The following is a 288358-nucleotide window of genomic DNA, read 5'->3' on the forward strand; positions in this document are numbered from 1 at the left end:
GCAGAAATGTGGATAAATGCTGGGATGCAGCAGAAACGTGGATAGATGCTGGGATGCAGCAGAAACATGGATAGATGCTGGGATGCAGCAGAAACGTGGATAGATGCTGGGATGCAGCAGATACGTCGATAGATGCTGGGGTGCAGCAGACATGTGGATATGCCATAGCTGTGGACCGCTCCATGCTTCTTAATATAACAAGATTGGCTTTCTTCTCATCTCCTGCAGACCTGTTACTTTTGTCTCCGTTTTCCAGTCTCACATGACCTCCTCCACCAGTGGTCTTACTCCAGGAGGACATGGTGGTCACATAATTAATGGCCTTGGCACACCGGCTCTGTTATTCCAATACTGGAAATATTTTGGCCACATTCACTGGGGAAGTGAAAGTTTGTGTCGAGTCCCCACACCGACCCCGCTCTGCGTCCAAGAGCCCCCAGAACACGTTTTATGATGGCAGAAGGAAATGAAGAATTTTAAGCCTTGTGGGGCTGCTCCCAGGCAATAGGAAAGCTAATTTTACCAGAGCCAGAACTGCAAGGAGGGAAATCTCTGTAATTGGCCCCTTGGGGTTCATTCGAGGGACATAATCTGATTCATTAGAGGGGGCCGTAGTTTTCCTCCAATATTTCTACACATAGTGAGAGTTTATTACTGCGTCTTCTTCCTGGAGGTTCCTGGAGTACATGAAGGTTGTGATGTCTGACTTTATGTGTGGCCCCTGGTGCCAAACAGCAGAGAGCTGTAAATCAGAGCCAGGAGGACATGAGAGGGGCTGTGCGTGCTCTATGGATACAATGGTGAGCCCCTCACCCCACAGCTCGCTCATTGATGTGACCTCCACATGTCTCTGTTCTGCAGAGCTTACAATCTAATTGTCCTACAAGAGACGAAGACAGAGAGGAAAATATCCAAAGCTTCTACAGGTGCATCTCACAAAATTAGAATATCATCAAAAGGTTAATTTATTTCAGTTCTTCAATACAAAAAGAAAAGTGAAACACATATATTATATAGAGTCATTACAGAGTGATCTATTGCATGTGTTTATTTCTGTTAATGTTGATGATTATGGCTTACAGCCAATGAAAACCCAAAAGTTATTTCAGTAAATTAGAATACTTTATAACACCAGGTTGAAAAATGATTTTAAAATCCGAAATGTTGGCCAACTGAAATGTATGTTCAGTAAATACACTCAATACTTGCTTGGGGCTACTTTTGCATCAATTGCTGCATCAATGCGGCGTGGCTTGGAGGCAATCAGCCTGTGGCACTGCTGAGGGGTTATGGAAGCCCAGGTTGCTTTGATAGCAGCCTTCAGCTCGTCTGCATTGTTGGGTCTGGTGTCTCTCATCTTCCTCTAGACATTACCCCATAGATTCTTTATGGGGTTAAGGTCAGGAGAGTTTGCTGCCAATCAAGCACAGTGATACTGTTGTTTGCAAACCAGGTATTGGTACTTTTGTCAGCGTGGACATGTGCCAAGTCCTACTGGAGAATGAAATTTTCATCTCCAAAACCATCAATGATTGTGGAAACTTCACACTAGACCTTGGAAATCAAGGTCCCAGATTCTGGAGCAAGAGTGGAGACACAGACAATCCAAGCTGCTTGAGGTCTAGTGTGAAGTCTCCACAATCAGTGATGGTTTGGGGAGCCATGTCATCTGCTGGTGTAGGTCCACTGTGTTTTATCAAGACCAACGTCCGCGCAGCCGTCTACCAGGAAATTTTAGAGCACTTCAAGCTTCCCTCTGCCGACAAGCTTTTTGGAGATGGACATTTCCTTCTCCAGCAGGACTTGGCTCCTGTCCACACTGCCAAAAGTACCAATACCTGGTTTACCAACAACAGTATCACTGTGCTTGATTGGCCAGCAAACTCGCCTGACCTTAACCCCATATCTCTATGTGCTATTGTCAAGAAGATGAGACACCAGACCCAACAATGCAGATGAGCAGAAGGCTGCTATCAAAGCAACCTGGGCTTCCATAACACCTCAGCAGTGCCACAGGCTGATCACCTCCATGCCACGCCGCATTGATGCAATAATTGATGCCAAAGGAGCCCTGACCAAGTATTGAGGGCATTTACTGAATATATACACTCACTGGCCACTTTATTAGGTACACCATGCTAGTAAGGGGTTGGACCCCCTTTTGCCTTCAGAACTGCCTCAATTCTTCGTGGCAGAGATTCAACAAGGTGCTGGAAGCATTCCTCAGAGATTTTGGACCATATTGACATGATGGCATCACACAGTTGGCGCAGATTTGTCGGCTGCACATCCCTGATGCGAATCTCCCGTTCCACCACATCCCAAAGATGCTCTATTGGATTGAGATCTGGTGACTGAGGAGGCCATTTGAGTACAGTAAACTCATTGTCATGTTCAAGAAACCAATCTGAGATGATTCGAGCTTTATGACATGGCGCATTATCCTGCTGAAAGTAGCCATCAGATGTTGGGTACATTGTGGTCATAAAGGGATGGACATGGTCAGCAACAATACTCAGGTAGGCTGTGGCGTTGCAACGATGCTCAATTGGTACCAAGGGACCCAAAGAGTGCCCAGAAAAAATTCCCCACACCATGACACCACCACCACCAGCCTGAACCGTTGATACAAGGCAGGATGGATCCATGCTTTCATGTTGTTTACGCCAAATTCTGACCCTACCATCCGAATGTCGCAGCAGAAATCGAGACTCATCAGACCAGGCAACGTTTTTCCAATCTTCTACTGTCCAATTTCGATGAGCTTGTGCAAATTGTAGCCTCAGTTTCCTGTTCTTAGCTGAGAGGAGTGGTACCCAGTGTGGTCTTCTGCTGCTGTAGCCCATCTGCCTCAAAGTTCGACGCACTGTGCGTTCAGAGATGCTCTTCTGCCTACCTTGGTTGTAACGGGTGGCAATTTGAGTCACTGTTGCCTTTCTATCAGCTCGAACCAGTCTGCCCATTCTCCTCTGACCTCTGGCATCAACATGGCATTTCCGGCCACAGAACTGCCACTCACTGGATTTTTTTTCTTTTTCGGACCATTCTCTGTAAACCCTAGAGATGGATGTGCGTGAAAATCCCAGTAGATCAGCAGTTTCTGAAATTCTCAGACCAGCCCTTCTGGCACCAACAATCATGCCACGTTCAAAGGCACTCAAATCACCTTTCTTCCCCATACTGATGCTCGGTTTGAACTGCAGGAGATTTTCTTGACCATGTCTACATGCCTAAATGCACTGAGTTGCCGCCATGTGATTGGCTGATTAGAAATTAAGTCTTAACACACAGTTGGACAGGTGTACCTAATAAAGTGGCCAGTGAGTGTATTTCAGTAGGCCAACGCTTTGGATTTTAAAATCATTTTTTTCAAGTTGGTGTTATAAAGTATTCTAGTTTACTGAGATAATGACTTTTGAGTTTTCATTGGCTGTAAGCCATAATCATCAACATTAACCGAAATAAACACATGAAATAGATCACTCTCTCTGTAATGACTCTGTATAATATATGCGTTTCACTTTTTATATTGAAGAACCGAAATAAATTAACGTTTTAATGATATTATAATTTTGTGAGATGCACCTGTATATTGTGTCATGTAAAAGAGGACACAGACATAGGAAGCCCATGTGCAAGAACGTGACGTGGACCCTGTGACCTTGTATAATGGCTCCTCATAGAGCACAATCCCAGCTACTTTAGAGCTAGATGTGGCACCAATGGTTTGTGGCCAGAGGTCCTCATGTTATGCTGTATCAGAGCATCCGAAACCATAAAAAAAATATAATAACCTACCTCTCCATCTGAGACCATAGCAGACCATCCTATGCTGCACTGCTCATAGACATAAGAAACCATGCCAGACCATGCTACGCTACAATGTAACATCCTATACTACACTATCTTATCCTGCACCATATGCCACCACACCAGACCCTGCTATACTCCAATGGGAACTGAACATGAAGACACTTTGCATAAATCAAGCAAACATAAGAAACATTGTATTATATTTTATCACAGAAATCTGTGTCTTTCTCCACTAATGAGCCGCTTGAACTCATCATTCACTCTGAAAAACTGTTCTAATCTATCTTGCTCAAGACCAAACAGAATGCAGAAGTCTATGAAAGTAGGAGGAAGGAGAAGCAGAATGTGAAGCAGACAGACAAATTGGACAGATTCCAGCTAGTTCATCCCAAAGCTACGCTGCTCAGAATGTCCTCCATGTGTCTACTTCTAGTAAGTAAAAAAAACCACAAAATAGACCTTGGATTCAGTTGGTACACATGCAGAACCTAAACGCATGTTCACATCGGCCACAAAACATATAAAGCCTACAAGAGAAAAAGTGAGAAAAAGCCCTGCTGTAACTAAGTAAAAAAAAAGCAAAAATTGCATTTAATATGAGTTTTTGCTTTTTCTTATTTACTTAGTTACAGCAGAGTTTTTGCTCACTTTTTCTCTTGTTTTAAATACTCCTAGTAAGTGTAATATTTCAGTCAAGTGCTGTAGTCACAGTTACAATCATCAGTACTGCTGTATAATGTCCCCCAGGTTCTTGCTTCTAGTAAGTGTTTTATCTCCCCCAAGTGCTGTAGTCACAGCTACACTGCTCAGTACTGCTGTATAATGTCCAACAGGCTGTTGCTTCCAGTAAGTGTTTTATCTGCTACACTGCTCAGTACTGTTGTGTAATGTCCCCCAGGCTTCTGCTTCCAGTAAGTGTTTTATCTTACCCAAGGGTTGTAGTCACAGCTACACTCCTCAGTGCTGCTGTATAATGTATTCCTGACCTTCCTGCACTATACACCATATCTCATCCTATAAAATACCCAGCCCTGGATTATACTAATCATTGTGGAGCGGTCATATTGGTGGTCACCCATCTTTCCCCGGACGAGATAAATATATTGCCAGTGGTTAATAATTATGCTGAGTATATACTGGGCATACATATGTCCTGATTCTGCTGTTGTTAACAGATAACTTTTACAGGAAGTTTTGGGTCATGGCATGAGCCTCCATGATGAGTCTGTGGTCTGCGAACCGGCTCATAAATCATCCTCATAATTACGGCCCCGGCAGGGTAAATGTAAGGAAGGTAAACAGTGGAACTGCTTCGTCATAACTCCCAGCATCCAAGACAAATACTACTTCCCTCTTTTCTCTGTTGGATACTGGGGAGACATGACAGATGAGAAGTTGTCCCAGCGGCTGCACTCAAGTAGCGCCATGACTTTCTCCTTTCATGTGTCACTTTTATGTGACCCCAGAGCTGAACTTCTCAGAAGATAGTCACATCTTCATCATCATCCCAGATCCTGCCCCTCGACCTCTGCAGGGATTGGAATGATCAGTTCTACATTATAATACTCTCATTATATAATGAAATGTACTGGATTATTAGACGTTCACAGAAACAGCAAGAAAACTCATTTGTAAAAGTCAGAAAATCTAAATGCAATGTCACCATGACCTGTGCTGTCACGCTGTATGTGGTTTGTGTTATGTCATTGATTCACTGCTGCCCCTGTGTAATTCCAGATTGTATTGTAGTTCTGCGCTGAATGATCAGTATTCTGGATTATCAGATTCTGTCGTATAGTAACCACCAAATCATTTAATGTATTGCCCAAATAATACTGCATCCATAATACTGCCATACAGTGGGTACGGAAAGTATTCAGACCCTTTAAATTTTTCACTCTTTGTTTCATTGCAGCCATTTGGTAAATTCAAAAAAGTTCATTTTTTTCTCATTAATGTACACTCTGCACCCCATCTTGACTGAAAAAAACAGAAATGTAGAAATGTTTGCAAATTTATTAAAGAAATACTGAAATATCACATGGTCATAAATATTCAGCCCCTTTGCTCAGTATTGAGCAGAAGCACCCTTTTGAGCTAGTACAGCCATGAGTCTTCTTGGGAATGATGGAACAAGTTTTTCACACCTGGATTTGGGGATCCTCTGCCATTCTTCCTTGCAGATCCTCTCCAGTTTCGTCAGGTTGGATGATGAACGTTGGTGGACAGCCAATACCACTTTACAATATTTACATAATGCTTCCATACTCTACATATATTAAACCTCAATACAATACCTGCAAATTACTCCCACACAGTGCCTTTATAATACCGCAAAACAGTGTCCACATAATGTTCCCATACAGTTGTTCTTATAATACCACAATACAACGCTTAAATAACACTTCATACAGGTTTTATTCACTACTAAATGATACTCACATAATGCTCCCATGTAATGTCCATTCCATACCTCAATAAAAGGCCTGAATAGTGCTCCCACATAGTGCCCATACAACAACGTAATAAAATGCTTTTATAATATTTCTATACAGTGTCAATATAATGTTGCAAAGCAATGCACACATGCAGTGATACTCTCATACAGTGTTTATGTAAAATCACAACCAGTGTTCGCATAGTACTCCCATATATGTATGCCTATAGGTGTATATGTCTATACCTGTGTGGTCAATACGTCTGTATATGGCTATATGTCCAGTGGTGTGGAAAAGTGTTTGCCCCCTTCCTGATTTCCTATTCTTTTCCATGTTTATTACACTTAAATATTTCAGATCACCAAACAATTGTAAATATTAGACAAAGATAACACAAGTTATCTGTGGGGTGGCTGTGTTCTGTGGGGTGGCTGTGTCCGTGGGGTGGCTGTGCTCTGTGGGGTGGCTGTGTCCATGGGGTGGCTGTGCTCTGTGGGGTGGCTGTGTTCTGTGGGGTGGCTGTGTCTGTGGGATGGCTGTGCTCTGTGGAGTGGCTGTGCTCTGGTCACAATATACTTACAAATCTTGTTGCGGCGGTCCAGTGGCGGTGGTCCCAATGCAGCCTCCCTGTGCTCTATGGTGCGGTGGTGTCGGGGCTCAGTAGTGTGGCTGCAGCGGGGTTCTGTGCTGCATGGGGGGCTCCGCCTGCATTTCGTTAAAGCCCGAAAGCCCCCCGCAGCTCCGTTGCTGCGACGCGGAGGCCTCCGGACAGATGGCCGCCAGGGGCCTGCGGAAAGATGGCCGCTGTGCAGTTTCAGATCTCTGCAATGAGATCTTGTCCCGAGATCTCGGGAGACGAGATCTTGCCCCGAGATTTCGGGAGACGAGATCTTGTCCCGAGATCTCGTTGCCGTGATTTGAATTTGAGTATGCCCCGCTCCCAGCGGCCATCTTTCTGGAGGCCACTACGCTGCAGCAACGGAGCTGCGGGCGGCATTCGGGCTTTAACGAAATGCCGGCGGAGCCCCTCACGCAGCACAGAGCCCTGCTGCAGCCTCATTACAGAGCCCTAACCCACCGCACCACAGAGCACAGGGAGGCTGCATTGGGACCGCCGGTACGGGACCGCAGCAACAGGATTTGTAAGTATATTGCAACCATAAGACGCACCCCCATTTTCCCCAAAAAATTTTTGGGAAAAAAGTGCGTCTTATGGTCCGAAAAATACGGTAATTGAGATCTATCTGTCTGGAAAAGGTTATAAAGCCATTTCGATAGGTTTGGGACTCCAGTGAACCACAGTGAGAGCCATTATCCACAAATGGTGAAAACATGGAACAGTGGTGAACCTTCCCAGGAGTGGCCGACCGACCAAAATTGTCCCAAAAGTCCAGGGATGACTCATCCAAGAGGTCACAAAAGACCCCACAACAGCATTTAAAGAACTGCAGGCCTCACTTTGCCTTAGTTAAGGTCAGTGTTCATGACTCCACCATAAGAAAAGACTGGGCAAAAATGGCCTAAATGGCAGAGATCCAAGATGAAAACCACTGCTGAGCAATAAGAACATACAGGTTCTTCTCAGTTTTGCCAGAAAACATCCTGATGATTCCCAAGACCTTTGGGAGAATACTCTGTGGATGGACGAGACAAAAGTTGAACTTTTTGGAAGGTGTATGTTTCGTTACATCTGGTTTGGAAGTAACACTGCATTTCAGAAAAGGAACATCATACCAACAGTAAAATGTGGTGGTGGTAGTGTGATGATATGGGGCTGTTTTGCTGCTTCAGGACCTGGAAGACTTGCTGTGGTAAATGGAACCATGAATTCTGCTGTCTAGCAAAAAATCCTGAAGGAGAATGTCCTGCCATTTTTTGGTGACTTCAAGCTGAAGCATACTTGTGTTATGTAGCAGGACAATGATCCAAAACAAGCAAGTCCACCTCTGAATTGCTTAAGAACAAAATTAAGACTTTGAAATGGCCTAGTCAAAGTCCTAACCTTAATCCGTTTGAATAGCTGTGGCATGACCTTAAAAAGGTGGTTAATGCTCGGAAACCTCCAATGTGACTGAATTACAACAATTCTGCAAAGATTAGTGAGCAAAATTCCTCCAGAGCCTTGTAAAAGACTCAGTGCCATTTATCACAGATGCTTGATTGCAGTTGTTGCTGCTAAGGGTGGCCCAACCTGTGATTAGGTTTAGGGGGCAATCACTTTTTCACAAAGGGCCCTGTAGGTTTGGATTTCTTTTTCCCTTAATAATAAAGACCTTCATTTATAAACTGCATTTTGCGATTACTTGTGTTATCTTTGTCTAATATTTAAATTTGTTTGGTGATCTGAAACATTTAAGTGCAAAAGAATAGGAAATCAGAAAGGGGGTGAACACTTTTTCACACCACTGTATCTATGTACTGTATATAGCTATATGTGTGTCTGTTTATATGTGTCTTCCTGCTTATATTCACCTTTACACATTACCAGCAGCCGCTGAGCAGTGAGACATTTCTATCAACCACAAATCTTGGCGGCTTCGGTGGGTTTTGCAGCCTGAATGTGTTTTTGCTGCTAATAAAGGCAGAGACATTGAAGATGTCATCTATGAGACACGCGGGGACTTTAAAATGAAAGATTTCTTCCCGTGAGTTATGGAAATGATCGCAGACCAAGGATGAGAGCCCAGAACAGCCTCAGGTGTGTGATGTAGTGCAGACTTTGAATTGAAAAGCCGAGAGTGCTATGTGAGGAGAAAATGCTCACTAATTTACACCCTATCACCATCATCAGAACGGCCTAAAAGTGAGATTGTCCAATTATCTTACAGTTGTGAATGATAAAATATCTTCTATGTGGCTACTTCTAGTAAGTGTTTTATCTCACCCCAGAGCTGGATTTACATTGCTCAGCATTGCTCTATAAAGTCCTATAAGCTTGTGCGTCTAATCACATGTTTTATCTCACCTCATAACTGGATTCACAGTAACACTGCTCATTATTGCTAAGTAATGCCCTCCATGCTGCTGCTCTCTATTAAGTGTTGACCGCTTCCCTGAGCTGCATTCACGCTTCAAAGATCAGTACTGCTGCTGCTTTCTAAGACATGTGTTTTCTTACCCCAGATTTGGATGCACAGCTACAATGCTCAATATTTCGGTGTAATGTTTTCCGTGCTGGAGCTTACTAATAAGTATTTTATCCCATCTTGGTGCTGGATACACATGTACACTGAAATTGCAGGACCACTAACCAGAATCTTTGAAAAATCCTGGAGAACAGGAGAAGTCCAAGAAGATTGGAGAAGGGAAAATGTTGTTCCTACCTTCAAAAAAGGAAAGAAAATGGAGCCTGGAAATTACATGCCAGTGAGCCTTACTTCTATGCCAGGAAAGATATTTCAACAAATTTTAAACAGCATGTATGTAAGTACCTGGATGAGAACACAGTAATTAACCAGAGCCAGACTAATCTAATTTCTTTCTATGATGGAATCACTGACTGGGTGGGTCTGAGGAATGTGGTAGATATAGTATATCTTGACTTCAGCAAAGCATTTGAAAAAGTATCTCATACTATCTTTATTGAAAAAATGACCAAGTATGGGACTGAGAAGACTACGGTTAGGTGGATTCATAACTGGCTCAGTGATCGGAATCAAAGAGTGGTAATAAATGGTTGCACATCCAATTGGAAGAGTGTTTCAAGTGGGTACCACAAGGCTCTGTACTGGCCCCAGTGTTCAACATTTTATAAATTATCTAGATAAGGGAACTGAAGGTAAGCTGATCAGACTTGCAGATGATGCAAAGCTAGGAGAGATAGCTAACACTAGAGAAGACAGAGAAAGGACTCAAAAGGATCTAGATAAGCTTGAACAATGAGTAGCGACTAATAGAATAGTATATAACAGAGAGAAATGCAAGATTCTATATTTGGGCAAGAAAAGCAAATATTACATCTACTGAATGGCAGTAACAGAACTAAGCAACAGCATGTGTGAAAAAGACTTGGGTATACTAATAGATCACAGACTGCACATGAGTCAACAATGTGATACAGCAGCAAAAAAGGCTAACATAGTTCTAGGATGTATAAACAGAAGCATACAGTCTAGATCAGGGTTCCCCAACTCCAGTCCTCAAGGCCCACTAACAGATCATGTTTTCAGGATTTCCTTAGTATTGCACAGGTGATAATTGCATCACCTGTGCAATACAAAGGAAATCCTGAAAACATGATCTGTTGGTGGGCCTTGAGGACTGGATTTGTGGAACCCTGGTCTAGATCACGTGAAGTCATTATTGCCCTCTACTCCTTGGTCAGGACTCATCTGGAACACTGTGTCCAATTCTGGGCACCACATTTTAAAAAAGACATTGAAAAACTGGAGCAAGTTCAGAGAAGAGAGACCAGGATGGTGAGCGGACTGCAAAGTATGTCTTACGAGGAATGGTTAAATGATTTGAGAATGTTTAGCTTGCAAAAAAGAAGACTGAGAGGAGACTTAATAGCTGTGTACAAATATCTGAAGGGCTCTCACAGTGTAGAGGGATCATCCTTATTCTCATTTGCACATGGAAACATGAGAAGCAAAGGAATGAAACTGAAAGGGAGAAGATACAGTTTAAATATTAGAAAAAAACTTTTTGACAGTGAGGGTGATCAATGAGTGGAACAGGCTGCCATGAGAGGTGGTGAGTTCTCCTTCAATGGAAGACTTTAAACATAGGATGGACAGACATCTGTTTGAGATGGTTTAGTACATCCTGCATTGAGCAGAGGGTTGGACATGAGGACGATGGAGGTCCCTTCCAAGTCTAACATTATAGGATTTTATGACTCCTGATTCATGAATACAGAGCTTCTGGCGAGAGTCGGTCAATTCTATGCACCAGGCCAGATTTATTACTCCAGTCGATAACTGAAGTAAGGTATCTGGCATAGGGAATTTGTTTATGAATTAGGTAAACTGTGGCATCATGGCAAACCTTGCCCCTGGCCTGCCTCAGCTTTGCTCATTTTGGAGGAGCTGGGAGAAACTAATGTGAAATTGCTAAAAACGGTTCAATTTTTGTGCATCTTGGAGTTGCGCCAAAATTTTGTGACTTTTCAAAACAATTTACATCAGAATTATGTTGAAATCGCCTTGCTGAATCAGAGCCTAAATGCCTCTCACCTCAGTGTTGGGAGTCACAGCTACACTGCTTAGTACTGCTGTTGTATCATTATTATGATTCCATGGTGCTTTACATCTGAAGTATATATAAGGTTTTAGAATAACCTCCATACTGATGACATGTTCTATCTCACCTCAAAGCTGGATTCACAGTCACACAGCTCTGTACTGCAGTATGATGTCCTCCATGCTGCTGCTCCTGCACATATGCTGCATAGAGACAGGAGAGCAGGAATCCCTCACGTCCGTGTGTGCTGTGAATGGAGAAATCATAGGTAAGTCTCCCCCAATCAGCTCAGAGTCATATAATGGATAGAAATAGTGTTATTCTATGTACACACAGGGAAGATTATTCTGTACAATCACCTGATACAACAGACACATTGTATCAGAGAAAACTACTTTTGCGTGATCTCCACTTATTCCGTATCTCTGCTTGCTTTCAGTGATTGGAGGTTATTATATGGTGTGGTGTTATTTTAAGTGGGGTTGCAGCACAGTAGATCTCCTTGTGTCATTATCTTTCATCACTTCTTCCACTGTGTGCGATGTCGCTATTTTGTTTCTCTGTGTAACATTCTGTCTGTGTGTGATCGTGTTGTGTCAGTTTTCCGCTGGGTAATGACCGCACATTCCCATCTCGCTTCTTCTCGTCTCTTGTTTTCCTGCTCGTCATTCTCTTTCTTGTGTTGCCTGTTCATGGAGGTGGAAGGTAATGTGTTTCTCCATTCCCCGGTGCAAATAGTAATGTTATCTGGTCGCTGGAAGCTGTGAGATGCAACGAGGCGTCCTGCGCTGACACGCGCTCTTATCAGACAACACATGCGAGAGTCATTGCTGCGCCGCCAGAGTCATTTGCTGTGGAGTCGTTCATGTGTCAGGGCGAGAGATCTGACGTCTCAGTGGAGATTTCTTCTTAGACGACTCTTTATTTAAGGGCTCGCTCACACTGGCGTATAAATCTGACGAGTGCAATCCGATGATAAATCAGCCTGGATTTGAGCCAATGTTATTAAGCTGTTTTCAGGTTGCTGAGATTTCACTGCAAAATCTGATGGGTGCAAGAAAAAAATTGGATCATACAGACCATCAGTGTACAGAGGATCAGTATACGGACCGAGTTTACGGACCATCAATATATAGACCATCAGTATACAGAGGATCAGTATACAGAGGATCAGTGTACGGACCATCAGTGTACGGACCATCAGTATACAGAGGATCAATATACGGACCATCAGTATACAGAGGATCAGTGTACGGACCATCAGTGTACGGACCATCAGTGTACGGACCATCAGTATACAGAGGATCAGTATAAGGACCATCAGTGTACGGACAATCAGTACACGGACCATCAGTATACAGAGGATCAGTATACGGACCATCAGTATACGGACCATCAGTGTACAGACCATCGGTATACAGAGGATCAGTATACGGACCATCAGTGTATGGAGAATCAGTGTATGGACCAAAAATATACGGACCATCAGTATACAGAGGATCAGTGTACAGACCATCAGTATGTGGACCATCAGTGTACGGACCATCAGTATACGGACCATCAGTATACAGAGGATCAGTATACGGACCATCACTACACAGAGGATCAGTATACGGACCATCACTACACAGAGGATCAGTATACGGACCATCAGTGTACAGAGGATCAATATACGGACCATCAGTATACAGAGGATCAGTATACGGACCATCAGTGTACGGACCATCAGTATACGGACCATCAGTATACAGAGGATCAGTATACGGACCATCAGTGTACGGACCAACAGTATACAGAGGATCAGTATACGGACCATCAGTGTATGGACCAAAAATATACAGACCATCAGTATACAGAGGATCAGTGTACAGACCATCAGTATACAGATGATCAGTATACGGACCATCAGTGTACGGACCATCAGTATACGGACCATCAGTATACAGAGGATCAGTGTCATGATCCAGGACGGGATTTCGCTTTGACCCGTCCTGGTTAGACTATGGGTTAATTGTGCTGCCTCTCTCTGGCAGCAGGAGGCTATTTAGTGCTCACTGGACCTGGGTCCGGTGTCAGTTATACTCCTGCCCTCGGCTGAGTTAAGTGACCTCTTGTATACGTGTGCCTTGCGCCTGATATCTTGCTTGCTTGTTCGGTTGTGATCTGGTTCTGTCCCTGTTACGAGTTCTGCCTGACCCTCTTGCACTGCGCTACCTCTCGTGTATGACTCTCTGCTTGTGACCCGACTCCTCTCTGCTTGTCCCCTTGGTACCACGTCGCCCTCTTGTGTATGACCTTTGGCTCTGTCTGACTACCCGTCTGTTTGTCCCTCTGTACCTCGTTTGCCCGTACTGCTGTGACCTCTGTTTTGCCTGACTCTGAGTTGTTGTATGGTGTCCTGTCCTATCTGAATACAGGACGCTAAGCCCCGCCCCCTTGCAGTCACATGACCATAGGTCCGGTGCAGAGTATTCATTTTCAGTGTCCGCAGGTCCTATGCCTCTTTACTTTCCAGCGCTGACTGGACCCTGACACTATTAGCCTGAAGCACGCATGGTCACCTCTGCTGCCCTGCTCCACAGGTATCTTTTAGCACTGCTTCTGTTCTCAGGACACGCGCACTGGCTCTATGAGCAAGTGCAGTGCGGTGTCTCTGACATTATAACTGACCCATACCATTTTTTTTTCTCTGCTCCCATTCACCTGTTTTCTCTGCTCCCATTCACGACGCCGCTCTCCGGGGGTTGTTCCGTAGAGGCCTGTCTGAGCATCTGAAAGACGCCTTGGCTCTCCACCCCCCACCTGATGCCCTGGAGGAAGCTATGACACAGGCCTTTCCGAATGGATCGCAGGTTACGGGCAAGGGGAGTGATACAAACCGAGACATCATCATTCTCCCAAGGAAGGGGAGCCAGTTCTTCATTGAAAATCACGGAGATGGGAACCATCAACCTTAAGGAGGAAGAAAGACAACGGCACGTGAGAAAATGCTGTGTTCACAGTGGCGAGTCTGGACATTGGAAAAAGGATTGCCCCTCCCGGCCACTAACCAGCAAGCGACTGAGCCCGGGTGATTATCGTGGAGGTCACCCAGGCTCTCAGGTACCCTTTTCTGCATTTTCTAAAATGTCATTTCAAGTGGAACTTTGTTGTGGGGGTGTCTCCACATCCACTTCTGCCTTCGTGGATTGCGGTTCATCATTGAACTTTATTGACTCTGACTTGGTGGCCAGGTGTAAGTTAGGGACAGTTAGGTTGGAAACTCCAATTCACCTTGTTGCTATTGACAAAACACCACTGGTTAAGAATGACATTGTGTTTTGTACTGAAGAGTTTCTCCTTAAAGTGAGTTCCTTACACCAGGAACGTATTTCATGTTTTGTAATGAACAACCTGCCTGCGGGACTGGTGTTGGGGTTCCCCCGGTTACAGCTGCATAATCCTGTGATTAATTGGGAATCTCGGGATATTGTTAAATGGGGTCCCTATTGCTCTGAGAAATGTCTTGTTTCTGTGTCTGTGTTGTCCGTGGGTCTAGAAGGCATTCCGGAGTGCCTGATAGATTATACACTGACGTTTTCTCCGAAAAAGAGGCTGAGGTTTTACCACCACACCGCCCATTTGATTGTGCCATTGACCTGGTTCCAGGTGCTAAATTGCCCAAAGCCCGCCTGTATAATCTCTCGGGTCCGGAACGGGCTGCGATGAAGGAATATATTTCCGAGAGCCTCCGTAAGGGACATATTCGTCCTTCTGTTTCTCCTGTGGCGGCAGGGTTCTTTTTTGACCATAGGTCCCATGCAGATTATTCAGTTTGTGTCCGCAGGTCCTATGCGTCTTTACTTTCCAGCGCTGACTGGACCCTAACACTATTAGCCTGAAGCACGCATGGTCACTTCTGCTGCCCGCCTCTACAGGTATCTTTTAGCACTGCTTCAGTTCTCAGGACACGCGCACTGGCTCTATGAGCAAGTGCAGTGCGGTGTCTCTGACAATCAGTGTATGGACCATCAGTGTACGGACCATCAGTATACAGAGGATCAGTGTACGGACCATCAGTGTACGGACCATCAGTGTACGGACCATCAGTGTACGGACCATCAGTATACAGATCATCAGTATACAGAGGATCAGTATACGGACCATCAGTGTATGGACAATCAGTGTTCAGACCATCAGTATACAGAGGATCAGTATACGGACCATCAGTGTACGGACCAACAATATACGGACCATCAGTGGAGTCCGATGTTTATGGACAATTCTGTAACTAAGGAAACAGTGAATGGTCCTGAAAAGACTAATAACTGCTGAGTAGAAATACAGATTGTACACAGCTGACAAGTGAGATAAAATCGTCCCCCTGTCGTGGATGAGAATGGGACTGATTTGTTTTTATATGCAGGTGTGAGTGAATCCTCAAGCAAATTAAGGTTTCTTATGGAGAACAATCGCTGCTTTTCTGGCCTTGTCGGGCTTTGATCACGGCGTTCAGTGTTTTTAGCCTCCGAGGCTGAAATTTTCCTGCAAATATACAAACCTCTGATTGTCATAACACTCAGACAATTGGGCCTTATAGTGATTATTGGCTCAGCTGGGACATCCACCATTGTCAGTGTGCCACCATAGTCAGCGGTGGAGTCATACGAAGTGCAGAGGATACAGCTGAAGCTGGCCTGTGACCAGTGATCGTCTGTAGTGGTTCCTTGCTGCTGCGGCCAGCAGAAAAGGCCCAGAGACTAGAGTTGAGCGACTTTTGTTTTTTTAGGGTCGAGTTTCGTTTCGTGAAACCCGACTTTTCCAAAAGTCTGGTCGAGCAAGATCGGCCGATTATAGGGAAAAGTCGGGGTCGTCCCGAAACACGAAACCCAATGTAAGTCAATGGGGAATAAAAGTCGGCAGTGAGAGGAGGACAGGAAACACACCTACAGTGCCCATTTGAATGCCAAAAGCATCAATTCTTCTTACTTAAGTTGTCAACCTTAATTAACTTCATAATACAAGTTACGCACTGAAAAATGGGGGTTATTTGGCTAAAGTTGTGGGGGGGGAGGGCTGGCTCCAGGTTTTCATGTGCCCTGGGCGAAAGAGCGCCCCTTTAACACATACCACAACTCATCATGCTCCGATACGGCAGAGAAATAGCGGTATAGTACAATGAAAAATGCTTCACTTTTTACATCTCATGACGAGGCCCATCTATTTCTCCATACAGAATCATTGGTCCCATATAATGTTTGAAACAGTATATGATGAGCTCCACATAATGCTACAGTATATGTTGGTCCCCATGGATGAAGCTCCACTGTCTTATGGGCCCAAATAATGCTCCAAACATAATGGGCCCCATTTCTAATGCTCTAGTGTATAATGGGCCCTGTAAATGCTGCTCCAGTGTCTGATGTCCACCTTTGGAATGTTCCAGTGTATGGTGGGCCCCATCTATCATTCTCCAGAGTATAGTGCTCCCCAAAAATTGCTGTCCCAACATTGAAAACAATCAAATAAGTCTCCTCGCTAGGGAATCCCTGTACTAGTCTGGACTCCTCGTCGTCCCCATCTTCCATCTCACTGCACAGTATTTCAACCTTGCAAGTGCTGTGATCCTGAGCAAGCAGGGGGGGCCCACTCGTTGGCGACAGCACTGGCACAGGGCCCCTGATAGTACGGTGGTGTGTCTGATGGCGGGTGGGCCGAACCTGCACTTTCATCTGCAGCTTCCTCTTTGTCACCGTGTAAGATGGAACTGTATATGGGAAGGGTAAACTGAGTTTCATCAGGGTCAGATTCAGGCCGTGTAGCGTGCGAGGGGAATGTAGTGGTCTGGGTCAATGTACCAGCAGATTCATCGAGCAGTGGCTGGGCATCAGTGCACTTGTGTCGCCCCAGGAGTACGGTCGCCACAGTGGCATTACCTTCCTCCTAGGGAGTGTGATGTCATGCTTGGGAGCAACGAAGGATCTCTCTAGCAGGTTAACTGATTGGGCGGCGTTATTCCCACGAGTCATGACCCTCCAAACAGCATTCATGAAGGCAAAGTGTTTGTTTTACGTGGGCAGTATGGTTGCAAAGCTGAACCTTAAAGGAATGTCCAGAAGGGCACCACCAGGAGTGGAGCCTACGGTTAAATTCGACTCCACCTGGGAAACCTCAACCATGCCAGCTACAGAAAAGATGCACACATTGCAAGCTTAATTCCGTTAACGAACGAGACTCCGTCATGCCCCGCGGTCCGAGTCCGGCTTACTAGAGGGACACGTGAGGCTCTGGCACATGAGATTGGCCAATAACTGGTGTGTCATGCCCTTACATGTCCATGGCTGCATGTGCGCTACACTGAAAAGGCCAGCGTTTGTCGCTTACACGTGCAGATAACTCGCTGAACAACGTTAGTGATGGGGATCACTGATTACAATTATTACCTGCGAACGATGATTTCCCAGTAAGTGCAGGTCAACCGCAGTTCCGGAATTAGGCCTAACCGTCATTCCTGAAAAAATGAAAAACTTACGTGTGCAAACCACAGGTGCTGTAGCTTGCTTAACAGCTCGCCAGCCGTTCTCACGCCCAGTATGGATTGCACGTGATTGCACAAAGGTGAGAAAGGGTACCGTATCCCCGGATAACATGTATGAATAGCGTACACATTCAAAATATATGTCTATACATCAGGAGGCAGTCTCAGACGGTGTTAGGCCCACACACAGGTATTTCATTCCATCATCCATGTATGCTGTCTGACAAGTGTGAACTGCATCATATATTGCCAGATATTTTCATGGTATTTCATTCCATCATCCATGTATGCTGTCTGACAAGTGTGAACTGCATCATATATTGCCAGATATTTTTATGGTATTGGTGGGTCTTTATTTTTTATCTATTTGGTTTCTGCTTTGAAGTGTAGAAAGGTTTTTTTTTTTTTCCCTTTCTCTGTTTGATGGCCTTGTCCAGCGTTAGCTATTTACCCTGCATAGTAATGCCTGCTCTGGCCTTGTGCTAATTGGTTAATTACTGATTGTGGCCTTTTGGTGGCTGAAGCTAGCAGACATTTCATTTCATATATATTTAGCTCTGGCTGGGATAGCACGCGTGCGGGCTCACGCGTGCAACAGGATCAAGTGTTTTGCAGTTAGACAATGCAGTTGGGCAGGAGACAGGTAAGGTGCATAAGTTTTTCATGCACGCTTGCTTCTTGGTCAGTCGTACTACATATGCATTGATCATATCAACCTGCTGCTTATTTGTCTTCACTTCTGCTTTTTAACAACTCGCCTGCCCTTTTACACATTCTGTGCACTCTCTGCATATCCACCCCTCCCTTTTCCCCTCTCCCATGTTTAACTCTGAGGCTCTATTGACATTTCTTACCCACACCAAACCATCCAAAACCTCCATGCAGCACTCAAAACGTTCATACAAATCATCCCACCACCTGCTTTTTCTGTTTTTCTCCTTTTAATAGTTGCAGGTGACATCTCCCCCAACCCTGGGCCTCCCTCCACCAGCATACGTTACTCTCCTCCAGCTGCATATAGAAACCCTGCTAATCTTATTAACATTCAGTGCATGCCTTCTCCTCTCACTTTCCAATGTGCTCTCTGGAATGCACGGTCTGTGTGTAACAAACTGACTTACATTCACGATCTTTTTCTCTCTAATTCCCTTAACCTTCTGGCTATTACAGAAACCTGGATCCAGCATTCAGACACCACCGCTGCTGCCGCTCTCTCGTTTGGTGGGCTGAAATTTTCACATACCCCCAGACCTGAGAACAGACAGGGTGGAGGTGTTGGTTTGCTCCTTTCATCACAATGTGCTTTCCAGGTCATCCCCCCGGTTCCCTCACTTACATTTCCTTCCTTTGAAGTCCACGCCGTCAGACTCTTTAATCCCTTCTCCTTACAAGTGGCGGTCGTTTATCGCCCTCCAGGCTCCTCCCACCAGTTTCTAGACCACTTCACCACCTGGCTTACTCACTTTCTATCCTGTGACATCCCCACCCTCATCATGGGAGACTTTAACATCCCCATCAATGATCCGCTCTCCCAGTCTGCCTCTCATCTTCTTTCTCTAACTTCTTCATTCGGCCTCTCACAGTTTACTAATTCTCCTACACATGAGGACGGGAATACTCTGGACCTGGTTTTCTCCAGTCCCAGCTCGCTGCATGACTTTACTAATTCACCTCTCCCGCTCTCGGACCACAACCTTCTTTCCTTCTCTGTCAAGAATTGTCTCCTCACCCAGGACACCCCCACTTACCACACTTATCGGAATACACGTACCATTAATACCCAACAGCTTAGGGACAATCTCCACACATCTTTAGCCCCCATCTCCACCCTCTCCTGTCCAGACATAGCATTGTCACACTTTAATAATACACTGAAGAATGCCCTAGATGAAGCAGCACCTTCTATACGCAGAAAGACCCGACACGGACAACGGCAGCCCTGGCACACAACGCAAACACGCTTTCTTCAGCGCTGCTCGAGGTGTGCAGAGCGGCAGTGGAGAAAATCTCTCTTAGCAGAAGACTTCATCCACTATAAGTTCATGCTCAAAACCTATAACTCTGCCGTTCATCTGGCCAAACAATCCTACTTCACCACCCTCATCAACTCACTATCCAACAACCCAAGACGACTTTTTGAAACCTTAAACTCCCTCCTGAAACCTAAAGTACAGGCCCCCATCACCAACCTCAGCGGTGAGGATCTGGCCACTTATTTCCTAGAAAAAATCAACCACATCCATCAGGATATCTCAGCCCTATCTCCTCAGTGCCTGGATCCCCTTCCCTGCCGCACCTCAAGCTCACTAGACATCTTTGAGCCTGTTTCAGAAGAAGAAGTTTCCAAGCTCCTCGCTTCTGCTCGGCCTACAACCTGCAACAGTGACCCTATTCCTTCACAGCTCCTGCAGTCTCTCTCACCAGTGGTCACCACTCACCTGACTAAAATATTTAACCTCTCTCTTTCTTCAGGTATATTTCCCTCCTCATTTAAACATGCCATCATAACCCCTTTACTTAAAAAGCCATCCCTGGACCAGAACTGCACTGCTAACTACAGACCTGTCTCTAACCTTCCCTTCATCTCTAAACTCCTGGAACGCCTGGTCCACTCCCGTCTAATCCGCTATCTCTCGGATAACTCTCTTCTCGACCCCTTACAATCTGGTTTCCGCTCTTTACACTCCACTGAAACTGCCCTCACTAAAGTCTCTAATGATTTAATAACAGCTAAATCGAAAGGTCATTGCTCCCTGCTGATTCTCCTGGATCTCTCTGCCGCATTTGACACTGTGGATCACCAGCTCCTCCTCACTATGCTCCGCTCTATAGGCCTCAAGGACACAGCCCTCTCCTGGTTCTCCTCCTACCTCTCTGACCGCTCCTTCACTGTATCTTTTTCCGGCTCCTCTTCCTCTTCTCATCCCCTTACTATCGGGGTCCCGCAGGGCTCAGTCCTAGGCCCCCTCCTCTTCTCTTTATACACTGCCCCTATTGGACAAACAATCAGCAGATTTGGGTTCCAGTATCATCTCTATGCTGATGACACCCAATTATACACTTCTTCCCCTGACATCACCCCTACCCTAATTCAAAATACCAAGGATTGTCTGTCTGCTGTCTCTAGCATCATGTCCTCCCTCTATCTGAAACTAAATCTCTCTAAAACTGAACTTCTTGTGTTTCTCCCCTCTACTAACCTCACTCTACCTAACATTGAAATAACCCTGGAGGGTTCAACCATAACTCCCAAGCAGCATGCCCGCTGTCTTGGGGTCATATTCGACACTGAACTTTCCTTTACTCCGTACATCCGATCACTCAGTCGCTCTTGTCACCTGCATCTTAAAAACATCTCCAGAATCCGACCTTTTCTCACCTTTGAAACTGCTAAGACTCTTACTGTCGCTCTTATTCATTCTCGTCTGGACTACTGCAACTCTCTTCTGATCGGTCTCCCTCTTACCAAACTTTCTCCTCTCCAATCCATCTTGAATGCGGCAGCCAGGGTCATATTTCTGTCCAGCCGCTTCACCGATGCCTCCATCTTGTGCCAGTCATTACACTGGCTACCTATTCGCTACAGGGTCCAGTATAAACTCATCTCTCTCACCCACAAAGCTCTCCACTGTTCTGCACCGCCTTATATCTCCTCTCTCATCTCTGTCTATCGCCCTACACGTGCCCTCCGTTCTACAAATGACCTAAGACTAACATCCCCCGTAATCCGAACCTCGCACCTCCGTCTCCAAGACTTCTCTCGTGCTGCTCCAGCTCTCTGGAATGCACTTCCCCAGACGATCAGACTGATACCTAGCCCTGACCTATTCAAGCGCGCTTTGAAAACCCATCTCTTCAAACAAGCCTACCACATCAACTACTCAGCAAGCTAACTTTGCCCTGTTCCCTCCTTCCAAATATTATTCTGAATCTGCACCCTACTATTCATCTGTCTCCACACCCTTCATGCACATGATAACTGCACTTGATACTTGTCTATTGCACTTAAACACACGGGCTGATGACCGGATCATGCAGCTTTATATGAAAATCCCTATTATAATTGCCAGACCTGAATTAACAAGCATTTCTCACCTACTGTGTCCCCCCATTTCCTTGTAGATTGTAAGCTTGCGAGCAGGGACCTCACTCCTAATGTCACTGTTTGAATTGTCTTAACTTGTATTGAATTTATTGTCTGTACATGTCCCCGCTTAATTGTAAAGTGCTGCGGAATATGTTGGCGCTATATAAATAAAAATTATTATTATTATTTATTATGGATTGCACGTGATTGCACAAAGGTGAGAAAGGGTACCGTATCCCCGGATAACATGTATGGATAGCGAACACATTCAAAATATATGTCTATACATCAGGAGGCAGGCTCAGACGGTGTCAGGCACAGTATGGATTTAACGGCCCAGACTACACAGCGGAGGAGCAGGGAGAGGTAAAGATTGCAAATGCTGGGGCCCTGCCCAAGCAAGGGGGGCCCACTCGTGGGCGTCGGTACTGGCACTGGGCCCCTCATAGTACGGCGGTGTGTCTGACGGCGGGTGTGCACCACCACCGTCAGAGACACTTGATTGCACTATGAGGGACCCTGTGCCAGTGCCCGCGCCCAAGAGTCGGCCTACCCACCTGTCCAGGGCAACGGCACTCGCACGGTGTCGTGCGCTAGGTGGTGACCCCGGCCATGGGGGGGGAGGCAGCACAGTTAGGGAGTTTTAGAAAGTGGCATATGTTGATGTTGGACATTCAGCTGATGCAAAAGGCGAAATAGGTCAAGTCCCAGGAAGAGGTGGACCAAAGCAAGCCATTTTTCTGTCACCCTATGTGTCATCAGGGGAAGGTGGGACAAAATCCTTGGAAACCCATGCATGGTTCATTTTAATGAAGGCTAGATCATCCACATTTTGGGTTGACAGACGGGTCCTTTTTTCTGTCAGGATTGATCCAGCTGCACTGAAGACTCTTTCCGATAGCACTCTTGCAGCTGGGCAAGCGAGCTCCTGTAAGGCATATTGTGCCAATTCAGGCCAGGTGTCCAGTTTAGCGGCCCAATAGTCAAAGGGGAATGACCTGTGTGGGAGAACATCGATATGGGAGGAAAAGTAGTTTGCAACCATAGTTGACAACTGCTGTCTCCTGTCACTTTCCATCGATGCAGTATTACCAGTTGTGTGAGCGGTACTTGAAAAATCAGTCCACAACATTGTCATGAAACCCGTCTCCAACGCCACTTCTGCTGTGTGCACCATGAACACCTCTGCCAAGCTGCCCCCGGCCCGTATGGCTCGTGTGAGAACCATCACCGCTGCTGTGTGCTGGGAATGCCTCAAGCAACCGATTTACCAGAGTTGCTTGTTTATTAGCCAATATTAGGTCAAGGTTCTCCTGTGGCATGATGTTATGTAATTTGCCTTTATAGCGTGGATCCAGGATGCTGGGCAACCAGTAGTCGTCATCGTTCATCATTTTGGCAATGCGGGGGTCCCTTTTTAGGATCTGCAAGGCATAATCTGACATGTGGGCCAATGTTCCCGGTGTCAATGATGCACTGCGAGTGCTGGTTGGAGGAGCACTTTCTGGCAAATCCACATCCCTCCAGTCACGCACAAACCCTGTACCAGACCTTGCCACGCTAACATTTTCACTTGCCCCACGAGATGCATCCTCCTCCCCTAAGTAATCATCCCCATAATCCTCCTCCTCTTCTTCCTCCACCTCGTCCAGGAGAGGTCCCTGAGCAGACAATGGCTGAATGTCATCAAGGATTCCCTCCTCGTCAACATTGGCTGCAGACGCCTGCTCCTTAAGGTGCGTCAAAGTTTGCATGAGCAGACGCATAAGTGGGATGCTCATGCTTAGGATGGCGTCATCTGCGCTTACCAGCCGTGTGCATTCCTCAAAACACTGAAGGACTTTACAGAGGTCTTTCAGCTTCGACCACTGCACACCTGTCAACTCCATGTCTGCTCTCAAAGTGCCTGGCCGTGTATCCTCCCACAAATGCATTATGGCCTGCCTCTGCTCGCACAGCCGCTCCACCATGTGCAGGGTGGAGTTCCACCTTGTTGCAATGTCGATAATGAGGCGGTGGTTGGGAAGGTGGAGCAATCGCTGCAGCTTCTGCATACGAACGGAGTGTACAGGCGACCGGCGGATGTGAGCGCACAGTCTTCGCACCTTCTGGAGCAGGGCTGTTAACTCCGGATAATTTTTGAGGAAGCACTGCACCACCAGGTTCAAGGTGTGAGCCAAGCAAGGTATGTGGCTGAGTTTTGAAAGGGCTATGGCTGCCACAAAATTACGGCCGTTATCACTAACTACCTTGCTTGCCTCAAGATGTACACTGCCCAGCCATGACTCAGTTTGTCGCTTCAAGTACTCGGCCAGCACCTCGGCGGTGTGTCTGTCGCCCAAACACATCATCTGCAACACAGCCTGCTGACGCTTTCCACTAGCTGCTCGATAGGGGGACACCTCGTGTGCAACAGTGGCAGCTGCAGATGGAGTGCTCGTACGACTGCGCTCTGTGAACGAGCTTTCGCTTCTTGAGGAGGAGGAGGGTCGAACGCCTACAGCCAACTGTTTCCTATACCGTGGGCTAGGCAGCACTGTCCCACCACTGCTGTCCCCTGTGGACCCTGCATCCACCACATTAACCCAGTGCGCAGTGATGGACACGTAACGGCCCTGGCCATGCCGACTGGACCATGCATCAGTTGTGAGGTGCACCTTTCCACTCACTGACTGCTTGAGTGCATGGACAATGCGGTCTTTTACATGATGGAGGAGGGCTGGGATGGCTTTGCGAGAGAAGAAGTGGCGACTGGGTAGGTCATAGCGTGGTACTGCATAGGCCATGAGTTCGCGGAAAGCTGCGCTTTCCACCAACCGATAGGGCATCATCTCAAACGAGATTAGTTTGGCAATGTCGGTGTTCAAACCCAGTGTACGCGGATGAGAGACTGAGTACTTTCTTGACCTACTCATAGTGTCTGGGAGGGTGAGCTGGACTTGAGAGCTGCATATGGTGGAAGTAGCGGTGGACAGGGCGGATTGAGAGAGGGTTGATGATGGTGATGGAGTTGGTGTTCTTTCTGATGGCCTAGATTCAGTATTTCGTTGATATAACAGTGGGATTCCCTGACTGCTGTGGCCTTGCAACACACCTCAACATTTGCTGCTGTGCTAACCGGTGGGCTTACAGTGGGGGAAACAATGTAGCGTTGCTGACTACCTTCTTTGTGATCAGTTGCACATGTGGCACTTGAGGTTTGGTGTTGTGTCCATGCTTGCAAGTGCATGCTGGTTAAATGTCTAAGCATGCAACTGGTATTCACATTTTTCAGATTTTTCCCTCGGCTAAAGGTCTTTGCGCACTTCTTACAGATAACATTGGCCTGATCATGAGGATTTTGTTCAAAAAAGTGCCACACTGCACTCTTCCTACTTTGGCAGACATTTTGCGGCCTAGCACGCTGTGATCTTTTGACCCTCTGGACAAGCTGTCCAGCAACTCTTTTGATTTTTGGAACCTGTCTTTGGAGTGCTCTGGGCCTGCCAGATAACAGCTGTTGCGATGTCGATGTCTGCTGTGGATGCTCCTCATCTGAGCTATTGGAAGCAGCACCCTCTTCCCCCAATGGATGCAAATCTGGGTCAACAACTGGGTCATCCATCACCTCCTCTTCAATGTCATGTGCACCTTCCTCTGTGTCACCGTGTATGGTGGTATAGTGTGCAGGAAGGGGCACCTGAGTCTCATCAGGGTCAGAATCTGGCTCTGTACACTGCGAGGACAATGTAGTGCTCTGGGTGAATGTACCAGCAGAATCATCTATCAGCGGCTGTGCATCAGTGCACTCCATGTCAGAGTCATCTTGGCCTGGGTAATTCACCATTTCACTTGATAATCCAGGCATGGTATGTGAAAACAGCTCCATGGAGTAATCAGTAGTATGGCCTGCGTCATCCTTCAATCTTGGTTGGGGTGAAGGACACAAGGAAAGGTGTGGTTCATGAACATGAGCCTCCAATGACGACTCAGTGCTTTTACTTTTTAAAACTTCAGAAGAGGAGGCGATAGAGCTGGAGGCTGAGTCAGCAATGTAAGACAAAACTTTTTCCTGATGCTCTGGCTTTAAAAGCGGTTTGCCAACTCCTAGAAAACTAAGCCTTCGAAGCCTTATGGAGCCAGACGATGACGCAGGCTCAACACCTCCTGCATTCGGTCCTATTTTGCTCTTGCCACTACCATCAGATCCACCACCAACACCATCATTACCAGCTGCCAACCCCCGCCCAATTCCACGGCCTCTTCCACCAGCCTTCCTCATTTTTTGTAGAAATGTAGACAAAATCCAACAAACTATATAGTAATGTAAAACAAGGTACATTTTGAATTTCTGCACACACTTGTGGACACTGGACACTTATGAATTGTGTGAGGCCCACTGAATATCAGAGCGCTATGTCACAGGCTCGATGGCACAGGTGTGAAAAAAGTGACTACAGGATAAGGGAGATTTTGAATTTCTGCACACACTAGTGGACACTGGACACTTTTGGATTGTGTGAGGCAAACTGAATATCAGAGCGCTATGTCACAGGTTCGATGGCACAGGTGTGAAAAAAGTGACTACAGGATAAGGGAGATTTTGAATTTCTGCACACACTAGTGGACACTGGACACTTTTGGATTGTGTGAGGCCCACTGAATATCAGAGCGCTATGTCACAGGCAGAAATTGGCTAGTGTATCACAAACTACAAGGTGTATGTAGAATTGGGCAGAATAGGAATCTCCCTAGAGTGTAGGTCTGTAAGAATGGAACAAGTCCTCCACTTATCCTTCCACAGTGACACACAGATAGCTTCACTGTGGCCGTGATAACAGCCGTTACACGGTACTGAGAGGAGCGTGCACGTACACGGCTGTCCGGTGTACGTAAAATTGTCAAGCTCCGTGTTTTTTAAGTATACGGTCTGACACACGCTGTCTCTCTATAGTTTTGAATGTGATCAAACAGCAAATATATTTAACTGTTTGAAAGCTAGACAAAACTAGTAGGTGCAGGTCTGTAAGAACGGAACATGTCCTCGACTTATTCTCACAGAGTGACACACAGATAGCTTCACTGTGGCTGTGATAACAGCCGTTACACGGTACTGTGTGAGGAGCGTACACCGCTGTATGGTGTGAAAAAATGCACGCTCAGTACCTCAGCAGGACAAAAAAAAAATTGGGATTGCTTTTAAAAAAGCAGTTTGCAGAGCAGTGGGTAAACAGCAATGCAGCTGTCAGGAAGCCTTAGAAGGCAGCCTAACAACCAACACCGCTGATCCACCACAATATAGCCTCCCCTTGCACTGCACACACAGTGACTGGTGTGTTGTACAGGCAAAATCGCTAGCAGCAGAAGCAGTTTTTGGTGTCTTCTTCCCTGCCTAACGCTCTCCCTACAGAATCAGCAACCTCTCCCTATGCTAAGATCGGCAGAAGTAAGATGGCAGTCGGCGTGCACGCCCTTTTATAACCCCTGTGACGCCCACCAAAGCAAGCCAATCACTTGCATGCCCTTCTGAAAGATGGTGGTGACCCCTGCCTATGTCATCACGTTGCCCACAGTGTCCGTGGATCCTGATTGGCTGAAAAAGAGCGCAAAACAAACTTTTGAAACGCGACTTTGGCGCGTAAGTCGCCGACCTCGTGGCCGACCTCATCCTAGGGTCGGGTTTCGTTTCATGAAACCCGACTTTGCCAAAAGTCGGCGACTTTTGAAATTTTTCGACCCGTTTCGCTCAACTCTACCAGAGACACATGAAAGGCCCTGGCATATTCAGAGCCAAAAAGAAAAAAAGACAGCGCAAATGAAAGGGCACACACCACAAATAACAAGTGAAAAAGGCTTTTATTAAGAACAAATAGTGCACAAAAATTATTAAAAACAATTAAAAACCATGCATAAAAAGCATAAATGGACATACACAAACTCCCGATAGAGTATATGAGTGGACGGCAGTATTTTTCGGATTATAAGACACTCCAGATTATAAGACGCACCCCAAAGTTTGAGGAGAAAAATAGGAAAAAATTTTTTTTTAATAAAATGCTGGTGCTTCTTATAATCCATGCGTCTTATTGCTTACCGGGGGTGGTGGCTGCAGTGAAGCGTGGTCCCAGGGTCGCTGCTGGAGGAGGCAGGAGTGGGGTGATGCTGCAGGCCGCAGGGTGGGATGAGGGTGGGGTTCGATGTGCAGTGCGCCGCTGCCCGTGTCCAGTGCGGCGGGTGTCCCCGGCGCTACTGCTGCTGGGGTGCCCGGCGCTGCTGCCTAGGGGTGTCCGCCGCTGCTGCCCGGGGTGTCCGCTGCTGCTGCCCCCCCCCCGCAGCGGATAACATCCCGGGCAGCGGCAGTAGACACCTGGACGGCGGCGGACACCCTGGGCGGCGGCGGGCACCCCCTCATCCCAACCTGCAGCAACTGTATCAGTAAGGTATATATGCATAATAAGACACACCCCCATTTCCCCCCTCTCCCAATTTTGGGGGAAAAAAGTGCATCTTATAATGCGTAAAATACAGTATATATCACAATATAATAACCCCCTTGAGTCAATTAATAATAGAAATAATATTGCAAAAATCATGAAACAAAGAGGGGAAGAAAGAAAGACTTTCCCTGACGAAGCTACATGGGTTAGCGATACGCATTGGGAACTTTGGGCATCACCATATCCTGTACTGTGGCAAGTATATACCTCATCATGTATATTTCTTACTGATTAATAGCATGGGCGAGTGTGTGGTAATCAGAATTTTTTTGTCTATGACTATCTTGTCTTAGACTTTGTATCACTTTTGTTCCCTTCTTTGTTTCATGATTTTGTAATATTATTTCTATTATTACCGTAAGTGACTCAAGGGTGTTATTATATTGTGATATATACTTTACACATTGCATGGATGCTTGCATGGTCTTCCATTTATTTATTTGTTTATCTTTTCTCTCTTGCTACTTGTGATTTTTTTTGCATGGGGGTATATTTATCCTATTTAGGATGTATTACTCTTGTTAACTTGTTCATGTATACTCTGTCGGGCGTTTGTGTATGTCTATTTATGCATGGTTTTTAATTATTTTTAATATATTTTTTGTGCACTATTCTCAATAAAAGCCTTTTCCTCTTGTTATCTGTGGTGTGTGTGCACTTCCATTTGCGCTGTCTTTCTTTCTTTTTTGGCTCATTACATGTTTACATGCGCAATAGTTGCACCCCTTATTACTCTTTGATAACTATTAGGAGCAGTGCCCGCTTTTTTCTTTTTGCCCTGGCATGTTCAGGCGCAGAGGATCAGCAAATTACTATGCTTGCTTTTAGATCATATTAGGTCCAGATTTAGAAAAAAAAGAGGAGGAAAAACCTACCTGCCACGATTTACCAAAAACTCCCACAAAGTCCCCACAGAAATGCTCATTTTGGCATATATTTACCCAAATTACACCCTTTTGGGGTTGTGTTTCAGTCCTGAGCAAACAAGAGTTCGATATTGGATGATATTGGATGCCCATTGTGGTTAATGGACTTTGGCTCCCAGTGCCAGTTCACATTAGATGGTCTACTAAGTCTGCAGTGTAAAGAATGGAGGTTACGCTCAGGCCCTTGTCTTTATATAAACATGTGAATACTATATACACTGTATATGAATACACTCATATTTATGTTACATGTGTTCAGAGTAGAAAGTAAGAAAGGAAAGGTTTGTTTTAAGACAATGTCCAAAAATAAAACCTCCATTTTTTAGGCCATGTGCACACGGTGCGGATTCTGCTGCGGATCCGCAGCGGATTTGGCCCTGCGGATTCGCAGCAGAACTGCATGTGATGTACAGTAGCATTAGGCTATGTAAAACAAAATCCGCTGTGCACATGCTGCGTTTTTTTCCACGCAGATTTGGTGCGGAATGAAAAAAGCAGCATGTCACTTCTTTTGTGCGGTTTTGCTGCAGTTTTCCACTTGCTCCATTTTAGAAATCCGCAGATGGAAAACCGCAGGGGAAAACCGCACAAAACATGCAGTAAAACCGCACAAAAAATGCACTAAATCCGCAGGAAAAATGCAGGTCATTTGACCTGCGGATTTAGTGAATTCTGCGTGGAAAATTCCAAAGCAGAATACGCACCCATGTTAGCGTTTTAAACTGATACAAAACCAGACTTCTTCCCAGGAAACGCGCGTTTTTTGCATAAAAGCCGTGCATTTTTTATGCATTATTTTCCACGCGTCTTCTGGACTCATAGGAAACCGCTAAAAACACGGACTGAAGCAGAAAATAATGAGCATGCTGCGTTTTTAGCCGCTAAGCGTTTCCTATGCGGAAAAAAAACGCATCAATTGGCACAAAAATGCATTAAAATGAATGGGATGCTTATTTTAAGCGTTTCTGAAGCGTCTGATCCGGCACAAACGCTTCAAAAACGCTTTGAAAAAGGCAACGTGGGCACACAGCCTAAGGCTACTTTCACATTTCAGGTTTTCGGCGTCAGGCGCGATCCGGCGTCGTGCTGGAACGCCGGATCCGGCAAATGTTTAGTAAAACCGGATGTGACGGATCCGGTTTTCTGCCGGATCCGTCTTTTTCTTGACAGACAAAACCGGATCCGTCTCATCCGGTTCATCCGTTTTTCTATCCGTTTTTCGACGGATTACGCCGGATCCGGTTTTTAAAATTGACCCTTGTGGCCTTCCGAACGGGATTGGCTACTGGAAAACTATATATAGCATGTTCCTACAGCCCTTCTTTGACAGGTTGTAGAGGAGAAAGTGCAGGTTGGAGAGAAGAGCAAGTTATTGGCGAAGATGGATGTTGTCATTGGAAATATTTTGAAGAATTTGGCGGATTTTATAGCGGAGGCGAATCGTTTGAGGGTGATTGTTCTGGAGAAGGAGAGAGCGAGACAGCAGCGCATCAGGCATCGTAGACGACGTTTGTGAATCCACCCCATCACAGCCAAGAGAATGACGCATGGGGTCTATTCTACACTCTGCATGGACCTTCGACGAAACCCGGATAAATTTTTTGGATATGTTAGGATGAAAATGGAGAATTTTGATTACTTGGTGGAGCGCATTGCACACCTCATAAGAAAAGCGGACACCTATTGCCGCTTCTCTGTTTCACCCGCAGAGCGTCTGATGGTGACTTTAAGGTAAGCCACATTTATTGGATATGCTCGCATCAGAGCACACTTTCACTGCAATCTTGTTGGTGGTAGTTTGTATCTCCAAGTGTTATAGCTCAGTTTTGGTATGTAATGCTGTGATTTAAAACTAATTTATTGTTTTTTAATTCCCCACAGATTCCTTGCAACTGGAGAATCCCTTTCGTCACTGCATTTCCAGTACAGACTCGGGATTTCCACCATATCTGGAATAGTGAAGTACACATGCCGTGCACTGTGGGACTCCTTAGCTGAAGAGTTTTTACCAGAGCCCACAACAGAGAGGTGGATTGAAATTGCTGACAAGTTTCAACAGATATGTCAGTTTCCCAACTGCTTGGGCGCTGTGGACGGGAAACATATCCGCATTGTAAAGCCAGCTGGATCGGGATCGGAATATTTCAATTACAAGAAATATTTTTCAATTGTCCTCATGGCCATCGCTGACGCGGAATACAAATTTATTGCGGTTGATATTGGGGCCTATGGCCGCTCCAATGACTCTCAAGTTTTCAAACTGTCTGCCATGGGGCGTAAACTATATGGAAACACCTTCCAGTTCCCACCACCTAGACCGCTGCCGCAAACATCTGGTCCACCTATGCCATTTGTCTGTGTAGGGGATGAAGCCTTCCAGCTGTCAGAACACCTTTTGAAACCGTACTCTAGCAGAGGATTGACAAGACCAAAACGCATTTTTAATTACCGCCTCACAAGAGCAAGAAGAATGGTTGAATGTACCTTTGGTATTCTGACAGCCAAATGGCGGGTCCTATTGACTGCGATCAACCTCAAGACAGAAACTGTGGACGAGGTGATCAAAGCGTGCGTGGTACTCCACAATTTTGTTATCTGCAAGGAACCCATTTCCATTGAGGACACCTCTGAAGAAACCACCTTGCAAGATTACCATGACATTACCACTAGAAGTTCTGTGACGGTTTCAGTAATGAGGGACAATTTTGCACTATACTTTATGTCACCTCAAGGCAGAGTACACTGGCAGGATGACAGAGTGTGAAAGATTTGTGCCCAACCAAACTTGTGTACCTTCTGTACCAACAGTATATACCTTTGCCAACCAAAGTTGGCTATCTTGTCATGGTCTCTATTTTTAGCTTTAGGCCACAGTTGTGTTCCTGGTTGTGTTTTATGCAAAGTATTTCACCTTTTAACAAAAGTTGTGTACATTGTTAGGAAATCACCAACAATAAACACAACTTTTTAGGTGAAATACTTTGCTTCAAACACAACCAGGAACACAACTGTGGCAAAAAGCTAAAATTTACCCACAGTTATATACCTAGTTTTGAATACCATTTCACCTTTTAAATACCCTGTATTTAACCTTTTTCGCCGCAGAAAGAAATGACAGACAACCAGTGTAAAATAATTTAACTTTTATTGAAAAATGTTTTTTTTAGTAAACTTTTTTAAAATTTTAATAAACTTGTTTAATAAAGCTTTGAAACTATAAAACTGAAACCATAAAACTGGTCATTTATAAATCTGTGCAGTGTGTGGTGGAAATACTGCTGGAGGGGCTGCGGGACACTTCGACACTGGGAGTGTGGAGAGAGGACTGGGATCGTGGTGGGGAAGGAACAGTTAGAGGTGAAGGTGTGGAAAAAACTACAGAATGGGTGGACATGTGGGAAGCAGAAGAGGTGGTGGGTGGTGGAGTGGAGGGTTGGGCAGGGACTGTAGGAGCAGATGATGTTGATGGCAAGTTGTATGGGGAAGGAGTTTGGTACGGGGCAGGTTGCTGGAAGTGGGGAGATGTCTGGTACGGGGCAGGTTGCTGGAAGTGGGGAGATGTCTGGTACGGGGCAGGTTGCTGGAAGTGGGGAGATGTCTGGTACTGGGGAGGTTGCTGGTACTGGGGAGTTTGCAGGTACTGGGGAGGTTGCTGGTACTGGGGAGGTTGCTGGTACTGGGGAGGTTGCTGGTACTGGGGAGGTTGCTGGTGCTGTGGAGGTTGATGGTGCTGGGGAGGTGGATGGTGCTGGGGAGGTGGATGGTGCTGGGGAGGTGGATGGTATGTAATAGGAGGGGGAGGATGGAAAGTGGCTGGAGGGGGTGTAGATGTAATAGGAGGGGGAGGATGGAAAGTGGCTGGAGGGGGTGTAGATGTAATAGGAGGGGGAGGATGGAAAGTGGCTGGAGGGGGTGCAGGTGGAGGAACTACTGTGGTGGGAGGAGGAGGTTGGGAGGTAACTTGCTGGAGAGCAGCGTGGCATGAATGCATTACATGCATCTGCTGGGCAGGAGAGAGCGTTTCCATGCGCTCCACAACAGACCTGAAAAAGGTGTGGTTTGGCGAAGATCTTGCTTCTGAATGCATGGTTTGCAGAAGTGTCTTCACCTCCAGAATGCTGGAGTTGATCTGCTGATAGCCTGCGGAGATTTGCTCTGACAAGACTTTTAGACAGTTCTGGAAAGATGCATTCAGATGCAAGAACTCTGGCGTATAAGTCTTTTCCTGACCCCTCTGCCGCTGCCGCCCAGTACCCGCAGGTGTACTAGAGGTGGCAGGGGCAGAAGGGTGGGGTAAAGGGAAAGCGATCTCCTCACCAGCAGCTTCATGTAATGTAGGCGGCCACGATGCTCCTGTGCTGGTGGATGGGACTGATGGGTCGAATGTGTGGGAAGGCTGGGAAGGTGCAGATGTACCGGGGCGGTCGAAGTCTCCCTCGGTGCCGGTCTCCTCAAGGATCGCCTCAGAAGGGTCCAATCGTGCCGGCTCCCGAGTGCTGCTCACCGTGCTGTGGAATAAAGAGAAAAAAAAACAATTAAAATAGTGACATGGTATGGCCCTGGCTGAAAAAAAAAAGTTACATCTAAACATTTTTTTGTCACATGTGGTGTGTAATATTTACCTTCTGGTGAGCATTGTCTCCCGGAGGAACGACAGGGCTCGTGCGTACTTGTACTTGCTCCTGCGTCCTCCAGATCCACTCGGGGCCCGCATCTCTTTATTGAACTCCTTCTTGAAACGATCCCTCACAGACCGCCACCGCTTCACAATTCTCTCCCCTGAAACGAGAAAGGACAAAGTGGTTAGTATACAACATCAGTGTTTCCCAAACTCCAGTCCTCATGGTCCCCAGGGGTCATGTTTTCAGGATTTCCAAAGTAAATAGAAATCCTGAACACATGATCCGTGGGGACCACGAGGACTGGAGTTCGGGAAACACAGGTTTAAATCAAGCAACCGGTACTGTATATACTTACGCTCTTTAATCTGGGCCCGAGCTTCGAGGTCCTCCCAGCGGTCCACAAGGAGCGAACAGATTTCCTCCCAGAGTCGTCGGGTAACGATCAGGTCAGCGTGGCGTCGGTCAGCCATATTCCAGAGCGGCTCCCTTTCTCTGACGAGATCGATGAGGCGGTCGACATCAATCCCTCCATCCTCACCGTCAGAGTCGGGAGCACGCTGTGAAGGCTGTTAAAGAAAAAGACAAAAATAACATAATTAGCCTCCACAAAAGAAATGAAATAAAAAGTGCAAAAAAACAAAGCAAAAATATTTATACTTACACGCTGGTGACCGCCGCGTTGCTGTCGCCGACGACCCTGGGAGGCACTGCGAGGACCTTTTGGCCGAGCACCAGATTGGGAAGACTAGAGAAGAAAACAAAAAATGTTATGTCTTTGGATGTAGGCATTTGTTTGCTGTGTGTGGTCTGCATTGGTTTCTATGTGTTGTGTGTAGTGTGATGTTGTGTTTCTGCGTTTGATGCAAAAAACTTACCAATTGTGAGCCCACTCCAAGTGTCTGTCCACCCCTTCCTTCTTCTTCTGGGAGCTCCTCTTCATCTTGTGATTCCTGTTTTGAAATAAAAGGCAATGAATGCACATATATTACAGAGATGATGGATTTTAGAAATAAAAACTTACCGTCAAACGCTGACGATGCGAGGGAGGGCTCCCAGAAGATGTGCTGTCTTCCTCATGGCCAGACTCCATGGCTGTGGGTGGTGTTTCTGCTGCTGCCATTGCTGCTGCTGCTGCTGCTGCATCTATTGGGCGGCTGTTGAATAAAGAGAAACAAAGGGCCAATGAATATCTTGATATTCCATAGCCCTAGTTTGGAGGAATGGGGGATTTGATAATTACCGTCTCTCATCTGCTGCTGGACTCCCCTCCCGTTGTTCAGCATGCTGCTCCATTTGGGGTGGTGCTGATGGTGCTGCTGCTGCAGATGTCTGCTGCCTTCTCCTGCTCCTGGTTCTTGGCTTGGGTGGCATGTTGGGTGTGGCTGAGGGTCCCATTGTCTTGCTTTTATATATGTCCTGTGGGCAGAGCTACTGAGCATGCTCAGACCAAAAAAACCAGATCCGGCGCTCAAAGGCTTTCATTGTATGAAAAACCCGGACACGCCGGATACGGCGTGTCCGGCTTTTTCGACGGATACAAAAAACGTTACAGTCACCGTTTTTTCCAGACGCCGGATCGCGTCACATTGCCGGATCCGGCGAAAATCGGATGAAACGCATGGCCATCCGGCTCGATCCGGCTCTAATGCAAGTCAATGGGGGGGAAACCGGATCCGGCATTGCATTTTGACGGATCCGGTTTTAGTCAAAAGCGCCGGATCGCGCCTGAAGCAGAAAACCTGATGTGTGAAAGAGGCCTAACACTGCAGGCTGCATTCACAAAGCTAAAAATGGAGCGAGCTATAAATATAATATTTAGGCTCATCCCCAAAATGTTTAGCCCACAGGTTTTCCTCTACTGTTGCGATATTAAATCCCCTGGATGGGTTTTACACCTGAATCTGGTGAAGCTGACAAATAGTGTGGCCACCAACACAGCGTCCATGTAGATTGGCACCCGGCTTTCCTAGAATCCTGAACAGGGAAAAGTTTGGTTGCCCTGTCAGTAAATAAGTAGATTTGCCACTCAGAAGTGTAGAAAAGCTGGGTATTACCCCTATGAGAACTGGACTGGCTGTCATATTAGGCGTCACCCAGCTTTCCCAGGAGCAGACAGTAGGAGTTCTCCTGAACAGCTGTTATTAGAGAATAGCGGTGTTTTCTGGGGCGCTGAGCCCCCCACACCCGTACGTGAATGCTTCTCTCCAGTAACATCTTCCACATGCAGCTGTCTCTTTCCGTGATACAATGGCGCTCACATTGGTGGCTCGGCTGCAGCTTCCGTAGAAATGGATGCGGCTGGTGACCTCTGCTATCCCCGGTCTCCTCCATAAAGCAGGGCCCATCTGAAGACACTTTTGCTGGAAGCTTCAGCTAATTTCCCTGGCATCATTTACACAGCGCACAGACCCCCTCATGACAGAAACGTGTTAATTGCAGTAAAACATCAACACTTTGGGCATTGGGTCAGCAAATTCAGGGTGACTGGCGGTGGTGAGGGTACAACGGGTCATTTTCAGTTCACGAGGCCCTGAGATGCTGGAGGCAAAGTCTTAGTTACAATGTGTAACAAAGTATCAAAATGTAAGGACTCCGGGAATCCATTATTGGTAAATAGCAGCAGATGAAGAGTTAATGGCCCTCCCGGCAGTCCCTTTCTGTCCTGGTGAGGAGAGGTAAAGCCTCAAGGATTGGGACCAGCTATAACCTCCATTATTAATTACTAGCTACTGAACCCGTTCTATGCCCGGATGGTGAGCATTTCTATTGGTGCATATTTAATTTTATGCCATTTTTTGAAAACACTGTGTCTGCAAATTCACCAGTGATGACGAACCTTTTAGAGACCGAACGCCCAAACTACAACACAAAACCCACTTGTTTATCACAAAGTGCCAAAACGTCAATGTAACCTGAATACTGAGGTTTTAGTTTATAAAAACAACTCATACAGAGAGCAGGTGGGGGCAGCAGAGAACAGGCACAGGCAACAGAGAGCAGAGGGAGAGCAGCAGAGAGGAGGCGGGGGCAACAGAAAGCAAGCAGGAGCAGCAGAGAGTAAGCAGGGCCTGCAGAGAACAGGCACAGGCAACAGAGCAGAGGGGAAGCAGCAGAGAGCATGCGGGGGCAACAGAAAGCAAGCAGGAGTAGCAGAGAGTAAGCGGGGCCAGCAGAGAACAGGCACAGGCAACAGAGCAGAGGGGGAGCAGCAGAGAGCAGGTGGGGGCAACAGAAAGCAAGCAGGAGCAGCAGAGAATAAGCGGGGCCAGCAGAGAGCAGGCGAGGGCATCAGAGAACAGGCAACAGAGAGCAGAGGGGGAGCAGCAGAGAGCAGGCGGGGGCAACAGAAAGCATGCAGGAGCAGCAGAGAGTAAGCAGGGCCAGCAGAGAACAGGCACAGGCAACAGAGCAGAGGGGAAGCAGCAGAGAGCAGGCGGGGGCAACAGAAAGCAAGCTGGAGCAGCAGAGAGTAAGCAGGGCCAGCAGATAACAGGCACAGGAAACAGAGAGCAGAGGGAGAGCAGCAGAGAGCAGAGGGGGAGCAGCAGAGAGCAGGCAGGGCAACAGAAAGCAAGCTGGAGCAGCAGAGAGTAAGCAGGGCCAGCAGAGAACAGGCACAGGCAACAGAGATCAGAGGGAGAGCAGCAGAGAGCAGGCGGGGGCAACAGAAAGCAAGCAGGAGCAGCAGAGAGTAAGCGGGGCCAGCAGAGAGCAGGCGGGGGCTGCAGAGAACAGGCACAGGCAACAGAGAGCAGAGGGGGAGCAGCAGGGAGCAGACGGGGCAACAGAAAGCAAGCAGGAGCAGCAGAGAATAAGCGGGGCCAGAAGAGAGCAGACAGGGGCAGCAGAGAGCAGGCAGGGCAGCAGAGAATAAGCGGGGCCAGCAGAGAGCAGGCGGGGGCAACAGAAAGCAAGCAGGAGCAGCAGAGAATAAGCGTGGCCAGCAGAGAGCAGGCAGGGCAGCAGAGAACAAGCAACAGAGAGCAGAAGGGGAGCAGCAGAGAGCAGGCAGGGACAACAAAAAGCAGGCAGGAGCAGCAGAGGGTAATCGGGGCCAGCAGAGAGCAGGCGGGGGCAGTAGAGAACAGGCACAGGCAACAGAGAGCAGAGGAGGAGCAGCAGAGAGCAGGCGGGGCAACAGAAAGCAGGCAAGAGCAGCAGAGAGTAAGTGGGGCCAGCAGAGAGCAGGCGGGGGCAACAGAGAGCAGGCGGGGCAGCAGAGAACAGGCACAGGCAACAGAGAGCAGAGGGGGAGCAGCAGAGAGCAGGCGGGGGCAACAGAAAGCAGGCAGGAGCAGCAGAGAGTAAGCGGGGGTGGCAGAAAGCAGGCAGGGGCAGAAGGGAACAGAGAGGGGGCAACAGAAAGAAAGCAAGAGCAGCAGAGAGTAAGTGGGGCCAGCCGAGAGCAGGTGGGGGCAACAGAGAGCAGGCGGGCAGCAGATAACAGGCACAGGCAACAGAGAGCAGAGGGGGAGCAGCAGAGAGCAGGTGGGGGCAACAGAAAGCAGGCAGGAGCAGCAGAGAGTAAGCAGGGCCAGCAGAGAGCAAGCGGGGGTGGCAGAAAGCAGGCAGGGGCAGCAGAGCAGGCAGGGGCAGTAGAGAAAAGGGGGGGCAGCCACAAATAGTAGCAGGGGTACCAGACTGCAGATATAAAGGAATATACTCTTCCATCCTGGCATATGCTCTTCCTTCCTGTTATATGCTCCCACCATCCTGGTATATGCTCCCTCCATCCTGGTATATGCTCCCTCCATCCTGGTATATGCTCCCTCCATCCTGGTATATGATCCCTCCATCCAGGTATATGCTCCCACCATCCTGGTACCTGCTCCCTCATCCTGGTATATGCTCCCCCCATCCTGGTACATGCTTCTCCCATCCTGGTACATGCTCCTCTCATCCTGGTATATGCGCCATCCATCCTTGTATATGCTCCCCCCATCCTGCTATATGCTCCCCCCATTCTTGTACATGCCCCCCCATCCTGATGCATGCTCCCCAAGCCTGGTATATGCTCCCTCCATCCTGTTATATGCTCCCTCCATCCTGGTATATGCTCCCTCCATCCTGGTAAGTGCTCCCTCCATCCAGGCATATGCTCCCACCATCCAGGCATATGCTCCCTCATCCTGGTACATGCTTCTCCCATCCTGCTATATGCTCCCCCCATTCTTGTACATGCTGCCCCATCCTAGTATATGCTCCCTCCATCCTGGTATATGCTCCCTTCATCCTGGTATATGTTCCCCATCCTGGTGTATGCTCCCTTCAACCTGTTATATGCTCTTCATCCTGATATATGCTCCCTCTCATCCTGGTATATGTTCTGCCCTTATCCTGGTATATGCCCCCCATCCTGGTATATGCTCCCCCCATCCTTGTATATGCTCCCCCCATCCTGGTATATGTTTCCCATCCTGGTACCTGCTCCCTTCATCTTTGTATATGCTCCGCCATCCTGGTATATGCTCTCCCCCATCCAGGTATATGCTCCACCATCCTTGTACATGCTCCCCCATCCTGGTTTATGCTTCCTCCATCCTGGTATATGCTCCCCCCATCCTGGTATATGCTCCTTCCATTCTGGTATATGCTCCCTCCATCCTTGTATATGCTCCCCCTATTTTGGTATATGCTCCCCATCCTGGTACCTGCTCCCTTCATCCTTGTATATGCTCCCCCATCCTGGTATATGCTCTCCCCATCCTGGTATGTGCTCCCTCCATCTTGGTATATGCTCCCACCATCCTGGTTTATGCTCCCTCCATCCTGGTACATGCTTCCACCATCCTGGTATATGCTCCCTCCAACCTGGTATATGTTCCCCATCCTGGTACCTGCTCCCCTCATCCTTGCACATGCTGCCCCATCCTGGTATATGCTCTCCCCATCCTGGTATATGCAACCACCATCCTGGTATATGCTCCCTCCATCTTGGTATATGCTCCCACCATCCTGGTTTATGCTCCCTCCATCCTGGTACATGATCCCCTCATCCTTGCACATGCTCCCCCCATCCTGGTATATGCTTCCTTCCATCCAGGTATATGCTTCCTCAATCTTGGTGTATGCTCCATCCATCCATGTATATGCTCCCCCCATCCTGCTATATGCTCCCCCCGTTCTTGTATTTGCTCCCCCCATCCTTGTACATGTTCCCCCCATCCTGATACATGCTCCCCCATCCTGGTATATGCTCCCTCCATCCTGGTATATGATCCCTCCATCCTTGTATATGCTTCCCCATCCTGGTGCATGCTCCCTCCATCCTGGTACATACTCCCACCATCCTGATATATGCTCCCTTCAATATAGCATATGCTCTTCATCCTGGTATATGCTCCCCCTCATCCTGGTATTTGCCCGCAATCCTGTTATATGCTCCCCCCATCCTGTTATATGCTCCTCCCATCCTGTTATATGCTCCCCCATCCTGGTATATCCTCCCCAATCCTGTTATATGCTCCCTCCATCCTGTTATATGCTCCCTCCATCCTGACATGTGCTCCCTCCATCCTGGTATATGCTCCATCCTGGTATATGCTCCCTCCATCCTGATATGTGCTCCCTCCATCCTGGTATATGCTCCCTCCATCCTGGTATATGCTCCCTCCATCCTGATATGAGCTCCCTCCATCCTGATATGTGCTCCCTCCATCCTGGTATATGCTCCCTCCATCCTGTTATATGTTCCCCATCCTGGTGTATGCTTTCCTCATCCTGGTATATGCTCCCTCCATCCTGGTATATGTTCACCATCCTGGTACATGCTTCCCCCATCCTGGTATATATTCCCCATCCTGGTATATGCTCCCCTCATCTTGGTGTATGCAACCTCCATCCTTGTATATGCCCCCCCACCCTTGTATATGCTCCCACCATCCTGGTACACGCTCCCCCCATCCTGGTATATGCTCCCCCCCATCCTGGTACGCAATCCCCCCTTCCTGGTATATGCTCTCCCCTTCCTGGTACACAATCCCCCCATCCTGGTACATGCTCCCTCCATCCTGGTACATGCTCCCACCATCCTGGTATATGCTCCCTCCAACCTGGTTTATGCTCTTCTTCCTGGTATATGCTCCCCCTCATCCTGGTATATGCCCCCCCCATCCTGGTATATGCCCGCCATCCTGTTATATGCTCCCTCATCCTGGTATATGCTCCCTCCATCCTGGTATATGCTCCCTCCATCCTGGTATATGCTCCGCCCATCCTGGTATATGCTCCCTCCATCCTGGTACATGCCCCCCCTCATCCTGGTATATGCCCGTCATCCTGTTATATGCTCCCCCCATCCTGGTATATGCTCCCTCCATCCTGGTATATGCTCCCCCCATCCTGGTATATGCTCCCTCCATCCTGGTATATGCTCCCTCCATCCTGGTATATGCTCCCTCCATCCTGGTATATGCCTCGCCCCCTCATCCTGGTATATGCCCGTCATCCTGTTATATGCTCCCTCCATCCTGGTATACTGTATGCTCCCACCATCCTGTTATATGCGCCCCCCATCATGGTACATGCTCCCACCATCCTGGTATATGCCTCCCCCCCTCATCCTGGTATATGCCCGTCATCCTGTTATATGCACCCGCCATCCTGGTACATGCTCCCCCCATCCTGGTACATGCTCCCCCCATCATAGTATATGCTCCCTCCATCCTGATACATGCTCCAACCATCCTGGTATATGCCTCCCCCCCTCATTCTGGTATATGCCCATCATCCTGTTATATGCTCCCTCCATCCTGGTGTATGCTCCCACCATCCTGGTATATGCTCCTTCCAACCTGGTATATGCTCTTCATCCTGGTATATGCTCCCCCTCATCCTGGTATATGCCCCCCCTTCATCCTGCTATATGCCCGCTATCCTGTTATATGCTCCCTCCATCCTGGTATATGCTCCCACCATCCTGTTATATGCTCCCCCCCGCCCCCCATCCTGGTACATGCTCCCACCATCCTGGTATATGCCTCCCCCCCTCATCCTGGTATATGCCCGTCATCCTGTTATATGCTCCCCCATCCTGGTACATGCTCCCCCCATCCTGGTACATGCTCCCCCCATCCTAGTATATGCTCCCTCCATCCTGGTACTTGCTCCCACCATCCTGGTATAAGCTCCCTCCATCCTGGTACTTGCTCCCACCATCCTGGTATAAGCTCCCTCCATCCTGGTACATGCTCCAACCATCCTGGTATATGCCTCCCCCCCCTCATTCTGGTATATGCCCATCATCCTGTTATATGCTCCCTCCATCCTGGTATATGCTCCCACCATCCTGGTATATGCCTCCCCCCTCATTCTGGAATATGCCCATCATCCTTTTATAAGCTCCCTCCATCCTGTTATATGCTCCCTCCATCCAGGTACATGCTCCCACCATCCTGGTATATGCTCCCCCCATCCTGTTATAAGCTCCCACCATCCTGGTATATGCTCCCTCCATCCTGGTATATGCTCCCTCCATCCTGGGATATGCTCCCACCATCCTGGTATATGCTCCCTCCATCCTGGTATATGCCTCGCCCCCTCATCCTGGTATATGCCCGTCATCCTGTTATATGCTCCCTCCATCCTGGTATACTGTATGCTCCCACCATCCTGTTATATGCGCCCCCCATCATGGTACATGCTCCCACCATCCTGGTATATGCCTCCCCCCCTCATCCTGGTATATGCCCGTCATCCTGTTATATGCACCCGCCATCCTGGTACATGCTCCCCCCATCCTGGTACATGCTCCCCCCATCATAGTATATGCTCCCTCCATCCTGATACATGCTCCAACCATCCTGGTATATGCCTCCCCCCCTCATTCTGGTATATGCCCATCATCCTGTTATATGCTCCCTCCATCCTGGTGTATGCTCCCACCATCCTGGTATATGCTCCTTCCAACCTGGTATATGCTCTTCATCCTGGTATATGCTCCCCCTCATCCTGGTATATGCCCCCCCTTCATCCTGCTATATGCCCGCTATCCTGTTATATGCTCCCTCCATCCTGGTATATGCTCCCACCATCCTGTTATATGCTCCCCCCCGCCCCCCATCCTGGTACATGCTCCCACCATCCTGGTATATGCCTCCCCCCTCATCCTGGTATATGCCCGTCATCCTGTTATATGCTCCCCCATCCTGGTACATGCTCCCCCCATCCTGGTACATGCTCCCCCCATCCTAGTATATGCTCCCTCCATCCTGGTACTTGCTCCCACCATCCTGGTATAAGCTCCCTCCATCCTGGTACTTGCTCCCACCATCCTGGTATAAGCTCCCTCCATCCTGGTACATGCTCCAACCATCCTGGTATATGCCTCCCCCCCCTCATTCTGGTATATGCCCATCATCCTGTTATATGCTCCCTCCATCCTGGTATATGCTCCCACCATCCTGGTATATGCCTCCCCCCTCATTCTGGAATATGCCCATCATCCTTTTATAAGCTCCCTCCATCCTGTTATATGCTCCCTCCATCCAGGTACATGCTCCCACCATCCTGGTATATGCTCCCCCCATCCTGTTATAAGCTCCCACCATCCTGGTATATGCTCCCTCCATCCTGGTATATGCTCCCTCCATCCTGGGATATGCTCCCACCATCCTGGTATATGCTTCCTCCATCCTGGTATATGCTCCCATCATCCTGGTATATGCTCCCCCCATCCTGGTATATGCTCCCTCCATCCTGTTATATGCTCCCTCCATCCTGTTATATGCTCCCCCCATCCTGGTATATGCTCCCCCCATCCTGGTTTATGCTCCCCCATCCTGGTATATGCTCCCTCCATCCTAGTATATGCTCCCACCATCGTGGTATATGCTCCCTCCATCGTGTTATATGCTCCCCCCATCCTGTTATATGCCCCCTCCATTCTGGTATATGCTCCCCCCATCCTGGTATATTCCCCCCCATCCTGTTATATGCCCCCTCCATTCTGGTATATGCCTCCATCCTGGTTTATGCTCCCCCCATTCTTGTATATGTTGGGTTACTCGCATTTGGGAATTTTATCCTCCTCTGGGGATGGTGAGTTTGGGTCGCTTTACCAGGTTGCTCCCCCATATATAGTGCTGGATACTTGTTTAATAGTTCATCTTGTTTGCAGGATGTAACATTGGATACTTTGTTTCTTTTTATGTTTTGGATTATTTCTGTGGAAGAGAAGCAGTGTCGCCACATACTCAGCAGACATTTCTCCTTTCTGCATCGAATTGCATGAATCCAGAGTTTGTTTCTGGGAAAGCTGGGTGACCGCTAACATCAGTGATGTTACAGGCAGCGCAGATCCAGAATCACAGGCATTCAAGGTGACGCTGAGAAAACGGGTGACGGGTGTCCGGTCTTTACTGGCTGCCATATTGATTGTTACTCAGCTTTCCCTGAACCAGGAATGACTGGAAAGTGCTGTTATCTCTGGAGGAAGCACTGATCTGGGGGACTTTCTTTTATTGGGGGTCTGTTAGATTTAGGCCAGTCTGGGCGTGTTATTATGGTCGCCCCTGCACAGCGCTGTCGCAGTTGTCTTTTTTGAGTGAAGGGGTCGCGCCCCGTGTGCCCCTCAGCTGTCCATCTCCAGGACATTCACCGTGGTCTTGGCTGGGTCTGGAGGACACTTGTGTCAATATGAAGAAACCCAGTGTATGGGAAAGAAAACACAAGACCTTTAATGTGAGGAGGACCACTCCTGAGAAGCAGCACCCTGCCAGCAAACACAAAGGCACGGACCTGCAGCTCTGTCACTAGCACACAGCTGAGAGCAGGGGGTGAAACACCAAGGATACAGGGCTGGCACCTCCCACCAGGAATCACAACCCCATACTTCATATCATAAATTCCTATCTTGGGCAGGATCTAGATTTCATCCTGCGCCTCCTGGTTCTTGAGTAGCGCTACAGTGAAGACTGACACTCATGCAATAAATCTCTGCTCATCCTGTGAGTCTTGGCTCAGAACAGAATTCCAGAGCTGCAGTGAAGACTGACACCCAGGCAATAAATCATTGTTCATCCTAAGCCCTCTGGTTCATGAGTAGCACTACAGTGAAGACTGACACCAATGCAATAAACCATTGCTCATCCTGAGCCTACTAGTTCGTAAGTAGAATTGAAGAGCTACACTGAAGATTGACACCAAGACTACGAATCTTTGCTCATCCTGAGCCTCCTGGTTCATGAGTAGAATTGCAGAGCTGCAGTGAAGACTGATCCAGGATGGCCATTGCCATCATCCTGGTGCCTACATTACCATCTGTCTGATCAGTTCCTGCCGTCCTCCTTTTATTTCTCGTGACATTTCTCCATTACAGTGAAAATACAATGTTTTGTTTTCCCATAAAGAGAAGTCGCCTTCGTGATAAAATCCAGAAAACCATCTACTCCTTGATTTTGGAGCCAATACTCCGCTCTCACCTGGGGCGTCTCCGCCACGCAGCTTTGACCTATCACTTATTAGATGCAATATGTTAGGAGCACGGATAGAGCGGCCGCGGCTGATGTTACCTGGAAAGAACAGGCAGCTTCCATGCTGGAAAGGTCAGGCCTCTGCCAGCCGCATTGTGCCAGGCGGACAGGTGGCTTCTGCGGTGCTGCCCTTCCAGCAGATGTGCGCCCAGCAATCTGACACATTTATAAAGATCACTGCCGCAATTAGAGACCTCGGTAATTCAGCTGACAGCCCAGAAAATGAGGCGTCCCAATGGATTCACAGATGTAGCAGAGCTGAGATTGTGAGAAACAGTCGTCTCTGCTCAGTGGTAATTGGAGCCCTATGGACCCCTAGGAGCAGGTTGATTAGTTGCATTGGATGAAGTAGAAAGTCAAATTGATACATTGTGTTATATAAAAAAATGATACAAATACAATTTATAAATCTAATAGAAAATGACAGCAGTAAGATCATCATCTATGTAATAAATCTGAATTAAACAGTCATATCGTCACTGAATAACAGATCCCCAGACAATTACCGAGAAAAGGTCAGTATACCAAGACCAGTACATCAATACTGACACATACATGGGACAAATACTACCGCCACACTATGGCCAGACCTGACATTACCACCACATAGTGACCAAATAATACCACATACACAAGTAATACCACCATACCATGACCAGACCATATATTACACCCATATAGTAACCTAATAATGACACATTCATGAGACATGTAATACCGCCACACCATGACCAGACCAGATATTTCCACCACATAGTGAATGAATACTACCACATACAAGGGATAAATGATAATGGCACACTATAAACGGACCTGACATTACCATACTATAGTAACCAAATAATACCACATAGACGCGACAAGTAATACCGTCATATCATGACCCGGCGGCCCAGAAGAGGGAGGAATTTTTTATGGCACTGGGTCATATACAAGGACCCTGACCGTGTCTCCCTGGCTGAATCCACACTACATCAGCTTCACCAAGGAGACTGGCCAGCGGAGGAATATTTCTTCGAGTTTCGGAGATGGTCCACGGACACTAAGTGGAATGACCCCATATTCCGCAGACAGTTCTGTGAAGGGCTATCAGTAAGGTGAAGGATGCCGTAACCCTGTATGAGACTCCAGTTTCCCTTGTGGTGGCCATGTCTCTGGCTATCCAGGTGGATTGCCAGCTTCGCCAGAGACCTAAAGAAACTGCCCAATGTGCAAGAGGTCTGGGGCCGAGGGGAACCTGACCTGAGTCTTCTGAGGAACCCATGCAGGTGGGAGCGGCAACTCACTCTGGAAGACTGTTTTTCAGTGAAAAGGGGAGTGCGTTTTTACTGTGGTAGAAAAGGCCATTTTGTGGGCACATGTCCTTCCCGATCTCACAGTAAACACCTGCCAGAAAACTAAGGAGCCGGAGTTGCGGGGAGATTAGCAGACCGGGTGTACATATCTCCTCTGTTCGTAGAACACAATTTTTTCTGCCAGTTGAGATCCATCTGGGCAAAAATAAGATGATTTCTGCATTTCTAGACATTGGGGTGGGGTTTAACTTGATTGACACTAGGTTCATCCAGGTCAAGGCCCTCAATTCATATACTCTGTCCAGACCCATAATCGCCATTGTCTCCATCCCTTTGAGACGGGGCACTTTATTGAAGTCGTCCGAGGGTTACATCTTCAAATGGGGGCCATGCACACTGAGGTAATAGACTGTTATGTGCTAGACGGTCTGCCCTCACCTGTGGTTCTTGGAGTGGAATGAATATTGTCAAGGACACTGCTTGGGTACCGGGTTGGCTAGGGTGAATACCCAGTCTGCGCCTAAAATACCTGTCTGACTTTGGGGATGTGTTCTCGGAGCATGAGTGCCAAGAACTCCCTCCCCATCGTCCTTATGACTGCACCGTTACGCTTCTCCATGAGGCCAAGCTGCCAAAGAACAGACTGTATAATATCTCTGGTCCAGAAAGGCAGGTCAAGAAGGACTATATTGTGGAAAGTTTGGCAAAGGGTCATATCAGACCATCCTCGTCCCCCTATTATTGAGGGATTTTTCTTTGTAAAGAAGAAAATTTCCGCGAACTCCATCAGATCATGGTCCACATCCACATCGACTCGCTCTCATCCCGAACCTCTTTATTCAGCTTGTAGGAGCAAAATGGTTTTCTATATTGGATCTCAGGGAGGTGTGTAATCTACTTTGTATTAAAGCGGGGGATGAGTGGAAAACAGTTTTCAGTACGCCTGAGGGACATTATGAGAACCTTGTGATGCCATTTGGGTTGACGAACGTGCCCGCTGTCTTTCAGCACTTTGTAATTGAAATCTTTAGTCACCTCATAGGTAGATTCGTTATAATCTATCTTGATGACATATTAATTTATTCCCCTGACCTTGAATCACATCAGGTACATGTCAGGCAGGTCTTCCAGATACTCAGACAAGTAATTATTTTTCACACCACAGAAATGTATGTTCTCTGTTGAGGAGATCCCTTTCCTAGGATATGTGTTATCATCCACCAGTATTCTCATGGATTTGGCAATCGTCTGGGTAGTATAGGATTGGGATCGTCCTGAGGATTTGAAGGCGTTACAAAAGTTTTAAGTTTTCATCAACTAGTACCGTAAGTTCATCAAAAAATTTTTTGATATTGGCCAAACCTCTGACAGATATGCCAAGGAAAGAGCAGACTTTTCCAAGTGGACCAGTCTGGCCAGGGAGGCATTCGATATCATGAAGGAGTGTTTTCCATCTGTGCCGATTCTCATACAGTCTGTCTGACGTCAGTCAGCCATTTATTTTAGAAGTTGACGCGTATGAAGTGGGTGTTGTGTTGTCACAGGGTGCGTCTCCTGGTAAATGGCGTCCATGTGCATACTTTTTCATAAAACTGTCATCTGTGGAGAGAAATTATGACATTGGTAACAGGGAACTCTTCGCAATGAATTGGACCTTTGAAGAATGGTGTCATTTTCTGGAGGGGGCAGCTGATCCAGTTATGGTAATCACAGATCATAAGAATCTCATATATATATATAGAGTCTGCAAGAAGTCTAACGCCTAAACAGGCAAGATGGGCATTGTTCTTCACTAGATTTTACTTTTTTGTTACATATAGGCCGGGGTACAAGAACAATAAGGTAGATGCCTAATCTCGTTGTTTTCCTGGGGATGTAGACAATTGTGAACCGGTTCCTATACTACAAAAAGGGGTGGTTATTCTATATGCTCCGATCTTGAGAAAGAGGTAGTTGATGCTCAAGGGGACGCCCCTGCTGCCTGTCCGTTAGGAAAACTTTGTACTAGTGAATCTCTGTCTGAAAGTTCTTAGTGAACATCATGATTTGGTCTTGGCCGGACATGCCGGTAATAAAACCACAGATCTTACTCAGGATCTTTGGTGGTCAGTGGTACATCAGGATGTCCAGGAGTATGTAGCCGCCTGCAGTGTCTGTGTGCGTTTTAAGAACTCTTATGCTCGTTCGTCTAGGTCTCTCCAACCATTGGAGATTCCCAGTTGACCTTGAACTCATTTACTGGTCGATTTTATCACTGATCTACCCGTGTCGGCAGGTAACACTAATTTTGGTGGTGGTGGACAGATTCAATAAAATGTCATATTTCATTTCACTACCTGCTTTACATAACGCCAAGATGTTAGCGCAAATGTTCATGAGTGGGATTGTAAAATTACATACATATATTACATACCAATATTGTGTCTGATTCAGGGGTGCAGTTTATTTCCAAATTTTGAAGGGTGTTTTGCACTCTTTGGGGATCTATCTGTTGTTCTCTTCAGCATTTCACCTGCAGTCTAATGGGCAAACTGAAAAGGTTAACCAGAATCTTGAGACTTTTCTTAGGTGTTTTGTGTCTGAGAATCAGGAGGATTGGGTTACCTACTTACCTGTAGCTGAATTTGCAGTAAATAATCGTCGTGAGTCTACTGGTAAGTCCCCATTTTTTGAGGCATATGGGATTCATCCTCAGTTCTGCTCATTTAACAGGAATTGTTCTTCTGGATACCTGAAGAAAGATTTTCATCATCAATTATGTCTGTATGGCAGGGGTTCTTGATAATTTGAGGAAATGGTTCCAATTATGAGTGTGGCTGATCAGAAACGTTTGGTGGGTCCATACCTGTGTGTTGGTGACTTGGTGAGGTTGTCCTCAAAGAACACTAAATTGAAGGTTCCCTCTTGGAAACTGGGTCCCAGGTTCATCGATCCTTATAAGATTGTGGCCGTCTTCAATCCCGTAGGATTCCACCTTGCTTTGCTCCCCAGCTTTAGGATTCGTTTCATTTCATTGATCTCTACACAAAAAATATGTTGCGTCCTCTGTACCATCACCGCTACCGCCATCTCCAATTATTGTGGATGAAACTTTTGAATTTCAAATAGCTAAGATCGTTGATTCTCATTAGTTCATCGGTCGCTTCAGTATCTGGTACACTGGAAGGGATGCGGTCCTGAAGAGAGTAGAGTGTATCAGTATCTGACTTCCATGTGGCCAGGTTGATCCAGTGTTTTCACATGACAACCCTTATAAGCCTTGTTCTTAGGTTCCGGAGGTCCTTCGTAGAATGGGGGGGTACTGTCTCGGAGTTACCGCGACAGAGAGGAGCCAGAAAACCGCAATGTCGGATTTCTGCTACTCCTGCACTGATTAGAAGCACTTCACCTTCATATTAAATGGTGTAGGTTTCATTTAGCATTGCAGGGGTTAATCTGCTCAGTTTAGAGATCCTGGAAGCGTTCCTGCATTAAGGCTCTTAGCTATTTACTGTTAGCCACTCCCATCTCCTATATATTCCGGGCAATGGCTCGCACTCATAGTCTGAGTTAGCTTTTGCTGCATGGTGGGAGTTTGTTGGTTGTTGGTTGTTATTGGAGAAGGCATTTGGTGGATTTATCTGAGAATGATGCTAGGTTTTGGGTGTGGTAATTCCCTTTCTTCTCTAACTTTGGTTTTACCTCATCCTCCACTCCCCAGAGTATACCACTGTTACATGTGTGTGTATGATAGTATGATTGGTATTTTCCTTTATTCCTGTTTGTATTACCTTGTTAGTCTGGTTTGTGTACTATGGTACACTACTACTCCTGTTATGAATGAGTCACCGTAGGAGGCAAAAGCAGAAATACAAGCTAAGTCCAGAAAACCAGAGAAGTTGGCAACTATCAGATTGCAGACCCCTGAACCTATCAACACAACTAGCAGTAGCCGTGGGTGGTTCCTACGATGCCCTAGACCCCTCGATCACAGCCGGAGAAATACATAGGCCTAAAGAAAGAAAGGGTAAATCTAAACTGCCCCAGAGCAGACCCCAAAGCAATAGGCAGCCCCCAACATATAATGACGGTGAAGCAAGATGAAAATACTAACACAGACAGAAAGATAGACTGAGCAAAGACGGGGCCCCAAAACTACCTAGATAGGAAAGGACAGGAAGGCTGCTGTCTGCAATCTGCCAAAACCCTATCAAAGACATAAGCCAACCAGCTGATATGAAAAAGGCCCTGAAGCAGCTAGGCTTCAAAAACTGAATCAGCACTCAGATATTTTCAGAAGACAGAGCTAAATGAATTCAGCACACCCCAGCAGGGAATGGCAGAAATCCAGAAAAACAAAGCAAAAACAAAGTCAAAGCACAAAAGCAAAAGGCCGAGCAGCAAACTTAGCTTTGGAGGAGCAGGAATTCAGACTGGTCTCCAAGGATCCCACAGAGAAATCACCCGCAGGGCAGTAGGGCGTCGGCAGCATTATATCCAGTCCGTAACTCCACTCAGCCAGTCACAATCATCAGCCTCAGGTGTTTGACAATCAGGCTCACTACCTTTCTTTACCAGAAGAGGGAGTTCCTCGGGCCTCAGTAATGAAGGGGAAAATGAACTCACAACATACTCCCCTTTTCCCTGGATGGGGGAATGGAACAGACTAAGGGCAGATTTACGAGCTAAGGCAAGGTACGTGGCCCTGGCATCTTCATCATCAGAAGTAACCCGGGGAACATGGCAAGCTAAGCCGCCCCTAGCATTAGGGACAGGGAAGGGGCCCCTGGTCCTGGGACACTCGACAACAGAGTTGTGACAACCGCGACCAGACTACATCTTACCACGATATAGTGACCAAATAATACCACATAAGACGGACAAATAATACCTCCACATCATGACCCTATTTAACCACCACATAGTGTCTAATTAATATCACCCCCATACAATGACCGTATAGTGGAAAGTATCCGTCTATACAGTACAGATAACGCCAGAGACTCACCGGTAATGTCTCCAATTGAAGTCAATTATTTTCTCTTTTCTTCCTCCTGCACAGATCACAATTACTTCTTCTAAGCACGACTCCTCAATAATCCAAACCTCCCACTCCCATCTCCAAGACTTCGCACGTGCTGCACCAGTTCTTTGGAATGCACTACCCAGGACAATTCGATAAATCCCCAATACCCACAGTTTTAAGAGAGTCCTAAAAACGCATTTCTTCAGACTGGCCAACGTATTTATCTAACTATCTCTGTGTTGCCCATATAAAATTTTCTTCATAACCAGAACCCTTGTATCTTGCTCTCACATGCTGTATGAATTTAATAGCCCTCTGTATCTGTACTGTACACACACTGGTTGGTAACCGGTTCATGCAGCATTATGTGAACACCCTATTTATTACATTGATGGCCGGACTGTACAATACAAGCAATTGCTACCATCCATCTTTCGTGTTCCCCTAATTTCCTCACAGATTGTAGCTTGCGAGAAGGACCCTCATTCCTCTTGTATCTGATTTATGTGATTGTTATGCTGTAATGTCTATTGTCTGTACAAGTCCCCTGTAAAATGTAAAGTGCTGCGGAATATGTTGGCGCTATAGAAAAGAAATGATTATTATTAATGTAACATTGATGACAATTTGTTACATTTCTCCTCTGATAAATATAAACAATGGACGGATTCATGAAGATTCTCCATTCTTTCCTCCTCCTGATACTGATAATAACGGAGGACGATCGGATGCTACAAGTGTCTCTCCTGAATGATGAGATTCTTCTGCCTAATTACAGCTCCTGCTCAGATTGAATTAATAACTTGTTACAATAATTTCATTTCACAAATACATTTTATTACGTCTTGTTGTGCTGATGCCGCTGATTTATTAACAGGAGGTGACGGCTTCATTTATTACCGCACAGTTATGGATGACTAATGGCCACCGCAGAATATTACTGTGTGAGACGGCGGAGGCTCACCCTCAGTGCTCACCTCATTCAGTCCCTCTGTTCACTGACTCATTCATTCATTCTCTTTTCTATTCTCTCTTACTCTTCCATTTGGTTACTTAGGATCATAACCACAGGGGTGCGAAACAGCAGCTGCACCCAGGGATTCCTTAGCAATCCCAAAGGTAGTGGTGGCGGAGATTTTACACCTCTGCATTCATTCATTCATTCATTCTCTTTATGCATACTGTCTATAACCCTTTAATGACTAGGTAATTTTTCATTTTGGCGCTTTAAGTTTTTTCTCGCCTTCTTCCATCAGTACAGCCATATGACAACTTGATTTTTTTGCAGGACAAGTTGTAGTTCTGATTGACATCATACAGTTTGTCAAATAATGTACTGAAAAAAAGGAAACAAAATCCAAATAGGGTGAAATTGTGAAAAAATTGCCATTCCCCCATCTTTTAAGTTTTGTTTTAACAGCTTTCATTTTGCAGAAATAATGATGTCATGATCCAGACCAGGATTGGAGTCCTGTTTTCCTTTTTTCCTGGTCTGGTCATGTAGGGGTTAACCTTTCTCAGCCTCAGTCTGGGTTCAGGTTTGCTATTTATCACCGCTGCTTCCTGCAGGCGATGTCATTTATAGTTTTTGCCTAGGGCTGCTGTAGCTGACTCTGATTGCTCTGATTGGTCCTGCTACGTTTGGTCCTGCTACATTTGCTATCTGATCCTGTGTCTCTATTTTCCCCTATTCCTGTCCGGACTCAGTGTTTCCCTTTAGTGGGCTGACTCCCTGGCTTTGACTTGGCTTGTATCCTGACCTGCTTTTGTCTTTGTCTTATCTGCTTCCGACCATTGCTGATTCCCTGACTTGTCTCTGATCATGAGTTTGCTTATTCCTTTGGTACTGCACTACAGTCTAGGATTTGACCCGGCTTGTTTGACTATTCTGCTTCCACCAGTGGTAGCCTTACTGCTGCACTGCAGGCCAGCTCTGTTTAGGTGCAGTCCTGCTTCCACTCTACTGCCATCTTGTGGAGCTTGCACCTACCTGCAATGCAGCAGCATGATAAATGAGCTGGAGACTTTATTGTCAGTACGATCATGCTGATACTAAATTAGGTTTTTTTTTCTTCTTAAGTGATGAAAAAATTCAGAAATTTGTAAAAAAAAATATATTTTTTTTGTTTTGTATTTTCTGATACTTGTATCATGTTTTTTTTTTCCATGGATTGAGCCACGTGAAGGTTTGTTTTTTTTGGGCGGTGAGACAAGATGACTTTTTCATTGATACCTAAATGTAGTTCGTATGACAAATCTGGAGTTTTGGTTTTTACAATGTATAAAATGTCTCTCAGACTTTTATTAACACAGCTGTACCAAATATGTCTTTTTTTCAGCTTTTCTTTTTTAGCAGAAGTGATTTGAATGTTTATTTTTTTTTATTTTTCCATATTTTTTCTAACTTTATTTTTTAAAATTCTTTTAAACCATCTTTCAAGATTTCCTTAAGGGACCTGAAGCTGCGATCGTCTTATCGCGTATATGTGTACATATATACATATATATAACTACACGGTATGGAAATATAAAGGAGAAATCATGGTCTCGTGGGGAGGTCAGCCTGTGACTTCACAGGAGTAACAAGAATGCAGACCCTCGGCTGCACTGACATCCCATCGTTATCCCAAGATCAAGATGCAGAGGGGAGTCGATTTGCCTGCGCTTGCACCAGCAACCGTATCATGGAAATGATGGCATCTTGCACCTGTCGAGGGAGTTCAGCTACTGAGCCTACCCCACGCTTGCATATCTCTGCCCACAATGTTTATTCATGTCTTAATGCGGTAAACGGTTAACAGATCGAGGTGCACACGCTCAACCTCGCTCCACCTATTGTCTATGGTGTTGCTGGAAACAGTGCAGCGCTCTATTCAGCTTTCTTCAACAGCCTCAGAGAATGAGTGGAGAGCAGGACAAGCGTGTGCACCTCTGGGGCTGCAGAACCCCAATTACAGGATAGCTGGATGTCCTAGTGGTCAGACACCCTGCTATCAGCAGCTGGACTGCGTCTGAAACAACCTGATCGGTGTCCTGCGCCTTTCTTAGCACTGCACCCTTCTCATTTTTAGCATTCAAGGGTCTGCCCTAGCTCAGATAATTATGGGAATACTGAAATGTGCAACATTTACAAACACTTTATAGATACAAAGTGTTCACAAGCTGCGGTACATGAGGTCCTGTTGTCGGCGTGCAATCTGCACATCATCACACAGTGACGCTCACGTTCACCACTAACCCAATGTCAGAGCCATTAACCGATAACTGGAGGCCAGCGGGGTTAACTGCGCCAATTACCAGGGTCGCGGGATAATGACTCCTTGTAAATGGGCCTTTGCTGGTGTCATTTTTCGTGGGCCTGTGATAGGCTATGGAGCAGATGGAGGAATGCATTATCCAAACATCACGTCTGGAGCTGTGATAATATATTACTATATTGATCCACTGTGACACATGTGTAATAAAATGTAACGAGAGCTGTGTTCACACTTCCACCCTCCATAAATATATGTATGTATGTATGGGAGTATTTATGGCTATCAATTGCCCAATTATTGCCATCATTTATGGGGCACAGATGTGATATACAGTGCTGTGAACACAGAGGCGATTGCATGGATGTAGAGCCTATAATATGAGTGTGATGGGTGGACAAATCTTGGAGCTAAACGTACTACTGTCAAATCTACAGACAGAAGTAAAGGTTGGACTATGGCTGCACAGGGCCGCAGCGACACATTGTAACATTAGATGGCATTATTTACATTGCCACATGCACAGAGTCACAAATGTCTCCAGATGTGTTGGATGTTCTGTCGCAGATGAAGGCTTCGATACAAGCTATATGTGACTGCGACTTGCGTGCAACTTCTCTGCCGTTAGACTAGGGTCACAGATGTTGTTCTGTGACTTTTCTGGGAATTTCTGTCCCGTGACACATGTCGATGTGTGGCCCCAATAGTGGAAGGGATGGATGCACACAAGACAGACGTCTAAGCCCAGTGTCAGACTGAAGAACATTGGGCCCACCAGAGGATTTGATTCTGAGGGCCCACCTTTCTTCCCCACTCAAGAGCCCAACTGCAGCTGCAAAGTTTGCACTATGAACTCTCCTGAAGGAGAAGTGAGGGCCTACCGGAGGATTCTCCGGTGGACCAGTTCAACCCTGTCTAAGCCTGTCCATGGCTGGTGTGGAGAGGATCGTCCCCAGGAATGCTTCTATATGCTCAGTGATCGCCCAGCCCAGGACGTCCGAGCTGCTGTCAATCGTCAGGAGTCTGCAGTGTAAATATTGTGGGTCAGACAACCCAGGCAATCAGAAGGATTGCTCCTCAGGTGTCATCCCTGCTGCTTCCCTCTGTTTTCCCTGAAGCAGCAGACAGTCGGTGTCCGTCTCAGTTTCATCGTCTTTAATTGATACATTGTTAAGAGTCAATGGATAAGAAAACGTACAAAGTGTCTCCCTATTGTCGTCAGGGTCTCAAGGATCCCATAGACTTTAATGACCGAGTCTCTGCACAAAGGAGACTATGATGAGCTCCGAACCTGACGCATCAAGCAAGAAGCGTGTGTGGATCAGTGATGGGTCCATGTGCTGTCCAAGGTAAAACCGCACCTGATTGTATCACAGGTGTGAATGCAGCCCTAGAGACCGCACAGAAGCCAGCGCAGATCCGCTGAGGGATTTACTTCTGTAGGTACCGGTCACCCCTTCTCCTTACAGGTTTACTGCCCGGAAGCCCCTTTAGTTAGTCCTATAAATGTCCCGGAGGTTTCCCATCACTGCCGGCGGATGCGATATCGGCTCTGGGTTATTTTATATATCACTTCTCACAGTTTGTGTCTTTTCTGAGTCCAAATTTTTAACTCATCTGAAACCTGTTCCAAAAAGCTGTTGAGCCAACTAATTGATTCCCCCTTCTGTTTGCTATTAGCGACTTGTGGGCTGATAGGATAATGAGCGCGGTTCTACTTGAAAGACATTCCTGGGAGTTGGATTAGAGCGCAGATAAATGGCTCTGGCTCTGGAGATTGTTTTCATGCTGGTAGCTGATCGCTGCTCTTCATATAATTCCTTTTTTCCTGCGTATTATCTGGAGTGGGAGACACTAACAAGAGATTAGCAGCTGTAATATATTTCACATACAGCCTCCTGGATGTCTTCTCATTGTACTGGCAGGAGACCAATTACATATCGCATCCTTTTGTTAAATTGTAGCTATTGCCAATCTTCCCCTTTAAATCTTAAAGTGGCAGGGCAACAAAATTGCATTATTCTAAAGCACCAGACTCTCGAGGAATAAGATTCTCTGGCCCAAAATTTTCTCAGCAGTTTATGATACAAGTCGTGACATCAAAGTTACAAATGATGGCATAATGCACGTTTGCGAATTTCTTTGATTTGCACAGAATTTGAAGAACGATAAGATAAAAGGAAAGAAGAAAGAAAAAGGAGAAAAGTAAAAGAAAATGGAAAAAGAAGAGGAGGAGGAAGCAATAAAGAGAGGCGGGAAAGTCCTAAAGAGTGAAAAATAGAAAATAGAGGAAACAATTTAGCAGAAGAAACCACAGAAAGGAGTTAAGAGTGGAAAGAAAATAAAAAATAAGGGAAAGGATAAGAAAAAAGATAAGAAAAACGGTTGAGAACAGAACTGAAAGAGAAAGGTGAGAAGAGAGGGGAGGAAATGAGAAAAGGAAGAGAACGGTAGAGGACAGAAAAGAAGAGAAGAGAAAAAAAACAAATAGAGCAGAAGAGAAGAGAATGTAAAATGAGTATAGGAGAAAAAACTAGGAAAGAAGAGAAGATGGAAGAAAAGAGGAGAGATGAAATTGAATATAAAGTGAAGAGGGGAGAAAACATATGAGCTAAGAGAGGAGAGAATGAAGAGGAGATAAAGCAAGAAGAGAAAGAGATAGACCAGAAGAGAGAGAAAGAAATGAGAGAGAAAAGTGACCAAGGGAGAGAAAAACAAGAGAAGAGAGGAAAAAAGAAAAAGCCAGGAAGTAAACAAAGCAAAGGGAGAGAAGTGGAGGACAGAGAATGTAAGTGAAATCAGGGATGAGACAGAGACACAGACAGTCTATGCCGCTGCTTTCTGAAATGTGTATATCTCATCCACAGCTGGATTCACAGCTACACTGCTCAGTACTAATATATAAAATCCTCTAGATTGCTGTTATTTCCAACAGTAGAGCAGTAATCCCTCATGTCTGTGTGTTGTCAATGGGAAACATTCTAGCAGTTCATCTCCATCCTTCTTGCCCAGAGACAACTGAAAATTACAGAAAGAGGCTGCAGGTAGAAGGTAGAAAGACTCATGATGCAGGGAATAGTGCTATTCCTCATGTTCACACGGGACAGGTTAATCTCAACAGTCACCTTTAGTTTTAATACCAATAAGGGAAAAGATTTACTGATCAATAACTGATCAGTGTGGATAATCTTTGCTGTGCAAACGAGAGGTTTAAGTGAAAAATGAATCCATGAATTTAACCATCAGTGATTGTCTCCATCTGATGTCATACAGCGGATTCACGAGAGCAAATGATCTGTGAAGATGACACAGTCCAGGGACTCCTGCACCAGGTGTACTCACACCTCTGTGAATCCTGCACCAGGTACATTCACACCTTAATGACTCCTGCTTCAGGTGCATTCACACCTTAGTGACTCCTGCACCAGTTACTTTCACACCTTAATGACTCCTGCACCAGGTGCATTCACACCTCAGTGACTCCTGCACCGGGTACATTCACACCTTAATGACTCCTGCACCAGGTACATTCACACCTTAATGACTCCTGCACCAGGTACATTCACACCTTAATGACTCCTGCACCAGGTACATTCACACCTTAGTGACTCCTGCACCAGTTACTTTCACACCTTAATGACTCCTGCACCAGGTGCATTCACACCTCAGTGACTCCTGCACCAGGTACATTCATACCTTAATGACTCCTGCACCAAGTACATTCACACCTTAATGACTCCTGCACCAGGTACATTCACACCTTAATGACTCCTGCACCAGGTGCATTCACACCTTAATGACTCCTGCACCAGGTACATTTACACCTTAATGACTCCTGCACCAGGTACATTTACACCTTAATGACTCCTGCACCAGGTACATTCACACCTCAGTGACTCCTGCACCAGGTACATTCACACCTCAGTGACTCCTGCACCAGGTACATTCACACCTTACTGACTCCTGCACCAGGGAAATTCACATCTCAGTGACTACTGCACCAGGTGCATTCACACATCAGTGACTCCTGCACCAGGTACATTCACACCTCAGTAACTCCTGTACCAGGTACAGTCACACCTCAGTGACTCCTGCACCAGGTACAGGTACATTCACACCTCAGTAACTCCTGCACCAGGTACATTCACACCTTACTGACTCCTGCACCAGGAAAATTCACACCTTACTGACTCCTGCACCAGGGAAATTCACATCTCAGTGACTCCTGCACCAGGTGCATTCACACATCAGTGACTCCTGCACCAGGTACATTCACACCTCAGTAACTCCTGTACCAGGTACATTCACACCTCAGTGACTCCTGCACCAGCTACATTCACACCTCAGTGACTCCTGCATCAGGTACATTCACACCTTAATGACTCCTGCACCAGGTACATTCACACCTTAATGACTCCTGCACCAGGTACATTCACACCTCAGTGACTCCTGCACCAGGTACATTCACACCTTAATGACTCCTGCACCAAGTACATTCACACCTTAATGACTCCTGCACCAGGTACATTCACACCTTAGTGACTCCTGCACCAGTTACTTTCACACCTTAATGACTCCTGCACCAGGTACATTTACACCTTAATGACTCCTGCACCAGGTACATTCACACCTCAGTGACTCCTGCACCAGGTACATTTACACCTTACTGACTCCTGCACCAGGGAAATTCACATCTCAGTGACTCCTGCACCAGGTACATTCACACCTCAGTGACTCCTGCACCAGGTACATTCACACCTCAATGACTCCTGCACCAGGTACATTCACACCTCAGGGACTCCTGCACCAGGTGCATTCTCACCTCAGGGACTCCTGTACCAGGTATATTCACACCTCAGTGACTCCTGCACCAGGTGCATTCACACCTCATTGGCTGCTGCACCAGGTACATTCACACCTCGGTGACTCCTGCACCAGGTACATTCACATCTCAGTGACTCCTGTACCAAGTACATTCACACCTCAGTGACTCCTTCACCAGGTACACTCACACCTCAGTGACTCCTGCACCAGGTACATTCACACCTCAGTGACTTTTTCACCAGGTACATTCACACCTCAGTGACTCCTGCCCCAGGTACATTCACACCTCAGTGACTTCTTCACCAGGTACATTCACACATCAGTGACTCCTGCACCAGGTACATTCACACCTCAGTAACTCCTGTACCAGGTACATTCACACCTCAGTGACTTCTTCACCAGGTACATTCACACATCAGTGACTCCTGCACCAGGTACATTCACACCTCAGTAACTCCTGTACCAGGTACATTCACACCTCAGTGACTCCTGCACCAGGTACATTCACACCTCAGTGACTCCTGCACCAGGTACATTCACACCTTACTGACTTCTGCACCAGGTAAATTCACATCTCAGTGACTCCTGCACCAGGTGCATTCACACCTCAGTGACTCCTGCACCAGGTACATTCACACTTTACTGACTTCTGCACCAGGTAAATTCACATCTCAGTGACTCCTGCACCAGGTGCATTCACACATCAGTGACTCCTGCACCAGGTACATTCACACCTCAGTGACTCCTGCACCAGGTACAGGTACATTCACACCTCAGTAACTCCTGCACCAGGTACATTCACACCTTACTGACTCCTGCACCAGGTGCATTCACACCTCAGTGACTCCTGCACCAGGTACATTCACACCTTACTGACTTCTGCACCAGGTAAATTCACATCTCAGTGACTCCTGCACCAGGTGCATTCACACATCAGTGACTCTTGCACCAGGTACATTCACACCTCAGTAACTCCTGTACCAGGTACATTCACACCTCAGTGACTCCTGCACCAGGTACATTCACACCTTACTGACTTCTGCACCAGGTAAATTCACACCTCAGTGACTCCTGCACCAGGTAAATTCACACCTCAGTGACTCCTGCACCAGGTGCATTCACACCTCATTGGCTGCTGCACCAGGTACATTCACATCTCAGTGACTCCTGTACCAAGTACACACACCTCAGTGACTCCTGCACCAGGTACATTCACATCTCAGTGACTCCTCTACCAAGTACACTCACACCTCAGTGACTCCTTCACCAGGTACATTCGCACATCAGTGACTCCTGCACCAGGTACATTCACATCTCAGTGACTCCTGTACCAAGTACATTCACACCTCAGTGACTCCTTCACCAGGTACACTCACACCTCAGTGACTCCTGCACCAGGTACATTCACACCTCAGTGACTTTTTCACCAGGTACATTCACACCTCAGTGACTCCTGCCCCAGGTACATTCACACCTCAGTGACTTCTTCACCAGGTACATTCACACATCAGTGACTCCTGCACCAGGTACATTCACACCTCAGTAACTCCTGTACCAGGTACATTCACACCTCAGTGACTTCTTCACCAGGTACATTCACACATCAGTGACTCCTGCACCAGGTACATTCACACCTCAGTAACTCCTGTACCAGGTACATTCACACCTCAGTGACTCCTGCACCAGGTACATTCACACCTCAGTGACTCCTGCACCAGGTACATTCACACCTTACTGACTTCTGCACCAGGTAAATTCACATCTCAGTGACTCCTGCACCAGGTGCATTCACACCTCAGTGACTCCTGCACCAGGTACATTCACACTTTACTGACTTCTGCACCAGGTAAATTCACATCTCAGTGACTCCTGCACCAGGTGCATTCACACATCAGTGACTCCTGCACCAGGTACATTCACACCTCAGTGACTCCTGCACCAGGTACAGGTACATTCACACCTCAGTAACTCCTGCACCAGGTACATTCACACCTTACTGACTCCTGCACCAGGTGCATTCACACCTCAGTGACTCCTGCACCAGGTACATTCACACCTTACTGACTTCTGCACCAGGTAAATTCACATCTCAGTGACTCCTGCACCAGGTGCATTCACACATCAGTGACTCTTGCACCAGGTACATTCACACCTCAGTAACTCCTGTACCAGGTACATTCACACCTCAGTGACTCCTGCACCAGGTACATTCACACCTTACTGACTTCTGCACCAGGTAAATTCACACCTCAGTGACTCCTGCACCAGGTAAATTCACACCTCAGTGACTCCTGCACCAGGTGCATTCACACCTCATTGGCTGCTGCACCAGGTACATTCACATCTCAGTGACTCCTGTACCAGGTACACACACCTCAGTGACTCCTGCACCAGGTACATTCACATCTCAGTGACTCCTCTACCAAGTACACTCACACCTCAGTGACTCCTTCACCAGGTACATTCGCACATCAGTGACTCCTGCACCAGGTACATTCACACCTCAGTAACTCCTGTACCAGGTACATTCACACCTTGGTGACTCCTGCACCAGGTACATTCACATCTCAGTGACTCCTGTACCAAGTACACACACCTCAGTGACTCCTGCACCAGGTACATTCACATCTCAGTGACTCCTCTACCAAGTACACTCACACCTCAGTGACTCCTTCACCAGGTACATTCACACATCAGTGACTCCTGCACCAGGTACATTCACACCTCAGTAACTCCTGTACCAGGTACATTCACACCTCAGGGGCTGCTGCACCAGGTACATTCACACCTCAGTAACTCCTGTACCAGGTACATTCACACCTCAGTGACTCCTGCACCTGGTACATTCACACCTCAGTGACTCCTGCACCTGGTACATTCACACCTCAGTGACTTCTTCACCAGGTGCATTCACACCTCAGTGACTTCTTCACCAGGTGCATTCACACCTCAGGGACTTCTGCACAAATCAAAAGATAAACTCTTCTATCTGTGGCCATGGATCAGATGTAGGGGAAACAGAGATGTTGTGTATCTTTCCACTGTTGTTTCGTTGTGTTTTTTTTCCCTGACCTGATGTCAGAGCTCTGCGCTGTTCAGTTTCCTTCTTTCTGCTGATCCTTTTCCTTTTGCAGCTGCATCCCCCTCCTCTCCCCACCCTCCAGCCGCCTGAGAACTTTTGCCAAGACTGCATTTTTATAGTTTTTTCTCATTTGTTCTATTGATTTCTGAACAATGTGCATGATCTGAACACTATGTCAGCCTTGGAAGTCATGTGTATCCTATGTTCCTATGTGCTGCGACACATCTGCAGCTTCGTCACATTGAGAGCACATCATCCACCGCCTGCATTGAAATGAGAAGTAGCAAATCCAACATGTTACAAGTTTGTGAAATCTTTTTCCCCTGGCAACAATTAAGTCCAAATTACAGCAAATAATACCTGGCGCGTTTCTTTTTTTTTAATTTGCTTGTTAGGAATCCATAAATATTTTCATACGTTTCACCACCTGCTGTTTCCTGCGTCTAGATGAGAATGATGCAATTTCCAAGCTGTCGCAGGTCTCCCCTCACAGGAGCTTAGTTACTGAGGTGCGAAGAAACGTCGCGGCTGATGAATATTCATGGCAGCCTGAAGTGCCAGCTCTTGGGCGCAGGCGGCAGAGGACGGGCATGCATCATTGTAGGCCTCTCTGCTCCATGGTAGTTTTTAGTTTTGTGTTTTCTTTTATGGATATTCATAAATTATTACACCATTAAATCTGGACTCACATCTGCACCTGCCGGCTTCAGTGTAACAGATGCAAAAGTGTAAAGAGGTGCAAGCCGGGGTCAATGTGGGATTTACGGGCATTTCCAGATGTGATCTTGTGAAATTGCATTTTTTTTTTCATTCTGGTTCTGTATTTTTTGCCTTTTTGTTGCTGTTTTTTTCTTCAGTGCATTAATTAGACAACTTTGCAAATTATCTTAAGAAAAAGAAATCTGTTTTTTTGTATTCAGCTCCTGTGCAGTCCAATGTGTCTCCATGACTACAGTCTCTGCGGGAGATCAAGTAGTGGTTATCAAGAAGCTGACAGGAGGAGTGAAGGATTGCACAACGGCAGGATCAAAGTTGGATTATAGTTGGCAACTATGGAGTCATAAACATGCATAGGAGCTGCATACACACAACTGTGGGAGATTTCTAATGAAAAGTGCAGTAACTGAGTACAGTAAGGGTCCCGCACTCTGCAGACCGATCACTCTTCCTTTTATATCCAGTGTCCTCTGTGTTCCTGAGCTCCTCCTCGTGTAGAACATTGTGTTCTGTCTGCACTGCTCTCCCATCAACACTACCACCATCATCACCACCATCATCACTTTCATCATCATCACCACCATCATGACCACCTTCATCCACATTACCACCACCATCATCATCTTCATCACCACCACAATCATTTCCACCATCAAAACCACCTTCATCATCATTACCATCATCATCACCACATCATCATCACCACCAAAACCACCTTCATCATCACTACCATTACTATCATCATCACCATCTTCACCACCAACATCAAAACCACCTTCATCATCATTACCATAATTACCATCATAACCACCACCATCACCACCTTCATCATCCTCACCATCACCACCATCATCATCACCTTCACATCACATCATGATCCCCACCATCATATCCCCACTACTATCCTCACCATCACCACCATCATCATCACCACCACTATCATCACCATCATCATTACCATCATCACCACCACCACCTTCATCATCCCCACCATCACTGTCACTACCACCACCACCATCATGGCTCCCGGGCATGTGTAGGGATTCTCGGCTCTCTCTGTTCCCAGTCCAGAGTACAAGCATTGCGATGTTTCATCACAGTTTACACTGCGGCCATTTCATCAGATTTCTTTTGAGGGGCGCGCGGCTCTGATGTGGCTAATTTTGCCATCAGGCTGGTGGGTCTCATCTAAGTGCCAAATCTGAGGCAAGTTTTCTGCTGGGTGTAATCTAATCAGCGGCTTGGCTCGACTTAAACTGCGCGGCAGTCTTCCTGCTAATGGATAGCAGCAAGAGATTACAGATGTGCAGTGAATGGGCCACTGCGCCGGGGAGATCCCAGCTTTCATCTCACTAATTAGTGGGTTCCTCTGGGAAGTGAAATAATTGGAGTGGACCAGGTAACTGCGCCTTTAGAGGGGACTAAAAATGAATACTATAAAAATGGAAGTATTTAAAATGTGAAAAAACTCCACTTCTCACCAATCACACATTTACAGTTCCCATCAGCAGATCACACATATAGCCGGCAGCTTTTGTTTTAGCCAAAAGATTTTTTAAGCCGCCACCATAACACGGTAGACTCTTTTGGCCATGCCCTAATGTACTGTAACCTATTAAACATTTGTTAAAATATGTGATACAATTTAGGTATATTTTTATTTTTCAATTTTTAAAATGACCAATAATATCACATCCAAAGGGACAAATACCACCGCACCATGTCCAGACCACATAGTGACCTATAATACCACACAGAAGGAACAAATACCGCCAGACCATGACCAGACCACATATTCCCACCACAGTGTTCGAATAATATTAATAATTGTGTTTTTTTTCTTTTTTTTTTTTTTCCCTTTTTTTCTTTTTTTTTTTCTTTTTTTTCTCTTTTTTTCTTTTTTTCTCTTTTTATATTTTACCATATATTTTTGGTTTTTGCATTTTGATTTTCATTTTATTTTTTTCATCCATTTTCTCATCCATTTCATTTTCGTTTTTTCATTTCTTTTTTTCGTTTCATTTTTTCGTTTCATTTTTTTCGTTACATTTTAGTTGTCATTTTTTATTTTTATTTCTTATTTTTTTTCCTTATTTCCTTAATGTTTTTTTTTATTAATACTCTTATTCATTTCTACAGAGAATATTGCTACTTATCGTGGCTGCCTTCCATGGACTTTCCATGCTTACATATATCTCCATACCTCTAGGTACTAGTTATTCTCGTATATTTCCTTTGATCCGGTAATTTCTCCAAAATTTATTTTATTTTTTTTCCTGTACGCAACTAAACATGTTATAAGTAACTTTGTTATATTATCAACATTTTTAGATAATTCTGTCATATATGAAGTGTGAACCTTGTGTTAACTGGTGTTTCTCGTTTTTTTGTCATATATTTATACATTTTTGATGAGTATCATCTTCCATTAGCCCTTGTAATATTGATTCTGAAACACAGTGGTTTTTATGTTTTTAATTGTTTTTTTTGTGTGTTTTTCTGTCTTTTGTTCCCAGTCTGATGAAGGTCTGAGTTGTAGACCGAAACGTTATATAATTTTGGGAGAATCTGTTGTACTAATAAATTTCTTCTGCATATACTTCTTTTGAGTGCCGGAATTTCTCATACTAGACCGAATAATATCACATACAATGAACAAATACCATCGCACCATGACCAGACCCCATCGTGTCCAGCATTCTGCCCCCATTGTGTCCAGCATTCTGCCCCCATTGTGTCCAGCATTCTGCCCCCATTGTGTCCAGCATTCAGCCCCCATCGTGTCCAGCATTCAGCCCCCATCGTGTCCAGCATTCAGCCCCCATCGTGTCCAGCATTCAGCCCCCATCGTGTCCAGCATTCTGCCCCCATCGTGTCCAGCATTCTGCCCCCATCGTGTCCAGCATTCTGCCCCCATCGTGTCCAGCATTCTGCCCCCATCGTGTCCAGCATTCTGCCCCCATCGTGTCCAGCATTCTGCCTCCATCATCACCAGCATTCTGCCCCCATAGTGTCCAGCATTCTGCCATCTGCCCCGGGCCCCCTGGATCGCCGCTCTCAATAAATAAAAAGAAAAAAAACACAAGCTCTTCTTACCTGGCCGCAGTCCAACGGCGAAGCTCCGGGCGTCCCTCCATACAGAAGCGCGCGCTCGCCGGCGACTGACAATGACGTCAGATGCCGGCGAGGTGCGTGCTGCGGTGGACGTCAGCTGCCAGCCTCCGATTGGCTGGTGTCTGTTAACTATTGACGTGTGGGAACGAGCCCGCATGTCAATAGCGATCATCTGCCTCAGCGCCGAGGACCCGGTTTAGCGTGCCGGTAGGGCCCGGTGAGCAGAGGATACCGGGCCCGATGCGGGCCCCCTCTGCCCACCGGGCCCCATACGCCAGTCTGGGCAGTAATACCCTGATGGCGGCCCTGATTGTACAGATCATATATTTGTCATTTGTACACCTCCGTACATAGTATGGCGCCACCTGGTGTTCACAATGTGCAGCTCCGCCTAATGAGAACAGTGCTGAGGACACACACCCTCAGTCACCTCCACCTAATGAACCGAGGGCTGCTAAACACACACTCAGTCCCCTCCACCTAATGAGCCGAGTACTGGAGGGCACACATGCTCAGTCCCCTCTGCTCAGGCTCGGACTAGGGTAACAGGGGAATCCCCCGGTGGGCCCCTGTGCAAATCTGGGCCCTCAACCCCATTGTATGGGCAGTACTTGGCATAATTCACTTGATTCACTCTGTATGGAAAAAGCAGCATCTCATCATTCATTAACCAAACTGCCCAGTTTATTATTATTACATAGAGATATAGGTAAATTTGTTAATGAGGGTAGTGTAATATTTGCATGAAGGTGAAAAGTGTGCTGGAGTACACACAAGCTCAGTCCCCTCCGAATAATGAGCTGAGTTCTGGAGGACACATGCTCAGTCCCCTCCATCTAATAAGCTGAGTGCTGAGGATACACACGTTCACTCACCTCCACCTAATTAGCAGAATGCTGGAGGACACACACGCTCAGTCACCTCAAGCTAATGAGCCGAGTGCTGAAGGACACACACTTGAGGTACTTCTACCTATTTAGCAAAGTGCTGATGACAAACATCCTCCGTCCCCTCCATCTAATGAGCTGAATGCTGAAGGACACGCGCACACACACGCTCAATCACCTCTACCTAATGAGCCGAGTGCTTGAAGACACACATGCTCAGTCACCTCCACCTAATGAGCAGAGTACTGGAGAACACACACACTCAGTCCCCTCCATCTAATGAGCTAAATTCTGAAGGACACACACCGTCAGTCACCTCCAGCTAATGAGCCAAGTGTTTTTAAATCACACATGCTCAGTCACCTCCACCTAATGAGCAGAGTGCTGGGGGAAAAACACATGTTCAATCACCTCCACCTAATTAGCAGAGTGCTGAGGACACATATGCTAAGTAGCCTCCACCTAATTAGCAGAGTGCTGAGAACAGACATGCTCAGTCGCCTCCATCTAATGAGCAGAGTGCTGAGGACACATATGATCAGTCCCCTCCACCTAATTAGCAGATTGCTAAGGACACACATGCTCAGTCGCCTCCACCTAATTAGCAGAGTGCTGAGGACACACATGTTCACTCGCCTCCACCTAATTAGCAGAGTGCTAAGGACACACATGCTCAGTCACTTCCACCTAATTAGCAGAGCAATGAGGACACATATGCTCAGGTCTCTGCATATTGATCCTCCATTCACAGCAGGGAAGCCAATAGAAATAGTTTTTTACCTGCTTGTCAGGAAAGGAGTAGAGCCTCCACAGTACATGGCAGTATTGCTGGAAAGACTGATTCTACAGGGCCAGGTGAGAAGAGACTATATTGTCAGCTGCCAGCAGGGGAAGGAGACGGATTCTGTCCCAAGTACGCCACTTTGAAGCAAGTAATTTTGACAAATTTGGCATGTCTTGTCTTATTCTCAGCTTTCTAGGTTTTGGACAATTTTAGTAATTTTGCTCCAATGTGTACAGGCGTCAAACAGCCGAGGTTCATGTACATGCCAGCACCGGTCTCCCGGGAACCTGCTCCTCTGGTTCAGCTCTTTCTCTTTTGACACCTTAAAGTGTGATCAGTTGTTAACTTTGACTTTTTGCACTTTCGGGAGAACATTCCTGGCGCTCGAGATTACGAGACGTCCCTCCCCATTGTCTGCGGCTGACGTCTCGTCTCTCCGGAACGATCAGTCGATCTTCAGCCGCTTTGTCCTACGTGCGATGCAGAATCTGATCCGTCTCATCAGGTTATTACAGACATGGAGGAGCATTGTTCACACTGACAGTTGGAATGAGCGGCTCCACGGAAACAATCAGTGCCAAGCTCCAGCCAACACAGCGGCGGAGTGGGGGGGCATTGATTACCATTGTACGGCTCCAATGGTGCGAGTCACATCTTCATGCTGAATTATCGAGTGGCGGTTTCATGTCAGGAAATCCTGAGGAGGACGAGGCAGAGGGCCAGGATGTGGGTCCAGGGGGGGCAGGCTGAAGGTTGGGGTCCGGATGATGACCCTGTGCCTTTGAGAAGAAACGTTTCCAAAGTTAATGTCTATTTCAAGAGGTTTTCCCATTCCAGAAATCCTCGGTCTCTGGCTGAAATTTGTTTAAATACAAAAAGCGCTTTGATATTATTCCCAGGTTCAGTGCTGATTCTCTACTGCTGGTCTCAGTGTCTGGAAACAGTGGCAGAGACTCTTCACCGGACCCGGGGAGGGTGGGTAAACGCCTTTAATGTAATGTCTTCTGCTTCTGATACATAAATTCCAACATAGAAGAACGAATAGTTTAACACAATCCAACACAATAGTGAACATAGTGCTTTTTCCAAAACTGAGAAAAGAATGTTCATAGGGATATAATAGAAGAACAACTCCCTTGAAACAGTATATGAACCTATATAGAAAAATTGGAGTATAACGCCCAAACAATAAATTCAAAAAAGGGGGTCAAATTTATAAAATCAAAATGATTTGTTCTTTATTAATCCAGGTGCAAAAGAAGTATATATTAAAAGTACAATCATGTGATCAAATATCAGGGATGACACAGAAAATAGGGGAGTGGGGTCGCTGCACAAACATAATAAAATTTAGTGGTACAAATGGAAAAAAACCCACAAATAAATAAAAGTACTAGTGGGATTCTGTGGAAGAGTAATGTAAGATTCACGATCTCTTAACTGCCGAAAGGCTTCTTTTTCATACTTAGATGTTGCCAAATGACCACATTCCCCCCTTTATCCGCTGACTTGATAACAATATCCTTTAAAGATTTCAATTCCATCAGGGCAACTCTGTGTGCCCTTCTCAAGTTGTCCACCTTATGTGTCCTTGTTAATGTTTTCATATCTTCCACAACGAGTTTATTAAAAATCTCAATTGACGGGCATAAGAAGAAAGGGGGGAATGTGGTGGATTTTGGCACAACAGAAGTAGGAAAAATACCTGGAGGACTGGATGATCCCTCCCGTTCTAATTCGTCTAGTGTGCCCAAAGCTTCTTGTTCTGCTGTCGAACATAAAGTAGTCCTATCAATCGATTTCGTGTGAAGTTTTCGCAGTAAGACTTTTCTTAGAAACAAGTGTATGTCTTTTATGACTGAAAAAAAGTTAAAATCATTAGTAGGAACAAAATTCAGGCCCAGACTCAAAACTTCAAGTTGATTTTTAGTCAAGGAATGGGTGGAAAGGTTAATTACCTCTAAGGCATTCCTAGTTTTGTTTTTTTTCTCCAATGATTGGGGTGGGGTCATTTTTTGTTTATTGGAGGACTTGCCCCTGAAATGCCCTTGTCTTCCCATACCAAATCTCTCCTGATGGATATTGGTGAGATGGCCACTAGTTTGTGGCTCTTCGTCCATAGACGAAGCTGATGAAAAAGAGTTACGATGGGTTCTGGGCATAAATTGAGCTGAAGTTTGTTTCTTCCTCCATTAATATACCTGGTTATTTTTATAATACAGTTGATCCCGCTGATATTTTTTGGTTTTTGAAGCCACTATCTCCTTTTCCCACTTTGGAAAATCATTTTCAAGTTGTTTTTGTAACTGTGAGGATTCTTCTGAAGATAGTTTGCTATTCAGGGATTCCTGTAAATTATTAATCTTCAATTCAACCTCTTGGAGAGATGATGCATTGGATTTAATAAGTAACCTCTTTTTCGTCAGTATATTTATATCATGGTTTATAGCCGGTAACTATAATGGCCGTTATGTGCAATTTTTTGCGGTTGTATCTGGCTCTGAATATGTTTATAATATTGTCCGTGGAAGATTCATGTTTTAGCTACACTGTATGACTATTGGAATCAGTGTTGAGTCATATCTATTTCCCCTTTCCCCTTTCTATTATACACTGATTTCTCTTTTCTGTGACTCCACTTTGATTTACCCTTTTCCTGGCCAGCAGTTAAAATGACCGCTGCGGGGTTGCGCATGCGCGGCTGGTCTCGTGGTGAATGGACGTCCGGAAAGGCATCAACACAACCTGGGGCGGGACAATGACGTCAGGAGAGCAGTGTCTCTCCTTGTCCCTCCCGCAGGCGATGACAGCCGGACGTGACGTACCAGGATCGGGTCCCGCCTCTCATGCGCTCGCTCACTCCTGCAGCGGCATTAATTTCGGACACCTGTACATTAGATATTTATACCCCACACTTCTCAGCAGCACCACACAAGCCCCCCGACGAAGCCCAGTGCGAAACGTGCGTAGGGGCTCTGGGGTTTGGACACGCTGCACATGCATTTCTCCCCATGGGTAAGCATGGTTACCTCTTCATTTTCCCCTAACTTTCCTGCAAATAGCACTTTAATGGGAGGTTTTGTAATAATTCACTTAGCATGGATTTTGCTCTGGTAAAAATAATGGACTGCTAAGGGTGGGATCATGATATATGGTGTTGAATTTCTATACCGATTTGGGTTTTTTTTTATTCCATTTGTACCACTGAATTTTATTATGTTTGTGCAGCGACCCCACTCCCCTATTTTCTGTGTCATCCCTGATATTTGATCACATGATTGTACATTTAATATGTACTTCTTTTGCACCTGGATTGATAAAGAGCAAATCATTTTGATATTATAAATTTGACCCCCTTTTTTGAAAATAATTGTTTGGGCGTTATACTCCAATTTTTCTATATAGGTTCATATATAAGAATGAATATAGAAACGGAAAGCGGATAGCAGAAAGCAACAATTACCAGGAAGAGTTGGTGCAGGCCGCACACTGCACATGTGTGAACTGCCGGTAAAGTCCTGTGTGACAAACCTCCCGTAGAGAACAGTGAATTGGTCCTTGTTACTTCACACCTCCTCGGGGAAAGATTTCTTTATAGATTTCAGAAATCTCGAAAAAAATTGAAGAACAAACATAAAACTGAAGAATGCCCCCACCTACCAATATCTATCACACACATCCCTGGACTGTCCCCCACCTACCCAATACACTACTCTGTCAAAAATTAAGAGACCACCATATCAAAACCCTGTCATGGGCAGCCCATTCTCCAGACCTGAACACCATTAAAAACCTCTGTAATGTAATCAATAGGATGATGGATAGTCACAAGCCATCAAACAAAGAAGAACTGCTTACATTTTTGCGCCAGTAGAAGTGTGAAAGACTGGTGGGAAGCATGTAAGCATCCTGCCCCCTGTGTCTCCCATCCTGCCCTGTGTATCCCATCCTGTCCCCGTGTCTCCCATCCTGCCACCGTATCTCCCATTCTGCCACCGTATATGATAAAATGAAAACCTGGCACTCAACTTAATGCTTGGTGAGACAGTTTATTGTAGTACCAGAAAACGTTTTAGTCAATATAGACCTTCATCAGTTACATGCTAGTATGTATGAGAGTAGCTTGAAGGAGGGTGCTTTTTATGATATTTACTGGTAACGCCAGTAATCAAATGATTAGAATGCTGCTGTAACGCAGGTTAGTCTTAACAGAAGATATCAGCGCAGCAAGGTCCTCCTGGACAAGCAGTGTTTACCCACATCCAGGAGGACCAGGCTGCGCTGATATCTATATATATAAGAGGCATTGTGATTACTCGCTAATGCCGCCCCCTGCACTGTAGATCTGCCCCCACCACATCACCACACACAATCCCGCCCCCCACCACATTACCACACACAATCCCGGCCCCCCACCACATTACCAAACACAATCCCGCCACCCCTCCACATTACCAAACACAATCCCGCCCCCTCACCACATTACCGCACACAATCCCGCCCCCCACCACATTACCGCACACAATCCCGCCCCCCTACTACATCACCTCACACAATCCCGCGCCCCCACCACATCACCGCACATAATCCCGCCCCCACATCACCACACATAATCCCGCCCCCCCACCACATCGCCACACATAATCCCGCCCCCCCACATCTCCACACATAATCTCTCCCCCCCACCACGTTGCCACACATAATCCCGCCCCCCACATCGCCACACATAATCCCGCCCCCCACCACATCCCAACACATAATCCCGCCCCCCACCACATCTCAACACATAATCCTGCCCCCCCACAATGCCACACATAATCCCGCCCCCCCACCACATCACCACACATAATCCCTCCCCCCTACCACATCACCAAACATAATCCCGCCCCCCACTACATCACCACATATAATCCCGCCCCCACCACATCACCACACATAATCCCGCCCCCCCACCACATCACCACACATAATCCCACCCCCCCACCACATTCGATAAGAAGTACCTGGTAGAAGTCAAGGAAAGATCTTTGAAAATGACGAAAATGACTAAACATATAATTGTGTTTACAAAGAAATTTTAACTTAATTTATGTTTCGTTATGAAATTTGTTTAGATGCTGGAATGAATAAAAAACGCACATCTTACTGAATCCAGTTTGTTTTTGATTTTACACTGTGAATAAAATGCATCATAAGTATTATTCAGATTTTTAATGATTATTATTGTTATTAACTTCATTTTAATTTAATTTACCACCTGCGTAAGCGCTATTGAATGTTGTCATTATTTACTTTAGTTTAATCACCAGCAGCACTAATTAGATAGCAATGAGCGTGCCGAGAGTTAGCTGGCTGGAAACATCTAGTCTTCTACTATTAAGACTACCCTGCATTACAGCAGCATTCTAATCATTTGATTACTGGCATTACTAGTGAATATCATAAAAAGCGCCCTCCTTCAAGCTACTCTCATACATACTAGCACGTAACTGATGAAGGTCTATATTGACCGAAACGTTTTCTGGTACTACAATAAACTGTCTCACCAAGCCTTAAGTTGAGTGCCAGGTTTTCATTTTATCATATACTAGATGGTGGCCCGATTCTAACGCATTGGGTATTCTAGAATATGTATTCAGTTTATTTTTGAAGATTTAATAATAATGCAATAATGCACCCCCCCAATCCTGATATGTATGGTTCTCTCACCCCCAATCCTGATATGCATGCTACCCCTCAACCCCCTATCCTGGTATGCATGGTCCCCTGACCCCCCCAATCCTGGAATGCATGATCCTCTCACCCCCCAATCCTGGTATGCATGGTCCTCTCACCTCTCTTTCCTGGTATGCATGGTCCTCTTACTCCCCTTTCGGGGTATGCATGGTCCCCTCACCCCCCAATCCTGGTATGCATGGTCCTCTCACCCCTCTTTCCTGGTATGCATGGTCCTCTTACCACCTTTCGGGGTACGCATGGTCCCCTCACCCCCCAATCCTGGTATGCATGGTCCTCTCACCCCCCAATCCTGGTATGCATGGTCCCTCACCCCCCTATCCTGGTATGCATGGTCCCCTCACCCCCCTTTCTTGGTATCCATGGTCCCCTCACCCCCCTTTGCTGGTATGCATGATCCTCTCACACCCCAATCCTGGTATGTATGCTCACCGTCACCCCCCTTTCCTGGTATGCATGGTCCCCTCACCCCCCAGTCCTGGTATGCATGGTATCCTCACCCCCCTTTCCTGGTATGCATGGTCTCCTCACCCCCCATCCTGGTATGCATGGTCCCCTCACCCCCCTTTCCTGACATGAATGGTCCCCTCACCCTCTTTCCTGATATGCATGGTCCCCTCACCCCCCAATCCTGGTATGCATGGTCCTCTTACCCCCCTTTTGGGGTATACATGGTCCCCTCACCCCCCAGTCCTGGTATGCATGGTCCTCTCACCCCCCAATCCTGATATGCATGGTTCCCTCACCCCCTTTCTTGGTATGCATGGTTCCCTCACCCCCTTTCTTGGTATGCATGGTCCCCTCACCCCCCTTTCCGTGTAGCCGCGACCAATCAGCGTCGCGGCCCTCTGTCCACGACCAATCAGCCACGCGGCCCTGTAGCCATGACCAATCACTGCCACGGCCCTCTAGCATGTAAAAAAATAATATTAAAAAAAAGTTATTCTCACCTTCCGATGGCCTCCTGTCTTCTTTGCACGCACCCGGCCTCACGTTCCCAGTAATGCTTTGCGGCTTAGACCGCTGATGACGTCAGTCTTCTTTCTCGCTCTCGCGAGAGTGACGTCGGTCTTCTTTCTCGCTCTCGCGAGAGTGACGTCATCAGCGGTCTAAGCCACAAAGTATTACTGGGAACGCAAGGCCGGGTGCGTAGAAAGAAGACAGGAGGCCGTCGGAAGGTGAGAATAACCTTTTTTTAAATTTTACATCTCTTTTTTACAGATTAAGGCCTGCAATTGAGCACTGCGCCCGACTGCGCCTTCCGCTGATTGGTCGCGGCTTGGCGGCCGCGACCAATCAGCGACCCACAATTTCGGTTACAGACAGACATGATAAGGCGTTTATATATATAGATGGTTTGGGAACCTAACTTGGCACCATTCCAGTAGTGCACACGGTGTTTTTTTACTATTCTGCCACCATGTCTCCCATCCTGCCACTGTGCCGCTTTCAATAAAAATCAAAAAAAGCTTTCTCCTTACCTGGCTGTGTTCCTGCGGCGATGCTCCCTCCATGCAGATCAACCGCGCACTCGCTGGCGAAATGACAATGACGTCATACGCCGGCAACGTGCGCGCTGACGTCAGCTGCCAGCTTTTTACTATTGCCGTGCGGGCCCGCACGGCAATAGAGTTTAACTGAACCTGCATATCAGACGAAGGTTCAGTTACTGCATCGGCAGAATCCTGCTGCTGGGGCCCGATGACCAGAAGAGACGGGGCCTGATGCGGGCCCCCTCTGCTCATCGGGTCCAATACACCAGTCAGGGCAGAAATGCCCTGATGATGGGCCCCTAAGCACTCTGGGCCCCATCGTAGCTGCGACCCCTAGGACCGCGGAAGTTACGCCCCTGCTCACATGTCTTTTGGCAAACTCAAAATGAGTCTTACACACAAAAATTGTAAGTAAAGGCTTTTTTCTACCCTTTCTTCCATAAGGGCCACCTCTATGGAATGTACGGCTTATTGTGGTCGTATGGACAGATACTCCAGTCTCGGCATGGGAACTCTGCAGTTCCTTCAGTGCTACCTTTGATCTCTGCACTGCCTCTCTGATTAATGCTCTCCTTGCCCTGGCTGAGAGTTTTGGTGGGTGCCCTCTCTTGGCAGGTTTGTTGTGGCACCATGTTCTTTCCATGTGATGATAATGGATATGGTGCTCTAGGGGATCATCAGAGATAGAGTTTTTTTTTTATAACCCAACCATGACTTGTATTTCTCAACAACTTTACCCCTAAATAGTGTGGAGATCTCCACTATCTTCATGGTGTTGTTTGGAGATCTCCTTGGTATTCATGGTAGTGTTTGGAGATCTCCTCGGCATTCATAATGTTGTTTGGAGATCTCCTTGGTCTTCATGTTGGTGTTTGGTTAGTAATGCCTCTTGTTATTGGTGTTGAAGCCTCTGTGGCCTTTCAGAGAAGGTAAAGTGTATATACTGACTGGCATGTGATGCTTAGATTGCACACAGGGGGACGTCCTGTCACTAAGAATAGGACTCAAAGGTAATTGCTTGTACCAGAAATTTTTAGCGGCTTCAAGCAAAGGGGTTGAATACATATGCACATGCCAAATTTTATTTATTTTATCAAATAAATTTAATTTTTGCCTATATTTTTCTTACTTTGCTAACTTAGACTATTTAGTGCTGATACATGACACACAAATCAGACTACAAAAATATTTACACATTTAATATTATAAAATATATTAATATATGACAAAAAAATTACATTGGTTGTAATGTAACAAAATAGATAAAAAGCCAAGGGAGTGAATACATTCGCAAACCACTGTGTAAACATCACACACATATCCGCAGACTGACCCCGTGTAACCAATATACACAAACAAGCAAAAGGGTAACAATGTTTTGACCTTCTGACTTTCAGGCTCCATATCTCTCCATCCACTACAGCTTTGAACGTGAGACCACCATCATTTTATAGACAATCATCTTGGCTATCTTATACATAGATGTGACTTACAACTATTTAGCATATGATTAGTTTTGCAGATTCTTGTCATGTCACTGCATTGGTTCTGTTTTGGTCCTGATGGTGGAAAAATCTTTTTCTTCTCGTATACTACAAAATACAACTTGTTCTCACTTTCCCTAATAGCTCAGTGTGTTATTCGCTTGATTCCTAAGTGAAAGGTCACTGGTTTGAATTGAAGAGCAACTATGAAGATTTCCCAAAAAAAAGAGAAACACCATCATCCAGCTCATCGATAACGGTCTCTTGGCAAAGAAAATTACCAAACTGCATCATCTGAGTGCCAGGATAGTTGGAAGAATATGAAATGAAGTCAATCCATCCATGCAAAAGCCAAGAGATGGACGTCCAGGAAAAATATCAGAATCAACAAGTCGGCTCATCACAAGGTCTATCAGTTCTCGTGCGAAAAACACAGCAGTGGAGGTGCCTTGTATGCTTCATAATAATGAGATCACAGACATCCATGCAAGCACCATGTGACACATGTTACAAAAGTCTGGAATGGTGGCCCGGAAAAAGGTGAAGAAACCTCAACGTCAATATTGTCATAAGAAGCGTCGGCTCGAGTTTGCAAAAAGTGGACATTAAAAGACTGGAATTGGGTGATTTGGAGTGATGAGACAAAAGTAAAAAGACTAGGCTCTGGTGGGTGCTAATGGGTCTGGAGAAAACAAGGGAAAAAAGGAGATAACGGATCGAGAAATTGAAGGAACTGTCAGGTTCGGTGGAGGAAGCCTGCTGATACAGTTGTGGCCAAAAGTATTGACACCCCTGCAATTCTGTCAGATAATACTCAGTTTCTTCCTGAAAATGATTGCAAACACAAATTCTTTGGTATTACTATCTTCATTTAATTAGTCTTAAATGAAAAAACACAAAAGAGAATGAAGCAAAAAGCAAAACATTGATCATTTCACACAAAACTCCAAAAATGATATTTGAAGGGTGCCTTCTCCAAACTGCCATTTTTAGATCTCTCCACAGGTGTTCTATGGGATTCAGGTCTGGACTCATTGCTGGCCACCTTAGAAGTCTCCAGTGCTTTCTCTCAAACCATTTTCTAGTGCTTTTTGAAGTGTGATTTGGGTCATTGTCCTGCTGGAAGACCCATGACCTCTGAGGGAGACCCATCTTTCTCACACTGGGCCCTACATTATGCTGCAAAATTTATTGGTAGTCTTCTGATTTCATAATGCCATGCATGCGGTCAAGCAGTCCAGTGCCAGATGCAGCAAAGCAACCCCAAAACATCAGGGAACCTCCGCCATGTTTGACTGTAGGGACTGTGTTCTTTTCTTTGAATGCCTCTTTTTTTCTCCTGTAAACTCTATGTTGATGCCTTTGCCCCAAAAGCTCTACTTTTGTCTCATCTGACCAGAGAACATTCTTCCAAAACGTTTTAGGCTTTTTCAGGTAAGTTTTGGCAAACTCCAGCCTGGCTTTTTTATGTCTCGGGGTAAGAAGTGGGGTCTTCCTGGGTCTCCTACCATACAGTCCCTTTTCATTTCGACGCCGACGGATAGTACGGGTTGACACTGTTGTACCCTCGGACTGCAGGGCAGCTTGAACTTGTTTGGATGTTAATCGAGGTTCTTTATCCAACATCCGCACAATCTTGCGTTGAAATCTCTTGTCAATTTTTCTTTTCCGTCCACATCTAGGGAGGTTAGCCACAGTGCCATGGGCTTTAAACTTCTTGATGACACTGCGCACGGTAGACACAGGAACATTCAGGTCTTTGGAGATGGACTTGTAGCCTTGAGATTGCTCATGCTTCCTCACAATTTGGTTTCTCAAGTCCTCAGACAGTTCTTTGGTCTTCTTTCTTTTCTCCATGCTCAATGTAGTACCCACAAGGACACAGGACAGAGGTTGAGTCAACTTTAATCCTTGTCAACTGGCTGCAAGTGTGATTTAGTTATTGCCAACACCTGTTAGGTGCCACAGGTAAGTTACAGGTGCTGTTAACTACACAAATTAGAGAAGCATCACATGACTTTTCGAACAGTGCCAATACTTTTGTCCACCCTATTTTTTATGTTTGGTGTGGAATTATATCCAATTTGGCTTTAGGACAATTCTTTTTGTGTTTTTTCATTTAAGACAAATTAAATGAAGATAATAATACCAAAGAATTTGTGTTTGCAATCATTTTCAGGAAGAAACTGAGTATTATCCGACAAAATTGCAGGGGTGTCAATACTTTTGGCCACAACTCTATGGGGTTGTTTCACAGCCAAAGACTTTGGATATCTGACCAGGATCGATGATGGTCTCAATGCTGGGCTATATGTGAGTATCCTACAAGATGAGTAACTTCGTACACTTGAATACTATGGGTAAAGGACGATATCGTGTTCCAGCAGGACAATGACCTGAAACGTACTTCGAGTTTGGCGAAGAAATGGTTCAATGACAACGAAGTAGAGGTGCTGGAATGGCTGCCACCGTTCCCAGACCTCAACCCAATCGAACACTTCTGGGGAGAGGTGAAGAAAAAGCTGTATACATACCCAAGTGAGGTGACCAGTATGCACCAACATGGGAAACGTGTAGAAGAGACCTGGGATTAGATTTTGATGGTAATGGGTCGCCCTCCCAGGGCTGTGGGGTACTCAGTACCAGGCCGGTCTCTCATAGGGGATTGTCACAGCAGCGGTTACCCGGTCCGTGGCCCTGGGCGCTCATGTAAAAGGGGTTGAGTTGGGAATAAAGTTTATAAGTGATTTGTGATGCCACCTGTGGTGTTCGGCAAGGGAGGTGTTAAGCCGACACTGCAGACAGATCCTCTGGGACTGATGGTGTAGTGCAGCAATGATGTTGTAGCCCTCCACAGGTAGGGCTGTTGGTCCCAGGGCAGTGTAGCGGAATGTTTAGGAAGAGGGTGCAGTGTTTGGCACAGAGATGTAGCAGTGCTGAGGATGTTGCAGGAAGGAGGCAAGGACACAACAGGGTGCAGTTTCTTTACCTTTACTTGGCAAACGCAGTCCAGGGTCCTGATTACAGATGGCACAGGAGCAGGCTAGCCTGGAAGCATCTCAGGGATCTCTCTATCAGATGGGTTGTGTAGTCTCCTTCCTAGCGCTGGCTTGAGGTACATGCAGTACAGTGTTACACTGAAGTTCCTCCTTCTTATCTTCTCTTAGAACTACCTCGTATGGCAGACAGCTGTAGCCCTCTATCTCTCTTGCCTCACCTGTCGCTGTTGTTCCTCCGAGTCTTAGGTGGGAATAGAGCATTTACAGCTTCCTATTCCTCTGGTTTCTGTTGCAGGACCTTCAGTATCCATACAACCGTGGAGACCAGGCTCCAGATCATGCACTATCACTGGTTGGGAGCTCTCTATCCTCAGCTCTACCTCCAGCTTCTCTCCACACGTCTACACTCTTTGCCCTCCTCACACTAACTGACTCACTCCTTCCTGGCCCCCAGAGACAGCTCCTCCCCTCAGTTCTGGGTTCATAGCTCCCTCTGCTGACCTGGAGTGGGAACTGTGTTGCATGACATGGTTAACTGTTAGAGAGACCCTTCATCGCTTCCAAGCCTGACATCACCCTCCCTGGAGGAAGGAAATGCCACTGTGGCGACCATACTCCTGGGGGCGCCACAGAAACATGTTTGAATCTGATCAAGAGCAGCCCAGAAGGATTCAGGCAGCAGTGAAAGTCAGAGGTGGATTTACAAAATAATAAAAATTGCTGAACAGTCACTAGTCAAATTTATGTATGAGATAGCCAAGATGACTGTCTATAGAGTGATGGTAGTGTCACATTCAAATCAGACCTGGATGATGAGAAATGGCGCTTGTGTATATCACACACATCCCCAGACTGCCCCCCACTTACCCAAAAGAAAAAAAAAAAATATATATATATATATTTATATATATATATATATATATATATATACACACACACACATATACAGGAGTCACATCGTGGCCAACACCTGTTGCCTGGAGAAAGTGGTGCGGAGTGCGAGGGGTCAGACTTGAAAATGCGATTACGGTAATTTACAAAATGTATTGATAAGTCAGCATGCGGAAAAAGTAAGGACAGACAATGTTTCCATATATCCCTGACCTTGGTCACAGCGTAAATCAGGAGAATGTAGCACATGCAAAAGCTGATGGTTGTAGCAGTAGATTGTCAGCTGTTGCATGTGTGACTGGATATAGGTTGTGTATATATGTGTGTGTATTGTGAGGCAGTGACCGGTGTCACATGTATGGGTCGCTATGTGTTCCCCCAGGATGCGCACGGAGACGTATTGAGGCCATGGGATGGCATTGCAGTCACAGGCGTAGCTGGGATTGCAATGCAGAATAAAAAGGGAGTATAGGTCTTGGACATGCTATTTGTCCAGGGCACATTTAGGGAAAACCTGCTCGGGGCTTTTGTGTTTTCAAACGGACTACAGGATGTTAGTAGTGCAGTCCGTTTCATGCCTGCCCGGGTTTTCCGTGTGGCCCATGGCCACAGATTCGAGTTAAAAGCCCTGCAGTAAAGGGTTTGAGTGTGTATAAAGGCTATATATATATGTGTGTGTGTCTATCCAAATAGGTTGGGGACATATTGAAATGTTTCACTGTCTTCACGTGTTGACCTATCAGTAAAACTTGCAACTTAATCTCATGTTTGTGCGAGTACCATGGCTCTTCTACTATTGTCTTGACATTTCTTTAGTGATCGGTCAACATATGAAAACAGTGAAACATTTCGATCTGTCCCAAACGTATGTGCATAGCTGTGGTAGAGTGGCTCACTTAGCTGGACACAGAGGTAGAAAGGTAACACTGTCTCTTTAAGAATGTGCTTGGTTTATTAACCCCTTCATGACCGGAGGTATTTTAAGTTTTGCATTTTCGTTTTTGCTACCCTTCTTCCCAAAGCCATAACTATTTTATTTTTCTGTCAGTATGGCCGTTTGAGGGCTTGTGTTTTGCAGGACGAGTTGTACTTTTGAACGACAACACTGGTCTTAACATATCATGTCCTGGAAAACAGGAAAAAATTCAAAGTGTGGTGAAATTGCAAGAAAACTGCAAACCGACAGTTGTTTTTTGTTTTGTTTTGGTTTTGTTTTTTATATTATATTCACTAAATGCTAAAACTGACCTGCTATTATGATTCTCCAGGTCATTAAGTTCATAGACTTCAAACATGTCTAGGTTCTTTTCTATTTAAGTGGTGAAAAAAAATTCCAAACTTTGTTAAAAAAAAAAAAATGGAGCCATTTTCCAAGACCCGTAGCGTCTCCATTATTGGTGATCTCGGGTTGGGTGGGGCTTATTTTTTGCTCGCCGAGCTGGCTTTTTTAATGATGCATATACAATCTTTTGATCACCCGCTATTGGATTTTAATGCAATGTTGTAGCAACCAAAAAATGTAATTGTGGCGTTTTGACTTTTTTCTTGCTACGCTATTTAGCGATCAGGTTAATCCTTCATTGATAGATCAGGCGATTCTGAATGCGGCGATACCAAATATGTGTGTGCTTGATTTTTTTTTATTCTTTTATTTTGAATGGGGCGAAAGGGGGGTTTTGAACGTTTATTTTTTTAATTTTTTTTATTTTTTAAAAATATTTTTTTTTTACTTTTGGCATGCTTCAATAGTCTCCATGGGAGACTAGAAGCTGCCATAACCTGATCGGCTCTGCTACATGCAGGCAATGATCAGATCTCCTGCATGTAACAGAATATCTCACTTGCTATACGCGCTGACCACCAGGTGGCGCTTCTAGCAGTCCGGCAGTGACAACCATAGAGGTCTCCAGGAGACCTCTGGTTGTCATGTCAACCCATTGGTGACCCGCGATCATGTGACAAGGGTCACTAATGGGAGGATTTCCATTGCAATTGCCGGAAATGCATGTTAAATGCCGCTGTCAGCGTTTGACAGTGGCATTTAATGGGTTAACAGCCACAGGAAAATCGCAATTCCTCCGGCGGCTGTTAACGTCACATGTCAGCTGTTCAGATCAGCTGTCATGTGCAGAAAAGGTGCGGGCTCATCGCCAGAGCCTACCCAAACAGATGGAGGCATCCAATGATGGATAGATCCATCTTTGGTCATTAAGGGGCATAAACCAAGCTGGGAAAAATAAACACGGCCCTTTGGGCAAAACAAAACACAGTCCTTTTCTTAGCGGGGATCAGTGCGCTCACGGTTATCAACGTCCACAGTACAGGTCCTTTAACCAACAACACAGGCACAAGCACTTTCCTGGAGTGTTTCCTCTCCAGGCACACTGAACACTGCTGCCTTTGAAAGCCAGCTACTTAAGCCCCAGACCATGTGACTCTTTCATCATGTGACTGATCACATGATTGTGACATCACACAGGTCCTGCCAGGACACGGTGGTGTCGGCTATGCAGGTGGAGATAAGATGGACATGCTCCCACCCACTCTATGAATGTCCACATAAAACCAGCCCATTTATGCAACTTTAGTTTAAGCCTCACAACGCTTTAGTGAGCTGTACGAAAATACTGACGCCATCTCCCCTCCAGTACTTTGCCAGTCACTTTGTCACAACACACAGACACACACATACAGTATATAAATATATATATACACACACATAATATATAGTGTGTCCGTAAAGTCATGGTGCACTTTTGACCAGTCACAGGAAAGTATACAAGTATACCACGATCCCCGGATCTGACACCATTAAACTTTTCCTTTTGGGGTTATGTGAAGCAACATGTGTATATTGAACGTATCAACGTCATTAATCACTTAAAACAGAGAATCACAGACGTTATTCACTCTGTTACACCAGACGTCCTTACCCGTGTGTGGCAAGAACTTCACTATCAGTTGGATGTGTACAGGGAAACAAATGGAGCCCACATCGAACTGCACTGAATAGGTATGACACTGGGAGAGGTTTTCTTTTATTTGGAGCAGATTTCACACTTCTATCGTTTTTTGTTGCTTTCCAGTGACTGGTCAAAAATGCACCATGACTTTACCGACACTCTGTATATATTCACACATACACACACACACCCACTACATACACACATACAGTGGCATGTAAAAGTTTGTGCACCACTGGTCAAAATTACACATTTCCTTTGCAGTTTAGGCAAAAAAAAAGTTTTCATCTTTTACATTTTAAAAATTGCAAAAAGGAAAATAGTCTGATGCAGAAGTTTGGGCACCCTGGGAGATTTGTGTGTTCAGATAAGTTTGACCAAGGTTTCAGACCTTAATTAGCCTGTTAGGGTTATGGCTTCTTCACTATCGTTAGGAAAGGCCAGGTGATGCAAATTTCCCAGCTTTATAAAAACCCAGCCTCCTCTAACCTTTTGCCAAAAAGCAGCAGCCTTGCGCTCTTCTCAGCAGCTGCTGAGCACTCTGAAAATGAAAATGGTGGAGGCCCACAAAGCAGGAGAAGGCTATAAGAAAATAGCAAAGCATTTTCCAGTTGCCCTTTCCACAGTGCAAATGTAATTAAGAAATGGTAGTTACCAAGAATAGTGGAGGTCAAGGTAAGGGCTGGAAGACCAAGCAACATTTCAGTGAGAGCTGCTTGAAAGAATTGCTAGAGAGGCAAATGAGAACCTTTACTTTACTGTAAAAGACCTTCAGAAAGATTTAGCAGACTCTGGAGATGTGGTACATTGTTCTACTGTTCAGAGACACCTGTATAAATGTTTTTTTTGCCTAAAATACAAAGGAAATGTGTCATCTCCAACTTTAGGCCTTTTAGAGATTATTTAATCTTCAACTTGCTTAACTGTTCACAATAACAGTAATTTTGATCAGGGGTGCTCAAACTTTTACATGCCACCGTACATATTACATACACACATACATGCATATACATACAGTACACACATACATGCATCTATACATACAGTATACACACATATACATACAGTATACACACATATATACTGTATATATATATAGTATATACACACATACAAGCATATATATACATACAGTATACACACATACATACGGTATACACACACATACAGTATATACACACAGTATATACATACAGCATACGCACACACATATACAGTACAGTATATATACATACAGTATACACACACACGTGCATAATCTACACCTCTCACATACTATAGGTTTAATCTTCCTAAACAGGCTCTTCAGATAATTTGTTAGTAGCTGGCTGTAATTAGCGGCTGCCCTGTAGGTAATCTGATGTGATCTAATTTGCCAGCGGGTGTAAATGAGGGACATTATGTAATTAGCAGTAAGACCAGAGAATGGCAGGAACAGTCGGGAGCTGTGAGGAGAAGGTATAAAAGGCGACTTCTTCGTGTCAGTGAGGAGCAAAATGGATTGAAGGAATTTACTTTATACTCAGACTATTAAGCTCCTGCTGAGTTCTGTTCCTCTCGCTCATAATCCAGTTATTGTTACAAAGTCATCAAGCTGCATTACTGGTCCCAGCACAAGAACTAGCTCCGACACCTGCCTAAGACTAGCGCCAGATCCGGGTCCAGCACCTGTTCCAGGATCAGCCATGGCACCTCTTTTCAAACGTAAATAAAGAACTTATTCCAGAAACCATTTTGGGACCTACTCCAGAAGCAGCCTCGAGACCTGCTCTAGGTAAAAAAAAAATAGAACCCTTTACAGAGCAATATGCAGAGAATACTCAAGAACCAACTCTGGTATCTACTCCCCACCCATGTGCAGAACCTGCTCCAGAACCAACTCTGGCACCTACTCCCCCAGCTATGTGCAATACCTGCTCGAGATCCAACTCTGGCACTTACTCCCCACCCATGTGCAGAACCTGCTCCAAAAGCAGTTCTGATACCTACTCCCCAGCCATGTGCAAAACCTGCTCCAGAACCAGCTCTGGCACCAACACCACACCCACGTGTAGAACCTACTCCACACCCACAGGCAGAACCAGCTTTGGTACCTACTCCACACTCATGTGCCGAACCTGCTCTGGAACCAGCTCTGGCACCTATTCCCCACCCATAGGTGTGCTGTTCCATCTAAAGTTATGATTATATGCTTATATAGATTGTGTTATGTTACCATTCTTTGTGTTCAGTTTTGCATTTGGTCTGCTGCCACCTGCTGTCCTTTTTCTGTATAGCAGACTGCAGCTAATTAATTCTAGTACATGCCTTCCACTTCCAGGTCAGCTCAGTCCTTCTCTTCCTGCCGGTGGCCATTACTAGTTTCATTTTCTCCTGGGAGAGACACGCTTACCAGGCTGTGAAAGGCATCAGTTTTTTGACCACACACAATTTGCTAAATTTGCTGAATCATCTTGCTGCATACCTTGTTGCACACACATTGCTGTACCACCTTGGTTGTTACACCTGCATTTCTGGAGAAGTACTGCATTACCAATCATATGCTGTATGTCCAGATTTCCAATAAACAAGTCTGGACTTCACAATATCTGGTGTGTATCATCTCTCCGGACGCATGAACAGCATAACAGCAACAATGGTCCTGTCTGCTCTGCATCGAGGAAATGGAAGGTAGGAATCTCTCCCAGCCCCACTCAACTACACCTCCATTCGCCTCATGTGGGGACAGAACAGTCAAAAAACAGCCTTGAAGCCCAGCAAAAAATCACCCTTATATCCTAACCCGTCTGCCCGCTCACATACTGCAGCCCTGCTCTGCTAAAAAACTCTGCAGCATCACCCCAGACCGCATTGTGCATAGAGACTGTCTGTATAATATACAACATTGCTGCAGATTGTCAGACTGCAAAACCCCACAATTCTCTAATAACACATTGGGGATCTTGTCAGGACATCTTAACTAAGCTGCACTACGATTTCCAGCCCCCAATTCAAAAGTTCAGTTTCTTAAAGAGACAGTGCACCTTAAATCAAAATGGCCGAAAAAGACCCTGCACAGTCTCCCACTGCTGAAGCAGAGCAAATACTACCCGATACTGTCCATTATAAAGAAGGGGAAACAGAGACGCTCTGTCAAACCAACCATAAAGGCTGTCGAAAACTATCACAGTGCAAAGGATGAGTTCAATGACAACCTGGACGACCTATGGGAACGAGTCACGTCCCTCATATCAAGCATCCAACACCACAAAAATGATGCAGTGAGTCTTACAGGACACTATAAAACGGCTAGACACGGCCCACGGAAGATACAAGAAACTGTCCGCAAGGTACGTTGCCTTCCTAAAAGACTCTAATATTGATGAAGCCTCATCAGAATTAAGCAAAGTGGATTCCACAGAAAGAGAAAGGGATGCCGCTGTGCAAGATGCCAAAGATAAAGCGGAGCTCCGTATTGCTTATCTGCAAGAAGCTGGATCTCACAGGTCAGGCTCATCCAGACACTTTGCTCAGTCATACAAATCATCCTGCTCAAGAACTTCAGCCCTCAGCGACAGAATCCTAGACGCCCGTTTAAACGCAGAGCGATCCAAACTAAGGCGCTCCTACACAGAAAAGAAAACAAGCAGAGGCAGAAGCCAAGAAAGCAGAAGCAGAGGCAGAAGCGAAGAAATCGAAAGCTGAGGCAGAGGCAGAAGCCAAGAAAGCAGAAGCGAAAGCAGAAGCAGAGGCCCAAGCAAAGATCCTTCAAACAGAAGCAGAGGCTCGTGCAAAGATTCTTCAAATAGAAATGGAGGAAAAAAATCGCATTAGCTGAAGTAAAAATACTCGAGCAAGCATTGAAGCAAAACCTCGACCCGATTTGCCTACCACCACTGGAAGAAGAGGACCCAGCTGTCCGTACCAGTGATTACGTGCAGAAATAGATATCTGCAGCACACACCTTCTCCAGCGACGTTCAACCCAACAATGTGGAAACGTCCAAGTCAGCCCAACTTACGGTGCCAGTGTTACCCACAGCATCTGCAGAGACCCAAGACCAACACCATAATGTGTCCCCTCAGGAGCAGCAATCATCACAAGATGACCACAAGATGCACTCCAGTCCATCTCCACAGTTCAAGCCGCAGTCATCGAAATCTCCAGAGGTTAAATCACAGCTCAACCCTGCAGCAACATCATTCTACCCAGAAACAATTCACCCTTCCACGCCACACAGCTTATACGCCCGAGAGACAACACAAGCTAACACGGTAACAAGGAGTAAAGGATCGGATATGCCCGAGTTAGCCAGGTTTATGGTGAGCAAAGATCTAATCAGCACCAGCCTCTCAAAGTTTGATGACTGTGCAGAGAACTACAGAGCCTGGAAAGCAACCTTCAAGGCCACAATTGCTGACCTCAATCTATCTGCAGAATGGGAGCGCGACCTCATGGTAAATGGTTGGGTCCTCCTGACTCCACGAACCGTATCAAGAGTCTTCGGACCGTTTATGTGGGGCAAGCTGAAGCAGGTCTCGCTGCTGCCTGGCTGAGACTCAAAAGAACCTATGGCAGCGCTGAAGCCATAGAAAAGTCCCTATTCAAGAGACTGCAGAACGTTCCAAGGATCAACCTTAAGTAAGCCCACAAGCTTCTGGGCTTAAGCGATCTGCTTATGGAGCTGGAACTCACAAAAAAAGACCCTCGTCTGTCTGGATTGTGCTACCTGGACACCGCCCATGGGGTGAATCCAATCGTCTCAAAGCTGCCACATAGTCTGCAAGAGAAGTGGGCAGTATGCATTTCCAGGTACAAAAGGTCACATGATGTCACCTTTCCTCCCTTTAATCAGTTCTGCAAGTTTGTCAATGAACAGGCCCAAATGAGGAACGACCCTAGCCTAGACTTCCTGGAGTCTAACACTACAGCTCCAGCAACACCGTCATCAAGGTATGAAAGCGTCTCACAGACACAAGGACTTGAGGAGCAGTGTGTCAGAAAGACTAACCTGCCACCACCTGCAGTAACTGCCGATAAACAATACACTACTCCATCGAGAGATAAGTCTTTCAATCGTGAGTGTCCCATTCACAAAAAAACGCACTCACTGAATAAATGTAGAGCCTTCAGATCCAAAACCATGCAGGAGCGCAAGAAAATCCTCAGTGAACTTGGGCTATGCTTCAAGTGCTGCGCCTCATTAGAACACATGGCCAAGGACTGTAAATCTGCCATTAAGTGTGAAGAGTGTCATAGTGACAAACACCCATCAGCTTTGCATCTAACCTCAGCCACCAGCGATTCAGCAGTCGCAGTTACCTCTAGTCCGGCTACAAGCCATGGCGGGGAGCCACAGAACAATGCCAAGTCTACCACGGCTGTCTCCTGCTCATGCTCAGAGGTATGTGGGGAGAGCCAAAGTGATAAATGCTGTGCCAGGATATGTCTAATTAAGTTTATCCTGAAGGGCAACTAGAGAAGGCAGTAAAAATGTATGCCATCATTGACGATCAGAGTAATCGATCCCTGGCTGGACCTAAGTTCTTTGAAGCCTTTGGAATCAAGGTACCAGCAATACCATATACTCTGAACACTTGCTCAGGCCGCACAGAGACTAGTGGCAGGAGGGCACAAGGTTTCATTGCTTATCCTGTCAACGGAGGCGTAGAAATACCCTTACCTATGCTAATCGAATGCGATCAAATACCCAGCCAAAGGAATGAGATTCCTACCCCAGAAGCTGTGTTCCTCCAACCACACCTAAGGCACCTAGTCAGCGTTATCCCACCTATGGACTCAGATGCTGAAATCCTACTACTGCTCGGCAGAGACAATTTAAGGATACATAAGGTCCGCCAACAGTGTAATGGTCCTGACTATGCCCCCTACGCACAGAGACTCGACTTGGGGTGGGTAATCATAGGAAATGTGTGCTTGGACTGAACAAGAGTCGACGCCTTTAAGACCTATGTATGCAGAGACGGACGAGCTACTTTCTGCAAACCATGCCCTCATCACTATGAGGTGAAAGAGAAGCCTTCAGATCCCGTACAGCTGCCTGATGTCATTCCTTTTTTCCTATGCAGATGACTTGGGAAGATCGGTGTTTTATACAACTAAGGATGACAACAAAGTAGCCCAGTCAATGGAAGACAAGGAATTTGTCAGGATAATGGACAATGAGTTCCTTAAGGACGAGACCAATCACTGGATTTTTGCCCTTTCCTTCCGAGCTACCAGGGTAAGACTCCCAAACAATCGTGAACAAGCCTTGTCCAGATTCAACTCTCTCCAGCGCACACTTAGCAACAAACTGGAGATGAAAGAACACATTGTCACCTTCATGAGCAAGATATTCTGGAATAACCATGCGGAGCCAGCGCCTCCCTTAAAGGAAAACGAGGAGTGCTGGTACCTACGCTCATTCGGAGTATATCACCCATGGAAACCTAAGCAAATTAGAGTTGTCTTTGATTCAAGCGCCAAACATCAAGGTGTATCTTTCAACGATGTCCTCCTCACGGGTCCTAACCTTACAAACAACCTAGTAGGAGTGTTTATGAGGTTCCGGAAAGAGCCCATCGCCATCACCGCCGACATTGAACAGATGTTCCACTGTTTCATAGAGAGGACCACAGGAATTTCCATAGGTTCCTTTGATACAAGGACAATGATCCCAGCAAAGAGATGGTAGAGTATCGCATGAAGGTGCACATTTTCGGGAACAGCCCTTCCCCAGCATTGGCAACCTATGGCCTGCAGAGAATCGCACAAGAAGGAGAGTCCAAATATGGAACAGATGCCAGAGACTTTGTAGAGAAAGACTTCTATGTAGATGATGGACTAAAATCTCTGCCCACAGAAGAAGCGGCTATCGATCTACTCAAGAGGACCCAAGGTATGCTGAACCAAGCTAAGCTTAGATTGCACAAAATTGCTTCAAACAGCCTGGCTGTCATGAGAGCCTTTGATTCAAGTGAATATGCACCAGGATTCCAGGACATAGACCTGGGACCAGACTGTCCGCCTATGCAGAGAAGCTTAGGCTTGAGGTGGAACCTGTCAGTCGATACCTTCAGTTTCCAAATCAACTGTGCAGACAAACCATTCACTAAACATGGTGTCCTGTCAGTGGTGAATAGCTTATATGACCCACTGGGGTTCGTAGCACCAATTACCTTACAAGGTAAATCCCTTATGAGACAGCTTTCCGAAACCGTCAAGGACTGGGATGCCCCACTGCCTCCAGAGAAGGAACCGAAATGGGAAATCTGGAAGCAGTCTTTGTGTGCCTTGGATGAAATCCATAAATCAAGATGCTTCGCCAGAACTTCACTTGTTGCCAGCACTAGGACGGAACTCCATGTGTTCTCAGACGCATCCACAGAAGCCAAGGCAAGGCTAAGTTGGCTCCCAAGCTCAATCACACTATTCCCAGGCTTGAACTCTGTGGGACCGTGCTTGCAGTAGAACTCGCAGACTTTATACAGCATGAGCTGGACATTAACATAGGTGATGTGCAATACTACAGTGACAGTAAGGTTGTCTTAGGTTACATCTACAACCAAACAAGGCGCTCCTACGTGTACGTCAGTAACCGCATCGAGATAATAAGGAGTTCTTCCTAGCCTGAACAATGGCACTATATCCCATCTGAACTTAATCCAGCTGACCATGCCACTAGACCTATGTCTTTAAGGTCCTTTGCTAACTCTTCTCTTCAGGTCCTAAGTTTCTGTTGGAACAGAAGGGAAGTGAACGTGTCCAGGAAGTCATCAGCATCCAGGATCTGGAAGGCAATCCAGAAGTCCGTTCCGATGTCAGTGCGTTGGCGACGAACACTAAACCAACCTCCAGCCTCGGTTGCCAGCGCTTTGAACGCTTCTCCAATTGGATGAGACTCGTCAAGACTATAGCAAGGTTAGTCCACATTGCAAGATCATATCACAACTCACTTGGAGACAAAGACTGTCACGGCTGGCACGTCTGCCATAAACCACTCTCTGCTGAGGACATTTCTCACTGTGAGTCCCTTATAATACGTTACGTCCAGCAGAGCGTATTCAGTACTGAATGGGAATGCCTACACCACAAACAGCAGATCCCTCTGAAAAGCCCCCCTACTTGAATCCAGTAATGGACGGCTTTGGTTTGCTGAGAGTCGGTGGTCGTTTAAATCAAGCCAAGATTGTGGCTTCAGAGCAACATCCTTGCATCATTCCCACTAAACATCATATCACTGATCTACTGATCCGGCACTTTCATGAAAAAAAACGAGCACCAAGGTAGGCAGATCACAGAAGGCAAGTTACGGTCTGCAGGGCTTTGGATCATAGGTATGAAAAGACGTGTAGCAGGATCACTACATCGCTGTGTGCAATGTTGGAAAATCAGAGGAAAACAGGTACATCAACAAATGGCCGACCTGCCCTCTGACAGATTGAGTGCTGAGCCGCCTTTCACCTACATTGGCCTAGATGTCTTTGGGCCATGGATGGTATCTGCACACAGAACTCGAGGTGGTCATGCCAACAGCAAACGATGGGCCGTACTATTCACTTGGATGAGTGTCCGTGCCTTCCACATAGAAGTAATAGAGTCTATGGACACATCCAACCTGATCAACGCTCTCCGGCGGTTTCTAGCGATAAGAGGACCGGTGAAACAGTTGAGGTCTGACCGTGAAAGCAACTTCGTCGGTGCATGTCGAGAGCTGGCTATTGACATCAAGCCAATTCAGGATCAACTGGCAGAGTGTCACGGGGCAGTTGGGACAAAGCAGGAGACGTGGAACCTGGGCCCCTAAACTGCCCCTCAGGCTAAGGGGTGCCCTGACTCTCCTTAACTTGGGTGTACACTTGAAGGTAGTGAGGCCCAAGTCCCCGACCTGTCCCTATCTCCTGTTTAGCCCTGAGCTAAACCACCAATCACCTCCCCAGGAGGTGAGAAAGGGAATAAAGTGAACTGCACCCAATAACACACAAAGGAAAATAAAACAGACATCACAGGGGTTAAAGCAACTAAAACCCAAAACTTAGCTTTGCTCTGCTGCAAATGCTCCAAGCAACAGAGTAAGGATCCGATAAGCATCCAGCAGCAACTCCACTGCTCCAGATAAGCTGAACCCCCTCTCCACCAGGTAGGTCCAGTCTTCACCACGGTTGGATAACAAATGAACAATATTACCAACAGTGATTTACTGCACATGATGACCTTTTATAGGAAGGATGGGGAAGTAGTCATCACCTGTTGGTTAATTCAAATGTGTAGTAAACCCCAGCAGCCACCGGGGGCAAAACCAGCACCAAAACAACTTCAGTTGTAGTAAACCCCAGCGGCCACCGGGGAAAAAGGAAAAAGGTTTCTATAAGAATTTACATTCTGCCACGGCTCCAAAAATGGACCGTGACAAAGAGGTTACACCTGGATCTTCAATCCTCCACATAGTTCTCACATGGGAGGTTCCTGGGAAAGGATGATCGGGATCTCAACATCCTGAATTCTATGTTTATGGACGTAAACTTTTCAAGCCTTATGCATGAGACCTTGGTTACTCTTCTGGCTGAAGTTTCTGCCATAATCAACTCAAGACCACTTGTCCCAGTGTCCATGGATCCCGAAAAACCGACCATTCTTACGCCAGCTACTCTTCTCACCCAAAAGATCGGGAATCAGCTAACAGTTAGTGGAGAGTTTACTCACGCAAACACCTACCAGAAACAGTGGAAATGTGTGCAGTACCTCGCTGACTACTTCTGGAACCGATGGAGAAAAGAATATCTCGTGACTCTCCAAGGAAGAAGAAAATGGCGACAGAATAAACCGAACTTGAAAGAAGGAGACATGGTACTAATGAAAGAACAACAAGCCCGAAGGATCGACTGGCCTATGGGGATCGTTACAAAGACTTTCCCTAGTCAAGACGATAAGGTCTGAAAGGTGGAGCTGAAGGTCCTTAGGAAAGGCGAGCCTAAGACATTTCAGAGGCCAATCCACGAGCTCGTATTGATACTACCAATTGAGGACATTCCGGTAGGATGAACCACGAACAGAACACTGCCCTACTACTTCGTCCATTGGATTACCGTTGGGTCGGAGACAGTTTGGCCTGGTGCAGCTTCTCCGATCCGAAGATGGGTTTTCATTGGATTGTCTCAGGAACTGACTGTCATGTACCTTGTTTTGAAGTTGTCATTATTGCATGCATATTTGCATTTCCTTTCTAGGTTATTGAACTTTACTTAAAAAATATCAATATAGTGAAATCCCTTACGGAATTTCAGATGGGGAGTGTGCTGTTCCATCTAAAGTTATGATCATATGCTTATATAGATTGTGTTATGTTACCATTCTTTGTGTTCAGTTTTGCATTTGTTCTGCTGCCACCTGCTGTCCTTTTTCTGTATAGCAGACTGCAGTTAATTAATTGTAGTACATGCCTTCCACTTCCAGGTCAGGTCAGTCCTTCTCTTCCTGCCAGTGGCCATCACTAGTTTCATTTTCTCCTGGGAGAGACACGCTTACCAGGCTGTGAAAGGCATCAGTTTTTTGACCACACACAATTTGCTAAATTTGCTGAATCATCTTGCTGCACACATCTTGCTGTACCACCTGGGTTGCTACACCTGCATTTCTGGAGAAGTACTGCATTACCAATCATACGCTGTATGTCCAGATTTCCAATAAACAAGTTTGGACTTCACAATATCTGGTGTGTATCATCTCTCCGGACGCATGAACAGCAAAACAGCAACAATGGTCCTGTCTGCTCTGCATCGAGGAAACGGAAGGTAGGAATCTCTCCCAGCCCCACTCAACTACACCTCCATTCGCCTCATGTGGGGACAGAACAATAGGCACAACATGCTCCAGAACCAGCTCTAGCACCTACTCCCCATCCATGTGCAGAACCTACTCCAGAACCAGCTCTGGAACTTAATCCCCATCCATGTGCAAAACCTGCTCTAGAACCAGCTCTGGCACAAACTCCACACCCACATGCAGAACCAGCTTTGGTACCTACTCCACACTCATGTGCAGAACCTGCTCTGGAACCAGCTCTGGCACCTACTCCCCACCCATAGGCACAACATGCACAACAACCAGCTATAGCACCTACTCCCCATCCATGTGCAGAACCTACTCCAGAACCAGCTCTGGCACTTAATCCCCATCCATGTGCAGAACCTGCTCTAGAAACAGCTTTAGCACCTACTCCCCCCCACCCATGCGCAGAACCTGCTCTAGAACCAGCTCTTGCATCTATTCTGGAACCAGATCCAGAACCTGCTCCAGAACCAGCTCTGGCACCTTCTTCAAAACCATGATGAGTGATTCTGTGTGTGCAGATCTTAATATATTTGTGCAGTGTAAAGCTTCAAAAAAATATAAATCAGTTTTTTAAAATATTTCTGCAGCTGGGTCATCGGTGGCCACTTGGCTTTCCCAGTTCCGGAATACCAAGTACCATGCACCCTATTTATTGTAATAGTATGCAAGCTGAGCTCCCCTTTCATTATGGACTGAGATAACTCTGGTGCATGATTTAATGTTATGTGATGAGCATGCCATGATATGCTCCAAATATAACCTGCAATGTGAAGATGGTCAGGCTTCTCCCCCAGCAAACCACAAAAATGTGCACGCTGAATCCCACAGCACGAAGTGTGGAGCAGCCCCCAAACAAAGATGGCAGCAATGAGGAATACAATCTAACAACGCTGTGTAAAGATGTGACGATGCATGGTAAGTGTCGCTCTCCGGCCTGTGAAGTGTCTGGCATTTCAGGTGACTAGTCACAATAATGCATCCTGTGTGGTCATGAGGAATAACAAGATTTAAACACTGAAAGAGACACAAACCTTTTGTGCAACTCGACTTTGCGCCAAAAAAATTGTAGCTTTTGGTATATTCACACCAGTGTCAGCCAACTCTGCCCAAGTGTATGGAGACAGTCCGGGACAGGCCTTGGCGAAGCCAAAAGTCATCAAACATTGTGGCATAGCTTACAGCAGAAGTGTAATTCCAATCTCTGACTGTAGAAACATTTGCAGTGAGGCACCTCTTACTCCTGCATGGCAATCATTAAGACTGAAGTACACAACACCAGTCTTAATGAATCTCTGTTATGTATCCTGCATTTTCACCAGATGTTCCCTCTGCACCTTCTCTCTAGTTTTCACTTGTCTCTAAGCTGGTGGGTGGATTTGAGCTGTTTGGGTGTCTCTCATACACAGTACTCACAGAGACCTGAAGCATTCCTGCTATCCTGTCTCTATGTAGCACATGCTCAGAAGCAGTATGGAGGACATTATAGAGCAATACTGAACAGTGGAGATGTGAATCCAGCTCTGAGTTTAGATAAGACACAACAGAATGACGGGCATAAACAGCAGTACTGAGCAGTGTAGCTGTATATCCAGCGCTTGGATGAGACAAAGTAATTATGAGTAGCTTAGACAACATTATGTACTGTAGCTATACTGAACAGTGTAATTGTGAATCCATTAGTGGTGTGAAATAAAACAATTATTATTTATTTATATATATAGCGTCATTAATTTCATGCTGCTGTACATGAGAAGGGGGTTACATACAAAGTTATTGATATCGTTAACAGTAAACAAGTTTCCACAACAAATTTACAATGACAGACTGGTACAGAGGGGAGAGGACCCTGTCCTTGCGGACTTACATTCTACGGGATAGCGGGGAAAAGACAGAAGGTCGGGGGTGCAGCAGCTCTGGTGGTGGTGAGGCGGCAGCTCAGGCAGTTGTGAGGCGGCAGAATGGTTATTGCAGTCTGCAGGCTTTCCTGAAAAGATGGGTTTTCAGGTTCTGTTTGAAGGATCCGAGGGTGGTGGACAATCGGACGTGTTGAGGCATGGCATTCCAGAGGATAGGGGATATTCGGGAGAAATCTTGGAGGCGGTTGTGTGAGGAACGAATAAGTGTGGAGGAGAGTAGGAGGTCTTGGGAGGATCGAAGAGTACGTGAGGGAAGATATTGGAAGATTAGTTCAGAGATATAGGGAGGGGAAAGGTTGTGGATGGCTATGTAGGTCAGTATTAGTAGTTTCAACTGGATTCGTTGAGGAATTGAGAGCCAATGGAGGGATTTGCAGAGGGGAGAGACAGGGGAGTAGCGAGGAGAGAGGTGGATTAGTCAGGCAGCAGAATTGAGGACAGACTGGAATGGTGCAAGAGAGTTAGCAGGGAGGCCACAGAGGAGGGTGTTGCAGTAGTCAAGGCGGGAGATGATGAGGGCATGTACAAGAGTTTTAGTAGATTGAGGACTGAGGAAGGGACAGATTCTGGAAATATTTTTGAGTTGGAGGCGACAGGAGGTGGCAAGAGATTGGACGTGCGGTTTGAAGGACAGGGCAGAGTCGAGAGTTACTCCAAGGCAGCGGATTTCAGGTGCGGGAGAGAGCATGATGCCATTTACCATAATAGATAGATCGTGTAGGAAAGATACGTGAGATGGAGGAAAGATAATGAGTAGTGTTGAACACTCAGATACTGCAAATATCGGGTATCGGCCAATATTCGCGGTATCGGAATTCCGATACTGAGTTACGATACTTTTTGCATATCGAATACCAGAATCGGAAGTTCCCATAATGCTATGAGCCAGTTTGATTTGATTCAGCCAATGAGGAATCCTAAGAAGTGTGGGCACATCCTGTTAGGCATGTAGGCATGTTAACTAATGGCATGGCTGTGATTGGCTGCGAGCAGACCACCCAGCTGCTCCTCCCCCAGACACACGCTGAACAGTGATCTATGGAAAGTGAAACTAGTGAGGGAGGAGGAAACGACAAGTTCTTATTTCAATGCCAGAACACCCCCCCCCTGGACGTTTATCTTAGAAGCAAGAGATGATATCTTGGAAACCGTGCAGACTAGCCACAGAAGGTAAATTACTTATTGTCAGCATTCTGAAGCCTAGATATGCACTGAGATTATGTGAAAAGCCCGGACAACCTGTTCTGTTATGTATTTCCGCCAAGTTGGATCGCCCGCCAGGGCAGGTGGGGTACTCGGTACCGGGCCCGTTGGTTTCAATGGGAGATGTCACGGTAGCTGTGACCCAGTCCGTGGCCCTGGGCGTCCATTGTAAAAGGGAAATGTTGAACGTGTGGATGATAATTAAAGATTATGAGTGAATGATTCGTGACGCCACTTGTGGTGTTCGGCAATGAAGATGTTAAGCCGACGCTGCAGACAGATCCTCTGGGACAGATGGTGTGGTGCAGCAATGATGTTGTGGCCCTCCACAGGTAGGGCCGTAGTCCCAGGGCAGTGTAGATGGAGAGGTAGTGAAGAGACGTAGATAGTGCAGTGCCAGGCACAGAGATGTAGAGTGCTGAGTGTGTTGGCGCAGGAATAAGCGGAGGACACCAGGGCATGTAGTTCCAAAGCTTTACTCACAGTCTGTTGTGCATACAGGTGCCCGCATCCATGCCGTGTCCTCCGGGTCAGGGGTTCAGTCAACCTCCAAGCTAGATGAAGCACTCGGTTCCAACACTCCGCCAACATGTGCCTTTTCTGAACGTCTCCCTCTATTGATACACAACCCCTTTAACATAGTCAATATCTTTGCAACTCCAAATGTCTTAAAAAAAAAAATTCCTGCTATTCCATTTGATTGGGCTAAACCTCTATGCCTTTAATGTCTCCTCCACCTCCCCCAATACATTCTACATTATTCTTTGTTGTTTTCCTTCATGTAGAATTAACCTGCAAGAAAAGAAAGGGTTTATTTTAATTCCGATATTTCTGTCCCATTGATTTGCATTGGTTTCCGGTATCGGAATCGGCGATATCCGATACTTTTTGGGTATCGGTCCGATCCGATATTTCCCGATATCGGAAGGTATCGCTCAACACTAATAATGAGTTCAATTTTGTCTACGTTGAGTTTTAGGAAGCGAGAGGTGAAAAAGGAGGATATGGCTGATAGACACTCCGGGATTCTGGACAGCAGAGAGGTGACATCTGGGCCAGAGAGGTAGATCTGAGTGTCATCTGCATACAGGAGGTACTGGAAGCCATGGGACTTTTTGAGTTGTCCTAGGCCAAGAGTATAGATGGAAAAAAGTAGGGGCCCCAGGACAGAGCCTTGGGGGACTCCAACAGGGAGGGGGTGGGGTGAGGAGGTAGTGTGGGAAACGCTGTATTTGCGGTCAGAAAGGTATGAGGAAATCCAGGACAGGGCGAGGTCGTTTATGCCAAGGGAAGAAAGAATCTGTAGCAGTAGGCAGTGGTCAACTGTGTCAAAGGCAGAGGACAGGTCAAGAAGGAGGAGGATGGAGAACTGTCTGTTAGCTTTGGCTGTGAGTAAGTCATTAGTAATTTTAGCCAGGGCAGTTTCAGTGGAGTGGTGGGGGCAGAATCCAGACTGCAGGATGTCAAGGAGGGAGTTAGATGAGAGGTGGGAGGAAAGTTGAGCATGGACATGCTGTTCAAGGAGTTTGGAAGCAAACGGGAGCAGTGATATGGGGCGATAGCTGGGCAGAGCAGTTGGGTTTGATTTTTTGAGGATGGGTGTTATGGTGGCATGTTTGAAGGCAGAGGGGAAGGTACCAGAAGTTAGGGATAGGTTGAAGAGATGGGTTAGGGCTGGAATGATCATGTTAGTGAGGTTGGGGAGCAGTTGGGAAGGGATGGGGTCAAGTTCACAGGTGGTGAGACGTGATTTGGAAAGGAGATGAGTAAGCTATCCTTCAGTGATGTTGGAGAGGGTGGTTATTAGGGAAGGGCAGAGGTCATGTATGTGGAGCGGTTGGGGTGGTGGAACTGTAAAGGTTTGCCTTGTTTGGTCAATCTTGTTTTTGAAGTAGGTGGCAAAGTCCTCAGCAGAGTTGAGGGGAGTTGGAGGTGGCAGTGGTGGGTGGAGGAGAGAGTTGAATGTGCTGAACAGTTGTTTTGGGTTGTTGGATAGTGAAGATACAAGGTTTGTGAAATAGGTCTGTTTAGCAGAGGTGAGGGCTGATTTAAAGGTAAGTGTAGCTTGTTTGAAAGCAGTGAAGTCATCTGACAGGCGTGTTTTCTTCCAATACCGCTCTGTGACCCTGGATGCTTGTCGAAGTTTTTTGGTGAGGCTGTTGTGCCAGGGTTGCCTATTGGTTTGTCGCAGTTTGCCATGCATGAGAGGGGCAACTGAGTCTATGGCTGATGTGAGGGTGGCATTGTAGAAAGCGGTGGCACTGTCCATGTTGTGGAGTGAAGATATGGAGGACAGAGGTTGAAGAGAGTCTGTGTGTTAGGTGTCGGGTTCCTGCCACTGCACAGTCCTCTCGGCAGCGGGGCTTCTTTTTTCTCTGCTGGTAGCGGACAGGCCCTGGGAGATGGTCGGCATGGACTTTGTGGTGGGGCTACCCAAGTTCAGTGGCAGCACGGTCATTTGGGTTGTCACCGACCATTTCTCTAAGATGGTGCACTTGGTACCTCTCTCCCGGTTACCTTCTGCGCGGGGCCTGGCAGTGTTGTTCATTAAGCACGTTTTCCGCCTGCATGGCATGCCGGACAAGATTGGCAGTGACCGGGGTCCTCAGTTTGCATCTCAGTTTTGGAGAGAGCTTTGTTCCCTGCTCAGCATTGAGCTGAATCTCTCCTCGGCCTATCATCCTGAGAAGAACGGGTTGGTAGAGAGAGCCAACCAGACCCTGATCACATATCTTCGACATTTTGTCTCGGCCAGGCAGGACGACTGGGCATCCTTGCTGCCATGGGCAGAGTTCACTTTGAACAATGCTGTGGCCGACTCCACCAGTCAGACCCCATTCACCAAAATTACGGTCAGCATCCGCGCGTCCCTGTGCCCATGCCCGTGTCATCCACCGAGTCCAGGGTAGCAGACTGGGCGGTGGAGGCACGTGACATTTGGGATCGCACCCAGGATGCTATCCGGGCTTCCAAGGAGAGAATGAGGACCTCCGCTGACGCGCACCGGCGCCCTGCTCCGACTTTTGCCCCTGGCGACTTGGTGTGGCTCTCCGCCCGAAACATCAGGCTGCGGGTAGCGTCCGCTAAGTTCGCACCGCGCTACATTGGCCCCTTCAAGGTCCTCGAGCATATCAGCTCTGTGGTCTACCGTCTGGCTCTTCCACCACACTTGGCTATCTCTGATATATTCCACGTGTCCCTCCTTAAGCCTGTTCATTTGTCCTGGTTCTCCGAGTCATCTGCCGGGACATCAGACTTGTCTTCGGACGAGTTTGAGGTGAATGACATTGTGGGATGCAAGGTGATGCGGGGGCAAAAAGTTTTATTTGGTGGATTGGAAGGGTCATGGTTCAGAGGCTCAGACCTGGGAGCCAGTGGAGAACATCCACGCTCCGCTCCTCATTGCGGCCTTTGAGCATAGCGAGGCTCAGAGAGGAGGGGGCACTAGGAGGGGGGTAATGTTAGGCGTCGGGTTCCTGCCACTGCACAGCAGGAATCCAGAGCCTTGCACCCAGCGGTCTCCCATTTTTCTTCAGCCGCAGAGGAGCCTACTCAGCAGATTCGTCGGTCCCGGCGCCCTGTCCAGGCCAACTCCGTGGGTTTGCTTGCTGCTGCCACCTCTGGCACAGCTATGGCAATGCAGGCTGCTCAGCAGCGAGATTCTCCGAGGACTAAGTCCTCATGTCGGGCCACTGAGCATGCGCTTTTTGGCCGGACTCTGTGAGCTAAACAGGCTCCGGTATTTACGTTCAGCGGCTGTGCGGCTCTGTTAGTCAACAGAGTTCGCCCCTGTTCACACTGGGTGACGTAACCCACGTGTGACTGTTTTCACGCCGCTCTATTCTTCCGCCATTACCTAGCAGCAGTGTACCACCTCTGCACAGTGGACCCCGGGCTGCGAACGCACCTACTATTATTTATAATTTGGTGCTTTCCGCCAGCCCTAACACTGTGAATGTCTAGGTGTGCAAGGTTTCTGCGAGGATGTGCTAGTGGCTGGACATGTGGGGCAGGTGAGAAGGACAAGGATGAGAAGGTGAGTAGATGGTGGTCAGATGGGGGAAGGGAGAGGTTGTTTATACTAGAAAAAAGCAGCATGGGGAATATTAAACACATTATTGAGTGGTGTGAATATGAATCCAGCCCTGGAGGTTAACAAAAAACAGTTGCTTGAAGCTGCAACCTGATCTCACTATTCTTTCACTTGTACCCCACTCCCCACCCATTTACATAGGTTTTGTAATGATCCCAGTGCAGGTTTTGACCTGCACGTCAGGGGTTAATGTCTTGAGCCCAGTGCAGGCTTTGACCTGCACGCCTGGGGTTAATTATTGTGCCTCTCTTTGGTTCAAGGAGAGCTTCTTATAGCCCTGGGAAATTCTAATCCCCGGCAGTTATACTTTTGCCTTTGGCCAAGTGTGGTGACCCTTGTGTGCCTGTGCCTTCTGATTGTCTTCTAGCTTGCTTATATGGTTCTGTCCCCTGTTGTGAGTTAGTCTCTTGATTCTGTACTGTGTATCTGCTTCTCTGGTTCCTGACTGCTGATATGTCCTGACTATCCATTCTGTCTAATCCTTTGGTACTGTCGTGCTATCTCATGCTTTGACCCCGGCCTGTTCTGTTTACACCTCTGTCTATGCCCCTTGGTAACTTCGTCCCATAGTTACCCTTCAAGGAGTTTTCCTGCAGCTCCTAGCTCTCTGGAGGTTAGGTCATGCCCCCAGCAGTCACGTGCTTCAGGTCCTGTGGGTCTAGCACACATCTTCACCGCTGCTGCCCGCTCCACAGGTATCTTAGAGCATAGTTTCTCTTACTCAGGACACACGCACTGGCTCAGTGAGCAAGTGCAGTGCGGTATTCCTGACATTATAACTGACCGTGAACTTTTTTTTTTTCTCCCTTCTGCAGCATGGACCCGATGCATGCTTTATCTGAGCAGGTGAAATGCTTGACTCAATCGCTGCAGAAGCTAAGTTTGGAACACCAAACTCTGTTCCAGTCCCAACGGCAGGTTTTGGACTCGGTTCAGGGGTGCTTTCCGCTGGGTTTCAGCAGGTGGGGGCTAGAGATGTCATTTTAGTCTCACCCGAATCCACGGTTAAGTTACCAGATACGTTTGCTGGTAAGAAAAATGAATTTAAAGCGTTTAAGGAGGGCTGTAAGCTCTTTTTCTCCTTGAGACCCCACTCCTCTGGGGATGAGAAACAGAGGGTGGGGGTGGTTATGTCCCTGCTTAGGGGGGCCCCGCAAGCCTGGGCGTTTTCTCTTTCCTCTTCTGCTCCGGAGAGAATGACTGTGGATGCATTTTTTGAGGTCTTAGGGCATATTTACGATGAGCCAGATAGAGTGCGTTTGGCTGAAGACAAGGTGATGAGTGTCTGTCAGGGGAAGTACTCGGCCGAGTGGTTCTGTTCTGAAATTAGGCGTTGGGCAGCTGAGATTTCTTGGAGTGATGCCGCCCTTCGGGGGCTGTTCCGTAGAGGCCTTTGTGAACGTCTGAAGGATACCCTGACACTTCATCCTCCACCTGACTCCCTCGAGGATGCCATGACCCAAGCGGTGCATATGGATCACAGACTGCGGGCAAGAGGAGTTATGCAACTCTAAGCATCTTTATTCTCCAGTGGAGGTGAGACTCGAACTCCTCCTGAGGCCATGGACATGAGCGCTGTCACCTGTGAGGAGAAGGAAAGAAGACGCCGCCGGGAGAAGTAGTTGTACATTGGAAGAAGGACTACCCCTCCTGTCCTTCATCCTCCAAGGTGGCGGGAAATGACTAGGTCTGGGTAGTAGTCAAGGAGGCTACCCAGACCTTCAGGTACCTTTTTCCTCACTTGCAAAAATTGTGCTTCGGGTGGACTGGAACTTGGTGATGGTCCTGTTCAGACTACCGCCTTTGTTGACTGTGGCTCTGCTGTTAACCTGATTGATGCCCGGATTATGAATCTTAATAAGAGAGGGACAGTCAGGCTTCAGGATCTTGTTAAACTTGGGGCAATTGACTCGTTCTTTCTTACCCGGGACGGTATCTGTTTCAGGTCTGAACTTTTTTCTCTGAAAGTGGGTCCCACTCATGTGGAAAAATTAGCTTGTCTTGTGTTAGATAACTTGCCTGTAGGACTGGTACTGGGGATGCCTTGGCTACAATGCCATAATCCTACCATTGATTGGGTGGCGGGGGAGATCACTCAATGGGGATGCAAAGATAAATGTTGTAACCTGGGGCCTCTTGCTAACTCTGTTAAAACCATATCTGTGTCGTCTGTTGGTCTAGAAGGTATTCCGGAGTACCTGAAGGATTTCGAAGACGTATTTTACGAAAGCGAGGCTGAGGCGCTGCCACCACATAGACCCTACGATTGTGCCATTGATTTAGTACCCGGAGCCAAGTTACCTAAGGCTCGATTGTTCACTTTGTCTGGGCCTGAGCGCTAAGCCATGAAGGAGTACATAGCTGAGAGTCTCCGCAAAGGGCATATCAGGCCTTCTGTGTCACCCGTGGCAGCATGATTCTTCTTTGTGAAGAAGAAAGATGGTGGATTGCGGCCGTGCCTCGACTTTCGGAAACTTAACAAGACAACGGTTAGGAACACTTACCCGCTTCCCCTCATCCCAGACTTATGTAATCAGTTATCTGGGACCTAATGGTTCTCCAAATTAGATCTCCGGGGGGAGGCCTACAACCTGATAAGGTTTCGGGAAGGGGAGGAGTGGAAAACTGCGTTCCTCACATCAGAGGGACTCTTTGAAAACCTGGTTATGCCGTTTGGGTTAACTAATGCCACCGCTATTTTCCAGAACTTTATCAATGTTGTGTTTTCTGACCTGATAGGCCGTTTTGTTGTCATTTATTTGGATGACATTTTGGTGTATTCCCCGGACAGTCAATCTCATTTGCAACATCTACAGACAGTTCTCCAGAGACTCAGGGAGAACCACTTGTTTGCTAAATTGGAAAAATGTTTGTTTTTCGTACAGGCACTGTCTTTTTTGGGGCTGATTGTGTCTTGTGAGGGGCTTCGTATGGATCCTAAGAAGGTGCCTGCGATCGCAGACTGGGTTCAGCCTCGTGATCTCAAGGGGCTCCAGCGCTTCTTGGGATTTGTGAACTATTTTCGGAGATTCATTAAAGGTTTCTCTCAAGTGGTTAAACCACTCACGGATCTTACCCGGAAGGGGTTTGATGTAAAAAATTGGTCGGAACTCGCCAAGGAGTCCTTCTCAGCTCTTAAGAAATGTTTCATGTCCGCCCCGGTGTTGGTTCAGCCAGACCCGTCCAAACCATTTATTGTGGAGGTGGATGCTTCTGAAGTAGGGGTGGGGGCAGTGTTGACCCAGGGTGTGGCCACCCTTACTAATCTCAAACCCTGTGCCTTCTTCTTCAAGAAGTCTCATCCACCGAGAGAAACTATGATGTAGGCAATAGAGAACTTCTTGTGGTCAAGCCGGCATTCAAAGAATCGAGGCACTTTTTGGAAGGGGCGGCTCACCCTATTACTGTTATCACTGATCACAAAATTTTGGCATACCTGAAATCTGCTAAGAGGCTTACTCCTAGTCGTTGGTCACTTTTTTTCCACGCTTTCAATTCTCCATTACTTTTCGACCAGGGTTCAAAAATGTTAAAGCGGATGCACTGTCCAGAAGTTTTGACCCGGTGTCTCCCCCCGAGCCGCCGTCCTCCATTCTTTGCCCGGGGGTGGTAGTGGCTGGGTCTCGTCAGAGTTGGAACAAGAAATTTTGAGGGCCCAGTTCCTAGCTCCGGCGGCCAAGCCTGGAGATAAATTGTTAGTTCCAGATTTACTGCGGCCTAGACTTCTGCAGGAGTTTCATGAGTCTAGGCAGAGTGCTCATCCCGGTATCATGGCCACTAGAGAGGCAGTAGCCAGGGTTTTGGCGGCCTTCACTTGGGTCCGATGTTGAGAAATTCATTTCTGCTTGTCAAGTTTGTGCCCGTTCCAAAAGCTCGCATAACCGGCCTGCTGGGGAACTCATACCTTTACCGGTTCCTGATAGGCCATGGACTCATCTCTCCATGGACTTTATTACCGGGTCTTCCACCTTCCAGGGGCAATACTGTGATCTGGGTGGTGGTGGACAGGTTTTCGAAACAGGCCCATTTTATTCCCTTGGCAGCATTACCCTCAGCAGAAACATTGTCAAGGTTGTTTGTGCTGCATGTGGTCCGATTGCATGGGGTACCCCTGAATTTTGTGTCTGACAGAGGTGTTCAGTTTGTGGTCAAATTTTGGAGGGCATTCTGTAAGAAATTGGGCATCTCACTCTCCTTCTCTTCGGCATATCACCCGGAGAGTAACGGTCAGACAAAACGCACCAATCAATCCCTGGAACAGATTCTTAGGTGTCTGACCTCCACCAGACAGGAGGATTGGTGTGATGCGTTACCGTTGGCGGAGTTTGCTTTTAACAACCGGGTGAAACAATCCACCAACATGTCCCCCATTCCTGGTCAATTATGGGTTTAATCCTCATTTTGGGGAGTTTTCATGGGTGGATTCCGGTTGTCCAGGGGCGGTTGAATCCGTTCAACGGTTAAAAAACCTCTGTCCTGAAGTTCAGCGTAATATCTCTCGGGCCCAGGGGAGGTATAAATATTTTGCTGACAAAAAAAGAGCCCCGGGACACATGTTTCAGGTGGGAGAGAAGGTTTGGCTTTCCACACGTAACATCAACTTGAAGGTACCATCAGCTAAATTGGGACCAAAGTTCATTGGTCCGTATGAGATTGTGGAGATAGTCAACCTCTACCCGCCTCCTTAAAAATATCCAATGTGTTCCATAAATCGCTGACGAAACCCGTGGGGTCTGTCAAGGAGGACTCCGAGCTTGTTGTTCCTTCAGTGTTGGTGGAGGGTCACTTGGAGTATGAGGTCGGACAAATTGTGGACTCTCGGTGGGTGCGCCGCTCCTTTCAGTACCTGGTCGACTAGAAGGGATATGGACCAGAGGAACGCTCGTGGGTCCCTGCTCACTCTGTACATGCAGATCGCCTGATTCGGGCTTTCCATGTCAAATACCCGGGGAAGCCTGGGGGTCCAGAGACCCTCCGTTGAGAGGGGGGTACTGTCATGATCCCAGTACAGGTTTTGACCTACACGTCAGTGGTTAATGTCTTGAGCCCAGTGCAGGCTTTGACCTGCACGCTTGGGGTTAATTATTGTGGCCTCTCTTTGGTTCAAGGAGAGCTTCTTATAACCCTGGGAAACTCCAATCCCCATCAGTTATACTTTTGCCTTTGGTCGAGTGTGGTTACCCCTGTGTGCCTGTGCCTTCTGATTGTCTTCTAGCTTGCTTATATGGTTCTGACCGGTTCTGTCCCCTGTTGTGAGTTTGTCGCTTGATTCTGTACTGTGTATCTGCTTCTCTGGTTCCTGATTGCTGATACGTCCTGACTATTCGTTCTGTCTAATCCTTTGGTACTATCGTGCTATCTCGTACTTTGACCCCGGCCTGTTCTGTTTACGTCTCTGTCTATGCCCCTTGGTAACGTCGTCCCGTAGTTACCCTTCTAGGAGTTTTCCTACAGCTCCTAGCTCTCTGGAGCTTAGGCCACGCCCCCAGCAGTCACGTGCTTCAGGTCCTGTTGGTCTAGCACGCATCTTCACCGCTGCTGCCTGCTCCACAGGTATCTTAGAGCACAGTGTCTCTTACTCATAACACACGCACTGGCTCAGTGAGCAAGTGCAGTGCGGTGTTCCTGACAGGTTTTAATTGGAGGTTTAACCTGACACCTCACTATTATGGCAATCCATCTTGTCTTTAGTCAAATGGTTTAAGCATAATTTTTTTTTTTTCAGGGTGGAAGATACCTACGTTCAGGTGTCAGAAGGGAAAGAGATGAAGTGGCTTATAAGTGGAGAAAGAAACAAACTTCTCTGATAAGGTATATTACAGTTTCTTGTTTTCACCAAAACTATTAATTTTTAAAAGTTTGTTGAAAGGGCAGCGATCATTTTATGCAATGCTGACAGTTTCCTATTAGAGACTGAGATGTGCAGTGAAGAAAGTGGAAACCACATGTATCAATGACATCAGCACAAGATAAACCACCGAGCACCATTGCTACCGCCACCTGCCGTACTGTGCACAGATCACTATGTACTGAGGATGAGGGACTGTATATATCATTGGGGACAGGGCTGATAAATGTCGCCTCTATGTTACTGTATGTCGGGGTCCAGTCACTATATATACCACAGAGGATGGCACTAGCTGCTGTCTTTTTCCTGGGTCCCCTCGTTACATGTTACTGTACGCCGGGGTCTGAGCATCATATATACCACAGAGGATGGTACTAGCTGCTGTCTCTTCCCCGGGTGCCCTCGTTATATACGTCACTGTATGCCGGGGTTCTGTTTTCAGAATATACCACCAGAATGCTGATATAGTGGGCGAAGTCTAGTGACTTCAGTAATTTTTCTATCAGACGTGTTGGGCATTTTTTGCAGGGTTATTTGCGTGATTGCAGACAGTGTCTTTCCTTTCCTGTCCTGTCTAGTTAGTTTGGGCCCCATCATTTGCTCAGCCTATTTTCCTACCTGCGTTTGTGTTTTCATCTTGTCTCACCAACAATATATGTTTGGGGGCTATCTATTCCTTTGGGGTCTGCTCTGAGGGAGTTTAGATTTCCCCTTTCTTGCTTTAAGCTTATTTAGTTCTCCGGCTGTGTCGAGGCGACTAGAATCATCGTAGGTATGCTCCATGGCTACTGCTAGTTGTGTGGATAGGATCAGGGGTCTGCAATCCGCTTTGTTACCAACCTCTCTGGTTTTCTGTGGTTTAGCTTGGTCTTGCATTCCTCCTCGGTGACCCAATCATAACAGATGGTCCTAGCATCTGTTTCTTCCCTGGGTGCCCTCGTTATATATATTACTGGATGCCGGGGTCCGGGCACCATATATACCACAGAGTATGGCACTAGCTGCCGTCTCTTCCCCGGGTGCCCTCGTTATATATGTTACTGGATGCCGGGGTCAAGGCACCATATATACCACAGAGGATGGCACTAGCTGCTGTCTCTTCCCCGGTTGCCCTTGTTATAAGTTACTGGATGCCGGGGCCCGGCCACCATGTATACCACAGAGGATGGCCCTAGCTGCTGTCTCTTCCCCAGGTGCCCTTGTTATATATGTTACTGGATGGCGGGGTCCGGGCACCATATATACCACAGAGGATGGCCCTAGCTGCTGTCTCTTCCCCAGGTGACCTCGTTATATATGTTACTGGATGCCGGAGTCCGGGCACCATATATACCACAGAGGATGGCCCCAGCTGCTGTCTCTTCCCTGGGTGCCCTCGTTATATATCTTACTGGATGCCGGGGTCAGGGCACCATATATACCACAGAGGATGGCACTAGCTGCTGTCTCTTCTTTGGGTGCCCTCGTTATATGTTACTGGATGCCGGGGTCCGGGCACCATATACCACAGAGGATGGCCCTAGCTTCTGTCTCTACCCCGAGTGCCCTCGTTATATATGTTACTGGATGCCGGGGTCCGGGCACCATATATACCACAGAGGATGTCACTAGCTGCTTTCTCTTCCCCGGGTGCCCTCGTTATATATGTTACTGGATGTCGGGGTCTAGGCACCTTATATACCACAGAGGATGGCACTAGCTGCTGTCTCTACCCCGGGTGCCCTCGTTATGTTACTGGATGCCGGGGTCCGGGCACCATATACCACAGAGGATGGCACTAGCTGCTGTCTCTACCCAGGGTGCCTTCGTTATATATGTTACTGGATGTCAGGGTCCAGGCACTATATATACCCCCTAGTGACCCACATTCAATTTCTGCAGCTCTGACCTCATAGAATAACTTGCATTCCTCTGAACGTGTTGATTTAGTTTTTGACATGTGTGTCCACCATCACCGTAATACTTCCATATTTCCAGCTATTGTGCACGCATTCTCCTGTCTTCACTGACTCACTGCCCTTTGATCATGAACTGTCAGAAATGCCTAAAAGTTTGATAAATTGGTTGAACCTATTGGCAAAGACGTGGGAGATCAACAGCGACTAAATAAGATTCTGCTAAGTGACAAGCTGCCACATCCAGTAAGACGATCCGGACCCCCCCACGTGCCCCTCTAATGGAAAAATCCCCCATTGTGTGTGGTTTGATCAGACTGACAGATCGCCCCTTCTGCTGCGCTGCTGAGTCAATATAAGTGAGAATTAGTGATAAGAGGCTTGTCGTGGCTCGCGCCTCCTCTGCTCCGAGCTATCAGCTAAACAGATGTGTCTTTGCGGCATTTTACTCTGACCAGCGCAGGAATTGGAGAAAATCTTGTTTTCTCCTAAATATTATCTGGGCCGCACCATCAAGAAATCAAATAAAGTCTCGGCGTCCTGTGCAGAACAGCAGGAGATTGGGGTCTTCAAAGCCCGCCAGAAAAACACCGTAGATGAAGGAAAAAAACCTGAGACAATAGTCCTGGATTACTAACATATAACGAGATTGATAAATGGATCATAACTTCGATTAACCAAAAGGCAAGGCCGCCATCAACTCAGTGCAGTAATCTCCGAGAGGATCACAGAAATGACAATGAAGATCTCACTGCCGGTAAATGAAGTGACGCTATTGTGTCCAAGCCAAAGTGTATCAAAGTATTGTAAAACATAACGGAGAATGCCTCCTATCCATCACTAGAGATCAGCGGTGACATCACTGAGAATGCCTCCTATCCATCACTAGAGATCAGCGGTGACATCACTGAGAATGCCTCCTATCCATCACTAGAGATCAGCGGTGACATCACTGAGAATGCCTCCTATCCATCACTAGAGATCAGCGGTGACATCACTGAGAATGCCTCCTATCCATCACTAGAGATCAGCGGTGACATCACTGAGAATGCCTCCTATCCATCACTAGAGATCAGCGGTGACATCACTGAGAATGCCTCCTATCCATCACTAGAGATCAGCAGTGACATCACTGAGAATGCCTCCTATTCATCACTGGAGATCAGCGGTGACATCACTGAGAATGCCTCCTATCCATCACTAGAGATCAGCGGTGACATCACTGAGAATGCCTCCTATCCATCACTAGAGATCAGCGGTGACATCACTGAGAATGCCTCCTATCCATCACTAGAGATCAGCGGTGACATCACTGAGAATGCCTCCTATTCATCACTAGAGATCAGCGGTGACATCACTGAGAATGCCTCCTATCCATCACTAGAGATCAGCGGTGACATCACTGAGAATGCCTCCTATCCATCACTAGAGATCAGCGGTGACATCACTGAGAATGCCTCCTAGCCATCACTAGAGATCAGAGGTGACATCACTGAGAATGCCTCCTAGCCATCACTAGAGATCAGAGGTGACATCACTGAGAATGCCTCCTATCCATCACTAGAGATCAGGGGTGACATCACTGAGAATGCCTCCTATCCATCACTAGAGATCAGCGGTGACATCACTGAGAATGCCTCCTATCCATCACTAGAGATCAGCGGTGACATCACTGAGAATGCCTCTTATCCATCACTAGAGATCAGCGGTGACCTCACTGAGAATGCCTCCTATCCATCACTAGAGATCAGAGGTGACATCACTGAGAATGCCTCCTATCCATCACTAGAGATCAGCGGTGACATCACTGAGAATGCCTCCTATCCATCACTAGAGATCAGCGGTGACATCACTGAGAATACCTCCTATCCATCACTAGAGATCAGCAGTGACATCACTGAGAATGCCTCCTATCCATCACTAGAGATCAGCGGTGACATCACTGAGAATGCCTCCTATCCATCACTAGAGATCATATATGACATCACTGAGAATGCCTCCTATCCATCACTAGAGATCAGAGGTGACATCACTGAGAATGCCTCCTATCCATCACTAGAGATCAGCGGTGACATCACTGAGAATGCCTCTTATCCATCACTAGAGATCAGCAGTGACATCATTGAGAATGCCGCCTATCCATCACCAGAGATCAGCGGTGACATCACTCGTTTGCCGCCTTGTGTTAGGGCATGGACTGTATTCATACTGTATATATTTGTGTAGTTCTCCTTTGGTTATGCAGTATGTTACGCAGGATCGGGCACGAGAGCTGTTTCTCTCGGAGCAGGTTGGCACCTCTTTATATGACAGTACCCTTGAAGCTGTGACAATCCTGATTTTCTATGGTCATGGAGAGGCAGGTGGTCCGTCTCTATCTAGAACCCAACTAACCCCAAGCTGGATATAGATGAGGGCTGGAGAGGAGGAGAAAAGCCGTTTCAAAGCCCCCATGGATGTCTCAGCTGTTGGTGCCGGTAACTTGAGCTGAAGGAGCCAGCTGCAACTACAAGAAGCTCAGTGGCAGCAAGGCCTGTGGCACCAGTCCCCCAGAGCCAGGCACACACTGGAATGCTCCGGGACCCCTTTATCTCACCCCAATATAAACAGGTCTGCAATAATCCACAGATCTGAGCTGAGCTCATCATCAGTCACAGATGGCGTCCCGGTGACATCAGCCGTGGTGTAACCACATTACTAAGCACAAAGTGTTACATTGGATCAGGGGAGAGAACAAAAGATGCGTTGACGCGTTCTGGACTGGCTCAGAATGGGGTGAATATAAACTAGGAGACTGTATAAAGGTTTCACCTTGTAGGATTATGTGCACTGACACTCATCCCGGGGTTAGGAAGTATACAGTGAGGTGTAGACTTAGCAGATGTAGCGGGGTCCTGGTGCTTAAGGGGACACAATGCTCTTCGGCCACCTGAGAAGACACCCGTATTATAAGTGTTGCATGGTATAGATTTCCCATTGGGTTGAGGGTCTCCAGGGGTCATTCAGTAAAAGGCAGATCATGTTTTTATTGTATGTCTAAGGGGGAACACGTTTCTCCTTGTGAAAAAGCGCCAATCCAACGTGAGGAGACTTTTGGGCCATGCTGTGCTCCTCTGGAAATTTAGAAATTCATCTATGCAATTAGCCTTTTCAAATTAAACCAATATGACCGGCCCGAATAAGTGGTCTGAACATAGATAATTGTGAATAAAATACCTTTAAAACACACATTAAAACAATTAACAACAGACCCAAGAGGGGTTAAAAGAAATGCATGGCGGGACCACCACCAAAACCAAATAATAGTTTACAGTATTAGAGTTGTTGGTTTAATCCTTAATGCCTATTTATCAGTCAGACGGAACAAAAAGTGCTGAAGGTATTTTTAGATGTGTTTGGGCACGGTTTAGGGCCCCGTTTCACTTAGCGACACACCAGCGATCCCGACAATGATACGACCTGGTTGGGATCGCTGGTGCATTGCTAAATGATCACTAGTAAGCTGCCAAACAGGCAGATCTCTTCAGCGACGCAGCAACGATCCAGCGATCAAACACCGCGATGCGCGCTGGCCCAGGATATTCCTGCACGATCAATGATATCCAGCGGGGGGGGGCGGTCGCTGCTATGTGTCACATGTAGCGAGATCGCTGGCGAGATCACTGTTGCGTCACAAATTGGCGACGCATTAACGATCTTGCTAGCGATCTCGCTATGTGAGACGGGGCCTTTTGTCTAACAAATAACTCAAAGTAACCAAATTGTGTATGGTAAGCTTATTATGTTTAATTTCACAAACCTTTAGCCTATTAAAAAGTAACGATGGTGTTCATTGTATTGCACATCCCCATCTATATCATTGCACAGTCCATCAATGTCTATGTATATGGCATTGATCAATCATGGTTAGAGAGATTGGTGAAAACATACCTGGGAATGAAAGGTCCAAGAATGTAGCGCTCACCCCGACGCGCATTTTGGTGCATACCTTCGAAGGTACCTACATATTGGTTACTTTGAGTTATTTGTTATACTAACCCGTGCCCAAACACATGTACTACATACTCATCTAAAAATACCTTCAACAACTTTTGTTCCATCTGATTAATATATAAACATTAAGTTTAAACAAGCAACTGTAAACTAGTAATTGGCTTTGGTGGTGGTCCTGCCATGCATTTGTTTCAAGCCCTTTTAGGTCTGTTGTTATTTGTTTTAATCTGTGTTGTTTCTCCTCTGCCACCACGTACCAACTTGTATTTACAATAAATGTATTTTATTCACAATTATCTACATTATGTTAGGACCACATATTCAAGCTGTTCATATTGGTTTAAGCCCCCGTTACACACGGCGAGATCGCTAGCGATATCGCTGAAGCGACAACGATTTTGTGACGCAACAGCGACATCGCTAGCGATCTCGCTAAGTGTGACACGCGGAAACGACCGGCTCCCAGCTGCGATGTCGCTGATCGTGCGCGAACGTTCAGGATCATTTTTTGATCGCTGGCATCATGCTGACCAGCATGCATCGCTGTGTTTGACGCCCCTTATCAACGACGAGCGACCTCGTTGGCGACTCCGAACTCATATAGATAGCGCTGAAGGACGCCTATTCAAAGTCTGAATCGCTATTATAGACAGTGTGTGACACAGTACCAACGATCGCCGTGGTCGTTAGTGACATCGCTGATCGCTGATGCGTCGTTATGAAGATCGGCCTGTATGACTGCTTACTAGCGATGCACAAACGATCTTAGCCAGATCGTATCATTGTCGGAATCGTTGGTGCGTCGCTACGTGTAACAGTACCCTTAGATTGGTCTCTTCTAATTGGTTTCATTCCATCTGTATAGCAGATATACAAGCAGTTTTGTATTGGAATAATGAATTGAAAGGGGAAAGTGTTCAGAATAACAGCAGTGTGGAGATCAATCAATGAGGTCAATCATTCTGTGAAGAGACAGGTGTGAATCAGGGGGCCCTTACCGAAGGGTGAATCCAGGACAAGGTGTACATGCATTTCCCCTTGAAACCTGAGAAATATGGGTCGTTTGAGACATTGTTCAGAAGAACAGCGTACTTTGATTAAAAAGTTGATTGGAGAGGGTAAAACGTATAAAGAAGTGCAGACAATGATCAGCTAAAATGATCTCCCATGCTTTACAATGGAAAGCCAAACCAGAGAGACGTGGAAGAAAACGGAAGACTACCATTCATATGGATGAATAGCCAGAATGGCAAAGGCTCAGCCGATGATCAGCTCCAGGATGATCACAGACAGTCTCACGTTACCTGTGAGGACTGTGACAGAAGACACCTGTGTGACACTAATCTCTTACCAAGAAGTCCCCGCAAAGTCCCACTGTTGAAAAAAAGACATATACTGAAGAGGATACAATCTGCCAAAGAACACATCAACTGGCCTAAAGAGAAATGGAGAAACATATTGTGGACTGATGAAAGTAAAATTGTCCTTTTTAGGTCCAAGGGCTGCAGACAGTTCGTCAGACGACCCCTAAACTCTGAATTCAGCCACAGTACATGCTGAAGACAGTGAAGCATGGTGGTGAAGGCATCATGATCTGGGCATGTTTCACTTATTTTGGTGTCGGACCTATTTACCGCATTCCAGGGATCATGGTTCAGTTTGTATATATTAGAATACTTGATGAGGTCATTTTGTCTTACACTGAAGGGGCTATGCCCTAGAAATGGGGGTTTCAACAAGACAACGACCTTAAACACATCAGTAAACCAGCAAAATCTTTGGATTCAGCCCAACAAAATTGAGGTTATGGAGTGGCCAGCCCAATCCCCGGACCTCAATACGATAGGACACTTGTAGGGTGACGTCAAAAAGGCAGATTCTGAGGCAAAGCCAACAAATGCCAAAAAATTGTGAGATGTTGTCCAAGCATCCTGGGCTGAAATAACAGTGACCGGGGTCAGAAGTTGGGTGACTCTATGCAACATAGATGTAAAGCTGTTCTAAAAAACTGTGGGTAACAACTAAATATAAGGTTAGTGATTCACAGGAATGATAAATCCACAAAAATAGTATATTGTGAATTTGTAAAGACAAATGCAGACACTGGTATTTTTTAGAACAGCCCAATGTTACTTTCTGTAAAGTAGCTACAGACTGCTATTATTTTGAACACTACTGTACATCTAACACTACGCGGGTGATCCACCTATGCAATTGTTTACACGGATATAGAAGTATATCATCTGCCCGTCCTGTACATCATTTGTTTAAATAAAAAAGTGGCCTCTTCAGAAGGGTGCACATGCGTGAGGGCTGGAGTAGACAAGTGGGGCTTCATTCTGATGTGGGGTCCTGAGAATATTTACGCCCCTGAAAGCCAAATTTTGCATTGTGCCCCATGAGCTTCTGGTATCTGCCGCGATCTCTCTGGGTACCCAAAGCAGATCGGCTCCTGATTCTGCGGCTGGTTTGTGCCCTGCGCACTGAATCTTTGTATATTGGGAAAGCAGTTTCAGGCACCAAATGAGACACCAATTTACCCTTGTAAAATCACCACTATAGAAATTCAGCCATCTTAGCCAGTGACAAAACCCGTCATTGATAATTGTCCTGAATCTGCCGATTGTCTGGACACATTATGGCGTTCACCACCAATCAGCGGCGATTTGATTATGAGTTGGAAATGCTGGTAACAAATATCTTCCTCCATAAGTGGCGGCACCAGTCAGCGACCCCAGGAAAGCGCCACAATAACTTTTTAAATTGAATAGATCAATCTCTGCTCCGAGGCTGCGAGGAAATATTGAGTTTTATTTGATCCTGTGCCGAACATTAACCAGCGCCGTGCCGCAGAGCAGTGGGAGGAAGGATCCGCTCAGGTCTCGGTTTTGTGCGGCTCTGGCACATTCTTGAGCCATTCAAATTTTTTACCCTGAAAATATTTTTACAATGCAATGAAACTGATTAAACTTATTACATGAACGTCACGTTTCTCGCTTTTCTGAGCTGCACAAACCCAAACAATTCAGTCATAGCGGAGAAGTAATGTAAATACAACGTGTCAACCAGCAAATGTTACATTTATACATCAGCAGACTGTTTACAGCGCAGACTTTCATTTCCACATTCTGTGGTTTTTGGACAAGAAAAAGCACCAAAAACACAAAATAATAATAATGAAAATGTATTTTGCATGACCTCTTGTAACCCAAATAGATTTTGCTGAACAGCTCTGAAAGGAAAACTTTAGTTCCACCCCCACAAAGTGTTAAGTCCCCCTAAAGAATATATGTGCTCCTCTGCTACATAGTATTTAAGCTCCTCCCCTGCACAGTATTTAAGCTCCTCCCCTGCTCAGTGTATGGACCCGTCACCCACATAACAGAATCAGACATACCATTAGTGCAACCCGGGCAGCAGCACAACGGCTCAAGAGTTAAGGTGGCGACTACCAAAGTAGATGAAATTGGGCATGGTGATGAGCTACTGGACTGCAAAGGGCCCCATATATTGTAATTATACAGAGGTCTTGTCTATCTCTGCTTCTGCACATAGTATTTGATACACAGTGTATGAGCTTCTCATGAGATCCTGCCCTTATATGAACTCCTCTTTTGCATGGTGTATGAAATCCTCCCTTGCACATTGCCCCTCCCCTGTTCGGTACATGAGCTCCTCCCCCTCACATGAGCTCATTTTTTGCACTGTATGAAAGCCTCCCTTGCACATTATGTAACACTTACTGTGTATAAGCTCCTCCCCTGCACATGAACTCTTCCCCTACATGGAACATGAGCTTCTCCCTTGCACTGTTTGAGTTGTTCCTCCACACTGTACATGAGCCCCTCCCCTGCATGATTGCACATTAGCTCCTCCCCTGCTCAGTGAGCTCCTCCCCTACATATGAACGTCTCCACTGCACTGAGTGTGAGCTCTTCCCCTGTACTGTCCATGAGCTCCTCTGTTACAGGCCTTCCCTTGCACATGAGTTACTCGCCTGCTCAATAAAAGAGCTCCTCCTCTGCTCAATACATGAACTCCTCCCCTACTTGGTACATGAGCTCCTTCCCTGCACATAAGCTCCTCCCCTTTTCTGTACATCAGCTCCTCCCCCGTTAAATACATGAGCTTCTCCCATGCTCAGTACATTAACTTTTCTCCTGGGCATAAGCCCCTCCCCTGCTCAGTATATGAGCTCCTCTACTGTGGATGAGCATCTCCCTTGTTCAGTACATGAACTTTTCTCCTGTGTATGAGCTCCTCTGCTCAGTACATCAGCTCCTCCCCTGCTCAGTACAATAATAATTAAATAATAGTAATTTTATTTATATTGCGCTGACGTATTCTGCAGCACTTTACATTTCAGACGATAGACATTACAGCATAGCAATAATCACATAGATCATAACAGATAACAAGAGGAATGAGGACCCTGCTCGCAAGCTTACAGTCTATGAGGAAAGAGGTAGACACGAAAGGTGGGTGGTAACAGTTGCCTTCATTGTTCGGACCAGCCTTAATGCTGAGTGTGTAACAGTACAGACACAGAGGGCTGATAGATGCATAAAGCTTGTGGGAACATGATGCGGGGAACATGGTTATGGTAAAACTTTTGACTGTGCCACACAGAGATCGATTAGGTTAATGTGTTGAGGCGGAAGGCCAAGTCTGAATAAATGCGTTTTTAGGGCACGCATAAAATTGTTGGGATTGGGGACTAATCGTATTGACCTGGGAAGTGCATTCCAAAGAATTGGTGCAGCACGTGTAAAGTCTTGGAGACGGGAGTGGGAGGTTCTGATTATTGAGGATGCTAACCTCAGGTCATCAGCAGAATGAACAATGGAATTCTTCAAACAGAGGCTGGACAGACATCTGTCTGGAATGATTTAGTGAATCCTGTTTGGGTCAGGGGGTTGGACCAGATGACCCAGGAGGTCCCTTCCAACTCTACCATACTATGATTCTATGAGCTCCTCCCCTGCTCAGTACATGAGCTCCTCCCCTGCTCAGTACATCAGCTCCTCCCCTGCTCAGTACATCAGCTCCTCTCTTACAAATGTAAACTTGTTGACAGCTATTGTTGGTGACAGTATAACGCCGGTGCCGCTGCATAGTTCCGGTCCCCTTCCCCTGAGGGGACGCCGCCATACACATGCCCGGTCCACTTCCCGTTACCTGTCGGGGCCCTCTGCCAATGCCTCCATCCCGGATTCCACGTGTTCTACCTCTGCTGCCACTTACTGGTCTCGGCATGCGTTCCGCAGGTCTTGGGCATGACTCTAAGGGCGCGCACGCTCCCGATCTCTTAAAGAGACAGCATACCATTTCATAAAGAGGGTCTTAGCCAGTGGGTGATTGTCTCGCACTATTTCTGGCACCTCTAACCTAAGGGAGGTGCCTGAGCAGCAAGTGTTTCCTGTTGCTAGTTCTCAGGTTCCTTGTATCTGTATGTTCATGCTCTACTTGCACCTCGCTAATACCAGTTTGTCTCCTCAGAGTGCCCTACGTGTCTATCCACTCCTACCGGGACAACACCTGCACTACCTGCATCTCTCCGTGCTAGTTCTTGCCCAAATACCCGCACCAGCCACTCATCTCCTGCTTAGTTCTCTGCTACTTGCAGTACCAGCCTGCCCGCCAGTCCGGCTGAGTCAACTTCCACAGCCCCGGGGTCTAACTAGAGGTAGCACCTTGCATCTCCCGCACTTTCCATTCTGACAACTCTTTGTGCTACATCACTCCTCATAACACCGGTATTAGCTGAGCTCGGCTCTAAACGGGCACATAGCATTGTATGTACAGGATTCAAGCAAAAAATAATTATTCCTGTCTACTCTGTCAGTGTAACACAATGTGAATGTTCCTTTTCAACTGCCTTTTTTGTGTTTGTTTCTCACCATTTTCACAATTTTTTCTCCTCTTTTTCACTGAACCGTTGAGTTAAATTCTTGCTCAGATTCAGAGACTAAAAAACAATCCTAAACCAAAACTTCTCACAGCTGAGGGTTTGGCACACTGGAATCCATTCTAGACAGCAACAGCACTAATCACTTCTGTTCTTGTTGATTGTTACATAGTACTTGCACTGATTCATTGTATAATCTGGAGGTTAATCCTACTTAAAAATGCTGTTTAGAAGGTGAAAAAAAGTGAAAACAGCTGACATGCCGGATGTGCTGTGCACTTTATCCCATCTGTGTGCCACCCGCAGCATAAAAGCTTCCCCCAAACTGTTTACTGCCCTGCTTAATGGTGTTTAGATGGAAGAGTGAGGTCACCGCTGACATCACAGGGTACAGGTGTCCCCCATTCACGAGGCTCCTGGAGGGCACTGTGCCAGCACTCCCCCTTGTTATTAGGGGGCTGAGTGATGAGAGGCAGTGATACATTGTAACGACTTACAGCTGAGCCATAAGACCCATGAATGCCCTGGAATCTGGTAACCCCCAGAATTCTGTATGACAGACCCTCATAGTATGCTGGGACGTCATGCCAGCTGCACACACCGTGGTCTGCCCTGTATCAGAAGTGCCCCCCAGGCCTGTCTGTAAGTCACAAACCATTGGGGTAACACAGAGCAGGCGCCGGCCTCAGCGCTAAACACATCAGATACATTTCCATAAATTAAACAACAAAGTTTCTTTCTAAAGTTGCTGGAGCCGATCTTCACGGATTCAGCACTTGTGGGATTCAGTGTGAGGTTACACATTCCTCAGATGTTAGAAAAATAATGAGGACTGAATGCGAAAACAGAAGAAAACAGAGAAAGTCATGTCTGGAGGATTTCCAGTCGATACAGACATGAAAGAGTTAACTGGAGATGAAAAACTTTCTTATTGTATCTGAAGGTTCTGATGGAGATCGGAGAACAATGGAAGCGAAGATCAGGGCGAGATCAACACATACCTCATATAGTTATATAGTTACATAGATTGAAAAAAGACGACGGTCCATCAGGTGGACCACCTTCCTCCAACTATTGTACATTGCGTCACTAATTTAACTATAACCCCAATGTTATGTGTATCAAGGAAATCGCCCAGACCTTTTTTAAAAGACGTTATCGTATCGGCCATTACTACCTCCTGTGGTCGGCATTCCACATTCTGACGGCTCTAACTGTAAAGAACCCATTCCTGTATAGCTGTCAGAATCACCTTTCTTCCACCCGTAATGAGTGCCTCCTAGTCCTTAGTATGGTCTTTGGAAGGAATAAGTCATGAGCCAGTCCCGTGCTAAGAACATACTTGTGCTGCTGAGGAAGACTGGAGCTCGCTGTGCGCCCAGAGTTTAATGGGTCTCCTATATATTGTATATTTTCAGTTATTTGCTAATTTACTCCTACTGTAAGAATCACTGCCCTGGAGAGATCATTGTAGGAGATAAGCACAGCAGCAAAAAATCTCCCACCCTTTTTAGGCTCACAAACCCCACCACCCTGCAACAGCATAGAAATCCTACCTTGTATCAGCACAAAAATCCCACCCTGCAGCAGGAGAAACCTCCCAACCTTTCAGCAGCACAAAAATCCCTCCCTGCAGCAGCAGAAACCTCCCAACCTTTCAGCAGCAGGAGAAACCTCCCAGCCTTTCAGAAGCAGAACAAATCTCCCACCCTGCAGCAGCAGCACAAATCGACCACCCAGAAGCAGCACAAATCCTCCCACCCTGCAGCAGCAGAAACTTCCCACTCTGCAGCAGCAGAAACCTCCCAATATTTCAGCAGCAGGAGAAACCTCCCAGCTTTTCAGCAGCAGGAGAAACCTCCCAACCTTTCAGCAGCACAAAAATCCCACCCTGCAGCAGCAGAAACCTCTCAACTTTTCAGCAGCAGGAGAAACCTCCCAGCCTTTCAGTAGCAGAACAAATCTCCCACCCTGCAGCAGCAGAAACCTCCCAATCTTTTAGCAGCAGGAGAAACCTCCCAGCCGTTGAGCAGCAGCACAAATCTCCCACCTTTCAGCAGCACAAACCCTCCCACCTAGAGGCAGCACAAATCTCTCCCTGCAGCTGCTCTCCTAGGCTTGTCAGAAGAAAACTGTTGGGTTCGCTCAAGATTTAATCAACAAATATTGGGGAACAGAGGCTGCAAAGGTCAAAGGCAAAAAAAGATTCCCAGGAAGGCTACAATGGCTTGCCCCTCATTGCCATATTTTGTGTTTTGCCATCCCACAACCTAGAATTTCACTGTTTTTTTAGGGTTTGCATCAGAACATGCTGACAACTGTGAACATTTAGTTTTCTTTTTGTTGTGAAGCACTGAATAGGACAAAATTTCTGAAAACTTCAGTATACATAACTGTTAGGCGTCAGGTTCCTGCATCTGCTCTGCAGGAATCCAGAGCCTCACATTCTGCAGTCTCCTGCTGTCTATCTCCCGCAGAGGAGATTGCTTTGCAGCAGATCGCTCCAGAGACTAAGTCCCTCTGTTCTCCTACTGGGCATGCTCACAAGACAATCTCCCATTGGAGATCGGGAGTCATGTGCCCAGGTCCTGCTCCAGATCTCATTGGTCCATCTCGGAGATCTGGAAGCTTCCGGAAGGTCCCGTCTATAAAAAGCGTGCATGACCGTTCGGCCATGCACTAGTATAGTCTCTAGCTGCTACTGTGTGAATGATGATGGATGTATGAACCTGCGAATGACTCATTAAGATTCCCTCCCTCTGATATTACGAATGTGTACAGGGACTTAGATTAGACTCAGCGCCAGCATGTGGCAAGCCTCAAGCCACTACAGCATCATCCACAGTGCTAGTGTCCGACATTGCGCTTGCTTCCTTGCTTTGTTGTCTAGCGGCAGTGTCCTACGCCGCGCTGCAGTTGCATCCCTCTTTGGCGTCCGCAGTAGCGACGCCGCACGCATGGTAGATCTAGACAGACGCAGCTCCTCTGCCTTGGGTCCTGCTTCTGTGACCAGATACCGTGTGTTCATTTACCTGAGACCTGTGACACTAACAGGCTCAGCCTTTTGTATGTTTATGTTACAGCGCCTCTGTGAATTAACAGAGTCCGCTTTGCGCACTTCGGGTGAAGTTGAACCCATGCGCATTATACCGCCATATAGCACATCTGCCATTACTCAGCAGCAGTTATAACACCTTCTGCACGGTGGACCCCGAGCGGCGAACGCACTTTATTTAGTGCGTTCCACCGTTCCTAACATTATATTAGCACCAGGGTCTGGCTAGTGATGGCAGAACAGCAGCAACTCTTACAGTATATTCGGCAGCTAGAGGGTCGGTTGGCTACTCTTGAGAGTGCTATCTCAGCTGCGAAGTCTACTGAGGCTGCTGTACAGGCAATCGCAGAGGCGGTTTCACGTATGTCCACGTCCTCCCCTGCGCCGTCAGTTTCCCGCCTCCCGTTGACAAATACATTTTCTGGCGACTGTGCCTCCTGTAGGGGTTTTGTGAGCCAGTGCTCTATCCAGCTGGAATTACTGGCTGCGCAATTCCCTACAGAATGGGCTAAGGTGGGGTTTATTGTTTCCCTACTGTCGGGCAGGGCATTGGAGTGGGCCATGCCACTATGGGAGCGTGGTGACCCATAGGTTTGGGCCGCTGCTAAGTTCTTAACATCTATCAAGCAGGTCTTCCTGGGACCACGGGTCACGCACGATACCTCTTTTCAGCTACTTGCATTAACTCAGGGATCTCTCTCGGTTAGTCAGTATGCCGTTCGTTTTCGGACACTGGCTTCCGAGCTGGAGTGGTCTGATAAAGCCCTCATCCCTGTGTTTTGGAGAGGTTTAGCAGAGCATGTTAAGGATGCTCTGTCTACTAGAGAGGTTCCTGTAAGTCTGGAGGAGCTGATTGCCATTGCCACCCACATTGATCTCCGTTTTTCGGAGCGCGAGCTGAAGCGTGCTCAAACCAGACGGAAGGTTTCTTCGGCTCCCAACCTTTTTGAACCTCTGGAATTACCCGAGCCACAGTGTTCACTCCCAGAGCCCATGGAGGTGTCTCGCGCCAGCCTCGAGGCACGTCCGGCACTAAGTTCCACTTGCGGTTACCACTGTCTGCACTCTGATCCCCAGGATAATGGGGCCCCGCAATGGCCAAACTCTGTGCCGCCGGGCAAGACCTTTGTCCCCCCTCGCCTTCGGCAGAAGGTTCTCGCGTGGGCACATGCGTCCCAGGCGGGTGGTCACTGTGGCTACATGCAGACCACAAAACTCCTGGCAGGGTCTTATTGGTGGCCGCACAGGGCTCGGGACACTAAAAAATATATTCGGGCATGTGCCTCTTGTGCTCGGAATAGCTTCCTTAAACTGAGAGTGATGACGCCCGCTGACACACTGCGACGTTCCACTTCAACTTCTGCTCCTGGCATTTTTTCCGCTCCCTTTGTCTCCCACGTGTCCCTTCTTAAACCTGGTGATCTTGCCACTTCTGATACCTTCCACGTGTCCCAGTTTTCCGTGTCACCTGCCGGGACATCAGACTTGCCTTCGGACAAGTCTGAGGCCTATGCCTCTGATGGGCACAAGGTGGTGGATTGGAAGGCTCAGATTGGAGGGGGCCCTAGGAGGGGGGGGTAATGTTAGGTGTCGAGGTTCCTGCATCTGCTCTGCAGGAATCCAGAGCCTCACATTCTGCGGTCTCCTGCTGTCTATCTCCCGCAGAGGAGATTGCTTTGCAGCAGATCGCTCCAGAGACTAAGTCCCTCTGTTCTCCAACTGTGCATGCTCACGAGATGATCTCCCACTGGAGATCGGGAGTCATGTGCCCAGGTCCTGCTCCAGATCTCATTGGTCCATCTCGGAGATCTGGAAGCTTCCGGAAGGTCCCGGCTATAAAGAGCGTGCATGACCGTTCGGCCATGCGCTAGTATAGTCTCTAGTTGCTACTGTGTGAATGATGATGGATGTATGAACCTGCGAATGACTCATTAAGATCCCCTCCCTCTGATATTACGAATGTGTACAGGGACTTAGATTAGACTCAGCGCCAGCGCGTGGCAAGCCTCAAGCCACTACAGCATCATCCATAGTGCTAGCGTCCAACATTGCGCCTGCTTCCTTGCTTTGTCAACTAGCGGCAGTATCCTACGCCACGCTGCAGTTGCAGCCCTCTTTGTCGTCCGCAGTAGCGATGCCACACGCAAAGTAGGTCTAAACGGACGCAGCTCCCCTGTCTTGGGTCCTACTCATGTGACCAGATACCGTGTGTGCATTTACCTGAGACCTGTGACACTAACAGGCTCAGCCTTTTGTATGTTTATGTTACAGCGCCTCTGTGAGTTAACAGAGTCCGCTTTGCGCACTTCTGGTGAAGTTGAACCCATGCGCATTATACCGCCATATAGCACGTCTGCCATTACTCAGCAGCAGTTATAACACCTTCTGCACGGTGGACCCCGAGCGGCGAATGCACTTTATTATTTATTTATTTAGTGCGTTCCGCCGTTCCTAACACATAACTATTAACCCCCGCTAAAGTCACTACTTTGTAGAGCCTCTTTTTACAGAAGTTACATCTACAAGTGGCTTTGGATAATTCTCTATGAGCTTTCCACATCTTGCACTGGGATTTTTGCCCATTCCTCACGGCAAAACTGCACCAGCTCCTTCAAGTTCGATGGTTTCCGCTGGTGAACAGCAATCTTCATGTCTGACCACATGTCTGATCTTAAAGATCCATTGGATTAAGGTCTGGGCTTTTTCTCTGCCACTCCAGAACATTTACACATTTCCCCTTAAACCACTTGAGTGTTGTTTTAGCAGTATGCTTTGGGTCATTGTCTTGTTGGAAGATGAACCTTGGTCTCAGTCTCAAATCACTGACAGACTGAAATCGGTTTTGCTCAAGAATATACCTTTATCTCGCACCATTCATCTTCTCTAGTCAGACCATTTTCCCTGCTCTGCTGCCGATAAATATTCCCACAGCATGATACTGCCACCACATTTCACTCTGGGGAGGGTGTTCTTGAGGTGATGAGCTGTCTTGGTTTGGTCCCAGACATAGCGTTTACCTCGGTGGCTCACCTTCCTCCATTCATTTGAGGAGTCTCCCACATGTCTTTTAGCAAACTCAAAATGAGCCTTACAATTTTTGTGTGTAAGTAAAGGCTTTTTTCTGCGAATACTTTCGCAAGCCACTGAGGGTCCTGTAACATTTTTTTTTTTTTCTTTTTGCTGTGATATGGAAGCAAGGTGTGAACAAAGTAGGATTTTCTCTTTTAGTTCATTGGAACTTTTCTATGTCTTGCCCCAATATCAAAGACTACAGAATGAAGTCTCTTCTAATATAAAAGATTACAAAGGAAAGTTTTCTCAATATTAAAGACTACAGAGGAAAGATTCCCCCAATATCAGAGACTACAGAAGAAAGTCGCCCCCAAGATGAGAGATTACAGAGGAAAGTCTCTCCCAAGGTCAGAGATCATAGACTGTAAGCTTGCGAGCAGGGCCCTCACTCCTCTTGGTATTTGTTATAATCTACTGTATGTGATTATTGTTATGCTGTAATGTCTATTGTCTGTACAAATCCCCTCTGAAATGTAAAGTGCTGCGGAATATGTTGGCGCTATAAAAATAAAATTTATTATTATTACTACAGAGGAAAGTCTCCCCCAATATCAGAGACTACAGAGGAAAGTCTCCCCCAATATCAGAGACTACAGAGGAAAGTCTCCCCCAATATCAGAGACTACAGAGGAAAGTCTCCCCCAATATCAGAGACTACAGAGGAAAGTCTCCCCCAATATCAGAGACTACAGAGGAAAAGTCTCCCCCTATATCAGAGACTACAGAGTAAAGTCTCCCCCAATATCAGAGACTACAGAGGAAAGTCTCCCCCAATATCAGAGACTATAAAGGAAAGTCTCCCCCAATATCAAAGTCTACAGAGGAAAGTCTCCCCCAATATCAGAGACTACAGAGAAAAGTCTCCCCCAATATCAGAGACTACAGAGAAAAGTCTCCCCCAAGATCAGAGACTACAGAGGAAAGTCTCCCCAAAGATCAGAGACTACAGAGGAAAGTCTGCAGAGGTTTTGTCTTCTCGGCTGTTCCATAGTGCGCCCATCGCTGTATATATCATTGCCAGTAATTGGACTTTTCACAGAATATTTATAGGTCGGCGCCTCGATAAATTAAAGGGGCAGATTAATTCCCCCTCCCCCATCTCCTTCGTAACCTTTGTAACTTTACGAACGTCAATAAAGTTCCTCACCATTTTACTGACGTGTCGAAGATCCATGTCCCCAGTACTGGCAGATATACGGCATGGCTCCGGGACTGATGGCTGCAAAAAGGCCACGTAGACATATGGCGCACATGGAGCGGCGGTCTGCGCACCCCACCTGTCACTGCAGATGAATCCCTGGTGTCACCGAGCAGAACATTAATGTGGCCTTGTTAGATGAAGAATTATCATCTCCGCTCACTGCGCAGGTGAAATACAGCAGCAGAAAACAGTCACAAGCGCTAAAAGGAGAACATGCTGAAAACGGGGCGAGGGGAGGAAATGGCGTCACTCCCGCTGCTGAGAGACGCAGGCTGAGGACTCTGAGCTAGACATTGGGAAGATTCTTCACTTGCTTTTTTAAGTGACTTTTCTTTTTTGACTTGTGGTTTTCGCTGATGTTTTTTGGGCCAAATTCAGCAAAATGGCACAAGCGATTTGTGAATTCTGTGAAGAGGGTTTTTTTTTCTGCCTTAAGCTGTTTTTGCGACTCTGTAGCGGGTGAAGTCACATGTTTGCCAAGATGTTGCAAAAAAAAAATGCACCAAAAATTCTGACGTACATATAGGATCATTTTGGGAGGGCTGCGGTAGAGTTGCGCCAAATTGTGCAACTTTTTAAAAAGTCGCCTTTGATGACTCCGTCTGAAACATCTGGAGAAGCAACATGGACGTAAAAATCAGAAAACGATCTAAGCACAAACCACTAGAAAAGGCACAAATCGATCAATGTGTCATGCCGCTCTCACCCAGGGCCGGTACTCTGCGCCCGACACCACTACTTCCGATGCCGCGGCCGCTCCGGAGATCCCGTTGCACCTCTCGCACTTGATCCTATGGCTGCACTGTGTTGCTAAGCGCGCATGTGCTCTCCTCTCTGCCCTGACTGCAGCCACGCCATCTCTATGGTTCTGGAGGACCTTTCCCGGAAGTCTCAGCGCTCTTGCCCTATAACAGGCTACCTCTTCCTCTGGGAGGTGCCTGATTATTGTTGTGCTTCCTTGCTAGGCCTTCTTCCCTGCTTGGCTGCACTCTGTATTCAGGTCCCTTGCCCTGTGTTCTACCATGCTTTTTAGCACACGCTCTGCTCCAGTACTGTGCTCTGCCGTGCTTCCTAGCACACGCTCTGCTCTTGTTCTGTGCTCTGCCGTGCTTCCTAGCACATGCTCTGCTCCTGTACTGTGCTCTGCCATGCTCCTCAACATACCCTCTGCTCTTGTTCTGTGCTCTGCCGTGCTTCCTAGCACATGCTCTGCTCCTGTACTGTGCTCTGCCATGCTCCTCAACATACACTCTGCTCTTGTTCTGTGCTCTGCCGTGCTTCCTAGCACATGCTCTGCTCCAGTACTGTGCTCTGCCGTGCTTCCTAGCACACGCTCTGCTCTTGTTCTGTGCTCTGCCGTGCTTCCTAGCACATGCTCTGCTCCTGTACTGTGCTCTGCCATGCTCCTCAACATACACTCTGCTCTTGTTCTGTGCTCTGCCGTGCTTCCTAGCACATGCTCTGCTCCTGCACTGCGCTCTGTCGTGCTCCTTAGCACACGCTCTGCTCTTGCCCTGTGCTTTGTCGTGCTTCCTAGCACATGCTCTGCTCCTGTACTGTGCTCTGCCATGCTCCTCAACATACACTCTGCTCTTGTTCTGTGCTCTGCCGTGCTTCCAAGCACATGCTCTGCTCCTGCACTGCGCTCTGTCGTGCTCCTTAGCACACGCTCTGCTCTTGCCCTGTGCTTTGTCGTGCTTCCTAGCACATGCTCTGCTCCTGTACTGTGCTCTGCCATGCTCCTCAACATACCCTCTGCTCTTGTTCTGTGCTCTGCCGTGCTTCCTAGCACATGCTCTGCTCCTGTACTGTGCTCTGTCGTGCTCCTTAGCACACGCTCTGCTCTTGCCCTGTGCATTGTCGTGCTTCCTAGCACATGCTCTGCTCCTGTACTGTGCTCTGCCATGCTCCTCAACATACACTCTGCTCTTGTTCTGTGCTCTGCCGTGCTTCCTAGCACATGCTCTGCTCCAGTACTGTGCTCTGCCGTGCTTCCTAGCACACGCTCTGCTCTTGTTCTGTGCTCTGCCGTGCTTCCTAGCACATGCTCTGCTCCTGTACTGTGCTCTGCCATGCTCCTCAACATACACTCTGCTCTTGTTCTGTGCTCTGCCGTGCTTCCTAGCACATGCTCTGCTCCTGCACTGTGCTCTGTCGTGCTCCTTAGCACACGCTCTGCTCTTGCCCTGTGCTTTGTCGTGCTTCTTAGTACACGCTCTGCTCCTGTCTTGTGCCCTGTCGTGCTTCTTGGCACACCCTCTGCCTTGCCTTGCACCCAGGTGTGCCTCCCAGCACTGTCTAGCCTTGTACTCAGGCGTGCTATCCTGCACGCACCCTGATTTGCCCCATACCCAGGCATACTTGTCACTGCACGCCATATGCGCTCCTGTACCCAGCATGCTCCCGTATACCCGCCTTGCACTACCCAGTACCCAGCGTACACCCATGTTTATGCCCTGTCCTGTCCTGAACCCTCCGTACTTCCGTGCACACGCCCTGTACTATCCTATACCGTGTGCCCCCGCGTCCACGCTTTGCACGCTCTTGCATTCTGCACGTTCACTGTTGTACCTTGCTAGACACACTCAGTCATGTCTTCTGTGAGCCGACCACCTGGTTCCACCTGTCGTGGTACTTTACCCCTCTGGGCTTACCCCTGACACTTCCTGTATAGGGGGTGGTCCTCACTAGGTCAGCTCGCCCTGGGTGGGTTGGTATCACGACCCAGAGTGTCCACTCTAGGAGTCGTCACAAAATGAATTTACCGTAGTCAATAATTAGGAGGTACAAAGGCAATGGTGAATGAGGGTCATGGGGTTTCAGTTCCTTCTCATGTTTAACATCTCCACTTGCTGTCATTGAATTGGAACACACATATCTAGAGACAAAGGACCAGTACAGACCTGGTCCTATTCTCGCAGATGATGTACTTGCCATTACATGGGCTTTTCGCTCCTGAGGACCCCCATTTTTGAGGACAGTGCTATCATTGCACCAACCGCTAGCTATAAATTGAATGAGCGTCGTGTAATTGTTTTGTTCCTCCTCTGGGGGCGCTGCAGGGAAAATTAACACTACTTTTGATGTTTCCTCCTTTATTACAGCTGGATGCTGAGGAAGCCTGCAGAGACTTTCTACGGTCAGGGGCGAGGACCCCTTTAATGTACTGACTGGAGACCCCTGAACTCCGGTGTCGGCCTAGCATCTGCCCGTCCAGTGTGCCAACTTATCATTGCTGATCCTTGCATGGGCCTGTCCTACTTTATGACTTTGGTGACGTTTTAGTTCCCGGCGGCTGCTCCCTGCGCAGGATTTCCCCCGCTTTCCTGGACAATCTCCTAGTTTACGGCACGCGCTCCAGATTTGCATCCTGTTATGAAATAATCCGCTGCGTCTTGACTTAATGCAGCGCAGAAAACAGAGTTGAAATCTTCCCCCGGAGGAGCTCATTTGTGCGGGACCTTGCAGGAAAGTTCAGGATCCAGAATAAGCTGCTCGTATTTAAATTCCGCTGGCGTATATGGAAATGTTCCACCTTCCGGCTTCCGAATTGTTCCTTGGAGGGATGTTAGCGTTTAGAAATGATGTTGTGGAGGCCGGAGCGGCAGCGATACATTTCCACAGCTCAGAACATTGTGTGTGGGTTCTGTATCAGCGTTATCGGCTTGTCAGGAATACAATGTATCAGAATTGAGAAAGTAACAATGTATCACACCGCAGAGCAGGGGGAACGAGCTGCAGTGGACGGACTGACGAAAGCCAGAGGGGGACATAGGGGACACAGGGTGGCTGGGAGGTCCAAGATGGGTTTAGACAAACTGTGGCCCTAAGCGAAATTCTAATTAGGGCCCCAGATCATAAAATACTGCATCCACAATACCATGCTAATGTTTACCTAAAAATAACAAAACCAGTCACCTACTTGTCTTCCACCAAGAACCAGAGATTTTTGGGATGCACCAGCATCGGAAGAGATGGCATCACCTGTGATGGGCTGCAGTGGTCAGGTGATGGCGATGAACAACGAGCGGGCTGCATTGGATCCAGCAGGGTAACTGACTGTAACATTCATCCTGAAGGGGCCTTCTTTGTGTATGGGGGCCCTGTTCAAAGGCTCAGTTTGTTCCTCCTCCAATGTCGGGGTCCTGAGGATGGCGCGTAACAAAAACCAAAATATCAGCTGCATTGGCTCTAGATGCATTTTTTCACCATGCTTTACACTGCAGTTGATTATGGCCTCCAGTTTAGTTGCAATATCTATCCTAATCAGACTCAATCTGCTGCTTGCTCTCTCCCCCATGCTTTACACTGCGGCTCTGCTTGTTCAGATACATTGCTATGATAAATAATCCGTATGACTACATTGTATCCTGTATGGAAACATTTACATCTCAGATTATAACTGTACGAATATTCTCAGCAGTTTCCATCATTCTGCCCATTTTTCACTTTTTCCCCGGTGCACTGCGACCTGCTGTAGTTTGGTGCCTTTTCGTACTTAGATCTCGCATCCATCACACTCTGACCCTGGGATCAGTAATTTTGTGCCAAGGAATCTGTGGCTGCGCCGTCAGAGCCAGACCCTAGTTCAGGGTGGGGACCACTGGCAAGTACAGTGTGGAAAGAATGTGATAAATAAGTGCCCCCCAAGGGTGGAGGAGCCTCTCCCTCCTGTCCATGAAGTGGAGGTCAAGCTGCCAAAAGAGAAAGTCTGATGAGAGTTTTATATTTTCTCTCTGCAGCTGTTCACTCTCCACCACTTCCAGAAAGTTCAGATCACAGTGGTTCTAGGGAGAAATGCACAACAAGGTATACGGCGTACACAGTATACCCACTGCTTCATCAAAACTGCCATCATCCCGACACGAAGGACTCAATGTGCTGGGCCAAAAATTCTATGGAGGTTTTTTTTACTTAAATGTATCAATTTTTAGCTAACATCATCCTTTAAAATGTGTCTCATTATATATTTTTCACCGTTTGCCACTTAAAGCCTCTGTGTGGCACTGTCTGTTACAGCCTGCAAAATGAGTAATCTAAAAATCTGTCAGTGAGCTCATTTTGAAAGGGCAGCTTATCACTTCTATCTTCCTTCTGCTCAGCGGACAGGCGACCACATGAAAGAACAGTATAAATTGGAGTTATACAGCGTCCCATCAGAGCGAGCTCAATGACAGACTCTCAGTTACATGGAAACTGTCACTGAATGGCCACAGTTCAGGCTACATGAATCAGACAGAGCCTGGCTGGTCGGTTGCAAACAGGTACAGTGCCTTGAAATAATCTTCATACCCTGTGAACTTGTCCACAGTTTTTTACATTACACCACAAACTGAAATATATTTTATTGGGATTTCATGTGATACAATACAAAGTAACAAGTATTTGTGACGTGTAAAGGAAAGATACAGGGTTTTCTTATTAATTTTACAAACATATACAGTATCTGAACATTGTGCTGTGCAATTGTATTCAGCCCCCTGAGTCAGTACTTTGTAGGACCACCTTACTCTGCTACAGTCTTTTGGGGTCTGTCTCTCCTCCTTTCTATGCAGTCTTTTGTCTCTCCAGCTTTGCTCATCTATAGGTGACATTTTGCCCCTTCTTTGCACTCTCGCTCAGTGACATTGGATGGAGACGTCTGTGATCAGTAAATGTCTTGTCACAGAATCTCTGGGATATGGAACTGGACGGTGACTGGGCCGTTCACACACATGAATATGCTATGATCTAAACTCTCCACTGTGGCTTTGGCAGGTTGTTTAGGGTTGTTGTCCTGCTGGAATGTGAACCTACGACCCAGTCTCGTCTTCTGCAGCCTCTAACAGGTTTTCCTCCATGATTGCTCTGTATTTAGCTGCATCCATCTTCTCATCACCTCTGACTAGCTCCCTGCGCCTGCTGGAGAAAAGCCTCCCTACAGCAGGATGCTGCCACCACCATGTGTGATGGTGGGGATGGTGTTTTAAGGGTGATGTCCAGTGTTAGGTTTCCACAACACATAGCGTTCTATATTTAGCCCCAAAAGTTCTCCTCTGGTCTCCTTTGACCAGAGCCCTTTCTTCCATATGCTTGTTGTGTCCTTTTCATGGACTTCTGCAAACTGGACATTTTATGGCTTGCAAAAATGTCTTTCTTCTTGCCACTGTTCTATAAATGCCAGATTTGTGGAGTATATGACTAACAGCTGTCCTATGGACAGATTCTCCTCCCTGATCTGTGGATCTCTGCAGCTCCTCCAGTGACCATGGGCCTCTTGACTGCTTCTCAGATTAGTGCTCTCCTTGCTTGGGATGTCAGGCTAGATGGACAGCCATGTCTTGGTAGGTTTGCAGTTGTGCTATACTCCTTCCATGTTTGGATGATGGAATGATGCTCCATGGGATGTTCAGAGCTTGTTTTTTTTTTTTTTTTATAACCTAACCCTGATATACTCTTCTCTACAACTTTATCCCTGACCTGACTGGTGGGCTCCTTGGTTTTCATGATGCTGTTTGATCCCTAATGTTCTCACACAAACCTCCGAGACCTTTACAGAACAGCTGTAGTCATACTGAGAAGAAATCACACCCAGATGGACAGAATGTACTAATTATGTCACTTCTGGGGGCAATTAGTCACTCAGAATTTTATCTAAGGACATCAGACTACAGGGGGCTAAACTCACTATTTTCAGATTTATATTTTGAAAACATATACAAAACCCTGTATCATTTCCTCTACACGCCACAAATACTAGCTATGTAACGTTGATCTCACATAAAATCCCAATGAAATACATTTCAGTTTGTGGCTGTAACATGAAAGAATGTGGAAAAGATCACCGGACACCAGACCAGTGCGGCACCATGCCTCTAGCGTCAGGTTCACTCATTCTGCAGCCGGTTATAGTCCGCACTTCTCAGCCGCTGAGAAAAAGAAAACTAGGAAAAATGTTAACGAAAACCAAACTCAAAAAATATTATTTCTGTGCCAGAAATACTTAAAGTCCTCAGTGAGTCCAGAGAGAAGCGACAGGTCTGTTATGTACACGAGATGCAATCATCCAAAGATGAAAACGTAAGAGGCCGCTGAGTAAAGTGCAGGAATTTCCATGTCATCTGCATATCAGACAAACAATACGGCCGGGAAACAGCACAGCTCATAGTCATGTTACCGGCTGGGTCATAATAGCACAAGGATCAGGGTGCACAGTGATATGGAGCACGCCGGTATAACCCGGGCATCTCCTGTATATAATTATATATGTACAGCTGGTATAACCCGGACATCTCCTGTATATAATTATATATGTACAGCCGGTATAACCCGGGCATCTCCTGTATATAATTATATATGTACAGCCGGTATAACCCGGGCATCTCCTGTATATAATTATATATGTACAGCCGGTATAACCCGGGCATCTCCTGTATATAATTATATATGTACAGCCGGTATAACCCGGGTATCTCCGGTATATAATTATATATGTACAGCCGGTATAACCCGGGCATCTCCTGTATATAATTATATATGTACAGCTGGTATAACCCGGACATCTCCTGTACATAATTATATATGTACGGCTGGTATAACCTGGGCATCTCCTGTATATAATTATATATGTACAGCTGGTATAACCTGGGCATCACCTGTATATAATTATATATGTACATCTGGTATAACCTGGGCATCTCCTGTGTATAATTATATATGTACAGCTGGTATAACCTGGGCATCCCCTGTATATAATTATATATGTACAGCTGGTATAACCTGGGCATCTCCTGTATATAATTATATATGTACAGCCGGTATAACCTGGGCATCTCCTGTATATAATTATATATGTACAGCTGGTATAACCTGGGCATCTCCTGTATATAATTATATATGTACAGCTGGTATAACCCCGGCATCTCCTGTATATAATTATATATGTACAGCTGGTATAACCTGGGTATCCCCTGTACTTAATTATATATGTACAGCCAGTATAACCTAGGCATCTCCTGCATATAATTATATATGTACAGCTGGTATAACCTGGGCATCTCCTGCATATAATTATATATGTACAGCTAGTATAACCTGGGCATCTCCTGAATATAATTATATATGTATAGCCGGAATAACCTGGGCATCTCCTGCATATAATTATATATGTACAGCTGGTATAACCTGGGCATCTCGTGTATATAATTATATATTTACAGCTGGTATAACCTGGGCATCTCCTGTATATAATTATATATTTCCAGAATCCGTCCTTTCCTCAACCCTCAGTCTACTAAAATGCTTGTGCATGCCCTCATCATCTCCCGCCTCGACTACTGCAACATCCATTTCTGTGGTCTCCCTGCTAACACCCTCGCACCTCTCCAGTCCATCCTTAACTCTGCTGCCCGACTAATTCATCTCTCTCCTCGCTACTCCTCCGCTTCTCCCCTCTGCAAATCTCTTCACTGGCTCCCATTCCCTCAGTGTACCCAGTTCAAATTACTAATACTGATCTACAAGGCCATCTATAACCTGTCTCCCCCATATGTTTCTGAACTAATCTCCCGATACCTTCCCTCACGTAATCTCTGGTCCTCCCAAGACCTCCTTCTCTCCTCTACACTTATTCGCTCCTCACCCAACCGCCTCCAAGACTTCTCCCGAATAGCCCCTATTCTCTGGAATTCTTTGCCCCAACGAGTCCGACTATCAACCACATTTGAATCCTTCAGACGGAACCTGAAAACCCACCTCTTCAAGAAAGCCTACAGCCTGCAATGACCCCGCTGCCTCCTCAACACTACTGGAGCTACCGCCTCACCGTCACTGGAGCTGCTGCAACCCATCAACCTGTCTCCTTCCCCACCATCCTGTAGCATGTAAGCCCGAAAGGGCAGGGTCCTCTCCCCTCTGTATCAGTCTGTCATTGTTAGTTTGTTTACTGTAAGTGATATCTGTAATTTGTATCTAACCCCTTCTCATGTACAGCACCATGGAATCAATGGTGCTATATAAATAAATAATAATAATAATATATGTACGGCTGGTATAACCTGGGCATGTCCTGTATATAATTATATATGTACAGCTGGTATAACCTGGACATCTCCTGTATATAATTATATATGTACAGCTGGTATAACCTGGACATCTCCTGTATATAATTATATATGTACTGCTGGTATAACCTGGACATCTCCTGCATATAATTATATATGTACAGCTGGTATAACCTGGGTATCTCCTGCATATAATTATATATGTACAGCTGGTATAACCTGGGCATCTCCTGCATATAATTATATATGTACAGCTGGTATAACCTGGGCATCTCCTGTATATAATAATATATGTACAGCTGGAATAACTTGGGCATCTCCTGTATAATTATATATGTACAGCCGGTATAACCTGGACATCTCCTGTATATAATTATATATGTACAGCTGGTATAACCTGGGCATCTCCTGTATATAATTATATATGTACAGCTGGTATAACCTGGGCATCTCCTGTATATAATTATATATGTACAGCTGGTATAACCTGGACATCTCCTGTATATAATTATATATGTACAGCTGGTATAACCTGGGCATCTCCTGTATATAATTATATATGTACAGCTGGTATAACCTGGGCATCTCCTGTATATAATTATATATGTACAGCTGGTATAACCTGGGCATCCCCTGTATATAATTATATATGTACACCTGGTATAACCTGGACATCTCCTGTATATAATTATATATGTACAGCTGGTATAACCTGGGCATCTCCTGTATATAATTACATATGTACAGCTGGTATAACCTGGGCATCTCCTGTATATAATTACATATGTACAGCTGGTATAACCTGGGTATCTCCTGTATATAATTATGTATGCACAGCTGGTATAACCTGGGTATCTCCTGTATATACAGTAATTATATATGTACAGCTGGTATAACCTGGACATCTCCTGTATATAATTCTATATGTACAGCTGGTATAACCTGGGAATCTCCTGTATATAATTATATATGTACAGCCGGTATAACCTGGGAATCTTCTGTATATAATTATATATGTACAGCCGGTATAACCTGGGAATCTCCTGTATATAATTATATATGTACAGCTGGTATAACCTGGATATCTCCTGTATATAATTATATATGTACTGCTGGTATAACCTGGATATCTTCTGTATATAATTATATATGTGCACCTGGTATAACCTGGACATCTCCTGTATATAATTATATATGTACAGCTGGTATAACCTGGGCATCTCCTGTATATAATTATATATGTACAGCTGGTATAATCTGGGCATCTCCTGTATATAATTATATATGTACAGCTGGTATAACCTGGACATCTCCTGTATATAATTATATATGTACAGCTGGTATAGCCTGGGCATCTCCTGTATATAATTATATATGTACAGCTGGTATAACCTGGGCATCTCCTGTATATAATTATATATGTACAGCTGGTATAACCTGGGCATCCCCTGTATATAATTATATATGTACACCTGGTATAACCTGGACATCTCCTGTATATAATTATATATGTACAGCTGGTATAACCTGGGCATCTCCTGTATATAATCATATACTGTACCTGTATATACATATGACATGCTGCTTCCTCTGCTCTTCCCGGGTTATACCCTAGTTCTAGTGCTCTCTGGTGTCTGTGGATATGTCTGCGCTTTGCTACAATGTTGCAGTATTTTGATGCATCTGATGGGCTGTGTCCTCTCACTGCATTAATATCTCAGGGAGACGATGAGAGATAAAAATACCCGAGCATCATACAAATAATTTACTGCCATGAAATATGAATAAAACACTTTCCATACCATGAATGATTCACCCGCCGCCCGCCCGCGTCCCCTCAATCACCGCAGCATTAAAAATGCCATTTCAACATTTCAATGCTTAGAAAGTCATTAAGTAATGGATAATTGATGAGTGTTAATCTGCGGCGTGAATAACCAGAGGTTAATTTACTACCGAGATTTATGGAAACATATTTCAGCCCCGACAAGACCCGGATAATAAGCCGGATCGTCGCCGGCCACTTTGTGAGGATGGAAACAAAGGAGAGTGATACAATCCATCTTCTAGCTGAGACCCCAATCGCTGATGAGACCTGAAATCGCTCCGACTGTCTCATTTTATATGGAATTTAATTAACGGAGACTCATTTTCCACCCCACACCCCTCCCCCGCGATTCACCATGCGCACAATTCCACCTGCGGATTTGGGTTTTCATGATATTTCACAAACTTTGTTGCAAACTGAAACAAACTTTGACGAGATGATGTTGGGTGGAGCGCTTGAAGACTTGCCACCACTGACAGAGGGGGCTGGTAACCAAGGCAACAAATGAAACTTATTCAAAATTCCACCAACATTGAGAAGAAAGAGAATTTTCAATAAGTAAATTGCAAAGTTGGTTGTTTTTGCAGTTTTTCCCATCTGAGACCTGTTAAATCTCACGTCTGTCTAATATTTGTAGCACTGCCTGATAATTTCACTGCTGTCTCCCAGGGGGCAGTCGCTGCCCGCACAGTGTCCCTGTGTCCCATATAGATAGTTCTCGGGGTCACCGGTCGGGAGGAGGCGCAGACAGGTGACTGCGGAGCTGCGGTTTTGCATGCGGTGATCTCATTTGTTTAGGGAAATGTTTGGGTTTTGCATTTGTTTCTTTTCTCACAGAATTTGTAAGGTTATTTTTATAGAAATGATTGATGTAAAGTGGTGACTATTATCCCTAAAAACAAGAGGAACCACATAGAGACCACAGAGAAAACAAAGAGGAACCAAAGAAAGTGCCTGGAAGAGCCACAAAGAAATGCAGAAGAGTCAGCGGAACCACAGAGGGAGTGCAGCAAAACTCCAGCAGTATCTAACAGGAACCACAGAGGGAGTGCAGCAAAACTCCAGCAGTATCTAACAGGAACCAGAGGGAGTGCAGCGAAACAACAGCAGTATCTAACAGGAACCAGAGGGAGTGCAGCAAAACTACAGCAGTATCTAACAGAAACCACAGAGGGAGTGCAGCAAAACTCCAGCAGTATCTAACAGGAACCACAGAGGGAGTGCAGCAAAACTCCAGCAGTATCTAACAGAAACCACAGAGGGAGTGCAGCGAAACTCCATCAGTATCTAACAGGAACCAGAGGGAGTGCAGCAAAACTACAGCAGTATCTAACAGGAAACACAGAGGGAGTGCAGCGAAACAACAGCAGTATCTAACAGAAACCACAGAGGGAGTGCAGCGAAACAACAGCAGTATCTAACAGGAAACACAGAGGGAGTGCAGCGAAACAACAGCAGTATCTAACAGGAACCACAGAGAGAGTGCGGCGAAACTACAGCAGTATCTAACAGGAACCACAGAGGGAGTGCAGCGAAACTACAGCAGTATCTAACAGGAACCACAGAGAGAGTGCGGCGAAACTACAGCAGTATCTAACAGGAATCACAGAGGGAGTGCAGCGAAACTCCATCAGTATCTAACAGGAACCAGAGGGAGTGCAGCAAAACTACAGCAGTATCTAACAGAAACCACAGAGGGAGTGCAGCGAAACAACAGCAGTATCTAACAGGAAACACAGAGGGAGTGCAGCGAAACAACAGCAGTATCTAACAGGAACCACAGAAAGAGTGCGATGAAACTACAGCAGTATCTAACAGGAACCACAGAGGGAGTGCAGCGAAACTACAGCAGTATCTAACAGGAACCACAGAGAGAGTGCGGCGAAACTACAGCAGTATCTAACAGGAATCACAGAGGGAGTGCAGCGAAACTACAACAGTATCTAACAGAAACCACAGAGGGAGTGCAGCGAAACAACAGCAGTATCTAGCAGGAACCACAGAGAGAGTGCAGCGAAACTCCAGCAGTATCTAGCAGAAACCACAGAGGGAGTGCAGCAAAACTACAGCAGTATCTAACAGGAACCACAGAGGGAGTGCAGCGAAACAACAGCAGTATCTAACATGAACCACAGAGGGAGTGCAGCAAAATAACAGCAGTCTCTTAACAGGAACCACAGAGGGAGCGCAGGAAAACTACAGCAGTATCTAACAGGAACCACAGAGGGAGTGCAGCGAAACTCCAGCAGTATCTAGCAGAAACCACAGAGGGAGTGCAGCAAAACTCCAGCAGTATCTAACAGAAACCACAGAGGGAGTGCAGCGAAACTCCATCAGTATCTAACAGGAACCAGAGGGAGTGCAGCAAAACTACAGCAGTATCTAACAGGAACCACAGAGGGAGTGCAGCGAAACAACAGCAGTATCTAACATGAACCACAGAGGGAGTGCAGCAAAATAACAGCAGTCTCTTAACAGGAACCACAGAGGGAGCGCAGGAAAACTACAGCAGTATCTAGCAGGAACCACAGAGGGAGTGCAGCGAAACTCCAGCAGTATCTAGCAGAAACCACAGAGGGAGTGCAGCAAAACTCCAGCAGTATCTAACAGAAACCACAGAGGGAGTGCAGCGAAACTCCATCAGTATCTAACAGGAACCAGAGGGAGTGCAGCAAAACTACAGCAGTATCTAACAGAAACCACAGAGGGAGTGCAGCGAAACAACAGCAGTATCTAACAGGAAACACAGAGGGAGTGCAGCGAAACAACAGCAGTATCTAACAGGAACCACAGAGAGAGTGCGGCGAAACTACAGCAGTATCTAACAGGAACCACAGAGGGAGTGCAGCGAAACTACAGCAGTATCTAACAGGAACCACAGAGAGAGTGCGGCGAAACTACAGCAGTATCTAACAGGAATCACAGAGGGAGTGCAGCGAAACTCCATCAGTATCTAACAGGAACCAGAGGGAGTGCAGCAAAACTACAGCAGTATCTAACAGAAACCACAGAGGGAGTGCAGCGAAACAACAGCATTATCTAACAGGAAACACAGAGGGAGTGCAGCGAAACAACAGCAGTATCTAACAGGAACCACAGAAAGAGTGCGACGAAACTACAGCAGTATCTAACAGGAACCACAGAGAGAGTGCGGCGAAACTACAGCAGTATCTAACAGGAACCACAGAGGGAGTGCAGCGAAACAACAGCAGTATCTAACATGAACCACAGAGGGAGTGCAGCAAAATAACAGCAGTCTCTAACAGGAACCACAGAGGGAGCGCAGCAAAACTACAGCAGTATCTAACAGAAACCACAGAGGGAGTGCAGCGAAACAACAGCAGTATCTAACATGAACCACAGAGGGAGTGCAGCAAAATAACAGCAGTATCTAACAGGAATCACAGAGGGAGTGCAGAAAAACAACAGCAGTATCTAAAAGGAATCACAGAGGGAGCGCAGCAAAATAACAGCAGTATCTAACAGGAACCACAGAGGGAGCGCAGCAAAACTACAGCAGTATCTAACAAAAATCACAGAGGGAGTGCAGCAAAACAACAGCAGTATCTAACAGGAATCACAGAGGGAGCGCAGCAAAACTACAGCAGTATCTAACAGGAACCACAGAGGGAGCGCAGGAAAACTACAGCAGTATCTAACAGAAACCACAGAGGGAGTGCAGCGAAACAACAGCAGTATCTAACAGGAACCACAGAGGGAGTGCAGCGAAACAACAAACAACGGCAGTATCTAATATGAATCACAGAGGTAGTGCAGCGAAACTACAGCAGTATCTAACAGGAATCACAGAGGGAGTGCAGCGAAACAATAGCAGTATCTAACAGGAATAACAGAGGGAGTGCAGCGAAACTACAGCAGTATCTAACAGGAATCACAGAGGGAGCACAGAAAAACTACAACAATATCTAACAGGAATCACAGAGGGAGCGCAGCAAAACTACAGCAGTATCTAACATGAACCACAGAGGGAGTGCAGCAAAATAACAGCAGTATCTAACAGGAACCACAGAGGGAGCGCAGCAAAACTACAGCAGTATCTAACAGGAACCACAGAGGGAGTGCAGCGAAACAACAGCAGTATCTAACATGAAACACAGAGGGAGTGCAGCAAAATAACAGCAGTATCTAACAGGAATCACAGAGAGAGCAGCAAAACAACAGCAGTATCTAAAAGGAATCACAGAGGGAGCGCAGCAAAATAACAGCAGTATCTAACAGGAACCACAGAGGGAGCGCAGCAAAACTACAGCAGTATCTAACAGGAACCACAGAGGGAGCGCAGGAGAACTACAGCAGTATCTAACAGAAACCACAGAGGGAGTGCAGCGAAACAACAGCAGTATCTAACAGGAACCACAGAGGGAGTGCAGCGAAACAACAAACAACAGCAGTATCTAACAAGAATTACAGAGGTAGTGCAGCGAAACTACAGCAGTATCTAACAGGAACCACAGAGGGAGCGCAGCGAAACAATAGCAGTATCTAACAGGAATAACAGAGGGAGTGCAGCGAAACTACAGCAGTATCTAACAGGAATCACAGAGGGAGTGCAGCGAAACTACAGCAGTATCTAACAGGAATCAGAGAGGGAGCGCAGCGAAACAACAGCAGTATCTAACAGGAACCACAGTGGGAGCGCAGCAAAACTACAGCAGTATCTAACAGGAATCACAGAGGGAGTTCAGCAAAACTACAGCAGTATCTAACAGGAATCACAGAGGGAGCGCAGCAAAACTACAGCAGTATCTAACAGGAACCACAGAGGGAGCGCAGCAAAACTACAGCAGTATCTAACAGGAACCACAGAGGGAGCGCAGCAAAACTACAGCAGTATCTAACAGGAACCACAGAGGGAGCGCAGGGAAACTACAGCAGTATCTAACAGGAACCACAGAGGGAGTGCAGTGAAACTACAGCAGTATCTAACAGGAACCACAGAGGGAGCGCAGGAAAACTACAGCAGTATCTAACAGGAATCACAGAGGGAGTTCAGCAAAACTACAGCAGTATCTAACAGGAATCACAGAGGGAGCGCAGCAAAACTACAGCAGTATCTAACAGGAACCACAGAGGGAGCGCAGGAAAACTACAGCAGTATCTAACAGGAACCACAGAGGGAGCGCAGCAAAACTACAGCAGTATCTAACAGGAACCACAGAGGGAGCGCAGGAAAACTACAGCAGTATCTAACAGGAACCACAGAGGGAGTGCAGTGAAACTACAGCAGTATCTAACTGGAACCACAGAGGAAGGGCAGCGAAACTACAGCAGTATCTAACAGGAACCACAGAGGGAGCGCAGGGAAACTACAGCAGTATCTAACAGGAATCACAGAGGAACTGAAGATGAACAACAGAGGAGCCATGGAAGATGCACAGAGAAAACGTACAAGAGACACTAAGAACCGCATCGCAACCACAGAAGACCTGACGACAAACCACAGAGAAGCCACAAAGTAGCTGCAAGAGAGCGGCAAAGGAAAGAGCACAGGAACTACAGAGGAATCGGGAACAAATCGGAGGAAAACCACAGAAGAGGAATTGCAAGTGGGTCAAACAGGAGTGGCATAGGAAGTGAAGAGGAACTGCAGCAGAACTACAGAGCAACCGCAGAAGTGCAGAGGAAGTGAAGAGGAACTGCAGCGGGAACTAAAGTGGGTGCGGAAAGTATTCAGACCCCTTTAAATTTTTCACTCTTTGTTTCATTGCAGCCATTTGGTAAATTCAAAAAAGTTCTTTTTTTTCACATTAATGTACACTGTGCCCCCCATCTTGACTGAAAAGAAACAGAAATGTAGAAATTTTTGCAAATGTATTAAAAAAAGAAAAACTGAACTATGACATGGTCATAAGTAATCAGACCCTTTGCTCAGACACTCATATTTAAGTCACATGCTGTCCATTTCCTTGTGATACTGGTGCATCTTCTGCTTTGGGGCTCAGGGGCTTCATGTTACCCCTCAGACCTTGGGCCATAGTGAATGTGGGGGTACAATGGCATAAACAGAAGGGACCTGCTGCCGTCTGATAACTATGAGCCTCTTCTACTGCAGTCATTTCTGACAAAAACGTCCTGACTTGTCTCACAGCTGAGGGTTTGTCACAGTTGTATCCTGTATCCAGACTCATGCATTTTACTTGCACAGTTGCACTGATACATTGTAGCAAACTATCAGCACTGGAGTGAGATTTATGCTTTTGCTCACAGAAGATTGTCTAGATTTGAAACAATTGCACCAAACCCTCAGCTGTGAGAATGATAAGATCTGTGCTAATTCTGATCACAGACAGCAAGCAGAGACATTGATAATGATGGTGAAGGGAAACAGATTATGATGGCAGGTTACGGAACGTTCTCGCTCGCACAGATATTACCGACGTGGACGGTTTTCTGCTGGTCTGGGAATAGTTCACATTGCTGTTAGAAGGAGCAGATAATTCGGAGAAGCCGCGGTGTGGACGCTGCTCACAGCTCCGCCGGTCTTGTAGTAATGATCAATAAGCCAATGAATAATTTACGGCCAGTACCTGGAGGCGGCGGAGGAAGATCTGTAGCATCGGGGCCGTACATGCCGCGCGCCTCATGTTAGCGGGTGTCATATTGACTGTAATTCACATTGATCCGCATCAGCCTACTACAAATGTGTTTCTCCGGAGGAAGCAGTGGGCAGCACGCTCCAGACCTGACAGTGACCTGGGCTGCATGCACACCTAAGGGGGCTTCACATACTATCCAGATATAATCCGTGTACAGCGACGAGGAACTGGAGATCCGTCACCCATAAAGTGCTCCAGAGCGGTCATTCACTGAGCATGAGATGTGATGGGAGGATAAGACATGATGTGCCAGCAGAATAGTGACTGCAGCTCTGGAGGAAAACACATGATATAACAGCAGAATAGTGACTGCAGCTCTGGAGGAAAACACATGATATAACAGCAGAATAGTGACTGCAGCTCTGGAGGTAAACACATGATATAACAGCAGAACAGTTACTGTAGCTCTGGACGATAAGGCACAATGTAACTGCAGAATAATGAGTGCAACTCTGGAGAAAAATGCATGATATAACAGTAGAATAGTGACCGCAGCTCTGGAGGAAAACACATTGTATAACAGCAGAATAGTGACTGCAGCTCTGGAAGATGACACAATGTAACAGCAGAATAGCGACTGCAGCTCTGGAGGTGACTGTAGGACAAGACATGATGTAACAGCAGAATAGTGACTGCAGCTCTGAAGGATAAGACACGATGTAACAGCAGAATAGTGTCTGCAGCTCTGGAGGTGACTGTAGGACAAGACATGATGTAACAGCAGAATAGTGACTGCAGCTCTGAAGGATAAGACACAATGTAACAGCAGAATAGTGACTGCAGCTCTGGAGGTGACTAGGACAAGACATGATGTAACAGCAGAATAGTGACTGCAGCTCTGGAGGTGACTGTAGGACAAGACATGATGTAACAGCAGAATAGTGACTGCAGCTCTGGAGGAAAACACATGATATAACAGCTGTGGTGTAGTAACCACTGAGTCCGCTAGGGGGCGCTGTGTGGATGTCCCAGGAGAAAGGATGAATGGCAGAATCCTGAATGGCCATTATGTATCTCAAAGTGAGTGGCTTTGGGATGGAGACTTATGTGTTGATCAGCAGTGATACTGCTGAGGTGTTTCAATGTGTAAGGGAGTAGTCTCCATGTAACTACAGGGCCTGGTTACCTACAAACCCACCCAGGGGGTGTGTTTAAAGCACTCTTGTAAAGAGTGCGTAAAGGCTTGAAGGACCTGTAATGAGGCAAGTTATGTGACCCGGTGGGCGTGGCTATGGACCATATAATGTGGCCAGGGTAGGTCACATGGGGGTGAATGCTGGGACCTGGTTGGTCCAGTGTGGAAGGTCCCGCTGAGATGGGGCTTCCTGCCTGACAGCACATGTGGACGCTGTGTTTAATGGCTGCAAGTGCCTGAGAGTTCCCTGGAGGGAATGAATGTCTGCAGGATGGAGAAGCAACCATGAGAGAACCCTGACGGGGTGAGATATAACTGTGAGGCTGAAAAGCCTGCGTATTGGACATTGCTAACAGAGTGAAGCTCTGTCATGGACGCTATGCCGTTTATATATTGCTGGTCATGGTTTATAATGTTTAATAAACCACATGGACCGTTCTGAGTTTATGGAAAACCTGTGCTGGATCTGATTTTCTGGCTGCCAAGCGAGTGATCCCCTACTTAAATGACAGCGCTACCTCACACAGCAGAACAGTGACTGCAGCTCTGGACGATAAAACACAATGTAACTGCAGAATAGTGAGTTCAACTCTGGAGAAAAATGCATGATATAACAGTAGAATAGTGACCGCAGCTCTGGAGGAAAGCACATTGTATAACAGCAGAATAGTGACTGCAGCTCTGGAGGAAAGAACATGATATAAAAGCAGAATAGTCACTGCAGCTCTGGAGGAAAACGCATGATATAACAGCAGAATATTGTGAAAAATGAGGATGAATGAACTCATGGAGATCAACATCCCACACTGCGGAGACACCATCACCTGTTTCTCAACGCAGTGATGCTAGAGCACTGCCCCCATCCCTTATGGGAAATATGCAACATGCAAAACACAAGCCGCGGAGACACCATCACTTGTTTCTCAACGCAAGCAATGACTATCCATGTCTTTCCCCGGGAAGGAACAACCACGGGAAGGGCAGTCTCCAATGAAGAAAACCACCTATGCCAAAACATGGTAACCATCCACATACAGCTGTTTCGGGGTATTGCCCCTCATCAGTGTGGAGTAGGAAACTGGCCAGTAGGAGCAATGCCTAGTAGAAGACTGTGAAAAATGAGGATGAATGAACTCATGGAGATCAACATCCAACACTGCGGAGACACCATCACATGTTTCTCATCGCAGTGATTCTAGAGCAATGCCCCCATCCCTTCTGGGAAATATGTAAAACATACACAAGCCGCGGAGTCACCATCACGTTTCTCAATGCAAGCAATGACTAGCCAGGTCTTTCCCCGGGAAGGGCAGTCTCCAATGAAGGAAACCACCTATGCCAAAACATGGTATCCATCCACAGACAGCTGTTTTGGGGTATTGCCCCTCATCAGTGTGGAGTAGGAAACTGGCCAGTAGGAGCAATGCCTAGTAAAAGACTGAAAAATGAGGATGAATGAACTCATGGAGATCAACATCCGACACTGCGGAGACACCATCACATGTTTCTCAACGCAGTGATTCTAGAGCAAAGCCCCCATCCCTTATGGGAAATATGCAAAAACATGCAAAACACAAGCCACGGAGACACAATCACATGTTTCTCAACGCAACCAATGACTAGCCAGGTCTATCCTCGGGAAGGAACAACCACGGGAAGGGCAGTCTCCAATGAAGGAAACCACCTATGCCAAAACATGGCATTCATCCACAGACAGCTGTTGCCACACTGATGAGGGGCAATACCCCGAAACAGCTGTCTGTGGATGGATACCATGTTTTGGCATAGGTGGTTTCCTTCATTGGAAACTGCCCTTCCCGTGGTTGTTCCTTCCCGGGGAAAGACCTGGCTGGTCATTGCTTGCGTTGAGAAACATGTGATGGTGTCTCTGCGGCTTGTGTTTTGCATATTTTTACATATTTCCCATAAGGGATGGGGGCAGTGCTCTAGAATCACTGCGTTGAGAAACGTGATGGTGTCTCCGCAGTGTTGGATGTTGATCTCCATGAGTTCATTCATCCTCATTTTTCCCAGTCTTCTACTAGACATTTCTCCTACTGGCCAGTTTCCTACTCCACATTGATGAGGGGCAATACCCCGAAACAGCTGTATGTGGATGGATACCATGTTGTGGCATAGGTGGTTTCCTTCATTGGAGACTGCCCTTCCCGTGGTTGTTCCTTCCTGGGGAAAGACCTGGCTAGTCATTGCTTGCGTTGAGAAACAAGTGATTGTGTCTCCGCGGCTTGTGTTTTGCATATTTTCACATAACAGCAGATTAGTGATGGCAGCTCTGGAGGTGACTGGAGCATAAGATATGATATAATAGTAGAATAGTGACTGCAGCTCCAGAGATGACTGAAGGATAAGACACGATATAACAGCAGAATAGTGACCGCAGCTTTGAAGGTGACTGGAGGATAAGACACGATGTAACAGCAGAACAGTGGCTGCAGCTCTGGAGGATGACACAATGTAACAGCAGAATAGCGACTGCAGCTCTGGAGGTGACTGTAGGACAAGACATGATGTAACAGCAGAATAGTGACTGCAACTCTGAAGGATAAGACACGATGTAACAGCAGAATAGTGACTGCAGCTCTGGAGGTGACTGTAGGACAAGACATAATGTAACAGCAGAAAAGTGACTGCAGCTCTGAAGGATAAGACACGATGTAACAGCAGAATAGTGACTGCAGCTCTGGAGGTGACTGGACGATTAGACACGATGTAAGAGCGGAATAGCGACCGCAGCTCTGGAGGTGACTGGAGGATAAGACATGATGTAAGTTAAGATCAGTGTATGAAGAGATGTAGGATTGTCACGTTTCCTCCTGTCTCCCTTCTTATTAATATCTCTTGGATTACAGAGCTGCAGGCTGGATATTAAACGTGTGACGTGGGGAATAAATGCCGCTGGCGATGTTAATAGAAGTTCCAGGCAGAGGAGACGGCACAGTGTGCTGGCTCCATAATCCCCCTGATTATGAGCTACTACTTGTACGATTGATCCTCGCTCTCCTCTGACAATGTGTCAGATATCGAGTTAATGTCACAATGGCAGCAGCATGTACAGCTCTACCATCTGAGAAAATAAAGAACCTCATCCACAACTACCACAAAAGACTTCAAGCTGTCATTGATGTTAGAGGGGGCAATATATGGTATTAAGAAATGGGGTATATGAATTTTTGATCAGGGTCATTTGGATGTTTTGGGTTGTCATTATGATTTAAAAAGAGAAAGCCTGGGAACAAGGATGCTCTAGTGGATCCTGTCTCTATATTCAGTCCCTGCCGCCAGGGTCCGAGTGAACGATGGACTTTCAGATCCGTTTTATATTTATAAAGGGATGCCCTCTGTCCCCCCTCATTTTCATCCTCACCCTTGAACCCTTTCTTAGACATTTTAGAGCCAACCCCAATATCTCGGGTATTCATGTACTTCAAAGCACTTATAAAGTAGCAGCATACGCTGATGACCTTCTTTTCTTCGTTACCTCACCTAAGATCTCCCTGCCTAACTTAATGAATGAATTCAGAACATATGCCCAATTATCTAATTTCAAGATTAATTTTTCAAAATCCGTGGCGCTTAACATTAATTCTTCCCCGGAACTTGTAAGATCTTTACAGAAGTCCTTCAGTTTCAAATGGGCTACCCAACACCTGAAATATTTAGGAGTAAGTCTATCTGCAGACATCAATTCTCTATATCGATGGAACTTCCCTAGCCTTTTAACATCTATTCAAGCAGACTGTGATAGGTGGTCCAAGATATCCTTCACCTGGTGGGGCAGATGCCAAATTTTTAAGATGAACATATTACTGAGGGTCCTGTATATTCTACAGGCTCTCCCTATCAATATCCTTGCTAACTTTTTTAGAAAATTAGGGTCCATCCAAGTCTCGTTTATATGGGGAAAAAAATCTGCTAGACTAAAGAGGGAGGTTCTCTGCAGACCCAAGAGGTTGGGGGGAGTGGGGCTTCTGGACCTAAAAATGTATCACTTGGCAGGCCACCTAGCTAGAAAGATAGACTGGTGCAGAAATGGTCACCATAAGGCATGGGTTCAAATAGAACAAAATTTTTGCTCAACCCCATTGAAGACCGTCCCATGGGTTTTACTTTCGGCCCCAGAGCAAATCAAATCCCATCCGACTATTGGATCCACTTTAAAATACTGCAATACAGCACTAGTCAATTTACATTTACCGCCAGAGGCTTCTCCTCTCACTCCGGTATTGAGCCATCCTAAATTTGTCCCTAGCTGCTCCATTTTTCGTCTGTGGATAGATTCAGGGATGGATAGAGTAGAAAACTGGGGCGAGGGAGCCTCCTGGCCTTCTCTGAGTGACCTTACCGCCAAAATAGATCCAATCATAGAATCGTAAAGTTGGAAGGGACCTCCTGGGCCATCTGGTCCAACCCCCTGCTCAAAGCAGGATTCGCTAAATCATCCCAGTCAGATGTCTGTCCAGCCTCTGTTTGAAGACTTCCATTGAAGGAGAACTCACCACTTCTCGTGGCAGCCTGTTCCACTCATTGATCACTCTAACTGTCAAAAAGTTTTTTCTAATATCTAATCTGTGTCTCCTCCCATTCAGTTTCATCCCATTGCTTCTAGTCTTTCCTTGTGCAAATGAGAATAAAGATGATCCTTCTACAATGTGACAGCCGTTTAGATATTTGTAGACAGCTATTAAGTCTCCTCTCAGTCTTCTCTTTTGCAAGCTAAACATTCCCAAATCCTGCAACCTTTCCTCATAAGACAGGGTTTGCAGACCGGTCACCATTCTGGTCGCTCTTTTCTGAACTTGCTCCAGTTTGTTGATGTCTTTTTTAAAATGTGGTGCCCAAAACTGGACACAATATTCCAGATGAGGTCTGACCAAAGAGGAGTAGAGGGCAATAATGACTTCACATGATCTAGACTGTATGCTTCTGTTAATACATCCTAGAATTGCATTTGCCTTTTTTGCTGCTGCATCACACTGTTGACTCATATTCAGTCTGTGATCTATTAGTATACCCAAGTCTTTTTCACATGTGTTATTGCTTAGCCCTATTCCTCCCATTCTGTATATGCTTTTTTCATTTTTATTGCCCAGATGTAGTACTTTGCATTTTTCCCTGTTAAAAACCATTCTGTTAGTTGCGACCCATTGCTCCAGTTTATTTATATCTTTTTGAATCCTCTCTCTCTTCTCTTGTATTAGCTATCCCTCCTAGCTTTGTGTCATCAGCAAATTTAATCAGTTTACCCTCAATTCCTTCATCTAAATCGTTGATAAAGATGTTGAACAATACAGGGCCCAGGACAGAGCCCTGTGGTACCACACTTGAGACATTCTTCCAACTTGATGTGCAGCCATTTACGACCACTCTTTGGGTCCGATCACTAAGCCTGTTATGAATCCACCTAACAGTTGCCTTGTCCATTCCATACTTAGTCATTTTTTCAATAAGGATTGTATGAGATACTTTGTCAAATGCTTTGCTGAAGTCAAGATATACTATATCTACAGCATTTCCTTGATCCACCCAATCAGTGATTATGTCATAGAAGGAAATTAAGTTAGTCTGACATGACTTATTAGTTACAAACTCATGCTGACTCTGTTTAATCACTTCATTCTTATCCAGGTACAGACATACATGTTGTTGAATAATTTGTTCAAAGATCTTTCCTGGTATAGAAGTCAGACTCACCGGCCTATAGTTGCCTGGGTCCACCTTCTTCCCCTGTTTGAAGATAGGAACAACATTTGCTCTTCTCCAGTCTTCTGGGACTTCTGTTCTCCAAGAATTTTCAAAGATTATGGAGAGGGGTTCAAAAATTTCTTCTGCTATCTCCTTCAGTACTCTGGGGTGTAATTCATCTGGACCTGAAGACTTGAATTCATTTAGGTTAGCTAAGTGTTTCCTCACTATCTTTCTGTTTATAGATATCCTGGATTCTTCTATTCCCTTAATAGGACAGTGAAGAACAGTTGATGTTACATTTCCTTTCTGAGAGAAAACAGATGCAAAATAGGAATTTAAAAGTTCGGCCTTCTCAACATCCTGTCTTACCATTTCATAATTTTCATTCTGTAAAAATCCTATAACATCTTTGACTTTTCTTTTACTTTTGACATATCCCCAAAATCCTTTATTATTGCTTTTGACATCTCTTGCAAACCTCAATTCATAGTCAGTTTTAGATAATCTGATTTGTGTCCTGCAGGTTCTACAGACAGCATTATATTCTTCTTTAGATATGCCTCCCTCTTTCCATTTTATAAACATTTTTTTCTTCCTTTTTATCATGTGCCATCCTGGTTTCCTTAAATGCTTCCTATTCTTCCCTCTTTTCGGAATTGTTAACAATTGTGCTTTGAGAATTTCATTTTTCAAGATTTCCCATCCTTCCTGGACATTTTTGTCTTTAAGGATATCCAGCCATTGGATCCCTCCAATTCTCTTTCTGAATCCCTTAAAATCTGCCTTTCTGAAATCTAACCTTGACGTCTGAGTCTTCACAGGTCTTCCTCCTCTAGTTATCCAAAATTCTAAAACAGCATGGTCGCTACCTCCTAGGGTCCCAGCCACTTTTACCTCCTCAACCATTTCCTCCCTGTTTATAAGGATTAGATCCAAGGTAGCAGTTCCCCTTTTCTCCCCTACCTTTTGGAAGATAAAGTTGTCAGCAAGAGAGGATAAGAATTTCCTTGACCTGTTAGTTTTGCGGGCGGCACGGTGGCTCAGTGGTTAGCTGAGTTCGAATCCCACCAAGGACAACATCTGCAAGGAGTTTGTATGTTCTCCCCGTGTTTGCTTGGGTTTCCTCCCACACTCCAAAGACATACTGATAGGGAATTTAGATTGTGAGCCTCATCAGGGACAGTGATGATAATGTGTGCAAAATGTAAAGCGCTGCGGAATATGTTAGCGCTATATAAAAATAAAGATTATTATTATTATTATTGCCTGAGAGAGATTCCCAACAAATGTCTGGATAGTTGAAATCTCCCATGACAACTATGTCACATTTTTTGGAGAACTTGGCCATTTGATGCATAAAGAGTTCATCCATATCTTCAGCTTGCACAGGTGGCCTGTAGTAAATGCCTACAATGGTGTCCTTTCCATTGTTCTGTCCTTGTATTCGTACCCAAACAGTTTCCACAGAACTCCCAGTCTCTGAAGCTTCAATCTCTGTGTAGATATACGCGTTTCTAACATACAATGCGACACCTCCTCCTCATTTATCAAGTCTGTTTCTTGCAAATAAGTTGTATCCTTCTAGTCTTGTATTCCAATCATGTGTACTGTCCCACCAAGTTTCAGTGATTCCAATGACATCATATTTCTTTTCCTGTGTTAGTAGTTCCAATTCTCCTTGTTTGTTGCCCATGCTTTGTGCATTAGTATAGAAACATTTTAGTTTGTGATTGGCTTCTCTTTCTCCAATATTTTTATTAATTAGATTCTTTTGTCTTTGTTCTTCCTTTCCACTTCTAATAGCAGAGTTCTCAATAGCAGTGGTCAGGTGTTTGGCTTTTTCTGGTCTTTTGCTTCCCTTCCCATGTTGTTCTATTTTAAAGCTCTCCTTACAAGTGTAGCAAGGCGACTTCCAAATACATGTTTTCCAGTCTTCGTAAGGTGCACCCCATCTCTAGCAAGTAGTCCATCGTATAGGTAATTCACTCCGTGATCCAGAAATCCAAATTGCTGCTGACGGCACCATCGACGTAGCCAGTTGTTCACCTGCAGAATCTTATTCCACCTCCTTGTTCCATGGCCATCCACTGGGAGGATGGAAGAGAAGACCACCTGCGCTCCCAGTTCTTTCACTTTCTTGCCTAAGTCTTCAAAGTCTCTGCAGATGGTTTCCAGGCCATTTCTTGCGGTGTCATTTGTCCCCAGATGAGAGGGGGCAATATATGGTATTGTATGGTATACCACTGGGCAGTTGGAGGTGTTTACAACTTACCCACTTTTTCAGCAGCCTTCCCCCTAAAAGTTCATTTAGATGACCCAAAACCCAATTGGAGCTTTTATGTAATAGCCCGGGCCCAGTCAGACACACCTTTGCTAAAACCTACTCTATGCTGATGGACCCCCGGAGCCGGTCGCCCCCTTCTTTCCTTGAGCAGTGGGAGAGAGATTTAAATATTTCTTTTACGGAAGATCAGAGAACTCAAATTTTTACCCATGTACACAGTGCCTCGATTAGCTCTAGGTTCCAGGAGGCTGGCTATAAGATTTTGTCCAGATGGAACAGAGTGCCCTCGAGGTTGCACACCATATTTCTGGAAATTGACCCCAATTGCTGGAGGTGTGGAAGGGCAGAGGGCACAATTTTTCATATTTTCTGGCAATGTGACGTTTTGCAATCATTTTGGTCGGGGGTGTGGGAAATTATTTGTCGGGTTACGCACTATTCCGAAATGTTGTCTCCGGCTCTGATACTACTCCAACATAATGAAATGCCTCTCCAGATCTATAAATCCTCTTTGTTGGAATTTTTGATCATGGCTGCGAGGGCTTGCATCCCAGAGAGATGGAAGAGTCCCGCTCCTCCAACCATAACTCAGTGGATCGCAAAAGTCAATGAAATTATGTATATGGAGGACCTCGCCTCATCCATACATGAATCATACTCAAAGTTTTAGGCTACTTGACTTGGATAGATTTTCGAAGCTCTAATGAGTATTGTGATCTAATGCTGGAGGCAAACCCCCTGAGGTTAACTGAAAACATTAGGCTGAGTGGTGGACTTGGTCGGGTGGGTACTCCTTCTCTTACCCCCTCGTTTTCTCCTTCCCTCCCCCCATTTTATTTTTTTGCCTCTTTTGGCTCCGTTACTTATTCCCCCCCCACTCTCTTTTTTCACTTCAACTGCTCTCCTTCTTCTTCCTCTGTTGTATCATTTCTTTCCTATACTGTTTGTTAAAAGTTAAAAAATAAAACACCCTCCGAATTGGGTCATTGACCTCTACTACCAGCTCCCCGGATGTTAAGGACTCGTGGACGATTGTCTTGGTCGGGAGTTAAGTTGTATTGCTTGTATTCGTCTACTTATCTGGTTTCAATTATTATGCGAACTTGGTTTTCGTTGTGAGTCTTTAACCCCTTCCTGACATGAGACGTACTATCCCGTCCATGGGACCCGGGACCCTATGCCCATGGACGGGATAGTACGTCTAGCGCGATCAGCGGCGCCCACGTGGTGAGCGCCGCTGATCGCGGCCGGGTGTCAGCTGATTATCACAGCTGACACCCGGCACAATGTGTCAGGGGCGGTCACGGACCGCCCCCGACACGTTAACCCCTTGCACACCGCGATCAAACATGATCGCGGTGTACCGGGGGTTAAAGGGAAGCATCGGCAGGGAGGGGGCTCCCTCCGTGCTTCCCTGAGCCCCCCACGGCAGCGCAATGTGCAGCGCTGCTGCTGGGGACTCCTTTCCTCCAGGCCCCCGGATCCAAGATGGCGACGGGGGCCTGAGGAAGCTGGCTTCCTCAGTGCCTGCAAAGCGCAGGCATGAGGAAACCTTCTGCAGTGCCTGTGTCAGATCTGTCACAGTGATCTGTGATGTGACAGATCAGCGATCTGTCACAGGACAGTGATGTCCCACCTGGGACTATTTAATAAAGTAAAAAAAAAAAAAAAGTGTTAAAATAATTAAAAAAAAAATCGCCAAATAAATTAGAAAAAAAAAAAAAAAAATATTCCCCCAATAAATCCATTTTTTGGAAATAATAAAAAAAACAATAAAAGTACACATATTAGGTATCGCCGCGTCCGTAATGACCCGCCCTATAAAACTGTCCCATTAGTTAACCCCTTTAGCGAACCCCTTAAAAAATAAAAATAAAAAACGAAGCAAAAAATAATGATTTATTATCATACCGCCAAACAAAAAGTGAAATAACGCGTGACCAAAAAGACGCATATAAATATCCATGGTACCGCTGAAAACGTCATCTTGTCCCGCAAAAAAAGAGCCGCCACACAGCATCATCAGAGAAAAAATAAAAAAGTTATAGCTCACAGAATAAAGCGATGCAAAAATAATAATTTTTTATATAAAATAGTTTTCATTGCATAAAACTGACAAAAACATAAAAAAATGACATAAATGAGGTATCGCTGTAACCGTAGTGACCCGAAGAATAAAACCGCTTTATCAATTTTACCGCACGCGGAACGGTGTAAACGCACCCCCCCAAAAGAAATTCATGAAACGCTGGTTTTTGTTCATTCTGTGTCCCAAAAATAGGAATAAAAAGCGATCAAAAAATGTCACGTGCCCGAAAATGGTACCAATAAAAAAACGTCAAGTCGTCCCGCAAAAAATAAGACCTCACATGACTCGGTGGGTCAAAATACGGAAAAATTATAGCTCTCAATATGTGGTGATGCAAAAACTATTTTTACAATAAAAAGCGTCTTTTAGCGTGCGACAGCTGCCAAATATAAAAACCGCCATAAATAGTAAATCAAACCCCCCGTCATCACCCCCTTAGTTAGGGAAAAATAATAAAATTTAAAAAAAAGTATTTATCTCCATTTTCCCGTTAGGGTTAGGGCTAGGGTTAGGGCTATGGTTAGGGTTAGGGCTAGGGTTAGGGCTAGGGTTAGGGCTCGGTTTAGGGTTAGGGGTGTGTTGGAGTTAGGGTTGGAGTTATAATTGGGGGGTTTCCACTGTTTGGGCACATCAGGGGCTCTCCAAATGCAACATGGCGTCTGATCTCAATTCCAGCCAATTCTGAGTTGAAAAAGTCAAATGTTGCTCCTTCCCTTCCAAGCTCTGCCATGCGCCCAAACAGTGTTTTACCCCACATGTAGGGTATCAACCTACTCAGGACAAATTGCAAAACAATTTTTGGGGTCCAATTTCTCCTGTTACCCTTAGGAAAATAAAAAATTGGGGGCAAAAATATCATTTTTGTGGAAAAAAATGATTTTTTTATTTTCACGTCCGAGTGTTATAAACTTCTGTGAAGCACTTGGGGGTTCAAAGTGCTCACCACACATCTAGATAAGTTCCGTGGGGGGTCTAGTGTCCAAAATGGGGTCACTTGTGGGGCGTTTCAATAGTTTAGGTACATCAGGGGCTCTCCAAACGCACATGACACCCGCAGACCATTCCATCAAAGTCTGCATTCCAAAACGTCACTGCTTCCCTTCCGAGCCCCGACGTGTGTCCATACAGTAGTTTTCTCCCACATATGGGGTGTCAGCGTACTCAGGCCAAATTGGACAACAACTTTTGGGGGTCCAATTTCTCCTGTTACCCTTGGGAAAATGAAAAAATTGGGGACTAATTGATCATGTTTCTGGAAAAAATACGATTTTTTTATTTTCATGCCCTGGCATTATAAACTTCTGTGAAGCTCTTGGGGGTTCAAAGTGCTCACCTCACATCTAGATAAGTTCCTTAGTGAGTCTAGTTTTCAAAATGGGGTCATTTGTGGGGGGTTTCCACTGTTTAGGTACATCAGGGGCTCTCCAAAGGCAACATGACACCCGCAGACCATTCCTTCAAAGTCTGCATTCCAAAACGTCACTACTTCCCTTCCGAGCCCCGACGTGTGCCCATACAGTAGTTTTCTCCCACATATGGGGTATCAGCATACTCAGGACAAATTGGACAACAACTTTTGGGGTCCAATTTCTCCTGGTACCCTTGGTAAAATAAAAAAATGGTGACTAAAAGATCATGTTTGTGGAAAAAATACGAATTTTTTATTTTCACGCCCGGGCGTTATAAACTTCTGTGAAGCACTGGGGGGTTCAAAGTGTTCACCACACATCTAGATAAGTTCCTTGGGGGGGGTCTAGTTTACAAAATGGTGTCATTTGTGGGGGGTTTCCACTGTTTAGGTACATTAGGGGCTCTCCAAAGGCAACATGACACCCGCAGACCATTCCTTCAAAGTCTGCATTCCAAAACGTCACTACTTCCCTTCCGAGCCCCGACGTGTGCCCATACAGTAGTTTTCTCCCACATATGGGGTATCAGCATACTCAGGACAAATTGGACAACAACTTTTGGGGTCCAATTTCTCCTGGTACCCTTGGGAAAATAAAAAAATGGTGACTAAAAGATCATGTTTGTGGAAAAAATACAAATTTTTTATTTTCACGCCCGGGCATTATAAACTTCTGTGAAGCACTGGGGGGGTCAAAGTGCTCACCACACATCTAGATAAGTTCCGTAGGGGGTCTAGTTTCCAAAATGGTGTCATTTGTGGGGGGTTTCCACTGTTTTGGTACATCAGGGGTTTTCCAAACGCGACATGGTGTCCGATCTCAATTCCAGCCAAAAACGTCAAATGGCGCTGCTTCCCTTCCGAGCTCTGCCATGCGCCCAAATAGTGGTTTACCCCCACATGTGGGGTATCAGCGTACTCAGGACAAATTGCACAATAACTTTTAGGGTCCTGTTACCCTTGGGAAAATAAAAATTGGGGTGAAAAGATCATTTTTGTGGAAAAAATATGATTTTTTAATTGTACCGCTGTACGTTATAAACTTCTGTAAAGCCCTTGTGGGTTCAAAGTTCTCACCACATATCTAGATAAGTTCCTTGGGGGGTCTAGTTTCCAAAATGGGGTCACTTGTAGGGGGTTTCCACTGTTTAGGTACATCAGGGACTCTCCAAACGTGACATGGCGTCCAATCTGAATTCCAGCCAATTTTGCATTGAAAAAGTCAAACGGCGCTCCTTCCATTCTGAGCTCTGCCATGCACCGAAACAGTGGTTCCCCCCCACATACCAGGTATCTGCGTACTCAGGACAAATTGCACAATAACTTTTGCAGTCCAATTTCTCCTGCTACCCTTGGTAAAATAAAAAAAATTGAACCTGAAGTATTTTTTTTATGAAAAAAAGTTAGATGTTCATTTTTTTTAAATATTCAAAAAAATTCCTGTGACGCACCTAAAGGGTTAATAAACTTCTTGAATGTGGTTTTGAGCACTTTAAGGGGTGCAGTTTTTAGAATGGTGTCACTTTTGGGTATTTTCTATCATATAGACCCCTCAAAGTGGCTTCAAATGTGATGTGGTCCTAAAAATAAAATGGTGTTGTAAAAATGAGAAATCGCTGGTCAACTTTTAACCCTTATAACTTCCTAACAAAAAAAAATTTTGGTTCCAAAATTGTGCTGATGTAAAGTAAACATGTGGGAAATGTTAGTTATCAAGTTTTTTGTGTGCTGTATCTCTGTGATTTAAGGGCATAAAAATTCAAAGTTGGAAAATTGCGAAATTTTCAAAATTTTCGCCAAATTTCCGTTTTTCTCACAAATAAACGCAAGTTATTTGAATGAAATTTTACCACTAACATGAAGTACAATATGTCACGAGAAAACAATGTCAGAATCACCGGGATCCATGGAAGCGTTCCAGAGTTATGACCTCATAAAGGTACAGTGGTCAGAATTGTAAAAATTAGCCCGGTCATGAACGTGCAAACCACCCTTGGGGGTGAAGGGGTTAAATAAAGAATTATAAAAAAAAAAGAGAGAAAACACAGTAGTTTGACAATAAATGACTTCACCCAACCACCAGCCATGAGTGGAGAAAATGGTTTGCAGTTACAGTATCTCTCATAGTCTCTGAAAAAAGGTCAAGAAAGCAAAAATTCTGCCGGGGTATGTAAACGTTTGAGCACAACTGTATACGGCTACGTGCCCATGATCTAGATGTAGTAGCACTTGGGATGCTTAGCTTCGTTGCATCCAAAACACGCAGATAAATCGGCATGTGATCACTGAACCGTGCGGATTCACCGCGTCCAATACATTTCTATTTTGGAAATGTGTGTTGCGGAGACCAGTGTGTCTGCAAGAGAAATAGACATGCTGCAGCTCGTAAACTCGCGCCCCATGTCAATGTCGGCGGGTGATCCGCACGCACACGCATAGTGGATGAGATTTCTAGAAATCCCATCCACTATGCTGTAACAGCTGCATAAATACGCAGCGTCAAAACTGCAGCAACTTCAGATCTTAAACTGTTTAGTCAAGAAATTAAAAGTAAATCGTTTGTATCATAACTAAGTCTTATGTATTTGAAATTATTTTCCAATTGTCTGTAGCCTGCAGTGTAAAGTATGAAGATTTCGGATAGGTAAGGCCATGTGAGGGTCTTGCAGACATGAGTTTCCCTTTCCTGTGTCTCCCTATGCAAACATGCTATCTATGGGATTTTGTAAATATATAAAAGTAGAAATATTGCCAGGATAGCTAGAATGAAAACCTCCATACTTTATACTGCAGGCTGCAGATAGAAAGCATTAGATAAAAGGTTTCTAGTATAAAAATAGTTTCTAGGGGCAGGAAGAGATTTCTATAAAGCTTCTCTGGAGATCATCTTTAAGCCCGTTCTCCTGTAGGACATAGTTACATAGGTTGAAAAAAGACTCGGGTCCAACAAGTTCAACATTCTTTGACATCAGTGACTGTAAATATTTACTATTAAAGCCATTATCTAAAGAAATAAATGTTTATTGTTGTGTCAAGTCTTAAAGGGCCAGCGCAGTCCCCAGAAATGAAACTTTACTGTTGCATAATTACAGGTTTTGCCACTTTCTGATAGATGTTGCTTTCCTTTGCTCGTCTGCTTGCTGTCCCCAGAGGCATTTTCTTCATGTCTCCATCATGCGTTTTAAGTAGATGTGTGATAAGCGGCAGTCAGGTGTCTATGATGCCTCTTATCTTTTTTTGGAAAACAATAGAATTGGACAAAGCCTGACCTAATCCTGACAACAGTCCGTTCCCTGCCCTGAGACAGAGGTTGTCAGCAGATCTCCTCTGAGCACATGAGGACGTGTGCTAGGACAATGTGTTGGCACCAGACTCGCATAGCTGAGCATTACTCGGCCGTGCCCAGGCGGGGCACACTGCCAGCGGCGTGTTTACTGCGCAGAGCATCAGCGTTATCTGAGATCCTGCTAATTCATCTTCAGAGACGCTAATTGATCTGTGTTATCGCTTGTTCCAGAAAGTATCAGTGTAATCCCTGGATTTCTACCAGCAGGTGATCCATCCGCTCCCTTTTATCAGGCGCTCAGGTTAATGTCTCAGGTTTAGGGCACTAAACTCTGCTTTGTGCCCATGGAAAGTCTGAACATGCATCTTGGATCTGCCACAATGGAAAGGCCGGCCGGATCCAGACGGGTTTAGTATTTGTTACAATTACATGGAACACGGCAGAGGGAAAAAGCGTAAATCCTGTGTGGCCGCTCAGCTGCCGAAACCAAATTAATTAGTGGGAGCTGGAATTCTGCTCCGGATGTGGAGTCTGCGCGGTGTGGACGGCGGCTTTATTACACAGGGTGTAAGCGAAAATACAGAACTAACGTCTGAGATTAAAGGCCCCTCCAGCTAGGACCCCCATACATTCCAGCTACAGGTGGATTCATCCTATCATTTATAGTCACTGGCTCCTGCCACAATTCATGCTCAGAAAGCCATTCCCATCGCAACGGAATCCTGGTTCATACAGTCATAGCTGAGGGTGTTGGCACCCTTTAAATTGTCCCAGAAAGTTACTGAAGTTACACATACTTTGTTACTCACATGTTTGTTCCCTTTGTGTGTATTGGAACCTTTCCAAAATTGTACATAAACAAACCACTTTGTTTCAAGCATGTTATGCCTGTTCACACTCACCTGTGGCAAGTAATAGGTGTGGGAGGTGTGGGCAATATGAAAATCACATCTGAAACAAGATAGAAAGGGTGAAATTGATTAAATCTTTGCATTGTGTGTCTGTGTGTGCCACACTAAGGGCTCATACTCACTTGCGTGAGACTCGCACGAAAACCTGGCACTGCCGCCAGCACACGGACCGGAGCATGCGGCTACATGTCTTTCTATGCAGCCGCACGCTCTGGTCCGAGTACCTGTGGCAGTGCCAGATTTCCATGCGATAGACTCGCACGAGAATCGTGCGAGTCTCTCGCAAGTGAGTATGAGCCCTAAGCAAGGAGATCAGAAAGAGGAGAAGCAAATAGTCTGAGAGCTAGAGAACCAAAATTGTTGAAAAAAAAGTCCATCTCCAGAGATCTTGAGGTTTCTGTGTCCATGGTGCCCAACATAACCAAGAAGCTGACAACCCATGGTACTGTAACTAATCTCCCTGGATGTGGACAGCAGGGAAAAATTCATGAACTGTTGCAACACAGGATAGTCCTGATGGTGGATAAGCCCTAATCAAGTGCCAAACAAATCCAATCTGTCCTGCAAGCTCAGGGTGCATCAGTGTCAGCGTGAACTATACGTACACATGTGAATGAAATGAAACGTTATGGCAGGAGAACAAGGAGGACCCCACTGCTGACACATAAAACATAAATAAACTAGACTGCAGTTTGTGAAAATGTAAGTGAGTAAGCCAAAATCCTTTGGGAAAGCATTTTGTACACAGATAAAACCAGATAGAGGTTTTTAGTAAAGCACATCATTCTACTGTTTACTGAAAAAGGAATGAAGCCTACAAAGAAAAGAGCACAGTACCTACAGTCAAATATGATGGAGGTTCAAAGATGATTCGGGGTTGTTTTGCTGCCTCTAGCAGTAGCTGCTTTGACTGTGAGTGAGGCATCATGAAATCTAAAGATTACCAAAGGATTGTTGTGGATAGCACCGTCCTTAATTACATAATGTTCTCTCCTGATATGTGCAACATAATCTCCTATTCCATAGTGCCCTCTCTTGTTATGTACAGCACCATCCCTTATTACATAGTATCCTCTCTTGTTATATACAACACTGTCTCTTATTATATGGTGTCCTCTTGTGTTATGTCTGAGGTCTCAAACACGGCAGAGTAAATGGGCTGCACATAAAAAAAAATTTGAGCTGGGGGGCCGCATTCCTTTTAAACTTAATACACGCGCGGCTCTGCTCCATACACCTCGTACACACAGGGCTCCGCTCTGTACACCTCGAACACACAGGGCTTCGCTCCATACACCTCATACACACAGGGCTCTGTACACCTCATACACACACAACTCCACTCCATACACCTTGTACACACAGGGCTCCGCTCCGTACACCTCATACACACAGGGCTCCATACACCTCGTACACACACAACTCTGCTCCATACACCTTGTACACACACGGCTCCGCTCCGTACACCTCATACACACAGGGCTCCGTATACCTCATACACACAGGGCTGTGCTCCATACACCTCGTACACAAAGGGCTCCGTACACCTTGTACACACACGGCTCTGCTCCATACACCTCATACACACAGGGCTCCACTCCATACACCTTGTACACACAGAGCTCCGCTCCTTACACCTCGTACACTCAGGGCTCCGCTCCTTACACCTCGTACACACAGGGCTCCGCTCCTTACACCTCGTACACACAGGGCTCCGCTCCGTACATCTCGTACACACAGGGCTCCGCTCTGTACATCTCGTACACACAGGGCTCCGCTCCGTACACCTTGTACACACAGGGCTCTGCTCCGTACACCTCAAACACACAGGGCTCTGCTCAATCCACCCTGTAAACCCCTCCTGACCCCACGCATAAACTTACCTTCATCCAGTACCATAACAACCAGCACACAGACAGCAGCGTCCGTCCTGCACACACTGAGGCCCCTGATCATGTGACCCCTGACTCCTCCCCCTCCTGTGACCTCATCACAGGTCCTGTGCAGTGTGTGCACACAGAACAGCCAATGCCATCGCGGCTCCTGAATGTGTGCCTTCCCCCTGCCTCAGGGAGTGAGACACATGGTGCACCGCGGGCCGTAGATGCCTGCCTCTGGGGCCGCATGAGATTTCTAGAAATCCCATCCAGTATGCTGTAACATCTGCATAAATACGCAGCGTCAAAACTGCAGCAACTTCAGATCTTAAACTGTTTAGTCAAGAAATTAAAAGTAAATCATTTGTATCATAAGTCTTATGTATTTGAAATTATTTTCCAATTGTCTGTAGCCTGCAGTGAGAAGTATGAAGATTTCGGATAGGTAAGGCCATGTGAGGGTCTTGCAGACATGAGTTTCCCTTTGCTGTGTCTCCCTATGCAAACATGCTATGGGATTTTGTAAATATATAAAAGTATGCCACTTTATGGCTTTGCTGTGTGAGAAATTTCCCACGCAGCTTTTGCCATAAAGTGAGACTAGGGACTTTTTTTTTACAGTGGCGAAGGAATACAGTGCAGAAGGATACCTACCTCCCGTCATTGGATCCTGGAGCCCGTAGAGAATGGTAGCATCAGCTGATGCTGCTGTTCTTCATGCAAGATCATCGTGGGACACTCGTGGACTTCTGCGGATCAGGGGTAAGTATATTGGTGGTTTGTTATTTTAATATTTATTCCACAGATGACAATGGCTTCGGGGAACAAAGTGACAAGTGATGGTGAGTATGTACTCTATGTTATATGTACTATATGTCTATATGTATGTATTGTATGAATGTATTGTATGTAATATATATGTATGTTGCATGTATGTAGTATATATGTAGTATGCATGTTGCATGCATGTGGTATATATGTAGTATGTATGTATGTTGCATGCATGTAGTATATATGTAGTATGCATGTTGCATGCATGTGGTATATATGTAGTATGTATGTAGTATGTATGTAGCATGTAGTATATATGCATGTATATATGTTGTATATATTTATGTTGCATGCATGTGGTATATATGTAGTATGCATGTAGTATATATGTGGTATATTTGTAGTATGTATGTTGCATGCATGTAGTATATATGTAGTTTCCATGTTGCATGCATGTAGTATATATGTAGTATGTATGAAGCATGTAGTATATATGTTGTATATATGTATGTTGCATGAATGTAGTATATATGTAGTATGCATGTTGCATGCATGTAGTATATATGTTGTATATATGTATGTTGCATGCATGTGGTATATACGTAGTATGCATGTAGTATATATGTAGTATGTATGTAGTATGTATGTATGTTGCATGCATGTAGTATGTATGTTGCATGTACTACATATGTAGTATGTATGTTGCATGTAGTATATATGTAGTATATATGTATTTTGCATGCATGTAGTATATATGTAGTATATATCTAGTATGTTGCATGTAGTATATATGTTGTATATATGTAGTATGCATGTGGTATAAATGTAGTATGCATGTAGTATATATGTGGTATATATGTAGTATGCATGTTGCATGCATGTACTATATATGTTGTATATATGTATGTTGCACGCATGTGGTATATATGTAGTATGCATGTAGTATATATGTAGTATGCATGTTGCATGCATGTAGTATATATATGGTATATATGTAGTATGCATGTTGCATGCATGTAGTATATATGTTGTATATATGTATGTTGCATGCATGTGGCATATATGTAGTATGCATGTAGTAAATATGTAGAATGTATGTTGCATGTAGTATATATGTAGTATGTATGTTGCATGTAGTATATATGTAGTATATATGTATGTTGCATGCATGTAGTATATATTTAGTATGTATGTTGCATGTAGTATATATGTTGTATATATGTATGTTGCATGCATGTAGTATATATGTTGTATATATGTATGTTGCATGCATGTGGTATATATGTAGTATTCATGTAGTATATATGTGGTATATATGTAGTATGCATGTTTCATGCATGTGGTATAAATGTAGCATGTATGTATGTTGCATGCATGTAATATATATGTAGTATGCATGTTGCATGTAGTATATATGTAGTATATATGTATGTTGCATGCATGTAGTATATATGTGGTATATATGTTATATGTGGTATATATGTAGTATGCATGTTGAATGCATGTAGTATATATGTTGTATGTATGTATGTTGCATGTAGTATACACTCACTGGCCACTTTATTAGGTACACCTGTCCAACTGTGTGTTAAGACTTAATTTCTAATCAGCCAATCACATGGCGGCAACTCAGTGCATTTAGGCATGTAGACATGGTCAAGACAATCTCCTGCAGTTCAAACCGAGCATCAGTATGGGGAAGAAAGGTGATTTGAGTGCCTTTGAACGTGGCATGATTGTTGGTGCCAGAAGGGCTGGTCTGAGAATTTCAGAAACTGCTGATCTACTGGGATTTTCACGCACAACCATCTCTAGGGTTTACAGAGAATGGTCCGAAAAAGAAAAAAAATCCAGTGAGCGGCAGTTCTGTGGCCGGAAATGCCTTGTTGATGCCAGAGGTCAGAGGAGAATGGGCAGACTGGTTCGAGCTGATAGAAAGGCAACAGTGACTCAAATTGCCACCCGTTACAACCAAGGTAGGCAGAAGAGCATCTCTGAACGCACAGTGCGTCGAACTTTGAGGCAGATGGGCTACAGCAGCAGAAGACCACACTGGGTACCACTCCTCTCAGCTAAGAACAGGCATCTGATGGCTACTTTCAGCAGGATAATGCGCCATGTCATAAAGCTCGAATCATCTCAGATTGGTTTCTTGAACATGACAATGAGTTCACTGTACTCAAATGGCCTCCTCAGTCACCAGATCTCAATCCAATAGAGCATCTTTGGGATGTGGTGGAACGGGAGATTCGCATCAGGGATGTGCAGCCGACAAATCTGCGCCAACTGTGTGATGCCATCATGTCAATATGGTCCAAAATCTCTGAGGAATGCTTCCAGCACCTTGTTGAATCTCTGCCACGAAGAATTGAGGCAGTTCTGAAGGCAAAAGGGGGTCCAACCCGTTACTAGCATGGTGTACCTAATAAAGTGGCCAGTGAGTGTATATGTTGTATGTATGTATGTTGCATGTAGTATATATGTTGTATGTATGTATGTTGAATTCATGTAGTATATATGTGGTATATATGTAGTATGCATGTAGTATATATGTGGTATATATGTAGTATGCATGTTGCATGCAAGTGGTATATATGTAGTATGTATGTTGCATGCATGTAGTATATATGTAGTATGCATGTTGCATGTAGCATATATGTAGTATATATGTATGTTGCATGCATGTAGTATATATGTGGCATATATGTAGTATGCATGTTGCATGCATGTGGTATATATGTAGTATGTATGTTGCATGCATGTGGTATATATGTAGTATGTATGTTGCATGCATGTAGTATATATGTAGTATGTATGTATGTTGCATGCATGTAGTATATATGTGGTATATATGTAGTATGTATGTTGCATGCATGTAGTATATGTGTTGTATGTATGTTGCATGCATGTAGTATATATGTGGTATATATGTAGTATGCATGTTGCATGCATGTGGTATATATGTAGTATGTATGTTGCATGCATGTAGTATATATGTAGTATGTATGTATGTTGCATGCATGTAGTATATATGTGGTATATGTGTTGTATGTATGTTGCATGCATGTAGTATATATGTGGTATATATGTAGTATGCATGTTGCATGCATGTGGTATATATGTAGTATGCATGTTGCATGTAGTATATATGTAGTATGTATGTTGCATGCATGTAGTATATATGTAGCATGCATGTTGCATGTAGCATATATGTAGTATATATGTATGTTGCATGCATGTAGTATATATGTGGCATATATGTAGTATGCATGTTGCATGCATGTGGTATATATGTAGTATGTATGTTGCATGCATGTAGTATATATGTAGTATGTATGTATGTTGCATGCATGTAGTATATATGTGGAATATATGTAGTATGTATGTTGCATGCATGTAGTATATGTGTTGTATGTATGTTGCATGCATGTAGTATATATGTGGTATATATGTAGTATGCATGTTGCATGCATGTGGTATATATGTAGTATGCATGTTGCATGTAGTATATATGTAGTATGTATGTTGCATGCATGTAGTATGCATGTTGCATGTAGCATATATGTAGTATATATGTATGTTGCATGCATGTAGTATATATGTGGCATATATGTAGTATGCATGTTGCATGCATGTGGTATATATGTAGTATGTATGTTGCATGCATGTAGTATATATGTAGTATGTATGTATGTTGCATGCATGTAGTATATATGTGGTATATATGTAGTATGTATGTTGCATGCATGTAGTATATGTGTTGTATGTATCTTGCATGCATGTAGTATATATGTGGTATATATGTAGTATGCATGTTGCATGCATGTGGTATATATGTAGTATGCATGTTGCATGTAGTATATATGTAGTATGTATGTTGCATGCATGTAGTATATATGTAGTATGCATGTTGCATGTAGTATATATGTAGTATGTATGTATGTTGCATGCATGTAGTATATATGTAGTATGCATGTTGCATGCATGTAGTATATATGTAGTATGCGTGTTGCATGCATGTAGTATATATGTTGTATGTATGTATGTTGCATGCATGTAGTATATATGTAGTATGTATGTAGCATGTATGTTGCATGTATGTAGCATGTATGTAGTATGTATGTAGCATGTAGTATGTATGTAGCATGTATTTATTTATTTTTTTACATTCAACACATTAGCCGGATGATGTGACTACTACTGTCCCATCATTTGCTAATATGTCAATCACAGTCATGGCAGCAGGCTTCGCCAGATGGGACTTGTAGTCCCATCGGACGATGCCTGCACAGACCCCTACAGCCTGCACAGACCCCCGGACAGTCGGTACAGACCACCAGCAGGCCGGCACAGACCCCCGGCAGGCCGGTACAGACCCCCGGCAGTCCGCACAGACCCCCGGACAGTCGGTACAGACCACCGGCAGGCTGGCACAGCCCCCCCGGCAGGCCGGTACAGACCCCCGGCAGTCCGCACAGACCCCCGGGCAGTCGGCACAGACCCCCGGAAGGTCCGTACACACCCCCGAGAGGCTGTACAAGGACAGAAAAGGGCTTTTCTTATTCCGATATCGGAAGTCCCATAGACTTGAATGGGACTTCCGGTATCGGAATCGGCAATACCCGATACTTTTTCGTATAGGGCCGATACTATCCGATCCATTTTAGGGTATCGTATGGTATCGCTCAACACTAGTGGTGACTGCAGACAGAATCTTATGTATTTCTGTGTACAGGGAGCTCCCCTAGTAGTGGCTGCAGAGAGAATGTTATCCTGTATCTCTGTATATAGGGACCTCCCCCTAGTGTTGGCTGCAGACAGGATCTTATCTTTTATCTCTGTGTAAAGGGACCTCCCCCTAGTGGTGGCTGCAGACAGGATCTTATCTTGTATCTTTGTGTACACGGAGCTCCTCCTAGTGGTGGCTGCAGACAGGATCTTACCATGTACAGTTGTGGCCAAAAGTATTGACACCCCTACAATTCTGTCAGATAATACTAAGTTTCTTCCTGAAAATGATTGCAAACACAAATTCTTTGTTATTATTATCTTCATTTAATTTGTCTTAAATGAAAAAACACAAAAAGAATTGTCCTAAAGCCAAATTGGGTATAATTCCACACCAAACATAAAAAAGAGGGTGGACAAAAGTATTGGCACTGTTTGAAAAATCATGTGATGCTTCTCTAATTTGTGTAATTAACAGCACCTGTAACTTACCTGTGGCACCTAACAGGTGTTGGCAATAACTAAATCACACTTGCAGCCAGTTGACATGGAGTAAAGTTGACTCAACCTCTGTCCTGTGTCCTTGTGTGTACCACATTGAGCATGGAGAAAAGAAAGAAGACCAAAGAACTGTCTTAGGACTTGAGAAACCAAATTGTGAGGAAGCATGAGCAATCTCAAGGCTACAAGTCCATCTCCAAGACCTAAATGTTCCTGTGTCTACCGTGCGCAGTGTCATCAAGAAGTTTAAAGCCCATGGCACTGTGGCTAACCTCCCTAGATGTGGACGGAAAAGAAAAATTGACAAGAGATTTCAATGCAAGATTGTGCGGATGTTGGATAAAGAAACTCGACTAACATCCAAACAAGTTCAAGCTGCCCTGCAGTCCGAGGGTACAACAGTGTCAACCCGTACTATCCGTCAGCATCTGAATGAAAAGGGACTGTATGGTAGGAGATCCAGGAAGACCCCACTTCTTACCCCGAGACATAAAAAAGCCAGGCTGGAGTTTGCCAAAACTTACCTGAAAAAGCCTAAAATGTTTTGGAAGAATGTTCTCTGGTCAGATCAGACAAAAGTAGAGCTTTTTGGGCAAAGGCATCAACATAGAGTTTACAGGAGAAAAAAGAGGCATTCAAAGAAAAAAACACGGTCCCTACAGTCAAACATGGCGGAGGTTCCCTGATGTTTTGAGGTTGCTTTGCTGCCTCTGGCACTGGACTGCTTAACCGTGTGCATGGCATTATGAAGTCTGAAGACTACCAACAAATTTTGCAGCATAATGTAGGGCCCAGTGTGAGAAAGCTGAGTCTCCCTCAGAGGTCATGGGTCTTGCAACAGGACAATGACCCAAAACACAGTTCAAAAAGCACTAGAAAATGGTTTGAGAGAAAGCACTGGAGACATCTAAGGTGGCCAGCAATGAGTCCAGACCTGAATCCCATAGAAAACCTGTGGAGAGATCTAAAAATGGCAGTTTGGAGAAGGCACCCTTCAAATATCAGGGACCTGGAGCAGTTTGCCAAAGAAGAATGGTCTAAAATTCCAGCAGAGCATTGTAAGAAACTCATTGATGGTTATCGGAAGCTGTTGGTCGCAGTTATTTTGGCTAAAGGTTGTGCAACCAAGTATTAGGCTGAGGGTGCCAATACTTTTGTCTGGCCCATTTTTGGAGTTTTGTGTGAAATGATCAATGTTTTGCTTTTTGCTTCATTCTCTTTTGTGTTTTTTCATTTAAGACAAATTAAATGAAGATAATAATACCAAAGAATTTGTGTTTGCAATCATTTTCAGGAAGAAACTGAGTATTATATGACAAAATTGCAGGGGTGTCAATACTTTTGGCCACAACTGTATCTCTGTTTACAGGAGCTCCCCCGAGTGGCAGCTGCAGACAGAATCATATCATGTATCTTTATATACAAGGAGCTCCCCCTAGTGGTGAATGCAGACAGAATTTATCATGTATCTTTCTTTAGAGGGAGCTCCCCCTAGTGGTGGCTGCAGACAGAATTATACCATTTATTATTATTATTATTATTATTATTATTAATATTATTATGTATCTTTGTATACAGGAAGCTCCCCCTAGTGGTGGCTGCAGACAGGATATTATCATACATCTCTGTATACAATGAGCTCCCCCTAGTGGTGACTTCAGACAGACTATATCATGTATCTCTGTATACAGGGAGCTACCCTAAAGCCCCCGTTACACACTGCGATATCGCTAGCAATATCGCTGCAAAGTCACCGATTTTGTGACGTTGCAGCGATATTGCTAGCGATATCGCTGCATGTGATACTTACCTCCGACCGGCTCCCCCGCTGGTAATCGCTGATCGCGCGAGAAGCTGCTGGATCATTTCTCGTCGTCGGCTTCCTGCGGCGCTTCCTGCTGTGACGACGAGCGACGAGCGTGGAGCCGGGCGGGAGGACGCAGGATCGCCTCGCCTGACAGGTAAGTAGCGATCCCCGTCCCCAGCGATGTCGCTGGTGAGATCTGCCTGTGTGGCAGCTTACTAGCGACCACCTAGCGATGCACCAGCGATCCTGACTGCGTCATATCGCTAGTCGGGATCGCTGGTGCATAGCTACCGTAGGTGTAACGGTACCCTTAGTGGTGACTACAGACAGAATCTTATCAAGTATCTCTGTATACAGGAGCTCCCCTAGTGATGACCGCAGATAGGATATTATCATTTATCTCTGTATACAGGGAGCTCTTCCTAGTGGTGGCTGCAGACAGGATATTATCATGCATCTCTGTATACAGGGAACTTCCCCTAGTGGTGACTACAGACAGAAAATATCATGTATCTCTGTATACAGGGAGCTAGTGGTGGCTGCAGAGGAATCATACCTAGTGTCTTTGTATACAGGGAACTCCCCGTAGTGGTGGGTGCAGACATGATCTTATCATGTATCTCTGTATATAGTGAGCTCCTCCTAGCCATGTCTGCAGACAGGATCCTATCTTGTATCTCTGTATACAGGGAGCTCCCCCTAGTGGTGGCTGCAGACAGAATCATATCATGTATCTTTGTGTACAGGGAGCTCCCTCTAGTGGTAGCTGCAGACAGGATCATACCATGTATCGCTGTATACAGGGAGCTCCCCCTAGAGGTGGCTGTAGACAGAATTTATCATGTATCTCTCTTACAGGGAGCTCCCCCTATTGGTGGCTGCAGACAGAGTCTTATCACGTGTCTCTGTATATAGGGAGCTCCTCCTAGTGGAGGCTGCAGACAGGATATTATCATGCACCTCTGTATACAGGGAGCTCCCCCTAGTGGTGGCTGCAGACAGAATCTTATCATGTATCTCTGTATACAGGAAGCTCCCCCTAGTGGTGGCTGCAGACAGAATCTTATCATGTATCTCTGTATACAGGGAGCTCCCCCTAGTGGTGGCTGCTGTCAGGATCTTATCATGTGTCTGTATACAGGGAGCTCCCCCTAGTGGTGGCTGCAGACAGGATCTTATCATGCATCTCTGTATGCAGGGAGCTCCCCCTAGTAGTGGCTACAGACAGAATCTTATCATATATCTCTGTATACAGGGAGCTCCCACTAATGGTGGCTGCAAACTGGCCATTATCATGTACCTCTGTAGACAGGGAGCTCCCCCTGGTGGTGGCTGTAGACAGAATTTATCATGTATCTCTCTTTACAGGGAGCTCCCCCTAGTGGTGGCTGCAGACAGAATCTTATCTTGTATCTCTGTACACAGGGAGCTCCCCCTAGTGGTGGCTGCAGACAGGATATTATCATGCACCTTTGTATACAGGGAGCTCCCCCTAGTGGTGACTACAGACAGAATATATCATGTATTTTTCTATACAGGGAACTCCCACTAGTGGTGGCTGCAGAAAGAATCTTATCATGTATCTCTGTATACAGAGATCTCCCACTAATGGTGGCTGCAAACAGGACATTATCATGTATCTCTTTATACAGAGAGCTCCTCCAAGTGGTGGCTGCAGACAGAATCTTATCATGTATCTTTGTATAAAGTGAGCTCCCCCTAGTGGTGGCTTCAGACAGAATTGTACCATGTATCTTTGTATACAGGTAGCTTCCCTTTCTTATGATCTCAGAGACAGACAAGTGCTGGATGTAGGGGGGAACATTTTATGCCCCTCTTATTGGACCCCCAAGCCGTCACTTACACAGTAATGTAATAATTTTCAGTGTTCTGTCTCAATTTTTCGGGACTTTTTCCATCTTGCTTGATTTTGTTATATTTTCACAGATTTGACATCTCGGGCTCACCTGGTGTGTTGGGTTCTGGTGGCCTCCGGTCGGGGTAAGCAGTGGGAGTAATGTTGCAGTTGAGCAGGCACTGCTGGTCAGCACGTGGATCACTGAGCACGAAGACAGCACAGACAAGCACAGCAGGTAACACTAGGTGCAAGCAGAGCAGGTGCGTGGGTACAGACAGGAACAGTCGGATAATAGGCAATCCAGGACTTGCAGCAAACAAATGGTAAAGCAGAGACTTATATGATCAGGGATTTGTAGAGGACGTTGATGAACGGGCAGGTCAGTTACTTTATTCGTTGTAATGAGTAGTTACAGCTGATTGCAGTTTCTGAGGTGTGAACAGCACCAAAAACAATTACAAGGACTTGGTAACCAGGAATACTGATTGCAGATGTGTGGCCTACGCATGGTGGGTAGGATGGACGGAGTTTGGGAATAACTTCTGCTCGCTGGTGTAAGAAGATGGACCAGATCGGAGATGCCTCTCTTGCGCCGGTTCCATTGTTGCCCGGGGGAAAGCTTTCCGTCCCGGACCGACCTTTGCACTATTCAGCAGGGGGCGTCTATGATATAAAAGGGGCTGTGCGCAGGAAGGGGAGAGGAGACTTGGCGGGAAGACAGCACGCGCAGCAGGTTGGTGCTTTGTCCTTTAAGCAACGTGACAGCGCAGGCCTGGCTGTAGACCCCCGACTGTCAAGTACAGTGACTGAGCAGAGTCCTGCAGTGTGCCTGCTGGCTCCTGCATCTGAAAGTGCAAGACGCTCCAGGCTGGTTTGTGCTGCGCGCGTGCCACCTGAGACAGGGTGACTTGCATAGAACTGTGTCTTACCTCACCCTCGATTTTCAGACCAAGCAGAACCATGCATGGGCAGCGTCACAGACTACTCCGCATGATGAATCCATACCCAGGACCCCGCACGAGACAGCGAGGACTTGTCGCCACGGTTAGGAACCAGATCTTTAACTTCTTCAGGACGACCCTCGGATCATCTCGTGCCGGTTGCGAAGCCGCCACCGTTGAACAATAGGACTTTTCAGCTGTCGGTCTGATAAGTTTAACCCCTCATGAACAGCTGCTTTATTTATTGCCATTTTTGCCTTAACCTGCCCATATACTAGGCCTTTTCCTCCTGCTATATCCCCGTTTCCCCATTACCTCCCTGTGTGGAGTAATCCCTTTGTTAATAAATCTGTTAACTCTTGTTCTGCCTCCTGTCCATCACTGCATCTCGCAATCTGCTCACACTGGATAGAAGTCTGGAGGGACAGGGGATGATTGAACCTGGCTGGAGCTGAGTGCAAGGTGAAACGACACCTGACAAGCATCAAGAGGGAGAGAGCAATGGTGCCTCCATACACAGGCAGCAGCACATGTATCCAGAAGCTGCCTCACGGGGCGATGATGTGAGAGGTGTGTGCCATCTACCACAATAACCCAGCACGGGCAAGGAGAAATAGAGCCAGCCATCAGGGAAGGTGGCAAAACTCAGATCGGTGAGTGACAAAGTCATTATTTACTTGTGGTGAGAGGCAGAACAGAGTGCGGTTTGGTCAATGAAGAAGGAAGGCTGCTGATGTCCTACTAACATGGGTATAACTATCCAGACTGAGACCACAGAACGCACTGCTCTGAGGCATCTGTAATCCAGCAGAACTGTGACTGCAGCTGTGGCGCCCCTGAGGCTCAGTCGCCACAGAGGTACTGCACCTTCTCCTAAGGTGTGGTTCCCCACCATCCAGGAAAGTTGGGGGCTCCTGACCACGCTCCAACACTCGCACCCCACACAACAGAGTAGTTCAGCAAAACCACATTGCGGCTCCTTGCTTAGAGAGAAGCAGAGCACCTTTGGTGGTTCCCTGCTTGGAACACTAAACGTGCTGGGAGGTGGGTGGAGTTTAGAACACATAAAAGAGTGGGATGGTTTAGGATTACAGGTCAGTTAGACGGGGAGTCTGAGAGAGGAAGACACTCAGAGAGGAGTGGGGATCCCTGGAAGAGGGATGGAGGAAGGAGTGCTGCAGCTGCCTCAGTGATCTGAGCCAGCTGGCAAAGGAAAAGAAAGAAGGAGAAAGACATTGAACTGAAGCCTGAGCTTCCATAGGAGAGAAAGACAAGTACAGAACGTAGGAGTGAAAGGAAACACAGAGGACGTGGGTTAGAGGAAGAACCCTGCCTAGAAGTTCTAAGCGCAAGGCCGTGGCCCAGTCCCCGAGGTTGTATGAATGCTAATGGTCCTGCAGCAGACACCAGTGGAGTAGTGGGCTGTAAATGCACTACTCCCATTTAAGACTTGAGAGCACAACAGCAACACGGATAGAGAGCCAGGACTCAGGCGTAGACAGTCCCCGAAGCAGGCTACAGCTGTCTGCCGTACAAGTAGAGTTCTTGCGAACATCTGTCAGGAGGAACTCCAGTGTAACTCAGTACTAGGAGATCTTCACACTTAAAGGCGCTATAGAGGAGACGTTCAGAAAAGGCACATAAGTTGGCGAAGTGTGGAAGGGAGCATTCCATCTTGCCTGGAGGTTGACTGAGTCCCTGACCCAGAGGACACGGCACAGAAGCGGGCACTACAGACGGTGAGTAAAGCTTTGGAACTACATGCCCTGGTGTCCTCCATTCCTTCCAGCATCCGTCCGCCTGGCACTGCTACATTCCCTGCGCCAAACACTACACCATCTAAGTGTCTCCACATCTACACTGCCCTGGGACAACAGCCCTGCCTGTGGAGGGCTATAACATCATTGCTGCACCCCACCATCTGTCCCGGAGGATCTGTCTGCAGCATCGGCTTAACACCTCTCTTGCCGAACACCATAGGTGGCGTCACGAACTATTCCATTAACTACATTTCACCATTCACATCTTCCTATTACTTGGGCGCTCAGGGCCACGGTCCGGGTCACCGCTGCTGTGACACGTCCCACTGTTACCGGCCCGGTACCGAGTACCCCACAGCCCTGGGAGGGCGACCCACAGCTCTGGAGATGGCAAGTAGTGATCAGTACAGGATAAGCACAGCAGTGGACTGAGTGAGCGTTTTTACGGAAAGCTAACCCAAGAAGTGTCGAAATTAAGATCTTAAAGGTTCTGTCAGGTGACAGTGAGTGCCTTATGTATGAGGTTCCTCAGGCCCCAGTCGTCCCCTCTGTCCTTGTGTTGTGTCCTGCACATGGTCATTCCCCATGGCCCAGCTGTGTAATGTGTCTCATCCGGTGATGCAGCTTCCACTTTTTGGCAAGCGCCCATCGCCCAGACCTGTAATTTGATTCTGATACATCTGATCCTTGGCCGCTGAGCGTCGGTTTTCTATTTAAAACTAAAGAAAAACAAGATCCAAGCCACATTCATATCCATCGTGTGCTTCCAGCCATGGTCACAGTGAACGTCCTGACTCATGAGCCGCCAACTTGGCGCAGGTCCTCCAGTTCAGGAGCAGTCCATGAAAACCAAGTCATGGGATGAAGTCACTGCATATCCTCTGTAAGGGGGGATAACGGGGGACGAAGGGGGATGAGCTGATCGTGGGACTAGAACTTTGAGAACAGTCAGATATTCTAGAAAGTACGTCCAGAAAACTATACCAAAAATTAGGACTAGACCCAGAGTACAGGACTAAGGCTGAAGTCACACTGCCGTATTTCTCGTGCGATAGTCGCATCCAGGTACGGACTCCTGGGATTTGAAATCACACAGGCCCATGCTGTTCCACTCCCCAAGCACCAGATGGGATACATTACTAATATTACCCTGGATAGAGGAAAGCAAGATTTACTACAAGACCAATGTTTCTAATGATACTTGTTGTCATGATCTCAGTGCGGGTTTGACTCGCACATGTGGGGTTAATGTCTGGAACCAGTGCTGATGACTGGCATTTCTGGGGTTAAAGGTTGTGATCCCAGTGCAGGCTTACCTGCACACCTGGGGCATATGATTGTGGCCTCTCCCTGATTCTGGGAAAGGCTTCTTATAGCCTCAGGAAGCTCCTATCCCCGTCAGTTATACTTTCGCCCTTGGCATAGTGTGGTGACCCCTGAGTGTGTTTGTGCTGTGTTCTTGTTTATCTGGTACTCTGCGTACGACTCGGTCTGTTCTCTGGATACTGCTTGTTGGATTCTGCTTGGTACCTTCTATGTCTGTTTGGCTTTGACCACTGCCTGGCCCCGACTCTCCGTTCTGTCTCATCCCTGGTACTTTACTGTTATCTCTGTGTATGACCCGTTTTGTCTGACTTTGAGAATTCCTGTATTAGTGTTCTGCCTATCTCTGACAGCAGGACGCTTAGCCCCATCCCCTTGCGGTCACATGACCGTAGGTCCTTCACTGCTCACTGACTTTAGCTTCTCCAGGTCCTGTTTGCCTGAACTATCCGGCCGTGTCTGACCCCGGGCCCCTGTGCAATGTAGGTGAGGCCTTGCTCAGCGGTGGCTGCACGCGGACCTTAACAGGACCGTGACACTTGTAGCCTGCTGGGATAAGTGATGAAGTTAGTGACTTTGTGCTCGATCACAACTCTTAACAGTGGGGTGTCTTGAGAACACTGATTCTGTTAGCAATGTAGCAGACAAGGCAGCCCACAACCAGACAGGCCCTTCTGGCATTTGCCAGAATTGCCAGATGGCCAGTCCAGCCCTGATCACATCGCACTGCACGGACTGGCCGGCACCTCTCCTGACCTGAGCATGATAGCGAGATGGATTGCTATGCCGTCAAGCTCAGGTCACGAGAGCCGACAGCCAGTACGAGTTTTACGATGCTATTCTCACACGAGAAATGCGGCAGTGTGTCTCTGCCCTAATAGGACTAAACGCAAAGGCTAAAACCAACAGGACTAGACCCGGAGTTCAGGAAAAATAGGACTAAACGCAAAGGACAGAACTAACAGGACTAGAACCAGAGTACAGAAACAACAGGAATAGCCCCAAAGTACAGAACTAGACTCAGAGTACAGGAGCAACAGGACTAAAATAATGGAGCAAAGTGCTGTACCAAAATATAGGACTGGACCCAGAGTACAGGAGCAACAGGACTAGACCTAGAGTACAGGACTAGACCCAGAGTACAGGACCAACAGGACTGGACCCAGAGTAAAGACATCCTTGGAATGACAGACAGACCGAGGTCCAGACAGACCTTAGAGTCTGATTTTATAATAAGTCAATTGCACATCAAACAGGCCAGGTGTGATCAGAAGGAGGGAGGAGCAGTATGGAGACTGGACAGACACAGGAGACGATTAATTAGAAGTCATAAGATAAAAAAAAGGAAATGGTCACATGTAAAAGGACAGATAAAGCATTGATAGCAGACAGATACAGGGGTGATTGATTGGGGTTCAGGAAAGATGATGGGTGATGAGGGTATTGCAGCCAGGACACATACCAGTGATAGCAGACAGATACAGGGGTGATTGATTGGGGTTCAGGAAAGATGGGTGATGGGGGTATTGCAGCCGGGACACATACCAGTCTTAGCAGACAGATACAGGGGTGATTGATTGGGGTTCAGGAAAGATGGATGATGAGGGTATTGCAGCCGGGACACATACCTGAGGATGAAGCAGATCGATTGTCAGATTGATAGTAATAGTGAAACATAGTAATAATTATAATGAAGCATCTATAGCAGGGAGTTATTTTTCAGGCATATTTCAGATATTATCCTTAGAAGACATCCTTGGAATGACAGACAGACAGATGAATGACAGACAGCCCTTATCATCTCCTGCCTCGACTGCTGCAACCTCCTATTCTCTGGCCTCCCCTCCAGCACTCTGGCACCACTCCAGTCCATCCTACACTCCGCTGCCCGACTAATCCACCTGTCTCCTCGCTATTCCCCAGCCCTATGCGAGGCCCTTCACTGGCTTCCTATTGTCCAGAGGCTCCAGTTCAAAACCCTAACCATGACATACAAAGCCATCCACAACCTGTCTCTTCCATACATCTGTGACATGGTCTCCTGGTGCCTACCCACACTCAACCTTCGATCCTCTCAAGATCTCCTTCTCTACTCCCCTCTCATCTCATCTTCCCACAACCACATACAAGACTTCTCCCATGCTTCCCCCATACTCTGGAACTCTCTGCTGCAACACATCAGACTCTCACCAACAACGGAAACCTTCAAGAAGAATCTGAAGACCCACCTGTTCCGACAAGCCTACAGCCTGCAATGATCCTCAGCTTACTGAACCACCTCACAACCAGCTCTACCCTCTCCTAGTGTATCCTCACCCATCCCTGTAGACTGTGAGCCCTCCCGGGCAGGGTCCTCTCTCCTTCTGTACTTGTGTGTCCCTTGTCTTGCACATGTTTATTGTACTTGTCTATATTTCCCCTTTTCCCATGTAAAGCGCCATGGAATAACTGGCGCTATATAAATGTATAATAATAATAATAATAATAATAATAATAATAATAATAAAGGACCAACAGGACTGGACCCAGAGTAAAGGACCAACAGGACTGGACCCATAGTCCAGAACCATCGGGACTGGACCCAGAGTCCAGAACCAGCAGGACTAGACCCAGAGTACAGGACCAACAGGACTAGACCCAGAGTGCAGGACAAGAGCCAGAGTACAGGACTAACAGGACAAGACCTAGAGTATATGACTAACATGGCTAGACCTAGACTACAGGACCAACAGGACTAGACCCAGAGTACAGGAGCAGCAGGACAGGACCCAGAGTACAGGAGCAGCAGGACTGGACCCAGAGTACAGGACAGGACCCATAGTTCAGGCCCAACAGGACTGGACCCAGAGCATAGGACCAACAGGACTGGACCCAAAGTAAAGGGCCAACAGGACTGGACCCAAAGTAAAGGGCCAACAGGACTGGATCCAGAGTCCAGAACCAACAGGACTAGACCCAGAGTCCAGGCCCAACAGAACTAGACTCAAGAGTACAGGACCAACAGGACTAGACAGAGTACAGGACCAACAGGACTAGACTCAGAGTACAGGACAAACAGGACTGGGCCCAGAGTCCAGAACCAACAGGACTGGACCCAGATTCCAGAACCAACAGGACTGGACCCAGAATCCAGAACCAACAGGACTAGAACCAGAGTACAGAAACAACAGGAATAGACCCAAAGTACAGAACTAGACCCAGAGTACAGGAGCAACAGGGCTAAAATGATGGCGCAAAGTACTGTACCAAAATATAAGACTGGACCCAGAGTCCAGAACCAACAGGACTGGATCCAGACTACTGGACCAACAGGACTAGACCCAGAGTACAGGTCCAACAGGACTGGACCCATAGTACAGGTCCAACAGGACTGGACCCATAGTACAGGCCCAACAGGACTGGACCCATAGTACAGGCCCAACAGGACTGGACCCATAGTACAGGCCCAACAGGACTGGACCCAGAGTATAGGACCAACAGGACTGGACCTAGAGTAAAGGGCCAACAGGACTGGATCCAAAGTAAAAGGCCAACAGGACTGGATCCAGAGTCCAGAACCAACAGGACTAGACCCAGAGTCCAGGCCCAACAGAACTAGACTCAGAGTACAGGACCAACAGGACTAGACTCAGAGTACAGGACCAACAGGTCTGGGCCCAGAGTCCAGAACCAACAGGACTGGACCCAAAGTCCAGAACCAACAGGACTAGAAACAGCATACAGAAACAACAGGAATAGACCCAAAGTACAGAACTAGACCCAGAGTACAGGAGCAACAGGGCTAAAATGATGGCGCAAAGTACTGTACCAAAATATAAGACTGGACCCAGAGTCCAAAACCAACAGGATTGGACCCAGAGTACAGGACCAACAGGACTAGACCCAGAATATAGGACCAGTAAATAGGACTATTGCATGCACGAGTTTGAAGAATTTAGTGCAAAAAATGTTACCAAATATCAAAAGATAAACAAATTAAAAGTCACCTCAATAAATCGCAAATTATGAATTGAAACCAAAGTCTAATTTAAAGTTTCTGAACTTTTTCGTTGTCAGGCAAAACTGGCCTTTTAAGGGCTGATCTGCACATGAAAGTGAAAAAATATAAAAAAACAAAGCGGAAAAATCCATAAACTGTGAAATGTGCCTTAATTTATGTCCAGGAGCCGCTGCCCCTGTGAGGAATGGCGGATATTCTGCTGCAATACGATTACATGAATAGTAAGGAGGCGGCGAGCGCAGCTTCGGGGGACAGAAGCCGCCTGTTCCGCTCCATCAGGGGATCGTTTGTACTGTTGTGGGGTCGAGAAACCTACAAACTCTGGATTCATCCTGCAGGAAGGAAGTTTAGGTGCGATGTTATTCCTGCGCTCCGACCAGACTAGTTTATTGTAACTGGATCTGTATTAAAAAGTCCTGGAGGAAGTTCGGTGGCCGCAGCCGCAGGGAGGCGAATCAAAGTCGCTGCGGGTCTCCCAAGCAGCCAAGCCACCTGTAATGAGATCACCCAGGGAGGAACCCAAACCCAACCTCAGCTCACAGGACAGATGTCTGCACCCCGGGGGGGCCGGATACACTACAGTGCACTACATCTGTAAATCCACAGCCTCTCTGGTGTGAACGCTGCCCACCAGGACGGGGACGCTGCAACAAATGCCGACAATTAGGGAAATGGCAGAAAATGCTCATGAAAAGGGCTGGTCACCGTGTAGAGCTCGCAATACGGCTATATTCACAAAATCCAGACATTCTAGAGAAATTCCCATGACCTTCCATCTGAATGGAGCTTGCAGGACCCCATGCACCAAGTACAGAGACAGCAGCGCGTGAGTCACATAGAGGTGTCAGAAATTCAATAAAGCCGCTGTGCTGTGTGTGAACGGACCCTACAGCCCCCGACACGCTGGAGATCATTGTCGGCCGATGGTTCTGCTGATCAGTTGGTAGCGGATATCTTCCCCACATACAGGAGCGCTCGCTCTGTCGAGCTCCTGTGTTCTCTATGAGATCCGCTGACTGATTTCTCTGGGGCTGGAATATGCCTAGAGAACAAGAGAATCTGCGGTCCGAAGTCAGGCAGGCGGGTTCAATATTTCCCCAAACATCTATTTTATAGGGCCCTTGTACGCATTAGACTGTCAGCCAAATCTATCAGTATCGGAGAGTTCAGCCAACATTAGTCTAATATCTATGGGGGCCGTAAAGGGAGTCTGTCAACACATGATGACTGTTCAGACCAAGCACAGGAGTTCTGTGCATTATGGCAGCCAAACATTTAAGTGCACTTCCCCTCCTTGTTTTCCCTCTTTTCACCTTTGAGGATGGCGGAGACAGAAGACAAGCAGGTGAGGAGCTGCATTGAACTATTTGACCGCACCATAGTGCATCATACTCCTGTGCTTGGTCTGAACAGACATCCTGTGCAGACAGAGTCCCTTTAAGAGTGCAGCAGTGATATCTTTTCCCTAGTCTGAAATGACTGATAAGAGGGACTTTTTAGGCTTTTATCCTATGTCACATTACAAGACTCGTTAAAGGGTTGATTGTGACTTGTAGGATCGCTACTACCAATAGGTGGCGCTGTAGAGTAAAAGTCCTCTTTCTCTCTGAAGAGGCAATTTGCATGATAAGAGGGAGAAATAGATCATGGGTTATTTTTATATATATATAAATACATCACAAGACGCAAGTACGATACATTAAAGGATAAGAAACAACAGATCAAAACATAAGCTTCAACAAAGCTTCAGACTGCGTAGACCCATGTGTCTTAACAGCTTCCAAGGGTCAGCGGAGGTGGAAAGAGAGGGGGCTGACCCTTGGATCCTGGATTTAACCCTTGGAGGTGTGGCCGGATGCCCCTTCCCCTTTAACCCCATTGGTCATTTGGGCATCCCATTTAATGCATCACCAGGGGGGGAGTAGAAGGAGGGGGGAATTGGCACTAAACTATGTTCCCTCTGGTTTTAGTTCTAAGGGGCTCCACAGTCAGAGGCACCTTCCTGAATTAGTACTGTGCCTACCAATCAGACAACAAGACGATAAAATCAAACACAAATCACAAAGAAATAATCCAGAAATGAAAACAAAATGGAGGAAAGTTCACGACCTACTAAAATCATAAAATCACGCAAGACTCCCGGCCCAGCTTCATTCATACTACTATATACAACCCCAAACTACATTCACACCATCCTATATACAATATTATATACAATATAAACACTATAAACACACTAAACCAAAATGCAGAGTGTCGGTAAAGTCATGGTGCACTTTTGACCAGTCACTGGAAAACAACAAAAAACAATAGAAATGTGAAATCTGTTCCAAATAAAAGAAAACCTCTCCCAGTGTCATACCTATTCAGTGCAGTTCGATGTGGGATCCATATGTTGCCCTACACACATCCAAACGATAGTGAAGTTCTTGCCACACACGGGTAAGGACGTCTGATGTAACAGAGTGAATAACGTCTGTGGTTCTCTGTTTTAAGTGATTAATGTCGTTGATACATTCATTGTACGCATGTTGCTTCACATAACCCCAAAAGGAAAAGTCTAAGGGCGTCTGATCCGGGGATCGTGGTATGCGTGTATATTTTCCTGTGACTGGTCAAAAGTGCACCATGACTTTACGGATACACTGTATTATACAAGACCCAGCAAACAGAACAAATACCTACTGGTCCCACTGCCTTAGGGTCCCGTTACACTAAACGACGCACCAGCGATCCCGACAACGATACGAATTGGTCAGGATCGATGGTGCGTCGCTACATGATCGCTGGTGAGCTGTCAAACAGGTACACTCACCAGCAATCAGCACCAGCGAGGACGCTGGTATCCAAGGTAAATAGCGGGTAACTAAGCGCGTGCGTCACAAAATCACGATCTCGCTTAGTGTGAAGTACCCCATACTTTACAGCTACCCTCTTACATCACCACAGTCACACTACAACAAACCTAAACATAATATACAAAATTCTCAAATTTTTTTAACCCCTTTCCTACATTAGACGTACTATTCTGTCCATGTGACCTGGGACCTAAGTCCCAAGGACAGATTAGTACGTCATAGCGATCAGCGGCGCCCCCTGTGGGGAGCGCCGCTGTTCGCGGCCGGGTGTCAGCTGATTATCACAGCTGACACCCGACACTATGTGTCAGGGGCAATCACGGACCGCCCCGGCACATTAATCCCCGGTTCACTGCGATCAAACATGATCACAGTGGACCGGAGGATCAGGGAAGCATCGGCAGGGAGGGGGCTCCCTCCGTGCTTCTCTGAGACCCCCGCAGCAGCGCTGCACATTGCAGCTCCCTGCAGGTCCCCGGATCCAATATGGCAGCGGGGACCTTCGAGGGCCTGCAGGGAGCCGGCTTCCTCACTGCCTGCAGAGCGCAGACAAATTGCAGAATAACTTTTGGGGTCCTGTTTCCCTTGGGAAACTAAAAATTGGGGGTGTAAAGATCATTTATGTGAAAAAAATGTTTTTTTAATTGTACGGCTGTACGTTATAAACTTCTGTGAAGCCCTTGGGGGTTCAAAGTTCTCACTGCACATCTAGATACGTTCCTTGGGGGGTCTAGTTTCCAAAATGTGTCACTTGTGGGGGGTTTCCACTGTTTAGGTACATCAGGGGCTCTCCAAACGTGACATGGCATCCGATCTGAATTCCAGCCAATTTTGCAGTGAAAAAGTCAAACAGGCGCTCCTTCCCTTCCGAGCTCTTCCATGCACTGAAACAGTGGTTCCTCCCACATATCAGGTATCAGCATACTCAGGAGAAATTGCACAATAACATTTGCAGTCCAATTTCTCCTGTTACCCTTGGTAAAATAAAAAAATTGGACCTGAAGTAATTTTTTTCTGAAGAAAAGTTAAATGTTCATTTTTTTTTTTAAACATTCAAAAAATTCCTGTGAAGCACCTGAAGGGTTAATAAACTTCTTGAATTTGGTTTTGAGCACCTTGAGGGGTGCAGTTTTTAGGTATTTTCTATCATATACAACCCTCAAAGTGACTTCAAATGTGATGTGGTCCCTAAAAATAAAATGGTGTTGCAAAAATGAGAAATCGCTTGTCAACTTTTAACCCTTATAACTTCCTAACAAAAAAAAATTTTGGTTCCCAAATTGTGCTGATGTAAAGTAAACATGTGGGAAATGTTACTTATTAATTTTTTTGAATGTCATATCTCTGTGATTTAAGAGCATAAAAATTCAAAGTTGGAAAATTGAAAAATTTTCAAAATTTTCTCCAAATTTCTGTTTTTTTCACAAATAAACGCAAGTTACATGAATGAAATTTTACCACTAACATGAAGTACAATATGTCATGAGATAACAATGTCAGAATCACCGGGATCCATGGAAGCGTTCCAGAGTTATTACCTCATAAAGGGACAGTGGTCAGAATTGTAAAAATTGGCCCGGGCATTAACATGCAAATCACCCTTGGGAGTAAAGGGGTTAAATTATATTATATATATATATATTTTTCACTCTTTTATATATGTATACTATCCCGCCAGGCCAGATCAGACTCATCACGGCTGCTGAAATCCCCCATCCCCCCACCCAACCTAACTAAGACCTAGGGCCGGCGTCAGCACCCGGCACACCCGGGCAAGTGGCGGGGCCCTGGCGAGATGGGGGAGGGCCCACTCGGCACCTGAGCAAGGTTTTTTTTCTTTTTATAAGTCCTGGGTCGGTCAACCCCCACCCTCCGCCCGACATCATACTCACCTCCTCCAGCGGTGCCTGCAGCTCCAATGGTCTCTGGAGCCAGTATCTTTTCCTGTGTAAGCGTGCGGTCATGTGGTACCACTCATTAATGTCATGAATATGGATGCCACTCCACTCCCATAGGCGTGGCGCTCATATTCATGACCTTAGTGAACAGTACCACGTGACCGCGTGCTCTCACAGGAAAAAGATACTGGCGCCTGGCTGGACATATATGCAGGGACCGCACCAGGACTCGGCAGAGGGGGGGAATGAGCCGGGGAGAGAATGAGCATGGGGTGGGGGGAATGAGCCCAGCCCCCGGGGGAGATGAGAATGAACCTGGGGGGATGAGCCCAGCAGGGGAGATGAGAATGAGCGGGGGCGAGGGAATGAACCCAGTTGGGAGGGGGAATGTGCTCAGCGGGGGAGATGAGAATTACATTTGGTTTGCGAGGCGGACGCCTCTGTCAGTATTTGGCATGGGTTGGCTTGCTGGGCATGTTTCCTAGGGGCATTTTCTCTTCTGGCTGCACTGGGGAAGGCTTTGCAATAACACAAAGCATCATATATATGGGGATCATCATACACAGAGCATCACATATGGGGCCCATTACACACTGGAGCATCATATATGTGGCCCACTATACACTGGAGCATCATATATGGGGCTCATTATACACTGGAGCATGATATGTGGGGCCCATCATACACTGGTGCATCATATATGGGGCCCATAATACACTGGAGCATCATATATAGGGCCATCTTACCCTGGAGCATCATATATGCGGCCCATTATACATTGTATGGAGAAATATATGGGACTCATTATACTATATGGAGCAATTTATGGGGCTCATTATACTCTATGGGGCCCATCCTATACTGCATGGAATATTATATGGGGCCTATTATATATGGGGCAATATATGGGGCTCATTATTCTTTATGGAGCATTATATGGGGCCCATTATACTGTATGGAGCAATATATGGGGCTCGTCATTCTGTATGGAGCATTATATGGGGCTCATTATTCTGTATGGAGCAGTATATGGGGATCACTATTCTGTATGGAGCAATATATGGGGCTCATTATTCTGTATGGAGCATTATGTGGTGCCCATAATACCGTATGTAGCAATATATGGGGCTCATTATTCTGTATGGAGCATTATATGGGGCTCATTATTCTGTATGGAGCAATATATGGGGCTCATTGTTCTGTATGGAGCACTATGTGGTGCCCATAACACTGTATGGAGCAATATATAGGGCTCATCATTCTGTATGGAGCAATATATAGGGCTCATCATTTTGTATGGAGCATTATATGGGGCTCATTATTCTGTATGGAGCAATATATGGGGCTCATTATGCTGTATGGAGCAATATATGGGGCTCATTATTTTGTATGAGGCATTATATGGGTCTCATTATTCTGTATGGATCAATATATGGGGCTCATTATTCTGTATGGGGCATTATATGGGGCTCATTATTCTGTATGGAGCAATATATGGGACTCATTATTCTGTATGGAGCACTATGTGGTGCCCATAATAATGTATGGAGGACTATACTGTCTGGACTAAAATGATAAGTCTGCAGTCACTCTATATCCTGTGAGCTGTGAGGATTCGCCGGTTTCTAACTTATTGTAGAATTTACAATAGCTATAACTCATGTAATGTAAGACGTACGTGAATTCATTGGTATTGTACTATACATATATTTCTCTGCCATCTCTGTGCATAATGAATTGTGGTATGTGTTAAAGGGGCCCACTGAGACTCTTTCCCTGGGGCCCAGGAAAACCTGGAGCCGGTCCTGCTAAGACCCTCTATTATAGACGATACGCAATATATACATATGCAGAAAACTAACATTACAGAACAGGACCTATGTATTCATCACCCAAGGCTCAAGGTCAATGTTTGCAAACCTTCTATTTAGGAGATAGAAATACAAAGCAAAAATCTAGGGTGCAAAGACATCAGCTCACCACCAGGATATAGGAGTACTAACGGACTAAGGCACCCCGAAGGAGAAACCCCTTCAGAGAAGGGCTGCTCTTCGGGCACCCAGTCTTTCACATTCCAAAGACTGATCATTAAGGGGTTAATCATGTCAGTCCAGGTAAAGGTTGGTTGCAATGTGCCAGACTCTGATCTGCACTGATACCTTACAGTAGACCATCCACATGATGAATGTGTCCAGTCTCTGTCAGCATATTGACTTAAAGGGCCACTTAATATGGTGGTTTCCGAAAGGAGCCACTCCTTGGCTGGGTCCTTCCCTGGAGGAAGATCTGGCTAGTCCCGTGTTTGAGACTCTTAAATGAGGCTCCACGGACTTTATTTGCATATCAGTCTCTGTCAGCAAGCAGAGATCTTGAAAATGTAAGCAAAGTAGAGGAGAAGGTTACAGAGGTTCCCAGGAAGCCTGTGTAGGGGATCATAATGATGGTGGTGTTGACCTGGACAGTCGCACTGGCCCGGCGCCATGTGACCCTGCAGTACATATTATATGACATAATTGTATCCTCTGTTCAACAGTGTTCAGTACAGAAGCCATATCACTGGCATCTATGTAGATGACCCCTGTAGTAGTGTTCCCCCCCAGGCGCCATCTCTCAGGGTCACTGCGGATGAATTCTGCCATTCTATAAGCCCGCGAGGCCTCCCGCACTGCCGACTCTGTACAATCTGAATACGTTGTGTTTACACTATGAGCTGGAGCTTTACCAGAGACCCCGACCTGCCCAACGCGGCAAAACACATCAACAGATGGGCCGCACAGCAGTAAACACGACACATTTGTATCCAGTGCGGAGTGCCGCTTTACGCCTGGCAGGAGAACAGAGGAGAACAGCCAGGCAGAACATGTTCCGTCTTTGCTGGGTGTTGTCTTGCTGTTGGCTCAAGAAACCGTCCTGAAAACATGCTGGGAATTGGCTGCGCATGCTGGCATCCCGCAGAGAAAACCCAGCCGAAAAAAGCATGACTGCTAAAATCCTGGAGTCAGATCATAAAACAATGTATGTGATTCTGGGAAAGCTGGGTAACACCATTATGGCTGCTACTAAACCTGCCACTCAGCTTTCCTAGGCTCCTGACTTTAAACGGGTTGTCCAGTGATGCTGATTGGTAGGTGTCCGAGTGCTGTGTTACAAAATGGAGGAGTAGGTCGGAGTGCCGAGCATCTGCCAATCATGCTTTATGGGGCTGGCGGAAAATGCCAAGCGCAGAACTCGGCAGCCCTGAGCGATCGAGCATGCGCCACTCCATATTAACTAGAACATAAGAGCCCCCCCCGGTGCTGCCCGGTCCCCACAGTGAGATCCTCCTGATCAATAGGTTATTAGCTTTCCTGTGGATAAGTGATCACTTGTTTTTATCAGACACACCATTTTAAGCTAGTTTCACACTGGCGTATGGAGGAGCTGAGGAGGGATGCGGACTTCCTCCATGAAGCTCCGCCCATTAGCGCACCTCCTCCAGTCAGCTCCACCTACGTCCACATGCGGCCTGCGTACCTATCTTTAACATTGGGTATTGTAGCCCCAAAAAGGTTAACTCCAAACGTTTTTGACTGCTCCAGCAACGAATGAACCATCCTCTTACATGGCTGCAAAATTTGACCCCTGTGCTACTAAGTCTATAGTAAAGCCGAGTGACAACCAATATGGCCGCCAAACCAGTTTGCTATAGCGGTGTCAATCTGCTGTTCAGCTAACAAAACTGTAAACACTTCATAATATGTTTGTAAGAAAGCCGGTGACAACATAACTGTCCGTCCCAGAAACATGAAGAAACTGACGTCTGGTACAGGAAAACAATGGCGGCCCAGGTGACTGATCCCGGGATGTGATCACACCTCTGACCTCAGGAGATATTCATCCTGCTCCTTATAACCAGGGAACATTCTTATCAAAGGACGAGACAAAGGAGGTAAATACTTATAAAGAGAATCACCAGTGTGTGACGCAATGTAACAGAGAGACTCCGCCAGGTCACGTCACCAGATACAGGTGAAGTAGATGGAAATTATCAGGACAAAACCTGTCTACATTAATGACACCAAGCCCTGCACCAAAAATTAATGTGCTACTGATATTATGTAACATACAGAGATTGTGAGAAGAGACAGAATACAGGAATATATGACATGGCACACAGGAGCAGTATTATAGTAGTTAAATTCTTGTACATAGGGGCCGTATTATAGTAGTTAAATTCTTGTACATAGGGAGCAGTATTATAGTAGTTATATTCTTGTATATAGGAGCAGTATTATAGTAGTTATATTCTTGTACATAGGAGCAGTATTATAGTAGTTATATTCTTGTACATAGGAGCAGTAGTATAGTAGTTATATTCTTGTATATAGGAGCAGTACTATAGTGGTTATATTCTTGCACATAGGGGGCAGTATTATAGTAGTTATATTCTTGTACATAGGAGCAGTAATATAGTAGTTATATTCTTGTATATAGGAGCAGTATTATAGGGGTTATATTCTTGCACATAGGAGCAGTATTATAGTAGTTATATTCTTGTAAATAGGGGCAGTATTATAGTAGTTATATTCTTGCATATAGGAGCAGTATTATAGTGGTTATATTCTTGCACATAGGAGCAGTATTATAGTAGTTATATTCTTGTACATAGGGGCAGTATTATAGTAGTTATATTCTTGTACATAGGAGCAGTATTATAGTATTTATATTCTTGTGCATAGGGGGCAGTATTATAGTAGTTATATTCTTGTACATATGAGCAGTATTATAGTATTATTATTATTATTTATTATTATAGCGCCGTTTATTCCATGGCGCTTTACATGTGAGGAGGGGTATACATAATGCATACAAGTACAGTAATCTTAAACAATACAAGTCACGACTGGTACAGGATAAGAGAGGACCCTGTCTGCGAGGGCTCACAATCTACAAGGGATGGGTGAGGATACAGTAGGCGAGGGTAGAGCTGGTCGTGCAGCAGTTGGATCGGTGGTTACTGCAGATTGTAGGCTATATTCTTGTACATAGGGGCAGTATTATAGTAGTTATATTCTTGTACATAGGGACAGTATTATAGTAGTTATATTCTTCTACATAGGAGCAGTATTATAGTAGTTATATTCTTGTACATAGGGAGCAGTATTATAGCAGCTATATTCTTGTACATAGGAGCAGTATTATAGTAGTTATATTCCTGTACATAGGAGCAGTATTATAGTAGTTATATTCTTGTACATAGGAGCAGTATTATAGTAGTTATATTCTTGTACACAGGGGGCAGTATTATAGTAGTTATATTCTTGTACATAGAGGCAGTATTATAGTAGTTATATTCTTGTACATAGAGGCAGTATTATAGTAGTTATATTCTTGTACATAGGAGCAGTATTATAGTAGTTATATTCTTGTACATAGGAGCAGTATTATAGTAGTTATATTCTTGTACATAGGGAGCAGTATTATAGTTGTTATATTCCTGTACATAGGAGCAGTATTATAGCAGTTATATTCTTGTACATAGGGAGCAGTATTATAGTAGTTATATTCCTGTAGATAGGGGGCAGTATTATAACAGCTATGCCTACACATATATAGGGCAGTCTATGTACTGCAGCATCTCAGCTTCTTAGGACATGTGACTTCTCTATCTATAGACTGTTATATGACTATTTTCACTGCGTTCCTCCCTCAAGTGATGACTCTTTCTTGTTCTAAAAAAATATGTAACTGTGACAGGTAATAAAACTCATTAAACCTGAATTATCTCTTGACATTGATGTGAGATTTAATGAAGACAGTGAAATCGTAGAACTAAAGTATTAAAGTTTTAGATCAAATCTTTTTTCTCTTTACTTAACTCATGCACAGCATTCAGTGTTTCTTGTACCCAGGGTTATACAGTACATGGATGGGACGCATTATTTCAGCTCCATTTCTCCTCTATATACTTTTCTGAAGTTAATCAATGAGCAATTACAATAACTTAATTTACTTCCTGCCTCTTAGATCTACACTTGACCTCTCATAGCCTGGAGTGTGACCTCTGGATATAAATGTACAATGAGCTGCCATCCTGCAAGTGTAAAGGTCACTATTCCTTTGTGGTGAAGTCTAACCGAAGACCTCTGACCTCCAAGTTACATCTCTATATCTCTATATATAAAATTGAACGTGTGTGTGTGAGTGTATGTGTATCACCAACCAATCACGAAGCATCTTTCATTTTACAAGAGCTCTTTAAAAGAAGCTGAGCTGTGATTGGTTGCTATGAGCAACAGTTTACCCACTCCAGAAAACACCTCAGCAGACACTGACATGGTGAGAGAATTCTAGCATCCCTGGGAACATAAGCTCCCAGTCATTGTCTGCCCCCCAGAAAGGAGCAGAGCACATGACAGAAATGAATTCCCCCCTCCCGTGCCCATATACAGCGGCTGTGACGGGATGATGTGGGATATTAGGGATAGTAGTCCGGTAGGTCTGGCTGACGGGATGATGTGGGATCTGCTATAGTGAATGTGGCTATGCGGAGTCCGCGGGGCTCTACACTCAGCTTTATATATATATATATATAGATATAATCATTATAATTTGTTATAACTAACTGTAGTTAGTTACTAGGCCTGGGCAGCGCCGGGCTCTACAGCTAGTCTACAATAAAACTGCATAAATTCCGTTACTTATGCTCATGAAATATATCCTGTATTATATTCCAGAGCTGCACTCACTATTCTGCTGGTGCAGTCATTGTGGACATACAATACATTACTTATCCTATACTGATACTGAACTACAGTATATCCTGTATTATACCCCAGAGCTGCACTTACTATTCTGCTGGTACAGTCACTGTGTACATACATTGCATTACTGATCCTGAGTTACATCGTGTATTATACTCCAGAGCTACACTCACTAGTCTGCTGGTGCAGTCACTGTGTACATATATTACATTACTGATCCTGTACTGATCCTGAGTTACATCCTGTATTACACTTCAGAGCTGCACTCACTATTCTGCTGGTGCAGTCACTGTGTACATACTGTACATTACTGATCCTGTACTGATCCTGAGTTACCTCCCATATTCTACTCCAGAGCTGCACTCACTATTCTGCTGGTGCAGTCACTGTGTACATACAGTACTTTACATTACTGATCCTGTACTGATCCTGAGTTACCTCCTGTATTATATTCCAGAGCTGCACTCACTATTCTGCTGGGGCAGTCACTGTGTACATACATTACTGATCCTAAGTTACATCGTGTATTATACTCCAGAGCTACACTCACTAGTCTGCTGGTGCAGTCACTGTGTACATATATTACATTACTGATCCTGTACTGATCCTGAGTTACATCCTGTATTATATTCCAGAGCTGCACTCACTATTCTGCTGGGGCAGTCACTGTGTACATACATTACTGATCCTGAGTTACATCCTGCATTATACTCCAGAGCTGCACTCACTATTCTGCTGGAGTAGTCACTGTGTACATATATTACATTACTCATCCTGAGTTACATTTTGTATTATACCCCAGAGCTGCACTCACTATTCTGCTGGTGCAGTCACTGTGTACATACATTACATTACTGATCCAGAGTTACATCCTGTATTAAACGCCAGCGCTGCACTCACTATTCTGCTGGTGCAGTCACTGTGTACATACATTACATTACTGATCCTGAGTTACATCCTGCATTATACTCCAGAGCTGCACTCACTATTCTGCTGGTACAGTCACTGTGTACATACATTACATTACTGATCCTGAGTTACATCCTGTATTATACTCCAGAGCGGCATTCACTATTCTGCTGGTGCAGTCACTGTGTACATACATTACATTACTGATCCTGTACTGATCCTGAGTTACTTCCTGTATTATACCCTAGAGCTACACTCTCTATTTTGCTGGTGCAGTCACTGTGTACATACATTACATTACTGATCCTGAGTTACATCCTGTATTATACCCCAGAGCTGCAATCACTATTCTGCTGGTGCAGTCACTGTGTACATACATTACATTACTGATCCTGAGATACATCCTGTATTATACTCCAGAGCGGCATTCACTATTCTGCTGGTGCAGTCACTGTGTACATACATTACTGATCCTGAGTTACATCCTGTATTATACCCCAGAGCTGCAATCACTATTCTGCTGGTGCAGTCACTGTGTACATACATTACATTACTGATCCTGAGTTACATCCTGTATTATACTCCAGAGCGGCATTCACTATTCTGCTGGTGCAGTCACTGTGTACATACATTACATTACTGATCCTGTACTGATCCTGAGTTACTTCCTGTATTATACCCTAGAGCTGCACTCACTATTCTGCTGGTGCAGTCACTGTGTACATACATTACATTGCTGATCCTGAGTTACATCCTGTATTATACCCCAGAGCTGCAATCACTATTCTGCTGGTGCAGTCACTGTGTACATACATTACATTACTGATCCTGAGATACATCCTGTATTATACTCCAGAGCTGCACTCACTATTCTGCTGGTGCAGTCACTGTGTACATACATTACATTACTGATCCTGAGTTACATCCTGTGTTATACCCCAGAGCTGCACTCACTATTCTGCTGGTGCAGTCACTGTGTACATACATTACATTACTGATCCTGAGTTACCTCCTGTATTATACTCCAGAGCTGCGCTCACTATTCTGCTGGTGCAGTCACTGTGTACATACATTACATTACTGATCCTGTATTATACTCCAGAGCCGTGTGTGACAAACACTATCTGCTATATATATATATATATATATATATATATATATATATCTACTATATAATCGTCTTATTCTGTCTGTTTGTCTGTAACGGAAATCCTGCGTCGCTGATTGGTCGCGGCCGGCTGCAACCAATCAGCGTCAGGCTCAGTCCAGAATTCGAAGGACACATGCCACCGCTACCGTCGGGAGATCAGCGGCGCTAGCCGGTACCCAGTGTCTGGAGAAGAGGAGATTCTCCTCCAGGCCCTGGGTACTATAAACCTGTAAAAAATAGAATTAAAATAAAAAATAGTGATATACTCACCTTCCGACGGCCCCCGGACTCTTTCCCTCCTCTCACCATGCGCCCGGCATCTTCCGTTCCCAGTAATGCTTTGTGCAAAACACCGCTGATGACGTAGAGCCCTCACGAGAGAGACGTCATCTCTGGTCTTTCGCGCTAAGGATTATTGGGAACGGAAGGTGCCGGGCGTGTGGAGAGGAAGGAAAGAGTCCGGGGGCCTTCTGAAGGTGCCGGGCGCATGGAGTGTGGAGTGGAGATCGGGGGCCATCGGAAGGTGAGTATATTTTTTTTTATTTTAATTTTTTGTTTTTACATACTGCTAGGTGGACTCCGGGCCAGAGCAGCGCTGCAGGGTCATAGAGCGGAGAGAGACAGAGCGACCCCACAGCAGTGCGGCTTCATGTGAACACGGCCTGGATGTGGCTGCTGTGTGCAGGAAGGTGCATGCGGTGTATGTGTGTCACTACTGCTGTAATGGCGGGGAGCCAAGGCTGTGACTGGAGACAACCCTCCCCGACAAGAGAAGAACAGCACACATGGAATCAAAGGGGTCTGCAACTGGCAGGAGAGTGGGCCCCATCTGCGGGGCGGGGGGGAGAAGAGAGAGACTCTAGAATACCCGATGCGATAGAATGGGGCCACCATCTAGTATATATATATATATTTGCTTCACCCTGGGTTACTTTGGGCAGCTGAATTCTAGCTGTCACGAGTGACAGGTGTTCGGTCACCCGCTCGCTCCCCGCACGCTCTCTTGCAGTAATGACTCTGCCTTCACGTGAACAATAGTGATTATGTAAATTGCATTTGATACATAATCACCTCTGAGATGAGCAGTAATTATACATTGACACATCGTCCTGGAATGAGAATAGTTATTAGTGATGTGACAGTCGCTCTGGACATCAGTTCCTAGAACCTGCTCATTCATTTCAATGAACCAGAAGCACCATATAAACCAATATCGAAAACAAAAGGAGCAATTGATCATTAATAGTTATAATATAAAAATTTTTATTAGAATTATACAGCCTATTGAAGATAATAAATATCAATTTAGACACAGAAGTACAAAAGCAATGGGACATAAAAAAAAATAAAAAAAAGACATAGACCCCAATAGATAGCTGGGCATATCAAAATTATGTATCAATAAACAAATGTAAGAAAAATATATACAGTATATACAACTGATATGTCCAGAGGTAGTATATCTAGATACGGTAAATGTCTCTATCAAGAATCGAAAATATTATGGCACAGGTATGTAATGAGAAGTTCTGATATGATACCAGAGATTATCTTCTATATATAATTCTTGTAAAAAATGGTTATATTATAGCTATTGATGATCAGTTGCTCCTTTGTTTCCGCTATTGGTTTATGTGATTTATGAAGGGATTATTGCAATACCCATGAGGAATTTTATTGGTTCACCAGAAATATAATGTTTGACATCTATTCTCCCTGGTATCAGCCACATCCCTTACAAATATCAGTCCTGTAGTCTTCACTTCTGGGAAAGCTGGTGAATAACTGTCACCATGATGCTCCCATGGGTGTTCCGTGCAGTATATACAGTGAAATGTAATGTAAGGTGTCACCTCGATATGTAACTCGCTGGGTGACCCCACAATGAAGCAACTTGGTAAATATCTGACATCTTTGGGAGCACATAGTGTGGCCACTACATGGTAGACTTATCTGTATACTATATGGAAGTATTTTTATGTGATGTACGGCGGTATTATTCTATTATTCTACTGGTATTGAAGTTATAGAAAAGTGACAAAATATTTTGATTGTGTCCTGGTGTGAATGGCAGATGTGGATTGTCCAGGGATTGTGTGAAGGGTGATTGGCCCGGACAGGAGGGCCATGGATCTTCTGCAGACAACAGGTCTATAGGAGAACTTTTGTATCCGGTAGGGAGCGGCTGATTACTATGTATCACTTTCCTGACTCGTCCATGATGAGCCCAGTGGGATGAGGATTAGACACATTTATTAGACGAGTCTGAGAATGGCGCATGAGCGGAGTTATGGCGCTTATTTATGGTGAGTGCAGAATTTACCATATTCAGGAGTTACCGGACAATCTGTTAAAAGTCATTGGCATCTCATGGAGGAGCTGCACCTAATGGCCAATCTTTATATCTAATAGAAATCAGAGGAGCGGGAGGGTCCGGGCTGACGATCTACAAATCCGCTCAATTTCTACACGTGCGTTAATATATATGGAAATCAGTCGGCATGGAGAATTGCGGCTTGTAGTCTTAAGTAGAGCAATATTCTTGAAGGAGCCTGAGCTCAGAGTATCAGTGCTTTTAATACATGGCCCCCTCCTCTCCACTCAGGATTATCGGAGATAAGGGGCTAAATCGGCTGCAGCTTCACAATTATTCCGGCTCCTTGAGATTGCTACTACAAAATCTCCTAGAAAGTTCAATCTCAGGACCCTCATAGGGAGAAGAAATCTGGAAATGACATCTTCTCCATAATGCATATATTTCATTCTGCTGAAGTGGCTGCATCATCAATATCCCACCCAAATCCTGCCCCACTCCTATTGCCCCCTAGAACCTGCCCTTCTCCTTTCATTGCCCCAGAACCAGCCCCATTCCTATTGACCCCAGATCCTGCCTCACTCCTTTCATTGCCCCCAGATCCTGCCCCACTCATTCCATTGCCCCAGATCCTGCTATACTCCTATTGCTCCGAGAACCTGCCCTACTACTTTTATTGCCCCAGTACATATCCCATGCCTTCCATTGCACCCAGAACTTGTCCCAATCCTTCCCTTGCCCTAGATCCTGCACCACTTCCATTTCCCCAGATCCTGCCCCACTCTTATTGCCCCCTGAAACTTCACCACTCCTATTGCCCCCAGAACTTGCCCCATGCCTTCCATTGCACCCAGAACCTTTCCCACTCCTTCCATTGCCACAAGATATTGCCCCGCTCCTTCCATTGCCCCCAGATCATGCCCTACTCCTTCCATTGCACCTAGATATTGCCCTACTCCTTCCATTGCATCCAGAACCTGTCCCGCTAATTCCATTGCCCTCCTGCACCTGTCCCCAGAACCTGTCCCGTTCCTTCCTTTCCCACAGATCCTGCCCCACTCCTTCCATTGACCCCAGAGCCTGCCCCACTCATTCCATTCCTCCAAATCCTGCACCACTCCTTCAATTACCCACAGATCCTACCCTATTACTTCCATTGCACCCAGATCCTGACCCACTCCTGCCTTGACCCTAGATATTGCCCTACTCCTTCCATTGCCCACATATCCTGCCCCACTCCTTCTATTGCCCCGAGATCCTGCCTCACTCATTCCATTGCCCCAAGATCCTGCCCCACTCCTTTCATTCCCCCCGATCCTGCCCTACTCGTTCCACTGGCCCCAGAACCTGTCTCTGTTTTTTATTGCCATTCAGGACCTGCACCTCACCTTCCATTCCCCCAGATTCTTCCCCACTACTTTCATTGCCCCCAGATCCTACTCCACTCATTCCATTGGCCTCAGAACCTGTCACAGTTTTTTATTGCCCCTCAGGACCTGCACTTCACCTTCCATTGCACCCAGAACCTGTCCTACGCCTTCCATTCCCCCAGATCCAGCCCCACTCCTTCCATTGCCCCCAGGAGGATGGAGGAAACTGGAGGAGGAGGGCAGAGGAATCTGGAGGTGATAGAGGAATCTGAAGAAGACACTGGATTATGAATGGGACACAAAGGAGTTTGGGGACAGAGGGGTTTGGAATGGACAGAGGAGTGTAGAGGACAAACGTTTCTGGAGAAAACAGAATTTTTGTCAGAGAAAAGAAATCTGGAGAGGACAGGAAAGAAGAGAAGGATTTGGCAGCTACTTATTCTGCTCTCCACATGGAGGATACATGAACACTTGGCCAACCTGTTTGAGAAGAAATAGAATCTCTGTGTGGGGGGTAAATAATACAAAGATTATAGAGAAAAAAAGTATCAGTGAAGAATCTAGATACTGAGATACAAATTGTATCTGGAATTACATTGTGCGCCTGCGGATAGTGAGCAGATGGGTGCTGCCGACACTACATAGCAGGGTGCTGCTGACACTACTTAGCGGGGTGCTGCCGTCACTACATAACGGGGTCCTGCTGACACTACATAGCAGGGTGCTTCCGGCATTATATAGCGGGGTGCTGCTGACATGACATAGCAGTGTGATGACTCCAAGCCTCTAATACCAGATAATATCTCAGTTATTACTCAGCAGACATGACTCCAGCCCTGATCCGCTCCGGTGTCTACAGGTTGTCACCTGGTCCTGAGCCGGACGGAAAGACAAGTTTCTCCTGTTTGAGGATTAATGCACATGAAGATTTTATCACAATGAAGAGGAAACACAATCGTCTATTTACAAGGTTTGATGGTGGCGATGGTGACGCGTTCCAGAGGGCGGAGTAAAGAATATTTTACATAGATTTTTGAGAACAGCATCAGATCAATCCCTCCATCAATGGTTAATTAAGATCAGTGTGTAGCTGGGATTAGGGCATGAAACTGATGGGGAATGTACTTTCATAAACTTTACTTTAATAATTAGTACAAACGAATATAAGAAACTTTGTAAAATATTGTCAAAGATAACAGCAGGGGTAATCGCGCAGATCCCACCGCTGCCACCACTTTGTCAGGGGACACAATTTTGCTGCCTCCAATCATCGGCACAAATACACAATTGACTGACGAGTGATGGACGAGGCCATGGCTGCTTCCACTAATAGGCCGATTATTGGGGAACTGACAGTGAGCGTATGGTATATACACTTACAAGTCCAACGCATGGAATATACAGCTTTAGCAAAAATTAAGAGACCACTTCCAAAGGTTCAGTTTGTCTGATTTTTCTCTTTATAGGTATATTTTTGAGTAAAATGTAAATTGTTCTTTTAGTCTACAAACTTCTGACAACATGTCTCCAAATTTCCAAGCAATAATTTTTCTTTTCTGAAAAGGAAAAATGGTCAAAATTAAAAAAAACCAGTGCTTTCAGACCTCAAACAATGCAAAGAAAATAAGTTCATAATAATTTAGAAACAACAATACTAATGCTTTAACTCAGGAAGAGTTCTGAAATAAATATTTTGTGGAATAACCATGATTTTTAAAAACAGCTTTCATGCGTCTTGGCATGCTTTCCACCAGTCTTTCACACTGCTTCTGGCGCAAAAATTTAAGCAGTTCTTTGTTTGATCATCCTCTTGATTACATTCCAGAGGTTTTCAATGGGGTTCAGGTCTGGAGAATGGGCTGCCCATGACACGGTTTTGATGTGGTGGTCTCTTAATTTTTGCCAGAGCTGTATGTTCAGTGATCGTACACAAAGAGTGGCAATAAATGGCTGCACATCTAACTGGAAAAGTGTGTCAAGTGACTGTAAAGGGGTGGCATTGCTATGGACAGTAGAGATAAGCTGCCACTTTAAGAGACAGCACCCTTTTGGTTAGAGCAGTGGGACATTCTGCGCTTCCCTGCTGCAAAGGCTGTTTGATTTCACCTGCCAGACTAGAGAGGGGAGGGGCTGCTTTTCTGTATTAGGAGAGACCCGAGATTTCTGCAGGAAGCAGACATGCCTGCCTGGAGCTGTGAGGAAAAGAACATTTAGTCTGCGACTGTGACTTTGTAAACTATTCTGGGGATTAAAAGGTGGCTTTCCTGTCTTGCCGTGAGGAGCCACAAAGAAAAGACAAGAACGGAACCCAGAGGAGGAATCCACCGTTTATAGGAGCATCATTGAACTTGCACACAAGGAAAAGATCACATTGCACAGAGCTTCCAGGAAGAAGCAGCATCTTGCAAAGCTTCAGGGGCCCCCGGGAATGGACTGAGATACCAACGCTACTGTGAGTGTTAACCTCTTCTGCGTACATGTTTAGGGCTTAGGATAGGCTGCAATAGACAGAGCATGGTAGCCGTGCGGCCAGAGTAGCAGCGGCCAGATAGGTTATAGTTAGTGTAGCAGCATACTGTACTTTATTGAATTGTTTTGCCTTTTGCAAAATACACTGATCTGTAATAGTTGGTGCTCCGTGCCATAGAGAATATCACTTTTGTAAATTGTTTTATGTCATTGCATACCCCTGTTTACACATCCCTAACACTGCATTGCTTGCCTGTAAATAAATTATCCCTTTGTTGCTTGCACCTCATCTTGTGTACCGTAGTCTCCCTGCATTGTGGTGGTCCCCCGGCCATTGCTTCATGAGGACCACAAGGCTCAGTCCTGGCCCTAGTGTTACAAGTGAGGACCGCAAGGCTCTGTCTTGTCCCCAGTGTTGTTCACCATTTTTATAAATGATATAGATAAGGGAAATGAAGGTAAACGGATCAAATTTGCAGATAATGCAAAGTTAGGAGGGACAACTAACACTAGAGAAGACAGAGAAAGGATTCAGAATGATCTAGAGAAGCTTGAACAATGGGCAGCGACTAATAGAAGAATGGTATTTAACAGGGAAGCAAGATTCTACATCTGGGCAAGAAAAAGCAAAAATTACATCTATAGAATGGGAGGAATCAACTAAGCAACAGGAAGTGTGAAAAAGACTTGGGTCTACAGTCTACTAATAGATCCCAGACTGAACTTGAGGCAATACTATGATGAAGCAGCAGAAAAAGCAAACACTGTTCTGGGATGTACAGTATTAAGAGAAGCATAGATCTAGATCACAAGAAGTAATTATCCCCGTCTACTCCTCCTTAGTCAGGCCTCATCTGGAATACTGTGTCCAGTTCTGGGCATCGGATGTTAAAAAAGACATAGAAAAACTGGAGCAAATTCAGAGAAGAGCGACCAGAATGGTGAGCAGACTGCAAAGTATGTCCTACAAGGAACAGTTAAAGGATCTGGGAATGTTTAGCTTGCAAAAAGGAAGGCTAAGAGGAGACTTAATAGCTGTCTACAAATATCTGAAGGGCTGTCACAGTGTAGAGGGATCATCCTTATTCTCATTTTCACATGGAAACACGAGAAGCAATGAAATGAAACTGAATGGGAGAAGATACAGATTAGATATTAGAAAAAACTGACAGTGAGGGTGATCAATGAGTGGAACAGACTGCCACAAGAGATGGTGAGTTCTCCTTCAGTGGAAGTCTTCAACCAGAGGCAGGACAGATATCTGCCTGAGATGGTTTAGGGAATCCTGCATTGAGCAGGGGGTTGGGCACGAGTATCCCGGAGGTTCTTCCAACTCTAACATTCTATACTTCTATATATAACCCGGTACGTTCACTGCCAACTCCGCAATAACAAAAGGAACAACTAGCTGTCACCACCAATCGTTTATACAGGCCAATTTGACACCAGTTACAGGTGGCGAATGGCTTCAAGGTGCGGTTTACAGAGCAAAAGGAACAGGGCCATTAAGTTTTATATATTTACCGTATTTTTCAGACTATAAGACACACCTTTTTCCTCCCAAAATGAGGGGGGTACGTCTTATAGTCCGGATGTACCGGCTCTGGCTGTGGTGTGGGAGCAGTTTCTGTGGAGCAGGGGGTCACAGAGGTAGGAGTCGGCGGCTCTGGCTATCTCCTGTGCCCGCTGCTAAGGAGAAATGAATATGCACTGCTGATACTTAAGAGAAATGAATATTCCGAATATTCATTTCTCTAAAGATCGGCACACGTGACTGCCGCAGCAGCAGGAAGCCGGTGGCTGACACTGTGCGCTACTGAAGAGGAATGAATACTCACCCCTCTCTGCGATGAACAGTCCCGGTGAGTATTCCATCAGCTGTGCTCTGCTTGTAAGCAGCGCATGATGTCCCTGCCATGTGCTGCTTACAAGCATTAAGCAGCTGCTGGCACCGGAGCAGGACACTGCGAGGGAGCGAAGGAAGGTAAGTGTAATGTGTTTTTTTTTTTAATCTTTTCTGATGGAGCCATGCATAAAAGGAACGGGATGGGGACAATCATACCAGAATAAGGATGGGGGCAATCACACCAGGAACGGGATGGTGCCAATCATACCAGGACTGGGATGGGGCCATGCATACCAGGACTGGGATGGGGCCATGCATACCAGGACTGGGATGGGGCCAATCATACCAGTGTAAGGGGGTGAAGTACAGGAGGAGCCGAGGGAGGTGTCCGTGCCCGAAACCATTGAGCAGGGCAGCAGGTTCCCCGGGGGACACTTTAGCAGCCTGTTCAGCAGCCAGGAACAGGAAGGGAGGAGAGCTGAGAGCGGGAAAACAGTGTGTGCTTTCCTCAGAGCAGCGCAGACATCAGACAGGGGAGGATGCTGACGCAGGCGGAGAGAGAACTCTGGTACAGCCGCCAGAGTCAGAGAGACCGCGGACAAAGACTGCAGACCGTGAGTACGTGAAGCCTGGGACTGCAGTGTCAGGAAGGTTGCACACTTCCCCCTGTGATAAGATGCTGCCCCGCAGAGAGACTGTGTTCTGTGACAAGACGCTCCCCCACAGAGAGACAGTGTTGTTTGGCAAGACGCTTCCCTGCAAGGAGGCTGCATACAGTAATGGAGCTGTGACCTATGTAGAGAGCCACGTACAAGGTTGCGGTGACTTACGTGTTAATGCAGAGCCCGTGATTCCGGTGAGAAAGCACCACTGCAGAGTAAGAGAGAAGGACTTGGCGCAAAGGGGATATCTCAGTCTCATACCCCTCTGGCTCCCGCATTAACCCCTCGTACCCCCGCTGGACAACGTTAAAGGCCCAGGACACAGAGAACTATGGACTGCAAGCGCCACTGGTGATTCGGTGCCAACGTTGGAGAAGAGTGATCCCTTCAATCAAGATCCCTGCAGACTGATAAGTTTCATCATAGGAAAATAACTCTTATTACTGTTGAATACTGTTTATGCTTTTATGGCTGTTTGCTAAACCCGTTCACTTCATATTCATTTCTACACTGTTAATTTTACCAGTATTATTTCCATGTAAATAAATCTCCCCTTTAACTGATGGTCCGTCTGCTCAGTGGTGACATACCAATTCCTGCATGGATCTTACACGAGGATAAGGACTGGGGCCATGCATACCAGGACTGGGATGGGGCCAATCATACCAGGAATGAGATGGGCCAATAATACCAGGATAAGGATGGGGCCATGCATACCAGGACTGGGATGGGGCCAATCATACCAGGATAAGGATGGGGCCATGCATACCAGGACTGGGATGGGGGCCAATCATACCAGGTTAAGGATGGGGCCCTGCATGCCAGTATTGGGATGAGAGCGATCATTCCTGCCAGGATAAGGATGAGGGCGACCATTCCTACCAGGATAGGGATGAGGGGGCAATACATACCAGGATAGGGATGAGGGAACCATGCATACCAGGATGGGGATGAGGGGACCATATTTACCAGGATAGGAGATATTAAATACAGAACTGACCACATTCTTTGCTTCAGTTTTTTTTCCTAATTTCCTCCTCTAAAACCTAGATGTGTCTTATAGTCCAAAAAATACAGTAATCTGGAAAGATAGGCAGTGTTTATAAAAAAAATGTACAAAGATGTTATAAATTCTGAAAAAAACAATATGGTGTATACAATCACATAAAATAAAAGGTCTAACAAAAAAGAAATTCTAAACCTGAAGTCACGGAAATGGCTCTGAGCTTAGCGGAGGGAGGTATTCCTTAGGAAAACATACAGAACCCACAGCAAGCTGTATTTTCCTGGACTTACAAATTACCAAAACTCAAAATTTGCTTTTATTAGATCAAGGTTACACCCTAATACCGCCACTGTGATGTGCAAGGCCTTTTAGAAGTTTGTGAGATCCCCAACTTTCAGGATACCTTCGCCCCTGGAGGTCCCATGCGGTAGAAATGAAACATGGTATGGATAGCATCATCCATCGGGCTAATATTAAGTTGAAGATGTTAAAATGGCCTTATGGTTATGTGAGTGAATGCATTATATTCGTCCCTTCACTATGACGCCGATAATATATCTCCCATAAATACTGTATGTATGCAAACCCCAATATTCATCGGTGACCTCTGCCTCCAAAAGGTCTGCAATCAATAGTTTGAATAGACGAAGACATTGCCTTGGAAATATATTTCTTCGCTTCTGAATACACAAATCGCAGTCTTGGTATCTGTCTCTAATCATAGGCCTCCTGTTGTAATGCAAAGAGATTCTGCTGAACTTTGTAAGTCTTTTGATTTCCCCAGACCTGGATTCACATCTACACTGCTCAGTGCAGCTGCATAATGTACTCCATACTGCTGCTACTATTGAACTTGTGCTACATAGAGACAAATGAGCAGGAATCCTTCATGTCTGATTGCTGTGTATGGGAGACATCATAGGTGACAGTCTCCCCCCACCAGCTCATAGACAACTGTGAAATAGGGCAGAGGGGAGAACTGCTGATCATATAATGGCCAGATATAGTGATATTCCTCATGCACACAAAGGACAGCTTGTTTAGTTACATTGTTCAGCAAAGTCTATCTTGTTTTTGTAGAAAAAGTTACTCCTACCACGACCAAACCCCCCAAAAATGCAATGAACGGAAAAAAAAAACAAGTTATAGCTGTTTGCTGGGCCTTGGCCTCCGCTCCATTTATTGCCAATAAACTACTGTAGACCACTGAGCTCTGTACCCAGCTATTTCCAGCAGTCCCATGTACAGTGCACGGAGCAGAGGTTGAGCATGCGCAGCACCGCTCCATTCAGGACTGGGCTGCAGAGCATGTAAGAGCTGGAGATCGCAGGGGCCCGACCCCTGGGACTAATGATCCCCTATGTTATAGATGGAGAGTAGTTTGGTGTTTTGGGGAGCATTAACCCTTCACACAATGAAACTTTTTCATAGACTTAGGCTGGTTTCACATTTGCGTTTTTTAGCGCTGGAAAAAAACGCATATGTGCGCATGCGTTTTTTCCCCTATATTTAACATGGGTGCGCATACCTGCGCGCTTGTAAGCGCATGTATGCGATTTTCATGCGCTGCGTTTTTTTGGGGTGTGCGTTGGTATTTTCCAGACGCAGCATGTTGCATTTTTTGGCCCTGCAAAAAAGCGCATGCGCACATATGCGCACGTTTTGCGCTAAAAATGGCCATTATAGCCTATGGATGCGCATATGTGCGCACTGGCATGCTCATGTATGCGTTTTTTTGCATATGCGTTTTTTTTTTAACCATGGAATTTAGGGGTTTGGGTTAGAGTTAGGGTTAGTTAAGGGGGTTTAGGGTTAGGGTTAGGGTCAGGGTCAGGGTTAGGGTTGGGGTTTGGGTCAGGGTTAGGGTTAAGTATGGTTTGGTTAAGGGTTAGGGTCAGGGTTAGGGTCAGGATTAGGGTTAAGTATGGTTTGGTTAAGGGTTAGGGTCAGGGTTAGGGTTAGGGTTAGGGTCAGGGTTAGGGTTAGGGTTAGGGTTAGGGTCAGGGTTAGGGTTAAGTATGGTTTGGTTAAGGGTTAGGGTCAGGGTTAGGGTTAGGGTTAGGGTTAGGGTCAGGGTCAGGGTTAGGGTTAGGGTTAGGGTTAGGGTCAGGGTTAGGGTTAGGGTTAGGGTCAGGGTTAGGGTTAGTTAAGGGGGTTTAGGGTTAGGGTCAGGGTCAGGGTTAGGGTTGGGGTTTGGGTCAGGGTTAGGGTTAAGTATGGTTTGGTTAAGGGTTAGGGTCAGGGTTAGGGTCAGGATTAGGGTTAAGTATGGTTTGGTTAAGGGTTAGGGTCAGGGTTAGGGTTAGGGTTAGGGTTAGGGTCAGGGTTAGGGTTAGGGTTAGGGTCAGGGTTAGGGTTAAGTATGGTTTGGTTAAGGGTTAGGGTCAGGGTTAGGGTTAGGGTTAGGGTTAGGGTCAGGGTCAGGGTTAGGGTTAGGGTTAGGGTTAGGGTCAGGGTTAGGGTTAGGGTTAGGGTTAGGGTCAGGGTTAGGGTTAGGGTTAGTTAGGGTTTAGGGTTTGGGTTAGGGTTAAGTATGATTTGGTTAAGGGTTAGGGTCAGGGTTAGGGTTAGGGTTAGGGTCAGGGTTAGGGTTAGGGTCAGGGTTAGGGTTAGTAAAGTCATGGTTTGGGTTAGTGTGAGGGGACATCCAATGTTGGAAAAAACCGCAAACGCGGTAAAAACGCACTAAAAACGCATACAAACGCTTAAAAACGCTGCGTTTTTTTCATGCATGCTCATAAAAATGCTTGAAAAAAACGCAGCAGTTGTATGCTTTTGTATGCGTTTTTTCAATGCGTTTTTTTGCGGGAAAAACGCGCTGCAAAAAAAAGCAAGTGTGAAACTAGCCTTAATGTGTTATTTCTGCACCATTTTCACTTTCAACAGCAGGGAAAGCTGGAATGTACTGCACAAATCTGTCCTGTGCCACAAGACTTGTGAAAAGCTGTTGCTAGATCCTTCCAGTGTCCAACAGAATGTTCTCAGCGTCGGATAAATAACTTCTCAAAAAAGTATGTGAACCCTCACTGGACACAAGTGATTGCACTTATTATACAGTGACGGGATGTGGGATATGAGAGTCGGGTAACAATAGCCTCGGGGGGCAGCGATCACTGTCTCTCCACATGTGATGGCGGGGAGACATGGCCAAGCACACACCCCAATATCCATTATATAAAGGGATCTCACATATTAGATTTATTCTGGAGTTTTCCAGATCATGAAGCTGTGACCTCACTCTGTATAGAGCTGGACAGGGACCATGTTTCCTGAAATCCCCTAACGCCCCCAGCGGAGGTCATTGTTCACTAGTGTCGTTATTCATTAGGGGTCTGAACCCTGCAGAGCTGCCTGTGCTGCTTCTAAAGTATGTTCCCCCCTACTCATCTTCTAGGAGGACTGCAGCATTGATTGATCAGGGCTCAACCTGGAGGGGGAGCAGCGGGGGGGCTATTGTCTCCCCTCTTCTATAACTAGTAGGGCCGCTCTGACCTGTCAATATCCCGCTCTCCATCTTCATCCATCTCTGTAAATGTAAATCCTCCAGTCGCCTCTTCAATCAAGTTGTCAGACATTCTCCTCAGGCATTTATTAGTGTTATCTCCTATCTTATCTCTTGGAAAGCTGGGTGACTGCCATGTTTGTCATTAGTAAAAGATACAAAATTGTAGGCAGGAAAGCGTCACTGAATAGGCAGGAGCCTGGAAAACCTGAGTAACAAGCATGGATGGAATTATAGCCACAATGGTGCTCTAGTCACCCATCTTTCCCAAATACAAGAACTATATGTATGTGTGCCAACAAAGAAGGACTCTAGGCATGTATGGACTGGGGCTGAAATTCAGCCCTGGCATTTGAATCACAGAGGTGCATGTTTTCCCCGTCCCCAAGAACCAAATAGGATATATTACTAATATTATCCTGGATGAACAAAAGGAAGATTTACTGCAAGTCCAATATTTCTAATGATACCTGTGGCCTGCTGGGGTAAGTGCTCAGTCACACCTCTTAACAGTATGGGTGTCTTGAAAATGCCAGTTCTGTTAACAACGTAGCAGACAAGGCAGCCCACGACCAGACAGGCCCTTCTGGCATTTGCCAGAATTGCCAGATGGCCAGTCTGGCCCTGACTCTAGGACTATGCTCTGTAACTCCTGGACTATGGTCTGTAACTCTGGGACTATGCTCTGTAACTCCAGGACTATGCTCTGTAACTCCAGGACTATGCTCTGTAACTTCGGGACTATGCTCTGTAACTCCAGGACTATGCTCTGTAACTTCGGGACTATGCTCTGTAACTCCAGGACTATGCTCTGTAACTTCGGGACTATGCTCTGTAACTCCAGGACTATGCTCTGTAACTTCGGGACTATGCTCTGTAACTCCAGGACTATGCTCTGTAATTCCAGGACAATGCTTTGTGACTCCAGGACTGTGTTCTATAACTCCAGGACTATGCTCTGGAACTTCAGTACTATCTTGTATAACTCCAGCACTATGCTCTGTATCTCCGGGAATGCTCTGTAACTCCAGGACTATGCTCTATAACTCAGAGACTATGCTCTGTAACTCCATGACTATGCTCTTTGACTCCAGGACTATGCTCTATAACTCCAGGATTATGCTCTTTGACTCCGGGACTATGCTCTGTGACTCTAGGACTATGCTATGTGACTCCAGGACTATCCTCTATAACTCCGGGACTGTGCTCTATAACTCCGAGACTATGCTCTGTAACTCCAGGACTATGCTCTGTGACTCCGGGACTATGCTCTATAACCTTGGAACTATGCTTTGTAACTCAGGGATTATGCTCTATAACTCCAGGACTATGCTCTGAAATTCTGGAACTATGCTCTGTGACTCCGGGACTATGCTCTGTGACTCCAATTGTGTAATTTTCACTTCATGTAACATTTCTTCACGTTTCCACTGATATTTGTACTTTGTATCTTTGTTTCGTTGATTGGAATAAGACACGGGTCTCTCCAGTTGAACTTTTCTCATAGATGATCCATAGTCAGTGATCCCCCTTTTCTTCATCCTCTTCACCCTCTTGCACTCAGGGTGGGCCTTCTGGATTTTACTGGGGGAAACACAGCTTAACCATAAATGAGTCCCTGGAGATGTGGATTTTCTTCAGTTCAGTGATTGCCCCTCTTCTCTCCCGCAGTTTATGAGTCAACAAAGAACTTCCTGAAGATCCAAAGACAAATCATTTATTTTTTTGTAACTTTGACCCCTGATCCATCAGCCGAGGCTTTGATGTCTGTGATTTACACAGATGTGTTGGAAAAACTTGGCTATAAATAAGGGTTTGGCAATGAGACCCAAAACACCAAGGTCCCGAACATCTTCAGGAGGTGAAGGATGATCTGATAACAAACATGCAGATGAAACAGGGCTGATCCCCCCTGCTGCAAAGAATGAGCGAGGGGGACAGACTGCTGGGGGGGCATTCCATAGAGGGCTGTGGTCACTTGTTCAGTAATGATCCCATAGATCCAACAAGAATCCGTTAGGAAAAACTTCTTCTGACTGAACTTTTTATTCCGTTATTCACTACCTGATCTCTGCCGGATCCGTTTTTTTAACATTTGAGTCCTTTGGCAACTGAACTGTTAATGCGGCCTCTCTTGTCTAATTCTAATGGATCCAGCAAGAAAATGATCTATCTTACTGGATCCATTAGAATTAGGCGACAACAGATTCCGCATTAACAGTTCAGCTGCCAATTGACAGTTCAGCTGTCTGGGAAAGTTGGGTGGCAGCATTATTCGTTATCACGCAGCTTTCCCAGCACCAGATGCAGTTAAGCAGTATCTTGTGTCAGGAAAGCATTTATTCGGGTCATTTCCCACGTTTGCACTTGAAATCTGCAGCAGTGACTTGTTGCAGCGACCGCAGGATCCACCCTTCAATTCTCAAGACGTAATCCTGCCTGTAATTCACACTTTCCCAGGTTAGGAGCCTGCGGCGGAAAGTGAATTTATGAATTAATTTGTAAAACAAGCTCGTAGGTCTGGGCAAGTAAGAACCAGTCCTACAAATCCTGAGAGCCCCCCGAGCGTACGAGCAGGCGCCGGGTTGTGTGTGCAGGTCACAGCAGATACCACCCCCCACCCTCCATACAAAGACAATCACCACGTGAACATTTACAGGACGGGGTTACTACACTTACGCCACGTAGGGATCATTCGCACTTCATGGTAATGTTCCATTTTTTGCAGCAATTTTCCCAAAATCACAGCGCAGTTTTGCAGCTGAAAGTGCAAATTGACCAAAGTATTTGCAAAGCTGCACAAAACGCACCCATCATGGCCAAACCTGCATGTGTTCTGAATGTAGAGGGGGACGTAGGTCACTACGTTAGACCCCTTCATCCCCTCCAGACTCCTCTATCCAATCCAAACTCCTCTGTTCTCCCCTCAAGACTCCTCTGATCCCTCATCCATACCCCACTTCCCCTCCAGACTGCTCTATCCTATCTAGACTCGTCTCTCTTCAGGCCCCTCTGTCCCCATCCAGACCCCTCTGTCCCCATCCAGACCCCTCTGTCGTTTTTCAAACTCCTGTGAGTCAGCTTACCTTCCTTGAGATCAGAATGATGGGGCATGTTAAAATCCCACAGCCCAATCTTTATTTCTTCTGACTGATATTTGCAGCTACAACTGAGCAGGAATTTCCTAAACTCCTCACTATAAGGCCGGGATCACACATGCGAGAAACTCGGATGAGTCTCGCACGTGAATACCCGGCACTGCCACCGGCACTCAGATCGGAGTGTTAGCTGCATAGAAATTCATGCAGCCGCATGCTCCGCTCCTGAGTGCGGGCGGCAGTGCCGGGTATTGACGAGCGAGACTCGTCTGAGTTTCTCGCATGTGAGTATGAGCCCTAAGGCTCAGCAGAGCAGCGTATCAACCATGCAGCACACGGACATTACACGCACTTTACACGGATGTCACACAGATGTGAAACAAGCAAAAGAAGAAAGACGCGCACTCTTGCTGTGGAGGAGATAGGTGCTGACTGTACGTGGAGGGTCCACAAACAGTAGTCAGTAGATAAACAGTCGCACTCAAGTGTGGATTAATCTTGCAAAAAATCTTGGAAGATTTTGTGAAATTTTTGGATTTTTATTTTATTTCAAATGCATCAAATAGTGTAACACCGCAGACAAAAGAAGTATCCAAAATGTGAGTATAATATCGTAATCCAGGATATGAGTATACTATGGTTACGTTTCGACCTACTAAGAGGCCACAGATGTGAAAAACGAACACACGGAAAATGAGATGTGAATTACAAAGATAATGTCGGAGTTTTCTGGGGGAAACTCTGACGAATTCTCATAAAATCGTCTGTGTCGCCTTCTTGATCAGGCAGGGCGAGGGGCTCCATAGCAGGGTGGGTCTTGTATACATACAGGTGGTGCAGAATGAACGCTCTGACCAGGTGCTGATACCCGAGAAGGTCCAATGTTACCCTGATCCTTGTAAGAAGAAACCAGCATGATAGCCATGTGTGTGGGGAGTGTTGGAGCAGATTTTGCACGTGTCCCCAGGAGCCCACAGTCCCCGTGCAGGTTCTGGCCCTCATTGTGCTGGTAGTCTCCCTGTTTGATGTCTCTTGGCATGCCAGTCACTTCTCTGTGTTGTCGGCTCTGGGGACGACGCTCTTCTGCTTGCAGATATTGTCTGCGCTCTGCTTTCGCTCATGTTCCTGCCATCTCGTTTCTCTCTTATGTCTCCATGAAAGAGAAATCATGGAAGAACGGGCGACCGTGTGGGGCAACCCGGGCACCAGACCAGATGCCAGCCCTTCCCGTAGATTAGCAGACTGGTGATGGATTGCTGCAGTCGCTAGGCCGCACCGGTCTCTGAGCGCCGCTCATCACATTTATACAAATTTCTGCAAAACATGTAAAGGGAATTTTTTATAGGCATCATTATTCCTGCATGTAATGAGCGATCCGCCGGTAAAGGGAAGGTTCACCCTAAAGATGGGGATCCGTGCTGAGGGATCAGACTGGGGGAGTGGAGACGGGGGTCCCACTGCTCTTCCTGACACTGTCTAGAAATGAAGAACATAGCAAAGAGCAAAGAATAAAGTATCACATTATCAGCTGCTTTCCTGTGCGTCCAAGCCGGCCGCCATAATGGTTGTCATCGCCACAGACAGGTGTCACAAGAAATATGTCCTCATCCAGGAGGAAATCCCACCGCTGGAATGTGGAGTGTCAGGCCGGAAGGGGTTAAAGGCCGGGGGGATCTCACGTTCCAACATGTAAAGAAAATGTCTCACTATTCTGCAGGAAAAGTTCAGGCAACGAATGTAATAGGGCAGATTATTGCCAGTGTGTACAATGTGGCGGTATATAAATACAACAGGTCCATTTCTACAATATTCTGGTATATACAGCAGGTGTGAGTGTACAATAATATGGTGGTATATACAGCAAGTCCATGTGTACAATATGGCGGTATATACAGCACGTCCATGTGTACAATGTGGCGGTATATACAGCATGTCTGTGTGTACAATATGGCGGTATATACAGCACTTCCATGTGTACAATGTGGCGGTGTATACAGCATGTCTGTGTGTACAATATGGCGGTATATACAGCAGAGTCCGTGTGTACAATGTGGAGATATCTAGAAAGAGACAATGTATAGGATGTGTGTACAGTGCTCTTGACCCGGAGCCTTCAGAATCCTGGCGAGGGGTTGCTCATATAGTCGTCTTTTGGGACCTGGTGATATCAGAGCTGTGGTCCTATAGTTCCTGTTTGGGCCTCGGTGCTATCAGAGCAGGGGTCTTGTGGGCTCCAGTCAGGAGAAGGCGTGACCCGGTGCTATCAGAGCTGGTTTCCTATAGTCTCTGTATGGGCCCTGGTCAGGAGAAGATGGGACCTGGTACTATCAGAGCTGGTTTCCTATAGTCTCTGTATGGGCCCTGGTCAGGAGAAAGTGGGACCTGGTGTTATCTGAGCTGGGTTCCTAAAGTCCCTGTATGGGCCCTGGTCAGGAGAAGACAGGACCCGGTGCTATCAGAGCAGGGGTCCTATAGTCCCTTTGTATGGGCCCTGGTCAAGAGAAGATGGGACCCGGTGCTATCAGAGCTTGGGTCCTATATTCCCTGTAAGGGCCCCGGTCAGGAGAAGACGGGACCCGGTGCTATCAGAGCTTGGGTCCTATAGTTCCTGTATGGGCCCTGGTCAGGAGAAGACAGGACCTGGTGCTATCAGAGCTTGGGTCCTATAGTCCCTGTAAGGGCCCCGGTCAGGAGAAGACTGGACCCGGTGCTATCAGAGCTTGGGTTCTATAGTGCCTGTATGGGCCCCTGTCAGGAAAAGACAGGACCCGGTGCTATCAGAGCTTGGGTCCAATAGTCCCTGTATGGGCCCTGGTCAGGAGAAGACAGGACCTGGTGCTATCAGAGCTTGGGTCCTATAGTCCCTGTAAGGGCCCCGGTCAGGAGAAGACTGGACCCGGTGCTATCAGAGCTTGGGTTCTATAGTCCCTGTATGGGCCCCTGTCAGGAGAAGACAGGACCCGGTGCTATCAGAGCTTGGGTCCTATAGTCCCTGTATGGGCTCCAGTCAGGAGAAGACGGGACCCGGTGCTATCAGAGCTTGGGTCCTATAGTTACTGTAAGGGCCCCGGTCAGGAGAAGACGGGACCCGGTGCTATCAGAGACAAGGTCCTGTGGTCCTCAGTCAGGACGAGGTGGGATTCAGCTCTGGACAGTGTTTCTTGCACAACTAATGGTCCTAATCACCACATCGTCATATGCACCTCATTAAAATTACTCTTCGCTTACAGCACAAATCAGATTCACATGGGGCCGATTATTGGGGTGAAGCTGGTGGCAATGGGTCAGTTTCTAGAAGACGGCACACTGACAACATCTGTAGCATCTTGTGAGTGTGATGAGTGACGAGACCCCAACGTGCGCTCCTGGGATTTGGATACAACCAACCCTGCAGAGGACATGAGACTCTCACTGTGGACAGTTCCCATTCACTGACAGCAAGCAGAACACTTGAAAATGATTGGACTTATTCATCCACTTAGTTTTCTAGTATAAAAATTAAAAAGTCTGCTATGTCCGTGACACTTCAGCTCTGGCAGGCAAAGTTTTTATTTTACGACTTACAGACGGGCATAAAATGCACCGAATATTTTAAAAAAATGTTGCATTTTAAAAAGCAAGGACGAGTTTCAGAAATGCCAGTCTTAATAAATTCCCCCCAAGTCTATTACAAGCCGCAGCAGGTTTCATTATACAGTGATTAAGCTTTATTACCGGAAGATTGGACGCCGGCCCTTTAAGTCCCTCGTGTGCTCGGTGAGATGAGCCTCATTTACATAAATATATAGAATCCCGGGGGCGAGCGAGTCATTGTAACACATTGTGCCGTAATTTACACCACAAACACTCGCACGGAGCGAAGAGCCGAGGAAACGACATTGTCAATTTGCATCCAACCAGGGGTCACGGCCGACGGTGAGCGGCGCAGACATCGGAATGTGCCCAGCGAATATTTAGGGGTAAACTCTGCTCCATCCCATTGCGTCATCCATGTATTATGTGTAACCCGGGGCCAGAACTGCGCAGCGTCAGGCCGTGAACAATGGGGTCACCATCTCGCCGCTCCCTCGGTCACCACCATCTTCTAACTGAGAGAGGAGGCGACATCGTGTTTTGCACAGAATTGACTCTTTGCTTTAAAATTAGGGTGGATGAACTAACCTTGGTGTAACGTGTAGAGAGCAAAAACATGGACCTGACCGTCTGAAAATGCGCCAGCTGCTCAGTGGATACATTGGCTGCATATGGAGATCCCTCCATGTAATTTATAGCTCTTGCTTTTCTTACTTTTAGAGCAATGTTTTGCAAAATGTTGTAAATATTTACACTTTTTAACCTTAGTCTCTTTCCTACTTAAAGACAGTTGCCCATGTATTTCCCAAATATTACATAGTTATTAAGGTTGAAGGGAGACTTTAAGTCCATCTAGTTCAACCCATATCCTATCCTAACTTGCCCTAACATGTTGATCGAGAGGAAGGCAAAAAAAACCCATGTGGCAAACAGGAAGCTTCACATTGGGTAAAAAAATTCCTTCCCGACTCCACATACGGCAATCAGACTAGCTCCCTGGATCAACGCAATATTAAGGAAACTAGTGTATATACCCTGTAATATTATACTTTTCAAGAAAGGCATCCAGTCCCTTCTTAAATTTTAGTAGGGAATCACTCATTACAACATCATATGGCAGAGAATTCCATAGTCTCACTGCTCTTACAGTAAAGAATCCGCTTCTGTGATTATGCTTAAACCTTCTTTCCTCCAGATGTAGAGGATGCCCCCTTGTCCCTGTCACAGGTCTAAGAGTAAAAAGATCATTAGAAAGGTCTTTGTATTGTCCCCGCATACATTTATACATTGTAATAAGATCACCCCTAAGCCTTCGATTCTCCAAACTAAATAACCCCAAGTGTAATAACCTGTCTTGGTATTGCAGACCCCTAGTTCCCTAATATCCTTGGTCGCTCTTCTCTGCACCCGCTCCAGTTCAGCTATGTCTTTCTTATACATCGGAGACCAGAACTGTACGCAGTATTCTAAGTGTGGTCGCACTCAGTGGCGGATTAAGTGGACTATGGGCCTGGGGCTGTTCATAAAACCGGGGCCCCTGTACCCCCCTTCCCACCTGAGCGCTGCGGTCCCCGTGCGGGAATTGACAGCCGTACGGACCGCAGCACTTGGTTTGCTGCGGGTCCATACGGAAAACCCGCCACCATTCCACCACGTGTGGACATGGCCTAAAAAGACGTTGCACATAAGCTGTAGGCCTACGGCCAATACGCACAAAATCGCCCAACGTGATCCTGGCCATAGGGGATCCACTTTAATGTCCCCACTTTAATTTGAAGTCCCCTTCATCCATTGCAGTCCCCTATCACCCACTCACTTCATCTGCAGTGCCGCTTCATCATTTGCAGCCCCTTATCCCCCCTTCCATTTTATCATGTGCAGTCCCCTTCCCCCCCAACTTCATGTGCAGCCCCACTACCCCATCATCATGTGCAGTTAATTTTACCCCCACATCATGTGCAGTCCCCCTTACCCCCAATTCATCATGTGCAGCCCCACTCACCCCCCCTTCATCATATGCAGCCCCACTCACCCCCCCTTCATCATGTGCAGCCCCACTCACCCCCCTTCATCATGTGAAGCCCCCACTCATCCCCCCTTCATCCTGTGAAGCCCCCACTCACCCCCTTCATCCTGTACAACCCCAGTCACCCCCCCTTCATCATATACAGCCCCCAGTCACCCCCCCTTCATCATATACAGGCCCCAGTCACCCCCCCTTCATCATATACAGCCCCCAGTCACCCCCCTTCATCATATACAGGCCCCAGTCACCCCCCTTCATCATATACAGGCCCCAGTCACCCCCCTTCATCATATACAGCCCCCAGTCACCCCCCCTTCATCATATACAGGCCCCAGTCACCCCTCCTTCATCATATACAGGCCCCAGTCACCCCCCCTTCATCATATACAGGCCCCAGTCACCCCCCCTTCATCATATACAGGCCCCAGTCACCCCCCCTTCATCATATACAGGCCCCAGTCACCCCCCCTTCATCATATACAGGCCCCAGTCACCCCCCCTTCATCATATACAGCCCCTAGTCACCCCCCCTTCATCATATACAGCCCCCAGTCACCCCTCCTTCATCATATACAGGCCCCAGTCACCCCCCCTTCATCATATACAGGCCCCAGTCACCCCCCCTTCATCATATACAGCCCCCAGTCACCCCCCCTTCATCATATACAGGCCCCAGTCACCCCCCCTTCATCACATACAGGCCCCAGTCACCCCCCCTTCATCATATACAGGCCCCAGTCACCCCCCCTTCATCATATACAGGCCCCAGTCACCCCCCTTCATCATATACAGCCCCCAGTCACCCCCCCTTCATCATATACAGGCCCCAGTCACCCCTCCTTCATCATATACAGGCCCCAGTCACCCCCCCTTCATCATATACAGGCCCCAGTCACCCCCCTTCATCATATACAGGCCCCAGTCACCCCCCTTCATCATATACAGCCCCCAGTCACCCCCCCTTCATCATATACAGGCCCCAGTCACCCCTCCTTCATCATATACAGGCCCCAGTCACCCCCCCTTCATCATATACAGGCCCCAGTCACCCCCCCTTCATTGTGTACAGCCCCCACTCACCCCCTCCCCCATTTAATTCATTTTATAAATAAAAAAAAATAAAAAAAGTTCCCCATACTTACCTCACAGCCGGCTCGCTCCCCAGCAGCGCCTCTGCTTTCAGCATCCTCCGGGACATGTCGGCGCGTGCACGATGACGTCATCGCGCACGCCCGACATCTGACCCGGAAGTACAGCCGGAGCTGAGCAGCCGTCAAGGTGACGGCCGTGCACAGCTCCCGGCCCCTCATAGAATGTGACGCGGGCGGCTGTCTGCTGCCGGCGGCGTCACAGCACAGGGCACGGCCGGCCCTGTACAGGTGCTGGGGGAGCGGTCCGGGGGGCATTTGCCTCTCTGCCACCCGGCCCAGCCCGCCCCTGCCCCTGGGCCCCTGCCCCTGGGCCAGAGGCGTATCTAGGCTTTCTGGCACCCGGGGCAAGAATTTGGTTCGGCGCCCCCCCCCCCCAAGTACATATGCGACTTGCACAGTTAGTCATGTACCCACGAGCTGCTCTCCCTAATGCTCTCAATGTTCAGTAAAAAACTGAAAGCAGGAAGAGAAGCTCGTTGTCACAGGACCATAACTATGAAAATCGCATATGAGTGAGGTGTCCATGTGATGAGTACTGGAACCTGCAGAGCTGAATCCTGACATTGCAGCTTCTGAATTCTCACAACGAATGCACTGCACACATTTAGGATTCTCCCTTGCCGATATACAGTCATGTCAACACAAGTATGTGATTTGTATACTTCTGGCCACATTCCAACTAGACGTGCCCGGCCTCGCTCCGTTCACTTTCATTGAGTGAGGCCACACATGTCTAGTCAGCATGTGACCGCATGTATGTAAATTACCAGCACGAGAGAATCCTAACAGCATTCAGTGAGCACTGTGAGAATTCAGAAGTCTGCAGTCACATAGAATGTCTGCAGACTCAGCACAAACCTGGAGAACCCCTGTAATGCTCCTGACATAAATAAAAAACATGAGAATTAGTCAATATCACAAATAATATTTACATCCAGGTACCTTATAGATGACGTCATCTCTGGAGTCGTTCTCCTTTTCTTCTTCTTGTCCAGACCCCATGATGAGTTTGCTCATCCACATCTCGTCTCTGCAGACTTCCATCTTCTCCGGTCTTCTGCAGCAAATCTCCACACGATGCCCTTAAAGATAGAAGTGTCATTATAATGCTCCTAAATAAAAATATCTGCAATATACTGTGGCCTCACACTATTCCCCTCCCTCCTCATACTGTCTCCTCATATATTTACCCCCTCACTCTCTATACTGTCTGCTCACACATATCCCCGACTCCCCATACTGTGTCCACATGCATTCACCCGTTCGCACCCCTTACTGTCTGCACCCATCCCCCATACTGTTTCCTCATACATGCCCTCATACATACTCTTCATTTTGTGTCCTCAAATCTCCCCACATACATTAAATACCATCCCCACTCCAAATCCCCCCCATCCCCAATCCCCCACACACATTAAGTACCCCATCCCCACTCAATAACCCCTCGTCCCTACTCCCAAATCCCCCCACACATTATGTACCCCCACTCCAAATCCCCCCACACATTATGTACTCCCACTCCAAATCCCCCCACACATTATGTACCCCCACTCCAAATCCCCCCACACATTATGTACCCCCACTCCAAATCCCCCCCACACATTAACCCCCATGCCCCACTCATTAACCCCTCCACACATTAACCCCCATCTCCACTCATTAATCCCCCATCTCCACTCATTAACCCCATCTCCACTCATTAACCCCATCTCCACTCATTAACCCCAATCCCCATATTAACCCCCCACATTAATCCCATCTCCACTCATTAACCCCCATCTCCACATTAATCCCATCTCCACTCATTAACCCCCATCTCCACTCATTAACCCCCATCTCCACTCATTAACCCCCATCCCCACATTAATCCCATCTCCACTCATTAACCCCCGCACATTAATCCCCATCTCCACTCATTAACCCCCGCACATTAATCCCCATCTCCACTCATTAACCCCCATCTCCACTCATTAACCCCCATCTCCACTCATTAACCCCAATCCCCACATTAACCCCCCACATTAATCCCATCTCCACTCATTAACCCCCATCTCCACATTATTCCCATCTCCACTCATTAACCCCCATCTCCACTCATTAACCCCCATCCCCACATTAATCCCATCTCCACTCATTAACCCCCGCACATTAATCCCCATCTCCACTCATTAACCCCCGCACATTAATCCCCATTTCCACTCATTAACCGGCATCTCCACTCATTAACCCCCATCTCCACACATTAACCCCCATCTCCACTCATTAACCCCCACCCCCACATTAACCCCCCTCTCCACTCATTAACCCCCATCTCCGCTCATTAACCCCAATCCCCACATTAACCCCCCACATTAATCCCATCTCCACTCATTAACCCCCATCTCCACATTAATCCCATCTCCACTCATTAACCCCCCCACTCATTAACCCCCATCCCCACATTAATCCCATCTCCACTCATTAACCCCCGCAGATTAATCCCCATCTCCACTCATTAACCCCCCTCTCCACTCATTAACCCCCATCTCCACTCATTAACCCCCACCCCCACATTAACCCCCCTCTCCACTCATTAACCCCATCTCCACTCATTAACCCCTATCTCCACTCATTAACCCCCCTCTCCACTCATTAACCCCCCTCTCCACTCATTAACCCCCACCCCCACATTAACCCCCCTCTCCACTCATTAACCCCCATCTCCACTCATTAACCCCCCTCTCCACTCATTAACCCCCACATTAACCCCCCCTCTCCACTCATTAACCCCCATCTCCACTCATTAACCCCCATCCCCATCTTCGGTGGTTCTTCAGCTCCACAGAGGAGCACACTTACCACCAGCGTTCGCTCTGGGCGCCGGGAGTGACGTCAGCAGCGTGATCACATGACCTGATCACGCTGCTGACGTCGCTCTGACCCGGTGGTCAGAGCTTCAATTGTACTGGCGTCTATAGACGCCAAGTACAATTGCTGCCTGGGAGTCGGCGCGGCCTCCTTCTCTGCGTCGGCTGTCAGCTTGACAGCCGACACAGAGAACCGCCGACTCCCAGGACTGGTAGCGGCAGAACACAGCCGCCGGGGGGGGGGGAGAGAGATACTGGCATACTCCGGACCGCTGCATTAGGTGGCCGGGCGGCTCGACTGCGCCCCCCTACTGCCTGCCCACCCCTGGATACGCCACTGCCCTGGGCCCCCAAAAAACCTTGGGCCCGGGGCGACCGCCCCATCCGCCCCTATTAAGATCCGCCATTGGTCGCACTAGTGACTTATATAGAGGTAAAATTATGTTCTCCTCGTGAGCATCTATGCCTCTTTTAATGCATTCCATTATTTTATTTGCCTTTGCAGCAGCTGCCTGACACTGGCCACTAAATGTGAGTTTGTCGTCCACCCATACACCCAGGTCTTTTTCAGTGACAGTTTTGCCCAGTGTTTTACAATTAAGCACATAATTATACATCTTGTTCGTTCTACCCAAGTGCATGACCTTACATTTATCCCCATTAAAGCTCATTTGCCATTTATCAGCCCAAGCTTCTAGTTTACATAAATCCTCCTGTAATTTAAAATTGTCCTCCTCTGTATTGATTACCCTGCAGAGTTTAGTGTCATCTGCAAATATTGAAATTCTACTCTCTATGCCCCCTACAAGGTCATTAATAAATATGTTAAAAAGAAGCATGCCCAATACTGACCCCTGTGGTACCCCACTGCTAACCGTGACCCAGTCCGAGTGTGCTCCATTAATAACCACCCTTTGTTTCCTATCCCTGAGCCAGCTCTTAACCCACCTACACATATTTTCCCCTATCCCCATTGTTCTCATTTTATGTATCAACCTTTTGTGTGGCACCGTATCAAAAGCTTTTGAAAAGTCCATGTACACCACGTCCACTGCATTCCCTTGGTCCAGTCCGGAACGTACCTCTTCATTAAAGCTTATCAGATTAGTCTGCCAGGAACGGTCCCTCATAAACCCATGTTGATATTGGGTCATGAGGTTATTCTTCTCCAGATACTCCAGTATAGTATCTCTTAGAAAACCCTCCAGGATTTTACCCACAGTTGAGGTTAAACTTACTGGCCTATAATTTCCAAGTTCAGTTTTTGTCCCCTTTTTGAATATTGGCACCACATTTGCTATGGGTTCAAAGATTTTATTCCTCTTTTACTGATGAAAAAAGTTGCACATTTTTGCAGATAGCTGCATTTGAGCAAAATGTTGCAATTTGTAGCTATTTTTTAACTTTGTTTGCTGCTATTTAAAAAGTTATGGGAAAATTAAGAGGAGTTTAGCGTCAGGTGCAAAACTGACATTTGGGGCTAGGTGCTGGAAGCCCCCAAAATAAGTGCAGCACTTTGCACCAACATGTGGCGCATTTGCCACCAAAGTCCAGATGTAGAGCATTGTCCATGGAGCCGGCTGTGTGGCTTGTGTTGGACAGTGACTACTAGTCCAGGAATAACCCATGATCTGATACCCCGGCCTGCAGTCTGGGGGTCCTCCCTATGGATGCCTACATAGAAGATGCAGCAGCCATCTGATGGAATATTTTTTCTCAGTGTTTACTTCAGGGAGACAATAATAGAATTCACCCAGAGACGTAATCGCAGGAATTTTGTTTTGTTTTTTTTTTTTTTGTTATTTTTGATGCCTCAGGAATTCAGAGTTTTCTTTTGCTTTTTGGGTAAAGTAAAAATAGAGCCAAAGAAGAATGGTGGCCGCTAAGAATAGAATGCACATGTGACGGCGGCTGCAGGAAACCCGTCCACACCGCCACGCGAGGCAAGAAATAACTTATAGAGCGAGCATCGGATAACGCCTCCCAGATGACAAGTCCCCAAAAAATCCCCCGAATCACATCAGGAAAGGTTTCTTCAAGCTCCGAGCAACAGGAGCAAAAAAGACCAAATGTAAAAAACTGCGTCCAAGAGGAATAAAAGTCTGGACTAAATAAAGCTTCATCATGTGTAGTTTCAGTTTTTCACCATTTTTAAGATGCTAGTAAAGAAAAATCACTTCTGCATACTAAGGGAGGTCTCCTGATCAAGCACAACAGCTGAGGGTTTGTTACAATGTATCCAGGCCTGTCCATGAGCTAAGCTCATCTCCTGTACTGATGGTTTATTACAATGTATCAGTGTATAGTCCAGCCTCACAGAGCACTGTCTAGATTGGATACAATTGTAACAATCCATCAGCTGAGGCCTAGATGAGTTCTGGTTGCACTGAAGTTCAGTTTCTTGACTTTTGCTTCTCAAGATCCCAGGTGATCACATGAGATGATGAAGAGGAATTTGCAGATAATACTACGTCATATTTCGGATTCGGCAGCGGATAATCTTTCACTGATTCATTCTAGGAGCAGAATCTCCAGTTTCACAACTTTACATGACTTTACTTGGATAAATGCAGTCTGGATGCAGAGATATGAGGAAGTGACTCAGCTGGGGGCAGAAGTAATAAAGGAGGTGCCTGGGCCGGTCCTTAAATTCTGTCATTTCCACCCCAGCTCATACAGAATTGCTCACATATATTGCGATTACTGCATAGTTTTCCATATGACTACATTGTAGCAAATTTAGAGAAAAGAATATAATTCCAGAACTCCAGTGAAGACTGACACAGGTGCAAAGCAGTGGAACTGGGTGACAACCTGTACGGGCGCTATAATGACAGCCTTCATTGGTTGTCATGTATTATCAATGAGACCATGATAAGGAATGGCTCAATAGAATAGTAATGGATTTCATTTATGAGGATGACTTCTGGTGTTTTAGGATCATTTTAGGGGGTGATGATCTTTAGCGCACCCCCCGCTGTAACTGCTTTTTACCTTATTCTTTGGAGATCTGTAGATGGACCCTACATGAGTTTATGGTGAGACGATTGTGACAAAGAATTTACATTGTGTTTTTTCTCATCACTTCCATAAATGTTGTTATTGTGTCCCAGATCCGTGTCCTTCAGAGTACAATCCACACCACGGGAACCCCGGAGTCAGAATGTTTCACCACTGAACTTAATCTGTTCTTTTTGTTGTGGTGTGAATCTCAGGGAAGAATTGTGCTCCAAAGACTTAAATATTAAACCAACAGCCCACTTGTAAGATCAATTCCCATGCAATGACAACATCTGAAAAGATTAACTCTTGACAGTCTGGAGAGGCAGCGAGGCACTTACTTTATAACAAAGCCAGACAAGTCACTGGTGAAAATGTTGCACCTGGACATAAGTTGATGACTGCATGGAATGTGGGTGATGACATCATGTTGTACAGAATCCATACACATCACATCAGTCTTGTACAAAGAGACTGATCCTTTATTGTCATGACATCACTGCACTGCACAGCTATCATAATATGTCACTTATACTATGTCCTCTAGTACTGTAGTGGGGTCTATATGAGCCCCAGGTGTAAGGGCTTAGCGCAAACCCCATTGCTGTACCTTGTATAATTATATACATAATCAGGAAAGACTCAAAGCTATGAAATCCTAATATATCAATCAATCAATCATTCTAACAAATCATCGGAAGAGAAAGGAAAGCTGTAACATGTCCCATCCCATTTACATTACTTACAGTTCTTCTGCCATCATTTGGGAGTCAAATCCTTGATGATGGGGCATCAGAAAGGCGTCTTGTATTGTGTTCCTAAGCTGTCCAGTTAGGAGACCCACAACTATCACTGACATCATGCCAGAAGGGCACATGGGCCCCTTAGGCCCAGGTGCAACTGTGATGTCTTCATGCTTCAGAACTTCCATTGACCTTAAACAGGTCCCTTAATCATGAAATTCTTACCTGAATAGTCATTTTACGCCTTCACCCTGCAACACACTTGCCAACTCGAGCTTTGCTAATATCAGGACATCTAAACCAAAAATGCACAGAAATGCCAATTTTTTAGATGAGTTTATGTAAACCATGCTCCTTTTCAGTCAGGCACATGCTTGAATTTGCCGAATTCTTTTGTCCTAATTTGTCATTTGCATCCTTCAGTGGAGACATCTTGTATGCAGCCCTCTGCATTGTAGTTTTTGAGAGTTATAAAAGATGTCTCACATTAGAAAAGATGTCTAATTAATTAGATGCTTACCCCTCCCATATATTGCATTCCTGTTAATATACCCACTGTCTGTCCTCACAATCTCAGTAGGATCCCACAGGTGGTGGAGGACATGGGCATCTTTTTTAGGAAGCCTCAATTAGGACAATATTTGTTGACAAACTCTCCATGTTATTTTCTCTGCAGACAAGGTATCCACTATGAGGGTCATTTCTCCTGATGGCTTTATGGTACCTGGTGGTATAAGGAGCTGATCCTGTGCATTGTGTACAGCTCTGGCTGTGTGTGGAGGCCACGGTTTGTGTGCGTTCACATAGTAGACTGTTGTCTTTGCTGACTGTATATATTCTTAGAATAATGAGCCTCCTTTTGTGGCCGCACATCATTGACACAAGTGTTTTCACTCTCTGTTCCCCAGCTGTGAATTCTTGGGAGACTGAACAAGACCATTGTGTATGGAGGATCCAAACCCTCAATGCTGAGATCTTATGAGGAAGGGAAATACTCCAAATGAGGGATAAGATAAAAGAAAGGTTCAGATTATTCATGATGGAAAGTGATGGTGGAGGGTAGATGAGAGGACATGTCCATGAGACTGTAGCATTACTATGTACAGCGATCCACTTCACAAGTGCTGCAGGTCCAACCTCTGCACTATGAAGAGTTCTGCAACTCTCTAGTAGATGTCATCCTTCAGTTTCTCACCATTGATGTAATACCTGCTTTTTGTCAGTGAATTGAAATAGCTGTTTTAGCAGTAGGAGTGGAGAGGTACCTCAGACCTCACAGGGACCACCACAGACCCAGCATAGCCAGTGAACATTACCAATTTATCATGTTTATGGATCAGGTGTAGTGGAGCCTCCCAGTACAGATGTAGTTGAGTCTCCCAGTACAGGTACAGGTGTAGTGTAACCTCCCAGTACAGGTACAGGTGTAGTGGAACCTCCCGGTACAGGTACAGGTGTAGTGGAACCTCCCAGTACAAGTGCAGGTGTAGCGGAGCCTCCCAGTACAAATACAAGTATAGGGAAGCCTAAAGGTGCAGGTGTAGCTGAGCCTATCAGTAGAGGATCAGGAGCTTCCGAGTACAGGTGTAGAGGTTCAGGTGTAGCAGAGCCTCTCAGTACAAGTGTAGTCGAGCTTACAGGTACAGGTGTAGCTGAGCCTACCAGTACAAGTTCAGTTGTAGCAGAGCCTGCCAGTACAGGTACAGGTGTAGTGGAACCTTCCAATACAGGTACATTTGTAGTGGAACCTTCCAATACAGGTACAGGTGTAGTGGAGCCTCCCAGTACAGGTACAGGTGTAGTGGAGCCTCCCAGTACATGTACAGGTGTAGCAGAGCTTCCGAGTACAGGTGTAGTGGAGCCTCCCAGTACAGGTACAGGTGAAGCAGAGCCTTCCAGTAGATATAAAGATGTAGCAGAGCCTCCCAGTACAGGTGCAAGTGTATTGAAACCTCCCAGTACAGGAATAAGTGTAGTGCGCGTCCCAATACAGATACAGCTGTATCAGAGCTTCCCAGTATTGGTACAGGTGTAGTGGAGCCTCCCAGTACAACTACAAATGTAGCTGATTTTCCTAGTGCAGGTTTAGAGGAGACTCCCATTAGGGGTACAAGTGTAGGAGAGCCTCCCAGTTCAGATACAGGTGAAGAAGAGGCTTCTAGTAGAGAAAGAGGTGTAGCAGAGACTCCCAGTACAGGTACAGGTGTATTGAAGCCTCTCAGTATAGGTACAAGTGTAGTGTGCCTCCCAATACAGGTGTAGCAGAGCCTCCCAATACAGGTACAGCTGTAGCGGAGCCTCCCACTACAGGTACAGGTGTAGCAGAGCCTTCCAGTACAGATACAGTTGTATCTGATCCTCCAAGTGCAAGTTTAGAGGAGCATCCCATTACTTGTGGAAGTGTAGCCGAGCCTCCCAGTACAGGTGTAGCAGAGACTCCTGGTACAGGTGTAGTGGAGTCTTCCAGTCCAGGTACAGGTGTAGAGGAGCCTTCCAGTACAAGTACAGCTGTAGCAGAGCCTCCTAGTACAGGTACAAGTGTATCGGACCCTCCAAGTACAGGCACAGGTTTAGAGGAGCCTCCTAGTACAGGTACAGGTGTAGAGGAGCCTTCCAGACACAGGTACAGCTGTAGAGAAGCCTCCTAGTATAGGTACAGGTGTATCGGACCATCCGAGTACAGGTACAGGTGTAGCAGAGCCTCCTGGTACAGGTACAGCTGTTGTGGAGCCTTCTAGTACAGGTACAGGTGTAGCGTATTGTATAGGGACCTGTGTGATTGGCGTCCTGTATATACAGTGGGGTGACCGTGTCTCTCTGACAGTGATAACTGAGGATGAAATCCATGTAACGTTCCTCCACTTCCCATTGATTTATTGTTTGTACAGATTGTGTCTGTGTTTTACAGCCCGGAGAGGGGACAGTCTGCAGACAATCACTGCTTCATTCATCCACGAGATCCTACTGTATATACAGCCCAAATCCCAGCACCAGACTGGTCCTACAACCCCCGACCAAGCGCATAATTCCACAGCAGCACCGCTGGCCTGAGAAGCAGATTGTTAGCTCTTTGGGTCATTAACTGGATTCCAAATATTCTGCACTCTAATAATCTGGTACAAAGCCCCCAGACAAGTCTACTGGCCACTGGGGGCCACATGTGTTTTCTAGGGACAGCAAGCGGTTAACACTTAGAAATATTAGAACCAGACAGACCTGAAATCAATTAGCTGAACACAAACTGAGTAAAAAAGTAGAGAAAATGAAACTGGCAGGATTTCTTTTTCTGTAGGAAAACTCTCCCTGTACTAGAGCGCCACCTGTGTTAAGGTAGAGATACTGCACCCTTTGTGGGTTGAAACTTGGGAGCAGCATGGAGCCCTCATATTACTCTGGATGGACTATGTCTATGTGGATAATGTTGTGTGCAATGCAGTTATTGAACTGATGCAGTAAACAGGAAAGCAGCATTTAGTGTAGCATGGATTGATGTAGCTGTAGGTAAGTGGCAAACTCCACTAGATAAGGATCTGGGATATTAGAAGCATCCATGTTACTATCAGACTATGTGCAGACTTCTGTGTATGGTACATGTGCGTTATTAATTACTTATATTGTATAACTACAGAGTATAGCATGTGTAAGAGATATTATTATTATATAGTGCACCCAATACCTACCTTAATCAGCATTTTATGATGATGATGATAATAATAATAATAATAATAATAATAATAATAAAATGCACCATGCCATAACTAGAAGCTTGCACATTGCATATATGATGTTATAAATAATAATATTTGCTGTCTTCCAGATTTCTTAATGAACCTTTTCTGGTCACATTTGCTCTTCACCAGTTTAATACTGTGCCCTCATCTGAGCCAGAATTGGTCATTTGACCCCATGATGTAATGACTTTCTTGACATTTTGCATGGGATTGTCTGATTTCTATGATCTGGACTGAAGGGTCTGAGGACCCCCCATGTGCACCAGGGCCCCCCTCATCCCCTGCCTGGTGCATGGAGCTGCGCACTGTGCAGGGCTCAGGCTTAATAGAGAGTAAATGAGAGACTTGTAGGTTTCCAATCTATTAGGACACAGCCATTCTTGGCCATGATCCGCAGATATAGAGCTGTCCTCCCCCTGTCAGGGGCTTGTGTGCTCTGGGCTCAGGCTGCAGAGCTGTCACCCCTGAGTGATTCATTACAGCTGATAAGATCATTCACTTTCCTGTAATCTGGAGAAAGGGCTTTTAAAGACACATTCTCTGCCTGTCCAGGACATCAATCCTCTGCCAGTGAGAGGTGATGTGAGGCCCATTCACACACTGGACATCACCTGCTGCCTGCACCGGGCCCAGAGGAGGAGGCAGTCAGGGCTGATTGATGGCCTGCAGTGGGGGGGCTGGGGAGATGTGGGGGGCTGTGAGCAGGACGAGGTTGTATCAGGATAGTCCCTATTGTGAGGTTCTGGGGCTGAGGAGATGTGGGGGTCCTGGGGAGATATGGGGGTCCCGGGGCTGGGGACATGTGGGGTCCCTCGCCTGGAAAGATTTGAGGGGGGGGCAGGAGACATATGGGGGTCTTGGGGCTGAGGAGATGTGGGGTCCCTGGGCTGGGTAGATCTGGGGGTCCCTTTGCTGGGGAGATGTGGTGGTCTTGGAGCAGGGGAGATGTGGGATCCCTGGGCTGGGTAGATCTGGGGGTCCCTTTGCTGGGGAGATGTGGTGGTCTTGGAGCAGGGGAGATGTGGGATCCCTGGGCTGGTTATATGTGGGGGCTGTGACTAGAACGTCGTATCAGAATAGTCCCTATTGTGAGGTTCTGGACATGGGGATTTGTTGGGTCCCTGAACTGGGGTTGGGGAGATTGGGGGTTCCGTGGTTGGGGAAAGTAGGGTTCCTGGGGTGGGGAGATTGGGGATCCCGTGGTTGGGGAATGTAGGGTTGCTGGGGTGGGGAGATCTGAGATTGGGGAGATGTGTGGGTCCCCATACTGGGCAGGTCTGGGGTTCCCTGGACTGGGAGAAATGGGGTCCCAGGGCTGGAGAGATGTGAGGGCAGTGAGCTGGACGTTGTATCAGAAAATCTTTTCTGTTTTGAGTTTTTATATAAAACAATGACTTTTCTAAATAAACAACTTTGTATGGTTTTGTGGCCCCGACAGATCTGTGCTCCAAATTAACAGGAGGCTCAGGCATTAATGAGGGACCTGATGCTGAATCCTTTCCAAACCCCCGTAATGACCCAATTAGCGCACCCTCATTAGAAGCTCATTAAAAGCCTCCCTGTCCCGAGCAGTCATGTAGAGTTTGGGGGTCTCCTCAGCCCACCCCGACTGCTCCATACCATACACTGCCCTCTGCTGCATTTCTCCTTCATCTGTTGCCCCTGTCACCCCCTTTACAGAGTGTCCAGGTCACCCCCTCCCTGACCCTAATGGCTGTAGGAAATGGCTGCGCCTCCACTGGGTTTGGAACCTAATTTATTCAGGGGATAATGTGGAGTTGTTGCCGGAGACAGCAGGGGAAGGGTTAAGTGACTGCCATGTCCATGGTCGGATCGGTGGCAGCTGCTCGGACCTGGACAGACAGTCTGTGACTGCCCAGTGGGATGTGGGGAAGAGAATCTGAGACTCCGGAGCAGAAACCCCCCAGATGCCAGCACTGGACAGAGACCCCTCTAGCCTGGGGCCACGGGACCCCAGGGTGCAGTCCACAGCTCAGGTTTATCCATGTATGCAGCCCCCTTTCCTCCTGGCATCTGGTTAACCCCATGTATGCGGGTTGGATCGTTATCGTTCAGCAATAATCTTCATACAGATGGGAAGGGGTTAAGCCTCTTCCTACCCCACTGGTGCAGGACTAGCATGCGATGGGTTAATCAGCAGAGGTGGCTGTCGGACTTGTGGCTCAGTCTGCTGCTGTCTGAGAGTCTGCTGCCTAAAAATGTGGGTGATGTCTGGAGGAGGAGAGAGGAGGAGCTGGTGGGGCGCAGGGAACAAGAGCCTGGCCGGCTAGGGACGGAGCTGCTGCCATGTGCAGCCTCAGGCAGGGAGGCAGCACTGAGGGGCCAGGCAGGACCCCAATAACACATCGCCTGAGCTCATTTGCATGGCTCCTCCCAGGATCTTTTAATGTCTGCAGTGCTGGGAGCAGGAGGCAGGGTCAGGAGCGGGAGGCAGGGTCAGGAGCGGGAGGCAGCGCTGGGCTGCGCTCACACTGAGCAGTGAGGACAGGCGGCTGCTGCGCTCACATCCCCTGTGCGGAGCTCTGCACGGCCGCACCGACACTTCCCGTGGGATTACTGTGACGCTGGGGAGCAGTGACCCCTCCGAGGAGCCAGGACCCCGGGATGTGCTACTCGGACACCAGGCGCAAGGTGGAAGATGCTTCACTCTCCTGAGGGGGCTCGGATCGCGCCGGAGACCCCCGGGGGAGGCTGCAGGAGTCCGCGGGGCACCGGCCACTCACCCCCCGCCGCCGGCCCGGCCATCAGCCCCGCGAGATTGGATTGAGCCCCTGAGCGGCTGCGGGAACCCAAACCCAAAGTTTCATTGGATTCTAGAATATTTTGGATGCTGAAAGGAAAGATCCAGAGGGGCTTCAGGATGAGAAGTCGGAGAGGAGAGCGAGACCCTCCCAGGTAAGAGGCGCCGGGCAGCTGCGCCCCCGTCTATAGGGGCCACTGAGTAGAGCTGTCGGTCGGTCGCCCTCATCTCCAGGCAGCTTCTCTCCCAGGCTGACAGCATCCATAGGTAACCAGTGACTGATCCCAGGTGTTATTGGGCTATAGAGCAGATACATGGGGGTCTTCCCCTGGGGGTCTGGGGCTTTCTGTTGGATGCAGGAGATGAATTGTCTGCGATCTGATCGGTGGGAACAGCACAGTCCGTGGAACTCGCGTGTTTTGCGTATAGACCTGTATACCTGTCATCGAGGGTCTGTGGGCGATCAGTGCGGGGGTGAATATTCATCTGAGATCGATCGTATATGATCCATAGATTATATATCATGTAGGAACAACATGTATGAGATCTGGGGGAAAGACGCTACATGGGAACAAGTCTCTGGAGAAGGATCTGGGTGGATCAGTTATTCAGGGAAGGATCAGATCTGCAGGGAATGGTGACGGGGATGAGTTATTTGGCATCAGGTGGGGGATCAGGAAATCTCCAGTCTCATTCCTGCACTAGTGGGAAATCGATTATTATTGCAGGAAGGGTTCAGTTATTTTTGATCAGAGGGTCACTGTCACCTCAGAGCAGCGCTGGGGGCGCTACCCCTGATTGCCCCCCAAAAAAGAGGGCACCATGCTCTGTAATAACTACCGGGGACTTATGTCCAGTATGATGGAGTGGGCTGAGACCCCAGAGCCCACCCTGGATCCTGGTTCTGTGGGTCCACTGTGTGGCTGCTCCCCCCATTAACCCTGTGCTGTCTGCTCCTGGCTGTGTGTGTCACTCGGTGCTGACAAGTCAGGTTTATGGGATGTGACCAGATCCCATATAACAGGGTGAACTCCTGCTCATATAGTGCAGTGACTAAGTCCTCACCTGCCCACCAGTGATGGTGCCACCGTGCAGGAACCTGTGGTGCCACCGTGCAGGACCCTGTGGTGCCAGGACTGCCCCCTGTCCGAGCTGTGGCAGGATTTGGGCATGGCGCCTCTCCAGAATGGAGCAGCATATGGGTCTTTATACTCGGTGACAGCAGGCTCATTAACTGATGGGGTTGAAGGCAATTCTTCCATTATAGTTAAGTGGTACAAATTGACTAGATGAGGCTATTATGGGTTATGAGGCTCAGGGCAGGAGCAGCCTCCATCTCCAGGCAAACACTTAATCCATATTATCTGCTCTAAGCCTGGATTCCTGAGGCTGATCACACAGGTGAGGGGGCAAGAAGGGGTTGTCAGGTCACCCAGACTGTGGCAGGCAGACGCAGCACATCGCATTCCTGGAGATTGGGGATATAGGGTCAGTGAATCCTGCTGGAGGCGGCAGCAGATGAGGGAGGAATTGGCTAAAATCTGAGCAGTCCTGGCTTTCTCTTGGCTTTGACTTCTCATTTTTGCTCCTGTTGTGGATAATAGGGGTTGTAGTCCATGAATACCTGTGAATTATGTAGGGATATAGTGATGAACTGTAACCATGAAATCCGGCTGTGCTCCCCGTAGACAGGATGAGTCTGTGACAAGCGGCGGAGATGGAGACTGACGTCTGAAAGGATCATCCTATATCAAGTGCAGCTGACTTACTGACACAGCCGCTCCCTGGAAATTTTTGGGGGCCTGATGACTTGTGTCAGGAGGGCTTCATCTAGAAGTGACCATCACCTTGTGCCTTGATGGATGCCTCTGGTCATATGGCCTCTGCCCCTCCGCCTGATGGCATGCTACATGGCACCACTGGGTGACCCCCAGACCTGCACCCCTTCCATCCCGGTCCCCCCCTGACTGAGCAGTTTGTGCAGAGTTGATTCGCATTCAGTTCATTACTGACCTCTATCTCTAAGAACTGTGCAGCCATTGTTAGTGCGGAGCCATGAAGCCAGGCTCTCTGCACAGCCAACTCCTCTCTCCCAGCTCAGGGGAAGCAGGATTTATTTCCTCTATAAACCTGGACAAATTGCACATTATAAATGGAGAATATAATGGCAGGCAGCGGCTGTAACTTTACATGCCCGCTTTAATATAATACGTCAGCTCTGTGGCGGCAGGAAGGGAGAAAGCGGCAAATTTATTCTCGAAATTGTAAGAATTTAGAACTTGCATTATTGTTTTAGCTGCAGGAAAATGTGGAGGGTAATGGGAATGTTTCCTGGCTGAGACAGGGAGAAGCAATTATTATGTCATGTGCAACAATAAGAGAAAATACAACAAGAATAGCAATAATACAAATATGTTTGTGTTTTATCATCCTCCCCATTCTGCCGGAGCAGGATATATAAGGGGCATTACTAGGGCTGTATACTATAAGATCCAGTCCCATACAGAATCTGCGGTGTCACATTAACTGGATCCAGTGCCTGCAAGTGGCTGATGCTCCATCACTAATGTTACAGCTCTGCTACAAGTCAGTGGTAGAACTGAGACAAAGTAACTGAACTGTGACAAAGAAAAAGTCTCATTTACAAAAATAAATAAATGTAAATATTTACAAAAACAATTAAACCCTTCAGCTATATAAATGTACGGTAAACAAAGCATTGTGTTAGTTTATTCCCTACGTAGACAGATTGGGCCCATGCCCTGATTGTTTCTCTCTGTAAGGACGGTCAGGATATGTGCACCAGGGTTAAGTCGTGGATTTTCCATTTAGGTTTTCCAGACAGAAAATCCGCCATGTAATATAGTAGCAGAATTGTAGATGAGATGTTTGCCAAATTCCCATTAATGCAACGATTGAAACGTGCGACGGATCCACAGCGCAATGAAATCCGCAGGAGACTTTCTCCACTGAGCAAATTCCTAAATGTGTCCGCAGATGCAGAAAATATTAACTTGTCTCATGGAGGCAACATAAGGCCTGATCTGTACCTACAAGTCATAGGCACCAGAGGCAAAATATGGGGGGAAACCGGGGGGAGAATGGAGGTAAAATATGGGGGGAAACCGGGGGGAGGATGGAGGTAAAATATGGGGTGAAACCGGGGGGAGAATGGAGGTAAAATATGGGAGGAAACCGGGGGGAGAATGGAGGTAAAATATGGGAGGAAACCGGGGGGAGAATGGAGGTAAAATATGGGAGGAAACCGGGGGGAGAATGGAGGTAAAATATGGGAGGAAACCGGGGGAGAATGGAGGTAAAATATGGGGGGAAACCGAGGGGAGGATGGAGGTAAAATATGGGATGAAACCGGGGGGAGAATGGAGGTAAAATATGGGGGGAAACCGGGGGGAGAATGGAGGTAAAATATGGAGTGAAACCGGGGGGAGAATGGAGGCAAAATATGGGAGGAAACCGGGGGGAGAATGGAGGCAAAATATGGGAGGAAACCGGGGGGAGAATGGAGGTAAAATATGGGGTGAAACCGGGGGGAGAATGGAGGCAAAATATGGGAGGAAACCGGGGGGAGAATGGAGGTAAAATATGGGGGGAAACCGGGGGGGGGGGGGGGGGAATGGAGGCAAAATATGGGGGGAAATCGGGGAGAATGGAGGCAGAAGCCAAGAAACAGAAGTGCAACCTGCGCAACTGCTCAAGGGATCTGATGGAAATCGGCCACAGGGTGTACTCATCATATGGTAGATATAAAGGACCGAGAGATTGAGGATTACGGGGTTACATATAAAAATAGAGAGTCCTCAGTGGTTGATACTTTTTAATGGCTGACTGAAAAGATGGTAACAAATTGCAAGCTTTCCAGACTACTCAGTTCTCTTCATCAGGCAGACTAATACAAAATCTGAAGAATCACATATTCTTACATATATTTACCTTATCGGGGTCTGCTGCTGTCACGAAATGCAGATAGAAAATGTATCATATAATGGCCTATTGTAATAAATATAATGTAAAATAAAGTATTAATATATAATGTCATATGAAGCAATAATATAAAAATATCATTTATGTAATAGAATAATATAATAGTATTCTTATTTATATCATGTCATGCATACATCAGAATAATACAATAATCTCCAGATATAATGTATGACGCGATATTATATATTACCAAATATCACAAAACTATATATAATGTACTATTTATCATTATTCATTATTATAGTGCCATTTATTCTGTGGTGCTTTACAATAAAACATAATATTGCTGTGAATGTCGGGTCTGACGGAGCCGAGCCTTATCCACAGGCGTTGGCTCCTCGGTGTACGATGGGTGATTACTCTGCCGGTTCTGCAGCCTCATACTTCTCACCGCATACATTTTTTTTTTTTTACTGGAATTTGTAAAATATGACAGGGGTTTTTTTTTGGGGTGAAGTATTTTTCTAATTTTTGCAGTTTCCAAAAGTTTTCTGTTCGTTGTAGAGTAAATAATCATTGTAAGCTTTAGTCTTCACCTAGTTTATTTATTGACATGTACGAGTCACCAAATTATTATTGTGGTTGGTTCACATGATGTAGTTATTGTTTTTACACATTATACCATCGTGTTCTATTGCCTCTTTCTTCGGGATGTCACCTGGTGGCTCATGCCTCTTGTGCTTCCTTCCTCAGTGATATCACCTAATTATAATTTATTTAATTTATTTTTTATAGTGCCAGCATATTCTGCAGTGCTGTACAATTAAGAGTGACATGTACAGACAATAAAGACAATACAAAGTAACACATAGATCACCAGATACAGGAGGAGCGAGGAGTCGGCTCCAAGCTGCAGTCTGTAAGGAAATAGGGGGGACAATAAGTAGCTTCTCATGTACAGTCCGGCCATCGTTCTAATAAACAATGTACGGGTTATGTTATAAAGCTGTATGAGCCAGTCATTAGGCATTACCTGGTGCCTCATTACTTTTATGTCTCAGTGATGTCACCCAGTGCCTCCTTCCTCAGTGATTTCACCCAATGCCTTTTTTCGTTGATGTCACCGTGTCTTCTTTCCTCATTGATGGTCACCCGGTGCCTCCTTCCTCGTTGATGGTCACCTGGTGCCTCCTTCCTCGGTGATGTCACCCGGTGCCTCTGGCCTCTTAATAATATTATTATTATTATAGCGCCATTTATTCCATGGCGCTTTACCTGTGAGGAGGGGTGTACATAATAAAAACAAGTACAATAATCTTGAATAATACTAGTCACAACTGGTACAGGAGGAGAGGACCCTGCCCACGAGGACTCAGTCTACACGGGATGGGTGAAGATACAGTAGGCGAGGGTAGAGCTGGTCGTGCAGCGGTTTGGTGGATTGGTGGTTACTGCTGGTTGTAGGCTTGTCGGAAGAGGTAGGTCTTCAGGTTCTTTTTGAAGGTTTCCACAGTTTGCGAGAGTCTGATATGTTGGGGTAGAGGGGATGCGCGGAAGAAAGCTTGTATTCTATTGTGGGAAGAAGAGATGAGGGGAGTAGAGAAGGAGATCTTGTGAGGATCAGAGGTTGCATGCAGGTAAGTACCGGGACACGAGGTCACAGATGTATGGAGGACACAGGTTGTGGATGGCTTTGTATGTCATGGTTAGGGTTTTTAACTGGAGTCTCTGGGTAAGGCCAGAGTCATACTTAACGTATGGAAAATCGGTCCGATTCTCTCGGTCGAGAGTCGCACAAATGTTCTCCGTATGGTCATCCGTGTGAAGTGCGTTTGCAATGCAATGATGCGATTTTCTCGCACCTGTGTATCCATATGGCATCCGTATGGCTTTGCATTTCTCACTGATTTTCCCCATTGAATTTAATGGCTCCATGGGCTGCTATGAGGAAAATGTGTGCAAATTTGTCGCAAGCTACATGGATGGTCCGTGTGGTGTCCAATTTTTTCTGGCACCAATAGACTTGCATTGGCGAGACTTGGCCGACATGCGTGTACAATGATAGCATGCTGCTATTTCTCTCGCATGTAGAATATGCCCGAGGAAAAAAAAACGTGATGTGAGCTGCCCCATAGACTAACAGTGGTCTGAGTGCTATGTGATATTTTATCGCATAGCACTCGTCCGTATTCAACGCTAGTGTGACTCCGGCCTTATAGGGATCCATTGAAGGGATTGGCAGAGAGAAGAGGCCAGGAAATAGCGGGGGAACAGGTGGATTAGTCGGGCAGCAAAGTTTAAGATAGATTGGAGGGGTGCGAGAGTGTTAGAGGGGAGGCCACAGAGCAGGAGGTTGCAGTAGTTAAGGCAGGAGATGATGAGGTCATGGGCTAGGGTTTTTGTAGATTCTTGGTCGAGGAATGTACGAATCCGTGAAATATTTTTGAGTTGAAGTTGGCAGGAAGTGGAAAGGACTTGGATATGCGGTTTGAAAGAGAGATCAGTGTCGAGGATTACCCCGAGGCAGCCGGCTTGTGGGACTGGGGAGAGTGAGCAGCCATTTACTTTAATGGATAGGTCCGTTAGGGGGGGGTCACGTGAGATGGGGGAAAGATGATGAATTCTGTTTTGTCCATATTAAGTTTTAGAAATCTAGCGGAGATGAAGGATGAAATAGCAGACAGACATTGTGGGATTTTGGTTAGTAGGGAGGTGATATCTGGTCCAGAGATGTAGATCTGTGTGTCATCTTATGCCTCCTTCCTCAGTGATGTCACCCGGTGCCTCCTTCCTCAGTAATGTCGTGCCTCTCCAGTGCATTGCGGGCTCCATAATATCACTTGATCCCATACGCGCCCCTCCTGCTCCCTGTGCCGGAGACGTGTCCACTTTATTAAAGTCATAACTCTGCTGCTCAGTGGGTTTCTCCTCTGTGACGTGTCGCTGCTTTGATACAATCGTACGCAGCCTCATTACCTCCCATAACATTAGATATTATATCCACCGGAGATACAGAGTCCGGACTGAGGCCGAGCTGCCTATAAATAATCTATGAGACTTCGTGAATGAGTGTGAGGTCTCTATGATCAATCGTCCGTCTACATTATATCCATTATATAAACAGTCGGCCGCGCCATCCTCACACAGACACCGTCAATTATTAATAACCGTGGATATAAGACATGGCCCGATACAACGACCTGGCGAGACGCCTCCCTGGAGGACTACAGCCTCGGCTCGTCAGCTGTAATCAGTGAGCTCCCCTGCAGCGCCCCCACAGGAGAGATGCAGCATTACACAGATCTGATTATAATTATAACCCATGGGCGGTTGGTGTAAAGTATGGACGCGACAGGTCCTCCAGGGAGCGAGACCTCTGTGTAGCTGCTCTACTTCTCTACTAAATGATCAAGGTCTCAAGTGACCAACATTTTCTAATAGGATATTGGAAAATGAGTTTTGTGAATGAGACGAATTCTCAACACAAAGAAAATAAATGGAGAAACGTTACAAAATAATAATTTCATTCCTAATAGATCCAACATATTCCACAGCACTTTACTATTCAGCAGAGACATGGACACAACAGAAATTACAGAGCGACACATAATTCAGTAATTACAAGACGAGTGAGGACCCCGACCACAAGAGCTCACAATCAATGATGAGTGAGGACCCCGACCACAAGAGCTCACAATCAATGATGAGTGAGGACCCCGACCACAAGAGCTCACAATGATGAGTGAGGACCCCGACCACAAGAGCTCACAATCAATGATGAGTGAGGACCCCGACCACAAGAGCTCACAATCAATGTGAAGTGATGACCCTGACCACAAGAGCTCACAATCAATGTGAATTGATGACCCTGACCACAAGAGCTCCCAATCAATGATGAGTGAGGACCCCGACCACAAAAGCTCACAATCAATGATGAGTGAGGACCCAGACCACAAGAGCTCACAATCAATGATGAGTGAGGACCCCGACCACAAGAGCTCACAATCAATGATGAGTGAGGACACCTACCACAAGAGCTCACAATCAATGACATGTGAGGACCCTGACCATAAGAGCTCACAATCATTGACGAGTGAGGACCCCGACCAAAAGAGCTCACAATCAATGATGAGTGAGGACCCCGACCACAAGAGCTCACAATCAATGACATGTGAGGGCCCCGACCACGAGCTGACAATCAATGACGAGTGAGGACCCCGACTACAAAAGCTCACAATCAATGATGAGTGAGGACCCTGACCACAAGAGCTCACAATCAATGATGAGTGAGGACCCCGACCACAAGAGCTCACAATCAATGATGAGTGAGGACCCCTACCACAAGAGCTCACAATGACAAGTGAGGGCCCCGACCATGAGCTCACAATCAATGACGAGTGAGGACCCCGACCACAAGAGCTCACAATAAAAGATGAGTGAGAACCCCGACCACAAGAGCTCACAATCAAAGACAAGTGAGGACCCTGACCATGAGCTCACAATCAATGACGAGTGAGGGCCCCAACCACAAGAGCTCACAATCAATGACGAGTGAGAACCCCGACCACAAGAGCTCACAATCAATGACGAGTGAGGACCCCGACCACAAGAGCTCACAATAAAAGATGAGTGAGTACCCCGACCACAAGAGCTCACAATCAATGACGAGTGAGGACTCTGACCACAAGAGCTCACAATCAATGACGAGTGAGAACCCCGACAACAAGCTCACAATCAATGACGAGTGAGGACCCTGACCACAAGAGCTCACAATCAATGACGAGTGAGAACCCCGACCACAAGAGCTCACAATCTATGTGGAGTGAGGACCTCGACCACAAGATCTCACAATCCATGGCGAGTAAGGATCCCAACCCCCGAGAGCTTACAATCTGAGTGAGGATCCCGACCACAAGAGCTCACAATCTATGACTAGAAAATAACTCTAAATTAATAACCATTATATCATAATAAATGTTTTCCCTCCGTTTCTTCGTGCTTCTGCTTTATTTCTTTTATCCTAGAAATTATTAAATCTAAATAACAGTAGACACAAAGTGACAGTTTTGTGGATAAATCGTCATATTGTTCACACGGAGCAGAAACGACGTTTGTAGACGATAGGTAATAGTGATGAAGGACGGGCCAAACTTGACGTTGTATTAGAAATTATCCTCTTACTGGTAAAGCCAGGATGATCCCTTCTGATGTAAGTGACTACGTGACGGCTCTAGGCGGCTGCAGGAGGCTGACACCGGACTTTACCCCAGATTGGGCTATTTTTGGTGGTTATTCTGCATGTGGTCCTGAGTCACAGCCTCCTGGTCATTACTGACTCATAATCTCATTATCAGCCTGATAAGGCATGTGCACAGCAGCCTCCGCTCACCGGCTCCCCCTCCTGGCCATATTGATCCTTTCACCAGAGTAGATACAATGTAGCAGACACTTGTCTGTGTAAGGGTACCGTTACACCTAGCGATGCACCAGCGATCCCGACCAGCGATATGACGCGGTCAGGATCACTGGTGCATCGCTAGGTGGTCGCTAGTGAGCTGCCACACAGGCAGATCTCACCAGCGACATAGCGGTGGTCGGGGATCGCTACTTACCTGTCAGACGCGGCGATCCTGCGTCCTCCCGCCCGGCTCCACGCGTCCCTCGTCGTCACAGCAGGAAGCCCCAGCAGGAAGTGACTGACGAGGAATGGCCCAGGACATTCTCGCGCGATCAGCGATAACCAGCGGGGAGCCGGTCGGAGGTAAGTATCACATGCAGCGATATCGCTAGCAATATCGCTATAACGTAACAAAATCGGTGACTTCACAGCGACATTGCTAGCGATATCGCAGTGTGTAACGGGGGCTTAAGGAGACGTCTGTTCATCTAGAATCTGATAATCCAGAATTACTGTTAAATCAGTGACTATCAGATCCCAGTAATCACATTTTTGAATGTCCAGATAGTTTTTTATTATTAAGGCGGGTCTGGGGCAGCAATTACTATGTATAACGTACACCACTCCCCAGGGGCCCAGCGGGTTATCGGGGCCAGTGTCGCCTGCAGCAGCTGTGGTTAGTGATACTGGACCGGCGTCACCTGTACTGGGATATCTGGCCACGTCGTGTAATGAGCTGCAGATTTCCGATGTCATCCCTGGGTGACATGGAGCGACAGGGATAATATTGTCAGTTTAGTGCGCTCCTTCAGGCTCCTGAATTATTTACCAATAATTTATCCTCAGCCGCCGCAGTAAGAAGAACAAACCGTTAATGCCGACCAAACAAAGAGACTCCCTGCAGAAACGCCGGAGGCGAGAGACGATGAAACGTACAGAAAGAAGCTGGAAAACAGGGAGGAAATGAGAGCAGCCGCACACAGCCAACACCACGTACTCACTGCACCACCCCCCGATAATGTAGTCTCTAGGTCCCCACTAATACATTCTCCTCAGTTCTCCATATATTCTACCTACCTCCCCCAAACGATCTATTTGCCCCCATAACAAAATCTCTGACCTTCCTACAATCACTCACAGCCACACAAAAAATGACTACTGACTGCAACTGACAAGAAAGGCACCTAGATGTGCAGGGAGCTCCCCCTAGTGGTGACTGCAGGAAGAATCTTATGTATTTCTGTATATAGGGAGCTCCCCCTAGTGGTGATTGCAGACAGGATCTTATCATATATCTGTATACTGGGAGCTCCCCCTAGTGGTGGCTGCAGACAGAATCTTATCATGTATCTCCGTATACAAGGAGCTCCCCCTAGTGGTGGCTGCAGACAGAATCTTATCATGTATCTCTGTATACAGGGAGCTTCCCCTAGTGGTAACTGCAGACAGGATATTATCATGTATCTTTGTATACACAGAGCTTCCCCTAGTGGTGGTTGCAGACAGGATCTTATCATGTATCAATGTATATAGGGAGCTCCCCCTAGTGGTGACTGCAGACAGGATCTTATCATGTATCTGTATACAGGGAGCTCCTCTTAGTGGTGGCTGCAGACAGAATCTCATGTATCTCTGTATACAGGGAGCTCCCCCTAGTGGTGGCTGCAGACAGAATCTTATCATGTATCTCTGTATACAGGGAGCTCCCCCTAGTGGTGGCTGCAGACAGGATCTTTTCATGTATCTCTGTATACTGGGAGCTCCCCCTAGTGGTGGCTGCAGACAAAATCTTATCATGTATTTCTGTATATAGGGAGCTCACCCTAGTGGTGATTGCAGACAGGATCTTATCAAGTATCGATGTATACAGGGAGCTCCCCCTAGTAGTGACTGCAGACAGAATCTTATCAAGTATCGATGTATACAGGGAGCTCCCCCTAGTAGTGACTGCAGACAGGATCTTATCAAGTATCGATGTATACAGGGAGCTCCCCCCTATTGGTGGCTGCAGACAGAATATTGTTATTGCTTGCAGGGTTAGGGTTGACGTATCCAGAATTGTCACTTACTTGGATGGGAGCCCACGAGCTCTCGCTGCTCTCTGGACGTGTTATGTGCGCAGCTGAGCTGTAGATGAGTTCTTGACGCTGTCACTGTGGTAAGAGCACCGACTACTGGGATCCCTGTATTTATCGCTCTGTTGGGGACAGCTGCTTGTTCCTGTTGCAGTCCTTGGGACTGGTTGATACTGGATACAATGTTTCATTACGTGAAGATTCTATAAAAAAAAACAATATTTACTTTATTCTGGAACCGTGTGATTCGCTGACACTTCCAAGCATTATTTACTTATTCATTAAAGGGGTTTTTCATGTGTTACACATCCACAGGTCAGGGGTAGATGTATGATCACTGGAGGTGCGAATACCAAGACACCCATGATCACCAGAATTGGGTTACAAACACGTTTATGTAGATGGGATGTGCGACCCGCACTGCCATAGTCAGGCACACATTCGAATCAGTGGCATGAATATTACTGTGGGGGGTTGTCCGATTATCACGTGCTGTGTCCTCGGCTCATACGGTCCTGCTCAGGGTCATCCACTGTCCGGTGACCCCATCTCCCATCCCCACACACTCCCTTCTCACAATACTTCTGGTTACTTCCCTTTATTTCTTCTACACTAAAAATAATCATCTTCTTCTCTGCTGGTCCCATCCTCCCCCACAGACATTATTAACCCTATAAAGCCCTGCAGGTGACTTGTATTGGAGAGTTTGGGGGTCACGATGAGGCAGAGGGGGTCAGGGTAATGGGGTCTGTCTTAAGGCTGGTATGAAATGGGTGTCTGCAGGAGGTGAGATGCCTTTGATGTCTTATACATTGCTGTTATGCCTCTTATCATGACATCACCGCCCCGATGCAAGGGCTCGTGCACCGCCACTGCAGCTGCGGGCACAGGCCGCCCCACCTCTGGCACTGTGACACATGTGCCCTCCTATTATAGCTGCTACATGTTGGATAGATTCTCAGTCATTTCCTGGGTAAACAGAGGCAGTAGAAGAGGAGTGGTTGTTTAGTCTGTAACCATAGAGATACATCATTCTGCACCAGAGCTGTGAACATAAAACGGCAGCAGATTTTAAACCCAGATTCTTTGCAGTAATACTTTGACTTTTTGTTTGCTGAAACCATAAAATAAATGTTTTCATAAATCTACGTTCCCGGTAATGGCAATGATGGCGCCTTGTCCCAGGAGCTGACGGTCCTATTTGTATCTTCGTGTCCATTATGTTCTGCGTTCCCTTCGCTGGCTGCAGATTTCTCCTGTAAATCCCGGGCTCTGGTGACCGCCGAGGTGACGCCGGATCTAGACCGACACGAAGAACATCCATTTGGAAATGTAAATGCAAATTCTGCACAGCTGTAATATCCGAGGCGGCGGCGGAGGAACGTGGCGGTGACTGCAGAACACAAAGCGTCTTTCTCTTCACCTCGTCAATAGCAGCCTCCTATCTGATGTGAAATCAATGAGCCCCAGACGGCGGCCGCGCGGGGTCCACGGGAGCGTCCCGGACCCCCGCACTAATGCCCCACTAAAAGCATTCCGATAGCGCGATAAGCCCAGGAGCGTACAGACGCCAGACGCCTCACAGCAAGGGTGTATCACACACGGTGGGCTTAGATACATGGCTCAGCAGACAGTATCACACAGGATAGCATTAGATACGCGGCTCAGCAGTCAGTATCACACACGGTGGGCTTAGATACACGGCTCAGCAGACAGTATCACACAGGATAGGATTAGATACACGGCTCAGCAGACAGTATCACACAGGATAGGATTAGATACATGGCTCAGCAGACAGTATCACACAGGATAGGATTAGATACATGGCTCAGCCGACAGTGTCACACAGGATAGGATTAGATACACGGCTCAGCCGACAGTGTCACACAGGAGAGGATTAGATACACAGCTCAGCAGTCAGTATCACACATGGTGGGCTTAGATACACAGCTCAGCAGACAGTATCACACAGGATAGTATTAGATACACGGCTCAGCAGTCAGTATCACAGGATAGGATTAGATACACGCTCTGCAGACAGTATCACACAGGAGAGGATTAGATACACGGCTCAGCAGACAGTATCACACAGGATAGTATTAGATACACGGCTCAGCAGTCAGTATCACACAAGATAGGACTAGATACACGCTCTGCAGACAGTATCACACAGGAGAGGATTAGATACACGTATCAGCAGACAGTATCACACAGGATAGTATTAGATACACGGCTCAGCAGACAGTATCACACAGGAGAGGATTAGATACAGGCTAGCTCAGCAGATGGATCGGTGTCCGGTATTTCTGCAGTTCTTTCCCCTAACGTCTGGCAATGTCGCAGCAGGTAACTGACCATTGCGCTGTCGCAGCGCCGTGACTTGGTTCTGTTGTCAAATTTTATCATTCGCCCCTAGACGCACTCATAAAGTGTCCTCCGCTCCTGGACTCCGCTGCGTCTTCCTGGCTCCGGAGTCGCAGTTACATCAGCGGTTTATTGGAGCAGGACGTCACCGTCTTCTGCGCCTGTCCATGTGGCCCCTCCGCTCTCATCATCACAGGTGGAAACCAAGAAACTTTGTATCATATTCTAGTTAAAATCTTATCATTTTGTGTCTGCAGCTCCAGTGCAGACTGTGTCGCCATGGTAACAGTCTGTTTTTTTTTTTTTTACCTGCTCTGAGAAGTTGCGTGCACAATTATGTTTCAAAGCACTGACAGCAATAACGGTCTCTCTCTCTCACCTCCAGAGCTATAGTTGCTTTTCTGCTGTTGCTTCATGTCTTATCCTCCAGAGTTGCAGTCACTATTCTGCTTTTGCATAAGGAGCAGCAGACCAGATCGGGGTAACGTCCCAATATACACACGGTATCGGTGTAACGTCCTGTTATACACACAGTATCGGGGTAACGTCCCCTTATACACACGGTATCGGGGTAACGTCCCCTTATACACACGGTATCGGGGTAACGTCCCGATATACACACGGTATCGGGGTAACGTCCCGATATACACACGGTATCGGGGTAACGTCCCGATATACACACGGTATCGGGGTAACGTCCCGTTATACACACGGTATCGGGGTAACGTCCCGTTATACACACGGTATCGGGGTAACGTCCCGATATACACACGGTATCGGGGTAACGTCCCGTTATACACACGGTATCGGGGTAACGTCCCGTTATACACACGGTATCGGGGTAACGTCCCGTTATACACACGGTATCGGGGTAACGTCCCGATATACACACGGTATCGGGGTAACGTCCCGATATACACACGGTATCGGGGTAACGTCCCGATATACAAACGGTATCGGGGTAACGTCCCGCTATACAAACGTTATCGGGGTAACGTCCTGTTATACGCACGGTATCAGGGATCAGACTCGGTCTGTGCTGGTGCTGGAGAAGACCCCCCGCTAGTGACCCCCTTACTCCACCAATAACAGATTGGCAGCAGCGCAGATTATTCGGCTAGCACTGGGTGACATTGTTACCTCCCTGCGGAGTGAATAGTGCGGCGAGCGCCATTTTCTGCCTGCGATCCATCGTCACCCGCTCATTTCTCCGCTGACAGACACCCATTACCTGCAGCAGATACAGAACTTCTCCCGGTGTCCGGCTGTCACCGTCACATTAGCGTTCATCTGATAAACGCATCACCGTCTGAGAATTCAGGATCTTCAACTGCTCTGAGAAATCCGACACCTGCGCCCCTGCCATGGGAGCAGCATTGCAAGTATGCTCTGTCCATCCTGAGCCTCCTGGTTCATGAATAAAATTCCAGTACTACAGTGCAGACTGACACACAAGCAGTAAGTGAGAGAATATGTGACTTTCCCCCTGATGGGGGTCAACCAGGATCCAAAACATTTTGTAGCAATTTTTGGATTATTCTAGAAGAATGTGTCAGGACCCAGTGAAGCGCGCGGGTCCGACCCGTGTCACCCATCCCCCGTGTCTCTCTCGGGTGCAGCACATTTCGGCGCAGGGCGTGATGAGTACGTGGATTTGTGATTTTGCTGCCCGGGGCCGTGCCGCTGATTACTCAGGAAGTTTCAACTTTAAACCTCATTTCACGGTTTAAGTGGAAATAAAAAGTAAAGAAAGTTCACAAATTCTCCGCTGTATTGTTTTTGTATCCCTTTCATGTTATGACTTGTCTTCTACTCTAGTCACATCCAGAGCTGCCTACAAACCTCTTATAGAGGCAGAGATGTTCCAAGCAGCTTTAGATGTGATTGGAGGAGAAAACCTCTTGAGATGCCCAAGTTCTGCCTCTGCCTGGATCGCTGCTCTCTGTGCTAAATGGCGCCATGTTGCACCAACATCCAAACTGCGCTGTCCTTTCCTGATGATCGGACTCGGTGCCCTCGCAACCCACCAACAAGGCCTATTGCAGAGAAGGGGGCTGGCCGACCATGGAAAGTAGCCCTTTCTCCACCACTGCCTATTGCAGAGAAGGGGGCTGGCCGACCATGGAAAGTGGCCCTTTCTCCACCACCGCCTATTGCAGAGAAGGGGGCTGGCCGACTGTGGAAAGTGGCCCTTTCTCCACCACCGCCTATTGCAGAGAAGGGGACTGGCTGACTGCGGAAAGTGGCCCTTTCTCCACCACTGCCTATTGCAGAGAAGGGGGCTGGCTGCCATTGAAGTCAGCAGGGATCTGTCTCATCACTATCATATGCATGCACAGAGAAGGGGCTTGGCTGCTGAAATGCACGGTCAGCCAGCCCCACATTGCTGTGGTCACTTGATGGTAGGACACTGCCTTCTGTGTCGGCACAAGCCGTTCGTTGAGACCTCGCAGTCCTCAGTCCTGGATGTGAGCGTACAGGCTGTAATTCGCAGTGAAGTGTCTGTGATCTGGATTGCAGCTCTCTCCACCGACATCTGTTCTCTCCCATTACTGGACCCTGGCGGGCGGACGATCCGCTTTCCGACACTCTCAAATGGAGATTAGGAGAATAATTTCACTTCTGCTAAAATTAAAATAGAACAATCAGACGTTCCCGGCGCTCGCTGTAATGGGAGATAAATAATTCAGCGCTGCTCGGTATTGGCGGGTGATGATGTCACTGCATGCCCTCCATTAACCTTTCACTATCAGGAGAAGATGCAGGGACCTCCGGTCACTGTGGGAAGAGACCCCCATATCTCCACGTGCTCCCCAAGATATATGACTGTAATGACCGGAGGTCCGAATAAGATCCAGTGGGTCACAAACCAAGACAGAGGCAGAAATCCTAAAAGAGTCTTTACTCAAACAGCAGATAAAGTAGAACTTAGTATGTGGAAGAAACAGATTGAATACCCTTATACACTACACTCAGCCGGAGCTGAAACCACTATGTCAATCCAAGGTTTTCTGAAGAGTGTATTACACAGGAATTTGAAATAAATTTACCTATCAGAAAGGTCAGTTCAGGTACTCACAGAACAGGTGTAAATCAAATGTAGTGAAATCAGGGACCCCCTGGAATGGCACACTGAGTATAACCTATACAAACCTACAATAACAATACATATAAATATAATACAAAGGTCCTTAAGTGCTTCAACTAGGGATAACTGGGTATCTATGACTATGGTACCTTTAACCTGAGGTGAGTCTCGCAGGCATATAGATTGCATTGGCTGCAGCCAGTCCCAAATCTTCGGCGCCAATCAGTTGCAGTAACACAAGGTTCCTCGTCTTGTCGGCCGGTGTCGAGCCCAAACGCCGGGGACTTATAGTTCTGTAGCCTCAAGATGCTGTGTCTCCTCCTGTAGTCCTCATGAATTCTCCTAGAAGCAATACGCCTGGTTCTGTATAAAATGTCTGTCCAATATTACTTCTCAGCTCATCACAACAGGGACTCCACAGAGCTCCACAGTCACACAGCTCTCAGGAAAGCTCAGGCTTTGTTCCACAGCAAGGTCTGATAAGCGTTCAATCTCTTTGCTTCTCACAAGCTGCTCCACACACACAGTGTCTCTCAGGTCAGTCTCTCTTCCTCTTCTGGAAGCTTTCCTTACAGCTCTAGACAGCTAACACTAGGCCCCACTCCCAGCACACACAGATTCCCAGGTACTCGCAGCACCTGCTCTTAGCTGCAGCAGGCAAACACCACAGGGTCCTAGTGCTCTCCTGGTGTAATCACAGTTCACCCTCTTACACAACCACCTTAATATTGCAGAAATGATGACCAGAGAATGGCTGACACCCGAGAAGATTTCCAGGTAGCCTCCCTGGTGGACCACACACCCGTGACCACTATCACAAGTGATACAGTGATGGGGCGGAAGATGTCACAGCTTCAGGCGTCTCTGTGCAATTTCTCCTCACATCTTCTCACTCTGTTTCTTATTTCTTTGTAGCAATCCTGCTTGTTCCTTCTCCCTCTTCTTTATTCCCTGTTTCTCCTCATCTCCATCATTCTCCTGATTCTTCTTTGCTGGCGGCCATTTTATCTGCTTCGTCTTTTCTTTATCTTCGGCTTCTTAATCTTATTGGTTTCTTTTACATCTTTATTCCTTCTTTCATTTCATTCCTTATTATTTTTTCTTTTTCCCACCTTTCTTCCTCTTCTTTTGTTTTTCTGCCCCTTATTTCTTTCCTTCCTTGTTTTCCTATTTTTCCCCTTTTCTTTTTATGTCCTTTCTTTCTTTTCTGTCTCATTTTGCTCCCTTTTCTCATGTTTTTTCCCCTTGCTCTGTTGTCTTTTCTTTTTATCTTCTTCTTTCTCTTTCCATCTTTCCTGTTTATCTTTTGATGTTTATCTGTTTATTTCCATCTTTCTTTCTTCCTTTTGTTACTTCCTTTTTTCTTCTTCCTCCTTCATTATCTTGCCATTTAATTTTCTTTGTTTGCTTTTCTCATTCCATGTTTTCTTTCTCATTTTGTCTTTTCCATTTCTTTTGTTACCTTTCTTATTCCTTCTATCTGTCCTTGTTTTCTTCACTCATCTTTATATTTCCTGTCCCTAGTTTCCTTTCTTCCATTCTTGTTTGTCCTTTCTCTTCTTCCTGGTGAAGAAGTTGATGAATTGTGTCTTAGTTTTGTTTTTCCATGGAGCAGACTTTGTCTTCCTTGTACTCCAGACATTTGTTTAAATGATGGTAATTCTCCCGAGATGTAATGAAAGGTTATGAGGACTGTGCCCCCCCCCCCCCAGAGGCCAAGTTACCGATCGTAGACCCTCCAATGGACTTCAGATCGAAAGAAATGCAAAAACTTACAGCGGACACTGACCTGCAGGGGAAGAGCTCAGATAAAAGAGAGCATGTTGTATTTGTCATGTATCTCAGCTCTGCACTGTGTACAGTGTATATATCATGTATCTCAGCACTGCGCTGTATATACATCTCGTGTGGTGAGACCTGCAGGGTTTGTATCTCCCCAGATTCGCCTCCAGGTTTTCCAATCCTCCATCTCTCCCTACAAGTCTCCGCATTCATTGTGTAAATAATTTGTATCAAAAAGAGCAATTTCCTCCCTGCGGATCCTCCGTCACTGAACAGAAGATGCAACACGGAATATTGTTAAAAAGTTACTGCAGATCCCCAGCTTCCTCTTCCGTCCACTTCCTACAGCTTCAGCCTCTTCTTCCTCCTCCTGCTTCTTCCTCCTTTCTCCTCCATAATCTCCTCCCCATCCAACCTCTTACTCTTATCGCTTCCTCCTCCTCCAGCTTCTTCCTCCCCCTCCAGCCTACTCCTCATTTCACTTCCTCCTCCACCCACTTCCTCATCCTTCAGTTTCCTCTTCCTGCAGCCTCTTACTCTTCACACTTCCTCTTCCTCCAGCTTCATTCTTCAGCCTTTCTTCTGCTTCAATCTCCTCCCAATTTTTCCTCCTGCCTTCTCTTTCAGCTTCGTCATTCTAACGATTGCTCCTCCTCTAGCTTCCTCCTCTTTCAGCTTCCGAGTCCTCCTCCTTTAACTGCCTTCTCTTCCTGAGGCTTTCTCTTAATTCTGCTTCTTCCACCTCCCGCGTCCTTCTCCTGTTTTCTCCTCCTGTTCCTGCTGTTTCTCTTCCTATTTCCTGCTTTCTCTTCCCGCATCCTCTGCCTCTCACGTCCTTTGCTTCCTCCTCCTTCCTCTTCCATTGCCTTTTGCTTCATCTTCCAGTTTCCCCTGCCTCCCGCTTCCTCCTCCCTCTTCCATTTTCCTCTGCCTCTCGCTCCTCTTTTTGACCACCCTGATCTTCTCTTCCATACATAGTGAGATACTGGAAATCTGTGACACCAGGGTGCCGGCTCCTTCCTGGAGACCTGGCCCAGGTTATGTGACTGACACTGTGTTCTGTGTATTGGCGCCACCCAGGTACATGACACGGACATACAGAGCAGATACCGTATATAGACTGTGCATATAGAAACGTATAGATCCTGATGTTTATGTTTATACTCCTTTCTGGCTCCTCCCCTTATTGTGGATCCTCCCATTACTGACACCTCCCCTTATTGTGGATCCTCCCATTACTGACACTCCTCCCCTTATTGTGGATCCTCCCATTGCTGACATCTGACGGTTCTCCCCTTATTGTGGATCCTCCCATTACTGATGCTCCTCCCCTTATCAAGATTGTTCTCTTTACTGATTCCCTTCCCATTATGGAGACATCTCCCATTATTATGGACACCCCTCTTACTGATGGCCCTCCACTTATGTAGGCACCACCCATTATTGAGGCCACTCTCATTTTTATACATACTCCTCTTACCGATGCTCTTTCCTTTATGTAGGCCTCTCCCATTATGGAGGCTCCTCCCCTTGCAGGCACCCCCTCCTCAGAGTATATGCAGCAGAGGTTATATAATCTGTCCTTATTATAATCATCTCTTTGACGTCCTGCAGAGCTTGTGGTATGTACAGTAGCCAACCTGAAGAAGCAGAGCTGCAGTGTAAAGCATTGGAGACAGCAGTAACACGACGCAGTGATGAAACTGAGGGTGGATCTCAGAATTTAAGTCAAAATAGCTAAGGAGAAGTAACATCACAACTGTGTGCTAGCATGTAAAGCATGGGAGACAGAGCTGCAGTTTAAGCCTCTGTTGGGAAGGGAAGTGATTTTTTTTATTTAAATGTTACTTTTAAAACATTTTGCTGACTTTTTGGACATGTATTCAAAAACGTATCTATTGGGGTCACCTAGACCCCCAGGGCTGCACCAGTGATGTCACCAACCTGTGTGATGTCATAAGATGTGAGGGAACCGGATGAGTGTCTTATGGCGTCAGTGCTTCAGTCAGAGCTTTAGGCAGAGGACCCCCATAATTAAGGCTCCCGGGCTCCTGGATACCCAGGTCACCATCCTGATTTCTTCTCCTGTAACATACGCGGATGTCGGTGTTGGTGTGCAGCACATTGAATGTTCAGATGGGGTCGTGGTGGTGGCTGTGATGGCCAGGGTCAGTCAAGTGATTGCTAATATTGGGGTTTGCGCATTGGCCTCTGTAACTAAAGTGTTCAAGTAAAAAGAAAACGCGACCCCCTGAAGGACGGAAACCATCAGCTGTTGTGGAGGGACAGCTGGGGCAGCTCTTATGTCCCTGCACTGATGTGTGGGCAAGGATATACAGTATATATATACTGTGTGAGGAGGTATATATGCACATACTATGTCTATGTTGGTATATTCTGTATGCGGGTATACACAGCTACAATCACCGTTATCCCCTCCTCCTTTTTGAAATTTTCCAAATTTACCACTTTTTCTGACTCCTGCAGTCTCAGGATTATTCACCTCTTCATGACCAGCATACTTAGTATGTAGTAGAGACCCTCTGGTAGTTATAACCTGCTGTTCCTCTGGCTGTTACAACCTGCTGCAGACGTGATGCATAGCCACACTCTAGCTTCTAGAAAGGACCTTAAGGAATCTTAGCACAGTCCCGATAATCTTGGACTGTCAAGAAAGTGGTGTCCAAACAGTTAAAATATGAGATCAGGTATTGATATTGGGTTATATAAATATTCCAGTAGCATGTGTATTATGTATGTGTATCTGTATAGATACAGTTGTGTGAAAAAGTGTTCACCCCCTTCCTGATGTCCTTGTCAAGACTCTAATGTCAGGACCCTGTCGGCTTCGGCAAACTGCCACGCCGAGCAGGGTGACTTACCCACACTATGGGAGAGCGCGGGGTCCAATACAGTAGTGACGATTCAAGCAGACAGGACCTGCGGCACTGAAAATAGTAAGGAGTCCCAGGACCTAGATCATGTGACGGCAGGGGGCGGGGCTTAGTGTCCTACTGCTGCAGATGATATAATGTACCTACTGCAGGGAAACTGTAGAAGAGGAGAGGAAAACGCAGATCAGACAAGTGAGGGTTCGTACAAAGAGAGGGCTGTGCGGTACCAGAGGGACGAGCAAAGAATAGTCAAGTCACAGGCAGAGGGTCATACACGAGAGGTAGCGCAGTACAAGAGGGACAGGCAGAACTCGTAACAGGGACAGAACTGGGTCAAAAGAAAACAAGCAAGCAAGATATCAGGCACAAGGCACACGTACGCACGAGGTCAACTAACTCAGCCGAGGGCAGGAGTGTAACTTACACCGGACCTAGGTCAAGTTAGCATTAAATAGCTGTCCTCTGCCAGAGAGAGGCAGAAACAATTAACCCCTGTCTGACAAGGACGGGCCAAAGACAAAAGCCCATCCTGGATCATGACAGTCCTATTCTTTTGCATGATTGTCACACTTAAATGATACAGATCACCAAACAAATGTTGAATACACAAGGAACACAAAATGCAGTTTATAAATGAAAGTCTTTTTTATTAAAGGAAAAAGAAATCCAAACCTTCAGCAACCACTGCAATCAAGTGTTTGCGATAACTGATAATGAGTCTTTTACAACTGTCTGGACGAATATTGGCTATTCATCTTTATTCAATTTTTGTAATTCAGCCACATTGGAGGTTTCCGAGCATGAACCACCTTTCTAAGGTCATGCCACAGCATGTCAAGCAGAGTAAAGTCAGGACTTTGACTAGGCCACTCCAAAGTCTCAATTTTGTTAAGTCATTCAGAGGTGGACTTACTGGTGTGCTTTGGATCATTGTCCTGCTGCAGAACACAAGTGTGGTTCATCTTGAGGTCAGGGACAGATGGTCAGGCATTCTCCTTCAGGACTTTTTGGTAGACTGCAGAATTCATGGTTTCAGTTACCACAGCAAGTTTTCCAGGTCCTGAAACCGCAAAACAGCCCCAGACCATCACACTACCACCACCATATTTTATTGTTGGCATGATGTTTCTTTTCTGAAATGCGGTGTTATATCTACACCAGATGTTACGGGACATACACCTTCTAAAAAGATCAACTTTTGTCTTGTCAGTCCACAGAGTATTCTCCTAACAGTCTTGGGGATCATCAATATGTTTTCTGGCAAAACTGAGATGAGCCTTTATGTTGTTATTGCTCAGCAGTAGTGTTGAGCATTCCGATACCGCAAGTATCGGGTATCGGCCGATACTTGCTGTATCGGAATTCCGATACCGACTTCCGATATTTTTTCAATATCGGAATTCGGCATCGGAATCGGAAGTTCAAAGTTGATTGACAGCCTGACGTCATCATGATGCGCGGTGTGTGCGCATCATGATGCGCCGTCATTTCGGGCCTTCCGGGGGTCTCTGCCGGCCTGCCGGGGGGCTGTGTGGACTGCACGGGGTCTGTACCGGCCTGCCGGGGGGCTGTGCCGGCGGTCTGTGCACCCTGTGGGGGTCTGTACCGGCCTGCCGGGGGGCTGTGCCGGCCTGCCGGTGGTCTGTGCACCCTGTGGGGGTCTGTACCGGCCTGCCGGGGGGCTGTGCCGGCCTGCCGGGGGGCTGTGCTGATGTCCGGGGGTCTGTGCAAGCATCGTCCGATGGGACTACAAGTCCCATCTGGCGATGCCTGCTACCATGACAGTGATTGACACATTAGCCAATGATGGGACAGTAGTAGTCCCATCATCCGGCTAATGTGTTAAATGTTAAAAAAAAAAAAAAAAAAATACTACATACATACTACATGCATGCTACATACATACTACATGCTACATACATACTACATGCTACATACATACTACATATATACTACATGCATGCTACATACATACTACATACATACTACATACATACTACATGCTACATACATACCACATATATACTACATACATACTACATACAATACATTCATACAATACATACATAGACATACAGTACATATAACAGAGTAACATACTTACCAATACTTGTCACATTGTTCCCCGAAGCCATTGTCTTTTACGGAATAAATATTAACATAACAAACCACAAAAATACACACCCACGATCCGAAGCAGTCCACGAGTGTGTCCCACGACGATCTTGGGTAGAGAACTGCAGCATCAGCTGATGCTGCCGTTCTCTACGGGCTGCAGGAATCCAATGACGGAAGGTAGGTATCCTTCCGCACTGTATTCCTCCGCCACTTAAAAAAAAAAAAGTCCCTAGTCTCACTTTATGCCATTGCTGCGTGGGAAATTCCCACACAGCAATGGCATAAAGTGAGACTAGGGACTTTTTTTTTTTTTAAGTGGCGGAGGAATACAGTGCGGAAGGATACCTACCTTCCGTCATTGGATTCCTGCAGCCCGTAGAGAACGGCAGCATCAGCTGATGCTGCAGTTCTCTACCCAAGATCGTCGTGGGACACACTCGTGGACTGCTTCGGATCGTGGGTGAGTATTTTTGTGGTTTGTTATGTTAATATTTATTCCGGAAAAGACAATGGCTTCGGGGAACAATGTGACAAGTATTGGTAAGTATGTTACTCTATGTTATATGTACTGTATGTCTATGTATGTATTGTATGAATGTATTGTATGTATGTAGTATATATGTGGTATGTATGTAGCATGTAGTATGTATGTAGTATGTATGTAGCATGCATGTAGCATGCATGTAGTATATATGTAGTATGTATGTGGTATGTATGTAGCATGTAGTATGTATGTAGCATGCATGTAGTATGTATGTAGTATGTATGTAGCATGCATGTAGTATATATGTAGTATGTATGTAGCATGTAGTATATAGCATGCATGTAGTATATATGTAGTATGTATGTAGCATGTAGTATGTATGTAGCATGCATGTAGTATATATGTAGTATGTATGTAGCATGTAGTATGTATGTAGCATGCATGTAGTATATATGTAGTATGTATGTAGCATGTAGTATGTATGTAGCATGCATGTAGTATATATGTAGTATGTATGTAGCATGCATGTAGTATATATGTAGTATGTAGCATGTAGTATGTATGTAGCATGCATGTAGTATGTATGTGGTATGTATGTAGCATGTAGTATGTATGTAGCATGCATGTAGTATATATGTGTTATGTATGTAGCATGCATGTAGTATGTATGTAGTATGAATGTGGTATGTATGTAGCATGCATGTAGTATGTATGTAGTATATATGTGGTATGTATGTAGCATGTAGTATGTATGTAGCATGCAGTATGTATGTAGCATGCATGTAGTATGTATGTAGTATATATGTAGTATGTATGTTGCATGTAGTATTTATGTAGTATGAATGTAGCATGTATGTAGTATGTAGTATGAATGTAGCATGTATGTAGTATGCATGTTGTATGTATGTAGCATGTAATTTATTTATTTATTTTTTTTTTTTACATTCAACACATTAGCCGGATGATGGGACTACTACTGTCCCATCATTGACACATTAGCCAATCACTGTCATGGTAGCAGGCATCGCCCGATGGGACTTGTAGTCCCATCGGACGATGCCTGCACAGACCCCCGAAGCCTGCACAGACCACCGGCAGGCCGGCACAGCCCCCCGACAGGCCGGCACAGCCCCCCGGAGCCTGCACAGCCCACCGGCAGGCCGGCACAGCCCCCCGGCAGGCCGGCACAGCCCCCCGGAGCCTGCACAGCCCCCCGGCAGGCCGGCACAGCCCACCGGAGCCTGCACAGACCACCGGCAGGCCAGCACAGCCCCCCAGCAGGCCGGCACAGACCACCGGAGCCTGCACAGACCCCCTGGCAGGCCGGCACAGCCCCCCGAAAGGCCCGTACAGACCCCAGAGAGGCTGTACAAGGCAAAAACAGGGTTTTTCTTATTCCGATACCGGAAGTCCCATAGACTTGAATGGGACTTCCGGTATCGGAATCGGCGATACCGATACTTTTTTTAAAGATCGGCCGATCCATTCCGATCCGATACTTTGAAGTATCGGATGGTATCGCTCAACTCTACTCAGCAGTTGTTTTTGCATTGGAACTCTGCCATGCAGGCCATTTTTGCCCAGTCTCTTTCTTATGGTGGAGTCATGAATACTGACCTTAGCTGAGGCAAGTGAGGCCTGCAGTTCTTTGGATCCTGTCGTGGAGTTATTTGCGATCTCTTGGATGAGACATCGCTGCGTTCTTGGGGTAACTTTGGTCAGATTGCCACTCTTGGTAAGGTTCGCCAGTTTTCCATTTTTTGCCATATGTGGATAATGGCTCTCACTGTTGTTCATTGGAGTCCCAAAGCGTTAGAAATGGCTTTATAACCTTTTCCAGTCTGATATCTCAGTTACTTTGTTTCTCATTTGTTCCAGAATTTCTTTGGATTGCGGCATGATGTCTAGCCTTTGAGTATCTTTTGGTCTACTTCACTTTGCCAGGCAGGTACTTTTTAAGTGATTTCTTGATTGAGAACAGGTGTAGCAGTAATGAGGTCTGGGTTTGGCTAGGAAATGTGAACTCACCTTCCCAAAGATGTGATAAACCACAGTTAATTTATGTTTTTAGGGGCAGGGGGCAATCAGTTTCTCACACAGGGCTCTGTAGGTTTGGATTTATTTTTCCCCTTAATAATAGACATTTATAAACAGCATTTTGTGTTATTTGTGTAATCTTTGTCTAAAATTTACATTTGTTTGGTGATCTGAAATGTTTACAGTAATTGTGACAAACATGCAAAAGAATAGGAAGTCAGGAATGGGGGGGCAAACACTTTTTTCACACAACTGTATATACTGTAGTTTAGAGTGTGTGTGTGTAATCTATCTCTGAATACCTATGTTTGTGTATACACTTTATATATATTTATTGATGTGTGCGTGTACAATGTATATCGTGTATACATTGTATATACAGTATGTACAGTTGTGTCCAAAAGTATTGACACCCCTGCAATTCTGTCAGATAATACTCAGTTTCTTCCTGAAAAAATTTGTGTTTGCAATCAATTTGGTATTATTATCTTCATTTAATGTGTCTTAAATGAAAAAAACACAAAAAGAATTGTCCTAAAGCCAAATTGGATATAATTCCACACCAAACATAAAAAAAGAGGGTGGACAAAAGTATTGGCACTGTTCGAAAAATCATGTGATGCTTCTCTAATTTGTGTAATTAACAGCACCTGTAACTTACCTGTGCCACCTAACAGGTGTTGGCAATAACTAAATCACACTTGCAGCCAGTTGACATGGATTAAAGTTGACTCAACCTCTGTCCTGTGTTCTTGTGTGTACCACATTGAGCATGGAGAAAAGAAAGAAGAACAAAGAACTGTCTGAGGACTTGAGAAACCAAATTGTGAGGAAGCATGATCAATCTCAAGGCTACAAGTCCATCTCCAAAGACCTGAATGTTCCTGTGTCTACCGTGCGCAGTGTCATCAAGAAGTTTAAAGCCCATGGCACTGTGGCTAACCTCCCTAGATGTGGACGGAAAAGAAAAATTGAAAAGAGATTTCAACGCAAGATTGTGCGGATGTTGGATAAAGAACCTTGACTAACATCCAAACAAGTTCAAGCTGCCCTGCAGTCTGAGGGTACAACAGTGTCAACCCGTACTATCTGTCGGCGTCTGAATGAAAAGGGACTGTATGGTAGGAGACCCAGGAAGACCCCACTTCTTACCCCGAGACATAAAAAAAAGCCAGGCTGGAGTTTGCCAAAACTTACCTGAAAAAGCCTAAAACGTTTTGGAAGAATGTTCTCTGGTCAGATGAGACAAAAGTAGAGCAATTTGGGCAAAGGCATCAACATAGAATTTACAGGAGAAAAAAAGGCATTCAAAGAAAAAACACGGTCCCTACAGTCAAACGTGGCTGAGGTTCCCTGATGCTTTGGGGTTGCTTTGCTGCCTCTGGCACTGGACTGCTTGACCGTGTGCATGGCACTATGAAGTCTGAAGACTACCAACAAATTTTGCAGCATAATGTAGGGCCCAGTGTGAGAAAGCTGGGTCTCCCTCAGAGGTCATGGGTCTTCCAGCAGGACAATGACGCAAAACACACTTCAAAAAGCACTAGAAAATGGTTTGAGAGAAAGCACTGGAGACTTCTAAGGTGGCCAGCAATGAATCCAGACCTGAATCCCATAGAACACCTGTGGAGAGATCTAAAAATGGCAGTTTGGAGAAGGCACCCTTTAAATATCAGGGACCTGGAGCAGTTTGCCAAAGAAGAATGGTCTAAAATTCCAGCAGAGCATTGTAAGAAACTCATTGATGGTTACCGGAAGCAGTTGGTCGCAGTTATTTTGGCTAAAGGTTGTGCAACCAAGTATTAGGCTGAGGGTGCCAATACTTTTGTCTGGCCCATTTTTGGAGTTTTGTGTGAAATGATCAATGTTTTGCTTTTTGCTTCATTCTCTTTTGTGTTTTTTTCATTTAAGACAAATTTAAATGAATATAATAATACCAAAGAAATTGTGTTTGCAATCATTTTCAGGAAGAAACTGAGCATTATCTGACAGAATTGCAGGGGTGTCAATACTTTTGTCCACAACTGTATGTGTATATATTCTGTTTGCCTATACTGTAGATATGTGTATAATGTGTATACATTGTATATACACGTGCTTCTCACAAAATTAGAATATCATCAAAAAGTTAATTTATTTCAGTTCTTCAATACAAAAAGTGAAACTCATATATTATATAGAGTCATTACAGAGTGATCTATTTCATGTGTTTATTTCTGTTAATGTTGATGATCATGGCTTACAGCCAATGAAAACCCAAAGGTCATTATCTCAGTAAATTAGAATACTTTATAACACCAGCTTGAAAAATGATTTTAAGATCCGAGGAAGATGAGACACCAGACCCAACAATGCAGATGAGCTGAAGGCTGCTATCAAAGCAACCTGGGCTTCCATAACACCTCAGCAGTGCCACAGGCTGATCGCCTCCATGCCACGCCGCATTGATGAAGTAATTGATGCCAAAGGAGCCCCGACCAAGTATTGAGTGCATTTACTGAACATACATTTCAGTAGGCCAACATTTCGGATTTTAAAATCATTTTTCAAGCCGGTGTTATAAAGTGTTCTAATTTACTGAGATAATGACTTTTGGGTTTTCATAATCATCAACATTAACAGAAATAAACATGTGAGATAGATCACTCTGTCTGTAATGACTCTATATAATATAAGAGTGTCACTTTTTGTATTGAAGAACTGAAATAAATTCACTTTTTGTTGATATTCTAATTTTGTGAGACGCACCTGTATGTATGTGTATATATTCTGTTTATGTGTATGTTCTGTGTATAGGTGTGAGTGTATAGTATGTGTATACATTGTATATATGTGTGTTTATATATATTCTGTTTACATGTGAATACTCTGTATATTCTATAAATTTAATAGATTTTATCAGAAATTTCTGCAACAAATCTGCCAGGTGTGAACTTCCTCTGAGTTCCCCACTCATCATCCACAGACTCTGGGCATATCCCCCATTGTGAATGTGTCATTACCAGAGATGAGCAAATTGATTTGATACCAATTGAATTTGAGTTGAATTTGATGAATTTCGCTGACCCCAGCAAACTCAAACCATTTGTGATTTGAGTCGCCAAAAAATGCCTGCAAACTTTTTTACACATTGCAGAAGACGGGATCAGTCACAGAAGGCCGAAGTGACTTCAGGGCTTCCCGCCCGCGCGTCCCCATAATGCCTTGCATTTTTTATATCACAAGGTCTGGCTTAGTCAATCAGGAGGGGCTATCAGAGCCTGTATAAAAGCTGAGGCAGGAAATGCAGCATCCACCATTGTCCACTGAATCTGGACAGTGAGAGGGCATGACAGCTCCACAGTAGAGGTAGGATGAGGTGAGAAAGCCATAAAGCATTGGTCAAATACTCTAAACAGTTGTGTTGTATAACAGCAGCAGTGAAGAAGATGAGAGTAGTAGTCTGTGAATAATACAGGTATTCAGTTGGCAGGGAGAGATAGGAGAGATGCCAGCAGCAGCGCCAGTGGGACTGACCAGTGATGTGGTGGAGCTGCATCTGTCCTTTTGCATGCCAATGACCATTTTTTCAAATTAATTTTTAATGCGCTAGAAAGCGCCATCCAGATAGCACAATGGTGTTTACAGAAAAAAGCAATGCCACAACAAAACAGCACTGATACAGGTGCTGGCTTTTTGGTTGTGCACCTACCTTGCTCGTGTCATTTTTAGGAAGAAGGTTAAATATTGTAAAAAAAAAATAGAATGAAAATGTTTAGAAAATGCAGTCCTAATTGGATACAGTTCTACAGTCTTCGTTGACCCCAGAGGGTCACACGTCTTTTTAGCTTTGCAGAATTGCGCTTCACAACAAATCAATTTGCTGCTGCTCAAATTTGGGGGAAAATGTAGTCAAACCTGGCAAAATCGTGTTTGAAAAGACTCGATAATCTCTAGTCATTAGCGGTTTGTATCGCGATCGGTTGTGGCTCCGGGGTCTCTGCTCGGATTCCTAGAAGCTCTAGAAGGAGTAGGATTTCCCTCCTTGTTATTATGAGGATAGTAACACTGCAGAGCGGCAGATCTACGGACGCTTACAATTCGGCGAGGATTGGCGAGCGCAGCGCGATATAATTACGTGCTGGAGTCTATCACATTAATATCTGATCTGCAGATACTGGCAGTGACAGCTCTGTGAATACTGAGAACCTGCAGCTCCGATTGTCCCGGTAATCCTGCTAAATCTTCCTCAGACAAACGCCTGTCAGTTCCCATTGTCAGACGCTGCGCTGCGGGTCATAGCCGGCGGCCATATCTGCTAATTAATCAAGGTGTGGACTCCTGTGCAGCCGCCTCACATTCCACCAGGAAGCTCAGCACACGAGCTGTCTATGGGCAGCGCCGATTACACTGCGTGCAGAATTATTAGGCAAGTTGTGTTTGAGAGGATTCTTTTTATTATTGAACACCAACTATGTTCTCAATCAACCCAAAAGACTCATAGATATCAAAGCTTAATATTTTTGGAAGTTGGAGTGGTTTTTTTTTTAGATTTAGCTATCTTAGGAGGATATCTGTTTGTTCAGGTAACTATTACTGTGCAGAATTATTAAGCAACGTAATAAAAACCAAATATATACCCATCTCACTTGTTTATTTTCACCAGGTAAACCAATATAACAACACAAAATTTAGAAATAAACATTTCTGATATTCAAAAACAAAACAAAACAAAAAATCAGTGACCAATATAGCCACCTTTCTTTACGATGACACTCAAAAGTCTTCCATCCATAGATTCTGTCAGTTGTTTGATCTGTTTACGATCAACATTGCGTGCAGCAGTCACCACAGCCTCCCAGACAATGTTCCGAGAGGTGTACTGTTTTCCCTCCCTGTAGATCTCACATTTTATGAGGGACCACAGGTTCTGTATGGGATTCAGATCAGGTGAACAAGGGGGCCATGTCATTATTTTTTCTTCTTTTAGACCTTTACCGGCCAGCCACGCTGTGGAGTATTTGGATGCATGTGATGGAGCATTGTCCTGCATGAAAATTATGTTTTTCTTGAACGATACCGACTTCTTCCTGTAGCATTGCTTGAAGAAGGTGTCTTCCAGGAACTGCCAGTAGGTCTGGGAGTTGAGCTTCACTCCATCGTCAACCCGAAAAGGTCCCACAAGTTCATCTTTGATGATACTAGCCCATACCAATATCCCACCTCCACCTTGCTGAGTCAGAGTGGAGCTCTCTGCCCTTTACTGATCCAGCCTCGGGCCCATCCATCTGGCCCATCAAGAGTCACTCTCATTTCATTAGTCCATAAAACCTTAGAAAAATCAGTCTTAAGATATTTCTTGGCCCAGTCTTGACGTTTTATCTTATGTTTCTTGTTGAAAGGTGGTCATTTTTTAGCCTTCCTTACCTTGGCCTTGTCCCTGAGTATGGCACACCTTGTGCTTTTTGATACTCCAGTAACATTGCAGCTCTGAAATATGGCAAAACTGGTGGCAAATGGCATCTTAGCAGCTTCACGCTTGATTTTCCTCAATTCATGGACAGTTATTTTGCGCCTTTTTTTATCAACACGCTTCTTGCAACCCTGTTGGCTATTTGCCATGAAACGCTTGATTGTTCAGTGATGACGCTTCAAAAGTTTGGCAATTTCAAGACTGCTGCATCCCTCTGCAAGACATCTCACAATTTTTGACTTTTCAGAGTCCGTCAAATCTTTCTTCAGACCCATTTTGCCAAAGGAAAGGAAGTTGCCTAATAATATGCACACTTTATATAGGGTTTTGATGTCATTAGACCACACCCCTCCTCATTACAGAGATGCAAATCACCTGATTTACATAATTGGCAGTTGGCTTTCAAGCCTATACAGCTTGCAGTAGGACAACATGTATAAAAACGGATGATGTGATCAAAATACTAATTTGCCTAATAATTCTGCACACAGTGTATATGCGTACTGTCTCTTTAAATACCCACTTCCCCAAATATTTGTCTGGTGGGTGAAATACATAAATTTATTTTTTTAAATATTTTATAATTGATGCAAATCTTTTTGATAATTGGATCAGATCACAATATTGTAGACGCTGTAATGACCGCCGTGTGCGCCAGTTCTCAGCCAGGGGTCCGCCATCCAGCTAAGCGATGTAATATGTGAGCGTGTTCTATAAGAATGTGCAGAAATTCTACCGGTAACAGAATATTCCGGGTGACATGACGGCAGAACAGGTTTGAGAACGGGTTTCTCCATCCCAGGGACAAGCCCACAACTACTGACCGCGGTCTGAGCCTGGGAACTCTGCTGACACCTGCTGGTGATGGGTGGAATCACAGCAGCTAGGAAAAAAATCTGGCAAGTGGCAGCTCTTAAGATTTATAATCTGTGATGTGGAGGAGAGAGCGCCCTCTAGCTGTGCTCAAATATGTCTAGATTATGGAGAAACCCCACAGGAAATATCTGTGTCCATGTGTCCGCTCTATTCTAGTTCCTGCACATTCTTTTGCTGTATCCCTGGAGGAAGAATTTTCCCTCATTTATGACATAGGCAACCCCTGGTAACTTTATAAATACTTTGCTTTACCAATCTAAAATAACATCATAAAATGTACTCTAGTCACATCCAGAGCTGCAATCACAATCCTGCTGTTATCAGAGATCAGTACATTGTGAGAGATCAGAGGACAGTTACATGGGCACTTTATACTAGCTAAGCTTGCCAAGTCATAGAATGTTATAGAAGGAGCAGCAGAATTGTGAATGCTGCTCTGGATGTAGCTATAAAGTGGTTAAAGACTATTTCTGACCACTGCTATCTAATGTCATGGATAGTTGTCGGGGCTGTTGGTGGAGATGACCTGTCAGTATTCTGCTCTGTTTGGATAGTGGACTCTGGCATAGACAGGGTTAACCCTGTGTGTGACCTTGTGGCTGCAGCCAGAGATTCCACAGGGATACAGTTTCATCCCAAATATTCTGCGTTACGTCAGATGTGAGTTTATATATCACCCCGAGAGAGGCCGAGCCTTAGATACACTTGTATGATGGGATATATTATGGGATACATATATTAGGGCAGATATTATGGGATACTTATATTAGGGCAGATATTATGGGATACTTATATTAGGGCAGATATTATGGGATACATATATTAGGGCAGATATTATGGGATACTTATATTAGGGCAGATATTATGGGATACTTATATTAGGGCAGATATTATGGGATACTTATATTAGGGCAAATATTATGGGATACATATATTAGGGCAGATATTATGGGATACTTATATTAGGGCAGATATTATGGGATACATATATTAGGGCAGATATTATGGGATACATATATTAGGGCAGATATTATGGGATACATATATTAGGGCAGATATTATGGGATACATATATTAGGGCAGATATTATGGGATACTTATATTAGGGCAAATATTATGGGATACATATATTAGGGCAGATATTATGGGATACTTATATTAGGGCAAATATTATGGGATACTTATATTAGGGCAGATATTATGGGATACTTATATTAGGGCAGATATTATGGGATACATATATTAGGGCAGATATTATGGGATACTTATATTAGGGCAGATATTATGGGATACTTATATTAGGGCAAATATTATGGGATACATATATTAGGGCAGATATTATGGGATACTTATATTAGGGCAGATATTATGGGATACATATATTAGGGCAGATATTATGGGATACTTATATTAGGGCAGATATTATGGGATACTTATATTAGGGCAGATATTATGGGATACATATATTAGGGCAGATATTATGGGATACATATATTAGGGCAGATATTATGGGATACTTATATTAGGGCAGATATTATGGGATACTTATATTAGGGCAGATATTATGGGATACTTATATTAGGGCAGATATTATGGGATACATATATTAGGGCAGATATTATGGGATACATATATTAGGGCAGATATTATGGGATACATATATTAGGGCAGATATTATGGGATACATATATTAGGGCAGATATTATGGGATACATATATTAGGGCAGATATTATGGGATACATATATTAGGGCAGATATTATGGGATACTTATATTAGGGCAAATATTATGGGATACATATATTAGGGCAGATATTATGGGATACATATATTAGGGCAGATATTATGGGATACTTATATTAGGGCAGATATTATGGGATACATATATTAGGGCAGATATTATGGGATACATATATTAGGGCAGATATTATGGGATACATATATTAGGGCAGATATTATGGGATACATATATTAGGGCAGATATTATGGGATACATATATTAGGGCAGATATTATGGGATACTTATATTAGGGCAGATATTATGGGATACATATATTAGGGCAGATATTATGGGATACATATATTAGGGCACATATTATGGGATACATATATTAGGGCAGATATTATGGGATACATATATTAGGGCAGATATTATGGGATACTTATATTAGGGCAGATATTATGGGATACATATATTAGGGCAGATATTATGGGATACATATATTAGGGCACATATTATGGGATACATATATTAGGGCAGATATTATGGGATACATATATTAGGGCAGATATTATGGGATACATATATTAGGGCAGATATTATGGGATACATATATTAGGGCAGATATTATGGGATACATATATTAGGGCAGATATTATGGGATACATATATTAGGGCAGATATTATGGGATACTTATATTAGGGCAGATATTATGGGATACTATATTTGGACCGTTCTCGCCCTCTCCGCCGGTGTTCCCCTACAATGTCAGAAAGCCCTTGTGATAGCCCAATTGTCATTCCGCATTCAGCGCCGGAGCCATAAAACCCTTATTGCATTTGTCTGTGCAGTTGCTGCGAGCGCTCGGCGGTGCTTACAGACAATTCTGATTTTCTTAGCTGAGCTCTTAATGACCTCTGTTTATTAAGCAGGGATGGAATTTGCTTCCAAATGTAGATTGGGAGGGAGAACGAGGAGCTTTATGAGCGTGTAAGCAAAACCGCAAGCGCTCGCCTAATAGGCCTCCGCCATTCACCTTCTCCGGGTGGAAGCGCTACGGTTACCGCGGTCTGGGCACCGAACCTGACACCGGGCTGTAGGGACGCGCCCTTGTCAGCAGATTCACGGCGTATGGCAGAGTCTCTGGGCTGCTACTGCTAAAGGGACAGTGCAGAACAGACCCCACATGGCGCCAGGAGTCGGTACAGTGTATCTGCTTCATTCTCTCATTGAGCCTGCTGATCCGCTGTCGCACGTTTAATCCGTTTGTTAAAATCTTGAGTGTAACTGGCCTCTTATACTGCAAGTTACAGGGGAAACATATGAAAGTAGAAAAACAATTCCCAACATTTTTGTTGCTCTCGCATTTCCTGGTATTTGGGAAAAATGATGCAACACATGATAACACCTGATATTTCGGGGCAGGTTTGGACTCCTCATTCTCCATTGTACCCGCACTGGTTTTCGGAGGTCGTGTTCACATGTTGGGAGGGGTCAGTAATACAACCATAGGGGATGCAGAGGTGAGTCTGAGGGGCTAAGAAGACCCTTTAGTCACAGCAGGACTATACCTGTCACCTGACTCTTTGCGGGGTCCTGGACCCTCACGTTGCACCTGTGCATGGGACTCGTCAGGTGAATCTTGCTGGTCCTGAAGTGTCAGGTAAATCTGGATTTGCAGCCTGAGCTCCCTGCCCCCACCCCGGCTATTAAGGGCTTTAGTGGGGTGTAGCCGGCCTTGCACGCTTTACCTGCCTCTGGATTATGTGTTCTTCAGGCCGATGATGGAACTGTCGTCTGTGTCGTCTCTGTATCCACACGTTACTGGGACTATTTTTAATATCTAATAATCAGCCCCCAAACTGAGAAACTTTCATTAAATCCTTTATTCGTCCTGCTGAAAATTGTGATAACCAATAAAACCGCCATATTGTGCAGGATCCGCCCAGGTGTACATTCACATTGACGATTCCCGGGTCTGGGTGGTACTTCCAACAAATTAGTAAAATGACTCTTGTAAAGGAAGTTTCATGTTCACCATCCTAATGTCCGAATCCTCTCCTTATTCTTGTAGCATTAGCTTTTTGTGGCCACTAGGGGCAGCGTTCCTTAGGAAATCACACCTGAAATATTGAGGGCTACTGGGGTGCAACAAGTGACCATAGGAGCACACAATAAGACTAGGACCACCTCTGGTTACACAGCTCTTTGCTCTGTGTCTTCCTCATCCTTTCAAAAAACTTTGAATAAATCAACAAAACGAGCAAAAGTAAGAAATTTTGTAATACCGTATATCCTTTCAGCAACATCCGCTTTAGGCTATGTGCACACGCTGCGGATCTGCAGCAGTTCTGCAGACAGTGTACAGTACAATGTAAGTCTATGTGATTTACATTCTGCTGTGCACATGCTGCAGATTTTTAACTGCGGAAAAGCTGCGGTTTTGAATCCGCAGAAAGAATTGACATGTCACTTCTTTTCTGCGGATTCTGCTGCGGTTTACCATCTCCATTGTAGTGGGGATAAACCGCAGGCCAAGCCGCAGGTAAACCGCAGGTCATTTTACCTTCAGTTTTACCTGCGGTTCCGCAGATACAAATCCGCAGACCAATCCACAGCGTGTGCACATTGCCTTATGCTCCACTTATGAGCCACTTGTCCCTCCCTCTGGACTCCTCATTCACAAAGCAAAAGAGGCAGCCAACTCACTGAGGGCTCAGATTACAGTTGCCCATTGAAGTCTGTAGAGAGCGGATTAAGAAAGGAAAGTGGAGTGAGAGAGACACAAAGATGGTGCTGCTTTCCACTAAATATTTTTTCAACACAATTCTCCATTCACAGCTACACTGCTGAGTACTGCTATATAATGTCATCCTGCCTTTTTTAGCATTTAATTTCATCTCAGAGATGGATTAAGAGCTACACTACTCGGTACTGCTATATAGTTTACTCCTTGTTGCTGCTTTTAGCAAGTGTTTTATCATTCCAGAGCTGGATTCACAACTGTACTGCTCAGTACTGCTGTATAATGTGCCCCATACTGTTTCTTTTGTATTTTATTACACCCCAGATCTGGATTCATAGCTAGACTGCTCAATATTGCAGTATAATGTCCTCCATACTGTTTGTTTAAGCACTAAGCACCAAAGTAAGCCCAGATTTATTTTAGCATTTTATTACACCCCTGAGCTGGATTCACAGCTATACTGCTCAGTACTGGTTTATAATATCCTCTATACTGTTTCTTTTAGCGTTTTATTACACCACAAATCTGGATTCACAGCTTCACTGCTCATTACTGCTGTATAGTCTATTCCTTGCTGCTGCTTTTAGTAATTGTTTTAGCTCATTCCAGAGGTGGATTCACAGCTACACTGTTCCGTACTGCTGTATAATGTCCTTCATACTGTTTCTTTTAGCATTTTATTACACCTCAGCTCTGGATTCATAGTTATGCTGCTCAGTATTGCAGTATAGTGTCCTCCTTGCTGCTGCTTTTAGTACTTTCTTTCACAACCGGAGCTGGAACATAAGTACACTGCTCAGTATTTATTTTATTTTAATTTTACTTGTTAAGCATCAATATATTCAGAAAACATTACAGTCTAAATTCCCTGTCAGCATGTCTTTGGGTTTTCCTACCAGGACTTTACTAAGCTTGATTAATCCTGATAACGTGCCAGCCATAACTAGCGGATAGATATATCGCTGCTGCGGTGGCGTCATGCTTTCAGCCCACAATGTCATTTTTTCTGCAATTTGGGATATTTTTGTTTCTTTCGTCTGTTCTTTTTGCAGACAAATGAAGTGAAGCCGGTTTTCACCGGGGACATTTCCATGTAATTGTAATCATCACCGCGCTCCGCCACGTGATTGGATGGTGTGAGATGTAATAACATGTTGCTGCAGACGATCGCTATTAACTTGTCAAATGCTGCAAACAATTTGCAGCCTTTACTAAATGATGACAATGGCGTCAGCTGCGCCATTCTCTCTCTGTGTACCCCCCATCCCGTAACCAGCGATGACGTGGTTAAGCTGATGCACTGGGCCGCAGGAGCAGCTGCTCTATGGCATCCTGGACCCTATTGAGATTCAATTCACATGACAAGGAGAAGATTCGAAAACAAGACGGCGCGATCAGACACGAAGCACAGCGAGTGAAGAGGGATAAACTGCGACTGTCACAATTGAGTTAGGGCCATAATCCAGTTAGAGGATCTTTTTATGCAAACTCACGTCATCCACAGTAATTGGAGCCAAGCTGTCCTCTCACAGCCAGCATACAGCGTATAGCAGAGCCGACTGTGTCACATGCAGCAGAGCTTGGCAGACTTACAGTAGCTGATCTGATCAGACACAGCAAAGCAGAAGATGTTATATGTAGCAGAGCTGGGGATGCTGTATGTAGCAGAGATGAGGAAGCTATACGTGGCAGAACTGAATGCCAAGTGCAGCAGAGCTGAGGATGCTATATGTGGCAGAGCTGGGGATGCTATACATGGCAGAACTGAGGATGCTGTACGTGGCAGAACTGAATGCCAAGTGCAGCAGAGCTGAGGATGCTATGTGTAGAAGAGCTGAGGATGCTGTATATAGCAGAGCTGAGGATGCTATATGTAGCAGAACTGAATGCCAAGTGCAGCAGACCTGAGGATGCACTATGTAGCAGAGCTGAGAATGCTCTATGTAGCAGAGCTGAGAATGCTCTATGTAGCAGAGCTGGGGATGCTGTATGTAGCAGAGCTGGGGATGCTGTATGTAGCAGAGCTGGGGATGCTGTATGTAGCAGAGCTGGGGATGCTGTATGTAGCAGAGCTGAGGATGCTGTCTGTAGAAGAGCTGAGGATTCTGTCTGTAGCAGAGCTGAGGATGCTGTATGTAGCAGAGCTGCGGATTCTATATGTAGCAAAGCTGAGAATGCTATATGTAGCAGAGCTGAGGATGCCATATGTAGCAGAGCTAAGGATGCTATATGTAGCAGAGCTGAGGATGCTATATGTAGCAGAGCTAAGGATGCTATATATAGAAGAGCTGAGGATGCTGTATATAGCAGAGCTGAGGATGCTATATGTAGCAGAACTGAATGCCAAGTGCAGCAGACCTGAGGATGCACTATGTAGCAGAGCTGAGAATGCTCTATGTAGCAGAGCTGAGAATGCTCTATGTAGCAGAGCTGAGAATGCTATATGTAGCAGAGCTGGGGATGCTGTATGTAGCAGAGCTGGGGATGCTGTATGTAGCAGAGCTGAGGATGCTGTATGTAGAAGTGCTGAGGATGCTACATGTAGCAAAGCTGAGCGTGATATATGTAGCAGAGCTGAGGATGCTGTATATAGCAGTGTTGAGGATGCTGTATGTAGCAGTGTTGAGGATGCTATATGTAGGAGAGCTGAGGATGCTGTATATAGCAGTGTTGAGGATGCTGTATGTAGCAGTGTTGAGGATGCTGTATGTAGCAGAGCTGAGGATGCTGTATGTAGAAGAGCTGAGGATGCTATATGTAGTAGAGCTGAGGATGCTGTATGTAGCAGAGCTCAGGATGTATGTAGCAGAGCTGAGGATGCTGTATGTAGCAGAGCTGAGGATGCTGTATGTAGCAGAGCTGAGGATGCTGTATGTAGAAGAGCTGAGGATGCTATATGTAGTAGAGCTGAGGATGCTGTATGTAGCAGAGCTCAGGATGCTGTATGTAGCAGAGCTGAGGATGCTGTATGTAGCAGAGCTGAGGATGCTGTATGTAGCAGAGCTGAGGATGCTGTATGTAGCAGAGCTGAGGATGCTATGTGTAGCAGACTTGAGGATGCTATATGTAGCAGAGTTGAGGATGCTAAGTGTAGCAGAACTGAGGATGTTGTATGTAGCAGAGCTAAGGATGCTGTATGTGGCAGAGCTGAGGATACTGTATGTAGCAGAACTGAGGTTGCTATGTGTAGCAGAGCTGAGGATGCTATGTGTAGCAGAGCTGAGGATGTCAGATGTAGGAGAGTTGAGGATACTAAGTGTAGCAGAACTGAGGATGCTGTGTGTAGCAGAGCTAAGGATGCTGTATGTGGCAGAGCTGAGGATGCTGTATGTGGCAGAGCTGAGGATGTCAGATGTAGCAGAGCTGAGGATGCTGTATGTAGCTCTATCTTAGGTAGGCAGGGTGCAGAAGTGGTTCTAAATGTAGCAGAGCTGAGTTTTACATCAACAATGTTGCTGTGTTTGTCACATAGAGCAGAACTTTAGATCTGAGTTTGTCATTTGTATTACCTTCCCTGATCTCACTCTGATTGCAGCATTTTGTGTGATTTTACTCTCAGACAGCGATTCAGCACTGCTACATGAGTAACTCACTACACCCGGGATGCCGGCCTTGTGATGGCGTGAACGTCTTCATTTCTCTCAGGCTGATAATGGCAGTGAATATTAATCTGCCGCGGTAATGGCTCTGGGATTGATCCGGCTCCTGGTATAATACGTTCAGCTCCGACACAGACAGCAATTTGCAGATTAGAGATGGAGGACGAGAAATAAAATGAGTGACGGATGTGGGGGGCGATGATCCCGCGCCACGACGAGAGGACATACAACATAGAGTGGGATTCATTGTAACTTATGATATCAGAGAAATACAGGGACCCTGTACAGCCCTGGCCACAGCACTGGGGGCCCCATTATAATTATCAGCTGCCATCTTGACTTTTTTTTTTCGGACGACATATCCACAAATTACAAACACATTGGAAAACCATAACAAATAATTCAGATTTTAACTCAGAATCCTGGAAATCTCCACCGGGGAGAAGCATCTAGGCGCCTGGGGACGGGGGAAGCCATGGTGGAGCCATAAGTCTGGGTGGGCCCTGTTCACACAGCATCCTCATATGTGTGTGCAGCAGAGGAACAGCAAAGGGCGCCACCTACTGGCAACAATAGAAGTAAAAATGTCACAGAAGAAAAGCATGACATTCACAGGTCTTCAAAGGATTTCTTGTCACACCATGACGATGATCACTTGTCCATTGGAAAGCTCATTGATATAAGATCTGGCGGTCCGACACCTGGCACCCCAACAATCGGCTGATATGTGCAATGCTCTGTGGAAGTTCTGCAGCTCTGCTCAAAGTCGTCACATTTGGTGGGCACCGCAGTCAACAACAGTTTATTGGTGGAGGCGCCATGTGTAAGACCAACACCTATCTCACACTGATGACCTATGGATAGGTGAGCAATACAGTTACTCTTCATCCCTCATCCTCTCCAGAACTCTTCATCCCGTCTCCTATTTCTCTCTAGGATTTTTCATCCCCTTCTCTTTCCCCTCTCCAGGACTCTTTATATCCTCCTTCTTTCCGGGACTATATCCCCTTCTCCTCCTCCTGTTTGGGACTATTCATCCCCTTCTCCTCCTCCCAAGGTCTCTTCGTCGCCTTCTCCTCTTCAGGACTTTTCATCCCTTTCTCCTCCTCCTCCTCCTCCTCCTCTCCAGTATACTTTATCTTCTCCTTCTCCTCTTTGGGATTTTTCATCCCCTTCTCCTCCTCCTCCTCCTCCTCCTCCTCCTCCTCGGGATTTTTCATCTCCTTCTCTTCCTCCTCTCCAGGACTCTTAATCCCTTTCTCCTCCTCCTCTCCTGGACTCTTCATCCTCTTCTCCTCTTCCTCCTCTCCAGGACTCTTCATCCCCTTCTCCTCCCCCTCATCTTTGGGACTCTTCATCCCCTTCTCCTCCCCCTCATCTTTGGGACTATTCATCCCCTTCTCCTCCTCCCAAGGACTCTTCGTCGCCTTCTCCTCTCCAGAACTCTTCATCCCCTTCTCCTCCTCCTCCTCCTCTCCAGTATACTTTATCTTCTCCTTCTCCTCTTTGGGATTTTTCATCCCCTTCTCCTCCTCCTCCTCCTCCTCCTCCTCTTTGGGATTTTTCATCTCCTTCTCTTCCTCCTCTCCAGGACTCTTAATCCCTTTCTCCTCCTCCTCTCCTGGACTCTTCATCCTCTTCTCCTCTTCCTCCTCTCCAGGACTCTTCATCCCCTTCTCCTCCCCCTCATCTTTGGGACTCTTCATCCCCCTTCTCCTCTTCCTCTCCAGTAATCTTAATCCCCTTTTCCTCCTCTCCAGGACTCTTCATCCTCTTCTCCCCATCCTCTCCAGGACTCTTTATCTTCTCCCACTCCTGTTTTGGAGTTTTCATCCCCTTCTCCTCTTCCTCCTCCTCTCCAGGACTTTTCATACTCTTCGACTCCTCTCCAGGAATCTTCATCCCCTTCTCCTCCTCCTCTCCAGGACTCTTCATCCCCTTCTCCTCCCCCTCATCTTTGGGATTCTTCATCACCCTTCTCTTCCTCCTCTCCAGTAATCTTAATCCCCTTTTCCTCCTCTCCAGGACTCTTCATCCTCTTCTCCTCCTCCTCTTTGGGACTTTTCACCACCTTCTCCTCCTCCAGTACTTTTCATCCCTCCCCCTCCCTCCTCTTTGGGAATCTTCATCCATTTCTCCTCCTCCTCTTTGGGACTCTTCATCACCTTCTCTTCCTCCTCTCCAGGACTCTTCGTCCCCTTCTCCTCCTCTTCTCTCCAGGACTATTCATTTCCTTCTCCTCTTCCTCCTCTTCAGGACTCTTCACCCCCTTCTCCTCTTTCTCCCCTCCAGGACTCTTCACCCCCTTCTCCTCTTTCTCCCCTCCAGGACTCTTCACCCCCTTCTCCTCTTTCTCATCTCCAGGACTCTTCATTCCCTTCTCCTCTTTCTCCTCTCCAGGACTCTTCATCCCCTTCTCCTCTACTCCAGAGCTCTTCATCCCCTTCTCCTCCTCTTCCTCATCCTTTTTAGGACTCTTCTTCCCCTTCTACTCCTTTTCTCCAGGACTCTTCATCCCCTCCTCCTCTTCCCTGGGACCTTTCGGCCTCTTGTAACATCTCCTTCTGTACCTGCGCCTGCACTTGCACGTCTTGTCGTCAGCTATTTTATCTCCACATGAGTATTAGATGGGAGCAGAGACGTTTGGGTCTGTGGGGTGTCCTGTGAGCCTCTCGCCTCCTCTTTCTTCGCAGATGACCGCATTAAGATGCTCATGTTTTTGGTGACACTGGGAATATGGGTTACTCATGTCCCCCTCTGGCGTTCTGTGAAATCACTGGGAAATGTGTCTGAATTATTTATTTGTGCAGATTTTCTGCGAGTATGGATCTGTCATCAGCAGGCGCTGGATGCCAGGGGGCGGTGCGACAGTCAGCAGATGTCGCATACTCCTGATTAGTAGGACGTCGTTCACACGGGAACATAACACATCATGTACAGTTGTGGCCAAAAGTATTCACACCCCTGCAATTCTGTCAGATAATACTCAGTTTCTTCCTGAAAATTATTGCAAACACAAATTCTTTGGTATTATTATCTTCATTTAATTTGTCTGAAATGAAAAAACACAAAAAGAATTGTCCTAAAGCCAAATTGGATATAATTCCACACCAAACATAAAAAAGAGGGTGGACAAAAGTATTGGCACTGTTCGAAAAATCATGTGATGCTTCTCTAATTTGTGTAATTAACAGCACCTGTAACTTACCTGTGGCACCTAACAGGTGTTGGCAATAACTAAATCACACTTGCAGCCAGTTGACATGGATTAAAGTTGACTCAACCTCTGTCCTGTGTCCTTGTGTGTACCACATTGAGCATGGAGAAAAGAAAGAAGACAAAAGAACTGTCTGAGGACTTGAGAAACCAAATTGTGAGGAAGCATGAGCAATCTCAAGGCTACAAGTCCATCTCCAAAGACCTGAATGTTCCTGTGTCTACCGTGCGCAGTGTCATCAAGAAGTTTAAAGCCCATGGCACTGTGGCTAACCTCCCTAGATGTGGACGGAAAAGAAAAATTGACAAAGAGATTTCAACGCAAGATTGTGCGGATGTTGGATAAAGAACCTCGACTAACCTCCAAACAAGATCAAGCTGCCCTGCAGTCCGAGGGTACAACAGTGTCAACCCGTACTATCCGTCGGCGTCTGAATGAAAAGGGACTGTATGGTAGGAGACCCAGGAAGACCCCACTTCTTACCCCGAGACATAAAAAATCCAGGCTGGAGTTTGCCAAAACTTACCTGAAAATGCCTAAAACGTATTGGAAGAATGTTCTCTGGTCAGATGAGACAAAAGTAGAGCTTTTTGGGCAAAGGCATCAACATAGAGTTTACAGGAGAAAAAAAGAGGCATTCAAAGAAAAGAACACGGTCCCTACAGTCAAACATGGCGGAGGTTCCCTGATGTTCTGGGGTTGCTTTGCTGCCTCTGGCACTGGGCTGCTTGACTGTGTGCATGGCATTATGAAGTCAGAAGACTACCAACAAATTTTGCAGCATAATGTAGGGCCCAGTGTGAGAAAGCTGGGTCTCCCTCAGAGGTCATGGGTCTTCCAGCAGGACAATGACCCAAAACACACTTCAAAAAGCACTAGAAAATGGTTTGAGAGAAAGCACTGGAGACTTCTAAGGTGGCCAGCAATGAATCCAGACCTGAATCCCATAGAACACCTGTGGAGAGATCTAAAAATGGCAGTTTGGAGAAGGCACCCTTCAAATATCAGGGACCTGGAGCAGTTTGCCAAAGAAGAATGGTCTAAAATTCCAGCAGAGCATTGTAAGAAACTCATTGATGGTTACCGGAAGCAGTTGGTCGCAGTTATTTTGGCTAAAGGTTGTGCAACCAAGTATTAGGCTGAGGGTGCCAATACTTTTGTCCTGCCCATTTTTGGAGTTTTGTGTGAAATGATCAATGTTTTGCTTTTTGCTTCATTCTCTTTTGTGTTTTTTCATTTAAGACAAATTAAATGAAGATAATAATACCAAAGAAATTGTGTTTGCAATCATTTTCAGGAAGAAACTGAGTATTATCTGACAGAATTGCAGGGGTGTCAATAATTTTGGCCACAACTGTACACAAGGTGCAGAAGTGAACCCGAGCCCCATGGCCCAGAACCCATCTCTGGCTACTTTCACACTTGCTTTTTTTTACAGCGCGTTTTTCCCACAAAGAAACGCATTAAAAAAACGCATACAAACGCATACAAATGCTGCGTTTTTTTCAAGCATTTTTATGAGCATGCATGAAAAAAACGCAGTGTTTTTATGCGTTTTAGTGCGTTTTCACCGCGTTTGCGTTTTTTTCCAACATTAGGTGGCCCCTCACACTAACCCAAACCATGACTTTACTAACCCTAACCCTGACCCTAACCCTTAACCAAACCATACCCTAACCCTGATCCTAACCCTAACCTTGACCCTAACCCTAACCCTTAACCAAACCATACTAACCCTAACCCTTAACCAAACCCTACTAACCCTAAACCCTAGCTAACCCTAACCCTAAACCCCCTTAACTAACCCTAACTCTAACCCAAACCCCTAAATTCCATTGGTTAAAAAAAAAACGCATGTGCAAAAAAACGCATACATAAGCATGCCAATGTGCACATATGCGCACCCATAGACTTATAATGGGTGTCTTGCCGTAAAAAAACGCATTGCGCGTGCATGCGTTTTTTTGAGGCAAGTCGGACGCCCAAAAAATGCAACAGGATGCATTTTGTGCGCCCGAGCGCATACCGCAAAAAAACGCATGCGCGGAAAAACGCATACAAACGCATGTGTATGCGCACATAAGCGCATCCCATGCAAAATATAGGGGGAAAAAATGCATGCGTTTTTTAGCACTAAAATCCAGCGCAAAAAAAACGCAAGTGTGAAACCAGCCTCAGACGCCCGAAACAGACCCCCTGGCACAGACCACATGGCTTGGACTCCCTGACCCAGATACCATGGCCCAGTCTTCCCCGGTTCAGAACCCCTGACCCAGACCCTCCTGCCTGGACCCCATGGCCCAGAACCCAGCTCAGACTATAGGGGATGAAATTAGTAAAGGTTTTAATCTGGTTGGAAACCCATAATTGAACATAACCCAGTATCCGCCACCTCCTGTCATCACTGAATTTCCTCCTGAGACGTCTCCAACGTTTCTTGTGTAGAACAATCCGTAGATCTATCTGTACCTGCAACGTCCACCGCAACCGAGGGCAAAGAACTAACGCCAAAGACTGCAAATCCGGCAGGAAAACCGACCACAACCATCGCCATAGTCAACGGCTCTAATGATACTTCTTAAAGGGCCAGAAACCTGGAGATTGTAAAAGATCCTCAAAGTTATAAGAGGCTGATATCAGTCACATATGATGTAATGTCTGGGGGTTATATCAGTACTGGAGCATAATAAGAGGCTTATATCAGTCACATATGATGTAATGTCTGGAGGCTATATCAGTACTGGAGCGTTATAAGAGGCTGATATCAGTCACATATAGTGTAATGTCTGGAGGTTATATCAGTACTGGAGCATAATAAGAGGCTTATATCAGTCACATATGATGTAATGTTTGGAGGTTATATCAGTACTGGAGCGTTATAAGAGGCTGATATCAGTCACATATGATGTAATGTCTGGGGGTTATATCAGTCCTGGAGCATAATAAGAGGCTTATATCAGTCACATATGATGTAATGTTTGGAGGTTATATCAGTACTGGAGCGTAATAAGAGGCTTATATCAGTCACATATGATGTAATGTCTGGGGGTTATATCAGTACTGGAGTGTTGTAAGAGGCACTTATGTCGGTCACATATGACATAATATCTGTGGGTTATATCAGCACTAAAGCGTTATAAGAGGCTGATATCAGTCTTATATGATGTAATGTCTGGGGTTAGATCAGTAATGGCTGATAGCATGGCGTAATAGATAATCAGGACTTGTTAGGGCAGGTCTGCTGTTTGGGGTGGGGTGGTAGTCTGGTGGTCTCTATTTGTGGTTCCTCTGCACAGTGACTCGTGTATAATGCTGGATCTGATGATTTCCGGTCACTCACACTTTTTTCTCTTTCCTGCAGGTCCGGCTGTTGGAGATTGGAGCAGATCTTCCATAGAGCGAGAACCCTCCACTGAGAAGAGGCCTACGTCCGACCTTCAGGACAAGAACCGTGCCAAAATTCTGCCCAGAGTCACCAGCGTCCTTCTGGAAAGGAAAGGTCGTTCCCCGGTGATCCCTGAGTGCAGTATCGATGGCCGGCGGTGGAGGCTGTGGAGGATCGCTGCACCTCTAACCAGTGGGAGTGCTCTTCTTGCCCAGCGGACAGACACAAGCACATTAAATGCGTAGATTTGCACTCCTTTTTTGCTTTTGCACCTCTAGTTTTAGCCTTTTATTTTCTCTGAACCAGAGATGGGCCTGCGGACAGTACTCTGGCCCATGGACTGGGTGTCGTTTTTGAAGTCGTGGATTGTCTTTGCACTTGGGCTTTCCATGCAGATCGCTGTGTCCAGGACCTGCCCCACCGTGTGCCGCTGCGACCGGAACTTTGTGTACTGTAATGAGCGGAGTTTGACCTCAGTGCCTCTTGGGATTCCGGAGGGTGTAACAGTTCTCTACCTCCACAATAACCAAATTAACAATGCTGGATTCCCCGCAGAACTGCACAACGTCCAGTCAGTGCACACCGTCTATCTGTACGGCAACCAACTGGATGAGTTCCCCATGAACCTTCCCAAGAATGTCAAAGTTCTCCACCTTCAGGAGAACAACATCCAGACCATCTCCAGGGTGGCGCTCGCTCAGCTGTTAAAACTGGAAGAGCTGCATCTAGATGACAACTCCATCTCTACAGTTGGGGTGGAGGATGGAGCCTTCCGGGAAGCAATCAGCCTAAAACTGCTCTTCCTCTCCAAGAACCACCTGAGCAGCGTTCCTGTTGGACTTCCATTTGGTCTCCAGGAGTTAAGGTTGGATGAGAACCGTATTGCCCGCATTTCCGAACAAGCCTTCCAAAACCTGACCAGCCTAGAACGGCTCATCCTAGATGGCAATCTCCTCACCAACAAGGGCATTGCTGATGGCACATTCAGCTACTTACCCAAACTGAAAGAGTTCTCCATGGTACGTAATTCCCTCACCAGTCCTCCCACCGATCTCCAGGGCACCTACTTGGTAAAGTTGAACCTGCAGGACAACCAAATCAACTACATCCCCGTGTCAGCATTTGCCAAACTGCACAAGCTCGAGAGATTGGATATATCCAACAATCGACTCCAATTATTGGTCAAGGGCGTCTTCGATAACTTGACGAATCTGAAACAGTTGACTGCGAGGAACAATCCCTGGTATTGTGACTGCAGTATCCGATGGGTGACCGAATGGCTCAAATCACTTCCAGCTGCTATTAATGTTCGTGCGTTCATGTGCCAGGGGCCGGAGCATTTCCGGGGGATGGCAGTAAGGGAGCTCAATGTCAATCTCCTCTCTTGCCCAACCACCACTCCCGGATTACTTCCTGTTACCCAACCTCCCCCGACTGTGGCTCTGACCACTGTCCCCACAACTATGTTCATCACTACGCCCACCACAACACCTACCGTCCCAACACCGACCCCTACGCCAGAACCCACTACTGTGCCTGAGCCGGAGATCGTGGTGGTCGAGAAGGTTACACCACCTCTCCGAGAACGTCTCCTGCTCTCCATCACTTTTGTAAATGACACGAGCGTGCAGGTCAGCTGGTTGTCCTTCATTAGCGTGGTGTCCTACAAGCTGACGTGGGTGAAAATGGGGCACAGCCTGGTAGAGGGGGTTGTGCATGAGCGCATAGTCAGCGGGGAAAAGCAACACTTGAGTTTATTAAATCTAGAACCCAAGTCCATGTACCGGATTTGTCTGGTTCCCTTGGACGCCTTTAATAACTACCGAGCCAGTGAAGAGACTGTCTGCACTGAGGCCACCACCAAAGCTTCCCTGCTCAAAAATGGGAGCAACAGCCCCTCCAGCCACGAGCAGACTACACCGAGCATAGGCTCTCCATTTCTGCTGGCCGGGCTCATTGGGGGGGCAGTCATTATTGTACTTGTAGTCCTCCTCAGCATCTTCTGCTGGCATATGCACAAAAAGGGTCGCTACACATCTCAGAAATGGAAATACAACCGCGGGCGCCGGAAAGATGACTACTGCGAGGCGGGAACCAAGAAGGACAACTCAATCTTGGAGATGACTGAAACCAGCTTCCAGATAGTCTCCTTAAACAATGACCAGCTCCTTAAAGGAGGTTTCAGACTGCAGCCCATTTACGCCCCAAATGGGGGCATCACTTACACAGACTGCCACATCCCTAACAACCTGCGGTACTGCAACAACAGCAGCGTTCCAGATCTGGAGCATTGTCACACGTGATGGCGTGACGCCCAGGGGCTCCGGCACGGATCAGACTGAGCAGACTTTGCAGCGCAGAGTGGATTGCCGGCCCACAAACCCATTTACATTTGATAAATGTTAGCGAGATGCGTTTGTGCATCGCGATTCTCTGTAATTTATACGGTGTACTATATAATGGAATTTAAAACAAAAAAGTGCTATCTTTTCTATTTCCAGGTCACTGCAAACAGTTTTGTAACTCTTTGCTTTTTAAATCTTTAAAATTGCTGAAGTACTGTACAGGGTTGTACAATAAGAACCCGTTTGCCATGATTCCCGCAGGATTGTGTCTGGATTTGTTACCGCGGTTGCAGCTCATGAGCGCGGGGTACACAGGAGGGCTGACTCCACATCTCTGTGCAATGCGGAGCGACTGGGCTGATCTAACACAATGCTGAATTATTCTCAAGTCACATCCAGAGCTGCACTCACGATTCCTCTTGGTTCATATGTGGTGGCAGAATTTTATATCGCCCCGATGTCTGCTGCTTTGTACAGATTATGTTCTACTGTGATGCAGTATGAGAGATATTGGTGACAGGCAGCCAAAATAATCTAACAGCTCTGCATATTACAGGAGAATAAAATATGTCATAGCAGAATTCTGTATGGTGCTCCTGATGTAACTGGAATTCACCGTCTAATGGAACAGTAGAAAACTGAGTGCTGCTCTGGAGTATAATACAGGATGTAACTCAGGATCAGTAAAGTAATGTATGTACACAGTGACTGCTCCAGCAGAATAGTGAGTGCAGCGCTGGAGTATAATACAGGATGTAACTCAGGATCAGTAATGTAAGGTATGTACACAGTGACTGCACCAGCAGAATAGTGAGTGCAGCTCTGGAGTATAATACAGGATGTAACTCAGGATCAGTAATGTAATGTATGTACACAGTGACTGCACCAGCAGAATAGTGAGTGCAGCTCTGGAGTATAATACAGGATGTAACTCAGGATCAGTAATGTAATGTATGTACACAGTGACTGCACCAGCAGAATAGTGAGTACAGCTCTGGAGTATAATACAGGATGTAACTCAGGATCAGTAATGTAATGTATGTACACAGTGACTGCACCAGCAGAATAGTGAGTGCAGCTCTGGAGTATAATACAGGATGTAACTCAGGATCAGTAATGTAATGTACACAGTGACTGCACCAGCAGAATTGTGAGTGCAGCTCTGGGGTATAATAAAGGATGTAACTCTGGATCAGTAATGTAATGTATGTACACAGTGACTGCACCAGCAGAATAGTGAGTGCAGCTCTGGAGTATAATACAGGATGTAACTCAGGATTAGTAATGTAATGTATGTACACAGTGACTGCACCAGCAGAATATTGAGTACAGCTCTGGAGTATAATACAGGATGTAACTCAGGATCAGTAATGTATGTACACAGTGACTACACAAGCAGGATAGTGAGTGCAGCTCTGGAGTATAATACAGGATGTAACTCAGGATTAGTAATGTATGTACACAGTGACTCCATCATCAGAATAGTGAGTGCAGCTCTGGAGTATAATAAAGGATGTAACTCAGGTTCAGTAATGTATGTACACAGTGACTCCATCATCAGAATAGTGAGTGCAGCTCTGGAGTATAATAAAGGATGTAACTCAGGATCAGTAATGTAATGTATGTACACAGTGACTGCACAAGCAGAATAGTGAGTGCAGCTCTGGAGTATAATACAGGATGTAACTCAGGATCAGTAATGTAATGTACACAGTGACTGCACCAGCAGAATTGTGAGTGCAGCTCTGGGGTATAATAAAGGATGTAACTCTGGATCAGTAATGTAATGTATGTACACAGTGACTGCACCAGCAGAATAGTGAGTGCAGCTCTGGAGTATAATACAGGATGTAACTCAGGATTAGTAATGTAATGTATGTACACAGTGACTGCACCAGCAGAATATTGAGTACAGCTCTGGAGTATAATACAGGATGTAACTCAGGATCAGTAATGTAATGTATGTACACAGTGACTACACAAGCAGGATAGTGAGTGCAGCTCTGGAGTATAATACAGGATGTAACTCAGGATTAGTAATGTATGTACACAGTGACTCCATCATCAGAATAGTGAGTGCAGCTCTGGAGTATAATAAAGGATGTAACTCAGGATCAGTAATGTAATGTATGTACACAGTGACTACACAAGCAGGATAGTGAGTGCAGCTCTGGAGAATAATAAAGGATGTAACTCAGGTTCAGTAATGTATGTACACAGTGACTCCATCATCAGAATAGTGAGTGCAGCTCTGGAGTATAATAAAGGATGTAACTCAGGATCAGTAATGTAATGTATGTACACAGTGACTACACAAGCAGGATAGTGAGTGCAGCTCTGGAGAATAATAAAGGATGTAACTCAGGTTCAGTAATGTATGTACACAGTGACTCCATCATCAGAATAGTGAGTGCAGCTCTGGAGTATAATAAAGGATGTAACTCAGGATCAGTAATGTAATGTATGTACACAGTGACTGCACAAGCAGAATAGTGAGTGCAGCTCTGGAGTATAATACAGGATGTAGCTCAGGATTAGTAATGTAATGTATGTACATAGTGACTGCACCAGCAGGATAGTGAGGGCAGCTCTGGAGTATAATACAGGATGTAACTCAGGATTAGTAATGTAATGTATGTACACTGTGACTGCACCAGTAGAATAGTGAGTGCAGCTCTGGAGTATAATACAGGATGTAACTCTGGATCAGTAATGTATGTACACAGTGACTCCATCATCAGAATAGTGAGTGCAGCTCTGGAGTATAATAAAGGATGTAACACGGGATCAGTAATGTAATGTATGTACACAGTGACTGCACCAGCAGAATAGTGAGTGCAGCTCTGGAGTATAATACAGGATGTAACTCAGGATTAGTAATGTAATGTATGTACACAGTGACTGCACCAGTAGAATAGTGAGTGCAGCTCTGGAGTATAATACAGGATGTAACTCAGGATCAGTAATGTATGTACATAGTGACTCCATCATCAGAATAGTGAGTGCAGCTCTGGAGTATAATACAGGCTGTAACTCAGGATCAGTACAGGATAAGTAATGTAATGTATTTACACAGTGACTGCACCAGCAGAATAGTGAGTGCAGCTCTGGAGTATAATACAGGATGTAACTCAGGATCAGTAATGTATGTACACAGTGACTGCACCAGCAGAATAGTGAGTGCAGCTCTGGAGTATAATACAGGATGTAACTCAGGATCAGTAATGTATGTACACAGTGACTGCACCAGCAGAATAGTGAGTGCAGCTCTGGAGTATAATACAGGATGTAACTCAGGATCAGTACAGGATAAGTAATGTAATGTATTTACACAGTGACTGCACCAGCAGAATAGTGAGTGCAGCTCTGGAGTATAATATAGGATGTAACTCAGGATCAGTAATGTATGTACACAGTGACTGCACCAGCAGAATAGTGAGAGCAGCTCTGGAGTATAATACAGGATGTAACCCAGTATCAGTATCAGTAATGTAATATATGTACACAGTGTCTGCACCAGCAGAATAGGGAGTGCAGCTCTGGAGTATAATACAGGATGTTACCCAGGATCAGTAATGAAATGTATGTACACAGTGACTGCACCAGCAGAATAGGGAGTGCAGCTCTGGAGTAAAATAAAGGATGTAACCCAGGATCAGTAATGTAATGTATGTACACAGTGACTGCACCAGCAGAATACTGAGTGCAGCTCTGGAATATAATACAGGATGTAACTCAGGATAAGTAATGTAATGTATGTACACAGTGACTGCACCAGCAGAATAGTGAGTGCAGCTCTGGAGTATAATACAGGATGTAACCCAGGATCAGTAATGTAATGTATGTACACAGTGACTGCACCAGCACAATACTGAGTGCAACTCTGGAGTATAAGACATGATGTAAATCAGGATCATTAATGTATGCACACAGTGATTGCACAAGCAGAATACAGAGTGCAGCTCTAGAGTATAGTACAGGGAATATAGATAAATGTTTATTATAAAAGGTTTTCTTTAGGATACAGAAGGACATGGCTTCTTTGATTCAGAAACAGCACCACTCACATTACTGACTCTGTACTGACCCTGAGTTACGTCCAGTATTATACCCCAGAGCTGCACTCACTATTCTGCTGGTGCAGTCACTGTGTACATACATTACTGATCCTGAGTTACATCCTGTATTATACCCCAGAGCTGCACTCACTATTCTGCTGGTGCAGTCACTGTGTACATACATTTACATTACTAATCCTGAGTTACATCTTGTATTATACTTCAGAGCAGCACTCAATATTCTGCTGGCTCTAGATTGGCCGGCCATGCACAGGAGATGACTGCAGCCATGATGCAGCTCGGCTCTGCTATGTATTCCCGCGGAGCAAGCTCTGAAGATTCCCATGAATATCGGTCACATAATGGGGGGGTGGGTCACAGTATTCACATTCTAACCCACCCATCATCATTGCAGCCATATAGATTATAATTGCCCATGCTGAGATCCTTCTATCTCTATAAGGAAGCCCCCAGGAGAGTGGAGGAAGGGGCCTGCAGCACTGGGAAGAAGCAGGGGCTGCTGGGAAATGTAGTTTTATCAGATAAGGATAGAAGCGCCCATGAGGCTGAGAAAAGACCCAAAACTATGACACAAGTCTGTGGAATAGTCCAGCCAATACTGAGCTCTGCAATAACCATGGCCGTTGTGGGAAAAGCCCTTTGCGGAGGACTTATAAAGAAGGATTTGCAGATACTGCAGTTACAATTTCTTTATAACTTTTCCTACTTTTACCGATAGGAAACGTCTCCCCCCCTCCCCCATGACTCCAGGTGGCTCCTCGTACGGCAGCTGTGACGTTATATTGTTTGATATGGCGGTGTCTACACACGGTGCACATACAGTCAGGTAATCCGCCACCTGGTGTGAATGTGCACAGGGGGCACAGTGATGGGCGCTGAGTACTGACTACGAATCATCTGTTCTGCTCTCACTGCCAACACTTTGCTGATTTAAAATGTAAGTTTCACGATCCGCATCATATGGAGACTGCGCCCCAGCGGGTCGGGCCCCCATCACCCAGCTCCAGATACTGCAACCATACGATATCTGGGAGGACGTTGCGGGGGCTCTGCTCCTATAATAGGACGAGACCTTATAAATCTGCTCCGCCATTGAGCAGAGGACTCGGACCGCCGCCGCCGCCTTTACATCAAGTTTAATGCGAAGATATAAAATGGGAACGTTGTAATAATTCTTCCTTGTCCCTGAACTTCCCGTCGTTATTAATAAAAGCCCCCGGAGTGTAATCTCGTACTTGGCGGCACAGTTGCTTTACTGTGTAATTGTGGAGCGCGGCATCGAGAGGAGGCGTCCGACCTCCAAGAGCGATCGCTGCTGGATCTCCAGATAAATGACATCCAATTACAGGGGCGGCGGGAGAAGCAGCGCCAGGATCCCCAACATCTCTGTAAAGGATCGAACGTGTCCAACTGTGCAAGAATAACCAGGAGGAAACGGCACAGACGTAATAATGAAGGGTTATATCAGTACTGGAGCATTATAAGAGGGGCTGATATCAGTCACATATGGTGTAATGTCTGGGGGGGTATATCAGTACTGGAGCGTTATAAGAGGCTGATATCAGTCACATATAGTGTAATGACTGGAGGCTATATCAGTACTGGAGCGTTATAAGAGGCTGATATCAGTCACATATGGTGTAATGTCTGGGGGGGTATATCAGTGCTGGAGTGTTATAAGAGGGGCTGATATCAGTCACATATGGTGTAATGTCTGGAGGTTATATCAGTACTGGAGCATTATACTAGGGGCTGATATCAGTCACATATGGTGTAATGTCTGGAGGTTATATCAGTGCTGGGACATTATGAGAGGCTGATATCAGTCACATACAACGCCTTGTGAAAGTATTCGGCCCCCTGGAACTTTTCAACATTTTCCCACATATCATGCTTCAAACATAAAGATACCAAATGTAAATTTTTGGTGAAGAATCAACAACAAGTGAAACACAATTGTGAAGCTAAACGAAATTTATTGGTTATTTTTAAATTTTTGTGGAAATTCAAAAACTGAAAAGTGGGGCGTGCAATATTATTTGGCCCCTTTAACTTAACACTTTGTTGCGCCACCTTTTGCTGCGATTACAGCTGCAAGTCGCTTGGGGTATGTCTCTATCAGTTTTGTACATCGAGAGACTGAAATTCTTGCCCATTCTTCCTTGGCAAACAGCTCGAGCTCAGTGAGGTTTGATGGAGATCGTTTGTGAACAGCAGCTTTCAGCTCGTTCCAGATTCTCTTATTGGATTCATATCTGGAGTTTGACTTGGCCATTCTAACACCTGGATATGTTTATTTGTGAACCATTCCATTGTAGATTTTGCTTTATGTTTGGGATCATTGTCTTGTTGGAAAACAAATCTCCATCCCAGTCTCAGGTCTTTTGCAGACTCCAACAGGTTTTCTTCAAGAATGGTCCTGTATTTGGCTCCATTCATCTTCCCATCAATTTTAACCATCTTCCCTGTCCCTGCTGAAGAAAAGCAGGCCCAAACCATGATGCTGCCACCACCATGTTTGACAGTGGGGATGGTGTGTTCAGGGTGATGAGCTGTGTTGCCTTTACGCCAAACATATTGTTTGGCATTGTGGCCAAAAAGTTTGATTTTGGTTTCATCTGACCAGAGCACCTTCTTCCACATGTTTGGTGTGTCTCCCAGGTGGCTTGTTGCAAACTTTAAACAACACTTTTTATGGATATCTTTGAGAAATGGCTTTCTTCTTGCCACTCTTCCATAAAGGCCAGATTTGTGCAGTGTACGACTGATTGTTGTCCTATGGACAGACTGTCCCACCTCAGCTGTAGATCTCTGCAGTTCATCCAGAGTGATCATGGGCCTCTTGGCTGCTTCTCTGATCAGTCTTCTCCTTGTTTGAGATGAAAGTTTAGAGGGACGGCCGGGTCTTGGTAGATTTACAGGGGTATGATACTCCTTCCATTTCAATATGATCGCTTGCACAGTGCTCCTTGGGATGTTTAAAGTTTTGGAAATCATTTTGTATCCAAATCCAGCTTTAAACTTCTCCACAACAGTATCACGGACCTGCCTGTTGTGTTCCTTGGTCTTCATGATGCTCTCTGTGCTCCAAACAGAACCCTGAGACTATCACAGAGCAGGTGCATTTATACGGAGACTTGATTACACACAGGTGGATTATATTTATCATCATTCGTCATTTAGGACAACATTGGATCATTCAGAGATCCACAATGAACTTCTGGAGTGAGTTTCCTGCACTGAAAGTAAAGGGGCCGAATAATATTGCACGCCCCACTTTTCAGTTTTTGAATTTCCACAAAAATTTAAAATAACCAATAAATTTCGTTCATCTTCACAATTGTGTCCCACTTGTTGTTGATTCTTCACCAAAAATTTACATTTGGTATCTTTATGTTTGAAGCATGATATGTGGGAAAAGGTTGAAAAGTTCCAGGGGGCCGAATACTTTAGCAAGGCACTGTATGATGTAATGTCTGGGGGTTATATCAGTGCTGGAGCGTTATAAGAGGTTGATATCAGTCACATATGGTGTAATGTCTGGGGGTTATATCAGTACTGGAACGTTATAAGAGGGGCTGATATCAGTCACATATGGTGTAATGTCTGGGGGTTATATCAGTGCTGGAGTGTTATAAGAGGGGCTGATATCAGTCACATATGGTGTAATGTCTGGAGGTTATATCAGTACTGGAGCATTATACTAGGGGCTGATATCAGTCACATATGGTGTAATGTCTGGAGGTTATATCAGTGCTGGGACATTATGAGAGGCTGATATCAGTCACATACAACGCCTTGTGAAAGTATTCGGCCCCCTGGAACTTTTCAACATTTTCCCACATATCATGCTTCAAACATAAAGATACCAAATGTAAATTTTTGGTGAAGAATCAACAACAAGTGAAACACAATTGTGAAGCTAAACGAAATTTATTGGTTATTTTTAAATTTTTGTGGAAATTCAAAAACTGAAAAGTGGGGCGTGCAATATTATTTGGCCCCTTTAACTTAACACTTTGTTGCGCCACCTTTTGCTGCGATTACAGCTGCAAGTCGCTTGGGGTATGTCTCTATCAGTTTTGTACATCGAGAGACTGAAATTCTTGCCCATTCTTCCTTGGCAAACAGCTCGAGCTCAGTGAGGTTTGATGGAGATCGTTTGTGAACAG

The 288358-nt window shown here is 46.0% G+C and overlaps 1 protein-coding gene and 1 long non-coding RNA gene across 3 annotated transcripts; both read left to right on the forward strand.

Annotated features, from left to right (window-relative positions):
- The first annotated feature begins 11606 nt into the window (after positions 1–11606).
- LOC141097928 (uncharacterized) lies at positions 11607–174207 on the forward strand. The gene is made up of 4 exons (XR_012234096.1): positions 11607–11703; positions 107812–107897; positions 172995–173140; positions 173853–174207. It is a non-coding gene; the product is annotated as an uncharacterized lncRNA (long non-coding RNA).
- A 55961-nt stretch (positions 174208–230168) lies between these two features.
- Positions 230169–280359, forward strand: FLRT2 (fibronectin leucine rich transmembrane protein 2). 2 transcript variants are annotated; one of them, XM_073587729.1, is made up of 2 exons: positions 230169–230740; positions 277739–280359. In XM_073587729.1, the coding sequence occupies exon 2, from the start codon at positions 278071–278073 to the stop codon at positions 280063–280065; it is 1995 nt and encodes a 664-aa protein (XP_073443830.1). In that variant the 5' UTR covers positions 230169–230740; positions 277739–278070; the 3' UTR covers positions 280066–280359. The 2 variants fall into 2 exon arrangements, with proteins under 2 accessions (XP_073443830.1, XP_073443839.1); XM_073587738.1 differs by lacking the exon at positions 230169–230740 and adding an exon at positions 230829–231986.
- Positions 280360–288358: the final 7999 nt, after the last annotated feature.

The sequence above is a fragment of the Dendrobates tinctorius genome, unplaced genomic scaffold (assembly GCF_039654945.1).
Source record: "Dendrobates tinctorius isolate UK_male_01 unplaced genomic scaffold, ASM3965494v1 ptg000010l, whole genome shotgun sequence".
NCBI classification, from domain to species: domain Eukaryota; kingdom Metazoa; phylum Chordata; class Amphibia; order Anura; family Dendrobatidae; genus Dendrobates; species Dendrobates tinctorius.

Bases quoted from the DNA above. Each gene is read 5' to 3' on its own strand.
- FLRT2 (XM_073587729.1), top strand. From the start codon at position 278,071: ATGGGCCTGCGGACAGTACTCTGGCCCATGGACTGGGTGTCGTTTTTG.